Here is a 288,358-nt window from a genome sequence, read left to right as displayed (position 1 = left end):
CCATTCATGCAGATGCAAGGGGCGAGGCTACCCGGGGTTTCGAAGTGGGTGCTAGACATTATAAAAAGAGGCTATTCGCTACAGTTTCGCCGGCGCCCTCGTCGCTATGCGACGTGCGTCAAGACCACGGTAAAAGAAGTAGCACACCTACTTCGAGCCGAAATTTTGAAACTATTGAGCAAAGGGGCCATAGAGCCGTTATCTCTAGCTCAGAGCGAAGGAGGGCTATACAGCAGATACTTCCTGGTACCGAAAAAAGACGGGGGTCTCAGACCCATACTAGATCTAAGGCAACTGAACAGAGTGCTTGCAAAGCGACAGTTCAGAATGCTCACGACCAGAAAAATCCTCGCGCAGATTCGCCGAGGAGATTGGTTTGTGTCAATAGATCTGAAAGACGCGTATTTTCAAATACAGATAGCGTCACGTCACAGGCGATATTTGAGATTCGCCTTCGAGGGCCAGGCATATCAGTACACAGTCCTACCGTTCGGCTTGTCCCTAGCACCCCGTACATTTACGATGTGCATGGACGCAGCGCTCGCACCCCTCAGGCTACAGGGCATGCGAGTATTGAACTACTTGGACGATTGGCTGATTCTAGCTCAATCTCACTCGATGCTCATAGAGCACAGGACCATTTTACTCGATCACCTCGAGAATCTGGGTCTCAGAGTCAATTGGGCGAAGAGTTCTCTGTCCCCCAGACAGATAATATCTTTTCTGGGCACAGAACTGAACTCGCTGTCTATGATAGCGCGACTGTCACCACAGCGCGTGCTAGACATTCAGCGCACAGCGAGCTCTTTCCGCTGCGGCGCATTTGTCCCGCTCAAGAAATTTCAGAGGATGCTAGGTCTCATGGCCTCAGCATCATCAGTTCTTCAGCTGGGCTTGCTTCGCATGCGCCCGCTACAGTTCTGGCTGAAAGCGCGAGTGCCGCGCCGAGCGTGGGCTTCCGGTCTGCTTCGTCTCAAGGTCAATCAGAAATGCATCGCAGCTCTGAAACCTTGGAAAGCAAACGACTGGTACCAATCAGGTGTAAGCCTGGGGACTTCCTCGAGTGTGAAGGTGGTGTCTACGGACGTATCCACCTCGGGATGGGGAGCGCTGCTCGAGGGCACACCGTTCTTCGGCCAATGGTCGGAACGGGAGAAGCTTCTGCACATAAACTGCCTCGAAATGCTGGCAGTAGACAACGTGCTGACGCGTTTTTGTCCCCAAATACGAGGACACCACGTCCTGGTCCGTTCGGACAACATGTCAGTGGTGTCCTACATAAATCGCCAGGGCGGCCTCAGGTCCCGAAACCTGCACAGGCTGACAGAACGCCTCCTGGTGTGGGCTCAGCGCAACCTGCTCTCGCTGAGAGCAGCGCATGTGCCAGGGCTCCTAAACGTAGGACCGGACAGACTGTCCAGGAACAATGTTCCGACAGGCGAGTGGTCTCTACACCCACAGACAGTCCAGCTGCTGTGGAAGAAATTCGGCAGAGCGGAAGTAGACCTGTTCGCATCTCAAGAAAACTCACTGTCTGGAATTTTTCTCCAAGAGCAGGGACGCGCTGGCTCATGTATGGCCCCGCCGCCCGCTCTATGCCTTTCCTCCCGTCTCTCTCCTGCCTCAGGTGATAGAGCGGATCAGGGAAGAAGGATGCTCAGTGCTAGTTCCCAGTTCTGATGCAGCTAGCGAGCACTGCCCCATGGCCAGTGCCAGTGAGGAGGGACCTCCTCTCTCCGCTCGATTTGGCATCCGCGCCCAGAGCTGTGGTCCCTTCATGTTTGGGCCATCAACGGGTACCCGCTGACCTCCCAAGTGGAGTGTTAAACACGATCACGCAGGCTAGAGCTCCGTCTACGCGACGTCTCTATTCCTCAAAATGGTCAGTGTTCTCCAGCTGGTGCACAGCTCGTGGCGTGTCGCCCCCAGACTGTGGGGTGACGGAGGATCTCTCCTTCCTACAAGAGCTGTTGGACATGGGCAGGTCCCCTTCCACGCTCAAAGTTTATGTGGCGGCCATAGCAGCGTTCTCAGAAACAACGCTTGGTCAGTCAATAGGAAGGAACGATTTAGTCATCCGCTTCCTTAGAGGAGCTAAGAGACTGAATCCTCCCAGACCTCCCTCAGTCCCCGTATGGGACCTTTCTGTGGTACTGGAAGCCATGAAAGGTCACCCATTCGAGCCTTTACAGACGATTGATCTTAAACACCTGTCTTTCAAGACAGTGTTTCTTCTGGCTCTCGCTTCGGTGAAGTGCATAGGGGACTTACACGCGCTCTCAGTAAGCGCGACGTGCATGGAGTTTGGGCCTAATGACTCAAGAGTTATACTCAAACCTAAGCACGGTTATGTTCCAAAATCCCTCAACACACCGTTTAGGGCGCAGGTCATTTCCCTGTCATTTCTCTGACGGGGAAGGAGACGCGAGCTTCCTTTGTCCAGTCAGGGCATTAAGAGGTTATGTTCCAAAATCCCTCAACACACCGTTTAGGGCGCAGGTCATTTCCCTGTCATTTCTCTGACGGGGAAGGAGACGCGAGCTTCCTTTGTCCAGTCAGGGCATTAAGAGCTTATGTGTCTCGCTCATCTGTCTTCAGACAGACGGAGCAGCTCTTCGTTTCATTCAGCGGACGTTCCAAGGGACTAGCCGCGTCGAAACAGAGCCTATCCAGATGGATAGTTGAGGCCATTGCGCTGGCGTACACTTCCAAGGGTATGCAGTGCCCGTTGGGTGTCAGAGCGCACTCCACGAGAAGCATGGCTTCGTCGTGGGCCTGGTCAAGTGGGATTGCCTTGCAAGATATATGTATGGCGGCAGACTGGGCCTCCCCGTCTACATTTATAAGGTTTTATAACCTAGAGGTTCCCGCCTTACAGGCCAGGCTGTTGTCGGTCTAAATATACCAGTACTGTCTGTTCTGATGCTATCGGTTCAGAATACTGTGTCTGCTGAGCACTGCTTGATGAGCACTGCTCGCTGATCGACCGCAAAATGCTTATGGGCAAATAAATAAGACCCACAATTTTCCATCAGCTCAGGCCGTACTCCGCCCTGTCTGTATGATGTAATTTGTGTCTAAGGGACGCTGCTATATGTGGAAGAGCGCGGCTCCATTTTACCGTTTTACATTGGGTCCCCTAGCGTAAGATACTTACGCAGTACGAGAGACCTCTCGTAAGAGAACGTACTCGGTTACTAACGTAACCTCGGTTCTCTCTAGAAGAGGGAACGAGTACTGCGTATCTTGCCGTGCATGCACACGCTCTGGTTAGCTTCGGCGATGAAAAACCAGATATCAGCTGCCTGCGAGCTGTATTTATAGGCCTAAGCCACGCCCGTTTCGGAAGCACCCTCATTGGGTCTGACGTCACGCTAGGCCTCGCTCGATAGGCTGCTGCAGTTGCCGCAGAACAGCCAATAGGCACACGAGCCGTCTTGCCTATGTCTGTATGCTGCCGCAACGCGTTTTACATTAATAAAAAATTAAGGATAATTTTTTGGCTTCAATATCTCGCGGAAAAGGGATTTTCCCCTAGCGTAAGATACTTACGCAGTACTCGTTCCCTCTTCTAGAGAGAACCGAGGTTACGTTAGTAACCGAGTACGTTTAAAATCGCGTGAATGCTTAAACTGGTAAGACTTAAAAAGACGTGCAAATGGTAAACTTTAGTTACTCATGATGCAATGCTGGCCCGATTATGCAAGTGACAATTCCGTCTATCCCGACTCCCGAAACGCGAGAGTGTTATCGCGGCCTGCAGCGTGCTTAACGATTGCCTTGTGCAACCCATTTTGAGAGACGAGAGATAGAAGGCGCAGCACCGCTGAATCAGTCATGCTGTTTGAGAAATTGTGTCTCGCAGACAGTTTTAAAATTTGATTTTATAATCTATGTGGATTAATTTACTAATACAACCTACATGCTAAAGTGAATCAATGTTTGCGGGAATTTCCCGCATTATAAATGGGAGACCTGCGGGAATGATTAAAAAGATGCGCAATACCCGCGCCGAAATTCAAGCCCTGAGGGATGCCCTCCACAATAGGTCAATTCACATTCAACCCAAGGGCCAGCTCTTCTGCCGGGTGCAGGACCACCACCTGTTTTTTTTTTTTTTTTTTTTTTTTCTCAGCTTTTTTCTTGGTTGCTTTTATAAACAGACAAACATGTATTTAACTGTGCCTTTTTAAAAGAGACTAGTATAAGTAGTAAAAATTACCATTATGTAGAATATTCTTGTACTTCACTTTTACTTGTTCCCATGTTCTAGTAGTGGGTGGTGACTCTGACATTACACTGAACAAAGTAATTATGAAATTATTAAAATACAAAAATATATACTGTAATAAGTGATAAAAACATCTAACATGATCACCACTAACGAATTGAATTTGTCTGCTACTTTTTGCCAGCCCTCTCTTCTGGCTTTTGCAGACTTTGAGGTGTTCCCTGGCGTTTTGATTAAACATTAATTTATATATAAATAAACTGCTTCCTCATTTCAGAAAAACACTGCTCGTAATTAATCTCCTTTTAAGGAAATGAGATTGAAATAAGAATGTTTGATTTCATCATTTTAGACACTTGTTATCAATAACAGCTCTGGTAAGAGGAATTATTTATTATTATTATTATTTTATTTATTTACCAGGACAATGCATATTAACAACAGTATGCCTGTAACATGCCAGAGTTAGCCAGTGGCTAATTTTCATCTGTAGTCCTGGTTGCCAGATGTACAGTGGCACCCTAGGGAGAATACAAATTTTTTAAGAGTTTGCATGTAAATACAAATATGTCTGCTACAGCGTAGCTGCAGTAGAAGATAATTATAAAAATATAGAATCTCACTAAAATTTGTTCTGAAAAGCATCCTAATAATATACACAAGCAGTAGCAGCAAGTAGCATGCATTGTCGGTGTAACAGATTAAACCATTTGTTAGATGCATATGAAGATGATCAGTTTTAACATCATTGCAAGTTTATACAAAAATAAAAAATCTAAATCACAAAACAAAAACACACATTCACAACTGTAACACAAACGGGCAAAAACAAGACTTTAGTGTTGACAGGTCTGATTACTAATAAGCCAACGTTTCAGATGTAATCGAAAAAGGCTATATGTATTAATGTCTCTGATTGATGACGGAATGGTATTCCACTCCTGAGAAGCCCTAACAGAGAAGGCGGACTGACTAAAAGCACTTTTTCTAAGTGGAATAATACAGTCACCTCTTGTTCAATGTTCTCGAATGTTCAAGTCTCATTTTGCCCGACCACAGAGATCCCCCAAGGCTACAATACAACTTCTGAATTGTGTTAGTTGTACATGACAAACAATTTTAAGGAGGTGCCATAGAGTATAAATTCCCCATGCTGACTCAGTCAACTACATTGCTTAGAGGTTCATTCATCTTACAGGTAACTTTTACTGACCTCTCTCATTTATTGTTGATTCTTGTCTCGTGATAGTGTTGTTGTTTTTTCAGTGTTTTCCAGGTACTTCCTTTACAGACAAAAAATGCCAGACAGCCAAGGTGGGTAAAAATCCGGGAATTCTTTTTCACTGATAAAATGTAAACATCACATATTTTTTATTTTGTTAATAATTGACACAAGTCTGAACAAAACCATCAAGTTGTAACTATCACATTTGTAATTCTACAGAAATTGTGGTCGCATTTAGCCCTGAGTTTATTAAGGAGCTTCTTCCATCTGCTCAGCGGACAGCTCTGCTCTACCATCTCTCCTATCTCTGTTTGGCTAAGTTCCCCAAGTTGGAGAGGGTTCTCCGAGAGCGTGCTGTTGAAACTCAGCTTCTCTTTGGGTCTTCTGAGGCGCTTCTGCTGAAGGTAAAGCCAATGTTCTTTAACAATTTCTATGTAATATATATATATATAAAAGTATATAGAATATATAAATGTATAATTTGCATATAATATGTATACATATGTATACGTGTGTGTGTATATATATAAAACACTAGAACCTTTTGTGAAAAGAAAGAGGACATAGATGCTAATAAATAATCTTAAAGAGTGTCAGTCTAAGAGATGAGTAAGGATGCATTGTAATACATATTGCACAAGATCTTTTTTAATAATTTTAAAGATTAAGATAAAGATTTAAGATAATTTTAAATACCAGCAAGAAATCTGCGGTGTTTAGATGAATATTTAAATACTGTATCTGTTACACTCAATCTCTACATTACACAACAACACCACAGTAAAAATGATAATAAGAAAAGAGCGGTTAAGAAAGCTTCTGCTCACAGAATTTTGTGGATATGTTTTCACCAGATCTGCAATTCAGCACTCGACTCAAGTTTATTTGTATACAATAAACAAATCACTTCATTCTGACTGAGTGAAGGAATAAATGAATGGGAGAGCGGAGCTCTAGAGCAAACTACTATTAGACTAATGACAGGTAGAATGAGTTTACCAGCCGGCACAAACTTTTCACAAACTACCGAAATTAACCTTCTGAGAACTGTCCATCTTGACTGCACTTATTTCACTCTTGATTGGCACTTGAACTGGTGAGACAAGACAATAGGCAATGGTGTCAAAACTGTCATAGAGCTTTTATATTTCATAGATTGATTGATTGATTGATTGATTTTGACAAGTTGTTTTCTTATGTGAAGTATGAAACTCCATTGTGGATCAACTGTGTGAGTATGTCTGCTGTCTTTCAGTGTGCGGCCACAAGTAAAAACCTATATTCTACGCTGCTGCCGGCGCTGAAGGTTGCTGTTGAAAAGGATAAAACCATTTTGGCTATTAAGTCCCTGGAAAAAGCCAGAGTATGGATCACTGAAATTATTGACAAAGTGGGACAGATGGTAGACAGGTAAAATGTTTCAAAATGTTGCTAAAATTTAAATTTTAGAATTAGAAAGTGTAGTAAGATTTGTTGAATTGACCATATATGGAACACGTCTCAGTGTATATCAAGAAAATTCACTGTGCTTTAGCTCACGATTAATCCGAAATCTATTATCTCCAGATATGATAAACACAACCGCAGTGTGGCTTCCTGCACCAGTGATGTAATTCTTGAAAAGACTGAGACAGAGAAAAAAAAAGAACAAGGTTCTGTGGAGATGGTTGCCCATGAAAAGGCGGTGAAAGAACTGGAAGAGAAACTGACGGAAAACCTCAAGAAATTTGGAGAAATTGAGGAAATGATTAAACAGAAAAAAAAAGAGATGTATGATCATGTCAAAGCAACGTCTAAAAAACCCAAAAAAGTGGGTTTCTTTGATGCCTTAGCATCAATTTTCACTGGAGTCACTAACACATACGGAGATGATGACCCTCAAGCAGCTGCAAAAACCCAGGTTCTGTCCAGCGAATTGACTCAACTCTCCATTGACAAGTCAAGTCTGATGAGCAAGGAGTGGAGCATCCATGTCAGGCTGACGGATATGCAGCTAAAGTTGGCAAGCATGAAAATAGAAAATGGTAAGATTCTTTCAATTAAGGAGTTCCCATTGTGCTCGAAACAGTCCCTGATTTACATCATCATAATTAATGTCTGCTTCATATTATTTCTAAAGGTTCAATACCCGACCCTGTCCATCTGAAGGACGTCCAAAAATGCCTTTCCCGAATTCAAAACATTCTGATTCAGCTTCAGAAGTTCTGGGAATCAGTGGGTGTACTGCTGGAGAGTATTAAAGACAATACTTTTGCTAATGAGGACTTCATCGAGGAGATTGAATTGAAGCAGACCTTTCTGGACACTATTACTACAGCACAAGGGGTAACTTAGACATTGAGAAAATGTGCAGGATTACAGAAAATAAATTATTTTCACCCTGAATGTATTCTTTTTTCTGTGATTGATTTTGTACCTCAAATCTTTCAGCAATGGAAGGCCTTCGGTGAATCCTGTCTGAATGCAAAGAGCATCTTTAGCATGCAGACTAAAGATGCGTATAAGTTCCTGGAGACCAGCCCATCTGCACTGACACCAGAGGAATGGAGAACAGAGTATGAAACTGTCATAGAGGATCTGAACAAAATAAGTCCTGATCCCTATAATCCCAAAGCACCAGCTCCCATTGCTCCCATAGCACCAGCTCCCATCGCTCCATAATGTTCAAACTTAAGAAGTCTTTACAGTATAAACAGAGTACATGCCTATAATGATTCAGGCTTACTGCTTTGAATAACACATTTGTTATTTATGATTATGATTATGATTATGATGCTGTTTTAATAAAACATTTTTAAGTGAGCTAATTTGTAATGGCTTTTCATTTCTCTCATGCCATTTCTCTGTTCCCTCTGTGATGAAATTGATTTTGACTTCAAAAATATAAACCGTATTTTCTTTTCAACTGGATACTGTCATGCAGGGGTTGTTCAGCCAAATGCACATTAGAATATAATAAGAAATCTATAAACTAAAGCATGATAAACTAAGACAGCATAACACTGACAACACCAGAGCATGAAAGAGAACATGAGTGTATAAATACATGTGAAATTTATATCATGTCTTATTGCTTGGCAGATAATTTATGATACTGCCCAATGACATGGTTATAAAGTTATCCAAATTTGCCCTCCATCTTAAAATGCACTTTTGTTGATCAGGGAAAGCTTCTTTTTTTTTTTTTTTGACACAGCAAGCTCAGTTTTTTTTTTACCTCAGATCTCTTAAAACCTTACGAACGCCCATGGACACACCTAGGCAAAGTAATGATAGGAAACAAGAACAAGGGAAACCAGAAACAAATAACCAGTGTCCCCATTGTATATCCACATTATTTTGCAACGCTAAAGTAAGCTATTTTCTGTGAATGTGAGAGAGTTACAAATCATTAGCCACAATATATAAATAAATAGAAGAACAGCAAAGTAAATTCATTTGCGCTACAAACTAGTGTATTTTATTATTATGACCATACATTAAAATAATGTTGTTAGAAATACCAGTTTGGAGTTTCAAGCAGTGTAAAAAGCTAAAAATAACTGGTTTATATTAAAAATAATAATTTAATATTAATATACAATATGTTGATATCCACCATAATACAGGTGGTAAATGTAGAAAGCCACATGATGGATTCAAGGTCATCACAAGTGTTTTTAATTAGAGACAAATACTAATAAATACTGTCATACACACACAGTAAAGTACTAGTAAAAAACTAGTAAAGTAGTGCATTACTTTTGAATTTACAACAAATTATCTAAGTTAAAGGTGCTCTAAGCGATGCCGGGAGTCGTAACTTCTTGTTGACATTCGAATTGTTGTCAAACAAAACGGAGGCTAGCTAGACCCTCCCTCCTCCTCATCCTGTCTCCTCCCTCCTCCCCTTCGGCATAAAGGAAAGTCAAAGTAGTCACTACAAACAAAGTTAAGTTTTACTGATAATTCATTCAATGTGTAATGTCACCAAGTTAGATAAAGGGTTTTATATATTGCAGAAAAAGAGAAACATTATCTTAAAGGAGAACTTGGTAACTTTTTTAACTTAATAAAACTGTCTAGAAATCATTTGGATGGTTAAACAACCTGTTCTGGTGATATTGATGACTTTCCCAGCTCCCCCCAGCGTTCCCAGGCGGAAAACCAACCTTGCAACTTGGGGACTACCGTCCCGGCAAGATAGAAATTGGAAGTCTCGTGAGAAGCGAGAACTAGAACGAGAACGAGCGCGAAACACGAATTGCTTTACGGCAATTCGACATAAACACACACGCATGTATGATGTATCACCAGATTACCCACCTCGGTAGACATAGCTCCACGCGATACAGTTGGCTTGCTCCGATCAAAACAAACGCACATGAGAAGCGGTAGAGAGGGGGAGGAGGCCGCCGCAAGTGAGTTTTTACGACCTTGTTGTGAAATATACGCCCCCCCCACAGCTGTAGGGGGAGCTCGTGCGGAAAACATGCGACAACAAAAGGGAAAATCAGCGAAGAAGTGACTAGAGTTCGCTAGAGTTGCCGAGTTCTGCTTTAAAATCATTTCGCCACCTGAGGTTATCTCCCATACAAGGATGCAATAATAGCAAGATAACGTTAGCCTCGCGTTTCCCAGTGAGCATAAACAACGGCGGCGTCGTAAACAAAATTAGTCAAAGTTGTCAACCGCCTATAAATGAACATTTAAATTCATAACAAACAGTGGATGAAAACAATCATTCACACAAATTGTGGCCCTACTCAGTGGTGTAGTCTACGTGATACACAGGTATACGCCGTATACCCACTAGAAAAGGCCAAGGATTTCCGTATACCCACTTAAAAAAAGTGTGAGGATACGTAACAACTTCGTTTTGTGTCAGAACTTTCACACTTTCATTCATAAATTCACCCCGTCTGTGTTTGCGAAGCGACACGGCTAGAATCGCGGAATCCAGTCGCGGAATTTGGCTATTTTTGAATGAATAAATCAAAAGTAGGGCTGTACAATGAATCAAATCTCGATATGGACTAGTGTCTGTGAATATTAAAGCAGCACTTAGCAGCACTCTTTTGGCCGTAAAGCAATTGTTTACATCGCGAGACCTGATATCACGCGAGACTTCCTGACGCAGCGGCCGGCGGCCCGCCGGCTCAAAGTTGCAAGTGCGTATTTTCCGCTCACGGGCAACAGGGGGGTGCGAAACGACCACCATTCAACCCGAAAAAGTAATATAACCATTCCAATGACTCCGAAGCTGTTCAGTTAAGGTAAAACAAGTTACTTAGTTCACCTTTAAAGTTAAAAGAGACTGCAATTGCTCTACGCGTCTCTGGGAATGAGCGCTCAATGAGTGCTCCACACACACACACACACACACACACACATACTGAAGCACGCGTGACTCACGCTCGTGGTGTTTTCAGCGTTTCACTGTATTGAGACATGATGTAGGCTACATGTGCACTTCATCGCAGAGCTGCTATGAAAGTCACTTCACGAGAATTTCACCATTTCATTTAATAAAACTATCGTTATTCATTCGTTTCATATACACACAGAAACTGTAATGTCTTTGCGACAACCTGTCAAAATAAAAGTTCGGTATAACTTGAAGAAATTATAACAGAAATATAATAATAATAATAATAATAATTTTAATAATAGTTTATTAAAACACACAGAAACTCAAATGTGTACAACCCACCAAAATAAAAGTTCGGTCCAACTCAAAGAAATTAGAAAGAAATTGCACAGTAAAATGTATTTTAAAATAATAATAATAATAATAATAATAATAATAATACAATCTATTAAAACGTTATTTTAAGGGAATATCACACAAAGTTTTTCAACAGTAAACTTGCCAAAACAATAACACCATTTATTTATTTTTTTACACCATTTCTAAAAGCAAATTTGTATTTGTATAATGTTTTAATTATTTTATTTTAATTTTTTATTACAGTATATACTCACTACAAAAAACTAGACTACACCACTGGCCCTACTGTGAATTTGCTTGACCATTTACAATAGAGATTGATCGCTATAGCTGCTAGAAACATATGTTGTATTCACCAAAGTTAACGCTGACTGCATAGTTCTAGCTAATTACATTCTTGTGATGGTTTGGCGAAAATGAACGTCAGTTTAGAAAGAAAAATGGATTTACCTGTTCTGCAAAAATAGAGCAACTGAATGTCGGATTGGAAGCCCTTCTGCCGGCGGATTTCTCGCCACCTTTCAAAGGTTTTTCCGATGTAAATTCGGTATTTCGCGCGTTCCTTATCCTTGTCCCTCTTCTTTGCAATTTGTTCATCGGAACGTCGTCTCTTTGGTCGTGTGTTGGCCATAATTCAAACTTCCCTCTTCATGCTTCTCTCTCCTCCACACGCTCCACACCCACTTCATGTGCACGCGCACTAACCCCCCAAACCCCACCCTCAAATACTTGTCGGTTATTGGCTGGAGCACTGTTTGTTGCGGGTGAGCCCAGTGTCACGGTTTGCAGGTTTGCTTGCTCATTCTGTGTATACTGCGCTGATCTGATTGCCTATCAGCGCCAGCTGCGCTGACGCGCGATCAGATCAGTCGCAGGTGTGTCTCGTTTATTAGTCCTATATGTAGAGCAGTGTTACTCATGTTCAGTGTCAGATCGTTTTGGGTTGCTGGTCCTTGTGCTGATCTCTGTTCTGTCCAGTTCTGGTCCTGTTCCCAGTTTGCACGGATCTCCTGTTGTCGTTCTGCCTGAGCTGTGGTCTGCCTGTGTTGAAGTTATTCACGGCGCGTCATCTCTCCTCTACCTTGCTTGGATTCTACTCTGCAGTTCTCGTGTTTCCTAGGACCTGCTGGGCAGGGGCGTTTCTAGGTTTTAAAAACATCAGGGGCTGAGCCCTAAACATCAGGGGCTGGGGTGGGTAACAAGATAACATGATTCGATACAGAGAATAATGTATATTGTAGGCCTATATGCAGGGGGGGGCAGACTGGTTAAAAAATTCAGTCCTGGCACTGTGGCCACACCAGGCCATACTACCACACAGACACACACATTCAAATGTGAGGTAGTTAGGGGGGTTGGGGGGCATGCTCCCCCGAGAAAATTTTTATTTCTCAGACTTACATATGTACATTTTAAGGTGTTTGACGGCCAACATTTTTTGATAACAATAGCTTTAAAAGCATGTCAGTCGGCAGTAGCATAAATTATTTGTCAAGCAGATAACAGATTCTTAAACATGAGAATGAGGATAAATGTTGAAATGAATGATCCACACTAGAAAATGGAAATGCAGAATGTTTCTGCTTATTGTTGACAATACACAATCACATATTCCAAACAGGAATGGCCTTAAATGAGAAATCTTTCAAGGATTATTTTGCATAGATGTAAACTTTTTAGCATTAAAGATTGGTTTCAGCAACTTGTTTCTTTCTTGAGTTAATCAATGTTTTTGTCACTATTAAATCAGTTCAATTAAATTTCAATTGTTCACTCATAAAGACAGTCACTTGTCACCATTACTGGCCTAATGATGCAAGTTGTGCAAACACAGACAAGCGGAGTGATAGAAACTGTGAAAAGGCTGATGCTGGTGAAATTTTCGAACACATTCGAGGACCTTATATATAGGCTACATATCAGAGTTAGGAATACATTGTAATAATGTTAATCAAGCAGACTAAATCACACGACTGCGCAGCAATATTTAAGCACATTATACAAAGGAAATAATACAGATCTAGACAAATTGGGTGGCTTATAGTTAAAAGAATGTCATGAACGATCATTTAGGCTAGATGTAGGCCTATTTTTCACATTTTTGGTCACAAAATATTTAGTTAGTTTTGATGACTTTGCAATATTGATAAAATGTTAGAATATTAATAATGAAAATTGAGTAGGGCTACGCCAAAATGTGTAACATTTATGTAGCCTACAAAGGAATACAAAAGCCCCGACATAGAGTTTTGACGCAGCTTTAATCTCCCTTTTGGTTATTTCAATACTTAATTGACGACAGAACACGACGTTACATGCTAGTTTATTTTGCGTGATACAGGGCGCGCCGCATTTGCGCGTGATTGAGCCGCGAGCAAACGGCTGGCACGACGTAAGTAAGTTCGTTTTTCTGAGTTTTACTGACATATAGCCTGACAACATCTGGTGTGACTGAAGACTGTGCGGCGGTGCTGACTGCGTTATGCCTGGCTCACACTACAGGAGTTTTAGGCCGATTTATGCCCGATTTACCCCTCCCGAGAATCTGAGAAAAATCTTGTCGAGGACCTCGATCTGTTCCGATGTTCGGCGCAGATTATCTGGTAATGTGAGGCGTTCACAGATCGAATCTTGCCCCTCCCGATCTGCTCTCACACAAATCGGGCTCGCCCCGATCATATCAAACATGTTTGATATTTATCGGGATGAGCAAGATTGTGATTACGTCAGTACTGTCACAATAGCCAATAGGAAACAAGTCTACGACTAGACGGAAGTGACGGACATTTCGAAATGTAGACGGCGAAACCTGCAACACAGATCTGTTGGACTTCGGAGATGGAGGAGCGACTTGTTGAAATGTGGCAACAACATGACTGCCTATACAACGTTTAGATAGTGTGAAAGAGAGAGGAGTGTGTGTGTGAGAGAGGGGGGATTGTTTGTGCGTGTGTGTGAGAGAGAGGGGACTGTTTGTGTGTGTGTGTGTGTGAGAGAGAGAGAGAGAGAGAGAGAGAGAGAGAGAGAGAGCGCGCGCGCGCAGACAAACCATTGTTTAACGTAACGTTACCAGTAGACACATTTCTTCCAAATAGCACCAATTGTATTTTCATTTTACAGCCCAGATCTACACTGTAACAGGTGCCAATATCGCTTTTGACCTAGGCAGCCAATATTATAACAGTAAAAATTCTAGCACACTACGATAGTAATAAGGTCAATTAAATTCTTACCTGCATTTCTCGCTGAAGAACTGACAATCCATGTTGAGCCCGTCTCCCCAACCATTTTCTCATCCACACTCGTTTATTCTTCCGCTTTTGGTTTTTCTCACAACAAACGATCATTATTGATACAGCAAGTTTTCGTGTTACAGTAGCAGCTAACGTTATACCATTTTGTCTACATCCGCTTTCCCGCTTCCGATCTGCTGCGTATATCACGTGAGGCGCTTCCTCTGGCGCGATAATCTTAGTAACATTTTGTAGTGTGTGATGCGCAGTAGTATGAGCATGTTTAAGATTTTAGGTAAGAAAATCTGCAAAGATTCTCCTTAAGTGTGTGCTGCAACCAGATTTCAAAATTGGTTAGGATTTTAAAACTCCTGTAGTGTGAGCCAGGCATTAGTTTTTTTTTTTAAACCGGTGCGGCGCGCGCGCGCCCCCAAAGTTCATCCGTGAGAAACTTGAAACCGGTGCTTGAACTTGAATTCAGGTGACTCATTAACACTCACGCTACTGTCCACGCCCTGCTCTCACGGCTCGTGGACTCGTGCTGCTTGCCACTTTGCCTAATAATAATGATCAATAAATAAAAAAAATTGAGATCCGGGGCTATAAAAAAAACATCCGGGGCTGAAGCCCCGGAGGCCCATGTCTAACGACGCGCCTGCTGCTGGGTGCCCGTTATTTGCCAGCTATTCAGTTTGTTCTACTGACTGTTTACAATAAACTTTATTTCGACTCGCTACTGTATCCGTTGTATGCTTCCTGACACCCAGTTTGTTTTTGTTGCCATTTGTGGAGCCTGTGGTGTCTACAGAGACCGCGTTTTTTTTACAGTGTGTTCAGGGGACAGGCAGCTAGCGGATAGTGAGGAGATGTTTGCTGTATGTGACAAAAAATGTTTTGGCCTAAAAAACGCGTGGCATCGCTTAGAGCACCTTTAATTTTTCAAACAAGTAACACAAGTTACTTTGATTTCCCATTTATTGACTGACAGCTCTCCTGTCCCCACAATGAGAGAAATCGGGAGTAATGCTGCCTTCACGTGCTATTAGAAATTTGATCATTTCCACTTATGAAGTCTTGATTACGGGTGTGTTGTGTTCAAGTGCTTTGTTGTCGGAAAGAACAGGAATCATGGAGGACACCAGGTTTATTCTTGCCTATTTGTTGGGAACATCTTATTAAAGACGAAATTATATTTAGTGTCCCATTAATTCTCATATAAACCTTTACCATGATATCTCGATAGTCAGCTTGCTGACGATTCTGGAATCTCAGTCAAATACATGCTATTTTCACTGTATATAAAATATACAATATGCTTCAAATAATTATTCATATAGGTAAATAAGCACTTATTAAATGACAAGACAAGGTGATGTAGCTGTTGTGGAAAAAAACGTATCGGTTACCTAACGTAACCTCTGTTCTCTCTAGAAGAGGGAACGAGTATTGCGTAAGTAGCTTACGCTGCGGGAAAAGTCATCTTTCTCGAGATATGAAGCCAAAAAATTATCCTTAATTTTTATAATCTTGTCAACACAGTGCAGCAGCACGCAGACCTAGAGCAGGCTATCTAGCGTGCTCATTGGTTGCCCTGCCGCATCTGCAGCAGCCTACCAGTAGGGATGGGTATCGTTAAGGTTTTAACGGTATTACTACTCTTACCGATACTCCTTATCGATCCGGTACTTTAACGGTATTCTTATCGGTTCTTTTTGTTATATTAAAAAAAGGGGGAAAAATAATTTAGAACATTATTAATATTGCTTTATATTTTGAAATGTAAAATAAATATCTATAGCAAAAGAAAAAGCAATGCTTTAACAAAACAAATAAAACATGTATGTTATGCAGAAGGGTGCTGGCTTTTGTGTTTTATATAGACAGACAGGACGCCAAAAACAAAGTACAAACACATGGTCAAACAAAAAAAAAAGTATACAATAAAACAAATATACAAATTATATACCCAGTGCTTTAATTTCAGTAATGTCTACTGACATTACTGTTCAGGAGTAATATGGGTTAAAAAGACATCTAATAAAGTCAGATGTAAAATAACACTGCATAGTTTATCATAGATAGATTAAAGCTTATATCATTCAAGAGCTGTGACTGATTTTCTCTTTGCCTTTTGCTGTTTGATTCACATTAATGGAGCAATCGTCAGCAGGTTTATTAGACTGCTGCCTCTTTAAGACCAAATGCAGATCTAATATTATTAAGCCTCATATTTTCTCCCAACTATTTACGCCGATTTAAGACATAAACTGTATTTAAGTGAATAAACTGTTTAAGTGAATCTCCAAGACGGCCATTTTGACATATTTGTGTATTTGATCGTTTAGATGTGCACACGAAGCCCAAAATATACGTTGCTTGTCTCGTTGCGGTGTGTTTCGGAGCGTGCGCCGCATTTTGGAACAGCGTCTATTGCGTCAATTTTGGTACTTTTAATAGCCTTTTATTATCAAACGCGTCCCGCAGTTTAGCAACAGTATAGACTACATTTTACAACAATCACCGATCGTGCAGATTCTGACGTTACTTTTGGGTTTTAGGGAGAAATGACAGCGCATCGCTCTGTGAAGGGAAGGAAGTTGCGCTGAAGAGAATGTGGCTTAGTTATTAGTTTTTAATGGTTACACCTCAAATATCTTCTTTTTTATAATCATTGGAAGCCTAAATCTAAAATAAAATTAGTTTAATATCAAAGATCTAAAGTGTAACCTTTTGAATTTTCTGTCCTCATCGTCACTCATTAAGCAGGGCTGTTGTGTTGCGCGCGCCGTGGCTTTGCGTGAAAGATCTCTCGCTCTCTCTCGCACACACACACACACACACACACACACACTCTCTCTCTCTCTCTCTCTCTCTCTCTCTTTAGCAAAAATGCATCACAGACAAATGGTTCAATATATATTCGCAAGATAATAATTTCTTAATAGCAATAATAAATAGCACGTGTAGGCTACTTTCATCATTTCTCCAGTACCGACAGCAGAACCGATAACGTCCGAGCTTAACGATCCAGCGGTCTTTCAAAATTCAGCACCGGGGCCCGTTTAATACCGGGTTTCGGTACCCATCCCTACCTACCAGTGAGCCTGGCGTGACGTCACGCCCAATGGGGGCGCCATGCGTCACGGCCCGTTAGAAGGGGCGTGGCTTAGCTTATAAAAGGAGGCTCGGGGGCTGCTTTCTCTGGTTTTTGTCGCTCGTGGCGTGAGCACGACAGGTTACGCAATACTCGTTCCCTCTTCTAGAGAGAACAGAGGTTACGTTAGGTAACCGATACGTTCTCTTACGAGAGGTTCTCTCGTATTGCGTAAGTAGCTTACGCTGCGGGATCTCCCTTGTCAACGCCGTGCGCGCCCAGCATCCACTGAATGAGTCCCAGGGAAGTCTGGGGAACACAAAGAGTGTGAGCCAGGCGGCCAATATGATGGCTAGCGCAAGTACATAAGCACACAATAGGGCGTACAGAGCGGCGCGGCCGGTCTGACTGACAAACCCTTGTATGGTACAGCTCAACCAGGAGAGCTAAATCAACAGCAGTAGCCCGCGCACAGAAGTGGGCCGGCCTACGCGAGATTTAGACTGATAAAAGTTTAGCCTGCAGGGCGGGAACTTCCAGATTGTAAAATAACGCGTAATAAGCGCGTAATGTAATTTCTCAGTGCTCTGACAGGGCAAAGGAGGTTACTGTCAACCTCGCTGCCGGTTGCCGGCAAAGCTGAGAGAGAAATTACCTGTGCTCTGAAGGGTGTGTCCAAAACTTTGGGGACGTAACCATGCCTTGGTCTGAGAATGACTTTAGAGTCATTAGGTCCGAACTCCAGGCATGAGGCGTTAACTGATAACGCATGAAGGTCACCCACACGTTTGACTGAAGACAGAGCTATCAGAAAAACGGTTTTGAGCGTGAGGTATTTCATATCCACAGTTTCCATGGGTTCAAAGGGATGCGCTTTCATGGCCTCTAAGACCAGGGAAAGATCCCAAATAGGAACCGAAGGGGGTCGCGGGGGGTTCATCCTCCTAGCTCCTCTCAGGAAGCGGATGATGCATTCGTTTCTCCCTAATGTGCGGCCCAGCGCCGAGTCGGCGAAAGCTGAGATGGCCGCAACATACACTTTGAGCGTGGATGGGGACCTGCCCAAGTCCAGCAGCTCTTGGAGGAAACAAAGCACACGCGACACCCCACATGCTTGTGGATCCAGCCCTTTGGGCGGTGCACCATTTATTAAACACAGACCATTTAGACGCGTAGAGCCGTCTCGTAGAGGGAGCTCTAGACTGTGTGATCGTGTTCACAACCCCTGTTGTCAAGTCAACGGGTATCCGTTGAGAGTCCATGCATGCAGAGACCAGCGCTCTGGATGAGGATGCAAGATCGAGCCGCGGGCTTGAGAGAGAAGGTCTCTTCTCACCGGTATCGGCCAGGGAGCTGTGTCTGCCAGCCGTATTAATTCCGGGAACCATGTCTGATTCTCCCAATACGGGGCTATGAGGAGCACCGTGTGGCGCGTTTCCCTGATTCTCCTGATGACTTGTGGCAAGAGAGAGACCGGGGGAAAAGCGTATAGCGGGCCGCTGGGCCAGGCTTGGGCCAGCGCGTCCTCGCTCTTTGAAAAGAACCTTGGGCAGTGCGCGTTGTCTTTTGACACAAAGAGGTCGACTTTCGCTCTGCCGAAACGGCGCCACAGTGACTGGACTGATTGGAGATGCAAAGACCACTCCCCCGGGGGGAACGTTGTCCCTGGACAGTCTGTCTGGACCCTCGTTCAGGCGACCCGGCACGTGCGCGGCTCTCAGCGAGCGCAGTGAGTGCTTAGCCCACACAAGGAGGCGTTCCGCCAGGGTGCAGAGCCTTTTGGATCTGACACCGCCTTGACGGTTCACATAGGCCACCACTGACGTGTTGTCCGTACGGACTAGTACATGGTGACCCTTTAGGTATGGGAGGAAGTGCTTGAGCGCGTTCTCGACCGCCAGCATCTCTAGACAGTTTATATGAAGGCGACTCTCCTGGTCTGACCAAAGGCCAAAGACCGGTCTGCCCTCGAAGAGCGCTCCCCAACCTCGGTTGGACGCGTCTGTCGAGACAACTTTCCGGTGCGAGACAACACCCATCGTCACTCCTGTGCGATACCATTCGGCTGCCAGCCAGGGCTGGAGGGCTGAAACACAGCCCTGATTCACCCTGACTCGTAAGCTGCCGGCAGTCCAGGCTCGGTGAGGCACTCGCGCTTTCAGCCAGCGTTGAAGCGGGCGCATGCGCAGTAAGCCCAGCTGGAGCACCGCTGCAGCTGAAGCCATATGCCCCAGGATTCGCTGGAATGTCCTAAGCGGAGCCTGACTGCCCGTCTGGAAAGACGCGGCGAGATGTCGAATGCGGCGCGCGCTGCTCTGACAATCTGGCCATCATAGCCACCGAGTCCAGTTCTATCCCGAGAAAGGAAATTGACTGACGGGGCAGTAATAAGCTCTTGGTCCAGTTGACCGAGAGACCCAAGCTTTCCAGATGGCTGAGAAGCGCTGTTCTGTGAGACAAAAGCTCTGTCTCTGACTGCGCCAGAATTAGCCAATCATCCAGATAGTTCAGTATCCGCATCCCCTGTCTTCTCAGGGGAGAGAGAGCCGCGTCCATGCACTTCGTAAATGTACGGGGTGCCAAAGATAGACCGAACGGCAGGACGGTGTACTGATAAACCCGACCGTCGAAGGCGAATCTCAAGAATGGCCTGTGACGGGGTGTTATCTGGATCTGAAAATATGCGTCCTTCAGATCGAGAGAGATAAACCAGTCTCCCGGGCGAATTTGTGCGAGAATTTGCCTGGTTGTAATCATTTTGAACGGCCGTCTCATGAGAGCTTTGTTCAAATGTCTCCGTCCTTCTTGGGTACGAGGAAATAACGGCTGTAAAAGCCCGACTCGCTCAGAGAAGGATGCACCTGTTCTATAGCCCCCTTGTGCAGCAGCTTTGCTATTTCTGCCTGAAGCAGATGCGCCACTTCTTTGTTCACTCTCGTCTCGGTCCGTGCAAAAAAGCGCGGTGGACGGCGAGCGAAGTGAAGCGAATAGCCGTGCATTATAGTATTCAGCACCCATTCTGACATGCCCTGGATAGCTTGCCATGCTTTCGCACGCATTGCTAGGGGTCGAATGGTCTCTGGGTTCAGATCGCCGTGCTGCGCGGGATGGGGAACCTGTATCAGAGAAGATGGGGCGGCGCTCGAATATGGAGGCTCGCAGACAGTGGTGACCGGCTGTACAGCACGCAACGGCTCAGTCGCTGTGGACGGAGCACATTTTGTTGCTAGAAACCCGTGGCGCGAGAGCGGCATGGGGGTTAACGTGTTTGTCAGTAAGCGCGCGCGCTTGTGAGCGGGCACAGAGCTTACATTCGCAACACGGCCAGTGTTTGGGAGCTTTAGAGGATCTGCGTCCCGGGATAACTGTGTGACAGAGCGGGCAGTGGGTAGGTGTGGGCACATTCTCTACACTTAGCACTCGAGCGGCGCGTGCCCGCTTTATGAGAGTGCGCTCTGTGAGCGTTACCGGGGAGCCATCTTTTCCTCCTTGCGGCTGCTAGGAGGACTTCGCGGGCTCAGGTTTCAGCGCTATCTTGGGCCGGGGTCCCCGGGGGGGAGGCAGTCTGTGGCGGCCGCCCTGGCGTCGCTGCGAAGACGGAGGCTGAGTAGAGCGCTGTGACGAGCTGCGTGCAGGAGGCTGCTGAGAGTGGCCTGCAGAGGAGCTCGAGCGGCGGGGCAGGAAGAGGTTCATAGCCTGCAACGCCTTCTGTACCTCCGAGAAACGCTCCACGATCCCGCTGACCGCTGGGCCAAAAAGACCGGAGGGAGAGAGCGGGGCGTTGAGGAAAACGGAGCGCTCGGATTCGCTCATATCCGCCAGCGTCAACCAAAGGTGCCTTTCGGTGACGGTGAGCGAGGCCATAGATCTTCCGATGGCTTGTGCAGCGGACTTAGTGGCGCGAAGCGAGAGGTCCGTCGCGCTGCGCAGGTCCGTCAATGCATCTGGATCCGGGCCTTCGGTGGGGACCAGTCGAGTCCCAATTGGTCGACCGCTTTGGTGAGGAGGCGGAGAAGTTCCGCGTCGACACTGGAGCGGGACCGGCTAGACTCCTGTGTGCTGCGTGCTGCACCACTGCGTGCTGCTGCACTGCGTTGACAAGATTATAAAATTATAAAAGATTATAAAAATTAAGGATAATTTTTTGGCTTCATATCTCGAGAAAGATGACTTTTCCAGCAGCGTAAGCAAAGTAATAAATACCCAATATTATGCAAACCTGCACTAATTAAATAGGATCTTAACACAAATTAATTGAATCTCACTTTAACAACCAGGGCCATTTAACAGTCTTTTTTAACCCTCTGGTATTGTTCACTTAGGAGTCACACACCTGAAATGAAACTTTATTTTTTTTCAGTCAAATCAATGTAATATATATTTTGCCCAATAGTATTTGTTTCTTTTTTTTCTTTTATATTTTGAGAGAATGTTATGTTACTAATTAATATTTATGCAACAATTATGATAAATTTTTCCCATTGAAAATAATAAAAACTTATTTTTCAATTGAAGCTGTACTTCATGGCCCTTTAAATGCAGATTAGTCATCTGGTGGGAGTAAAAAAAAGAAAAACATCTGTAATGCCATGGTGTAACCACTAGATTCCTATATAACTCACTTGTAAATTCTAGTTATTTTAGACATAAAAACTTACTTTTAATTAGCATGAGGATTTGAATATGCAGTATACTGTATTTAGACATTCTCAATTTAGACTTTTTATCAAGGTTTAGATATTTTCTGTTTGAAATGTTGATTTGAAGTGTCAGTTTTTCAATTAAAGTCACAATATGTACGTTTTTGCCGCCAGAAGTTGCATTTTCAAAACAATAACAAAGGCGAAGCTTAATGACTCTATGAAGGAGAGTGTAATGATGGGAGATGTTGTTTCATGAATAATTTTCACGGATGAGGTAATGACTGAATTAATTTTTGTATTACCTGTACGTTTGATCACACTATTTTATGTCATCTTAATGAATTAGCTGCAAGGAATGTGAAATGTAATGCTATATTAACATTACTGCATACTGATATGTGACTATTTTTCAAATGATTTGGTGGGTTAATGCTGCACAGTTTTACGTGTTTAAAACAATCATACTAAAAGTAAATTTGAACGAACCCACAGTATTTGCAAGTTATGGCTAAATATTTTTGTGCAACACACATTGTATTTAATTTTCCTGCCATAGACTTGGTCACCAGACTTGATAAAAAAGTGTTACTGAAGTACAAATAAAGTGCAACATAACTGTATGTGTACAACAATAAATAATATATTTGCTTACCTGTCTATTAAAGATGCAGTGTATAATATTTAGGAGGATCTGTTGACAGAAATGCAATATAATATACATAACTATGTTTTCATTGGTGTATAAAGATCCTACATAATGAGCCGTTATGTTTTTATTACCTTAGAAGGAGTCATTGAGGAGCCAGCTATCTACATACATCGTATCAAGTTTTGATATTTGGTGTCTGATTTTCAATATAAATGACAAAGGAACAGAAACGTATTAATGTTATTAGGCGGGTTTTTTTTTTTTATTACTCAAAAATTAGAGGATTGTGTCCAGTTGAGTGTGCTTAGTACAGTAGAGGTGGTTTAATACATGTTTTTAGTATTTAAAATGAATGAGGCCCCTTTCAACAATGTCATAAGCTGACAGGGGTCGAAAGGTCCCTGAAAGGAGTGGTGGGAACCTTGGGCACGTATCCAGGCCAGGGCCTCAAGATCACGTGAGAGTTAGCCAGGCCCGAATTCCAGGCATGCCTCGTTGACCGAAAATGCCTGCAGGCCCCCTACCCTCTTGATGGAGGCCAAAGAAACCAGGAGCGCCACCTTCATAGAGAGGTATATAAGCTTGAGTGAGTGCAATGGCTCGAAGGGAGCTTTCTGCAGTGCAGATAGTACCACTGCGAGCAGTGGCGGATTTAGCAAATCGGGGGCCCAAGGCGAAGGTAGGTAGGCTATGGGCCCCTCCCCATCCAATCTTTAAAAGAGAACGAAAAAAATATGTACCGACTGAATGGTGGATAGGCAGGAAAAGCTAATCTACGGGGAAGTAAAGGTTAGAGAGGAGAAAAAAAACGTCCCCTTTAACCCTGCATACACTTCTTTACTCCTAAACAGAAACATGTTACAATGTTTACATGGTACAATATCTGGTAAGCTATGTTTTTTTTGTTTTGTTTTTTTTTTGCTTGACAAATTTCACCATTTCGATTCAATTCTTGTGATTTGATTCAATATTGACTCATTTGGAAAAATATTAGGTAGCGTTTCACAAGATAGGCGTTACTTTTTCTCAAGAAAAAAAAGCCCTATCAGCTGGTATAATTTAAGGTTAAAATAAGTAATATAGTACACATATTTAGCCAAATACTCTCTATAGCTCTTTTTTTTTCTAGCCAATTAAATGCCTTTCCTGAGGTAAATGTTATGTGACGATTGTTCTCCAGCTGTTTTACCTCTTTCCGCGGTTGAAAAACACTTATTGATCGATATTATGAATGAGGAATATACATTTCGGTAAGTTATACTGTATCTTTCAACATTGTTAATTCGTGTTTATTTACTATTAGCTAGAGATGATCAGTTCACGTGCCGCTATAGGAATCTGTCACGTCACATTAAAATGGCAAAACGGTATTTATTGTTTGAATTTCGTAATAGAATTGACAGAATCTGAGAGCTGATATTTTTTTTAAATATCATGATTCATAAGTAAACTGCTCAGTTTTGTATGTCGATCTGCGTGTCCTCTTTGCTTCACGATTTTTCTGTGCATTGGACGTTGTTGTTCCTGATCTGTATCCCCAACAGTAGCCGTAAAAAAGTTTGTCATCTTTGGCAGCGTTCCCAAATACTTATCAGCGTCTTTTCACTTTTTTCTTTTATTTTAGCCGCTTGGGTAACTTCGAAACGTACTCGGTTACTAACGTAACCTCGGTTCTCTCTAGAAGAGGGAACGAGTACTGCGTAAGATATCTTACGCTAGGGGAAAATCCTTTTCCGCGAGATATTGAAGCCAAAAATTATCCTTAATTTTGTAATAATGCAAAACGCGTTGCAGCAGCAATGCAGACATAGGCGAGACAGCTCGCGCGCCTATTGGCTGCTCTGCGGCAACTGCAGCAGCCTATCGAGCGAGGCCTGGCGTGACGTCAGACCCAATCAGGGCACTTCGCGCCCGCTGCGTCACGTCCCGCCGAAATGGGCGTGGTCTAGGCCTATAAATATCGCTCGCAGGCAGCTATTATCTGGTTTTTCATCATCGAAGCAACCAGAGCGTGTGCATGCACGGCAAGATACGCAGTACTCGTTCCCTCTTCTAGAGAGAACCGAGGTTACGTTAGTAACCGAGTACGTTCTCTTACGAGAGGTCTCTCGTACTGCGTAAGATATCTTACGCTAGGGGACCCAGTGTAAAACGCCGTGCACGCTGAGATCTGACACCAAAGACCCAAGGGCGAAAGCCCGGGGTACATATAGTGCACAATCACTCAGTGAACTCACAGAGAGTCCGGGAAGAAGGAGGGGTGCAGCCTCACTTTTCCACATAAAGTAGCGTCGAAGGGACGCAAATTTCATCATACAGACAGGGCGGGGTACGGCCTGAACTGATGGGAAAAAATGTGGGTCTTACACAGTTTGCCCAGCTTTAAACTGTCGAAAATTGAGCTGTGCTCAGTAAACGCAGCATTCTGAGCTGAACGCATCAGGTCAGATAATACTGGTAGTTTAGACCGACAGCAGCCTGGCCTGCAGGGCGGGAACCTCTAGGTTATAAAACCTTATAAATGTAGACGGGGAGGCCCAGCCTGCCGCCATACAAATATCTTGCAAGGCAATCCCACTTGACCAAGCCCACGAAGAGGCCATGCCTCTTGTGGAATGCGCTCTGACACCCAAAGGGCACTGCATGCCCTTGGAGGCGTATGCCAGCGCTATAGCATCAACTATCCATCTGGATAGGCTCGGTTTCGACGCGGCTAGTCCCTTAGAACGTCCGCTAAACGAAACAAAGAGCTGTTCCGTCTGTCTGAAAACAGACGAGCGAGACACATAAGCTCGTAATGCCCTGACTGGGCAAAGGAGGCTCGCGTCTCTTTCCTCATCAGGGACCGATAGGGCTGACAGAGAGATAATCTGCGCCCTAAACGGTGTGTTGAGGGATTTTGGAACATAACCGTGCTTAGGTTTGAGTATAACTTTTGAGTCATTGGGCCCAAACTCCATGCACGCCGCGCTCACAGAGAGCGCGTGCAGATCCCCTATGCGCTTCACCGAAGCGAGAGCCAGCAAAAACACCGTTTTGAAAGACAGGTGTTTCAAATCGATTGACTGTAAAGGCTCAAATGGCGCACCTTTCATGGCTTCCAGAACCGTAGAAAGGTCCCATACGGGGACTGAGGGAGGTCTGGGAGGATTCAGTCTCTTAGCTCCTTTAAGGAAGCGGATGACTAAATCGTTCCTTCCTATTGACTGACCAAGCGTTGTTTCTGAGAACGCTGCTATAGCCGCCACATAAACTTTGAGCGTGGAGGGGGCCCTGCCCCCATCCAACAGCTCTTGTAGGAAGGAAAGCACCTCCGTCACATCACAATTTGTGGGTGACACACCACGGGCTGTGCACCAGCCCGAAAACACTGACCATTTCGAAGAATAGAGTCGTCTTGTAGACGGAGCTCTAGCCTGCGTGATCGTGTTTAATACTCCTTTAGGGAGTCCAACATGTACCCGTTGATGGCCCAGACATGAAGGGACCATAGATCCGGGTGAGGATGCCAGATCGAGCCGCGGGCCTGTGAGAGGAGATCTCTCCTCACTGGTACTGGCCACGGGGCAGTACTTGCTAACTGCATCACGGCTGGGAACCAAGGTTGGTTTTTCCAGAACGGTGCTACCAGCAGTACTGAGCATCCTTCTTCCCTGATCCGTTCTATCACCTGAGGCAGGAGAGAGACGGGGGGAAAAGCATAGAGCGGGCGGCGGGGCCACACATGGGCCAGCGCGCTCCTGCTCTTGGAGAAAAATTCTTGACAGTGAGCGTTTTCTTGAGACGCAAACAGGTCCACTTCCGCTCTGCCGAATTTCTTCCACAGCAGTTGGACTGTCTGTGGGTGTAGAGACCATTCGCCTGCCGGAACATTGTTCCTGGACAGTCTGTCCGGTCCTAAATTCAAGATCCCTGGCACGTGCGCTGCTCTGAGCGAGCGCAGGTTGCACTGAGCCCATACCAGGAGGCGTTCTGCCAGCCTGTACAGTTTCTCGGATCTGATGCCGCCCTGGCGATTTATGTAGGACACCACAGACATGTTGTCCGAACGGACCAAGACGTGGTGACCTTTTATTTGGGGACAAAAACGCGTCAGCGCGTTGTCTACTGCCAGCATTTCGAGGCAGTTTATGTGCAGGAGCTTCTCCCGTTCTGACCACTGGCCGAAGAACGGTCTGCCCTCGAGCAGCGCTCCCCATCCCGAGGTGGACGCGTCCGTGGACACCACTTTCACCCTCGAGGAAGTCCCCAGGCTTACACCTGATTGGTACCAGTCGTTCGCTTTCCAGGGTTTCAGAGCTGTAACGCATTTCTGATTGACCCTGAGGCGAAGCAAACCGGGTGCCCACGCTTCGCGTGGGACTCGCGCTTTCAGCCAAAACTGCAGCGGGCGCATGCGGAGCAGACCCAGCTGGAGCACTGACGATGCTGAGGCCATGAGACCTAGCATCTTCTGAAATTTCTTGAGCGGGACAGACGCGCCGCAGCGAAAAGAGTTCGCTGTGCGTCGAATGTCTACCGCGCGCTGTTGTGATAGTCACGCTATCATGGATAGTGAGTTCAGTTCTGTGCCCAGGAAAGATATTTTCTGACTGGGTGACAGGGAGCTCTTTGCCCAATTGACACTCAGACCCAAAACCTCGAGGTGATCGAGTAAAATGGTCGTGTGTTCTATGAGCACTGCGCGAGATTGCGCTAGAATCAGCCAATCGTCCAAATAGTTCAGCACTCGCATGCCTCTCATTCTGAGGGGTGCGAGCGCCGCATCCATGCACTTCGTAAATGTACGGGGTGCTAGGGACAAACCGAACGGCAGGACTGTGTACTGATATGCCTGGCCCTCGAAGGCGAATCTCAAATATCGCCTGTGACGTGACGCTATCTGTATTTGAAAATACGCGTCTTTCAGATCTATTGACACAAACCAATCTCCTTGGCGAATCTGCACAAGGATTTGCCTGGTCGTGAGCATCCTGAACTGTCGCTTCACAAGCACTTTGTTCAGTTGCCTTAGATCTAGTATGGGTCTGAGACCCCCGTCTTTTTTCGGTACCAGGAAGTATCTGCTGTATAGCCCTCCCTCGCTCTGATCTTGAGAGAGAGGTTCTATGGCCCCTTTGCTCAATAGTTTCGTCACTTCGGCTCGAAGTAGATGTGCTACTTCTGTTTTTACCGTGGTCTCGACGCGCGCCACATAGCGGCGAGGGCGTCGGCGAAACTGCAGCGAATAGCCTCTTTCTATAATGTTCAGCACCCACTTCGAAAACCCCGGGTAGCTTTGCCCATGCGTCTGCATGGATAGCTAGGGGTCGAATACGAAGCGCGCTCCGCTCGCTCAGCGATGGAGAAGCTTCGGTGTGCTGTAACACAAGCGTGTCGCTCGTGACATTTGAGGCATGGGGCGCGCTGATGACAGCGGGCAGATTGCCCGCGCTCGACTCCTCTGCGGTGGTTAACCGCGAGGGGGAGGGCTGGGCGGTTCCCGTGGGAACTGTCATGTCTATGTGTGGATGTGGGCGCGGGACAGCGGGCACATTTATCACACCGAAAGCATCGTTCGCTTGCGTGAAGCGAGTGCACGTTGGTTTCGTTTTTACAGAAACCGTGAGACATGCATAACGTGGTGTTAGTGGGCACATTCACCATGTTTGAAGCGCAATCGGTCTGAGCCGATTCATGTGCGCGAGCCCTGTGTGACGGGCTGTGCTTGTGTGTAGAGATGGGCACTGGGCAGTGGGCATTCTTCTTTCACATAAAGCACCATCGGCCGTGGCCGGGACACCAGAAAAATTCACACTTATGGGATTTATCTGGGTAGCCGTAAAAACGGCGTTTGTGTGCAGGCAAGCGGGTGACAGAACCGACTTGTTTACTGCAGGATACACTGGAACAGTCACATTTACTGGAACTGAACGAGCGAGAAGTTGCCATAGAAACAGAGAGCGTCAACATGCTGGCGTTTATTGCAGGCCTGCGTGCATTACAACAGGCTTGTTCACTGCAATATTGACATTTCCAGTCGCCTGAATTCCAGAGGGGTATGGGAAATGTATAGGAAAAAGGAGGTTGGTCCGTCCGCAGCGGGACCAGAAAAACTCCCTTTTTTCCTTACGCCAGTGACGCACGGAACACCATAGAAACGGTGTTTGGGTGCAGGCGAGCGGGTTGTACAACGCGCTCGTTGGCTGCAAAATACACATCTGCAGTCGCCTTTTCAGGGAACTGACAGAGCGAGCATTGACGGCATAATTTTATCTGCCGGTAGACCAGGGGATCGAACGCGGGTCTCTCGCGTGCAAAAACCTGAGAGTCTGCCACTGGGCCACAGGGGGAGACACATTGTAACTCAGTTAGCGCGAGTATTATAAGAGAGCGTCAACGTGCTGGCGTTTGTTTGCAGGCATGCGTGTATTACAACAGGCTTGCTCACTGCAATACTGACATTTCCAGTCGCCCGAACTTCAGAGGGGAATGAGAAATGTACGAGAAAGAGGAGGTCGGTCCGTCCGCGGGGGGACCAGAAAACGCTCTTTTCTCCTTTCGCCAGTGACGCACGGAAAACCATAGAAACGGTGTTTGGGTGCAGGCGAGCGGGTTGTGCAACGCGCTCGTTGGCTGCAAAATGCACGTCTGCAGTCGCTTTTCAGGGAACTGACAGAGCGAAGCATTGGCGGCATAATTTTAACTGCCGCTAGACCGGGATTCGAACTCCGGTCTCTCGTGAGAAAAACCAATGATTCCGCCACTGAGCCACAGGGGGGAACGCAAAGGTTCTCGGATGCACGAGCATATAAGAGCGTCACATGCTTTCTTCGGCGTATGCTTGCAGGCGCGCTTGTATTAAAACAGGCTCGCCTGCTGCAATATTGATATTTCCAGTCGCATGATCAGGGAACTGGGAATATGTATGAGAAATTGAAGGTCAGTCCATCCTCGGAGGGACTAAAAAACACATCTTTCTCCTTTCGCCGGTGAGTGACGCATGAATGGGGCGCAGAAGGCAGGGTAGCTTTCTTATAACGTAAAGAAAAACTAACCCCGACCGTCCGCTTCCAGCCTCCCTTGTGAGCGGCGCAGTTTGCGCAGCTTGAACAGAGGGAGAGAGAAAGCTAGCCCCGTGACCGCCCGCTCCTGACATCCTCTGTGAGCGGCGCGGTGTGCGCGGCTCGAACAGAGGGAGAACAGGTATCGTCCCCCAAGCAGGCAAGGCAAGCGGGCGAACCGGCAAGCTTTGCGGGTTGGGGGGGGGGGGGGGGGGGCGGAGGAGCAGTCTCGGAGAAGGATGCCAGGTGAGTCCTCAGAGTCACCATAGGCAGTACCTAACTCGCAGTGAGGGCAGTCACCGTCAGCGAGTGCGAGAGCTGCGTGATCAGGAAAAGGGGCGTCTTGAAAAAGACGCCCAGCTCTTTTAGTGCAATGGGAGTGTGTGTCGCGGCGGCGAGCACACACACATACATAAACACAGTAGCAGAGAAAGGATATAATGCCGGAAAGCGCAGCAGGAAGGCAAGGAAGGCGGCGCGGCCAGCGACTTCAGTGACTCGTCCCGCTGAAGGTGCTCTCTTTCAGACGGCGCGGCTTCTAATCCAGCTCCAGCGATGCGTGTGCTTCGCTTGAAGGATGAAAAATCAGATAATAGCTGCCTGCGAGCGATATTTATAGGCCTAGACCACGCCCATTTCGGCGGGACGTGACGCAGCGGGCGCGAAGTGCCCTGATTGGGTCTGACGTCACGCCAGGCCTCGCTCGATAGGCTGCTGCAGTTGCCGCAGAGCAGCCAATAGGCGCGCGAGCTGTCTCGCCTATGTCTGCATTGCTGCTGCAACGCGTTTTGCATTATTACAAAATTAAGGATAATTTTTGGCTTCAATATCTCGCGGAAAAGGATTTTCCCCTAGCGTAAGATATCTTACGCAGTACGAGAGACCTCTCGTAAGAGAACTTAAAATTTTCGCGTTTAGACTCGTCTTGCTCTGTTTGTGTATTTCCCAGTCCTCCTGTTACTGCATGTTGTTTAACTTTCGCGCCGCGCACCTTTACAGACTTTTTGCTTTCCTCCCGCTTCCTCCTTTTTTCGGCACCGCTTGGGTAGCTAGCTTCGCTTCATTTTTACTCTGTCTACTACTCTGTACACTCTGTCTGTCAATCACTTCTTTTTCTCCGTCAGTTTTTTGCCACAGCCTTGTCACTTTCGCAGATGCGCAGTAAGTGAGATAATGGAATAGTCCAATGTAGTGAGGTGGGGGGCCCCCTCCTGTCTGCGACACGACAATAATGATTTGATGCCATTTTTCGCAAACGGAGTTTTAGAAATATATAATAAAAAAAAAATATTGAAAAAAATAATAATTAAGCATAAGTTAATAGGGCATTTTGGGGGCCCCTAGGTAGCTCGGGGCCCAAGGCAATTGCCGACCTTTGCCTAATGGTAAAGTCCGCCCCTGACTGCGAGGTCCCAAGAGGGCATGTGTAGAGGGCGAGGAGGTTAAAGGACCTCTAAGGACCTGACGACCATGTCATGCTGTCCTATCGTCTTAGACTCCACAAGATCTTGGTGCGCACAGATCGCAGCCACATAAACCTTCAGGGTGGAAGGAGACAGCATTCGTTCCAACCATTCTTGGAGGAAGGAGAGCACAAGTCAAGTCAAGTTTATTTGTATAGCGCTTTTCACAATACAGATTGTATCAAAGCAGCTTCACAGTATTAAATTAAAATAATACAACAAAGTTTTTTCCAAGAGGAATTTATTGATTGATAAAATTAAATTAAATATCCCCAAAATATCACAGAGCACAGACCCGATCAGGCATTTTCTGGGATCTTCTCGGCGAGAAGAACACTAGGTGACAAAGAGGTTCCACTTCATGGCATCAAGACTCTAGCTGAAGTGATGGTAGCCACCACCTGAGGTGGTAGGGTGCTCAAAGGCCAAAGGGTGCCCCATCCCTGATAAAGGAGGTTCTTCCTCAAAAGGATTGGCCAGGGAGGGGCTGTCCGAGAAGCACCAGTTCGGAGAACCAAGTCTGGGTTGGCCAATGAGGTGCAACCAAAAGGACCTGCTCCTCGTCCTCCCTGATCTTGTACAGGACCTATGCAAGAAGGCTCACTGGGGGAGTCAGGGAGTAAAACCTTGGTCAGGGAGTAAAACCAGTGGCAGTGGGAAGTGTCTGGGAGGCAAACAGATCTACCTGTGCGTCGCCGAACTGTTCCCAAATCAGCTGAACCATCTGGGGATGGAGTCTCGATTCCCCGGGACATGAGCATTGTCATGAGAGCTCATCGGCTGCACGATTGAGCTCGCCCGAAAAGTGAATGGCACAAAGTGACCTCAGATGCTTGTGACTCCATAACAAGAGATGGCGGGCGAGTTGCGACATTCAGCGGGAACGTAGACCATACCGTGAAAAGTGATCCTCTGCACGGGGGAGAGTTTGCTCTTTTCCCAGTTGACCTGAAGGCCCAGACGGGTGAGGTGCCGGAGCACCAGGTCCCTGTGTTCGCAAACCTGCTCTCGAGAGTGCGCTAGGATCAGCCAGTCGTTGAGATAGTTCAGGATGCGAACCCCTTGTTGTCTGAGTGCCACAAGGGCTGCCTCGACGGCCTTCGTGAAGACGCAAGGAGACAGGGCTAACCCGAATGGGAGTACCCTTGAAAGCAAACCATAGAAATGGTCTGTGTCGAGGAAGAATGGAGACATGAAAGTATGCGTCCTTCAGGTCTATTGGTGCAAACCAATCCGACAGACGAACGCATTAGAAAATGCATTTGGCTGTAAACATCTTGAATGGAAGCCTGTGAAGGGACGAGAGCAGCGAGGTGGGTCGCTGGTGGGGCACTGACATCCGTGGCCTCTGGGGGCTCAGAGATAGGGGTGTCAATTCTTCCTTTAACAACAATAGGGTACTGCAGGCCGCAGAGATGTATAAAGAACTAGAGACCCAGACTTGAGTAAAAGTACAAGTGTTCTAGCAAAAAAGTGACTTGAGTAGAAGTTGAAGTATTCTTTAAGCACAACACTTAAGTAGAAGTACTAAAGTATTCAACATTTTTTGTACTTAAGTATTGCAAGTAGTTTATTTTAAAATTTACTACTCAAGTACTGAAAGTAAAAGTACAAGTATTGTGTTATGAAGTTATTAAAGAAAACAGTCAAATGTTTGAACATCATATTGTTTATATTATTTCAAATGTTTAGGACACTCACAATTAATTTGGCTGAAGCAGCAGTACAAGGACAGGAATGTACAAGAACACCTTAAAACACTGAGCTTAACTCTTTGTAAACAAAAACAGATCAAATATGTCCCTTCTCCCTTTAAAGCATCCCTCTCTTCTCTTCCCTGCTTTTGCCTTTTTTCTTCACAGCTTATTGGGTATTTATCAGCATGTAACAGCGATCTCTGGAAGCTTTGTTTATGTCAGGGAGTTCCTGGAATGGCTCTTCTTCATGTGTTCCATATATGGACTAAATGTGCATAGGGCGCCCTCAGCTTTACTACTACTTGTTAATAGACTGAATGCAGAATGTTCATAGAGAACAGCACACTGAGGTAATTTATCCTTGGCTTTGGAAGGTTGTGAGTTGCACCTGTTTGGCACGCAGAGGCTTGTTCAGTAGTGGTGGCATTTAGTTTAGGGACCCCTAGTGTCGGTTTTTACACAACACTCTAAATGACCAACAGAAAGGGAACGTTACTAGTGTAACCCTCGTTCCCTGATGGAGGGAAGGGAGACGTTGTGTCTCTGAACAGCGGCTGGAGTGGTCGAGGCACTGTTTTGTAACAAAGTAGAATTGTAAAAAGGCGACAAGGCTGTAGCAACGTTGTTGCGTGACATTCAGCAACTGAGAGACAACGTTCTGACAACAATGCTAGATAGGCCTATAGATATACCCCATTTAGCATTTAATGTTTTAAAGGGATACTTCACCTCTGGAAAAATTAATGTGGATTTAAAATGGGTCATTTATGTAGAAGAAATGTGAAATTATTTTTGAATTTGGAGCTTTCTTGACTGAGAAAAGCCAAAAAATTTATTTTTGGCTTATGTGGGTGAAAGACAACAACTCCCAGAATGCACTTGCTTCGCTGCCCTAGGAGGCCACTCCCAAGCCACGCCTACCGGTAAGAGAGCACAGTAGTTAAACAACAAGTCTAGGCTACTAGTGAGTCTCCATGACGAGTCTGCCCGGGATTTCGAGATTGACCAAAATGTCCGGGATTCGGCTTTTGCGTTCTACAGTTGCCATTCATTATGTTTACTTTGGCGAGCAGGACAAGACTGAGGGCCGTGGGAGAACGGCGCGAGGCCGGTGGCGTGATTACTGTGAGACGCACCGGTCTCGTATCTCTCACAGAGGAGCGGGAATTTTCTTAACAATGTTAAAACGCACATCAACTGATCACTTGTTTAGCGTTCATGTAAACACTACATTCAGATTCACCAATCGGAGTGAATTCAGTTAGATTGAAACAAAAGGTGAGCATGTAAACAATGAATGGCGACAGCAGAAAGCAAAAGCTGAATCCCGGACATTTTGGACGATCTCGACGGCCGGACATGTCCGGAAAAAAGAGGATGGTAACCCCTACTACTCAGCTTTCTCCTACTACTCAGCTTTCTCCACAGAACAAGAGCCTGCTAGCTTAGCTTCCAAAGAAAGACGGCTGACACTATGGCTGCGTCCGAAACCGCATACTTCCCTACTATTTATTTAGTATGGGAAAAAGAGTAGGCGAGCGAAAAAGTATGTACGAATCCAAAAGAGTAGGCGAGAATTACCTGGATGACGTACTAATTATCGCGAGATTCTGACTTAAGTGCGTTCGAATATGCCTACTTTCCTACTATATAGTAGGCGAAAACAGTACGTGAAGGAAGTAGTACGTTCGAAACATCAGTATTCATAAAAGAGTAGGCGAGAAGTTCCCAGTAAGATGGCTTACTGCTTTCGGCCAGATTTTCGAGTGCTCGACCGATGGATACTCTTCTATCCCAGGAGGCCACGCGAGAGGATACGTCATTATCAAACATCGCAGAGATCGGCGACGCGGGTAAATGTGAGTAAACACGGTTCCTTGTGTTAAAATTGCATGTGTTGAACTACTGTAGAGTAAACTGTTGAATTGTTGAAGGTGTAAAGACGTTACACAGTATAGTATAGTTGTGATTTTGCTGTAAAAACACGTTTTATTATGTATAACGTTAGCTAACAGGGGAGCTCCAGTAAGGACACATAAGTTACGTCTCTAAAGTGGATTTACATAAACCATAATACATCTTAAAGATGCTTATTTTAAATGTCTATTTACATCTGACAGGAAAATCTTCAATAAGTATTGCAGAAGAGCACATCACAACATGAAATAGACATCTGAGCGATGAATGTGTGCTATTATGTAGAACAAATCTATAATAAACATAAGTTATCTATTTTATTTGTCCATTACTGTTGATAAATTGAGGAACATTTATGTTGGATAAAAAGTTAAAACTACCTCAACATGTAAATGTAGTGTTGAGCTCATAAATCACAGAGGTTTTGTGAATCTTGTCTGGATGTTACAGGGACAGATGAACAGATGTGTGTTTATCCGGTGGAGAGTGGCTCCTGAAGCTGAATGCTGCCATCAAAGGCTTTGAGTGAGTATACTACAGAAATTAATAACAACAACTATTTAAATCTTAAGTTGTAGTTTATTTAATTATTGTAATTTCAAACAGAGCTATTACAGCACTTTTCTGATTCTTGATTTCTGTACATTTGCTGCACAGCTTTTGTGGTGGAGCAGGACCTGCAAGGGAAGGGCAAGGGCATTTGTGAAAAAAAAACGTTTTTGTCTTCTAAATAATACTGAAATCAAATGACATTGTACGGTTAAAATGACTGCTTTTGTGTTATGTTTGTGCATTTTTGTAGGATCTGAAATGTCAGCAGGCTGGTGTGAGCACTGAGGATGAGGAGCCCAGAGCTGAATCCTGGAGATGGTGCTATGGATGAGACCCTCCATCACTCCACCTGTCCTTACGACACCCTCCATCACTCCACCTGCCCTTATGAGACCCTCCACCTGTCCTTACAAGAACCTCCATCACTCCACCTGCCCTTATGAGACCCTCCACCTGTCCTTACGAGACCCTCCATCACTCCACCTGCCCTTATGAGACCCTCCATCACTCCACCTGCCCTTACGAGACCCTCCATCACTCCACCTGCCCTTATTGCCTCAGCACAACACATCACGCAACCAGGGATGTAGTGGAGGCTATAAACGCCGTTTACGCACCTCCCAAAATTCGGAAATAGCGTTTGCCCACCTCCAAAATGCGTTTATCCACCTCTAAATTTCACGTTATTTGAGCGGACTTTGCTTTTCCAGTGCGTGATCGCCGATCGGTACATGATTCGAGCATTTGGGCCGTTAAGGACAGAGCAGAACGCGCAGCGCAAACACGGAGCAGAACATTGAGCAGAGAGCGCAGCGCGCCGACACACACACACACACACACACACACACACACACACACACACACACACACACACACACGTAACAAGAGAACGGCGCACACACGTAGCAGAAAACACGCTCGTGAAGTTACTAGACAAGCTGCGCGAGAATGAAACTTGATCGCAGCCGCAACAGGAAATTATTAAAACGATGCAAAAAAAAGTTTTATTTTTTTATTTTTATTCATTACAGGCAGCTGATTTAATGTAGGGAGCATGTCAACACCCAACTGTACAAGAGATTCCGAGGGAATCAAGCCTGCACCAGGTTAAAGACTTTTCCCATTTACAGGGAAACACTGATCCACATTTTTCTGATAGACCAAACAACTAATCAATTAATTGAGGAAATATTCAACAGATTAATCGACTATGAAAATAATCCCAAATCCCTAATCATTATGTAGGCTACAAGTGCGTTGCATTGGAAGCCCTGGATATAAGCCTCCCTCTCTATCTCTCTTAAATATTTTTGTTCTCTCTGTTTTGTCATTTAGTAGCCTAAACTTTATAGATTTCAACCATATTATTCCTTTTTGAGTCTCTTTAACAAGAACTTAGATTAATGTATGAATTGAATAGTGATTGTGTGACCTATGATGAGGGAACAACCAGTGATACCCTTGGTAGTACCATCAAATGATAGCCTATAGCGATGTCATCAGGATACACATACACCGGTAGGCAGTGGCCCACCTTACTGGGTGACCATAGTTGAAAGCCGGGCGTTAAAGGTCAGGAAACATCCACAAATCCAGAGGAGCAAAGAAACGAATGACACTAAATAGCAGACAAATCAAACAGTGCGAGCGAGGCTTCATTAGTCACATTAGAAAATGAAGTTGTAGTTTGTGTTTGAATAATTACGTATCTTATTTAGCTGAGGTAAATTAAATGCAATACTCACGCGTATATGGAAAAGGTTTGCTAAAAACACCTGTGATTCTTTATGTTCCAACAGAATATTGTAAGGGACATAAATGCTGCAAAAACCACATATATAAATAGCATAATATTCATGTATTTTTAATGTCATATATGTCCTACATACAACTAAAGCCATATCGATTTTCATGATGTAAAAACATAGGAAAATAATGCTAATTTAATATGAATGTCCAGCATATCTCTTAAGACGTGTATAAAACACAGTGAAGTTTACCAATCAGTATAAGGCTGTACTTCACTTATGTTCTTGCGCTTATCTTGTGTCCTAAAAAAATGTGGCTGCAATTAGTTATAACAACTTAAAATTTGTTGAGATAACTTAAATATCCAACTTAACTAAAGTTAACTAAACTTAATATTTTAAGTCAAGCATGAACACATACTTTTTAAAGTTGAAACAATGTTGGATTTTAAGTTGTGATAAATAATCACAGCAATTTTTTTTACAGTGTATGCCTAGTCAATCATGGTTATATACTGTATAATCAACCTCAGATGAAACACAACATTTAAACTACAGACACAAGCACACATTTTAATTACACAATTATTTATTAGAGTGTATTCTACAAGATACAGTTGCATATTTTACATATCAATAGTTTTCATTTTAAATCCTGCATCACCATATTTTATTTTCATTTGTGACAATTTCTCTAAACTTTATCACAGTACTAAGTTTAGTATACAACAGTTCTATTCTTAAACTACAAACATAAAACTTTCCTAAATGTCAAAGTGATTCTTAACTCTAAAAAACACTCTAAAAAATAATTCAGTGGCTTTGTAAATATCACAGTAATAATTTACTTTATTGACTTAATTAAAATCTCTGAATATCATTTACTTGATAGTTTGAGTTGAACATACCAAAATAATTGACAAAAAATCCAACAATTAATTTTGTCTGAAATTTATAGTTATATTTAAGTTTTAAGTTTTTCACTAAAATAATTTAGTATTTGACTAACCAATTATTTATAAAAAATACACTTAGCTAATATATTTGTGAAATTTCCATCCAAATATTTGAGAATTGATAATTAAACTGATCTGTTTCAAGAACCACAAATATTACTTAATTAAAATCAATATTATTAATATTTAACACACATGAAATTGAGTAAGTTTACTCAATTAAAACAATGCACCCCTCCCCCATCCTCTGACGTGACGACAACTCAATGGTTGAGTGAGCCGGCTGTTTGAATTCTCTTCAGTCTTCGCTCTCCAGTCTCCAGAACAGTTCTCTTACGAGAGGTACTCTCGTACTGCGTAAATCTTACGCTAGGGGAAAACCTCTTTTCCGCGAGATACTGAAGCCAAAAATTATCCTTAATTTTGAAATAATGTAAAACGCGTTGCGGCAGCATGCAGACACAGGCGAGACGGCTTGTGCGCCTATTGGCTGCCCTGGTCTGGGCGTGGTCTAGGGCTATAAACATAGCTTCGAGAGGCTAGCTCACTGATTTTTCATCTCTTCAGCGAAGCTCTCGCATCGCTGGATCCGGAGAGAAGCCGCGCCGTTTGAAGAAGCCTTTCAGCGGGACGAGTCGACACTCTGAAGCCGCTGGCCGCGCCGCCTTCAGTCGCCTTCCTGCTGCGCTATCCGGCGTTATATCCTTTCTCTGCTACTGTGTTTTGTGTATGTGTGTGTGCTCGCCGCCGCGACACACACTCTCATTGCACTAAAAGAGCCGGGAGTCTTTTTCAAGACGCCCCTTTCCTGAGGATCACGCAGCTCTCGCGCTCGCGCTCGCTGACGGCGACCGCCCTCACTGCGAGCCAGTCACTGCCTATGGTGACTCTGAGGACTCACCTGGCATCCTTCTCCGAGACTGCTCCTCCGCCCCCCCCAACCCGCAAAGCTCGCCGGTGCGCCCGCTTGCCTTGCCTGCTTGGGGGACGATACCTGCTCTCCCTCTCTTCGAGCCGCGCAAACCGCGCCGTTCACAGGGGATGTCAGGAGCGGACGGTCACGGGGCTAGCTTTCTCTTTCCCTCTGTTCGAGCCGCGCAAACTGCGCCGTTCACAAGGGAGGCTGGAAGCGGACGATCGGGGTTAGTTTTTCTTTACGTTACAAGAAAGCTACCTTGCGCCCCATTCACGCGTCACTCACCGGCGAAAAGAGAACTCAGTTCCCTGATTAGGCGACTGGAAATATCAATATTGCAGCAAACGAGCCTGTTGTAACACGCACGCTTGCAAGCAAACGCCGAAGAAAACATGTTGACGCTCTCTTATATGCTCATGCATCTACACACCTTTGTGTTCCCCCCTGTGGCTCAGTGGTGGAAGCTTAGGTTTTTCGCACGAGAGACCGGGGTTCGAATCCCGGTCTAACGGCAGATATATTATGCCGCCAATGCTTCGCTCTGTCAGTTCCCTGAAAGGCGACTGCAGATGTGCATTTTGCAGCCAACGAGCGCGCTGTACAACCCGCTCGCCTGCACCCAAACACAGTTTCTATGGTTCCCGTGCGTCACTGGCGAAAGGAGAAAAGGGTGTTTTTAGCCCCGCTGCGGCCGGGCCGACCTCCACTCCTGACACATTTCTCATTCCCCTCTTAAGTTCAGGTGACTGGAAATGTCAATATTGCAGTGAGCGAGCCTGTTGTTTTGCACGCACGCCTGCAAACAAACGCCAGCATGTTGACGCTCTTTAATAATACTCGCGCTACTGAATGTCTATGTGTCTTCCTCTGTGGTCCAGTGGTAGATCATCAGATTTGCGCGCGAGAGACCCGCGATCGAATCCCGGGTCTACCGGCAAAACACATTTTTGCCGTCAATTCTCGCTCTGGCAGTTCCCTGAAAAGGCGACTGCAGATGTGTATTTTGCAGCCAACGAGCGCGTGGTACAACCCGCTCGCCTGCACCCAAACTCTGTTTCTATGGTTTCCGCCTCTGAAGTTCAGACGACTGGAAATGTCAATATTGCAGTGAACAAGCCTGCTGTAGTACACGCACGCCTGCAAACAAACGCCAGCATGTTGACGCTCTCTGTTTCTATGGCAACTTCTCGCTCGTTCAGTTCCAGTAAATGCGACTGTTCCAGTGTATTCTGCAGTAAACAAGTCGGCGAAGCAGCCCGCTTGCCTGCACACAAACGCCGCTTTTACGGCTACCCAGATAAATCCCATAAGAGTGTATTTTCTGGTGTCCCGGCCACGGCCGATGGTGTTACGAATGTAGACGAAATGCCCACTGCCCAGTGCTCATTCCTACACACAAACACAGCCCGTCACACAGGGCTCGCGCACATGAAATCGACCCAGGTCGATTGCGCATTAAACGTGGTAAATGTGCCCACTGCCCAGTGCCCACAAACACTACGTTCCGCATATCTCAAGGTTTCTGTAAAAACAAAACCAACGTGCATTCGCTCTGCTCAGGCGGACAATGCTCTCAGTGTTGTAAATGTGCCCGCTATCCCGCGCCCACATTCACACATAGACATGACAGGTCCTACGGGACTCGCCCAGCCCTCCCCTCTCGGTTGACCACCGCATAGGAGTCGAGCGCGGGCAATCTGCCCGCTGTTATCAGCGCGCCCCCTGCCTCGAAGCGCGACGCTTATGTTACAGCACACCGAAGCCCCTCTGTCGCTGAGCGACCAGAGCGCGCTCCGCATTCAGCCCCTAGCCATTCGTGCAGATGCATGGGCAAGGCTACCCGGGGGTTTTGAAGTGAGTGCTAGACATTATAGAAAGAGGCTATTCGCTACAGTTTCGCCGACGCCCTCGCCGCTATGTGACGCGCGTCGAAGCTACGGTAAAAACAGAAGTAGCACCACCTACTTCGAGCCGAAATTTTGAAACTGTTGAGCAAAGGGGCCATAGAGCCTTTATCTCAAGCTCAGAGTGAAGGAGGGCTATACAGCAGATACTTCCTGGTACTGAAAAAAGACGGGGGTCTCAGACCCATACTAGATCTAAGGCAACTGAACAGAGTGCTTGCGAAGCAACAGTTCAGAATGCTCACGACCAGAAAAACCCTCACGCAGATTCGCAGAGGAGATTGGTTTGTGTCAATAGATCTGAAAGACGCATATTTTCAAATACAAATAGCGTCACGTCACAGGCGACGTTTGAGATTCGCCTTCGAGGGCCAGGCATATCAGTGCTCAGCCCTACCGTTCGGCTTGTCTCTAGCCGCTCGCACCCCTCAGACTACAGGGCATGCAAGTATTGAACTACTTGGACGATTGGCTGATTCTAGCTCAATCTCACTCGGTGCTCATAGAGCACAGGACCATTTTGCTCGATCACCTCGAGAATCTGGGTCAATTGGGCGAAGAGTTCTCTGTCTCCCAGACAGATAATATCTTTTCTGGGCACAGAACTGGACTCGCTGTCTATGATAGCGCGACTGTCACCAGAGCGCGTACTAGACATTCAGCGCGCAGCGAGCTCTTTCCGCTGCGGCGCATCTGTCCCGCTCAAGAAATTTCAGAGGATGCTAGGTCTCATGGCCTCAGCATCATCAGTACTTCAGCTGGGCTTGCTTCGCATGCGCCCGCTACAGTTCTGGCTGAAAGCGCGAGTACCGCGCCGAGCGTGGGCTTCCGGTCTGCTTCGTCTCAAGGTCAATCAGAAATGCATCGCAGCTCTGAAACCTTGGAAAGCAAATGACTTGTACCAATCAGGTGTTAGCCTGGGGACTTCCTCGAGTGTGAAGGTAGTGTCTACGGACGCCTCCACCTTGGGATGGGGAGCACTGCTCAAGGGCAGACCGTTCTTCGGCCAATAGTCAGAACGGGAGAAGCTTCTACACATAAACTGCCTCAAAATGTTGGCAGTAGACAACGCACTGACGCGTTTTTGTCCCTAAATACGAGGACACCACGTCCTGGTCCGCTCGGACAACATGTCAGTGGTGTCCTACATAAATCGCCAGGGCGGCCTCAGGTCCCGAAACCTGCACAGGCTGACAGAACGCCTCCTGGTGTGGGCTCAGCGCAACCTGCTCTCGCCGAGAGCAGCGCATGTGCCAGGGCTCCTGAACGTAGGACCGAACAGACTGTCCAGGAACAATGTTCCGACAGGCGAATGGCCTCTACACCCACAGACAGTCCAGCTGCTGTGGAAGAAATTCGGCAGAGCGGAAGTAGACCTGTTCGCGTCTCAAGAAAACGCTCACTGTCTGGAATTTTTCTCCAAGAGCAGGGACGCGCTGGCTCACGTATGGCCCCGCCGCCCGCTCTATGCCTTTCCTCCCGTCTCTCTCCTGCCTCAGGTGATAGAACGGATCAGAGAAGGATGCTCAGTGCTACTCGTAGCGCCGTTCTGGAAAAACCAACCCTGGTTCCCAGTTCTGATGCAGCTAGCAAGCACTGCCCCATGGCCAGTGCCAGTGAGGAGGGACCTCCTCTCTCAGGCCAAGGGCTCGTTTTGGCATCCGCGCCCAGAGCTGTGGTCCCTTCATGTTTGGGCCATCAACGGGTACCCGCTGACCTCCCCAAGCGGAGAGTTAAACACGATCACGCAGGCTAGAGCTCCGTCTATGCGACGTCTCTATTCCTCGAAATGGTCAGTGTTCTCCAGCTGGTGCACAGCTCGTGGCGTGTCGCCCCTAGACTGTGGGGTGACGGAGGTTCTCTCCTTCCTACAAGAGCTGTTGGACAAGGGCAGGACCCCTTCCACGCTCAAAGTGTATGTGGCGGCCATAGCAGCGTTCTCAAAAACAACGCTGGGTCAGTCAGTAGGAAGGAACGATTTAGTCATCGTCTTCCTTAGAGGAGCTAAGAGACTGAATCCTCCCAGACCTCCCTCAGTCCCTGTATGGAACCTTTCTACAGTGCTGGAAGCCATGAAAGGTGACCCATTCGAGCCTTTACAGACGATTGATCTTAAACACCTGTCTTTCAAGACAGTGTTTCTTCTGGCTCTCGCTTCAGTGAAGCGCACAGGGGACTTACACGCGCTCTCAGTAAGCGCGACGTGTATGGAGTTTGGGCCTAATGACTCAAGAGTTATACTCAAACCTAAGCACGGTTATGTTCCAAAATCCCTCAACACACCGTTTAGGGCGCAGGTCATTCCCTGTCAGCCCTACCGGTCTCTGACGAGGAAGGAGACGCAAGCTTCCTTTGCCCAGTCAGAGCATTAAGAGCTTATGTGTCTCGCACGTCTGTTTTCAGACAGACAGAGCAGCTCTTTGTTTTCACTCTACGGACGTTCTAAGGGACTTGCCGTGTCGAAACAGAGCCTATCCAGTTGGATAGTTGATGCTATAGCGCTGGCTTATACCTCTAAGGGCTTACAGTGCCCATTTGGAGTCAGAGCACACTCCACGAGAGGCGTGGCCTCGTCGTGGGCTTGGTCTAGTGGGATTGCCTTGCAAGATATCTGTATGGCGGCAGGCTGGGCCTCCCCGTCTACATTTATAAGGTTTTATAACCTAGAGGTTCCCGCCTTGCAGGCTAAGCTGCTTTCGGTCTAAAATCGGTACTGTCTGCCCTGATGTGTTCGGGCCAGAATACTGAAACTGCTTGAGCAAATGCTCGCTGTTGGATCGCGCAGCTCTATGGGCAGTGTGTAAGACCCACTATATTCGTCAGTCCAGGCCGGGGGTCGCCCTGACTGTACGACACATCATCAGTATAACTGCTCCTTATAAGATGTTATATTATTACAGGAATGATGCTATTCTAGCCACTCTTTCCTGGGCTCTCTGTGAGTCCCTTATGATCATGTACTATATGAGCCCGGGCACTTGCCCTTGGGACTTTGGTGCTGGATCTTAGCATGCACGGCGTTTTACACTGTTTCCCCTAGCGTAAGATTTACGCAGTACGAGAGTACCTCTCGTAAGAGAACGTACTCGGTTACTAACGTAACCTCGGTTCTCTCTAGAGAGGAAACGAGTACTGCGTATCTTGCCGTGCCTGCACACGCTCTGGTTCGCTTCGGCGATGAAAAACCAGTGAGCTAGCCTCTCGAAGCTATGTTTATAGCCCTAGACCACGCCCATTCTGGCGGGACGTGACGTATTGGGCGCGAAGCGCCCCCATTGGAGCTGACGTCACGAGTGGGCCTTATCGATAGGCTGCTGCAGTTGCCGCAGGGCAGCCAATAGGCGCACAAGCCGTCTCGCCTGTGTCTGCATGCTGCCGCAACGCGTTTTACATTATTTCAAAATTAAGGATAATTTTTGGCTTCAGTATCTCGCGGAAAAGAGGTTTTCCCCTAGCGTAAGATTTACGCAGTACTCGTTTCCTCTCTAGAGAGAACCGAGGTTACGTTAGTAACCGAGTACGTTCTCTCTTCTCAGCGTCGCAGAATTGGTGCATTTCCTCTGTGAAATTCAGGTTTGTGTATGTTTTATTGTATCTTTATAATCATTACTGTGCTTTAAATAATTTTATTTAATGTGAAAAAACATACAGAGACGCAATGTGATTCACCTAAGTTAAACGAGAGTCGCGCCTGTCTTTTCGCGTGATTGTAACGCCTTGCATAAAAAACACAACTATATTCCTAAATATAATGAATATAACTTATTTGGATGATAAAATGTTCTCAGAACTGTGCACTGTTTGTTTATTGGCAGGTTATGGAGTCAGTCGCGTCGCAGCACATTTTGGCTATGAGTGAAACGCAGGACAGCGGTCTAAAGTTAGAGGTTCACCCGCAGAGCACGAGTCCGTCTCTGGCACGAGAACCAGTGCTGATCCGGTAGAAATTGGATAACAGACCGGTTGATTACACTTGAATTACTTGAATGTTTAGGCCTAAATGTTTAATTTTTACTTCTAAAATGTTTGTTACATGAGTTTAAATGTAGGCAATATTGTATATGTTTTAAAATAGTATAAAATATGCTTTATTGCTGTACTCATCGACAATAAAGGCCAATGTCATGTAGTTATACCGCTGGTTGTATGGAATATTTTTACAAAGGTTTAGTGGAAATAAAAAGGTTAATATTAGTCATATATAAAAACAGTTAATATTTCTCATAAATATTGTTTTTTAAATGTTTTGCCCCAATTATTTCTACTCAATTTTATTTGTTAATGTACCAAATGCAGTTACTCAGATCTACTTATTTTTTTTTACTTACATTTACTCAGTTCATACAGTGTATGTAATTGATTTCACTGCTTTAAAATGTAATCAATATTTTAAGTGTAAAAATGTTTCACCAAAAAAACTAAGTAAATCATATTAAAAGTTTATGTCACATATACAAAAATATATTCCAGCCAATTTTTTTACATTTGAATCACTGTTCTAGAATCATATTTGACTTCATTTGCAATAATATGTTATGATTTGTTCACAAACAACAGACCGTACACAATTAATGTAAATACACGGTTATTGTGTCTTTTAGAAGAGTATAACGGCATATGCAGGCAAATATGACACACACACAAACTTAGCGTGACTGCTCTGTTTACTCTCTCATACATCACTGACATAACACCGGAACAAATCCGGAAACACATGTACAAAGTGCATCATGGAAAATGTAGTCACATAAGCAGCGTTAACACAATATACAACATCTCCTTCCCCCTAACTCTTTGAGGTAACACAAAGATTACAAATTAAACTAATATCAGTAGTCATGAATTTATGAAATTCAACTTCTCTTTTGAACTTTTTTTTATTTTTTTACTCAGAACATTCAGTCTTCTTGTTGATTTCCTTATGTATATGAACACAATTAATTCCCTGGGAGTGAGGGTAAACTACCTCAAACCCTAGCTGACACTTTTGGGGACTATTCTGCCCCGAAACAATAAGGGTAGCTCCTAACTAAGTATAATCCAAGAAATGCTGAGGTGGGTGCCGCTCCCTAACTGGGTATCGGCAGCCTATTTGGTTTCCATTTTCTGTTGGTACAACAGGTGATGCCTGTTCCTTTACAGATGGACAATTTGAGGTCTTGGTAGGCTCAGTGGTGAGTACTTCAGGAGCTGGCGTACTGTCACTAATTTGGTCAGTGACATCCGCGACTTCGGGAAGATCCGTACAGTAAATGCGTTGGCTCCCTTAAGCAACTGATCAGTGTGTCTCCTCCAAGAAAAATTCCCAGCAGTTTTTGACTTTATACAAGACTGGACCCGTCTGAGCCTCCACAGTAGCCAGAACCCATTTTGGACCACCACCATAGTTCCGGGCCAGCACTGGTGAACCTATCGAAAAGGTTCTGTCCTTGGCTCGCAGGTTCCGTCGCTGTACCTGATTCTTTCTCCCAGTTTGAGGTAGATTTCATGATAGCCACCTCAGGCCACTTTCTGTGTGCATCCACGACAACCAGCAGCATTTTGTCCTTGACTGGGCCTGCAAAATCAACATGAATGCGATGCCATGGTTTCTCTGGATATTCCCATGGGTGCAGCGGTGCCAGTTGTGGAACATTACGTATGCGCTGGCATGACGTACATGTTTTTGGCTTTTCCTCAATTTGGACATCCACTCCTGGCCACCAGAAGTAACTCCTGGCAATTTCTTTCATTCGGGCCATTCCACAGTGTCCCACATGCAGCTGTTTTAGCACTTGCTTGCGCAGAGCCGGGGGAATAATCACTCTCCTTCCCCACAGCAAGCAGCCTGACCGCACTGAAAGTTCATGACGTCTAGAGATGTATGGTTTTAGCTCCAGGTCATCGCTCTCCCCTTTTCCTGTCATGACTAAATCCTTGACCTTGGACAGGACAGGCGTGTCATTGCGTGTGCTCTTACGTACTTGCACAGCTGTTACTGGGGCCCTTTCCACCTGGCTGAAGTAGAAAATTTCCGCAACGTGTGCCTCTTTTATCCTGTCAGCGAGAGGCAATCTGGACAGACCGTCCGCATTTCTGTGCAATTCCGACTTCTGATATTTGATGTCATAGGTGTGAGCGGATAACAACAAAGCCCATCTTTGCATCCTACTGGCAGCAAGAGAGGGAATGCCAAGGTGTGGGCCAAAAATTGCAGTGAGTGGGTGATGATCGGTCAGCAACGTGAACTTTCTTTCAAAGATGTACTGATAAAACTTGCGAACTCCAAACACAATGCTCAACGCTTCTCGCTCGATCTGAGCATAGTTTGCTTCTGCTTTACTCAGACTCCTGGAAGCAAATGCGATCGGCCTCTCTTGACCATTTGGCATGATGTGGGATAAGACAGCTCCCACACCATATGGAAAAGCGTCGCAGGCCAGCTGGATGGGAAGAGCAGGGTTAAAATAAGTGAGGGCATTTGACCTTAAAAGTGTCTCCTTTGCTCTTTTGAATGCCTCCTAGCATTCAGAGGTCCACCTCCAAATTTTCTCATGACACAACAATTTGTGCAGAGGTTTCAGCAGCGTAGCGATGTTTGGAATGAAATGCCCATAATAATTTAGTAAACCGAGGAAAGACCGCAGCTGGCTTACATTTTCGGGCACTGGAGCATCCACAATGGCCTTAACCTTGGATGGAGATGTATGCAAACCAGAGGCATCAATGACATGGCCTAAGTACTCGATTGAAAACTGGAAAAATTCACATTTATCCTTAGGCACTCTCAATCCGTATTCTTTCAGTCTCTCAAGGGTAGCATCAAGATGTTGTAAGTGCGACTCTTCATCAGTGCCAGTCACTAGAATGTCGTCTAAGTAACACACAGTTGCCTGGAAGGCCCGCCAGAATCTGATCCATCGCTCGCTGAAAAACTAATGGAACCGAAGTAATTCCGAATGGTAACCGTTTATACCGAAATAGGCCTTTGTGGGTGTTGATGGTGAGAAGTTCTCTGGACTGTTCCTCAACATGCATCTGCAGGTACGCTTGGTTGAGGTCGATTTTGAGGAATTTTTTCCCTCCTGTTAGCCCAGCAAAAAGATCATTAATGTGAGGCAAGGGGTATTGTTCTGCTGACAACACTGGATTTACAGTGACTTTAAAATCCCCACAGATTCTTATGCCTCCGTCTTTCTTTGAAACTGGAACAATTGGTGTTGCCCACTTACTCACACTGACCGGCTAGTCCACCTTGAGTTGCTCCAGCCAAGAATGTCCCATCAATGAGGGGTAACCATCCAAGACCACATACTGTACAATGGCAGTTTTTTTGTTTGTCCGTTCAGTTCAACTGTTACCTGAGTGAGTCCTTTCATGGTCACCGCTTCCCCAGTGTAAGTCTTAAAAACCACATCAGGTGGTGTGAGTGGCAGGTGGCTCAGTATTTCGCTGTATAGCGCATCCGACACAAGCGACACAGCTCCAGTGTCAATCTCCATTTTCACAGGCTGTCCTTCCAGCAGCACGGTGACCTTATAAACCTTGGTTCCACCTGCGACAGTGCAGTGAGCACATGTAAAGGAAATTCCTCAACAGATGTGTCAGTAACCTCCTTGTTTTCCTGCCCAACTACAAACATGCGTTGCTTTTGCTTCTTTATGTATACTGGTTTCTGCTGCGTTTTTTTCTTCTTTTCTGTTTTATTTTTACATGCACGATCAATGTGTCCTTTTTTCTTGCAGCTGCAGCACTCCACATCTTTAAACCAGCACGTAACAGGTGAGTGTCCCGTCTTACCACAGCGAAAACATGGGCCTTTATTTTCAGTTTGTTTTTCGGTCTCCATCTTATACACTTTACTGTTTGAGCTCAGTTGCTGTGCTTCCTTCGCAGCCAATTCCATAGACACACTCAGCTCAATTGCTCTTTGTAGTGTCAGGTTGCTCTCCTTTAACAGTCTTTTTTGTATGCCCTCACAGCGGAGTCCGCAAACTAATCTGTCCCGAAGTGTGTCATTTAGCACTTCACAAAATTCGCAGTGTTCAGCAAATTTTTTTAGCACCGCTACAAACATTGTCACGGTTTCTCCTTCCAGCTGATTTTGTTGGTGAAATCGAAATCGCTCTGCAAATTACTATGGGCTTTGGAGAGAAATGCGCTTTGAGAGTGCCCACTATTTGAGGTTATGCAGTAGTGTATATGTCTTTGGACCCATCACACTTAAAAAAGTGGGTACAACTTTCTCTTCAGTAATAGCATTCGCTGCTACAAAGTACTCACATCTTTCTGTGTAAGAGCTCCACTGCTCACAACTTTCATCAAAGGGACCAATGTTGCCAAAAACTGCTGCCATTTTGTGCCGTTCTCTGTCGTTTCAATCAATTCAGTCACTTATCTGAATTGTTGTCTTTCTTCCCCGTCTTCAGTCAAGACGTGGATTAGCAGCAGGCTCATATTATTTCTCATTTCCAGCGATCTCGCCGTCAAGCCGCTTCATTTCCGCATTTACACCACACACGCGGATTAACAAGATCCTTGTCGCCAATTTATTGTGTCTTTTAGAAGAGTCTAACGGTGTGGTGTAGGTTGAAGAAGACAAAGAGGCCAATGGCTCCAATACATACATTTTACTAATTCACTCAGAAAGGCACATACAGGCAGAAAGTTTACACACACCAAACACGACGTTACATAGACGAGAACGGACAAAGACTGACTGCACAGAAGGGAACTAAATACAAACACAGATGAACACTAATTAACAAACACTGGTGATGCAGATGATAATGATAACGATGAACTAAATCCAGGTGATACAACTGAACTAATGATGACAGTGAAGAAGACAAGTCCAATGAAAAAACAAACTAAACAGAACACAACAGTGACAAACGGTGTATGCAGGCAAATATGACACACAAACTTAGCATGACTGCTCTGTTTACTCTCTCATACATCACTGACATAACACCGGAACAAATCCGGAAACACAGGTACAAAGTGCATCATGGGAAATGTAGTCACATAAGCAGCGTTAACACAATATACAACAACGGTCTCACAATGTCAAGTCAAGTCAAGTTTATTTGTATAGCGCTTTTCACAATACAGATTGTATCAAAGCAGCTTCACAGTATTAAATTAAAATAATACAACAAAGTTTGTTTCAAGAGGAATTTATTGAATGATCAAATTAAATTAAATATCCCCAAAATATCCCCAACTGAGCAAGCCAAAGGCAACAGTGGCAAGGAACCGAAAAACTCCATCAAGTGACCTAATGGTGTCCTAAAACTCCATCAAAATATCAGTTATTTTCTACTAATACCATACACCTTTGTATACTTTTGTCATGTAAAACTCATATAAGACTTTATACAGTATTCATATATAACGCAAAAATCCCCTACAAGCTGTATGTGTGCTATTTAGTATGAAAAAGGCCATAATCGGTCTGATTTTGTAAAGGACATGTATTGGCCTTACATGAAACACAGAAGGCAATTCTGGCCGATTTAATTAAGGAAGATATATGGTTGCTGTATATGAACGTTGCAGGTTCCCTTTCAAGGGAACTCGCGTTGCGTCGAAACTGACGCTATGGGGAACGCTTTGCGTGATGACGTCTTGAAGCACATGTAAAATCAGTCCAATGGTGTGGCGGAACGTCAGAGGCGGGTGACGTCACGTACCAGGAAGCTATAAAAGCCGGCCCGAAACAGAAAACGAAAGCTTTCTGAGTCTTCAGTTGCGCTCTGTGTGAAATCTGTCTCTGTATATTTGGTGTTGTCTGTCTATATCACATATATATATTCAGTATGGCGAGCAAGCAGCAGTTTAGGTTGTGTGTGCACCCCTGCCCGCGTTATTTAACGGGTGGGGACACTCACGTCCTTTGTGTTGTTTGTTTGGGAGAGGAGCATGCCCAGTCAGCACTCGAGGGTGCTGGCTGTGAGCATTGTGACGCGCTGCCTTTGCGTACGCTCCGATCCCGCCTGGCGTTCTTCCAGAGCGTTCAGGATCGCGTTCCCCAGGGCTCTGGATCACAGACCTGGGGTTCGCAAATGGATCTATCAGTGGATGTTGAGACGGGCTCTGCCTTATCTCAGCCTCCTTCTGATAGATCCAGTGCCTCTCATCAGGGTGTGGAAGCACGCGTTGCGGTTTCTTCCCCCCCCCCGATGGAGGCACCAATACTGCAATTGTCCAGCTCTGAGGAGTTGGACGTTGTTAGTATTGACGCTGAGTCTGAGGATTCGCCACCTCAGTCTCATGCGTTTGAGGAATTGCTTGACGTTATCACTAGAGCGGTCGAGCGATTATCTATTGAGTGGCCAGAAGATAGGCAGGGCGCTCGTTCGAAAAGCAAGCTCGACGAGCGTTTCCTGCCATCTCGTGCACAGCCTCAGCGCAGAAGCCTTCCGTTTTTCCACGATCTCCACACCGAGGTGTCGAGATCGTGGGGGAAACTAGTGTCATATAGAGTGTATACTGCACAAACATCACACTATTCATCAATTCACAATTATAAAGAGCATGGTTATGGGGAGATGCCGAAGGTGGAAGAGACGCTCGCGAGCTATCTCTCTCCAGCAACGGCATCTTCTCTGAAGGCTCCTGCACTTCCATCCAAGCCAGTAAAATTTACATCTTCCCTGGTTCATAAAGCTTATGCCGCCGCCGGCCAAGCTGCAGCGTGTTTACATACAATGTCTCTAATGCAAGCTTACCAGGCTGAGTTATTGGGTGATTCTGAGGAGGGCGGGGGTATTAGTGCTGATACGGTGTCTGAACTACGTAGAGCCACAGATTTGTCTCTCAGGGCCACCATGGAGACGGCTAAATCCATCGGCCGCTCTATGGCAGCCCTGGTGGCCACTGAGAGGCATCTGTGGCTCAACTTAAGTGACATAAAGGACAAAGAAAAACATGTTCTTTTAGATGCACCAGTATCCACTCAAGGGTTATTTGGAGATGCAGTTAACAGTGCTGTAGCTAAATCACAAGAAGCTTCAAAACTGGCAGCTGCACTTCAGAAACTTCTCCCCCGCCGTTCTTTCATTGAGGCTGCTGAGCGGGAGCAGCCTCACTCATCTAAAAAGAGCGCTGAGCACCGTGCCACTCAGAAACAGAGCGTTTCCTCCCGTGCTCCCCCACAAAAATCTCGGGGACACGGAGGGCGCTCTCAAACCCAGCAGTCTTCGAGGGGTAAAACGGATCTGCGGACCGTTATTACCGCCAAGAAGGCTGCTGGGAAAAAGTCCTGATGTCTGAGGGCTCAGGACAAATGAGGGTAGTCCCCCCCGAAGCAGAGCGGTCAACACCTCTTTTTACGGTGCCCGTCTCTCTTCGGTGCCCTCAGGGGACCGGTCTGCCAACCCTGCCGCCTCCGGTGTTTCAGGGCGCAGCGGTCTCCGGCGAGCACATATCTCAAGGACCACCCGGAAACATAGTGGCCTCGGGATGCCCGCCCCCTCTGAGGAGGGTGTTAGAGCAGTCTGTTCAGTCGTTCCCTGCCGGTGCGCCGTTACAGGGCGACGAACCGACTACTCAACAGCAACACAATCCAGAAACCAGTCTCGAGAGGCTGGTACCTCTAGTAGAATCTTTGACAGCGTGGAAGCTACTGTCAAATGTTTCTCGTTGGGTCCTGCAGACCGTGGAAAAAGGGTATCAGATACAATTCTAGAAACGCCCACCTCGGTTTATGGGGGTCCTGCCCACAGTGGTGGGCCCCGAGCAGGTTCTGGTTATGGAACAGGAAGTGAACACTCTGTTAGAGAAAGGTGCCATAGAATATGTACCTCCCTCCAACAGGGAAACCGGGTTTTACAGCCGGTACTTCATAGTTCCAAAGAAGGACGGGGGATTGCGTCCCATTTTAGATCTTCGAGTTCTGAGTGAGTCAGTCATGCAGCTCAAGTTCAAAATGTTAACATTGAGACAATCGTGCCACAGATCAGGTCCGAGGACTGGTTTGTCACGATAGACCTCAAGGACGCATATTTCCATCCGTCCGTGTCATTGGAAGTTCCTGAGGTTTGCTTTCGGGGGCAAAGCATACCAATATCGAGTTCTTCCATTCGGCCTGGCTTTATCACCCCGCACTTTCACCAAATGCGTGGATGCAGCTCTGGCGCCTCTGCGCCTCCAGGGTATTCGCATCATGAACTACATCGACGATTGGTTGATTTTAGCTCAGTCGCATCAGATGGCGGTTCAACATCGAGATGTTGTTCTCGCCCATATGAAAGAGTTGGGGTTACGGTTGAACGCCAAGAAGAGTGTGTTTTCTCCATTTCAGAGGACCACTTTTTTAGGCGTGGTTTGGGATTCAGTGTCGATGCAGGCGCGCCTGTCACCGCCACGCATAGATTCCATCCTTGCAGCTGTGAAAAGTGTAAAGCTAGGCCAGCTACTCACTGCCAAACAGTTCTAGAGACTGTTGGGTCTCATGGCAGCAGCTTCCAACGTGATACCTTTTGGACTGCTGCACATGAGGCCCCTGCAGTGGTGGCTCAGGACCAGGGGGTTTTTCCCCGAGGGGCAACCCATTTCGCACAATCAAGGTCACGCGGCGATGCCTACGTGCCTTGGTTATGTGGAAGAAACCTTGGTTCCTGTCCCAGGGCCCAGTGCTGGAAGCTCCTTGTCGTCGCAAACTGCTAACGACGGATGCTTCCCTCACGGGTTGGGGAGCGATCCTAGAGGGTCGCTCATCTCAAGGTCTGTGGGAAGACCATCATCGTTCCTGGCATATCAATCGCCTAGAGATGTTAGCTGTCTTCCGGGCTCTGAGGAGCTTTATCACAGATCTCAGGGGACACCATGTGTTAGTGCATACGGACAACACGTCGGTAGTCGCCTATATCAACCACCAAGGGGGTTTGCGCTCGCACCCATTATCCAATCTGGCACGCCATATCCTCTTGTGGTCCCAGGGGAAGTTGCTGTCACTCAGGGCAGCCTACATCCCCGGGGTCCAGAATATAGGAGCAGACACTCTGTCGAGACAGGGGCCGAGGCCCGGGGAATGGAGGCTCCACCCCGAGGTGGTGGAGCTGATATGGAGGGAGTTTGGCCAAGCACAAGTGGATCTGTTTGCGTCTCGAGAGACGTCTCACTGTCCACTTTGGTTCTCCCTCACGCATCCAGTTCCTCTGGGACTGGATGCTATGGTACAGACGTGGCCGAGGCTACGTCTGTACGCTTTTCCCCCAGTGGCTCTGCTCCCGGGAGTTCTGGAGAGAGTTCGCAGGGACCGGGTTTGCCTGCTTCTTATAGCCCCGCGCTGGCCGGGCAGAGTATGGTTTCCCGATCTTGTGTCGCTCCTCGACGGGCCTCCTCTGGAGCTACCCGTCAGGAGGGACCTTCTGTCCCAAGCAGGGGGCTCGATTTTTCACCCCCGACCGGAACTGTGGAACCTGTGGGCTTGGCCTCTGAGGGGGCCCAGCTCATAGAGTCAGGTCTCTCAACTGAGGTTGTTGAGACCATTCTACAGTCCAGAGCTCCCTCCACGAGGAAACTTTATGCCCTGAAGTGGAGAGTATTCACTTCTTTGTGTAGTGACCGTCGGTTGGATCCAGTCAACTGCCCAATTGGTACAGTTCTGGAGTTCCTGCAGGACCGGTTCACTGCAGGTCTGACCCCGTCCACTTTAAAGGTTTATGTGGCGGTCATAGGTGCTTACCACATTCCTTTGGGTGGAATGTCTGTGGGGAAAGACCCTTTGGTATCTCGTTTCCCTCGTGGCACTTGGAGGCCTTCTGTCCTCCTCCCTTTCGAAAAGCGGACCAGGAGGCCATTAATTTGCTTTGCCCTGTTCGGGCGTTAGACGCGTATGTCCACAGAGTTGCCCTGTGGCGTAAAAGTGATCATTTGTTTGTTTGCTTTGGGTCCCCTAACAAGGGAGGTCCAGTGTCTAAGCAAAGGATGAGCAAGTGGGTGGTTGAGGCTATCTCACTTGCTTATGAGGCGGCTGGGCAGCCTTCTCCTTGGGCTGTCCGGTCGCACCCTACTAGGAGTATGGCGGCCTCTAAGGCCCTTATATCAGGAGTATCTTTGCAGGACGTTTGTGATGCGGCAGGCTGGTCCTCACCGCACACCTTCGTCAGGTGCTACTCTTTAGACCTAGACTCTACTCCAGGGTCTCAGGTTTTGTCTTCCTAGTGCTGCGCACTTGATTTCACACAGGACAGACATTTGTAGCAATGGTGGCATTGGTATAGACGTTCCCCATAGCGTCAGTTTCGACGCAACGCGAGTTCCCTTGAAAGGGAACGCCTCGGTTTACGACTGTAACCTCGGTCCCCTGAAGAGGGAACGAGCGTTGCGTCGCCTTGCCATATCTCCTTCATGCCTGTCAGCACGACTTCAGACTCTACGAAGCTTTCGTTTTCTGTTTCGGGCCGGCTTTTATAGCTTCCTGGTACGTGACGTCACCCGCCTCTGACGTTCCGCCACACCATTGGACTGATTTTACATGTGCTTCAAGACGTCATCACGCAAAGCGTTCCCCATAGCGTCAGTTTCGACGCAACGCTCGTTCCCTCTTCAGGGAACCGAGGTTACAGTCGTAACCGAGGCGTTTTTTTTCATATGGGCCGTATCCTTGCTCGTTGAAGAATGAAACAACACAATGAGCCCAACCAGCAGATGAAATTTAAAAGGCTGATTTTCGCGCTTAAGGGCAGTGACGAGTACACATGTAGTCCAGTGGTTGTCAAGACACCATAGCACCATAGGCACAACCTTAAGCAATGGCCCTGAACAATGGTTTAATGTCAACGCTGAAATATCCTTCACCACACAACGTAGTTATAGCAACCTTTTGGCAATGTTGTCAAAACATTGTTAGAAGGTTGGGTATGTTGTGCCAACATTCTGTGTTTGCTGGGTTTTAAACCCGTATCTACGGGGCATGGCCAGACATGCAAATTCCACACTGTATCTGTTCCCTCCATCAGGGAACAAGGGTTACACAAGTAAATGAAACATTTTGCTAAACTATATGATGTTTTATTAACAAAGTTCGGGAGGAGCACGTTCAGATAATTAAACCTAATTAAACACCAGTGGAGCTCCTGATTTTTTAAATATTTTAAAATGTGTTTATTAGCCACGAAGATAAGTATGTCCGAATTCTTAGCATTCATGAAACATTACTGAGAAATACCCGGATGGCTTACTATTTCTGCCGAGAACCTTGAGTGTGTCTTCATCTCAAAAGGTCACAGGAGTGAATGGTTTGCAATTCTCATCATACTTCAGCAGCGTGGACAAATTTATTTGGTTTGCACCTGGGGCTGCAGATGGGGTTGTGTTGGGTGAACATACTGTGGCTGTGAATGAAAAGAATCTGACAGATGGACAGACCTCCGTGGCTCATGCCTGGACCAGTAGAGGGCCTTATTACAGCCTTTAATTGCAACATCCATAGGTGTTGTTTATAGGTTGAACATGTCCTGGCCACTTTTACTAAGGCTGTTTATGCATTCTTGACTTTGCCTAAAGCAAGGCAGGTTTGTGCAATTGTGAAATTCTAAGGTTTGTTGAGATAGATCAACTGTCAACTGGCAGAGAACAATCAAATTATTACATATCTAAACAACACCCAATCAGTTTTCTCCAAGACAGATAGATAGATAGTGTTTTTGGGGTCCTTGAGATGTTTTGACATGCCCTGACATTTGCGCTTTTTTCAGTTGCTTATAAACACATTAATGGCAAAGGTGTCATTAAAATGTATTCAGCACAAACAGGGCTACCATAATATGTGAGCAACATGTATGTACATGTTTGTATTTTTGAGAGAATAATGTTAATGGTTATTGAAAAAAAATCATAAAAAACATAAAAATTAAAGTTCCCTTTCAAGGGAACTCCCGTTGCGTCGAAACTGACGCTATGGGAACGCTTTGCGTGATGACGTCTTGAAGCACATGTAAAATCAGTCCAATGGTGTGGCGGAACGTCAGAGGCGGGTGACGTCACGTACCAGGAAGCTATAAAAGCCGGCCCGAAACAGAAAACGAAAGCTTTCTGAGTCTTCAGTTGCGCTCTGTGTTGTATCTGTCCTTGTTATTTGGTGTTGTCTGTCTATATTATATATATATATATATATTCAGTATGGCGAGCAAGCAGCAGTTTAGAGTGTGTGTCCATCCCTGCCGGCGTTATTTAACGGGAGGTGATACTCACACTCTTTGTGTTGTTTGTTTGGGTGAGGAGCATGCCCAGTCAGCACTCGAGGGTGGTGACTGTGTGCATTGCGAGGCGCTTCCATTGCGTACGCTCCAATCCCGCTTGGCTCGGTTCAATCCCGATCACGTTCCCCAGGGCTTGGGTCCCGCCGCTGCCGAGGCATGGCGTCGATCTCAGACCTGGGGTTCACAAATGGATTTATCAGTGGATGTTGAGACGGGCTCTGCCTTATCTCAACATCCTTCTGATAGATCCAGTGCCTCTCATCAGGGTGTGGAAGCACGCGCTGCGGTTTCTTCCCCCCCGATGGAGGCACCAATACTGCAATTGTCCAGCTCTGAGGAGTTGGACGTTGTTAGTATTGAAGCTGAGTCTGAGGATTCGCCACCTCAGTCTCACGCTTTTGAGGAATTGCTCGATGTTGTCACGAGAGCAGTTCACAGATTATCTATTGAGTGGCCAGAGGATAGGCAGGACGTTCGTTCGAAAAGTAAGCTCGACGAACGCTTCCTGCCATCTCGTACACAGCCTCAGCGAAGAAGCCTTCCGTTTGTCCCCGATCTCCACACCGAGGTGTCGAAATCGTGGGGAAAACCGGTTTCATACAGAGTGTATGCACCACAAACATCCCACTATTCTTCCATTCACAAATATAAAGAATATGGTTATGGGGAGATGCCGAAGGTGGAAGAAACGCTCGCGAGCTATCTCTCTCCAGCAACGGCATCTTCCCTGAAAGCTCCTTCACTTCCCTCTAAGCCAGTAAAATTCACATCATCTCTGGTTCATAAATCGTATGCAGCCGCTGGTCAAGCTGCAGCGTGTCTGCATACGATGTCTATTATGCAAGCCTATCAGGCAGAATTATTGGGGGATTTAGAGGAGGGCGGGGGAATTGGTCCTGACACAGTGGCTGAACTACGCAGAGCCACAGATCTGTCTCTCAGGGCCACCAAGGAGACCGCTAAATCAATCGGGCGGTCTATGGCAGCCCTGGTGGCCACTGAGAGGCATCTTTGGCTCAATTTGAGCGATATAAAAGAGAAAGAAAAGCACGTTCTCTTAGATGCTCCGGTTTCCACTGTTGGTTTATTTGGTGATGCAGTAAACAGTGCGGTAGCTAAATCTCAGGAAGCTGCTAAACAGGCAGCTGCATTACAAAAACTTCTCCCCCGCCGTTCTTTCATTGAGGCTGCTGAGCGGGAGCAGCCTCACTCCTCTAAAAAGAGCGCTGAACATCGTGCCACTCAAAAACAGAGTGTGTCCTCTCGTGCTACCCCACAAAAATCTCGGGGACACGGAGGGCGCTCTCAAACCCAGCAGTCTTCGAGGGGTAAAACGGATCTGCGGACCGTTATTACCGCCAAGAAGGCTGCTGGGAAAAAGTCCTGATGTCTGAGGGCTCAGGACAAATGAGGGTAGTCCCCCCGAAGCAGAGCGGTTAACACCTCTTTTCACGGTGCCCGTCTCTCTTCGGTGCCCTCAGGGGACCGTTCTGCCAACCCTGCCACCTCTGGTGTTACAGGGCGCAGCGGTCTCCGGCGAGCACATATCTCAAGGTCCACCCGGAAACGTAGTGGCCTCGGGATGCCCGCCCCCTCTGAGGAGGGTGCTAGAGCAGTCTGTTTGGTCGTTCCCTGCCGGTGTGCCGTTACAGGGCGACGAACCGACTACTCAACAGCAGGAGAAAAATACGGTGCCGTCTCTCTTCGGTGCCCTCAGGGGACTGTTCTGCCAACCCTGCCGCCTCCGGTGTTACAGGGCGCAGCGGTCTCCGGCGAGCACATATCTCAAGGCCACCTGGAAACGTAGTGGCCTCGGGATGCCCGCCCCCTCTGAGGAGGGTGCTGGAGCAGTCTGTTTGGTTGTTACAGGGCGACGAACCGACTACTCAACAGCAACAAAATCCAGAAACCAGTCTCGAGAGACTGGTACCTCTAGTAGAATCTTTGACAGCGTGGAAGCTACTGTCAAAAGTTTCTCGTTGGGTCCTGCAGACCGTGGAAAAAGGGTATCAGATACAATTCAAGAAACGCCCACCTCGGTTTATGGGGGTCCTGCCCACAGTGGTGGGCCCCGAGCAGGTTCTGGTTATGGAACAGGAAGTAAACACTCTGTTAGAGAAAGGGGCCATAGAATATGTACCCCCCTCCAACAGGGAAACCGGGTTTTACAGCCGGTACTTCATAGTTCCAAAAAAGGACGGGGGATTGCGTCCCATTTTAGATCTTCGAGTTCTGTACGAGCCATGCAGCTCAAGTTCAAAATGTTAACCTTGAGACAAATCGTGCCACAGATCAGGTCCGAGGACTGGTTTGTCACGATAGACCTCAAGGACGCATATTTCCATCCGTCCGTGTCATTGGAAGTTCCTGAGGTTTGCTTTCGGGGGCAAAGCATACCAATATCGAGTTCTTCCATTCGGCCTGGCTTTATCACCCCGCACTTTCACCAAATGCGTGGATGCAGCTCTGGCGCCTCTGCGCCTCCGGGGTATTCGCATCACGAACTACATCGACGATTGGTTGATTTTAGCTCAGTCGCATTAGATGGCGGTTCAACATCGAGATGTTGTTCTCGCCCATATGAAAGAGTTGGGGTTACGGCTGAACGCCAAGAAGAGTGTGCTTTCTCCATTTTAGAGGACCACTTTTTTAGGCGTGGTTTGGGATTCAGTGTCGATGCAGGCGCGCCTGTCATCGCCACGCTTCGATTCCATCCTGGCAGCTGTGAGAAGTGTAAAGCTAGGCCAGCTACTCACTGTCAAACAGTTCCAGAGACTGTTGGGTCTCATGGCAGCAGCTTCCAACGGGATACCTTTTGGACTGCTGCACAGTGGTGGCTCAGGACCAGAGGGTTTTTCCCCGAGGGGCAACCCATTTCGCACAATCAAGGTCACGCGGTGATGCCTACGTGCCTTGGTTATGTGGAAGAAACCTTGGTTCCTGTCCCAGGGCCCAGTGCTGGGAGCTCCTTGTCGTCGCAAACTGCTAACGACGGATGCTTCCCTCACGGGTTGGGGAGCGATCCTGAGGGTCGCTCATCTCAAGGTCTGTGGGAAGACCATCATCATTCCTGGCATTCTATAGCCTAGAGATGTTAGCTGTCTTCCGGGCTCTGAGGAGCTTTATCACAGGTCTCAGAGGACACCATGTGTAGTACATACGGACAACACGTCGGTAGTCGCCTATATCAAGGGGGTTTGCGCTGGCATGCCATATCCTCTTGTGGTCCCAGGGGAAGTTGCTGTCACTCAAGGCAGCCTACATCCCCGGGGTCCAGAATATAGGAGCAGACACTCTGTCGAGACAGGGGCCGAGGCCCGGGGAATGGTGGCTCCACCCCCGAGGTGGTGGAGCTGATATGGAAATTATAAGTGGATCTGTTTGCGTCTCGAGAGACGTCTCACTGTCCACTTTGGTTCTCCTTCACGCATCCAGCTCCTCTGGGACTGGATGCTATGGTACAGACGTGGCCGAGGCTACGTCTGTACGCCTTTCCCCCAGTTGCTCTGCTCCCGGGAGTTCTGGAAAGAGTTCGCAGGGACCGGGTTTGCCTGCTTTTTATAGCCCCGCGCTGGCCGGGCAGAGTATGGTTTCCCGATCTTGTGTCCCTCCTCGACGGGCATCCTCTGGAGCTACCCGTCAGGAGGGACCTTCTGTCCCAAGCAGGGGGCTCAATATTTCACCCCCGCCCAGAACTGTGGAACCTGTGGGCTTGGCCTCAGAGGGGGCCCAGCTCATAGAGTCAGGTCTCTCAACTGAGGTTGTTGAGACCATTCTACAGTCCAAGCTCCCTCCACGAGGAAAATGTATGCCCTGAACTGAAGAGTATTCACCTCTTTGTGTAGTGACCGTCGGTTGGATCCAGTCAACTGCCCAATTGGTACAGTTCTGGAGTTCCTGCAGGACCGGTTCACTGCAGGTCTGACCCCGTCCACTTTAAAGGTTTATGTGGCGGCCGTAGGTGCTTACCACAGTCCTTTGGGTGGAATGTCTGTGGGGAAAGACCCTTTGGTATCTCGTTTCCCTCGTGGCACTTGGAGTTCCTCCTCCCTTTCGAAATCGGACCAGGAGGCGAATAATTTGCTTTGCCCTGTTCGGGCGTTAGACGCGTATGTCCACAGAGCTGCCCTGTGGCGTAAAAGTGACTTTTGCTCCCCTAACAAGGGAGGTCCAGTGTCTAAGCAAAGGATGAGCAAGTGGGTGGTTGAGACTATCTCACTGGCTTATGAGGCGGCTGGACAGCCTTCTCCTTTGGCTGTCCGGTCGCTCTCTACTAGGAGTATGGCGGCCTCTAAGGCCCTTATATCAGGAGTATCGTTACAGGACGTCTGTGATGCGGCAGGCTGGTCCTCACCGCACACCTTCGTCAGGTTCTACTCTCTGGATTTAGACTCTACTCCAGGGTCTCATGTTTTGTCTTCTTAGTGCTGCTCACATGATTACACACAGGACAGACATTTGTAGCTATGGAGGCGTTGGTATAGACGTTCCCATAGCGTCAGTTTCGACGCAACGGGAGTTCCCTTGAAAGGGAACGCCTCGGTTACGACTGTAACCTCGGTTCCCTGAAGAGGGAACGAGCGTTGCGTCGCCTTGCCATATCTCCTTCATGCCTGTCAGCGCGACTTCAGACTTTACGAAGCTTTCGTTTTCTGTTTCGGGCCGGCTTTTATAGCTTCCTGGTACGTGACGTCACCCGCCTCTGACGTTCCGCCACACCATTGGACTGATTTTACATGTGCTTCAAGACGTCATCACGCAAAGCGTTCCCATAGCGTCAGTTTCGACGCAACGCTCGTTCCCTCTTCAGGGAACCGAGGTTACAGTCGTAACCGAGGCGTTTCTGAAATAAGGCCACAAAACACAAATGTGTCCACAAGACTTTTGACTAATGGATGTTGTTGCCTAGAGTTTTTGCTTCAAAGTAATTTGAACATCATCCTGTCTACTCATTCACATAAAACAATTTGATTTAAGTTTTGTAAGACACTTTTTGTTTAGAAAGGCAATATGAGTGGGGGCGTGATTGATCATGAATAATGCTCTGATTCACAGCTGAAAAGACAATGACCCACGTAATGAGCTGCATAATGAGCCTTTCAGTCAGGTATGTCACTAAGGGCGCTTTCATACTAGCACTTTTGGTGCACACCCGGGTTCGAATGACGCCAGAGTTCGGTTCGTTTGGATGATGTGAACGCTGTCTTCCGAACTCGGCTGCGCACCCGCGAACCGTACTCGAGTCCGCTTAACTGCTGATATGAACGCAATCGTACCAAATCGCGGAAGTGAACCGCTATTGATGACGTATAATGTGGTGCGTGCGTGTGTGTTTATGTGTGTATACACTTACCTTGAAGAAAAGCGGGATTGACACACTGCAAGCAGGGAGATGATTTCTGCTACTCTGCCTACTTTTGTGGCAGACAGACGCAAGTGTGTTTCTGTATATTTTCTTTGAAAACAAAACCAAAGGTTCAAAAAAAGAAGAACAAATGTGAAGCGAGCAATTTAATCCATTTTGACGCCTTTTCATTCATAGCGGTTACCAAGCAACACAGTTACGCGCCAGCTGCAGCTTGATGACGCAAGCGTACTGTGGTTTGGATACAAATAATATAATGTGAACACAGTCCAGCGGGGGCAGGGGGAGGGGGGAGCAATTGAACTCGGGTTCGGACAAGGCAATCGAACCAAAGTGTGAAAGCGCCCTAAGTGGAACTACTAGAAAGAATGTGAGGACAAAAGATTATTTTTATTTTTTAATTGTGCAGTTAATTCACATACTGTATTTTCAGAAAGTTTTGGAATATTTATCCTCTCCCTGATTTTGTCACTAATAAAACACAATAATAAATAATTGAATGAGAAGGCTTATATTGACCTATTACGATTTTGTTTACATCTACCTTGTAAATATTTTTTTTGCCACTTTATAAAATAGTTTTCACTTGTAAATCGACAACAATTAGAATTTTAACAATATTTCAAGTGTAATCTTTCTTTGTAAAAAGCATACATTTTATCATACGTATTTCAAAGTTAAGGATTCATCAGTTTGAATTGGAACACACTCAAACATCTTAGTTGATAATTGTAACGACGTAGCAGCCGCAGCGTGAGGTCCTTGGTAGAAAGCCAGACCCACTGTCCCGGTTGGTAGGGAGGATGTGGGCGACGTCATCTGTTGGCCTGGAGTTCTTGAACTCTTACAGCTCTCTGAAGACGGACTTGTGCACTGTCCCACACCCTCTCACTACGCCGGATCCAATCGTCCACTGCAGGGCCTGATGAGGGTTCGCCAGACCATGGCAACAAAGGAGGTTGATACCCAAGGACGCACTGGAAGGGGGTCAGGCCAGCTGAGGAGTGAGTTAATGAATTGTATGCGTATTCTGCCCATGGGAGGAATTCCGACCAGCGGTGTTGTTCTCGGCTGCAGTATGATCGAAGATATCTGCCTATTTCTTGGTTTAATCGTTCAACTTGTCCATTAGACTGAGGGTGGTATCCTGACGTGAGACTGATGTTAATGTCCAGATGCTTACAGAAAGCTCTCCAAACTTGGGACGTAAATTGAGTTCCTCTATCGCTGACAATATCATCAGGTATACCATAAATTCGAAAGACATGATGAAATAGTGCTTGAGCAGTTTCCATGGCTGTGGGGAGACCCTTTAGAGCAGTGTTTCTCAACCTTTTATGGGTCAGCGCCCCCTATCCAATATCCAAATCCCTGAACGCCCCCCACCCCTAAACTAATAAGCGACCAGGAACGAGTGAGAGTTAACAGATGAAAAAAGTGCAAAATTATCTTTTATTAATACAATTGAACAATACTCCACAGTGATTCATTAAAAAAAAACAAGCTATAAACTGCATTGGCATAGCAATACCAGTGTTTCTCACAGGATTTTTGGAAAATCTGTGGTGAGTGGACCTCGGGCCTTCTAGGGGGGTTTCGGGGGTTTCGGGGGCATGCTGAATGTAAAAATACATTGGTATCAGCTTGTTTTCATCAATGGTATAATTAATACAATTACAATTAATTTGGTTTGTCGTGATTAATTTGTGTTCATAATCAGTAAAAAAAAATCTTCTAACAAGATTAAACACATATGAACAATTAAATTATTATTGTATTATTAATTATTTTTATATCTTGAAACTACCCAAGCAGTGTTTCCGCTCAGATGTGATGGCGGAATGAATACATTACCAAAATGTGATTGCAGAATATATTTAAATTATCCATCAAATTGTCATTTTCTTCTTACTGTCTTGCGAGTTAACAATAATGCCTGACCAGTAAATTACTTGGTGAACAAAGAAAACATTTTGGCATTAGGGATTGGAATTTGTTAATGCCTAAAAATGTAAAAGATTTACCTTATAAATAGAATTTAGTTAAATTAATTGTAAAATTTGTCGCCAGAGTGAATGGGAACATGATTTATTGAAAATATTTGAAAAGATATAAGTGTCTCTTAAGTCAATATTTAATGGCTTGTCAACTCTCCATTCCTCCGCTGCGTGATTCTAGTCAGTGCTGGATTCTAGTCAGTGCTTGAGCACTGGTCTATGACTAGAAAAATAATAGAGTCGTTGCAAAAGTAACGATAGGCTACATGTCGCTTTAAACTGGAAGATTTTAAAATGTTAGACATTCTAAACTTTTGAATAAGAAATAATATCAAGTCGTCAAAATACAACTCGTCAGAACTCCGCAAATCACAACAAGCGTGCGCGGTGAGAACACTCACAGCATATACACATACCCGAACTTGACTGCACATCATATTTTTGACATTATTGATACTGCTTTCAATCGAAATGCAATAGAAATGAACACAAAAAACAGGGCTCCAGACTAACTTTTTTCACCTCCGTCCTGGAACCGTCCTGAAAAACTATTTGAACCGTCCTAAAGTGAATGTCAACCGTCCCAAAATAAACATGTTGTTTCTGTACTTTGTTATTATCATCTATAGTTGTTAGTTACATAATAAAAACACCATTCAAATGTTTATGATATATATTATTATATTTATTTAGCTCCATTCAAAGTAGTTATCTGTAAACAGGTAAAAAACAGATTTAATAAAAAATAACAGGAGTTAAATGCTTTATGTATTCATGCAGAACAATTTTTTTTTCTTCTTTTTTACATATACGAAAAATAACAAATACATACAGCTCAAAACGTTTTTGAGTTGGTTGGATTAAAAAATAACAAATAAATACAGGTGACTACATATCTCAAAAATATCATCATTCTTTATTCTTTCAAGCAGCAGACATATTTATTTGTATGAATTAAATATAATGAATCATTATTAAAGCTATTAACGAGCAGTGAATGCTTTTCTCTTTTTCTTTTGTTGCTTGATAAATATTAAGGACACAGACCGCATTAGGTTTATTACCCACTGTCACTTTAAGACATCATGTCCAATAACATGCGGATCCAATGCACTGATGCACATTCGATACACTCAAACTGTTTAAGACATAACCAACATAGTTTACGTGAATACTCTCCAAAACGGACATTTAGACATATTTGTGTGCATTTGTCCACTCAGACACGAAAGAGAGCTCAGTTCAGTACTCGCGCGCTGTATAGGTGTCTCTGTGCATGGCTGCATGCTTCGGGTCGGGTGTGTGCGCACAGAAAACCGTACCGAATAGAGCTCTTTTTTTGCGTCGTCACTCTTATTCAGATCTATATGTCTGCTCTACTCATTCTCCCAGACGTTTAAGTTTTTTAACGTTTTATGAGACATGCAGGATTCAGCGCATGTCAACCCGTGTGCCGCTGGGTAGATCAGCACGTCACAGTACGAATGTGCGCATCTACCACAAACGCAGGACATCAGTTCTGACTGGATCGCTTCCCAAATCGTCACTATCTAACATTTTTGTCTAGTTTTTATTCGTTGACGAAAATGTCAATAGATTTTTGTCATGGTTTGTGTCATTCAAAACTAGTTTTATTTAGTTATCGTCTCGTTTTTGTCTGTGAAAATAAGCCATGTGATAGATGTACCGCGAAACAAGTCTCCGGGTGAGTAGCTGGCCAGTGATAGTAACTATAGTAACAGCATGAGAAGACGCGCTCAGTTGTAGTCAGCGCTTGGTCGGTTAATTTTTCCATTTTCTAAGTAAGTTACCCTAATAGGCTAGTAATAAATGAACACACATACAAAAATGTCTTTCGTCCTGTAGGCGTCCTGGAGAATATTTCTGTTCGTCCTAAACACATTTTCTATCGTCCCCAGGACGATAGGACGCCGTTAGTCTCGAGCCCTGACAAAAAACCTGCCTAGTGCCTACCTACAACACTGACGGTGGACTTGCGGTCAGGATAGAGTGGCTGCGGACGAATGTTTTTTTGTTTGTTTTTCGCGCGCCCTGCTGACATATCCTTTCACGCGCACCATAGACGCGCGTACACACACAATATGATATGATATCACACTCTGCGCATATGTTTTACAACATAATTTAACAAAAACATAGTCCTAACACTTTTTAAATAGCCCACTTAAAGTGTTTATTACAACTAAATTACTAAATGCTTAAAATGAATAAAAGTAAATGAACAAAAATTTGCGTTACATATTTAAACTCGTGAACCCCCATTTACACCTGAACGCCCCCCTTTCAAAAATCTTGCTTCCAACGCCCCCTGTTGTTCTCTGAACGCCCCCTGGGGGGCGGTACCGCCCTTGTTGAGAACCACTACTTTAGAGGGACCAACCGACAGGACTTGGAGAAGAGGTCAATTATGACAAGGATAGCAGTGAAGCCATTGGAGAGTGGTAGATCGGTCACAAAGTCTACGGAAAGATGGGATCAAGGACGTTGTGGGATAGGTAGTGGTTGGAGAAGACCAGAAGGTAACTCTTTGGGGTTTTTAGATTGGGCACAGACTTGGCAGGCTTTGACGTAAGTAGTGACATCCTTGGTCATTGAGGGCCACCAGAATGAGTTTTTCAGTAAATGAAGAGTGCGAGATATACCTGGATGACCAGAGCAGAAGTGTGGACCCATTGTGTTACTCTGTGACGTAGATTTTGTGGAACATACTGTTTGTCAGGAGGGCAGTTGTCAGGTGCGGGCTCTTGTAGTTGTTCCCTTTGTATTTCCTCCATTATATCCCAGGTGACTGGAGCGATGACAATAGAACGTGGGAGAATACATTCTGGTGTGAGGCTTTCAGTGGGAAGATCGTACCGCCTAGATAGGGCATCTGCCTTGCCATTCTTACTGCCTGGTCAATATGTCACTGTAAACTGGAACCGTGTGAAAAACAGAGACCAGCGAGATTGGCGTGGGTTGAGTCGTTTGGCACTCTTGATGTATTCTAGATTCTTGTGGTCAGTTATTACTTGAAAGGGATGGATTGCTCCTTCGAGCCAGTGTCTCCACTCCTCGATGGCCGCTTTCATGGACAAAAGTTCTTTGTTCCCCACATCATAATTCCTTTCTGCTGCGGTTAACTTTCTTGAGAAGAATGTGCATGGATATAGTTTACCGGGTTGGCCGTGACGTTGGGAGAGTACAGCTCCAACTCTACAGTCTGAAGCGTCTACCTTCACCACAAATGGGAGATCGGGATCAGGATGTTTTAAGATGGGGGCTGTTGTAAACCTTTCCTTCAAAGTATTGTATGCTTGGCTGGCCTCTTCAGTCCATTTCAGCTTTGAAGGTCTCCCTTTCAAGAGGGATGTCAGGGGTGAAGCAATCATACTGTAATTTCTGATGAAGCGTCTATAAAAGTTGGCAAACCCCAGAAACCTTTGAAGCTCTTTCAGGGTGGATGGTTGTGGCCAATATGTGACTGCTTTGACTTTGGATTCATCCATTTTTACTCATTGGTGACCGATGTGGTAACCCAGGAATGAAGTCTGTCTGACGTGAAATTCACACTTCTCAGCCTTGACGTATAGACGGTTTGCGAGTAGACGAGAAAGGACTGTCTTGACATGGCTGATATGTTCATCCTCAGATTTTGAGTAAATTAAAATATCTTCAATGTAAGCTATTACATACTGGTTCAGAAGATCTCGGAAGATCTCATTAATGAACGACTGGAAAACAGCTGGAGAGTTGGTAAGTCCATATGGCATAGCCTGGTAGTCATAGTGCCCTCTAGTGGTGAAGAAAGCAGTTTTCCATTCTTCACCCTCTTTGATTCTGATCAAGTTATAGGCACTCTGTAAGTCAAGTTTAGTGTAGATGGTGGCTTCCCGGAGCTGTTCCAGGACTGAGGGAACAAATGGAAGGGGGTAGCGGAATTTTACTGTGATGTTGTTCAGTCCTCTATAATCGATACAAGGCCTTAAACCTCCATATTTTTTTCCAACGAAGAAGAACCCTGCTGCAGCTGGAGATGTGGAGGGTCGGATGAACCCTGAGCTTAGTGCTTCTTCGATATATTCTACCATGGTTTGGGTCACCTTCCTGGAGAGGGGGTAGACTTTACTTTTAGGGGGCATGGCATTGGGGAGTAAATCAATTACACAGTCCCAGGGGCGATGAGGTGGTAATTGCATTGCTTTGATTTTACTAAAAACTTCTGCCAGATCGTTATAATCATTGGGAATATTAACAGTCTTGTTAGTCTCTGGGTTTTCGATGCTAGTTGGGAAACATGGTTGGGGAACTTGGGAAAAACAATGGTTTTCACAGAAATTCGACCAATTGGTCAGCTCACCATGATGCCAGGAAATAATGGGGTCATGAATGGATAGCCATGGAAATCCGAGGATCACTTCATGTTAAGGGGAGTCAACGACGTACAGGGAGATCAATTCTTGATGAAACAAACCCACTTAGAGTGTTAATGGTTTGGTCTGATGGGTAATCCCCTCTCCAATTGTGTTATAATCAATGGCTTTGATCTTGAGAGAAGGACTACATGGTTGCGTGGGAATGTCATACTTCTTGATAAGTTCCTTATGTATGAGGTTCAAAGCTGCTCCAGAATCGATCATCTCTGTTAATGAAATAGATGCATCTTCAGTCTTTAGTTTAATAGTGAGCTTGAATGATTTGTTACTTAGAAGTGGGAAATGTTCAATATTTACCCGGGAAGTTGTTTGGATTTTATGTGGGCCCCCATTCCTTCGGATGAGACGTAAAACTGAGGTCCTGACTCTCTGTGGTCATTAAAAATCCCATGGCATTTCTCGTAAAGAGTAGGGGTGTAACCCCGGTGTCCTGGCCACATTCCACCCATTGGCCCTTACCAATCATGGCCTCCTAATAATCCCCTTACATTGAATTGGCTCTATCACTCTCTCTCCTCTCTCCACCTATAGCTGGTGTGTGGTGAGCGCACTGGCGCCGTTGTACTGTGGCTGCCGTCGCATCATCCAAGTGGATGCTGCACACTGGTGGTGGTTGAGGAGAGATCCCCTGATTTGATTGTAAAGCGCTTTGGGTGTACAGTAGTACATATGAAAGCGCTATATAAATGCCTCATTCTATTCTATTCTATTCTTGGCTGCGATGGCCAGCTTCACCGCAGTAAAAACATAGACGGAGTTGTCGTCTTCTCATTCTTTCTTCCTCAGATAATCTAGATAGACCGAGTTGCATTGGTTCGTCACTAGGCTTGGTAGTTGAAGACGTTATCGGTTGCGAGACGGTAGGCAGAAAGTGTTGAGATTCCCTCAAACTTCTTCGTTTGGGTGCTTGTCTCAGATTATCAGATTATCAATCCTTATAGTGAGGGTCACAAAGTCAAAAAAATTATAATTTCTCTCCTTTACAAGCCAGCTCTGTTTGCAGATCAGGGTTGAGGTTCCGTTGAAACACAGCTTTCAGTGAAATATCATTTCATCCACTTTGAGCAGCGAGTGTTCTGAACATGATGGCGTAATCAGCAGCAGTACGTTTACCCTGTCACATTTGTAGAATTTATGCTGATATATCCTTGCCCCCAGCGGGATATTCAAACACTTCCTGCAGTTGTTGGATGAAATAATCAAAAGATGCTCTAAAACGTACATCCGTTTCCCAAACTGCCGCAGCCCAGTCTAGAGCTCTGCCAGATAATAATGTCATCATGAAAGTGCATTTCTTTTCATCTGATACAAACTTGTCTTCTTGGTTATCAAAGTAAATCCTTACTTGACGAACAAAGCCTTTACACTGCTCTGCACATCCATCAAATTTATCTGGTAACGCAAAGCTTACCGTCTTCGGCGTGGCCGATGGAAGAGACTGGATGTAATGAGTCAGGTGTTCGTTGACAGACTGGAGCTTAGTGAGTTGATCTTGGTAGCCCTTTAACAATACACTTTGATAGGCGAAAGCTGCTTGCAAGTTGGAAACTTCCACTGGATTCAGTGGTGGTGAAGTATTCTGTAACGACGAGCCTGAGGCGGAATTAGAATCCATTTGCGGATGTTTATTAGCAGCAGGTTTTAGAGACAGAAACGTTAAGCCAGGCAATAGGTCAAAATCACAATAGCAGTCCAATCTAGCGACATAAACAAGGGTAATCCAAAAGGCAGAGATGAGTAAACAGGCAAGAGGTCCAAACACAGTCATCAGTCCAAAACAAGCTACCAGAACAGAGGGGTAATCCAACAGGTGTAAATCAGAAAATCATACACAAGATAATCACGCAGAAAACAATGGAAACACTCGGTAAGGCAGATGAACTGGCAATACTTCGCAAAGTGCAAACACACAATCTCTTCTTAAATACTGTTCAAACAGGAATTGAAAGTAGAAGCAGAGGGAGCGGTACACAGTCAATACTCAGGCGAGGGCTCCCTCTGCTGGCGTGGCGTTACAATAATTCAATATACCTACTTTATTTTTGACAAAACATCCCATACTATATATTTAACATAAGAGCAGAAATTAGAGAACAAAAGCTTATTTGATGTGGCTGTAGTCTATTTTACTGTAAAAACGTTATAATCTATCCAAAACTAGTCAACAAAATCTTCTAAATGTTAATTTGCAGTTTAATACGTTGCTTATACAAAGACATTTTATTTCAACATATTTCAGTACATTTTTACTCATCTCAGTAAAGCAATATAGTTTGGGAAAACTAGCTAAACTAGTAGATGTGTTCATGTTCATGTAAAAATAGCATGTTGTAAGTGCCTGTAGTAAAGAACAGCACGCATGTGTGCCGTCAAGCATTTAAGAATAAAGAACTTACTATTCACAATCCTCAGCTGGATCCGTTGCTCCTCGAAATGAAACCGAAACCAGCACTTCTGAAGTAAATTTTTCCAGGATTATATTACTATTACGCAATTATTATTCCTTACAGCGTCGCAAGATGACGTAAAGTACATGAATCTGATTAAACTTGATGTTTTATCAAGTTGATGTGGGCATTCACAGGTTTGCATGGATTGCCTCAGATAATTTGCATTTCAATAGCGCGCTCTCTCCGTAGACGTGTTCACATTAGCAGATAATGAGTTGCCATGAGGACGACTGACATCTCTCTCTTTTAATACAGATTACATAAACAGAGAATATTTGTTTTCATTTTGAATTAGATCATTTAGAAGTAGACACTTAAATGATTAAAAAGATATATTGCTCTTGTCTGTGTGCCTAGTATTCGCTGAGTTTTGTTTAGAGTGTGTTTAGACTCTATGTTTAGAGACGGGCTCCAGAAAAAAAGTTCACGGAGACGGAGAGGCAGAAAGCACACCCTGTTTATTTTCTTTATTTTACAAAAGCACAATGTTTTGTTTCGATTGTAAGTGGACACATAAACAAGTAGACATTTAACAGTTTATTTTCTTCATATTTCTTAAGTCTGTATGACCATAAATGCCGGAGTATTTTAAGTCTATTTTGCAGCTATGTGAAAAAAAATCCAGCAAAACGTGCGGGCACATTTGTTGACCCCAGAGGGTTAAGGATGCCTGCTAATCCCCCAAAGGCTACTCCTACTGTTCCTTTCACTGGTTCCAGGGATCAGAGCATGACGCACAGCCGTCCTCTGTCCCAGTTCAGTTCTTCCTGTGAAAGTGCACGAGGAGCTTTTGAAATCTTGGGAGGCACCTTTTATTTACCCACCTTTTATTTACCCAATCTGCTCTCATTACCCTCGACGGTGGGGCGGCGGCGCAGTTGTGCCCGCAAAACGGCGGCATCTGGAGTAATTGTCTGAAGCTCCCTTCCAGGACATGCAAGTTGACTTCGTCCCTCACAGCGAGGGCTTACAGTGTCACTGGCCAGGCTGCCTCCACCCTGCACGCAATGGTCATCTTGCAAGTCTATCAGGCCAAAGCATTAAAAGATCTGCACGATGGTAGTCCTGACCCAAAGGTAATGCAGGAACTACATCCGGCAACCGACTATGCCCTTCAAGCTATGAAGGTTATGACGCAGACCTTTGGTCAGGCGATGTCTGACCTGTTGCTAAACCTTGCGTAGATGCAGGATGCAGAGAAAATGCGCTTTCTCAATGTGACGTCACCCATAGGCTTTCTGAAGAACGGTTTTGAGGCCATTTATGGGGGGTATGGGCGGCGCCATATTTCAATACAAATGTTCAGAAAGGATACAGAGGTGGTATGATGTGTTGTGTCAGATCATGGCCGAGACGTCAAATTTCAGGAATTCCACTCGGTGCAGCCTATGCTCGTTATCAGCTGTCAATCAAGCTGTCAATCGCGCCCTTATTTGTCATACATTTTATATCTAAATACGATCTAATCTAATGAGTTAGAAAAAAAAATCACCCCCCTCACAGTTGTCAGGCACTCGGAACCTATCGAAAAATACAATAAAAGTCCATGGGACCAACCTGTAAAAACATGAATTTATGCTGTGAAAACGGACATTTTAACATGGAGGTCTATGGACATTTGCTCCCTTTTGGGACCTGCCCCTAGCGGATTTTAGATGTATTGCAGTTTTTCGCACTTCCGGGTAGGCTTCATTTTTCAGATTAGAATGTTGCCGCTTGGTTGCACCAGGCCTGCACACAGGTAAGAGTGACGAGTTGCAAAGCAGCACAGCTCCTTTCACCTTCACTGACTTCTGCCACTGTGTGCCTCCAGACCAAGGAAGGTTCTTTCGTACACTGTTCTTCACAGCTTTTAAGCCCTGTCGATCCGGGGGTAACAGAATCAGCATTTCTTGCCTGAAAATGAATGCGGCTGTCCAGCCGACCCCCTGGGAGGTATGGGAAGGGACTATTCTGCTGGTGGTGGGGAGGATGGAGGTGAGTGTTGTCGTCAGCATCTGCGAACACAGGCGTGTGTAAGTACCAATCTTTTATACTACGAGTATTAGAACACGATTGGTTAGATGAGAAGGTAATAAGTGACGTAACAACTGAGTCTTTCTGGCAGAACTTACACTAAAGCTTTCATTTATTTGTAAGGTAACCCAAAAAAATTGTTTGCAATTTTTTTCCTCCCATCTAAATTTTTTTCCACCACCACGTCCCTTTAGAGGCTCTGTACTTTTCACCCAGATGTATGTAATAATGCAGAGAGGAATATCTGTCACTACTTCTATGTTATTACGACTTTAAACACCTTTGTTTGTCCAATCACTGATTTTGACACCAAATAAGAATGTAAACCCAGGGTTTATGAATGTAAGCTTGTTTGTTTGTTTGTTTGTTTTTTTGTCTGTCTGTCTTATCTCACATGGGGTTGTTTTGGGTGAAGATATAGTGGCTGTGAATGCAGTGGCTGAACTAGAGTTTTATACATGGGGTGGCCAGGGGGTGGTCACTGCTACTTTCGGGGGTACACACACACACACACACACACACACACACACACACACAGTAATCAGAGGTATCTGTGTCCTCTCTTGATACATAGATTTATAACACAAGAACCATTAGTTATAAGCACAATCAAAATGCAACAGCCATCAACAAAAGAAGCCTTCTGCGGAACACAAAAGAAGATATTTTAATGCATGTTGGTAACCACACAGTTTTGGTTGGTGGTCCTGAAGTCTGACCACACTGACTCTGACTAGCCTCTGGTAGGGAGCTGCTCTGGGGTCCAGTGGTGATGCAAAAGCTGGGGTCTGTTTGCACCTGCTGAGAATTTTTTTTATCAAAGACTACATCCATATCAGATTCAGAATGATGATCAAAACACTGATGAGTAGATTGAGTCCATCAACACCCCCAAAACTTTACATTCCTATAGTGACCGCATTATGATATCGCTGGTTTCTGCTTCTTTGCCTGCGTTTTGATCTGGAGGTACTTGTTCAGGAGATGTGTAATAGTGCCCCATACCTTATAACAGTGAAAACACAGAAAGCCATAAACTCGACAATGACGGGGAGAGAGTAATTTAAATTACATTCATAACTGTAGATTAAATAAATTACCAATTTTATTATTTTGCTAGCCCTATTCTGAACTGCAATAGCCTAACTGAGCTACCTAATCGATTTCAAACTGCCAAATGTTAACTTTCTGAACACATTTTTATACTGTAACGTACACACGGCATGGCATATGCGTGTATTACTAGCACAGGTGTAATTATACGGATTGTTATGCTAAATTGTGAACCGATCTCTCTAGTCTGATTGACTGGTAGCCTATTGCAGCCTTATTAACTCACACAGTGTCTCATAAAATGTATTCAGAACAACCTTGATGTTAAACCTTAAAAACGTACTTCAAATATGATGTTTTCTTATTCTTCGTATCTTGCAACCATAATATATATTCATAATATATACATAATATTATTCTCTCGTCCTCTGCTCGTCCGTTTGAAAACTGTGGTGTGTGGGTTGAACCACAGGGGGTTGGGTTGAACCACTATCCTGGCCACTTTAACAAAGGCTGTTTATGTACTCTTGACTTAGCCTAAAGCAAGGCATGTTTGTGCAATTGTGAAATGTTGAGGTTAAATCAAGTGTCATCAACAGGTTTGTACAGGAACCACTGGCAGAGAGCAATCAAATTATTACATTTCTAAACAACACCCACTCAGTTTTCTCACAGACAGACAGTTAGATCCAACAGATAAAAATTTAATAAAAATTAATTGTGCCAACTATCCCTTTAAGGATGCCTGCTAATCCCCCAAAGGATACTCCCTCTGTTATTTGGTAGTTTTATGTATCTTCATTCCAAACATATTTAGGAGGCGCCATAGAGTATAAATTCCCTATGCTGATATCATTAACTGCATTGCTTAGAAGTTCATTCCTCTTACAGGTAACTTTTACTGACATGCTCCATCCATCGTTGTTGTAGTGATTCTTGCCATTTTGTTACTTTTTTATTGTTTTTCAGACAAATTTGAAATTTGTAATTTCTTTACAGGCTAAGGACAATGAACATGGCTTGCAGAAGACCAGTCCCCGAAGGTGAGAAAAAGTATAGGAATTGTTTTTGACCAATAAAATGTAATCAAAATCTCTCTCAGTCTTCACAAATTGACATGCTTAATGTTGTGGTAATTGACACAAGCCTGTGCAAAACCATTATGTAGTAAGTATTACATTTGTAATTCTACAGAAGTGATGGAAGGAAATCAACTCAGCTTCTTTCAGGAGCTTCTTCCATCGGCTGAGCGTACGGCTTTGCTCTACCATCTCTCCTATCTCTGTTTGGCTAAGTTCCCTAAGTTGGAGAGGGTTCTCAGAGAGTGTGCTCTTGAAACTCAGAATCTCTTTGCCTCCTCTGAGGCTCTTCTGCAGAAGGTAAAGTCAATGTTCTTCTGACTTTCTCTTATTGAAGTCAAACTAAAGAGGGAATCGAGGCTATATTTGTAATACATTTGAATTCAGGTACAAAACAAGAATTTTAAGGAGTAGAATTGAATTGCATTGAAATTAATAGAAATGCCAGTGTAGCTTTTAATAATGCTTTTAATAAATGTATATATTTCACTGTAACAACTTAAATTTCAGTTCATGCACGATTGAAGAAGAACATTTCATTTCAAGGTCATACAGGCTTTCATGGTTTTTAGAGATTTTTGTACTTTTAGGATAAGTAAAAAATATATAATTTGGAAATAGTACATAATTTCTCTCATTTTCAGTAGGTTCAGTAGTTGCTAGGAGCAGCAGAAAAACAACAATGTCTATTGAATTTATTACGTGTCTGATTTGCTAAATACATTTATTTTTATTAAACTGTTAGACTTTCTGTCTTCTGGTGGAGACAAGGAAAATGTTTGATGATAAATGTTTGACATGACGGGACACATTGTTGTAGTATTTGATGCAGTTGACAATTATATACAGTGCAATACATTTCTCATTAAATGCTAAAACTCTTTGGTTGTGTTGATAAATTAATTTTAATTAATATAAATATTTATTAAAAAATTTGGATGGATTCCCCCAACCACTTGCATATTTTGGCTTCAAATGGCGAAATCACCAAAAGGTGACGACTTTGGGGCACTATTAATTTTGTACCTACAAAAAACATGGAACTTAATTATTTAATATAAAATGATTTATTTAAGTTGTCTAAAAAATCTAAGGGGGCACGTGCAAGGACATAACATGTAAAAAATCTTGCTGTTTTTTAGTGTGTGGACACAAGTAACCAAATGGTTTCCTCAATGTTCCCTCAACTAAAACTCGCTGTTGAAAATAATGAAAACATTCAGAGTACGATGTCTTTGGAAAAAGCAAGAGAATGGATCGCAGAAATTGTTAACGGAGTGGAACAGATGGTAGACAGGTAACATTTTAGGAAATGTCTCCTATTCGGACGGGATTAGTTTTAAAAGGGTAGATGGAGTAATGTAATTTTACCACAGGACATCTGTAATATTAATGGCCAATTCACACGGGATAAGAAGTCTCAGTAAAACCTAGCAGAAGTGGGAGGGGTAACTCAATTTACGCACAGTTGTTACCTTCCTGTTGTTGTGTGTAATATTACATTGCTTCCTGATTTCAAGTGTGTAAACACATATTAGTTATATATATAACCTATATATAACAGTTAGGTCCAGTCCAATGATTTATTAATAAAATAAAATAAATTCTGATTGGATTCTGTTGGTAATAGGCTCTTACCTAAAGCAAAACTTTGTGCCTCTGACAAGTGCTTTCAACCTTTTTTTATCTGAATGGTAAGCAGAAAACACTTGAGTTTTGCCATAGACTTGTCCCACCACCTAGAACGCAACTGAACGCTTCCATACTTGAAAAACTGCGGAAAACTACTTTTAAACAGGAAATCACAGAATATTTAGGTACATATTTACAGCTGGTCTATTCGCACAGGATTAGTATTACCCAATGTAATTTTTTCTGACATTTTTACATTAGGTAAAAGTCGACGTAATTTTAACTGACATTGTACGTAATGCTTGCTGAGAATGGTACATTCGGACGGGACTAAAATCACTGTGAAGCTCTGGTAATAATCACTTTACCCCACATCCTCATCTTAAACTAATCCCGACTAATAGAGCTTAAGTGTTACATGTCAAAAGCATTATAAAATATGAAGTTTACAAAGTTTACTGTGATTGAACTGATGGTTTATCTGAAATCTGTCATTATCAGATATGAGAAACACAACCGCAGTGTGGCTTCCTGCACCAGTGATGTGATTCTTGAAAAGGCTGAGGCTGAAAAAAAATTTGCACAAACTACCAAGGAGATAGAGGCTCTAGAGAAGGTGGTGAGAGATCTTCAGATGGAACTGAGGAAAACCTTAGAGGATATCGGACAAATTGAGTCAAAGATAAACCGGTGTCAGGCCAGATTTGCTTGTAGAAGAATGTTTGGTTTAAGTTTCCTGGCTGTCATTGTGCCATTTGTTGGACACATTCTTAAATCCATTTTTCAAGCTAAACCTGCACAAAACCAGGCTCTCGCCAATGAAAAAGCTCAACTCGTTGCTCAGAAGTCAAACCTGAAAAGCCAGGAGCACAATATCCAAGTCAGGCTGACTGATGTTCAGCTGAAGTTGGCAAACAAGAAGACGGAAAAGGGTGAGATTCTTTCAAGATCTCTGTGTGCCAATGTCAAAATCCTCAGAGTGATCTCTCATAATCAATGTCTGCTTCATGTTGTTTTTCAAGGTTCAATACCCGAAACTGTCCGTCTGAGCGATGTCCAAAAGTACCTTTATCAAATCCAACAAACTCTGCTTAAGCATAATATGTTCTGGAAATCAGTGCTAGTATTTCTGGAATCTCTCAAAAGTGAGACCTTTTCTAATGAACACTTCATTGAGGAGAATGAACTGAAGGAGATTGTTCTGATGCATATTGATTTAGCGCAAGAGGTAACTTACACTGAGTAAACATTCAGTTGCAGTTTATGACAGTTAATTTCATTGCATTTTCTATGTTGTGATTCATTTTGTATCTCAAATCTTTCAGAATTGGAAGGTCTTTGGTGAATCCTGTCTGACGGCAAAGAGGGCCTTTAGCTTGCAGAATAAGGATGCGTATAAGTTCCTGGAATTCAACCCATCTTCATTTTCACCAGAGGAATGGAAAAGGCGATATGACATTGTCATAGCAGATCTTACCAAAATACACTGTAAAAATAAAAGGTGCCTGGAGGAACCTTTTGGGGTTCTTCACTTTGCCACACCGGCGGAACCGTCTGTAGATCCTCTAGGCACCCTTTAAAAAGGGGCGGTTCTCTGAGGAACCACACAGGTTTCCTGAGGAACTCTTATATAAGGCACTGTGTGGAACCACTGTGGGTGCCTCCAGGAACCAAATTTCAATTTTATTTTATTTGTATTAAATTAATTTCATGTTGTTACTATGGTTACCACCATTAACTTCTATTATAATAAACAAACTGAACCAAATACAAAATAAGAATTGTTTATTACATATTTTAGATCCATTTTAATACATACATGCACTTGAAAAAAAAAGCTAGTAATAGATTAATATCAATGAATACACACACACAAAAAAAATAGTATAATACATAAGTAACATGAATAATCAACCATGTGTATACAATAGGCTACACAAGAAAAGACATCTCATCAAAATGCATGGAAAACACATGTTCCCTGTAATAAATCAATGTAAAAAATTACAATTTTGACTAATTAAAAATGTCCATCTTCACTTAATTTTAAAACATGTGTTTCAGTCCGCTTGTTAAGTCTGACGTCACTGTTTCCAAGTCCAAAAGCTCTATCAGATGCCAAAAACAAACAACAAACAGTGCTAATATACACTCATTGTGCTGTAATATTGCTGAAAATTAGGATCCTAACCTTTATCTCTATTCCGAAATCTCAGATGGTTAGTTATTCAGCTATTTTGAATCATAAAATGTTGAAGTCTGGGATGCCGTGAGACTGGAGACTGAAATGTACACTATGCCTTTTGAAAAGCTTAAATGTGTGACTTGAATCAACAGTTCCCATAAATGGTTGTTGAGTATTCTCAATATCTAGAAACAAGATAGAGAAAGTAGAAGTAGAGGCTTCGACCCGGAAACAGTATTCCTTATGTCACAACAAGCAGAAAACATTTTCCATTTTAACAGAGTTAAGGTGCAGTAAAATGATCTGTTGTTCTGTGAATGTTCACTGGTGAATTCAGTCATTTCAATAAGAATCCACACGATCAGCAATTTTGTCTTTTTGCTGTGTAATTTCACGAAATTCACAAATGTGATGCACCTTTACTCGCTGCAACATAAAATGCAATCAATTATAAAATCTTCACAAGGGACATGTGAGGTACTTAACGAGTTAGAAAAGTGAAAAGGTGCATCAGCTTCATTTTCTGTTTGATTTTCCTCTTTTCTGGTGGATGGTCCAGGCACTTCAGTGATTTTCAGGTCTACAGGAGGATTTTTATTCTTGATCAAACTTGTATTTCAGCTTACCGAGATCCCTGCAAAGTACAAAATTTACTGTTAGTAAGGTTATTAAAGTTATTAAATAATTTCCTCAGCCTTGTGACGTTCCAAACCTGTTTGACTTTCTGTCTGTGGAACCCGAAAGCAGATCTCAGGCATAATGCAACCCGTCACCATTCAATTTCACTGCATGAAACACAAGCATAATTTTTTTTTGTAATTCATTCAAACTATTCTTATGTACACTTGTCTAGTTCAATTCAATGCAACAATTTATGTAAAAATGGTTAAGCTCCAAAAATGTCCCAGAAAAGATCCTAAAAATAGTCAATGAGTTCACAACTCATGTGTTATGGGTTGTGTTGTAAGTCTTCTGAAGTCATATAATAGCTTTTTCCTTTTTTTTTTGTCGAAAAAGACTAAACTTTAAGTTATAATTCAGGGTTCAAATGTCTTATATTCAAATGCATATGATTAAGGTATAGCCTATAAAAAATGCATAGCATTATTAGCTCCAAACCTGTGATATTATTTTTCTGAGTAACATGAATGAGATTTGAGAGCATGAGGGAAGATTTTCAGAGAATAACTTATTAAAAAAGTACACAGTCAAACAATACAATTTCACACAGAGAAAGTTCATAGTAATAAAGTACTTGCATGTGGTGTATAGGTAACTTACTGTAATTCAATGTTGCCTCTGAAATGTTCAGATTATTTTAGAAATGTACTGGTTGTTCTGGGGAAACAAAAGAACAAAGCTGATTATTCACAACATACTATTTATTGACCAGTAAATGGCTTTAAAATGGTATTTGAGAGAATGAGGGCACATGTAGTAAGTAAAGTTAGGCTAAACAAAAACAGACCAAACTATATTAACCTGCTTTTGTTATTCATAACAAACGCCAATGACGACAGCAGGAATCAGCTAAATTAGTTAGGCTATATCAGCAATTTGAAGACACAGTTTTACAGAATATGTTGAATTGAATGACTAAATCAATCTAAGACAATAAGTCAATAATTTCCATTTGTTCATTAACTTACGTTAGATCAACGTAGTTAGCATCGCGGCTAAAACCTTCATACCAGATACTGTGCAATAAACTAGTGGTAAACACTGTAAAAAAGTAGTAATGTATAATCAATTTAGTTTATATATGTGTGTGTTTGAATATATAGTGAGTAGACTCTGTATTTATATTTATTTGGCGAGTTTACAAACCTTGTAACGGAGAGCCGATCAAACGGCGTAAGCTTTGATGAGAGGATGGAGCCGTTACCCGATGACGTCGATCAGCTGAGCTTTGTTGCGCGCGAGCAGCGCGAGGATCACTGAAGTGACGACAGCAGAGGAATAGCAGCAGTTTCGTGACAGAATAAAACTTTTCTCCTCCTAGTTCTTCTTCTTCAAATAATAATTTATGAAGAAGTAGGTAAAAATTATTATTTTATTACTATTATTTGCTCTATTATTATTTTTACTCTATTAATGAATTCTTCTTATTAATATTATTATAATTTAGTGTTGTTGTTTAAGGTTTAAATTAATCAACAAAATAGGCCTATAGATACTAAATAAATGTAAGCTACCCAGGTGAAAAAGACGTAGGCTACTGTTAAATGTATTAAAAATGCATTAAAGTATATTTGTATTGTAGGCCTACTAAAAACACACTCAAGTACATTTTTAATAGTACGTCTTTTTTCACCTGGGTATGTAGGCTATACTGAATCAAACTTAAGTAGCCTATAATAATAATAATAGGATAATAATATTCTCATTCTGGCCTCCCAGCAAACATTGGTCCGACGGCAACGTCGTGTCCCTGGCCAAAAATAGTCGCGGTATGACGGCATAAATCGGTAAAAATATGTAACACAGAACATTTCCTAAAAATGCATTCAGATACATGTGTGCATGTCTACAGTTATCTGAGGTTGCATGTATAATTGTTATTTTGACTTTTAGCTACGTGTAGTTCAATATATACCATGTTGTGTTTCGGGTGAGAGAGGACGTCACCATGGCGACGTCTTTTACACGTGCATTTATAGTCCATCATGACCCTCTATGAAATCAATTGTGATAAAGCTGTGCTTAATCCTTGTGTGGTTAATACTGCAATAATTAATTAAATTTTTTATTAAATTAAAGTTTTAATAAGTTGTGTGAATACGTCCACTGACGTCCTTTACACGTCTATAGTATCGGGTGAGAGGACGTCACCTGGCGACGTCTTTTACACGTGCATTTATAGTCCATCATGACCCTCCATCATGGAATCCTTGTGAAATATGCAAAAGCTGTGCTTAATCCTTGCATGGTTAATACTGCAAAAATTCATTTAATTGCCCAAGTAGTTTTTAAGAGGTTGTGAAGACGTCCACTGACGTCCTTTACACGTCAAGGCTGTGAATACACGTCCACTGACGTCCTTTACACATCTAGTCAAGCAAGACAGAAAAACCCCCCCCAGGAATTATCTTTATGAAATACACGAATTGTATACAAAGTAAATATATTTACTTTATCTTGTTTAAATAAATTATAATCACACAGTTCCCAGTGTGGTTAAGTTAATGCAAAGCCTCTGCATTTTAGTCATTATTTCAACCTTAGCCTACCTTACCTTTTCGGTAATGTTGTGTTTTTTATTTTTTATTTTTTTATGGAATGTATGCATGTAAAACAGAAATATATCTGGTCACCATTTATGTCTGAGTTGGATGTAATTGCCAAAACTGTGCTGCCAAGATGTAACAAAAGATCTCCCGACATTACCAAATCCCGCGATAGGTTAGATTATCTCACGAGATGTTAACGCGTTTTCCCCATAGACTCACTCCGGAACACTGAAGTTTGAACAACCACGAAGAGAGGAGGAATTGAGGCCCATATTATTAAAAATCTACTGTTGGGTACGTACATTTTGTATTATTAGATTCACGTGCTAGAGTTTTACTTGTTTGACATGAATGAACCGAAAGAAATGATGCCCACATTGTCAACTGAAATTGGCTAACTGAGTTTGGCTAAAATTAGCTAGTAGGCTAAAAGTTGCTTTGAACTTATACAACGGTATACCATAGTATAAAGTATGTTTAATGATACAGTCAAAGTTATTACTGTAAATTATTAATGTAGCCTTTTGAGAGTTTCTTTCAGAATGTAAATTATCTGAAGTAGAATGAAATGTTTAGCTGGATTTGAACATGTATGTTTTCAGTAACTGCTTTAAAAATTTTGTAATTTTAGAATTGCTAAACATGTCTATTCAGGGGACATCACAGCCCACCTGTCTTTATCAGAAATGTCCTGTTCACTTTCTCACTGTTACACACCTAGTTAAGGGTCTTTCTCAAGGGCACCACAGTGGTATTGAAGAGGCAGGGGACAAATGCTGTTTTGAATTTAGCTGAAGACCATACAAATATTTTGAAAATAAGTGCATGTCATTTACCTCAAATTTTTAATTTTCATTTATTTTAAAAAGAAATATATTCTCTTCCCTTAGATGCTGTGAAGAGGTGGAGCCCACATGCTACAGACACTGAAATTGATGCAGCAATGGCAGAACACCTGAAACACACTCCAGGAAGAGCTGGGGGTGGTGGATACAAAAAATGAGCCAAACAATGTGTTTAAGGGATAGTTCACCCAAAAATGAAAATTGTCATCATTTACTCAACCTCATGTTTCAAACCTGTATACCTTTCTATGCTAAACACAAAGATGTTTAGAAGAATGTTTGTAACCAAGCAGATGTCGCTTCCCATTAATAATCATTTTTTCTCCAATAATGGTAGTCAGTGGATGCTCTATTTGCTTGGTTACAAACATTCTTCAAAATATCTTCTTTTGTGTTCAGCAGAAGAAAGAAACTCATACAGGTTTGGAATTTGGTGAGTAAATTACATAATTTTCATTTTTGGGTGAACTATCTTTATATAATAATTCAGTATTTTGCAATTGGTATTTTAGTTTGGTTAACAAATCGAGAGCTTAGAATTATAAGGTTCTATCTCCGTTTATTGTAGTTTATAAAGCATCAAAGTTTTTAAACTCGGTTTATGTTTTGTGAGATGGAACCTTTTATTTTATTAATAACTACTAACAATTTTTTTTTTTTTTTACAAAAATAACACCACACAGGCATTAATAAACACCTAATGGATCAGATTGTCAAAAACTCAATTTCAACCAAAAGTGGAGATAGAACCTTAAAATTCTAAGCTCACGAAATGTTAAACATTGAAAAAAATAAAGAGAAATTTTGGCTGTTCAATATCAATAAAATGTTGTGCTTAATCAGAACATGCTTCTTTTTTGCTTATGTCCACAAATAATGTGTTATTGTTTTTGATGTACACGTGATTAAAACGTTTTATTGACGTTCAGGTCTGACTGGACCAATTTTGGACCTTTTTAGAACCTTTGTCAAGATGTGTAGGCTAAACCTCAAGACTTGATTGTCTTTCACGATGTTACACAATAGGTGTGTGATTATTTTATATGCAGGCTTATATATACACTTAAATTATGCAGCAACACATTTAAACACATATGACGACGCATTTAGATGTCCAGGGACGCGCAGAAGAGACGTGGAATTCACGGCCAGAAAAGACGTGGAATTCACGGCCAGAAAAGACGTGGAATTCACGGCCAGAAATGACGTCGGTTCAACTTCCATTTTGGAACTATTTTTCAACCATGACGGGACGTCTCGGACGGACGTCTTTTCAACGGTCATTAAACGTCCAAATGTTTGCTGGGCTCACAGAACCATTGGGTTCCTCCAGATGCTGGCTTTAACATAAGAGATCTTCCAGGAACCACTTAAATGTTAAAAGATCTTCCAATAACCCTTTTATCGCATTCAAGTTCCTCTATTTTCCCCCAAAGCACTTCGAGGTCTCATGGTAATGAAAAGGTGACTCCAGAACCTCTGAACTAAATACAAAGTGCTTAAAGGATCCCATAAGTTCCAGCAAGAACCTCAAAGAATGTCAATGCTCCTCCAGTAACCCTACTATAGGAGAAAGAGCTTTGAGGCACTTAAATTACATTTTGAAGTTCCTTGAGTATCCGACAGGATATTTGAGGCTCCTTTAGTTTTTACAGTGTAGGTACTGCCATTGGTGCACATTAGCCAATGATGGCTGCCATTACTTTACAGTACATAGAAGTACATTCAACATACACATTTATAGTGTTTTATAAAGCTGAATTCAAATTGTCGCTGGCTAGCGCTATGGTTGCTAGTAGGCGTTCCCACTAGTTTCCTTGTAAAGTTTATGAATGACATTCACATATGTCATTCCATGTTGTAAACATCTTTTTTTATTTTTTATTTTTTTATTTCCACTAAACATTTTGAAAGTGGAAAGATTAAATGGAATCAGCAAATGTATAAAATAAAAAACAAGCAATCTGAAAAGAAAAACTAATTGTGTAAAAAAGATGAGAATACATTTATTTTTAAATTAGCATCTTGTCTGTAGTGTGATTTATAGAATTGCTCTGGTACTAAATTATGAATTTATGTAAAAATTGTAAAGCCAAAATCATGATGAATATAGTATAATTGTAAATGTTATGTAGTTTGTGTTTGTATTGTATGTAACATGCTTTTTCAAATAAATGGATTCAAAAAAACATCTTGGATATTTGTGTGAGGGACTCGACACAGAAGCGAACAAGTGCAACAAGCCCAGCGGAAGTACTGATGATGAGGAGGCCATTAGGCCTAGCATCCTCTGAAAGGTTCTGAAAGGGGAAAAGGCCTGAGAGAAAGAGAATGGTGGACAACGAGGGGAGCAGCCGTTTCTAGAGAAAGCGGTTAATGAACGCAGTGAGGCGAGACTCGTGCCCGTCAAGTGGCGTGCTCAAAGGTGCGGCATTTTGAAACAAACGCTGGTGAAAATATGCTAACATTTTAGAGATATAACTCTGTTATACTCACCTGATAGTCGCAGGGGAGGAGCGTCATTCTCAGCTGCAGAGTCAGCGGAGAGCACAGAAAATAATAGTAATTTATTTTACTTTTACTTGTTCCACTGCTGGGCTTCTTCTGAATTGAATAAAAGGCTTCAGTAAATCGGAGAAAAAGGAATTTTCCCCATAGCGTCCAGTGACGCAGTACGAGTAAACGTTTCGAAAGGGAACTTGTAGGGTTTTTTAATGGTACAAAGACCTTATTTATGTCAAAAGATCTAAGAAAATGTCATGAAGCCCTTTAAGCTCCATGTGACTGCTGCTCCAGTTTTTCTTTAATGTTCATGCCTTCGAAAGCATTGTCAGTAAGTAATTACTGTATGGTAAAATGTGTAAATTGAGAATATTGTCTTTATTTCCTATGCTATATTGGTAATAATTAAGTGTTGTTTTATTCATCAATTGCTCAACTGGTAACTCTGCTCTGTTAGCCTTTATATTGTGTATATATTTTGTATTCTGTTTACTAAAAGCACTTTATTTGTGTATTGTTTTTGATACAGTAGTTTCACTCTCCTTATTGGAGTAAACATCAGGAGTTTTGAAAACTACACCCTGGCTCCATTCTTTATTTGAAGGGAGTTTGGCTTGCTGATGATATTGTTCACACATATGGAAACACACAAGGAGACCAGTATAATTTACTTTCCCTCTAGCCATGGTTGAAGAGGAAGAGGAAGAAAAAAAAAAAGGTGCCATTTCGTGTTTCTTAACAACCTCAACAAATAACTTGAACAATTTGAACAATAGCTCCGTTTACCTTTCTCTGATTGAGAGGTACAGTATACAAAAAAGAACAGCGCAAGTTTAGAAAACACTTCTTACCTATCTTATCAACAAAAAGGTTAGCAAACAGTCTGACTTTGGCCAACCACTTAGCTCCTTTCTAAAAACATAATAATAAAAAAAAAGCTCTATAGACCTATTTACTCTCTTGTGTTTTTTTTTGTTTGTTTTTCACTTTAACATAGACAGTGATTAAGTTACAGTTCTTTTCCCGAAAAACGTGACTAATTAGTCACTATAAGAGTCCAGAAATTAGTTTAAATTATATGAATCTTTGTGTACGTGTTGAAAATGATAACCGCATTTCAGGTTACAGTTCGGCCCTCAGGTTTGAATTTTCTTCTCAATATGTTTCTCAGCTTCTCGGGGGTGTTCAAACGTGTACCTGATTGCCATTTTGGCTGGATAGAACAGACTAGTTGATCTCGCAGCTTGGCCTTCACTGGATTAAATGGCAACCTCTGGACTCACATCGGGGAAGATGTGCACAGGGGATCCTTTTGTAGTAGAAACGGCTTTTACAGCTTCAGGATTTTTTCCTTCTCCACATAGTAATGAAAACTAGCAATTCATACAAAAATCCATAAATTTTTCATGCATTTTCTTGTGTTCTTTGGCCATGAGATCTTAAGACTGTTCTAGTGCTGCCACCCTGTCCATTGTGTCACTCAGCGCTTTCCCCATCTCCGTGCACTCATTCGTCGATTCGGCCTGCACTTTGTGTAAGATGGCCAGTTCGAGAAAGATTTCTTCTCACAGCTTCTTTCATCTCTTCTCGATTTTTTCGCGTCTCCAAATGCAGGTTTTCAATTTGCGACCTAATGTCTTGTCTCTGTGTGTGTGTGCAACGTGTGTGTGTGTGTGTTGTTCCGTTCTGAGTGCACTCAGTGAAATAGGCGAATCGTCATCTTGCATATGTTCGTCCATTTTTCGTTCACCGCTTTCTGTCTTCGTATTATGCTGGATCGTCGATGTGACTTTTTTGCACAAGCTTGGTTTCATTTCAAAAGGTCCATAGCTACAATATTTTTGACACAAATGATAAAGTTTTACTCGAATGACTGGTCTATTGAGCAATAATCGCTTATTTATTCGAGGAGTTCCCTTCTCTGCTGCTCACTCCAGGCGGGCGGAAGCGGAAGTCCTTATTTTGTACTTTTAATAAACTTTTATCGATTGCATTTGTTTCTGGATCCCATTGTTATTCCGTGACAAAACTTCACAATGATTTGCTGACGACCACGTTTTTCGCTTGATATTTGCATGAAGTCGAAACTACCCAACCTTTTGATGCTCTCAGCCTCTCTCAACACTTTCTCTGGCCACTGTCAATCCCACAATGCACTACGAGAGTGTGAAGCTCTGCTTCCTGGAGGAATTCATTAAAAAAAATCTCTCTCTGCTCCGCTCACTCTGTGCCAGTGGACACGAACCATTATAATCCATCCATTCTGCACCGGAAGCATTTTTTGGAGTGACACGCTGGATACATCAAATGAAACTTTATAAACTGGAACATTTGTTTATTCTGAACGAGTGTAGGAGCCATTTTCATGCAATTATATATTTGTCCATTGGGTGGCTCTCTGACATTGTATATTAAGGGCATCTGGATAATGAGACAAGAGGTGTGTATTGGTAATTGGGAAGCACACAGTTTTTGACCATGCAGGAACGTACAGGATCGTGCTAATGCATTATTCATCATGCTGACCGTGCTTATTGGATTATTATGTGTTGGACTGAGCTTAATAATGTTTGAACATGATTCATTGGTAAAGAGTGACGTTCAAGGAACAATATGGACAATGGACAATGTGTGTGCTGTATCTTCAAGGTATGGACTTCACTTTTTCGTATGCTGTGAACTTGAAAGAATGAGACACCACCACAGGAAGATAATTGGAAGCAATGTTTATCCAATGGACCACAAAAAGACACTGTTTGCATCTTACATCTGTGTTCATGGAGTTTGTACGTGTCAAATACTTGCTCACTCCTTTTACCAATCCCAGCAGCTTAGTGGAAAGCTGTAACAGAGTGCATGATGATGTTGTATTAAAGCGTTCATTGCAATGCATTGCCCCTTTGTCTTTGATGTGTTCATGACCTATTTGATCTTTATCTTATATTCTTCACCTTTCATATTACATCCACTTCCAGTTATTTGTACAAAACATTGTTTTACACTCATTATACTGCTTTTTTTTTTTACCATATTAGTTTAATTTATTCTTGTAATTGTAAACAGACTAGTTTGTAGCGCAAATAGTTTTACCATATACTGCACTTTGTTATTCTTCTAGTTATTTACACATTGTGGTGAAACAAACAAAAAGGAAGACTCGCACATTCACAGAAAATAGCTTCACTTGTTCTTGTTTCCTGTCATTACTTTGCCTATGTGTGTCCACGGCCGTACACAAGGTTTTAGAAATTCTGGTCCAAAAACTGAGCTTGCTATAGTGTGTCTGAAAAAATAGCTTTCGCTGATCATCTACATACTGTAAGTGCATTTTAAGATGGAGGGCAAAATTTGGAAAGAACCATGTCTTTGGGCAGTATCATAAATTCTCTGTCAAGCAATAAGACATTATATAAATTTCCACAAGTATTTATACACTCATGTTCTCTTGTTCATGCTTTGGTGTTGTCCGTGTTATGCTATTAGTGGTGAGTCTTGGTTTCTCATGCTTTCATTTATTGATTTATTATTATACTCTAATTATATGCATTTGGATGAACAACCTCTGTTTTACAACCCCAATGAAAATAAATTTCATTTTTAGAAATGAAAATTATTTTAAATGAAAAGGTTTTATTAAAACAGCACCAGAAATCATTTTTTTTATTCAAAGCAGTAAGCCTGAAACATTATAGGTATGTACAGTACTCTGTTTATACTGTAAAGACTTCTTAAGTTTGTACATTACGGAGCAATGGGAGCTGGTGCTATGGGAGCAATGGGAGCTGGTGCTTTGGGATTAAAGGGATCAGGACTTATTTTGTTCAGATCCTCAATGACAGTTTCATACTCTTTTTTCCATTGCTCTGGTGTCAGTGCAGATGGGCTGGTCTCCAGGAACTTATACGCATCTTTAGTCTGCAAGCTAAAGATGCTCTTTGCATTCAGACAGCATTCACCGAAGGTTTTCCAATGCTGGAAGATTTGAGGTACAAAATCAGTCACAGAAAAAAGAATACTATCAAGGTAAAAACAATTTCTGTAATCCTGCAACTGAACATTTTCTCAATGTCTAAGTTACCCCTTGTGCTGAAGTAATAGAGTCCAGAAACGTCTGCTTCAATTCAATCTCCTCGATGAAGTGTTCACTTGCAAAAGTCTCGTCTTTAAGAGCCTCCAGCATTACACCCACTGATTCCCAGAACTTCTGAAGCTGAATCAGAATGTTTTGGATTCGGGAAAGGCATTTTTGGACGTCATTCAGGTGAACAGGGTCGGGTATTGAACCTTTAGAAATAATATGAAGCAGACATTAATTATGAGAGATCACTCTCAGGCTTCTGGTGTAAATCTGTGTTCAGCATGATTGATCTTTTAAGTGAAAGAATCTGGTCCATCTTTAGAGGAATCCTGTTGAAGAATCTTCACTAGAAGAAAAGTGCAGAATGCCACTCCAAATGAAAATTATTGGACGGGACCAGTTTCTTGGAGCAGAAATCAAAGGAAGAAAGGAGCAAATAGTGGAAATCTCCATAGAAGTCACAAAATTATGGAAGAATAAATAGAATTTTCCATTTCAATTAATTCTTCCATATGTTTGTGACTTCTAAAGTCTAATGAAACTGGTACTGTCCAATAATTTGCATTTGGAGTGGCATTATGCCCTTGTCATGTAGTGAAGATACTTCTAAAGGCACACTTCCTCTTCTTCTGATTGCTGAAATCTCACTAGATTATTGTTCCAGATAGCCTTGTTCTTCTGGGAGGTAGTTTCACTTATCTTGATTAACATTATATATTGCTACTGAAACAAATATCATGTATCAAGTTGAGTTGTTTGCTCATAAAGCGCTCTTTCTCTCTCTCTGATAAATTCCAGAAAGCTCTTAAAAGTCCTATAAGTTTTAGGAAGTGCTACTTACTTATAAACAGTAACGTTTGTTACATTGTTTGAAAGCTAAATTTAATCGATTTATAATTCAGGAAATCTTCATTTGAAAAATAGTCCAAAAAACTAGAACCCTAGCCTGCATACACTCCACAACAAACGAAGACCAAATGTGTGACCTTTACAGACATGAGTTATTGAATAATAGGTTAACATGAATAGTGTGTAAAGTGCTTAAAATTACTATAAAAAAATAAAATAAAAATCACAACATTTGTAAAGGTAACTCATGAATTTAAGTTTTATGACATTTGATAATTAATAATCTGATAATTTAATGATTAACAGATCATTTAAATATTGACAAGCATATTATCACTACTTTTTCATAGCTATTTGAATATATATAAGCATTATATAATGTTTTTAATGATTTATCAATGAAGCTTTTAATCATTGTAAACCAGTCATTTGTAGATTTCTTTAAAAGTGCTTGATCATGCTGATTGAAAGTTTAATAAAATATTAGCATTTCGATTTACATTAAAAAATGATCTGTTAATCATTATGTAATGTTGAATAAGTTAATTAAACATTAACAGGCACATTATCTCATATGTCTAGCTATGTGCATATACAGTATATTAACTAATGATCTGTAAAGCATTATGCAATGATTTTAATGATTAATTAATGAAAGTTATTATAAGGTATCACCAAGAATCTTACCATTTTCTATTTTCATGCTTGCCAACTTCAGCTGCATATCAGTCATCCTGACTTGGATGCTCCACTCTTTGCCTATTAGACTTGACTTCTCAATGGAGAGTTGAGTCAATTGGCTGGACAGAACCTGGGTTTTCGCAGCTGCTTCAGGGCCAGTTTTAGCATCACTAATTGATTTAACAATTGGTCCAACAAATGGTACAAGGGCAGACAAGATACCCAGACCATTACTTTTGCTAGAAGACTCTTTGACATGATTATACAGCTCTTGGTTTTTCTCTGAAATCTTTGCCTCAATTTGTCCAATTTTCTCATTGTTGTTCTTCAGTTGATCCTCGAGATCTCTCACCGCCTTCTCCTGGGCCTCTATCTCCCTAGTAGTTTGTGCTTTTTTTTTCTCTGTCTCAGACTTTTCAAGAATCACATCACTGGTGCAGGAAGCCACACTGTGGTTGTGTTTCTCATATCTGTCGATAACAGATTTCAGATTAATCGTGAGCTAAAGCACAGTAAAAAATCTGGATATACACTGATATACACTTGATATACATTATGACGTTCTGTTTCATCCAGAGGACTTTTGGCAGTGGCCATAGTGTAAGTGTCTCAGATATGGAAAATTTAACAAATCTTACTAAACTTTCTTATGCTAAAACATTTTACCTGTCTACCATCTGTCCCACTTTGTCAACAATTTCAGTGATCCATACTCTGGCTTTTTCCAGGGACTTAATAGCCAAAATGCTTTTATCCTTTTCTATGGCAACCTTCAGCGCCGGCAGAAGTGTGGAAACTAGGTTTTTACTTGTGGCCGCACACTGAAAGACAGCAGAAATACTTACATTGTTTATCCACGTTTCATACTTTACATAGGAAACATCTAGTCAAAATCAATCAATCTATGAAATATAGTGTCTCGTGAACAGTTCAAAGATTAGGCTGCAATCTTATTGAAATAAGTTCAGTTCATTTCAGTAGTTCGAAACAGCTCACCAAAGCCAACATTCCAGAAAAGTTTGTGGCGGCTAGTAAACTCCTTCGAACTGTCATTAGTCCATGATGATTACGTAATAGGTGGGTTTGCTCTATGGGTCTGCTTTCTCATTCATTCCTTCACTCAATCAGAGTGAAGTGATCTGTATAGTATAACATTTTCAAATAAACTTGAGTAGAGTGCTGAATTCCCAACGTTATCTCACAACCAATTCGTACAAATTCGTATGAGTGAGTACGAGGTGGCTAATTCGTACGAATTCGTGCAACCTCATTCGTACAAATTTGTGCAATTTGTCTAAACCCCAGTGATGGGTAGGTTTAGGGGCGAGGTCATGGGTAAGTAATTTGTACAAATTCATACGAATTGGGCAACTCGTAAAATATGTACGATTATTAAACATTTTAAGAATTTGTACGATTTAGTAAAAATTGTACGAATTTGTACGAGTTAAGTAAATTATTTAATGACTGCCATCTCTCTCGTTGAAGAGAATGGTGGACTCATTAGAAATGTTAACCATGACGTTAAACAGATCTTGTGCAATATTTTAAAAAATGCACTCATCTCTTGGACTGACGGTAGTAGTACACTCTTAAAGATAACGGTTCTTTATTGGCTTCTATTGTTCCCTGAAGAACACTTAAAATCCATAAAACTTTTTCTTTGCACAAAAGGTTCTACTGGTAACAGGTTCTTTGGATTTGTATAATATTCTTCACATGGCTCTTTTAAGAACTCTTCACTGAAAGTTTCTTTGGTTAACCAAAAATGGTTCTTATTTGGCATTTCTGTGAAAACATACTTTTGGAGTCTTTAAGAGTGTTATTGGATGCGGTGTGCAATAAAATAAATGGATAAAGAACACTGGCTTTACCTTCAGCAGAAGAGCCTCAGAAGACCCAAAGAGAAGCTGAGTTTCAACAGCACGCTCTCGGAGAACCCTCTCCAACTTGGGGAACTTAGCCAAACAGAGATAAGAGAGATGGTAGAGCAGAGCTGTCCGCTGAGCAGATGGGAGAAGCTCCTTAACAAACTCAGGGCTACTTGCGACCTCAATTTCTGTAGAATTACAAATGTGAAAGTCACAACTTGATGGTTTTGCGCAGACGTGTTTCAATTATTAACGATTATTAAAAACATACAAAATGTGAGATGTTTACATTTTATCGGTGAAAAACAATTCAGCAGTTATTACCCACCTTGGCTCTCTGACATTTTTTGTCTGTAAAGGAAGTACCTGGAAAACACTGAAAAACAACAACACTATCATGAGATAAGAATCAACAATAAATGAGAGAGGTCAGTAAAACTTACCTGTAAGATGAATGAACCTCTAAGCAATGTAGTTGACTGTGTCAGCATGGGGAATTTATACTCTATGGCACCTCCTTAAAATTGCTTGTCCACTTGGGGGTTTGCCTTGTGGGATCCCTGGGGTCGGGCAGGATGAGACTTATTTTCAACATCCCTTTTATCGGCAACTGTTATCATTCATATCAACTTTCTAAAATGTTGAAATCAAACATTCTTATTTCAAGCAGTGCATTTGCCTTTCCTTAAAGGGAGATTCATTGCACTCTACCTTTACTTTTCTACATTACATGTAACTCAGTCTGTGTAGGGTACCATCTCTGATGGCTCAAATAAATCAAACCGCTTTATTCCATTTTAAAGGATGCATTATTTGGTTTTCACATATGAGAACAGTATGTTTATGATCACATTCATATAACTTACAGTTTTAACAGCAGTTGCTCTTCACAAGCTGCCATTGTCGGACTTTGCCCCAAGAAAGGTTTGTGCATTTGTGAAATTCTTAGGTTTGCAGGCCCTGACTGGCCACCGGGAATGATCCAAGTGGCCAGTCTGGACCTGCTGGTGAGTTGGCCAGTTTCTGTAAGCACACAGTGTTTTGGGAACAAGCATTGTTTTTGCTTGCATATTTCTATATTTAACGCATATGATCATTTTTCATTTTAAATTTTAAATTCTAAAATTAAAACAAATGATTTATTGTAATATATAGGCTAATTATAACTTCCTAATTTCTTTTGCACCCTCTGTTGAAAATAGAACATTTTAAATGTTTTAGCTATGGTTGTGTTATTGATCAATGTCATCTGAAGTTTTGAATAACAAAGAAAAAACTTAGACGGATAAAACATTTCAAAGGATCAAAGTATTTGTCTCCTGTTTCAAAGGATCTGAATACAAATCAGTTAAAATCAGTTAAAAAGAGCTTTTTTACATGGCGAAACAAAAACATTTAGAAATAGGAAGAAAAAAAAAACATTAAAAAAGCCAAATAAGAGCATATGTTTGTGTTTCTGCAACAGTTTTAACAGCATTTGCTCTTCACAAGCTGCCATTGTACTCTTGATTTTGTCCAAAGTTTGTGCATTTGGAAAATTCTTAGGATTCTTTTGCAAGCCCTTACTGGCCATCAGGAGCCTTGGGATAATTCCCAGTGGCCTGGCGAATTGGCCAGTTGTCTGTAAGCAAGCAGTGCTTTTGGAGACAAGAATTGTTTTTGCTTGCATATTTCTATATTTAACATATATGTTTTGTTTTTGGTAGAAAAAAAGACTGGTAAAATGTCAATTTTTTATTCAAAAATGTTTTATTCTAAACATTTTATTTAATTCTAAAATGTATAATTAGAACTTCCTAATTTCTTTTGCACCCTCTGTTAAAAGTAGAAAGTTGTTATTGTTTTAGATAAGATTATGTTATGAAATGTTCATTGGAAGAAAAAAAAAACATACAAGATAAACGTGTCACTTGAATGCCTTATGCTATGTAGTTTCATGTCAAATGAACTGAGGTATAATTTATAAGCTCAGAGGTGTTTATTCCTCTTCATGCAGAGTTGAGCACCAATACACCTGCCTGGATGTTTTCATTGATCCTAATACCCTTGGTTAGCTGGTTCAGATGTGTTCTATTAGCATTAAAGGGGAACCAATTATGCAAAATTCACTTTTACATTGTGTTTGAACATAAAGGTGTGTCAGCAGTGTGTGTGCACAACCACCCTATAATGGTAAAAATCCACCCAATCCTCTTTTTTAATCCTCATAAATCATAAGCAGTGTTTCAGAACAAGCCGTTTACAGATTCTAGCTTTTTGTGACGGACTATAAACCCTTTCCTGGGTGAGCTGTACACAGTCCACCATGTTTGTCTCATCACCAGAGCATTTAACAGCAGCACTCAAGTAAGATATGTATTCTTATTTAGCTACTTAAGTTATTCAGTCAAGAGCAGTGACAGATTTTCTATTTTTCTTTTGTTGTTTGATTCATATTAACAGCATATATTCATGGGTTTCATCAGGTCCCTTTCCACAGGTGTATAAAATCAAGCACCTAGATTATGAATGCAGACTGCATTGTGCTTGATTAATACACCTGTGGAAAGGGACCTGATGAAACCCATGAATAGCAGTAGGTGATGTATATTATGCTGCTTTCACTTTAATACACAGATCTTATATATACACATGCAATTTCTTTACTTGTTGTTTACATTCACAGACATAACCGACTGTGTTTGTCAACTTTTGTGTGTTTTTGACATAACCTTGTGTGTATTTAAGTTTAAGCACAATAAGACATGAAGCAGAACTTAGTTTAATACTCACAGGACGCATCGTCTGACAGCTGACGTGCTTTGGATGTGTGCACTCAGAAAATCATATATCAGAAGTTTAGACTGATATGGCTTTAAAACGCATGCAGATAATAAACTTTGATGATGATGAAGAATTGCAATGTCACGTGAGTGTGACTACGATAGAGATGATAATCAAAACCAAACAGATGTTTAGTTAGTTTTTGCCATAGTATCTGAGACGAACTATAAAGGCTCCGCCATCTTCTGGAAAGCAGGGTGGGGAGCAGCAGCTCATTTGTATGTAAAGATACATGCATGAAAACAGCATGTTTCCTTCCACTTTATAAACGAACATTTACAACATGGTGTAATAAATAATCTGTGTGGTATTTTGAGCTAAAACTTCACAGACACATTCTGGGGACAACTAAGACTTACACTATATTGCCAAAGGTATTGGGGCACCCCTCCAAATAATTGAATTCAGGTGTTCCAATCAGAGTCCTGCACGGGTCCGATTTTGTAAATCCACACCCGCCCGTACCCGCAGTGCTTAAAACCGCATCCGACCCGTTATCCGTCAACAGCACTAATTAAAATCCGTACCCGACCCGACCCGCTTAAAATAGAACCGACACCCGACCCGCACCCGAAATAAAATCAGTTTAGCCAATCACATTAGACACACTTACAAAAATGTTAGTCGCCAGGTCATACAGAAGTTATTACACGACAATTAACACAAGGACAACTTCAGCCGAAGCTGTCAAAAGGCCGGTACATGAAGAACATGCATGGCTAACGTTACCTCAAAACTGAGTAGCCTTACCACATTTTACCAATCGAACAGACGCGGCTACAACACTAACGTTATATGCCACGCAATTTCGTCTAGCCTACATCAGACAATTTTGGGTTCAAACACGCCCTGCACACCACACATACTTAGTGTTAAATCTGAAAAATACTGTTCGATAGAACTAGCTGCTTGGTTACCACAGTTATCTGCGTGCTTCCTCGGCGATGAAGTTCCACATCTGCGCCTAACACAAAAATGCAGCAAGCCTTTCACAATATTTTCTTCAGATAACTCCAAATTTCTTCCACACACTGGACTTGATTTTTGATGACGTATTGTCGACAACTTTACAATCTCCACTAGCTATTCTTTTCTTCAGCTCCTCAGCATCCATCTCGACGACTGCAAGCAGATCGCGCGCGCGTGGTTATAATGAATTTTTAAAAGTGAAAGTAGCCTAGGTAACGTTATAGATACTGGGAGGGCGTGGGCACAAATAAACTGATGTGGATTTTAAATTATTTTATTAACTTGAAATAAAGGCATATTTTTGTAGATGTGTTCCTAAAAATATGCATATATTATTTTTACGTTTGCATGTGATTGTTTTAAACCCGTGTTTAGACCCGTGTTTTCCCCGTGTCCGACCCGACCCGCACCCGTATCCGACACGGTTGGATATTTTTCACCCGTTTGAGCAAAATTTGCGGGTCACCCGTCGGGTACCCGCGGGTACCCGCACCCGTGCAGGACTCTAGTTCCAATCATTTCCATGGCCACAGTTGTATAAAATCAAGCACCTAGGCATGCAGACGCTTCTACAAACATTTGTGAAAGAATGGGTCGCTCTCAGGAGCTCAATGAATTCAATCGTGGTATCGTGATAGGTTGCCACCTGTGCAATAAGTCAATTCGTGAAAATTTCCTCACTACTAAATATTTCACGTTCAACTGTTAGTGGTATTATAACAAAGTGGAAGCAATTGGGAACAACAGCAAATTAGCCACGAAGTGGAAGGCCACGTAAAATCACAGAGAGGTGTCAGCGCATGCTGAGGCGCACAGTGCGCCAACTTTCTGCAGAGTCAATAGCTACAGACCTCCAAACTTTGTGTAGACAATATTGCCGTAAGGGCTCTAGTGAGCAAGGCACTCTGCATACTCACCCTCTAAAATGAGTGGAGTACTAGACTCAACATAGTTGTAGCTCAAGGAGGCTCACCGAAAGCCTGTCGACCTAATAACTTTAGACTGTGCGGAGCTCTAAAGAGCGAAGTACTCTGCATACTGACCATCTTAACAAGGGTAGTACTAGCCAACTCACTAGACTCATCATGGAGGCTTGCAAAGAGCCTTACTACTTGATACAAAAGGACACAGAATTCTGCAGAGTATTCAGTATAACGACCCTCTTGAGCAAGTGTTGTTGCCTGTTCTACCTAAAGAGAGCTCAGCTAGAAAGGGGCTCTAATGAGCAGAGGCCTCAGTAGGATGACTCTCTGGAACAAGAGAAGGCCTAACTCCACCTGACACTAGATAGCCCCACTAAGGAAGCTCCCAGAGAACCATGTCACTAGATATCGATATCCATGCAGAGCTCAAGGGAGCGTAAACCTCAGCAGAAAAACATGAGCCATGTCACTCAATATCATAGAACTCAGGAGAGCGGAGGCCTCAGTATAACGACTCAGTATAACGAAGCTAGCAACCCTCTACTCTAGAGAGAGCAGCCAACGAGGTTTAAAAAGAGTCTTAGCACCATTAGAGAGTGAAAGCCAGTTGCAGCTCATACAGAACGCTGCCGCCAGGATTCTGAGCAGAACCAGAAAATATGAACATATCACACCAGTCCTCAGGTCTTTACACTGGCTCCCAGTTAGATTTAGGATTGATTTTAAAGTATTATTACTGGTATATAAATCATTCAATGGCCTAGGACCTCAATACATTGCATATATGCTCACTGAATATAAACCCAACAGATCACTCAGATCATTAGGATCATATCAGCTAGAAATACCAAGGGTTCACTCTAAACATGGTGAGTCTGCTTTTAGCTATTATGCCAGCCACAGCTGGAACCAGCTTCCAGAAGAGATCAGATGTGCTCCTACAGTAGTCACATTCAAATCCAGACTCAATACACTTCTGTTTAGCTGTGCATTTACTGAATGAGCACTGTGCCGCTGTTCGTCCGACTGTTTGTACTGTACTGTATTTTACTCTATTTTTCTAAACTGTTTTAATTATTCTTATTTCTTTTAATTATTTTATTTTCTCCTATGTCAGCAGGGCATTTAGCCCGTAACTGTAAATGCCCACTCAGAAGGTGATAATGTGAAAGTGACGTGTATTAATGTGGGTTTGAAAGTAGAACAGTATTTAAATGACGATATTAAAGTTTTCGTCTGAGAAAGAATGTGAACGCAGTGCTAAAGAAAGTGAAAAGAACGTGTGAGTAAATGAGGGAGAAAAGAAAGTTAAAGGAAAGATGATAGATGGAAGTCGTAAGAAGATTGAAGGTTAAAAGAAGGTTGAAAGATTTAAGTCTTAAGGGAATCCTTTTAAGGAAAGATCTATAATAATATTCTTTTTTTATTTTTTAAAAGTACTGTATTTTATTTTATTTTTCTAAACTGTTTTAATTATTCTTATTTCTTTTCATTATTTTAATTTCTTCTATGTAAAGCACTTTGAATTGCCATTGTGTATGAAATGTGCTATATAAATAAACTTGCAAAAGCCTAAGTAGGATGACTCTCTAAAACGAGAGAAGGCCTGATTCCTATGCTTAGGACAGCTCTATCAATGGGGCTTCACAGAGAGCCATGATACTTGACACTATCCAAATAGCCAATCCAAGTAGCTGTCCAAGCGGAACTCAGGGAAGCGGAGACATCAGCAGAACTACCCTCAACAAACGAGAGAGAGCCTAACAACACTCTACCCTAAGGACCGCAGCCATATCAAGCCAAGTGCTACTGTCTGTAAGGAAAAAGCTCAAGATAATGGAGGCCTCAACGGGATAACTCTTTAGAATGAGAGGAGGCCTAACTACACCATTTTACAAAAAGACAGCCCCACCAAGTAGGCTCGCTGTGAGCTGTACCACTTGGCAACATCATCTAAGCGGAGTTCTAGGGAGTGAAAGCCTCTATAGAATGACTTTTTAAAATGAGAGGAAGTCTAATCACCCTTTATACTAAAGACATATTTATCGAGGAGGCTCACAGAGAGTCTTGTGACACGACATCGCTAAGCTGCGGAGCTCAAAGGAATGCAGGACGACTCTCAAGGATGAGAGAAGACCCAGTGCTACTTCTAGTGCAACTATGGAAGCTCACCAGGAGCCCTGCGAACTAGTGTCCCTAGCTAGAAGTAGGAGCTCTATCGAGAGCAGCAGGATGCCACTCTAAAACAAGAGGGGACCTAATTAACAAACCCTGGTATCTAACCATGCATAGCTCTGGAGAGCGGAAGCCTCAGAAGGTCTGCTCTCTAAACGAGAGGAGACCTAACAACACTCTTTGTCAAGGAAGCTCACCTGGAGCCATTCCTCTTCACACTAAAGTTAAACAGAGCTCTAAAGAGTGAAGTACTCAGCATGACGGCCCTCCAAAGCGAGGGGAGCACTGGCGACATTTCAACAATATTGTTTAGTCAAGGTGGCTAGTTGAGAGCCATACAACTCAACTAGTTTTAGGGAGAAGAGTACTTAGCTGATAACCCTCTAGAACATGAAGGGAGTACTAGAAAATGCTCAAATGAAACTTGTCAAGGAGGCTCACCGAAAAGCCTTCCAGCTTGACTCTAACAATGAAAGGATCGAAGGTAAGGTAAGGCTCACCAAAAAGTCTTCCAGCTTGACTCTAACAATGAAAGGAGCTAAGATAAGGTGTGAGTACTTAAACATACTTAAACCCTCCAAAACGAGGGGAGTACTACCAATCACAGATAGCCACTCACTTGATTCTACAATATACAGAACATTTAGGGAGTGAGTACTCACTTTAACAATCATTCAAAACGAGGGGAGTACTATCAATGCTCAACTGTAACTAAGCTTGTCAAATGCTAGATTCTTACCTGTAATGAGAAACTAGCAATGTTGCAATGAATGCATCATTATGTGTGCCTTCAACTCCTCAAGAGCTGAACGCGCTCATGCAAACGCTGAATATTAACCTTCAGGTGAGATCAAAGATCCACAAAGCTTCTTACCAGTCTTTTTCAGTAGTCTCTCAAATGCATAAAATGAGCATATTCAGCTTGCTCAAGGAGTCAAACACTCTGTGGTGTCTCTGTCTTGCTTGCACATACAAACAAACGGCCCCAGAAAACAAGGAAGAGGATGACGTGTTCCTCGTGTGCCCTTTTATACCTATGGTTGCACTGGTAGTGACGTCATAGGCTGTTGCTGACCAATGTAATTGTTGCATTTAGACACATGCTTCAGACACCGGTCATACTGAGGCATTACCCATAATCTTGTTCAGACACAGTGCGAGTTCCGATTCGACAGGGAACTACTTTATTTCACTAACTGCAACACTGCTTCAGTGTTACTTCAACTCTCTATACATGTAGATTGGGACCATATGGAAACTGAGCAGTGTTTGTTTAACACTGAGGATTTTGCTGCATACCAGTAAACATGTAACCTGCAACATGCTTTTTTTGTTCATCAAATCATTATTTAAATTATTGAGAAATTGTCTTGGTCGTTGTTTAACTATGAACACACACTAAGAGATGTGATATTTAACACATACGTCGTCTCAGTGTGCAAAACATACCTTATGCTGGTGACCAGTGATGCTGGCTTTTTCAGCAGGGATATCTGAATTCTTTGCATTCATGAAACATTACTGAGAAATACCTGGATGGTGAAAACATATCCATTCCTGTGATCAGAATCTTCTTTGACTGCTCTTTTCTTTTTGTCATATTGTTGTGTTATGGAGAGGATAGCACATATTTTATAGATTTTTTTTAAATGTTATAAAATGTGTTATTAGCCATGAAGAGTAGTATCTCAGAATTTTTAACATTCATGAAACATTACTGAAAAATACCGGAATGGCTTACTATTTCTGTCTAGATCCTTGAGTGCATCTGTATAAGGTTACTAGAGTGAAGGGTTTGCAATCCTCGTCATACTCCAGCACAGTAGGTGGCAGTATGGAAAAAAAATATTTGATTTTGCCTATTGTTTGGTCACTTTTACTGAGGCTGTTTGACTTTGCCAAGTAGTTCTTGAATATCGTGGTAAAAATGGCCATTGTATTCCCCGTTTTTATCACTTACTCAAGCCAAACCACTTGGAAATGCATGAATAGGTTTTCTTGCACAGCACAAAGCTTAATTTTTAATTAATGGAGCCGCAAGTCCGAGGGTCTCCGGTGGAGCCAAAGGTGAGAGGAGCAAAGACGGAGTTGACAGGCCGAAATGGAGCCAAGAGATCGAAGGCCAGAGTCGCACGCACGGTAGATGCACAGCCTGCCGCTCTATGTGACAGGGACTCCCAGGAGACAGTGCAGGGCTGTAGACATCCTGCAGCGGTGGGTCTGGTGGACTAGCTGAGCTTCATGGTGCAGCAACACATGGCAGAAAAATGGTAAGAATAGCACAGTCAATGTAGAGCAATGAGATGGGGAACTCACAGTTTATACAGTCCTTAGAGCCGTCCAAACACAGCGATGATGAAGGTACCGGGTGGGAGACAATATTTCTTTAGTTTATCAGCCAGTCCTCATTTTCCGTAGTTAAGACTCCCTCGTCCGCTGATGTCATGAGGGGGTAAGAGAAAAAGATACCTTTTGGAAATTTTAGATAATTTCTCTCATTTTCAGTAGGTCCAGTAGTAGCTACCAGCAGCAGAAAAACAATGTCCATTGAATTTAATACATGTCTGATATGCAAAATAAAGATATTTTTTATCGAACTCTGTTAGACTTTCTGTCTTCTGTTTATTGCAATGACTACATTTTACTCAGTAGGTATGTAGCTTATGTTTTTAATTGCATTTACTTCTGAGACTTTAATTCTACATGATGAACAGGTGTTGTGTCGAATTTCGACTGCCTGCCAGAATTCTACTAGCCTGACTACGTCAGACTTCGTACTTCTGCTCAATTTCAGTTCGCTTCTGTACTCAGTCTGAGATAGGGACCTATCTCCCAGTTTTCCTCCGGCCAATCAACGAACAGAGGGCAGGCTGAGAGCCGTGACGTAGACGCTGATTGTACCGTGGATGCATAGATTTACTTCACATAATCTGCAAAAGTCGTTCACAGCCATGTTCACTCCGGTATTTTCGCTCTATTTTCGCATCATACATGTGTTTACAGTGGAAGTTAGATGTGGCTGAGCCAGCGCATAACACACGTCATAACCAAACGTTATGTGATTGGCTTACGGGTAACCAATGATTTTAAACTTCAGACAAGCGACCCCCCCCCCCCCCCGCGCGAGAAAGATAACGCTTTTCAATTATGCCCTTCCAGACTCTGTCTACGAAGCAAAGCGAAGTGGCAGAGTTTGGTATTACCAGGCTAGAGTTCTACTGCCCTCCACTAAATGAATTTTAATGATTGTGATAATTTTCCCTTTCACTTTTCTTTATTTTAATCAACTTTTATGTAGTTATTGCATTTGGTGGTCACAAGTTAATTTGCAGATCTTTTATGTCGGATACGACTGACTAACATTGAGTAGCCTAAATATTGTATACGATTCCTAAAGGTTTTGCATCTACATCACACATTACAGACATTGATGCACAAACGTGGATATGATCTACATGTCTAAAGTATATTGAAAGAATAAATCTGTTTTAAAAACTCATTGATTTCACTTAACAACTTTAAATATAATGCACAATAAACTATAGAAAAATGTATTTACATCTCTCAACAGAAAGGTTTTCTTTATTCCCTTAAATCCCTTTTAATTATAATAAAAAGACCCCCCCTTGAAAATGGGGCTTGAAAATAGTTTTCTCTGCAAAAGGCTGGCCCGGTAGAAAACGTTTGGGAACCACTGACCTAGCCTAAAGCAAGGCAGGTTTGTGCAGGTTTGTGCAGGTTTGTGAGGTTTGTAAAGTGTAGATAAATCAAGTGTGTAATCAACAAGCCCATACAGGAACTAATGGCAGATGTCCAAAGTACACCCAATCAGTTTTCTGACAGACAGATAGGTAGATACAACATATAGAAAGATCCAATGTTCATTGTCAGTTATAAATCCACAATTTTCTTTTCTTTTTCTTTTTTTTGGTGAACTGTTCCTTTAAGGACACCTACTAATCCCCCAAAGGATACTCCCTCTGTCCTTTGACAATCAGTTTTATGTATCTTTGTTTCTAAAATTTTTAAGGAGGAACCAGAGAGTATAAATTCCCTATGCTGATACTAACAACTGCAGTGCTTAGAGATGCATTCCTCTTACAGGTAACTTTTACTGACATGCTCCATCCATCGTTGTTGTAGTGATTCTTGCCATTTTGTTACTTTTTTATTGTTTTTCAGACAAATTTGAAATTTGTGGTAATTTGTCATTTCTTCAGGACAATGAACATGGTTTGCAGAAGACCAGTCCCCGAAGGTGAGTAAAAGTATAGGAATTGTTTTTAACCAATAAAATGTAATCAAAATCTCTCTCAGTCTTCACAAATTGACATGCTTAATATTGTGGTAATTGTCACAAGCCTGTGCAAAACCATTATGTAGTAAGTATTACATTTGTAATTCTACAGAAGTTATGGAAGAAAATCAACTCAGCTTCTTTCAGGAGCTTCTTCCATCGGCTGAGCGTACGGCTTTGCTCTACCATCTCTCCTATCTCTGTTTGGCTAAGTTCCCCAAGTTGGAGAGGGTTCTCAGAGAGTGTGCTCTTGAAACCCAGAATCTCTTTGCCTCCTCTGAGGCTCTTCTGCAGAAGGTAAAGTCAATGTTCTTCTGACTTTCTCTTATTGAAGTCAAACTAAAGAGGCAGATTAAAATAAGACAGTACTATCAACAGTAGAAATCGAGGATAGATTTGTATTGAATTTGAATACAGGTACAAAACAAGAAGAATTTCAAGGGGTATCATTGAAATGCATTGAAATTAATATAAATGTTGTGAGTGTAGCTTGTAATAATGCATTAGATTTTTTCTGCATGAGTTACTCATTATTGTGTTTTCTTGCACACAGCAAATGAGGTTTTTTTTTGTTTTTGTTTAAAACATTAATGTCTGAAATGTATATATTTCACTGTAGTTAATAACTTAATTTTCATTTTATGCACCATTGGAGAAGAACATTACATTTCAAGGTCACACAGACTTTCATGAGTTTTATAGATTTTTGTACTTTTGGGGTAAGAGAAAAAGATACCTTTTGGAAATTTTAGATAATTTCTCTCATTTTCAGTAGGTCCAGTAGTAGCTACCAGCAGCAGAAAAACAATGTCCATTGAATTCAATACATGTCTGATATGCAAAATAAAGATATTTTTTATCTAACTCTGTTAGACTTTCTGTCTTCTGGTGGAGATAAGGGGAATGATAGTTATAAAATATTTATGATAAATGTTTGACATTATACATTAGTACAGATTCCCTCATCCACCTGCATATTTTGGTTTGAAATCAGCAAAATTCATCAAAAGGAGATAACCTTGGTGGACGATTAATTTTGAACATAGAATAACTTAATTATCTATAATGGAACTTAATTATCTAATATAAAATTATTTATGTAAGTTGGCTCAAAAATCTAAGTGGGCACATGCAAGGACATAACATGTAAACATCTTGCTGTCTTTTAGTGTGTGGACACAAGTAACCAAATGGTTTCCACACTGTTCCCTCAACTGAAACTCGCTGTTGAAAATAATGAAAACATTCAGACTACAAGTTCTTTGGAAAAAGCAAGAGAATGGATCGCAGAAATTGTTAACGGAGTGGAAGAGATGGTGGACAGGTAACATTTTAGGAAATGTTTCAAAGTGTTACACATCAAAAGCATTATGATATATGAACCTACAGAACAAAGTTTACTGTGATTGAACTGATGGTTTATCTGAAATCTGTCATTATCAGATATGAGAAACACAACCACAGTGTGGCTTCCTGCACCAGTGATGTGATTCTTGAAAAGGCTGAGGCTGAAAAAAAAATTGCACAAACTACCAAGGAGATAGAGGCTCTAGAGAAGGTGGTGAGAGATCTTCAGATGGAACTGAGGAAAACCTTAGAGGATATCGGACAAATTGAGTCAAAGATAAACCGGTGTCAGGCCAGATCTGCTTGTAGAAGAATGTTTGGTTTGAGTTTCCTGGCTGTCATTGTGCCATTTGTTGGACACATTCTTAAATCCATTTTTCAAGCTAAACCTGCACAAAACCAGGCTCTCGCCAATGAAAAAGCTCGACTCATTGCTCAGAAGTCAAACCTGAAAAGCCAGGAGCACAATATCCAAGTCAGGCTGACTGATGTTCAGCTGAAGTTGGCAAACAAGAAGACGGAAAAGGGTGAGATTCTTTCAAGATCTCTGTGTGCCAATGTAAAAACCTCAGAGCGATCTCTCATAATCAATGTCTGCTTCATGTTGTTTTTCAAGGTTCAATACCCGAAACTGTCCGTCTGAGCGATGTCCAAAAGTACCTTTATCAAATCCAACAAACTCTGCTTAAGCATAATATGTTCTGGAAATCAGTGCTAGTATTTCTGGAATCTCTCAAAAGCGAGACCTTTTCTAATGAACACTTCATTGAGGAGAATGAACTGAAGGAGATTGTTCTGATGCATATTGATTTAGCGCAAGAGGTAACTTACACACTGAGTAAAACGTTCAGTTGCAGATTATGACAGGTCATTTCATTGCATTTTCTATGTTGTGATTCATTTTGTACCTCTAATTTTTCAGAATTGGAAGGCCTTTGGTGAATCCTGTCTGACGGCAAAGAGGGCCTTTAGCTTGCAGAATAAGGATGCGTATAAGTTCCTGGAATTCAACCCATCTTCATTTTCACCAGAGGAATGGAAAAGGCGGTATGACATTGTCATAGCAGATCTTACCAAAATAGGTACTGCCATCGGAGCACATTAGCCAATGATGGCTGCCATTACTTTACAGTACATAGAAGTACATTCAACATACACATTTATATGTTTTAATACAAAGCTGCGTTCAAACTGGCGCTGGCTAGCGCTGTGGTCCTCATAAAGTTTATGAATGACATTCATAGATGTCATTCCATGTTGAGGACATTTTTTTTTTTTTTTTTTTTTTGGGGGAATCCATTTTCTTTCCACTAAACATTTTGGAGGGAAAAGATTATATAATCAGCATATGTATGATATAAAAGAGAAACAACATAAAAAAAAAATGTAAAGCATCTTTAGATTTATAGAATTGCTGTGGTACTATATGATACATTTATGTAAAAATGGTTCCACTTTATTTCTATAGTCCGCTTTAGACATTCTACTAACTATTGCCATGTTACTTATAGTCAGTAGAATGTCTTTTGGGGGACCATCAAAATAAAGTGTTAGCATATTTAAGCATACAGTCTATTAATAATCTAATGACAGTTAGTTGACATGTAGTTGCAAAGTTACTTATAGTTAGTAGAATGTCTAAAGTGGACTATCGAAATAAAGTGTTACCAAAAATAGTAAAGCCAAAATCTTGATTAATATGGTATAATTTGAAATGCCTGTTTGTGTGTGTATGTGTAAAAAAAAAAAAAAAAAATGGACAAAAGAAAGAAAAAAATAACATGTTGGATATATTTTCCTTGAGGTTCACTTATAATGAATATATATTCCACAACACAGTGTAAGTGTTGTATGTCACTCTGTTCCAGTTCAAATTACCAGTTGGATTTATTAAATATTACCTTATTGCATTCATCTTCTTCATCTTCAACTTCATTGGTATTTAAATATAGGCTTATGATGAACATTATTCTTGTACAAACAGACGCTGTATTAAGCAGAACATAACATATTGAATGAAAATGTCTCTGAAACATCTGTGTATTTGTCAAATATTGCATTGATTTCACTTCAGCTGTGATAAAGTATGCAAACATAGCACGAGCGTCTCTATATGAAGCAGAAAGCGTCAGACTTGACGGCTTTTTTGACGGCTACGTTTAACTCCACCTTTAGACAGTAGGTGAGCTCATCCCAAGATGTGCTGTTGTTCACAATGGAGCTGCTCTTGTAATGGCAGTCTTTTCTAGCCGGCTCACAGTTACCCTTACACACTCCCAATAGCACATTGTCTCCCCCTACTGTTCATCCAGGGCATTCCATGTCATCAGTCCAGCATTCATATAACAATTATACACAAAATCATAAACACAATAAAATAATTATATACATGGAAAAAAATATTCCTATGACTTTACACACAGGGTGTCACACAACTTTTGTTTCATGCCGACTTTAAGTCTTCTTTTAATGAGGCCGAGAGCAGTGGGAACGGAGCGAGGCCGGTGGCACAATTGCTAATAAGCAATAAGACTCCACCAGTCTTGAGTCTCATGGAAGGACTAGAGAGGACCAAGCCTGGACTTTACAATGTGTTTGGTTTATGTTTGTGCGGCAGTCGTTCGCGAAGGACTGCCACTTTACTTTCGTAAATCTTTTTTACTTCTCTTGTCTCTGTCCCTGTCCCAAATGGCACCCCTAAACACTTGCGGTCTTCCGAGTCCGTACTTTCTTGACGTAACGCAATTTGACTGTAGGGAAGAAGTCTGCTGTGGAGCTCACATCAACCGACTCTTAACTATTGTTTTGTGTTTGTTTATTTTATGATTCATTTTGATGAACGTATGCCGGTTCCAGCCTCCTCCTTACCTGAGCTACTAACTGTGTTACAATGATATGCACAGTTACAAAAGTACCTCTTGCAAAACTATATCATCCCTCTAACCCCCCCAACCTGACTTTTTATGTCATTAATATGATTTAGCATGTCATAATTTTGTCTTTTTTGTCAATTACAATTTGGTATGTCAATTACAATTTGGTATGTCAATTATGACTAAGTATGTTATAATTATAAACTTTTTATGTCAAAATTCTGGTTAGTGTCATGATTTTGACTTTTTACCTAATAATTTTGACTTCATGTCATAACTATGACTTAGTATTGGTGATGTCAATTTCAAAACATTGCTTCATTAAGCTTCGAAGCCTTTACAAATCTTTTTTTCTGAATCAATGTTTCAGAGCGTGTATCAAACTGCCAGAGTCACGCGATTTCAGCAAACAAGGCTTCATTACGTCATAACTGTTTCGAAACACTTCGAAATTTCATTGGTTCACCGCTGGGGGCGATGATCTCAGTCACCCCATGAATCATGAGAACCAATGAACAAGTGTCTGTGGGTTTTAACCATAGATATCATATAATAAAGGCTAGATGTTTCGTCCGCTCTGCTGGCCAACGGAGGTCGACGTCCGCACGCGGCGGCCATCTTGCCACAGGGAGCTCGCTCACTCGTAACATTGTGTTTTAATGGTGCATGTACTTTTAAATAACCATAACTTGCTCAATTTTCTACCGATTTTCAAACGGTTTGGTTTGTTATAAACGTCAGAGATGTAGTTATGACACTGCATACATATGAATAATTAAGAAAATCTGCAATTTCAACATGTTCCAGCGTTCAGAATTATAGCCACGTTAATAACGTTTATAAGAAACCAAACCGTTTGTAAATCCGTCAAGATTTCAGCGAGATAAGAGGATTTGTGTTCGTACTGATCACTCACCTTACTTCAGATACCACAGAGCTCGCCAGAAAGCTTCCCTGTGACAAGATGGCCACCGGTGATGCCGTTCGAGACTCCGCCTTAAGACATCTAGCCTTATATGGATATCTATGGTTTTAACTATGGCACGTTCAATCTCAAACCGGTGCGCAACATTTTGCTACGGTTTCCGGGTTGAACGACATGTTTCCTGGAAACGATGTGTAACAGGGTTTGAGATAGTTTTCTCTTGTTTGGCGGGTGTGTCAAAAATTTCAGCCCAATCAGAAGCAACATGTATATAAACCACGCGGTATTAAAAAGACAGCTCGCACAATGGGTCCAAGTAAAGTCGTTTACCAATGTGTCTGCTGCAGTTCGGTATACGCAACAATTGAAGACATTAGAAGACATGTTTGTCGTAAGAGTTTTATAGTAAAAATAAAGCATATCAACAGTGATCAGCAATAATGATAAGCCTAATACAATAAAAATAATAAGGTCATAGATCATAACACAGTCTCCCAGGTAAGAAAGTGGATTATCCTTCACCTGAAATGTCTTTTCATCCTGAAATGTGAGGCAAATGTTGGATCACAATAATTAGGAACCACAGTTTCCACAAATCCCTCGATTGGGGTGTTCTCTTTTATTCTGGACGGCAAGGGCAGTGACTGTAACATCGAGCGCATTTTGCAATATTAAACACATATTTATACCGATTTCATCAGGCTCTGAAAATTCTTCAAAAAGAGCACAAAGAATGGCCTTCTCAGCTGCCATAGTTGCAACTCTTGCATCATCAGAACAGGGCGTTCGACGCTCCACCGTTTCCGTTTAAAAAACGTTTTGCAACTTTTTGTTGGGGCTGATAGCAGCCCTAGTCTCTGATCAGTTTTATACATTTGTAGGCGTTTTAATTAGACATTGGTATAATTAAAATGAATAATGGTAGTTAATAGTATCTTATTAGCCGGTTTAGCTGAGCCATTCATAGAACAAACAAAGCAAACCCTGGCAATTAATAAAAGAACATAGACACTTGATACTCTTATTAGATGATTAGATAGTTGCATTTGAAAGATTTTACTTTGAATTAAAAATTTGCAATCGATTTGTAAAAGGTGTTTTTATGCATGTTTGGCCCAGGTTTTTGTTGCGTTTACACTGTTCTGACCACTATGGATCACCGTGGAGACGAGTGTCGGATTGTTTCGAAGCCTCGACACAATATGGCACATTTGTTTCAACTGTTTCAGTGATCCATGAAGCCTTGATTGCCCACTTATGTCATAATTTCGAAGATCCAAAAAAATAAATATAACAAAACTAGACTATGAACAGACCTGGCAATCACCGTGGAGACGAGTGTCGGATTGTTTCGAAGCCTCGACACAATATGGCACATTTGTTTCAACTGTTTCAGTGATCCATGAAGCCTTGATTGCCCACTTATGTCATAATTTCGAAGATCCAAAAAAATAAATATAACAAAACTAGACTATGAACAGACCTGGCACATGGAAACATTGAACCGCATTTATACTGCAATACATGAAAAAGGAACAATGGAAACATGAGGGCTATATACACAAAGACTACTGACTTACAAGGAACACCTGAGAACAATCAAACAATTAACCAATGAGAAAACAGAACTAATGATGCAAGAACCAATGAGAATATAACACATGAACCAAGGGAAGCGCATGACAAGATCACATGACGGGATAAAGGAATCACATGACAAACCAAGAAATAAAGAAGCCATAAGACATGAACATGCTATAAAACCAAAACTAGACATGACACTAAAGTATGTCATAATTATTTATTATTTATTTTTGTAGTGATAAAAAAATAAAATAAAAATAAAACATAATTAAGACTTACCAAAGCATGATTTCTTGGGAATAGGCTTTAGATATCACAACATATTCTTCTTCCAGGATTCATTAGGCTGTACGGTCGTTATGGTTGATGTTGTTCAAAGGGGCTCTTACATGTCATGACTCCTGCAGGATTATTGCAGCTTTGATATGTCCTATTGCTTCTGCATGTTTCTATAAATGTCTACAGCACTACTGTGCGTGGAATTATTAATTTCATTGGTTCTTTAGAGCTGACATGATGAATCCATTGGAACGTTGGCCTACAATTGCCTATTTGTGCTTTAAGGCGCTTGTTCCTGCACTGCCAATAATGGCCTGCTGGTTGCAGCAGATAGTAATTGTGCCCTTAAACAGTTTTTCCCTGTCTTTAAAAAAAAAAGTTTTATGATGATTGCAAACCGTACAGAGATGACATTAATGATATACAACGTTGTATACAATACACAAAATATATCAACAATATGTTCAATGTCATCTGAACAATGTTAAAAAATTAAAAATTAAAAATAACAAAGGAAAAATAGGAGAAGATAGGGGAAAAAAGACCATGAGGGTAAGATATTATTTTATACATCAGTTAGAGTGTACTTTTTTGCACATTCTGTAAACCTATACAGTGACGTATAGTGGGCTATTCTCATTAATGTTAATTAACGTTTTTACGTGTTTAATTAGGGTTGGAGCTAAACTCTGCAGGACAGTGGCCTTTCAGGACCGATGTTGCCCATCCCTTATATAGCATACTTGATGGTCTTTGCTGTTGATTTCCTTTTCCTTATTTAGTGTGCTACCTTTTTTCTTCACCCCTCATGTTTGTATGTAAGAGACTAATCCTCTTTAAATATCTATATTCTTTTTATATTTCTGTAGCTCTTATTGCAGAACGGTATTTTAAAACAGACCACAGGATCGACAGCCATTCCTTAATATTCATTTAGTAAAAAGCACATAATTTAGTATAAATGTAGACTAACGCTTATAAGAAAATGTAGTTATTCCCCTATGATTTATAAATCAAGAACAATGTTTTAGAAATACATAATAGGCCTACAGTATTTAAAACATGTTGTTGTTTGCAAAGCAACAAATATGCATTAACAAAACGCTCTTTTATGATTTCTGATATGTTCTATCATGCTTTGTTTTGAGCCTTAAAGAGGCGGAATGCTGTGCTGTGATGACGACATCCTCTGCTGACGTCCTGATTGGCTTGTTTTCATCTTCAGCACCTGTCGAATTTGCCATAGCTTATGCGTAGCGAATGATCAGTGGATCACTTTCTTAGGAAGGCAGTAATTTTAGGTCCTGTTTGTGTCAACCAAGAAACAAACATGTATTCATCACCAAGGTGATTACAATTATTAGAAATGATAGGCCTGTTATAATTGTATCCTCTTGGTTTATCGTGAAATGCCGCTGCACGCTGTAAAATCAGCTGCATGTCGGTTACAGTATTCCTCTATTGTGTGATTGATTGACCAGTCGCTTTGTTCTGTTGCATCATTGATTGTGATTGATTGCTCGCGTCGCGCGTGTGTACGTGACGAGTGACGACTGGATGAACTGGATTCATCGACCAACTTTCAAATCGATGTTTGGGAATGTGAAACTGTCAGATTCTGTCTCTTTTCAGCACCTTGGTTAGTTCCTCTGGGGAAAAACTCGGACCATATGGCAAAGAAACGGACACATTTCATATATTTTTTTATTCTTAACATATTCCCGTGTGAGTTAGGCGCTTCTATCTGACGGTGAGGTTTCTGGACTGGATTGAAAATCATCATATGAGGTCGCAGCTTTGGAAACAACTGGAATTTCAGGATGATGATCACGCGCTACAGACCGGTATGCAAATTTCTTTTTTGATTAATAGGAAAAGTGGGTTTAATTAAAAATGTTAATAATAGTAGAGTTTTACCTTCATGCTGTAAATTGCCTTTAAACACGGAGTGATGTATTGAATTGTGTAGCCTATATTGATACAGTTTGTCGACTATTTTCCAGTGAGGGATTTGTTAGGAAAACCATGAGCTTTTCACCATGGTAGTCACGCAGCTATATTAAGGAAATATGCTGTAACTTTTTATGAAACATTCTCCACATATGAACCTGGTTCGCTTTAGACAAAATTTTGACATCTTTACAATTTTAACACGTTTTTGCTTGTGACAAGATGCGATAGAATTCAGACCTGTTAGTACACGGAAATGTTGTGCGCATGCGCAGTTGTTTTGGAATTGATCCTCTGTTTCAATGGGATGATGATGAAGCCCAAAAGATAATCATAATTTTTTTTTTTTTTATCGATATACTACAACCAGCTCTCCACAGTAATAATTTCTCTTGGAGTGTTTGTGTCAGAGCTCTATAAAGAGATATCGGGTTTTTTTTTTTTTTTACTATTATTATTAATTAATTTATTTGCAAATGCACAAGGATGTCTCATCTGTAAAATCAGTTAATGTGTCATATTACATAATGATCTATGTAATAATTTTTAAAATCAAAATCAGTATAAATTACATGCAGGCATACTGTACTGTACAACAAATAGCCTATCTCTCTGACCTAATAATATAATAATTAGCTATTTAAATTATAAATGAGAATGAAATTAGGGAAATATGCCTAGTTTTCATGAAAGCGTCGTGAAAATAGGATTAATTTTCTGCAACATGTTTTATTAATATACTTATGACCCCAACTATTTAACTGTATGCCTTTTAAATATGGAGTTAACTATAACCTTTTATTTATCTTTTATATTATTTATATTTGGGGTGGAAAATAAGGGGAACATTTCTTGAACATGTCCAGTGTTATACAGTTACATAGACTCTCTATAACCTGATCATAACTAAGAGAGCTTTAATCTAGATGATTATTAAAGGACACTTTCACTACAGTCCAAATAGAAATGAATGCATATTGAAAGAAATAAACCTTTAGGCCAACCTTTGATTTGACCTGCCATGTATTGCAGATTATAGGCTCATGCTACTCATTTAATCTTCAGAAAATGCTGCTTTTAAGGGAATTGCATTATGATTCAGTTGTGGTGCATTTTAACTGTTGCTCTGCTGCATCTGCTGGTCCGGCAGGAGAGTGAATTAGCATTTTGCCTTACTGAAATAACTCATCTATAACACACCACACCTGTCTGTTCTTGACACCTTTGAGTAATAGGTCAACGTTATCTTCTCACCACTGTGTCATAAGGTTATCACACTATGGCAATAGGTGGTTGTTTTAGTTCTGGACCGTAATTAGGGTCACCGTTCATATACACTTTAGATCTAATATCAGCATGGGTCAGGTAGCTTGTCTATACACAGAAAGGGGTAATTCTTCAAACTGCACCATTGAATTGACACAAATTTTGACATAGCCTTTTTTATTCGCGAAAAGCCCTGTTAGAGACCTTTTGTGTTCCCAGTCAAAAATGACCGGCCTTTTGAAAATTACTTGTAAATCGTACTCGGTTACTAACGTAACCTCGGTTCTCTCTAGAAGAGGGAACGAGTACTGCGTAAGATATCTTACGCTAGGGGAAAATCCTTTTCCGCGAGATATTGAAGCCAAAAATTATCCTTAATTTTGTAATAATGCAAAACGCGTTGCAGCAGCAATGCAGACATAGGCGAGACAGCTCGCGCGCCTATTGGCTGCTCTGCGGCAACTGCAGCAGCCTATCGAGCGAGGCCTGGCGTGACGTCAGACCCAATCAGGGCACTTCGCGCCCGCTGCGTCACGTCCCGCCGAAATGGGCGTGGTCTAGGCCTATAAATATCGCTCGCAGGCAGCTATTATCTGGTTTTTCATCATCGAAGCAACCAGAGCGTGTGCATGCACGGCAAGATACGCAGTACTCGTTCCCTCTTCTAGAGAGAACCGAGGTTACGTTAGTAACCGAGTACGTTCTCTTACGAGAGGTCTCTCGTACTGCGTAAGATATCTTACGCTAGGGGACCCAATGTAAAACGCCGTGCATGCTGAGATCTGACACCAAAGACCCAAGGGCGAAAGCCCGGGGTACATATAGTGCACAATCACTCAGTGAACTCACAGAGAGTCCGGGAAGAAGGAGGGGTGCAGCCTCACTTTTCCACATAAAGTAGCGTCGAAGGGACGCAAATTTCATCATACAGACAGGGCGGGGTACGGCCTGAACTGATGGGAAAAAATGTGGGTCTTACACAGTTTGCCCAGCTTTAAACTGTCGAAAATTGAGCTGTGCTCAGTAAACGCAGCATTCTGAGCTGAACGCATCAGGTCAGATAATACTGGTAGTTTAGACCGACAGCAGCCTGGCCTGCAGGGCGGGAACCTCTAGGTTATAAAACCTTATAAATGTAGACGGGGAGGCCCAGCCTGCCGCCATACAAATATCTTGCAAGGCAATCCCACTTGACCAGGCCCACGAAGAGGCCATGCCTCTCGTGGAATGCGCTCTGACACCCAAAGGGCACTGCATGCCCTTGGAGGCGTATGCCAGCGCTATAGCATCAACTATCCATCTGGATAGGCTCTGTTTCGACGCGGCTAGTCCCTTAGAACGTCCGCTAAACGAAACAAAGAGCTGTTCCGTCTGTCTGAAAACAGACGAGCGAGACACATAAGCTCGTAATGCCCTGACTGGGCAAAGGAGGCTCGCGTCTCTTTCCTCATCAGGGACCGGTAGGGCTGACAGAGAGATAATCTGCGCCCTAAACGGTGTGTTGAGGGATTTTGGAACATAACCGTGCTTAGGTTTGAGTATAACTTTTGAGTCATTGGGCCCAAACTCCATGCACGCCGCGCTCACAGAGAGCGCGTGCAGATCCCCTATGCGCTTCACTGAAGCGAGAGCCAGCAAAAACACCGTTTTGAAAAACAGGTGTTACAAATCGATTGACTGTAAAGGCTCAAATGGCGCACCTTTCATGGCTTCCAGAACCGTAGAAAGGTCCCATACGGGGACTGAGGGAGGTCTGGGAGGATTCAGTCTCTTAGCTCCTCTAAGGAAGCGGATGACTAAATCGTTCCTTCCTATTGACTGACCAAGCGTTGTTTCTGAGAACGCTGCTATAGCCGCCACATAAACTTTGAGCGTGGAGGGGGCCCTGCCCCCATCCAACAGCTCTTGTAGGAAGGAAAGCACCTCCGTCACATCACAGTTTGTGGGTGACACACCACGGGCTGTGCACCAGCCCGAAAACACTGACCATTTCGAAGAATAGAGTCGTCTTGTAGACGGAGCTCTAGCCTGCGTGATCGTGTTTAATACTCCTTTAGGGAGTCCAACATGTACCCGTTGATGGCCCAGACATGAAGGGACCATAGTTCCGGGTGAGGATGCCAGATCGAGCCGCGGGCCTGTGAGAGGAGATCTCTCCTCACTGGTACTGGCCACGGGGCAGTACTTGCTAACTGCATCACGGCTGGGAACCAAGGTTGGTTTTTCCAGAACGGTGCTACCAGCAGTACTGAGCATCCTTCTTCCCTGATCCGTTCTATCACCTGAGGCAGGAGAGAGACGGGGGGAAAAGCATAGAGCGGGCGGCGGGGCCACACATGGGCCAGCGCGCTCCTGCTCTTGGAGAAAAATTCTTGACAGTGAGCGTTTTCTTGAGACGCAAACAGGTCCACTTCCGCTCTGCCGAATTTCTTCCACAGCAGTTGGACTGTCTGTGGGTGTAGAGACCATTCGCCTGCCGGAACATTGTTCCTGGACAGTCTGTCTGGTCCTATATTCATGATCCCTGGCACGTGCGCTGCTCTGAGCGAGCGCAGGTTGCACTGAGCCCATACCAGGAGGCGTTCTGCCAGCCTGTACAGTTTCTCGGATCTGATGCCGCCCTGGCGATTTATGTAGGACACCACAGACATGTTGTCCGAACGGACCAAGACGTGGTGACCTTTTATTTGGGGACAAAAACGCGTCAGCGCGTTGTCTACTGCCAGCATTTCGAGGCAGTTTATGTGCAGGAGCTTCTCCCGTTCTGACCACTGGCCGAGGACACCACTTTCACCCTCGAGGAAGTCCCCAGGCTTACACCTGATTGGTACCAGTCGTTCGCTTTCCAGGGTTTCAGAGCTGTAACGCATTTCTGATTGACCCTGAGGCGAAGCAAACCCGGGTGCCCACGCTTCGCGTGGGACTCGCGCTTTCAGCCAAAACTGCAGCGGGCGCATGCGGAGCAGACCCAGCTGGAGCACTGACGATGCTGAGGCCATGAGACCTAGCATCTTCTGAAATCTCTTGAGCGGGACAGACGCGCCGCAGCGAAAAGAGTTCGCTGTGCGTCGAATGTCTACCGCGCGCTGTTGTGATAGTCGCGCTATCATGGATAGTGAGTCCAGTTCTGTGCCCAGGAAAGATATTTTCTGACTGGGTGACAGGGAGCTCTTCGCCCAATTGACACTCAGACCCAAATCCTCGAGGTGATCGAGTAAAATGGTCGTGTGTTCTATGAGCACTGCGCGAGATTGCGCTAGAATCAGCCAATCGTCCAAATAGTTCAGCACTCGCATGCCTCTCATTCTGAGGGGTGCGAGCGCCGCATCCATGCACTTCGTAAATGTACGGGGTGCTAGGGACAAACCGAACGGCAGGACTGTGTACTGATATGCCTGGCCCTCGAAGGCGAATCTCAAATATCGCCTGTGACGTGACGCTGTCTGTATTTGAAAACACGCGTCTTTCAGATCTATTGACACAAACCAATCTCCTTGGCGAATCTGCACAAGGATTTGCCTGGTCGTGAGCATCCTGAACTGTCGCTTCACAAGCACTTTGTTCAGTTGCCTTAGATCTAGTATGGGTCTGAGACCCCCGTCTTTTTTCGGTACCAGGAATTATCTGCTGTATAGCCCTCCCTCGCTCTGATCTTGAGAGAGAGGTTCTATGGCCCCTTTGCTCAATAGTTTCGTCACCTCGGCTCGAAGTAGATGTGCTACTTCTGTTTTTACCGTGGTCTCGACGCGCGCCACATAGCGGCGAGGGCGTCGGCGAAACTGCAGCGAATAGCCTCTTTCTATAATGTTCAGCACCCACTTCGAAACCCCGGGTAGCTTTGCCCATGCGTCTGCATGGATAGCTAGGGGTCGAATACGAAGCGCGCTCCGCTCGCTCAGCGATGGAGAAGCTTCGGTGTGCTGTAACACAAGCGTGTCGCTCGTGACATTTGAGGCATGGGGCGCGCTGATGACAGCGGGCAGATTGCCCGCGCTCGACTCCTCTGCGGTGGTTAACCGCGAGGGGGAGGGCTGGGCGGTTCCCGTGGGAACTGTCATGTCTATGTGTGGATGTGGGCGCGGGACAGCGGGCACATTTATCACACTGAAAGCATCGTTCGCTTGCGTGAAGCGAGTGCACGTTGGTTTCGTTTTTACAGAAACCGTGAGACATGCATAACGTGGTGTTAGTGGGCACATTCACCATGTTTGAAGCGCAATCGGTCTGAGCCGATTCATGTGCGCGAGCCCTGTGTGACGGGCTGTGCTTGTGTGCAGAGATGGGCACTGGGCAGTGGGCATTCTTCTTACACATAAAGCACCATCGGCCGTGGCCGGGACACCAGAAAAAATTCACACTTATGGGATTTATCTGGGTAGCCGTAAAAACGGCGTTTGTGTGCAGGCAAGCGGGTGACAGAACCGACTTGTTTACTGCAGGATACACTGGAACAGTCACATTTACTGGAACTGAACGAGCGAGAAGTTGCCATAGAAACAGAGAGCGTCAACATGCTGGCGTTTATTGCAGGCCTGCGTGCATTACAACAGGCTTGTTCACTGCAATATTGACATTTCCAGTCGCCTGAATTCCAGAGGGGAATGGGAAATGTATAGGAAAAAGGAGGTTGGTCCGTCCGCAGCGGGACCAGAAAAACTCCCTTTTTTCCTTACGCCAGTGACGCACGGAACACCATAGAAACGGTGTTTGGGTGCAGGCGAGCGGGTTGTACAACGCGCTCGTTGGCTGCAAAATACACATCTGCAGTCGCCTTTTCAGGGAACTGACAGAGCGAGCATTGACGGCATAATTTTATCTGCCGGTAGACCCGGGGATCGAACGCGGGTCTCTCGCGTGCAAAAACCTGAGAGTCTGCCACTGGGCCACAGGGGGAGACACATTGTAACTCAGTTAGCGCGAGTATTATAAGAGAGCGTCAACGTGCTGGCGTTTGTTTGCAGGCATGCGTGTATTACAACAGGCTTGCTCACTGCAATACAGACATTTCCAGTCGCCCGAACTTCAGAGGGGAATGAGAAATGTACGAGAAAGAGGAGGTCGGTCCATCCGCGGGGGGACCAGAAAACGCTCTTTTCTCCTTTCGCCAGTGACGCACGGAAACCATAGAAACGGTGTTTGGGTGCAGGCGAGCGGGTTGTGCAACGCGCTCGTTGGCTGCAAAATGCACGTCTGCAGTCGCTTTTCAGGGAACTGACAGAGCGAAGCATTGGCGGCATAATTTTAAACTGCCGCTAGACCGGGATTCGAACTCCGGTCTCTCGTGAGAAAAAACAATGATTCCGCCACTGAGCCACAGGGGGGGAATGCAAAGGTTTTCGGATGCACGAGCATATAAGAGCGTCACATGCTTTCTTCGGCGTATGCTTGCAGGCGCGCTTGTATTAAAACAGGCTCGCCTGCTGCAATATTGATATTTCCAGTCGCATGATCAGGGAACTGGGAATATGTATGAGAAATTGAAGGTCAGTCCATCCTCGGAGGGACTAAAAAACACATCTTTCTCCTTTCGCCGGTGAGTGACGCATGAATGGGGCGCAGAAGGCAGGGTAGCTTTCTTATAACGTAAAGAAAAACTAACCCCGACCGTCCGCTTCCAGCCTCCCTTGTGAGCGGCGCAGTTTGCGCGGCTTGAACAGAGGGAGAGAGAAAGCTAGCCCCGTGACCGCCCGCTCCTGACATCCTCTGTGAGCGGCGCGGTGTGCGCGGCTCGAACAGAGGGAGAACAGGTATCGTCCCCCAAGCAGGCAAGGCAAGCGGGCGAACCGGCAAGCTTTGCGGGTTGGGGGGGGGGGGGGGGGGCGGAGGAGCCGTCAGCGAGTGCGAGAGCTGCGTGATCAGGAAAAGGGGCGTCTTGAAAAAGACGTCCAGCTCTTTTAGTGCAATGGGAGTGTGTGTCGCGGCGGCGAGCACACACACATACATAAACACAGTAGCAGAGAAAGGATATAATGCCGGAAAGCGCAGCAGGAAGGCAAGGAAGGCGGCGCGGCCCGCGACTTCAGTGACTCGTCCCGCTGAAGGTGCTCTCTCTCGACGGCGCGGCTTCTAATCCAGCTCCAGCGATGCGTGTGCTTCGCTTGAAGGATGAAAAATCAGATAATAGCTGCCTGCGAGCGATATTTATAGGCCTAGACCACGCCCATTTCGGCGGGACGTGACGCAGCGGGCGCGAAGTGCCCTGATTGGGTCTGACGTCACGCCAGGCCTCGCTCGATAGGCTGCTGCAGTTGCCGCACAGCAGCCAATAGGCGCGCGAGCTGTCTCGCCTATGTCTGCATTGCTGCTGCAACGCGTTTTGCATTATTACAAAATTAAGGATAATTTTTGGCTTCAATATCTCGCGGAAAAGGATTTTCCCCTAGCGTAAGATATCTTACGCAGTACGAGAGACCTCTCGTAAGAGAACTCTCATTATGCTATATTATAATCACCAAATATTGGATTCAATCTTTTTGCTTGTTTTCTTTCAATTAGGACAGGTTTTGTATTTATTTTTGGAACTGATTGATCGTAGGCCTCATTGATCTGAACTCATGCACCTCAGTTTGAGTGAAAAAAGCATTATTTATGGATCACTTTGTGAATATTCAACAAAATATGGATGACATTTGCACTGTTTATTATACTAGTGTGCTTTAATGTTTAACCAGGAAGTTTGTTTTGAAATGCTTTTGTTTTGTACAAAACGGAACAAAGTCACATTTGTGGTGTTCCTGGTCAAAAATGACCGACCTACAAAAAAATAGCTTATAAATCTCTCGTTTTTATCATTACATTACATTACATCACAACATTATCACCAAATATTGGATTCAGTCTTTTTGTCAACTTGTTTTCTTTCAGTTAGGACGGGTTTTGTATTTATTCTTGAAGCTGATTGATCGTAAGCCTCATTGATCTGAGCCTCATTGACCTGAGGTTAAAGTTTATCTCTGAAAAAGAAAGCATGCAATACTCAAAATTGTGTGTGTGTGCGTGTGCGTGTGAGTGTGTGTGTGTGTGTGTGTGTGTGTGTGCATGTGTTAGTGCGAGTGTGCATGTATCCACGCAAGCATATGTATCTTTGCAAGCACACATGTAAATATGTTTTTTATTTTTTTTTTTTTTGCTTTTCCTTTTTTGCTTTCATTTTGCTTTGTATTTATTTCGTTTTGTTAGGTTTTTTTCTGTTTTTGTTCTCCTTTGTATTTTTGTTCGTCATTTCTCTTTTTGTTTGTTTTTATTTGTGTTATGTTTTCATTTTGTTTTATGTTTTTCCGTTTTTGCTTTCATTTTGTTTTGTATTTATTTTGTTTTGTTTGTTTTTCTGTTTTTGTTCCGTTTTGTATTTGGTTTGTCTGTCTTTTCTGTGTTTTTGTTTGTTAGTTTTTTCCTGTTTTTTGTTTGTTTCCGTTTTGTTTAGTGATAAAACCTACATACAGATTTTAAATCATCCAAATATTCCTTTCCAACTATTGTAAATATTATGTAATATAAATCTAATTTACTGTCCTTAAATTGTTATATATTGACTTTTTATCAGCCACACTGCTTTCTAGATTTCAGCATCTGCCACAGAACAAACCATATCTGTAAACCTGAAATATCTCTGTTTGTCCTCGTTACAAGGCCTTTCGTCCTTCAACTGTCTCATAGGTTCGCTTTGGTTTTTGAATTTCCTGACAATCCGACCAAGCTGTGACTGTGAGTCAGTTCACCGCTCATATTGTTTGGCATCTCATAGCGTGAACCTCACTGTGACATGTGTGCCGGTTTTTCAATGCCGCCCGTTATGCAGTTCTCCCCCTCCCTCCCTTCCTCCCTCTCCCCTCCGTCATGCTGTGTCTCTCGCTCCTTCTCTCTCTCCTCGTCATACTCTCATGCACACACTCCGCCATCCAGCTTTCCTCCCACAAGGTCAACTGTGAGCTTTTGATCACAGGAAGATCCGAGCACACGCGTGAGTCTGCGCACGCACTGAGATGCTTTTTTGTTTTTTAATGCCATTAAGCCGCGGCGGTGTCTAAAAGCATGCATGTGGGTGGAATCCGATGCAGGCGCACCCCTGTCGATATGAAGCTGTTTGGATGTGCTCATCCCATGCCGGACCGGAGCCGTTTTTGCGCTCTACCTGTGCAGTGATTCACTTCAGGATTTCCTCCACCTACAGCAAGGATGTAACGGCTCCTCTGTGGACCGATTATGCTCTGAGAGGATCTCTTTCAGCTTTTAACCCTCTTCTTTGTCCTCTTTCTCCACTTGCCTCTGTCTTTCTTCTGCCGGATCACCTCAGAGACCCGATACCACCATGTCCTTGGCATTCTGCGGCAACGACAACAACTCAGCCGCTTACAATGTGGATGCTGGTGTCCTCAACAACGGCTGCTTCCTGGACGCCCTCACAGTGGTGCCGCACGTCTTCCTGCTCTTCATCACATTTCCTATCCTCTTCATCGGTGAGTGTCAGAGACAGGTGAGAACTAGTGCATGTTTGTGTCACAATACTGAAATGCTGGAGTGACTAAATATACTTTAACTACATACTCTAACTTTAATATGGATGGATGGATAGATGGATAGATGGATGGGATAGATAGATAGATAGATAGATAGATAGATAGATAGATAGATAGATAGATAGATAGATAGATAGATAGATAGATAGATAGATAGATAGATAGATAGACATGCAGGTTTATATACAGTCAAACCAAAATGTATTCAGACAGAACTCAGTTTTGACCATCCTTCTGTTAGACTGTCTCACAGATGAATTAGGTTGAATATTTGTCAGCTGTTAAATTTAAGTACACAATTAGATAATACCAATTTAGGTCAACCGATTACCATGCAATGCTTAATTTTGTTCAGTATGTGGTTTAAAAAGGTTGCATTAGCAATTAAAGAAAAAAACACTTAAGCAAAACATGGTATTCATTTTACTGGTTTTCCACTGTATGAAGAATTTTTGGGTATAATTTGTCACGGTTTACTTTATTTTGCAATCCTCACTTACATAAATGAACTATAGTGTCTTGCACCCACTAGTAAAAAAATATATCTGGTGTCTGAATAATTTTTGTTGTGACTGTTTACTTGTACTGCACCATTTAGGGTAGTGTTTTGTTTGTTGAAGGATCAGAGAAACCGACAGGAAATGATTAATGAACTCTTTGAAAATCATTTCTGAACATTGGCTCATTCATTATGAGATAAACACTGCATAATTGATTTGCAATTGATAGTCATTCGCCAGAAAATGTGATTTGGCGAACCACATAGGGAGACCGGGATAGAGTTTGTCATCCTGGTGTGGGAAATAATTTTAGACAATCAAATGTGACCTTAGGGGTGGAATGTAGAGCCGAAGAGAGTCAGAGAGTCGAGTTACATGAAGGTTGCTGTTCGTTTTGCCATACCAGAAGAGTCAGAGCAACATTCAACAATCCCACTAATGTTAAATGAGCTAACCTGACACCTAGTCTCATACTTTGTATTATTAATTTTCCGAATGATTCTGAATCATTTCTGATTTTTGATAAGCTTTATTTTACGTCCTGCCACCTTGCGCCAAGTTTCCGGTGTTCTCAGAAGCGGTAGTCTTCATAGATGGGTAAACTTCAATAGCGGTGAACGGGAGATGACAGCAAATATATTTGTTTGTGTTCCCATTTGCTCTAATAGCAAAAGAAAAAAAATCCATGATAACGTTCCCACAACTTTCCAAAAGAGGGAAATATGTCATAGTTTCTGTCACTCCCTCAGCCGTTGTATAGAAACAAGCAGCAGCATTAATTTGGTTTTGTCATTTACAGTCAAGGTAATATAGCACAATGTATAGTGTTATAAACGTGCAAGTAGCCCCGCCTCCCCCCATTCACTCCAAGAGCTGATTGGCTAACACTTTTGTGCTACAAAAATGAACCATAGTTTTACTGCAAAAAAACCCCATAGTTTAACCATGGTATGTGTGGTATTTGTATTATGATTAACATGATTAATACACTTTTACTATAATAAAACCATGGTTAGTTTTTTCACCTCTATTGATTGATTTTCATAACTTTAATCCCACTGATGGCTGCAATGTTGCAAAAGAAACAGTGACCAGTGTGTTTCCATTGTCCGATTCCAAAAGAAATCTCTAATGGTTTGTTTCTTTTTAGTGAATCAAAAACTCTTATGAATCAGTTGGAGCAGTCTGTTTAAAATACTTTTTGAAATAATTAAATGTATTTCTGATTTGTTATCTGTCCTGTTGGAATTTCAACAGAATAAATACAATATAAGTTACCAAAGCAATTGTTAATGGAATTGTTAGTGAATCAGAATCATTCAATTCCATAAAATTTTATGCATGATATTTCAAAAAAATTCAGCTTCCCCATATCCCTAATGTCCAGTTCTTTTGGATATATTATCTAGGGTAAAATCTGTCCCAGGTATATTGCAACAAATCAGACAGATTGTTTTTGAGTCATGGAACAAGCTTTTCCCGTTGCCACAAGGTATATTTGCCCCATATAAAAAGTTTGCACAAAAGCACCGGCCAAATACGAATGTGATGTTCTTTAGTTGAGATGATGATATATGGACAAACGATTTATTCCTCGAAGATAGTTTACATCACTTCCTGACATAGAGAAATATATTGTTGTAAGTCACAGATTTTTAATCATTGAATTGTAGGTTGGGGGAGTCAGAGCTCCAAGGTGCACATCCATCACAGCACTTGGCTGCACTTCCCCGGACACAACCTCCGCTGGATCCTCACCTTCATCCTGCTCTTCGTCGTCGTGTGTGAAATAGCAGAGGGCATCGTGTCCGACGGGTGAGATAAAAGCTCATTAAGCCTGTCAAGAACATGCCCTGGACATAGGCTCAAATGACAGATTTTTATGACAATTAAGTCTACGTCTACATTAATCCAGATACATTTGAAAACGGCATTTTCATTTCAAAACGCTCTCAGTCCACACTAGTGTTTTCAAGCGTTTTTCCAAAAATGTCTCATTTACACTGAAACGTCGGAAAATCTAAATAATTTTTACTGCGTATGCGTAGTAACCTCATGAAAGCTCACTGAGATGATACAGACGGAACAGACATCGGAAAGTTCTCATGCTATTGTTCTGGTAGGATCGTTTTATTTAGCAGAAGTATCTTCTCACTGATGCGTCCAGGTCACACTCACTCTCCATTATATGTTTGATCTAAAACACAACTGCTCTCATGTTTTGCCGCTGGACAACAATTGTGAGTCAATTTTCTGTCATCTTTGCAGGACTGTGATATAAAGAGTGTGCAAATTAACATATATTTAGCAGCAGTGTGAAAGTGAATAGAACATAACAAGCACAATAGTGGAATAAACATACATATCTATCGGTTCAATATGCATCACATGACTAAACATGCGTCATCGTTTTCTATTTTAATATATTTTAAACCTATTTTTTCCTGTGATGCAAAGCTGAATTTTCAGCATCATTACTCCAGTCTTTAGTGTCTCGTGATCCTTCAGAAATCATTCTAATGTGCTGATTTTCTGCTCATAAAATATGTACTATTATTATCAGTGTTATAAACCGTTGTACTGCTTAAAACCATTACACCTTTTTTCAGGACTCTTTGAATAGAAAGTTCAAAAGAACAGCACATATTTGAAATAGAATGTAAGATTATTAATGTCTTGCTGTCACTTTTGATCAATCTAATGTGTCCTTGCTGAATAAAAGTATTGATTTCTTTAAATAAATAAAAAAGGCATTGATTATGTATAAAGGAATATCTGGAGGATAAAGGATAAACCAAATCAGCTTGACTGTAATGAAAATGTCACACCAAAAGATGTGTAAAATATAATTGTTTAATGCAATATCTATAAATACAGTATGTATATAATAAATTTTTTCGTGTAATGTTACTTGGACATGACATTAACCTATTCGTACATCAGTTTGTATCATATAGCCTATTTTTTCATGGAATTGGAAATGTTGAGCTATATGTAATACATATACTCTCTTTCTCAGGTTTAATCAGTCGGTCCACCTGCACCTCTATATGCCATCATGTTTGGCCTTCATGGCCGCCATCACGTCAATCATCTACTACCACAACATCGAGACCTCCAACTTCCCCAAACTACTGATCAGTATGTGTCGACTTTATAGTGTGTTTTGCTTTTTAAGGATTGACTTTTCTTTTCTTTAGATGTGGCATGTACATTTAGGAAGTATGTGTACTTTAGAATATGTTTTGAATTGCAACAGCTCCTTTCACACAGATCCCATGTACAGTCTTGGTGGGTTCAATGCTATTTTCCAACTAAAATTTCATTTCCAGAATAAAATGGTTTGTCACAATGACTTCAAATTATCTGAACGTCAAGAGATTGAAGTTTCAGCCCTACAATCCCATTCCTCGACTGTAATATTTTTGAGAATGGCAGGACCTCTTAAAAGACTCTAACCTTATCTATCATCCCATCATTGAACATCTGGAGTGTGAAGCCGTGAAGCCCTATTATGCTTTTTTCGGATATTACCTTTCATGTAGTGTGTAATACAGCTTTTTGTAAAGGTCTGCAAAGATCAAAAGACAGATACATGGAATTTTTGTCGCCCAAAAGAAAGAACCAATTCGTACTTCCTTCACAAACCTACATTGGTTTGTAACAAATGTGCATAATGCCGGCCTATGGTCTTCATTGGCTGCCAGCAAACTACTCTACATTGACCCTCAAACACTGTAGTTGTAGCTGAGCCCTGAAGAGTTTGGTTCGTGTTGTCGACATGTCAAGGAGACGCTGTTTTCTGCGCTGCGAAAGCAAACATTCTTTGTTTCACTTCCAAAGGATGAGAGCTCAAATTAATATGGTAAACTGATCACAACAGACTGGACCATCTGACCAATCAGAGCAGAGGAAGCTCTCAAAAAGGCGGGGTTTAGAGAGACGGAATACTTTATCAAACAGTTTCAGACACTGTGAGAAAAGAGGTGATGCTGCACTGTATATTATGGATGCATGTAAACTTATTGTAGGAGATCTCCAAAACAAAATTAGGAACTGTTAAAATAGCATAAATTATAATAATACAATTATAATAATAATAATTAATAATACATTTTTGTTTTATTTTTCTTTCACAGCTTTGCTCATTTACTGGGTTCTGGCATTTGTCTCGAAAACGATCAAGTTTGCCAAGTACACGGAGCATGGGATCGGCCTGAGACAGCTGCGGTTCGGGATCACTGGGTTACTGAGCCTGCTGTACGGTCTTCTGTTGGCCGTGGAGATCAATGTCATCATGACCAGGGTAATGATTGTGTGTCTGTGATTTGTATTCTTCAATTGTATTCGTTGATTCTCCATTCTTATTCTTCAGTCTCCGGCTTTCGCAGTCTCGGATAATATAAAAGTCTGCTTTGTCAGCCTGACAGACTGCAGGGAATTTGGGTAGCTCTGAATGCAATCCGATCTTTAATCTGGGTTTTAAAGTTGTATCTGTCCGAATACAGACTATTTACTCTCCCTCAGGTCTTTCCAACTTTACTTATTTCTGTGGAACACAAAAGGTGATATTTGGTAGAATATTCAAGCTGTATAAATGTTGGCTTTATTATAAATTATAGGCTTAAATATTTCTTATTTATTTATGACAGATGAAAATGCATCTCATAATAACTGCAGTATGATAGTGCAGAGAGCTGTGTTATGATTTTATGAAATTACATAATATGGATAACATATTTCTCCATGAGGATGTTTTTGTGAAATATCTCGGATTTTTCACATTGTTTGCAAAGCAAATGTTGCTTTATGCTTCCATTGATTCTAACATTTGTCCTGTTGTTGGCAGACGCAAGCGTGTGGAGGATGTCAGAAAGTGAATGGGCATCTGCATACTGATTCCAGTGTAGACAGCGTCTGTGATTTATAATGGGTTCTGTTTGCTTTTGACGCAACACAAAGTTAGTGTCTGGTGGAGCTATGGTGCGATAATGTAAATGCTCTGGAGGCAGGCATATGTAAATGTACCCACAATATCCAAACGAGCCATTTTTGGAGTTTGATTAAATACTGCTTTGTTAAATAATGAGGATGTTTTAAGCTATGAAACTTGCAGGATGTATTAATGGTACAAAGGCATTTTATATGTAAAAAGATCAAGGCAAATTTGATTTGATTTCCCATGTCATGACCCCTTTAATTTCTGTTCTTTAATGTTGAGATTGGAAACATTGCTTTTGAACTGGCATTTTCTTTTGTGTACAATTTTGACAAGGTTTTCTCACGTTTTTTCTACAGCGTTATATGTGTTTCGCATACGCCCCTGAAGTGAAGCCCCCGGAGGATTTACAGGACCTGGGGGTTCGATTCCTGCAGCCGTTTGTAAACCTGCTGTCCAAAAGCACATACTGGTGGATGAACACCTTCATCACTTCAGCACACAGACGCCCCATCGACCTGAAGGTCATTGGCAGGCTTCCAATCGCTATGAGAGCTCTAACAAACTACCTGAGGCTCCGCGAGGCCTTTGAAACCCAGAAGGTACATTTTATGGATCTGTCATATGTTTATTTTATTTTATATTTTTACCATTACTATTTTCAGGCAAAATGTCTGTCTTTTTTGTCACAATACAAGGATAGGAGACTCTTGGACTAACAAAAGTTTATGGTTCTTACACATTTTGTTCATCATAAAATCGCCAGAAGTAAAAAATTAAAAAAGCTAAACGTAAAAAAAAAAGAAGAAAAGAAAACGAACTACGCCATGGTCACATGACTTCAGTGTCACAGTCATTAAGCTTCCGACAACTCTTTCATTCTGCTCAACTCAACTCTGCAATCTTTGAGGTGTACAAAGCCCTTAAATCTTTAGATGTTTCAAAATCGGCAGGTCCTGATAAATTGGAACTTTACTTATAGCAGCTGATTTTATTGCCCCACCTCTGACTCATATCTTTAACCTTTCTCTCGTCTTAAATGAAATTTCACTTATATGGAAATCAGCTTTTGTTCTTCCCCTGTTTAAAGGTGGAGATCCCACACACCCAAATAATTACCGGCCCATTTCCAAGCTGTCAGTCTTGGCCAAAGTCCTCAAAACATTTGTCAACAATCAATTAAAGGACTTTCTGTCTGTTAATAATACCCTGTCTGATTTTCAATCTGGTTTTAGAAAACAACATAGCAAAACTACGGCCTTAAAAGTACTAAATTATTTTATTGAATCTGTTGATAACATGAAACACTGTGCAGCCTTATTCATCGATCTATCAAAAGCATTTGATACTGTTGATCATACCTTAATGATACCATGACTTGTCAGTATTGGATTATCTAAACATACTATTGGTTGGTTTAATAACTATCTCTCAAACAGAACTCAATGTGTACTGGCAGAAGGTTTTATCTCTGGTTCACTCAATGTAACTAAAGGTGTGCCACAGGGGTCAGTCCTAGGACCACTCCTATTTACTCTATATATAAATAATATTGATCAAAATGTTCATAATGTAAATTTTCATTATTACACTGATGATACAGTTATATAGTTCAGCATCCACACCCAATCTGGCTCTCTCTCTGTTACAGCTTGCATTTAATATGGTTCAGCGTAACTTATTTGAATTAAAACAAAATTCATGTTGTTTTCTAAATCAAATCAATCCCTCATAATCTTCTGCCTATTACTACGCCCCAAGGTTCGGAGATTGAGTTTGTGTCTCAGTATAGGTATCTTGGGATTTTAATTGATGACACTCTCTCCTTTGTTCAGCAACTGGTGAAAAGATTGAAAGTGAAATTGGGTTTTTACTTTAGAATCAAATCTTGTCTTTCCTTTGAGGCAAAAAAGAGGCTTGTTGCAGCCACTTTTATGTCTGTACTGAACTATAATGATGTCTATATATGCATGCAAATCACAGTGTTAACATGCTTTAGACACTGTTTATCATGGAGCACTGAGGTTCATAACAAATCTTAAAATCCTCACTCATCATTGTGTGTTGTATACTCGGGTTGGATGGTCTGCTTTGTCCATCCGAAGACAAAAACACTGGCGTGTTTTTATTTATAAATCTATCCTGGGTCTACTTCCTTCATATCTGTATACATACATCTGTAAAAAGTATGTTTGTAGCTATAGCCTACGGTCCCAGGAATTATTCTTACTGTCTGTTCCAGTGGTACTTACTGAATTGGGAAAAATGGCATTTAAATTTGCTGCTCCCACTGCCTGGAATAATTTGCAAAGTACGTTGAAACTTAGGGAGCTGGTTTCATTGGACATTTTCAAAGTAGTTTTAAATGATTTGGAGAATGAAAAATCATAGTAACATTTAAAAACTGTTAGATGAACGCTCCATGAACTGTATTGATAATGTTTTTGTGCTAACATTTTGGGATTATTAAAGACCAGATAACTTTGAAAAAACTTGAACAAATATGAAGAATCACATGCTGTGCGTATCCATCCATACTGCAGAAATAATGCTGAAGTACTATAGTATTTCATAAATAGTCATACTTCCTCTAATCGAAGACTCATAAATGAATGATTAAATGATTTCTCACACACACACACACACACACACACACACACACACACACACACACACACACACACACACACACACACACACACACACACACACACATATATATTCGGTAGTCTATTCTCTGTGGATTTGGGGATTGCTGCTCTCTCTTTGATGATGATGAGTATGAAGTGAAAAGTCACGTACGTCACAAACCACAGCAAGACAGATGTGGAATACTACTTAAATGAGCGTACGTGTCTTCAAATCACTGAATGATGGAAGATGATCCTTTTGGGCTGTGAACATAGTGACATTTTGACCCTCAGTGGAGTGAAAGACCTCTGTATCTTTGTGCTCATGAGAATAAATAGCATGTGATGTGTGCAGTTACACGTTTGTGCGTTCAGCTCCAGGTAAACGGATATTGTGAGTTTGTAACGTGACAGTTCACACGTGCGGCACGAGTGCGTTGTGACATCTGTCAAGTGTCATGTGATGCGCTCCATTAGTAAAGGACATGATAAATGCTACATATGATTGATTCCATCCTCCAGTGCAATAGTTCACGGTTTGCATCAGATCTGGCTCAGTTCTGGTATGTAATGCCCACTTTTCACCATCCAATCAATTCCCAAAATGATAAAATCAATCCATGTCCTACATTTTTCAGAAATGCACTTGTATTGATGTAAAAAAAACTGGTTATAAACAGGGTTTCACATTGACTTAAGGAAATATCACACCTTGTATGCAGTAACTAAGCACAAAGATAACAAAACACAAGGAAGTTCCTAATTTCTCAGTGGTTAATTATAATCCATAAGCAGCTATTTAGTAAGAGGAAAATATTATGTCTTCCACCTGTGTTGTGCAGTGAATAATTTAGATGCATTCAAGAAAATCTTGATTCTATCCATATGTCTCCGGGTTATTATCATTAACTAAAAGTAAAACTGTTAAAAAAAAATGTGTTAATTGAGATAAGGCTGAATTAAAATAAAATATAAATATTTTATGAATTTTTTGTTTGTTTTGGCAACTTACTGAATTAAGATTGATTAACTGAAGCACTAAACTTATAGTCAACTTAACTATACCTTAACTATAAATTAAAAATAAATCAAACCTAAATGGCAAAAAAAAAAAAAAAAAAATAATGTACAAAAGGACATAACAAAAAAATGTAAAAAATTAAATTAAAAAGTAAACTCAACTGTAAATATAAAAACTAATATAAACATGAATAAAAATGTAATAATGCTAAAATAATGCTGATCTGTCTTTATTTTTCTGTTACCTATAGAGGCCCCACGGCTCTCAGCCACAGGGGTCCAAGTGGATCTGGACGGCTCTGCGACAGGCTTTCGGAAGACCTCTGCTCCTCAGCATCACCTACCGTTTCTTGGCGGATCTTCTTGGCTTTGCCGGCCCGCTCTGCATCTCAGGCATTGTGCACCATCTCAGTAAAGAAAACCACACCATTCAGCCACCGGTGAGAGCATTTCTATCTTTTAAACCCATCTAAGCCACATTAAAACAACCAAGAATTTGCACAGAATTTGTATCGGTCCGAAAGCAAAAGCATCACCGACACTGAAATTGATTGGGGGGGTTTCAGTATTTGTGTTGTTTACTTACTAGTCAAGAACATGCCGTTTTATTCTCTGAGGTATTTTGAAGGTAAAAATAGAAACCGTTGCAGTGAGGGACTGACTTTCAGATCATGGCTGCGTCTTTTCATGTAACATTTTCATCTTGTGTTACAAAGCGGTTTATCGCAATGCCTTCTGTTGTCAATTATTAAAATGTTGAACAGCCTTCTGTCTGGCTCTCGAATGTCGGCCTGTTTGGACGTCTTTGTATGATGTAATTTACTTCAGAGTTAGTGATGGCAAAACATTGATGTGAGATGAATGAACACAGAAAAACTGCGTAGAAATAGCCGAGGCCATCATGTCCCTGTATTTATTTATCTATTTATGTATTTATTTGTGAATGGATGAGAAAATTTGCCTATATATTTATATATACAGTATATATATACACTGTATGTAATGTATATGGTTACACCTTTAGATTAGGGACTAATTCTCACTATTAACTAGGACTTTTGCCTCAATAAACTCCTAATGTTTAGGTATTGGGTTAAGTTTAGGTATTGGTTTGGAATGTAGAATATGGTCATTCTGAATAAGACATTAATATGTGCTTTATAAGTATGAATAAACACCCACTATCCTAGTATTATGCATGCTAATAAGCAACTAGTTGACCCTAAACTAAAGTATTTATAATTACAGTTAATGTAGTAGATATTAAGATAAGAATCGTTTTCAACAAAGGTTTTAAGAACAAAATTTGAAATCCTATTTGAGGGGACACACTTCTGAAAGTAATAACTGAACGTCTTGATTCAATTATAAATATGTCATATTCATAGATGGCTTCTAATAGAGAAAACGAAATTGTTACGGTTGAAAAGTTGTCTGAAGACTTATTGTTCTGTCAGCAGTGTTTCTTTTCCATTGGTTTAATTGACTTATGTGTTGCTGCTCTAATCTTTAATTACATTATTAGTTATAATTAATTTTTCTGTACTTTCTCTTTAGAGGAAGATTGTTGGTGACAGGATAGTGCCGTAGTAGGAAAAGACAAGTACTAGTATCATTAAAGCTGCAATCCTTAATTTTTTTTCTGTTAAAAATTTACTAAATTTATATAATAAGCGAGTACATCATGAATCCATTTTCCAAGCCATGTTTCTGTCTTATCCTGAATCAATACGGTACAACTATAATAAGTGTTTATGTTGGCACTATTTTAGAAAGGTACGGGTCGTACCGCTGCGGAGTAAGCCAGGACCTGCGTGACTCGTCATAGACATAAACAGAGTAGCTCCGGCTACAATGTTCTTCCTCAAGACGCATGCAGTTCTGTTTATTAACCGCTAGAGCGCCAAAAGTTACGGACTGCAGCTTAAAAAACTGCTTTAGCATGTAAAATGTAGAAATGAAAACTAAATGTACAGGGGATTGTCAAGGCGTGTTAAGCTAATTGGTTTGGTGTGTTGCAGGTGAAGCATCTTGGAATGTATTTCATCTCCTCCCAGGAGTTCCTCGCCAATGCTTACGTCCTCGCCGTGCTCCTGTTCTTCGCCCTGCTCCTCCAGAGAACGTTCCTCCAGGCCTCCTACTTCGTTGCCATCGAGACTGGAATCAATTTGAGAGGAGCCATTCAGGTCAGCACAACGGTCTATCAATCTATCAGCAAAAGACAGGCAATGAATTCAGAACTTTAGACTGTTCAAGTCATAATAATGATTTTCATTTTTACTTCCAGACAAAGATTTTCAATAAAATAATGCGTCTCTGCACCTCAAACATGTCCATGGGGGGAATGACGGTGGGCCAGATTTGCAACCTCGTCGCAATAGACACTAACCAACTGATGTGGTTCTTCTTCCTGTGTCCCAACCTGTTCGCAATGCCAGTTCAGGTAAGCCTGAGGTTCTAGAATTTTAATTATTGAACTGTATATATTATCACATCCGTTCAGAATGCATGATGGGATTGCAACCATACCGTCACCCCACTGCACACCTCCTCGTGTAATTATGGGTTTGAAACCTTCTGCTGTCTTGGCCGAATGTGGTATTCCATCACATGATTTGTTATCTGCATTTGACCCACATAGGAAGAGATTTTCTTTGCAACATGTCCAATCCCAGCAAGAGTCAATTAATTCTGATGTATAATCTGATTTTTAACTAGACTATTTTAGAGATTTATTAATCTGTTTCCCTGTATCTAAGGATGATGTATAGGTAGTGCCCTTTTATTTTATTTAGATAAGAGATTCTGAATATCTAATGGCAAGCAAACACTGTAGCAACATTTATTTTGTTTTGCTTTTTGTTTTGCTTTGCAGGTTTTTTTGTTGTTGTTTTTTTTTTTTTTTGCTTTATTGTTTTGTATTTTGCTTTTTGTGTTTTGTTTTACTGTTTTGATTTGTTGTGCTATGCTTTTTTTGTGTGTTTTTTGTTTGCTTTATTTTATAATTGCCCTGTCATTTATACAAATACATTTATATTACGCCTGATTTCGGTCCGTCAATTAATACATTTAATTGTGATTACCATTTAAATTTTTTGTAGATTACACATTCGGTTTTTCACTTCATTCAAGTTTAGAGGAGGATTTTTTTTTCCTCTCCTTTATTTAATTATTGGATTTGGCAATTTGTGTAGACTACATTATTACTCTTTCTTTCATTCACACACATAAAAAAACAACAAAAAAACAGGTTCTGTTTTCTCTATCTGTATCAGAATGCACAGGGAATGCAAACAGAACTCAATGCATATATGCAATAATTCAATAATAAAAAGAACTTCCTCGACACTTTATGGATGTAATCTTACATATCGTCACCTTCCTAAAATAATTATTATGTAAAAAACATTTCCAGTAATTTTCAATCGTTTTCACGTTTGTTCCCCCATAAACAAGTTCACTCTTACCTACCTTTGAATGGCATGACATGAGCTGGATACACATAGCTTCTGAGCTGAAGAAAACAAAATATAAAAATGTTACAAACCCACTCCACTCAGTATTCCTCTCACTGCTTCTGCTATCGACTGTTTCTCCTGAGGTTAGACAGTGTGAAATATCAGGATCTATTTTTAGTCTGTGTATGACAGTATTTTTGTCCTCAAAATCCTCATCTTGTGAAATGTATAGTGCCACTTGTTGAAACGTATTTGTTTTTTTGTTGTTGGTTTTTTTTGGCTCTTGAATGAAGATATTAGTGTCCTACTTTAAATAAAAATACACTCATTTGTGGCAGAGCAAAAAATCAACAACACCAACAATTAAGTCATCAGATTACTCATGAAATAATGAGAGTCCTAGAGAACGTTTGTTGTAAAACAGATTATTGTAAAACTGTCTGGCTCTATCGCTATCTCTATTTTGTCATTAAAAACATTTTTCTCTTCAATTATTATTATTGGTCACCCTTTACGTCTTTCTGTGGGTTTTGCAAATATTTAACCAATGAAAAGTATTAAAAAGAGCTTTTGATTAAACCTTGCAACTCCATTGGCTCCTCAAACTGTCAGTCAAACCTCATAACTCCACACACTTCTATCGTGAATGATAATTCAAACTATAATAAACTTTATAACCTGTAAGTTGATGAAAACGTAATGCGATGCATTTACTGCCTTAGATGCAGCCTATCTAATGACAGACAAAACACGTATGTCCAGAGTTCTCAGTGTGTAATTGTTTAAAAATAGTGGGGTTTTTTTTCCATTTCCAGAAAAATTTTGAGTTTTTTTTTGTGTGTGTGTGTGTGTGTGTGTGTGTGTGTGTGTGTGTGTGTGTGTGTGTGTGTGTGTGTGTGTGTGTGTGTGTGTGTGTGTGTGTGTGTGTGTGTGTGTGTGTGTGTGTGTGTGTGTGTGTGTGTGTGTGTGTGTGTGTATATATATATATATATATATAATAAAAAAAAACAAATATATATAACACATTTGACAAGTCTCACAAGCAGGAAGTATCAAGTAAAACTAGGAAGTCAGCCCTTACGTTGAGCATGGCACGCACACCGCTCTTGGGGTTACTCCTGGCTGCCTTTGTGCAAACCTTGATTAGTCCCCTAAGGCTCTTTCTTTATTTTTAGTGAACTTTTTTTTTTTTTGATTGCGGCATATATGTAGTTCAAACCACGTGCTCAGCTTCTCAATATTGAGACTATTAATTATATAATATTCAGCATATCTTTTCTCATTTTTCTTATTTTTCACAACACAAAAGTATGTTTTCCAACAGGGGTCCACAAGGGCGTCTGGGAAAAATTTGAGTCCAATGTTTTTTTTTTTCTTCAAATGTTCAAAGTTAAAATGTTACTTTAATTAAATGTTTATAATTATATAATAAAAAAATGTTAAATGTGTTTATTATGTTTAACTCAATAATTAAGCACATTTACAGAATTTGATAATGTTAAGTTTTAAATTATATGATTAATTGCCATTATTTTGTTTTGTTGACAGCCCTAGTTTTAACAGAAATAAAGTATAAAACTGCATTTTATTTAATGAAAGAAACCTCTGTAAAACTGCCTTGATACTTATTAATGATATTTCAGTGTCAACATAATACAAAGTAAACATTTTCCAGGTAGTTAAATGTGTCTTTATGCATGAAAATATATAGCTTATTTTATATTTTAGAAAGGGGGATCATCATACTTGTGGGTTCTTGGCATCAACAACTTTGAAAACCAATGACTCTCGTGATGATAAAAATACCTGGCACATCTTTATCACTTGCTGTGACAAAAGTGCTACTGAATGTAAAATTGATATCAGAAGTACATTTTCCTCTTGGTTTTAGATCATAGTGGGAGTCATCCTCCTTTACTACCTCCTGGGAATAAGTGCCTTGATTGGGGCCACGGTCATAACCCTCCTGGCTCCGGTCCAGTACTTTGTGGCCACCAAGTTATCAGATGCACAGAAAAGCACATTGGTGAGCTACTTTGTTTATTTTCTTGATAACATGCAGTCAGGTGACTGTGCAAATACAGATTTTGTTCAAATACAAATGGTATTTGTGCAGTAAAGCCAGAGCTTGTCCAAATGATAAGCCTGTCAAATATAGAGATTCTAATGTATTGTATCTAATGTATAATTTATGTGACGACCTCAGGAGTATTCCAGCGAGCGGCTGAAGAAGACCAATGAATTGCTGCGGGGTATCAAACTCTTGAAGCTGTATGCCTGGGAACACATCTTCTGCTCAAGTGTGGAGGAGACCCGCGGGAAGGAGCTCACTAGCCTGCAGACCTTTGCCCTGTACACCTCCATATCCAGTAAGACACCTTAGCTTTCACAGTTACCTCACAGAAGAATAGGACGGAGAGCAAACATGTTTGTTACGTGGGGTTAGAGATGTCATTCAGGGTTCTTATTATTAAAGCAACAATAACACCTATTTTGACCTAAATAATGGTAAGACTGTGTATAATAGCAGCTTGCACTCTTTATCAGCAACAATTTTTGTCAGAGACATAAAACTTGATTCTCTCAGCTTGCCAGATTCACACAACATGGTCACTGCCTACTGGCATCATTGCAAATGGTGTTGGACAAAATGTAGTAATCTCATTTTAGACAATTACCATGTTTAGTGTAAATCGTAAACATCATAAACTATATATCTCTTAAACAAATATATTAGGGCTGTCAAAAGATTAATCGCGATTAATCGCATCCAAAATAAAAGTTTGTGTTTACATAATATATGTGTGTGTACTGTGTATAATTATTTTGTATATATAAATACACACACATGCATGTATATATTTAAGAAATATTTGCATACATATACTGTATATATTTATATATAATTTATATTATATATAATTTATATTATATATAAATATAACTTTTTATATATAAATTACACAAGCATGTGTGTGTATTTATATATACAAATTTAATTATACACAGTACACACACATATATTATTTAAACACAAACTTTTATTTTGGATGCGATTAATCGCGATTAATCTTTTGACAGCCCTAAAATATATATATATATATATATATATTTATATTTATATTTATATATATATATATAAGGATAGGATCTAGGTGCAGCAGTAAACAGTCCTTTTTAAACAATAGTAAACAATAGTCCAAATGAGGAGGAAGGAAGGAGACCCATGTGGGGGACGCAGAGCAGGGAACATGGGTCAAGCAGGGGCAGGGCGGAGAAGAAGGTGGGAGGAACCAGGGTTGAGGCTGAGGCACAAGGACCCAGGGTGGAACCCCCAGCAGCAGTCGCAGGACGATGGCCAAAGGCGGAGTCGAGGACAGGAGGAGCCATGTAGAAGGCTTGGTCAACTTTTTCAGGGAGACGAGTGACGAGACTGAGCCCATGGTGGTGGAGACCCAGGCAGAACTGAAGAGCTGATGGGACCGGGCAACATCGAAGGTTCTGGAGGGCAGGGCGGAGCTGCAGAGACTAGCAACTGAGGTGGAGCCGGGGCGGTAGAGGACTGAGGTGAAGGCGGTGCGACCGAGGACCAAGGTGGAGCCAGAGGGAAGGAGAAGCCAGACAGAGCCGAAGGGGTGGAGGGACGAAGCGTATCTGAAGGCCCAGAAGTCTGTGGAGCAGGCAAACCAATGACTGATCAAGGTGGAACCGGCGGGAGCCTGGCCAAGCTGTAGGGACGACGGTCCCAGTTGGAGCCTAAGGGGTGAGGTGCCAAGGCGGAGCCGACTGTGAAGGGCAAATAAGATCTGGAAGATCGATGCGGTCAACACTGGGGCTGAACTGGTGAACTCGAAGCACCAGGCGTAGAGGCGGAGCAAGCATGGGAAGAGCTGAAGGGCTGAGAGGAGACAGGCAGGGCAGGATTGGGCAGTGACGACAGGAACTTTAAAATTAATTCTTTAGGATGACACAGGACATATACATTACTCAGGGATATCACTCTTGACAGACACAGAACAGGCACATTTTCACTGAACGACCGTCTTGGCCGACATTGGACTGGCAGATACTTCACATTATTCAGAAACAGGCAGACTGAGTCTGGGAGTCTGAGATTTATACTGTATAAATATACATTTTAATAAATATTAAAATAATATAAATATTATAATTCTACATATTTTAATAATACTATATATTTTTTATAATTTTGTGTATATAAAATATGTGACGTTATGATATTCAAGTATATAATGTATATTTATTTATATATTTTTTAAATAAATATTAAATAATTGTTTATATTTTTCATTGTTTGACAGATTGATTATTTATTCATTATTTATTTTATTACTATTTTAATGCTAAAAAGCCCTTTCGATAAATCATAGATAGATAAATATTCCAAATGATTTTCAACAAGTTGTGAGGGCTCCTCTGAGATCAACATTTTCATATTTCCGCCTCATAGCTGTCAAAGTCACCTCAGTTTGGACTTTGTTTTCGTTCTCACCGTTTCCCCTGCCTTGTTGTCATAGTTACAGATTCGATTTTTTCACTCAGTTCTGGTGTGTGTCTAATCATCCTTGTTTGCCTGTGTATTTAAGTTCCCTTGTTTCTGTTAATCACTTTCTGGTCTCGTCTATTGTATGGTTGTGTTGGTTTGCTGATCTCCTTGTATGGATTTACCTGTGGATTTATTAAGATGATTATTTTAGATGTTTTCGTTAGTTTTTTGGCTTTTTGAATTTTTTCTTCTTTTTTTTTTTTTCACCAAGGACAATCTCTCCTTTTTGATAATATGCCTTGAACAAGGGACCTTTCCCTCATGGAACACCTGGAGGATTTCCTCTTTTTATCACATCTATCAAACTTCCCGGATGACTGCCTCTGCACATTTCTACATGCCGGCCTGAACACCACACCAAAAGAGCATTTGTCCGGGGAGGGCCCTTGGGGGGGCTTTATCGATTAAGTGGAGTGGGTGCTGGTATCCTGTGGATCATCGCTGACTATCGGACCAGCTTATGATGATGCCAGCCCCACTCAAAACCCAGTGCCCTGCCAGAGACCATCCCACTACGAGGAGCGAACACATGAGCCCAACGCAGACCAAGAGCCCGCCTCCGCCGCGATGTTTAAGCCCGTACCAAGAAGAACTATTGAGCTGGATTACCCTGGAGCCTGAGCTAGCCGCATCTGACCAGGTGTGCGAGCTGGCTGCACCATCCATCTCCGTGGAGTACGAGGGTATGGAAGTGAGCCCCGTCCATCCTTCCGCCACTGAGAGTGAGAGTCTATTAGCTTAAATGTACTGTTGTTTTGTGTTTGGAGAGTTGGATCCCCTGTCTCCTCTAATCCTGCCCAAATTCTAATCGTCATCATGAGACCCGCTAGTCCTGCCTAACCTCCCTCTCCCACCTCCTCTCCAAACTAAAACCTTGGAATTAATGTCTATAGTCAATCCCAGTGCTTCTCTTCAGTCTCCTCTCCAGTCATCAGCCACTCCTGCCATCCAGACATCACTGTCTCCCATCAGTCCCTCAGTACCACCCCAGGATCTCAATGGTGTGGCAATATCTTGTGCTTGCTGTGAGCCACCTCCTCCTGGGCATGGGGAGTCCGTCGCTCTACCTTCAGCCTCAGAATGCTCCAGTTCACCTTGACCCATCGCCTTGGCTCCTTGGCCACTCCTTCGTCCCTTGACTCCAGCAAGGACCATTGGGCATTTGACCTCGCTGGGCTCCCTGGGACCACCAGCTCCACCTGGGTTGGACATCGCACCACCTTCGACATGGACCTGCAGGCCATCTACTGTTCTCTGGCCCTCCACCCCCTACAGCTTCGGCTAGCTCCGCCCTCCCTCAGGCTTCGCCTCTACCCTTGGTTGCTCCAGCTTCACCTCTGCCCTCTGGATCCCTGCTTCCATCTTGGGGGGTCGTCGTTGCGGCTCCGTTGCAGCCTCCCAGGTCTTCGGTGTCTCTACGCTACATCGGCTCTTCGGCTGCATGGTGGGCTCCACCTCCTATGTCGCCATCGCCTCTGGTCACACCCAAGGTGCTGTCTGGGTGCCTTCCTCCATGGCTCCTCCCCCCGGCCATGGATCTCAGTTCTGACTGACGCCTGGGTCATCACCTGGCTGTCCCCGTTCAAGACTATTCATTAGATCACACCACTAGTACCACCCTCAACTTTCCCTTTGATCCCTCTCCTGGACTTTCGTTGTCCACCTGTCCTCCTCCATTTATCTGCCGTTGCAAGACCACACCTTTCCAGGAGGAGGCATAAGGCTTGTTCGACTTGAACCGGCGCTGCACAGACCGATCGGTGAATGACATCAAAGTACCACGAGGCGAATAGAAAGTAGACGGCTCCTTATGCTTTTGAATTGCTCTCGCAGTACTTTGATGTCATAAACCGATCGGTCTGCGCAGCGCCGGTTCAAGTCGAACAAGCCTATAACGTCACAGTCACATCAGTTTGGACTTTGTTTTTGTTCTTACCATTTCCCCTGCCTTGTTTGTTGTCATAGTTACAGATTTGATTTCGACACTCAAGCGTGTCTAATTACCCTTGTTTGCCGGTGTATTTAATTTCCCTTGTTTCTGTTCTTCCCTGTCGAGTCTCGTCTGTTGTATGATTGTGTTGGTTTGCTGTTCTCCTTGTATGGATTTACCTGTGGATTAATTAAAAGACTGCCTACTACCTTCATTTTTGTGTTCGTGTGCGTTAACATAACTCAACCCATGACAATAGCTTGCTGGGAAGTCAAAACGCATTATGCATAAAAATAATTTTATTATACGATTCTTATCAAAAACTGTTTAAGAGAAGGGAAAAAAGAAAATACATCAATGTCTATGCATGTTTTGTTTTTTTTGTTTTTTTTTAAGCTTGAAATTGCAAGCAAAACATCAACTAACTTTTGAAAGAAAAGAATGCTAAGTTCTTAAGTGGAATATGACTCTAACAGTGCTGCTCTCTAAAGTTGTTTTGATTTATGTCAAGGTTGCGCAGTCTTTCAACCATAAGACCTGTTTGTTCTCTGATCTTTTTTTTGCTTCTTTTTTTGCAACACTGGCAATAGGAGAAGGACTGTGTTGCTCAGCAGGAGAACATTCTGCATGCAGTGGTGCCAAGAGACACCAGGTTTATGTAACATTCAATTTGAATCAATATTCTTCCCTACTGGTATTTTTGCAGAGGATCACTCAATTGCTATTGCTCTTTTAAAAGATCTACAGATTTCAATTCAACATATATTCTTCAATTAACAACAGCTAAGTTAAAGAATCACAAATGAACTCAACAAGAATATAGCAGAACATACTAACCTGGAAGCCAATAGAGGACACCAAAAACCCAATTTTCCCATTTTCAGCAGAAAATGGACAAACCCTGGCAGACAGCAAACAGTTGGGGAAGGAAGTCCCATCAGTGTGATTAAACTGTAGACCCACAGAAGTAGATAGCAGTAAAATAAAATAGCTGATAGCTTGATGCAGCAGAACTCAAAGGAAACATCCCACGGACCCTGTAGGTACTGTGATCAAAGTTATTTCTTTTTTTCTGAAAATTCTGTAGTGGATTGAACTTGGCAATCCATTGTAGACACAAATTAAATTTAGTTCTAATGGCATTTCTGGGTGTCATCAGTCCTTCCCAGCACATAAAGGTCATACAGGTGGCTCATCCCTCACAGCAGAGAAATGGACCATGTCAGCAGGGATGACTCCAGGCCATTCCTTCTATACACACTGCTATACTAGTTTGGTTCGGAGGCAATGAGCAAACTTGCTCAGAGGCAAGAGATGATGATAGCTACTACAGTCTCTGGTTAAATGTCAGAGACAGTTCAGTCTCTATAGAGCAAAATTCCCATCAATTTTTTTTCATTGAAATATTGATTTTGAACAATTCCATAGAAACCACTAGCTCCAGGGTTATTAATAGCCTGAAGTGACCATGTACTCCTATGAAGCATTCACTGAATTCAATGACTCTTCCTAGACTCTAAAGCAGTGTTTCTCAATTGGTGGGCCACAAGATCATTTTGAGTGGGTCGCAGAGTGTGTAGTCAAAGAAATAACAATGACAACAAAAAATGTAATTCTACATGTTCTTCTGATGCAAGACTTTTATTTTGAAAGACATGCATGAACACTGTTGGGTCTTCTATCAGACGCAGTTTAAGTAAAATGTATTTGAGAAAACCGCTTTGTCCTGATTCAGTATCAGGTGTGGTTCAGGCTTGACATGTCAGTGTCATTATTCTAACGTTATTTTCATAACTTGTAAAAAGTCTCTCACCTTTGCTTTTTTTTATTTATTTTTAATTGTGGTATATCACTTCACTATATATAAAAGCATGCAACGTCATAGTTACATTGTCAATTAGTAAGTCATGCAATTATCAAAATGTATCCCTCGGTTCCACAGACAAGGCTTAAGCCTAGTTCCTGATTAAAATGCATGCTTGAGCTGTTTAAACTAAAAGCAACTTGCACTGACCTATCTTAATATAGTGCCATTGTTTTGTCTAAAGATGCACATCAGTAATTTATTTTTATTTATTTTTTTGTTCTAAGGCATGTTTATACTGTAAAAGCTACTCAAATGTTCTAATTGAACTAAGGCCTAATTCTGGCTTAATCTAATCCTTGTCTGTGAAACCAGTCCTATACCAATATAGTGGTTGGTGGTACATCGTGTATTAACTGGAAAGGATTTGCATGTTTATTTTAATCAAGATCAGTGTCCATATATTTTATTTAAAGTTAATGTTAGACTTGTGTATTTACCATAGTAAATGTAGCTTTTGTAACCTTGACCCAAAATACCACTTCTATTTTCACTTTGTGTTATTTTTGATATTTTTGATGATTGTGGTGTACATACACCACAATCATCAAAAATATAAAAAATAACACAAAGTGAAAATAGAAGTGGTATTTTGGGTATATATATATATATATATATATATATATATATATATATATATATATATATATATATATATATATATATATATATACATATATATATACATATATATACATATACATATTCCCTCGCTCAGTCGTTTCAATTGTTCTGGATGAATATTGTTGGAGTTACAGTAAAAAAATATATTTAAAAAATATATTCAAATAGAAAACAGTTATTTTAAATTGTAATAATATTTCGCAATATTACTGTTTTTAAATAAATGCAGCCTTGGTGAACATAAGAGACTTCTTTCGAAAACCACAAACTTTTGAGTGGTATGTATTGAAACATGTACAGTATAAGAAGTGAAAAAGAGCTTACAGTAGCTGTCAGAGTCCTAGAGCCGAACTATTTCAGTAACATCTGGACGAAACTGGGTCAAAAACACGTGTAGCTGAATCTGAAGCATCTCAAAGAATAGTACGTGGTGCTGAATCAATGTGGGCCAGTGCAGGAATGTGTCAACACGTCATTGCGCAGTATGATATGAAATACCTTTGAGATTTATAGTTGTCAGCTATGAGGGATTGTAGGGATTTAAGCTAGTCCATAGGGTACTAATTAAGACCTGAACAGACATTCATGAGTTATGAATGCAGTCAAGTCTAATTTAATGGAAAGTGAAGGTGTAAATTTGTGAGAACAATAGCGGGAAACATGCTTAAACCTCTCAGTCATATCGGTTCCTCAAAGTAAAGGGTTTGCAGCAAGTAGCACTTACTTATCAGCAATTACTTAATTGCAATTACCTAATCAGATTCTGGTATTTGTTCATTTACTTTCGATCAATTTTATTAATTCATTATCAAGATTGATTCAATTATGTCAGCAGCCAGCTGGCAAACACTTTCTGCAGATACAGCATCCCTCAGTAATCAGCAGCTTGAATGTGCACTTTTTGTTTGAAGCCAAATGTAGGATTCACTCAACTGTGACACTTCCATGTCAAGCTGTTTAGAAGAGCAAGAGCATTAATGGAAGTGCACTTTTCACCATGTAGGTTGGAAGCTGGAAGTCGGGCATGATTCTGTGTTCAGGACTCACTCAGAAAAAAGTTTCCCCCCCTCTTGCTGGCATAGATAGATAGATAGATAGATAGATAGATAGATAGATAGATAGATAGATAGATAGATAGATAGATAGATAGATAGATAGATAGATAGATAGATAGATAGATAGATAGATAGATAGATAGATAGATAGATAGATAGATAGATATTTACAAGACAAATATTTTTCATTACGTCAGTAAATATTTTTCTTTACTTATTTATTCACTTTTTAAATTCCATTTATTATTAATAGATAAATAATTAAATTTCTTTATCTATTTTGTTTTTTTACTTTTAATGTGCTTTTATTTATTTTCACAATACAATATATGTATTTATTGTATATCATATTTAGCAATGTATTTTTTAATTGCTGGAAAAATAAAATAATTGCATTAAAATAATGGGAAAAAAAGTCAATTTTTATTCAAAAAGTTTTGTTTTTAACAAAGAGAATTTTACAGAAATACATTTGTGACAAAACAGAAATGATACATGTACATAATGCACATTTCAATCTGACAGCATGAGATCACCAAAGTTGATCTCCAACATTTATGTAGCATAGCGAGATACTATATACATTTTATTGTGCAGTTTATTTATCAATGACATGTAGGGCCAGATTTACTAAACAGGGCAAATTAGTGTGTGAGCGCAGTTCCAAAATATGGGAGTAGAAGGTTGTGCGCATGATCTACTGACGCAGCCGGATCATTTCCATAATGACCAACGCAATCTACCAGGAGCAGCTCAAATTAGCGTCCGGTTTAAGACAGGGGCGGAAAATAATGGTGCTAATACCAGTAAAAGACGAGCGCAAACCTTAGTAAATCACCTTGCGTGATTCAGTGAAATACTCTCCTCCCATAAATTTTGCGTCTGAAAGGGAAACTCCTACAAATGCATATGCAATAAACTCAGCCGCAAAAATAACCCTGTCTAGCCATCAGAGCTGTAAGAGCAGATGCATGAGCTGTACAAGTATTTGAAAGCATGTAGAAAATCCTCTGAGCTTTGGGTCCAAGATAATGGAGAAATAAATCATGCTTACGGGTGTCTGGCGAGCCATGTATCTCAGCTACAACACTGATAGATCATTGTCAATGTTCTTATGTTCTTTATTGAAATCGCATGCTCACCTGGGCGCTGTACTATACATCTCAATATGTCTTTACTACATAGATGTATCTGACTCAATCTATATTCTACTGGGAAATTACTAGGTACTATTAAATCAAGTTACAGCACATGAACACATGGATAGAAAAAGGTGATGATAGACAGCTCAGCGTGTTCACTGACATTTGTATACCCTTTCTGCATCTTTTTTTTGCAAATGAATGAGCAACAGTGTTTTTTGTTTGTCTTCACAGTATTTATGAACACTGCTATTCCCATTGCAGCGGTTCTCGTTGTAAGTATACAGCATTCAGTCTGATATCTGTTCATACTGAAAGTGTAAACACGGCAGATGAAAAGATCACGTTTGTTTCAGACGTTCGTGGCTCATGTGCATCTGTCGGATGATGCGGACCTGTCCCCCGCCGTGGCCTTCGCCTCCCTCTCGCTCTTCCATATCCTGGTCACTCCTCTCTTCCTGCTGTCCAGTGTCGTGCGCTCCACCGTCAAAGCCCTGGTCAGGTCAGTTGCATGCTATTGATACAGGGTGAGATAAATAAAATGAAAAATTACATGAAAATTAAAAGCCGCCACAGTAGGTTTTGAAAAAAGATCCTTTAATCCTGTAAACTCTGCAGATTTTTTTTTAATAATAGTTACTTAAAAAAAAAAAAAGTTTATTGAACCTTTAGACAACATAAAAAAAAAGGTTTGAATATGTGTTTTTTTTTCTCCAGTTGTTGAGTATCATATTTGATACGTCAGGCTTTTATGATTTATAAAGTATGGTATAGTGAGAATACATAGCCAGCTCACTCTCGAGGAGAAAAAAACACCTACATTTTATTTTTTTTAAATATGCAATTTGGTGCTGTCTCTGATATCTATGTGGCTGAAATTCTTATAGCTTGTCATGTAAATCAATGAGATCTTTAAAACTGTATACAGATTACTTACATAAAATGCATATAAATATCAGTTGTCACTCTATATCTCCCAATAACAATACTATATGTCTTAGTAGGATGATATTTAAATGCTTAGTTTTATGATCAAATCTCTTTAGTTTCAAAACATTTACAATAATGCAATGATGAGATGAACATATAAACATTCCTCAAAAATCATATGTATCATATTTGATACTCATATTTCACCATTATTATTATTATTTTAAAATTGTGTATGGATAATCAAGTAAACCTAAGTTGCTTCATCTTGAAATATTACTAACAATTTTACATTTATTCTTATGTTTACATTATAAAAATCAGTAAAGATTTCACAGCAAAAAAACACGTGAACCACAAGCATAATTCTACGTTTGTAGAATTATGCTAAAAGGCCTTTTACTTGCTAAAAATTATAAACTATCAATCAGATAACAGAAGGTATGCATTAGATTGTGTACAACAGGTTTTTGAGCAGTTTTGATCATTTAGAAGCCTTAGAAACGTGTGTATCAAGTAGGCTTTATAGGGTTTAACATACAAATAATTATTGATATTCTCCTTTTTTTATAACAGACTCTTTCTGCTGAACCAATTATAGTACAATTTACTGCTTCATTTCTGTGCGGTGTTGTGCGATAGCAAATCTGATATACAGCCCACGACATGGGTTCAGGTTTTACAGGTTTTAATTAACCACCCAGGAATATAATGAATTGTTTCTGTGTGATTCTGGTGTCAATGTGTGTAAATCACTTCAGATCGGCCGTGCGCTGTGTGCGCTTTCCTTTCTCGTCGCCGATAGACTCTCCTTTGAAGATGGAAATGTGTGTCTGTCTGTGTGCCTCAGATTTAATTTCATCAACCCAATGATGTGGAACACATTTTAGAAAGTGCAGGCTGTATATTTAGTGTACAAATCATAAATCAGTGCTGTCTGGATAAATGGGCCATATGTGCCACCGGTCTCAATATATGACTTGGCACCAGAGGGAAAATGACTTGCCCGCTAGTGATCAACATTTTTTTTTACGATAGCGCATCAGCTGTTTCCAGTTTCTTTTCTACTTTATCTACTTGCAACAATACTTTCTAGTCTAGAAAATAAAATGCACCTGTCTGAGGTCTCCAAGTCTTGTTTCTCTCAGGATTTATTTCCAGCATGTTGGATCGTGGTGATAATATTTGTGGAATAGTGGAATTGACTGGCACACAATAGGCAGTGCAGATTTTCTCTCAAAAAAATTATTCTCTTTTAGTAAATAGAACTGTTCGTTAAACAGAAGTAAACGCTTTGGAAGGGTTATTTTCTAGGAAGGGTGATAGTCATCTCAGAACGTCACTTATTTCTTAATATGTGAACAAATAATTGCCAAACTTGACAGTTGATGTGACTGAATACTGCATTGTTTTCTTTTGGCCAGTGTTCAGAAGCTCAGCGAGTTTTTCTCCTGTGATGAGATTGGAAGTGAACAGGAGCCCAGAGCAACTATCCTACTCAATTCAACCAATCACAACAAGTATCAAGCACTGGTAAGTCAAGGCAGTTCACCATAAAAGCACCATGACACAAAAGCTTGTGTAATAAATAGATAAATATTAGTTGGTTGGTTGGTTAATGAAAATGTGACTAAAATGTGTTGCATTCTTGATGTGAATAATATAAATGATTATTAAATAAATAATAAATTAAATTATTTGTAATTAAATAAAATATTTACCAATAAATAAATGTGTGTTTTTATTTAATAAATAAATTAAAATGAATAGGTAGGTTGGTAGGTAGATAGATGATAGATAGATAGATAGATAGATAGATAGATAGATAGATAGATAGATAGATAGATAGATAGATAGATAGATAGATAGATAGATAGATAGATAGATAGATAGATAGATAGATAGATAGATAGATAGATAGATAGATGGATAGATCCATAGATCCATAGATCCATAGAAATCCATTATTTTGATTGAAAGTAAAATATTTTCTTGTTGTGAATAGGCCTTGAAGCTTATGCTGCCACACTTTCAGTAATCCAGCCATATGACTATGACTATACATTATTTATGTTTGTAATATCACAATCCTGGTAGGCCTGGAGAGGTTATCAGTGTTGAAGAAGATGTTCATGCTGAGCCTTATTAGATATGTTGTTTTTCTCACCTCTGTAAAGCCTCTGAAGGTGGTGAACCGTAAGCACCCAGTCAGAGAGGGCTGGAACAGCTATGCCCTTCAGAGCGAGCAAGAGGACGAGCCGCTGGCTGTGGAGGATGAAGATACCTGCATCAAGGTGAGAGATGGGTTATTTCTGCACTCAGGCAGTAAACAAGAATTTCAACTATGTGAAGAGCCCTTTGAGAATAGGAATAACTGTCAGTCTCCGTTACGTCCATTCTAGATAACAAGTGGATATTTCAGCTGGACTGATGGAACCGCAACGTTGTCCAATGTGGATATTAAGATTCCTTTTGGTAAGTCCTATCAAAAATAAATCTACATGTGCTGGCAATGTTGAGCCATGGCACTCATGTGGCTTTGAATCTGGCTTGTGCTATCACCTGATCTACTAAATGAAAATTCGACATTCTAAACTCATATGGAACATTATAGAAGACATTTTGAATAATGTGCAGGCTGCTCTTTTACAAGAAAAAAATTGATGATTGCTTAAGCTCCAAAAGGACATGAAGTATCATAAAAGTAGTCCACAATATACAATATATTCCAAGGTTTCTAAAGCCAAGTGATACTTTTTTGTGTGGAAAAGAATGAAATTTAAACTTTTTTTTTTGTGTAAAACTATCCCCTTCACCACATAATCTTCAGTTTCAGTTTGACACACAGATGTGTTTTGTTGCTCCATGAAATCCACGTTTCTTGATTCTTGATTCGTTCTCTCTGCAGGCCAGTTAACTATGATAGTGGGCCAGGTGGGTTGTGGGAAATCATCCCTGCTGCTGGCTGCGCTCGGCGAGATGCAGAAGATCTCTGGCACAGTTATATGGAACAGGTGAGAACTTCTGGAGCGCTCGACAGTGTTGGAGACTAAAGGCCCATTCACACCAAGGACGTTACCTATAACGATAACTATAAAGTTGTAATAATCATTCTAATTCTATGATAATAGAGAAGTCCACACCGCAATGACACAGAGAAACGTATGCATATGCTTAATGCATACTAAAAAATTCTTTAAAAAAAAGGTTCTTAGGAGATCTCTTATGAACTTTTTTATCATTATTATTATTTAATTAGTTTTTATTTGTTCATTTTTTTTTTTTTTTTTTTTTTTTATTAATTTTATTTTAAGTTTTATGTATTTCTATTTAGCTTTATTTTTATTTTAGTTTTTCATTTTAGAACTATTTTAAGTTTTTTCATCTAGTATTTAGATTTTAGTTTAGTTTAGCTTTATTTAAATTAACAACACAATTTTAATGCATTTGCTATTTAAACAACGTGGCGCAGGACGTGAAAATGATAACTACGTCGGGCTGAAACTAGCAATAAACACTTGCGTCGCGTCGCGCCTGGCGCTGCATTGTGCCGAGTGTGTGATAGGGCCCCAAGTGTCACAATATAATTATCACTAAGGTTTATTTCCTTCCCCCATGTCTTTCCTGGTTTAACACTGGGTTGGGATTTGGCAGATTGAATAAAAGATGGGAATTGAAAAGCTCTAATCGATGACCGAACTGGTCACCCTAATTTCCTTCCCCTGGTTGAATCCCATTTGCGATGAGAGCTCTTTGAATCAGTGCGCACACGGAGAGCACTGTGTGCTGAGAATAAAATGTAATGAGTAATGCCTTTCATTTACAGCTTGAAATTGCTTTAATGGTGTTGTGGATGTTTTGGGGATTGGTAATTCCTGGAGTCGCTATTATATAAAGAAATTTTTTGATAAGGGTCTGTTTAGTGCAGTTCTGTTTTGTATGCTTATATAACTCTATTATCCTCAATCTCTAGGTAATATAAAAGTTTTTTTGTCGTGCTACCAGCTCTTGTTAACTTTTCAAAGAAGTTCTGAACTCATGTGGCTGTTCAGTTCCAGGCTTGTGTAAGACGCAGCAAGAGCCTATAAAGGAAAAATTGGACTGCTGCTGGTATTGATTCCCAATTTTGAGAGCCAAAATTTTTATTGGGATCACTGGACCCACAAAGAATCAATTGTGGGTGTGATGATTTATGCGAGTCATCATGAGGAATCACATTTACTTGATATTTTGACAATGTTTAATGTACTATGAAAACAAGCTCTTTCAGAATTCAAAACTTCCTAGCCAGGCAAGAAAAAAGGAGCATTTTTTGGAAATAAGATTCAAATAGGGGCCTAATTCAATAATAATAATAATAATAATAATAAACAATCTTAAGGAAACAATTCTTAAAAAAAAAAGGTTCTTAGGAGATCTCTTATGAACCTTTTTATCATTATTATTATTTGTTAATTAGTTTTTATTTTTATTACATTTTTATTTTTTATTAATTTTATTTTAAGTTTGATGTATTTCTATTTATCTTTATTTTTATTTAGTCATTTTAGAACTATTTTTAGTTTTTCATCTAGTATTTAGATTTTATTTTATTTTAGCTTTATTTAAATTAACAATTAATTGATATAGTTTTATTTAATACACGAACACATACACACACACATATATATAAAACTGGTATGTATGTATGTATATATATATATACATATGTTGTAATCCTTAATTTTATTAAACATTTTACCTTTTGGGATTTAAGTGTGAGGCTAGCCTTGCGTCGAGAGATTATTTAAATACTTCTTACATTTTAATACCATTCTTAGGAACTTTTTGGGGGAATGCAAAGTATAAAAGTCAGTTAAATTATAAAGAGTAGTTTTAAAGAATTACATTCTTAAGATTGTTTCTGTTACATTTTAAGCAGTTCAAGACCTTGGTGAATCCGACCTCTGAACTTTAAGTTTATACTGATGCATCACATGACCCTAAGTATCAAACATTGATGCAACTGGCCAATCACACACAAGCTGGACTTTTCACCAATGTGATCCCAGTGAAACAATCCCTGATCACCTCAAAAAGGTCTTGAATCAAAGGTCACTTTAAAAAAAAAAAGGCAAAAATATGTTACTGCATCCTACAATGCCTCAAATGTCAGTAGATCAAGGGTAACAAGGCCATTTCAGAAATACATCAACATTACAGCGCCAGAAATATGTCACACACCTGACCTTGGGTCAAACAGAGGCTGCGATGTACCCATCCACCGCCATATCAAGCCCTCTCCACAAATGAGTCACCTGTTCTTCAGCCTGTGCTGTCCTACAGGCTATTCATGATTACAATGTTGATTTGGGGCTTGTGTTTCGATGTTCGCACACCCTTTTATGAGACACATCCTGGGTCAAGCACAACACAGATGAGCGTTTGTTCAAGTGCCAGTCCTCCCTGGCAACAGCCAAGCAATTGAGCCCAAATCAAAGGGCCTACTTAAGATAACAATGGGATTAGACAGACAATGTGGAACCACTTAAAGTAGTTTAGATTAAAATATGAAATATAAATAACCCTGTAGAATAGATGCATCAATAGGATAGAAGCAGTCAATGAAATGAAATGGGTCCGTCAGTGAAAGGTTGCCCATTTGAGCTGCCTGAATCAAATTATCCCCTCTTTAAATGAGTTAAACCTAAATAATGACATCTATTGTAATGGCAAAGACATTTGAAAGGAACTCTAGCGCCCCTTGAGTACCGAGGCTTGTTAATGAGTACGCAATGCATTGGCCAAGCATTTTTCTACATGCACAATGACAAATAAGATTAATTATCCACGTGCGATATTTGAGAACACTATGAGAATCATCTCCGTTATTCAGATGGTTTACATTGTATGTGTGCCCAGTATGGCTAGGCTAGCTGAGGGTGAAGCTTATGTTTTCTAAAGATAGACTACAAAGCCTTATGGCACAAAATATCTCCTTGAACAGTCGTCAACTCTTCGAGTCTTGAAAAGCCAATGTTTATACAAACAGTAAAATGACTGCGTTGACTGGGTGTTGTCTAATTGTTGTCTAAAGGAAATGGTTTTTACGTGTTAATGTTCATGCTGGGTTCGACATCTTTTGGCTGATGATCAGAGAGTATCAGGCGCTGTGACAAGAAAAGCTCTCTTTTATCTGAACCGTTTATCACACAAATGTCCACATAAATGACTCTCAAAGCTTCTGATCTCAACATGTCATGTCCTAAACATCAGAAATACGACTTTGCGGAAAGTATAGATAAGCTAAATAGTCTTTGATCCCTGACAGTTGTTGTCTGTAAACATTTATTGTTTTTGTTTTTATTTTTAGTAAACTATTTTGCTTTGTATTAAAGAGATCACAGACAGATTACTCTACACGCTAATAATTATGTTTTTAACAGCTAAAGAACACACGATTGCAGAATTTTCTGTATTGTTTAAGTTTGTTTCTCACAAACAAGGCCACAAGAGTATCAACATCTCTTTTTATCTCGATCATTTATCAAACAACTGTTATCTGCACAAATAATGACTTTAAAACCGCCATAAATGTCAACATGTCCTATACACAAGTCTGTGACACACATTGTGATCATTATTTTAGAAGTAAATCAACAAGCAAATTTCTATTTAATTACATTTTTTCCAGACTTTTTTTTCCGTAAACACGATTATATAATGTTTAATATTTAATGCAATATTTAAATATAAAAAAAGAAGAAGATTTTTTCATAAATAATTCAAGGTTCTATAATTTTCTGTATTATTAAAGTTTGTTAAATTACGATATTGACAGTTGACAGTGAAACTGCTCTTAAAAAAAAAGAAGAAGAAAAAAAATAAATGAAAAACAGATGAAGAGGTTGGGGGTCATTTGGGGTTTTTTATGAATGCACTTGCAGGGGCCCCTTGAAAGTTTTGCTTAGGGCCCCCAGAAGTCTAGGACTGGCACTGTTTGGCACCTCTACAAATGCTATGTCATGATTTAAAAAAATTCAGTAATTATATATTGCCACACAGTGGCTAATTACATCTCAGTATGGTGTGTAAAAAAATCACTTTCCTGGACCCACGTACGTCATCTGCTTTCTTCAGTTGTCCATCATGTGGATTGACAGTTTACAATACATTACCATTAAAACAATGACTAAGAAGATATAAAGAAGGTGAAAATATTCAAAACACGTTGCATAAGACTTCAGCCTCTTAAATTGACATGTTGAGTCCTAGATTAACTACAAAGCCCACATGGGAAAACATTAAAGAGTACTCTATATTATGGCTTTAAATGTGCCTTAGTATTTTCTTTCTTTTTCTTTTTTCCAGTTTTGAAAGGACAGAGCATAAGAGCTACAAATGCAGCTGATGCCTTCAGGAAGCAGAAAAGCTCTTATTTATATTCCTGTTGACTTTTCAAGGACATTTTGTTTGTTTGTTTGGCCGCAGAGCTATAGCAGTGGCACTTTACAGATTTTATTTTGCCCGCCATTGTATCTTGCCTTTCAGAATCCTTGCAATATTAATACGCCATGTTTATCATTCACTGGAATCTCTTAGAAATGTACAATAGCAATTAAATAATTGCTCTGATTTCATGTTCACAGTCCTTGACTGTTTTTTTATTAATTTTTTTAGTGATTATTTTTCAGAACAGTTTATCACAATCTATTCACATCACCATCTTTGTCATGTTCATTTCTCCTCCTTGAGTTATTAATTTTCTGTGTATTATTTTGCAGACTGCCCACTCTGGATGGAGATGGAAGTGAAAGGTAGGTTCTGTTTTATTACAAAGCTGCAAAACACAAGCACAACCATTTATCCCATCCCACAGAGAGCCTGTTAATTATTGTGTACACACGATGAGGGTGTGTGGATGTGTCCCGTCCTGCTGTGCAGCGCTGATCCTTTTCTCTGTGGTTTGTTGGCTTGGCAAAATCCCTCGGCTTTGCTCTTCTGTTCTCTGTACTTCCTCAGTTACCCTCAGCTACAATTATGAGGTCTTTGTAATTTTACGATTCATAATATATAATAATAAATCTGCCATTATTGTAGCTGTACATTTATTACTGTCGTTTTTGATGCAAAGCTTGTTTGAAATGGTATGCCGCAAATTATGTGGCATTATTTTGGCTAAAATCTTAGACTTATTCTTCATGGCAATACCAGAATGCACTACATTGAAAAAGTGTAGAAAGCATTGCATAGAAAGCATAGAAAGATGAACATAGTCCTTATTAAAATAGATATACAGTATTTGTGTGTTATGTATGTAGTTTGTGCATATATTCTTGAATATTTAGAATTATTCACTTATGAGGTTCCAAATAAGTTAGGAATACTGCCTTGCTGCGTATATAAAAATGATTGAAAATGATTGTCTGCATGTGCAGCTGAAATTTACGGAGCTCCTAAAGGGACATGGTGTTGGGAAAAAAATTATATGGAAGGAAAAAAATTTATTTCAATGCTTTTGCTCGCAAAACTTTTGTGCTGCTAGAGAAACATTGCACTCTTTCTTTAAAAGTTTTGCGATGCCTGTTGTTGTTGTTGTTTTTGTGAGTGAATGCAAAACTGATGATGAAAAAAATATAGGGTGGGAGGAAGAACTATATTTCAGTGCATTTGCGAGCGAAATCAATGTTTTTTGGGGGGATGCAGCACCCCCAAATGAATGCAACAGAGCAAAAGTTTTGCAAATGAATGCAAAGTTTCTCGGGGAATGCAAATATTTTGCAAGAGAACACATTTTTCTTTCAGTCGGTCACGTTCGATTTACGTCTCCGTTCCATACATTACATACATAACCAAGTAATGAGTATGTATGTAATTACATACATAACCGAGAGGTTGCTTGGGGAATTCACAACTTTTGAGAGAGAACACAAATTTTTGCAAGCAAATGCACAACTATTGGGGAGCGCAAAACTTTTGTGAGATAACATCTTTGCAAGCAAAAGCAAAGTTTCTTGGGGGAACGCAGCATGTTTACAAAACAAAGCAAAAGATTTTTTATTTTTATTTATTTTTTTATTAAGGACCATGTACAATTTCCAACATAAATGTTACCATTTGATGCATTGTACCAGAGTTAGCCATAGGCTAATTTACATCTGCAGTCCATTCAAAAACAAAAAACATACAAATTACACTCAACCCACCCCCCGCCCCCCATTAGCTAATATGCTAACATTAGAATGAACTGAGCATTAATAGAAGGGGACACAATTATGGGAAAAATACAAGATGGAGGTACAAATTTCAATGCTTTTGCATTTTGCAAATGAATGCAAAATTATTGGGGGGTGCAAAACTTTTGCGAGAACACATTTTTGCCAGCGAAAGTTTCTTGGGGAATGTGAAAAAAATGCAAAAGCATTGAAATTTGTACCTCCATCTTGTATTTTTCCCATAATTGTGTCCCCTTCTATTAATGCTCAGTTCATTCTAATGTTAGCATATTAGCTAATCTAACAAGTCGATAGCTGTGTATCAAAACCTCAAGCTATTAATATATTTCAGTCTAGTCAGGGTGCTCACTAGGTTTTGAGACGGTTGTTGTTTTGGCCACTTTTTATATGGTAAGCGGAGCAAGGACCGAAAATGATGAGAAAACCAGATTGGGAAATGACGCCAACTGGATATGTGTGGCTTGTATGTGCGCTACATGTTAGCATTTACACTTACCGCTAAGCCATGACTCCAACAGAGACAGCTGTAGTTTTAATGGTTCTCTTATCTACCGTAATGGGCGGACTCATTTGGTTTGTCTGTTAAATACACAAACTCTGTAGGGAATAGCTATTAAAAAGCATTTTCCTTTAAAGTTGACAGTTGGTTCTGGTGATAAAATGTACTAGCGTCCCCCTGTTCATCAATAAAACAACACGCGCTGTCACAGTGTGTGAATGTGGGTGTGTGAGAGTGTGTAGGTGTCTGTCCTTTTCTTGGCAATTGAGCTGGAATGGCAAGCCAAGAATAGACGTCTCTCATTACTGTTGTTGGCAGCACTCAGTATGTCATACATTACAAAGCCAAGGTGTATTATTACCGGACATGAGACATCTGTTATTTCATTTAATTCACTGAAATGAAAAAGAAATTTGGATACTTCAAAAAACGCCACATGGTTTATTTAAAAAAAAGTGTTGTTTCCTAACTACAAGCCTTCTTTATGGCCAGTTTTTTCCAATAAAGCTTGACAACCAATTACAATCCATTCTTGTCACAGCTCAAATAGAAAATGAATATGTTTGGAATGGAATACTAGCATTATGCATACTGTGCAGAATACACTCTGTATGTGTTTACTATTTAAAAATGTATGTGAAACAGTATGCATTATGCAATAGGAAGCATTTTAAACTGTATATTCATTTTAAGCTCCGTATATTCATGATGTTGGTCCACCAGTAAATAAACATTGAAATGCTGCTGGGTTGGTTTTCATGTCAGAACAAAATTTTGTATTCAGTTTTGTGTAAAAAGTTATTTAAAAAAAAGTTGATTTTGCTGATCAATTAATTTTATTTGAAATAGAAGGTTAAGCAATAAGCACAGTGTATTTCACAGTATTACATGCAGTGCACTTTGTTATAACACAGTTATAGTGCACAGTGTGCAGTGTGCAGAATAGTGTGCGATTTCAAACATAGCCTAGAATCGTTTTCAGATATAATTATGCAACTCTCCATATAAATACTCCTATAAAACATGGTATTTTTCTGCTTTCTACATGTTCTCAAGGACAACATGACATTACAAAGCCCAAATGCTCAATAGACAAATCCATGAAGAGTCTTTCTCCCTGCACTCATCCCTGTATAAACGTTCATTGGGTCAGCTGCACTGCATTGCGATTCCCCCATACATGATTACACAGCACTTCTTCATCCTCCTATTACATGGCATCAGCAGCAGTGCTTCATGTCTAATGTGAAGCCCGGTGGTGCTGAGAGAGATGTACGGCAGAGGTCACTGTGATCTGCTCGGCAATGATTGTGTGCGTAAATGTCTTTTTATGATGCTTTAGGGGAGTCTCTTAAAGTGGTATTTATGTATTTGTGTTTTTTTAGCCCCACAGATGCAGCTGCAGAGGAGGATATCAGGTGTGTAAACAAGCACACACACACACACACACACACACACACACACACACACACACACACACACACACACACACACACACACACACACACGCACACACACACACACACACACTCGGTTTCACTGTGTTGGTGGGGACTATTCTATTCCCTAACCATAAATCTACAGAAAACGGTCTGTTTTTTACATAAAAAAGTAGTACAGTATATTAATTAATACATTTACCTTATGTAGGCTATTTCAGGTTTTACTATCTTTGTGGAGACATTTGGTCCCCACAATTTAATATAAACCTGTGTACACACACACACACACACACACACACACACGCACACACACACACACACACTATATGCCACTTGAGACTATATACTTTGTGTATAATTTTTATGCAAACATCAAAAAACAAAGCAATCAGAAAGGTTCATGTTTTACCTTAGGACATGGATACTGACATCTAACTGTTTGTTAGGGCACACAGTACATTTTAAAGGAACCGTTCACAAATGATCATTTTAACTCATGTCGTTCCAAACTTATATACTGACATGTAAGGAAAAAAATTATATCATGGCCACTAATTTTTGGTCACACAGTTTGACTTCCTAATATGTCAGCCCGTTTCACTAATTCTATCCCTCATTTTCAAGGTAGGGTAGGCAATTTCTGAGAGGCTAGCAATAGCAAGCTAGCATTGAAAGCATAAGATCCCACCCTCCATTCAGAGTGTCTACAAAGCCACGTCTCCTTCAAAACACATAAACGCGCACAATTAAAGCACGTTAACGTTATCGCTCACGTTAAATTACCTCATGTCTCAAAGCATGTAACATTACAATAATTATGAACATAAACAACTTAGAAAGCTCTTACTTGTACCACCTGACTTCTGCAGATTCATTTCGACGTTGATGTTGAGATAGAAACGCAAAATTAGTTCTCTTGTTTTACAATTTGTGGCCACATTGTAATAATTCATTCCCATGTTTTAGTTTAATCAAAACAAGGGAACAAACTTAATTTACTTGATTTACTTAATTTAACGGATTAATAAGTCGTGGAAAAGAATTCTTAATAAGTGGCCATAATTCAACTAAAACGAGAGAATTAATTAATTTGTGGCGATGTCCACATGCCGTGTGCAGGGCTCTGCATTTAATATGTAACAAGCCAAATTTTACAGTATTTTATTGTTAACAAAAACAAAAACTGAAATAAAAATAAATTAAAGCTAGAAATGTATATAAAAATCACAAAAGTACATGACAAAATTAATAAAACTTAAAATAAATCTAAAATTAAAACTATATAAGTAAAAGCTAATTCAAAATATTAATAAATACTGACACTAATATAACATACTTTAATATAAATAACACTAGAATAACCTAATAATCCTAATAATCACCACACCAAATAACAGTTCATAGTGACCAGCAATAATAAAAAAAATACATAAATCCCATAAAAGTTACTACTTTTGTGCCATATTTAAGCTTTGTGTAAGTAGAAGATGAAATTTAAGATGTTATTTACTAAAAAAAAATATGGTACCTATGGTGCAGGTTGAGCTTGACTTGAGATCTAGAGTTCATGCCATGGGTTTATAAACAGCATTCGGGTTTGGAACAATATGAGGTAAATTATGACAGAATAATATTTTTTTTGGTGACCTTTAAATTATAATTCTTAGTGTAGATTTAAAAAAAAAAAAAAAAGCTTGAACAAGCCTTTCTTTTATATTTAAGAGCAACATTGGTGTTGTGAAGGAGATCACTGATGTTATGGCAACCCCTCTGACAGGAAAAGAGGTGCTGTGGCATACGCTTCCCAGAAGCCCTGGCTCCTAAACACCACACTAGCGGAGAACATCACTTTTGAGATGCCTCTAATAAAGCAAAGGTAAATGAACTTCATGTACTTTCTGCCCACACAATAATATTACAAAAACGCCACCATATGCCGACTGGGTACAACATTTGTGCCAAATGTGCCTTCCACACCCATTAACCCGTGTCTAGCACCCTGTCGCCATGGTGATGCACAAAAGTCAAGTGTTTACCATCCTTTTTTTGTCTCGTTTATATTCCCCAGTGTCCATTTGTCAATAGAAATGCGTCCTCTTTCTCCATCTGACATGCAATCATTCTCGCCTCTTTAAATTTTAGTATAAATATTAACAGTCATGAGACAGACGTAGCCCTGAGTAAGTGTTTCTCTGTAAGTCGACGCTTCTCATGATCTCTGTTGTATATTCACCTTCCCTGGAGCCTCAACAGCTGGCTGAGGTGTCTGTACTCAAAGTACACGAGGACACAATCTGTGTTAACAGTCCGCTTATATTGTTGAGGTGCAGTCCCATTAGCAACATTTAAATGAAATTGTCTGGCGAAACAGTAAACTGTTGATAATGTAGTGGTGTATGACGCACCGTTCACACATAAGCAGCATTCTGTTGGTCAATGCACACATTTGCATGACAAATTAAACCCAATGTGAAAACTACGTGGGGAAAAGTTTACCCGATTATGCAGCTTCCTATTAAAAATACAGTATTTTGCCGGAAAAAATGTTGCGAGTAATGTTTAATGTAACCGCACCTTTGGTTAAGGTTTCTTGCACCGATTAAATTTTTCATGACCATTTTCCACTTTCCAATTAAATTGGCTGTTTCTGTCATACCTTTAATACTTTTATATGTAAATGATCTCTGTTATGATAGGCTAATCTCTGTGTATCAGAGTATTTTACACTGTTATCATTTTATTGTAAGTTTTGTCCTAACTAACTGCGATCGCGATGAGCTAAAGGTATTTTGCCGGTCTATTGGGTAGCTCCGCCCACAAAGAAATCTAATTAGTCGACAGTCCCATATAATACTGCTGTAAATTAGGGTACGTTTACACGACAACGACATGCTTAAAACTGAGACGTTTTTCCTCGTACAGATTGTCAAAACGATCCCCATTTAAACGGATCAGCAAAAACGACTAAAAACGCTGTATTCTGCTGCCAGGCCATTAGATGGCGATGAAACACTGTAGACTGAACACGTAATACGCATGTGCATGACGTCATCGTCTTCAGAGATTCACGTTTTTATTGTTTACACGCAGACCATTTTCAAAAACTTGCATTTTGAAACCCGTTTTCAAAAGTTTGTGTGTTCAGGCCCCCAAAACGCCGTTGTCGCGTAAACGAACGGCCAAAAATGTATAAAAAGTTTTACTTTTTTTTTTTGAAAATGGTGTTGTGTAAACAGCCCCTCAAACATCACAAATTAACTGATTGGTTGTCATTGTGTTGTGTACAGTTTCACATGATTGTGGACAGGCATTTTTGAAGTCTTGTAGAAATGGAGGTAGCGACTTTTCTTTCGTATTGTGACGTACAGATGAGAGAAACTGATTATCGCAAAAGGAAAATGTAGGGTGGAGACTTTTTCAATCCATCGGTTACTGATTGGATTTTGAGATGAGTGTTGCATTGAAATGGTAGCAGATCTTAATGTGACCTTGCAGTCTATTGTAAGAAACTTGCGGGTTAAAGAAGGATAAATGATTGGAGAAATCTGGCATACGTCACCAGAGAGAATTCTGATGTTTGACCGGAAGATCCAGTTATGACAATTTAATTAAAAAAAATTCGAATCTTTTACACAGAATCAATAACATGCATTTAGAAAAGTGGTCTTTTTTTTATTTCATGCTGTCTTTTATATGTAAAGGATCTCTGTTATGATTGGCTAATCTCTATGTACTATCAAATTTTACACTATTATCATCTTATTCTAAGTTTTCTCTTAGCTAACTGCGATCACAATGAGAGATCAGATATTTTGCTCACTTGTTTTCTGTTGGGTAGCTCCACCCACAAAGAAATCTCATTGGTCAACTGTCCCATTTAGTATTTCTATATACTAAACATTACAAATGTTCTGACTGACTGTGATTGTGTCATGTACATTTTCACATTGTGGGCAGGCAATTTATTTAAAACTTGCACATTGTTCGGACACCGAGATTTCAATAAATGACCCGAGGGAAATTTGGAGGGAAATTAGCATTTTTGGTCTATGGCCCAGTCCCAAATGGCATACTTAGGTGGCTTTTTTTAGCATTTGTCTGTAATTTTAATATCGGTTCAAATGCTTTAAGCACTATTATATCAATGACAGAGGCCATGCAGAGAATCAGTAATTTATTATTAATGACGAATTTTATTTCAACATCAATATTTAAAAAAAGTAATAAAGATAGATTACCACGTAGTGTTAAGTGTCTAGCCAGCTGTGCTTCTGTCTCATCTTTTGTTGTGTCCAGGTACAAGGCAGTAATTGAAGCATGTTCTCTCCAGCCGGACATTGACATCCTGCCTCAGGGGGACCAGACAGAGATCGGAGAGCGGGTCAGTGAGACGCCTATGTGACTCTCTTGTGACGCATTTCATTACCAGCCATCTGGAATGAACTGCATATGGTTGAGTTTCAGTTATGATGTGTCATATTGAATTCCACTAATAAGCGTACATATTTAGTTTGAGACATTCTCGTGATTTAGTAGCTAGGTAGCCGTTAAAAGACCGCTGCCTCGTTGTTTACTCTCGCTCATTCAGGTTTTTAGCTCAGGTCACATTTAAGGCAGCTTGATGTTGTAAATGGCTTTCAGGTTGTAACTAAAAGCCTCATTTAAAGAGTGTCGGCCAAGTCAACATGATCAATCCACATGCCATTTGTTTGTGTAATGGTTACCTTGACAACTTCTTCTACCTTCCTCCTACTTTTTCAGGATTTTAATCTGTACAGCCTTGCTGTTAACGTTCCTCTTCCTATTCGTTCTTCTTTCCAGGGCATTATTCTGTCTGGAGGCCAGAGGCAGCGAATCAGTGTGGCTCGAGCTCTTTATCAAACCACCAATGTGGTGTTTTTGGTAAGGTCAGAACCATCCACACACAAAAAGTAACAAAATAAGACTTCAATTCATTTATTTTATTTTTTTTTATCATAGGATGATCCTTTCTCAGCACTGGATATTCACCTGAGTGATCACCTGATGCAGGATGGTATTCTTAAACTACTGAGAGAGGAGAAGAGAACGGTGGTGCTCGTGACACACAAACTGCAGTATCTCCCTCACGCAGACTGGGTACTTCATATGCACTTATTCAAACTTCTTCCCCTATTAAACAGTTGGTCATACTTTTGATGGGTAGATCCGGTTTAAAAATGCTCTTAGGCAAAACAGCAGACCTGGACCTCTGACTCGTCTCTGTTCATTTGGAAAAAGAAGAGTGAAAATGCAAAGACATTATTGAATGGGTGAGCTCTGAGATGTCGAAGCCTAATTTAAAAGTCAAATCTCACAAAGCTTGAGTTATACTTATGAATTATTCACTTTCATTCATCATCTGTCGTCTGCCCGCTGAACCTATAGAAATTATTTCAGAGGAACCTCGTAACGTATTTATGTATAGTCCAATGCAAGAGTCTGTTGTAAAGGATTGATTAATTAATTTAGTTTCTGTCACATTTTTTTTTAACTGCAAATCCTACTGAAACAATTCATTATACAATTCATTATACATTGAATTGAGCAAAATAGACCATCTGGTGTGCAGAAAATCTAATTAAATCCCCATTTGGCCACTGTTTGTAGAATCAAACTGCAGACCAAACCAAAGCCATTCAATCAAAATAAGGTCCCTCCAGGTTTAGAATAAGTGTGGGGGGGGGGGGGGGGGGGGGGTACCTTATAAGATTCAACACAAGCACAAATGCACTACTCAGTCTATGAAATACTTCTTCCAATGCATCAAACACCTACACTGCTCAGTAGCAATGGGTGGAAACATTACTTAAAAAAAAAGTAACATTACATTTTAGCGTTAATTTGAATAAAAGTAACTAGATATTTTAAAAATGTACTACATCTTTTTATTGAAAGGAACATGATTCAATTAATCCATTCATTGGAGCATTTTTTTTTTTTTTTTTTTTAATGAAAGCACTGTGCTTGACTTTTGCAATTATTTATTTAACTGAAAACATATTTTTTTTAAAGGAAAATTGCAGGTTCGGTACAAGTTTAGCTAAATGGACATTTGTGGCATAATGTTGATTACCACAAAAAAATGAATTTTTGGAGGATTTAAAATAAAATCTTGTGATCATACTTTTGAAACAGTGGGTATTTTAATGATTACAAATGGGCCCTATTCATTTCCATTGTTTTGCTTTTGTTTCCAGCAAAACATCCTTAATACAAGATAAATTTACTTTAGAAGGTACATTTTGGATATTGAGACTTAAGAGAATACATACCTAACCAGAGAAAGCTTGCAGGCACTGTGCATTTTCATGAAACTCATGAAATTTTTACATTTCTCAAGCCAATTTGATGTCATCCTAAACCTTATTTTTATTAGAAATGAATGAGGCCCCTTGTCTCTCTGACCCTGGCTCTGGGTGATGAATTGCTTTGTTAAAATGTTCCTCCTCCTGGCACTCAATAAACCACCAGCAGTCAAGAGTTTTTAAACTCCCTGTTATTTAGACCTTGCTGACAGATAGAAAGGGACAGGCTTGCCTTTAAATATTGGCTTTACTTCTCATGGGACATAAAAAGTGTAAACCTTCTTTTTTATGTGGTGTCAGGGGCTTGTCAGGAGAATGAAGTAATAATTGAATGTTTGTTGTTTATTTGTAGATAATTGCAATGAAAGACGGCAGCATACAAGCAGAAGGAACGCTGAAGGACATCCAAAACTCTCAGCCTGAGCTCTTTGAGCAGTGGAAGAGTCTGATGCACAGACAAGACAAAGAATTTGAGAAGGTAGTCAGCAAAAAAATAATGAGATACTAGAGGAAGCGATTTAAAGGGCAAGTTCATTTGTTTAGCTTTGTGAAGCCAAATACTCACCTGACGTTTTTTTTTACATTTGTTTGAATTGTTTGAAAGATTGGAAAACCAATCTGTAGGTTTATACAAAATAAACGGCTTGGTAATCAAGAAGACAGGACACAGTGGATACACTAAGTGGGACTTTGACTTAGACAAAAAGTGACTGTTATAAACTCAAGTCTCTGAACAAGTGTTTATATGCCATCTAGTGGCCAACACAACTGTCAAATAACTGTATAAAATGTCTTTACGTGTCCAAAAATACATTTAATCTACACAACTGTGTGTTAAAGATCAAACAGCACTGAAGTACCTAAAGGAACCGTGTTGGGCCCCTTCCGGTTCTTCTTCCACATGATTTATCTTACAGTATTTGGTCCAAACTATCAGGAGATATTCTCAGATGACCCCTTCCATATAGACTTAGTTCTGTCAACATTTGCAGGAGGATGTTCTTGCAGCTCCATGTCACTATTATCCAGTGTCCTTTTTTTAGAGACCCAAATACTCAGGCAATCAATTGGAAAAGAATAAAATTAACTTTTGATTTAGTTAAATCTTAGTAACTAGCCAAATATGCTAAACAGAATACCCTGTTCTCCATATTTGTTTAGGCATTATGTTTCTGTTGTGTTCCAGGAGACAGTAGATGAGAATATGACGGTGCTGGAAAGAAAAAACTTGAGGCGAGCCATGTACTCCAGAGAGGCTATAAAAACTGAAGAGGAAGTAGAAGGTAAGATTAGATAAACATGTAGCAAAACACTAATACACTAATATATGTTTTAGCAGTGTTTATATCACATTCTCATCTGGTACAATATTGTTTTTGTTTTTTTCTTGCAACCTATCTGCAATAAAGGGCAACGTGTTGTGGCATTGTTAACCATGTAAGCCCCTGGTAGGAATCCTCATAATTCTTCATTAAAGATCTGGGTGACACAAGGGTGGTACCCACTTTTTCCTCTTTGTAGTTATTTGCTGACTGCAGCATTGAAAAAAAAAAAAAGTTATATTATCTGATTGTAGCACTCTCTGCTATTGAAGACTTGTGTGATTGTTTTCTCAAGTCCACCTGGAAAGGATCTCCTGGGGTGGCATCTTGAACTTACTCAGGCTCCTGAGATAGTGTAGTCATTGCTGTGCATTCCTGACCAAGCTGTTGATGTGAATGGTCTATGCCAAAGATGTTTGGATGCCCACCCTCACCATCTGTCAGGAAGTCTAGGATCCACTGACAGATGGCTGAGGTCCCTGGGGCCTCATTTATAACCGTTGCGTACTCACAAAACAGGCCCTGAAAGAGGCGTACGCCACTTCCGACACATAAGTTGTGATTTATAAAAACAAACTTGACGGAAAAATTTGCGCACCTGCACGCAAACTCTGACCCATGCATGCGTACGAATATTTTGGAGACGGAGCAGTTTGGTGACACCGATAGTGAGCTGGACTTGCGGGGCAGTCATGGCCTAGTGGTTAGGGAGTTGAACTGGTAACCCAAAGGTTGCTGGTTCGATTCCAGAACCGGTGGGAAATGACTGAGGTGCCCTTGAGCAAGGCACCTAACCCCTAATTGCTCCCCGGGCGCCACACAAAGGCTGCCCGCTGCTCTGGGTGTGTGTATCCACGTTTGCAGTGTGTGTGTGTTAACTACTCACTACTCTGCTCCTAATGTGTGTGCATTAACTTGGATGGGTTAAATGCAGAGGTCAAATTCCAAGTATGGGTTACCATACTTGGCCGTCACTGTCACTTTCACTTTTAAATGTCTTTTTGGTCACTTTTAGACAGAACATTTTAAGAAAATTATACATGGATAATACAAAATATAATTTCACTCACCAAGCCTATCACATGAAGCAAACATCCATCCATTCTTAAATGTCCGTGCCAGCGAGCGCGTTGGGCCATTTAGTGAAACTGCCGCATATTTATCTAACGGCAGATGAAGGAAAACCGTAAATCTTCATTATGAGTCCTAATCATAAATACAATGCATGTTCACAATAACAGTTTAAATAAATAAAAGAATGATTTAAACTATGTTTTACTTCTGATATAAACATTTAGATTAAATATGCCATTCTCATTAATGGAGTTAAACACTTAAATTACATGAAATCATAACTGAGAAGTTACAAAAAGAATATATATTCAATAAATCTAAATATTTGTAGTGGATCCGATGCTTTTGAACACTTTTCCTGTGGCATGCTGTGTTTTAATGATTTAACTACAGAGAGAATTGCAGATTGTGTGAGAAAATATTTTCGTGCAAATAATGCACAACCGATATTTTTATCTGTTTCCATAAAAAATATAAATCAATTAAAAATACTATTTGGCCAGTGGAAAAGATTGAGAAAAACGAATATGCATATGCAAATGATAAAACTAGGCGTTGTAAGCTCCATATATGGTTATTTCGAGGAGATGTATGTGTGCACAATATTTTGCTCACTGGGATTTATAAAGGGAATTTTGCGCAGGTTCTGGCGTACGTATGGTTTAATAAGTCTGAATATTTTTTTGCCATACAGCATTTTTGGCTTACGGGCGCACATACATTTTTAGTAAGGATCCTACGCACAGTTTTATTAATGAGACCCCTGCGGCCGGTTGCATAAACATAGCCATAATGTTAAGACAGTGTCTTAAGTTCTAGTATGACCTACTAGTAGTTAGTCAGGGGCAGTCAGTCTTAGTTTTCGGTATCAAAGTAGGCTTATCTACGTTTTTATGTAACTGATTTAAAAAAGCTATGAACCGTCTTAAAGAAAATAAATTGATGTCTAACTTGTAAGACTAGTCTTAGAGGTTTATGCAACCGGCCCCTCTTGGAACTGAGCGTTGTAATGAAGCTGTAATTAAGAAATAAGATCCTCACATAATTCTCCTTCCCAGTGGGACAGAGCAACATACCTTCCTGCAGACTCCAGTGACAACCCTGCTCCAATAAACCTGTAATTTTCAAATAATCCTAATTAGCTGTTTCTGTTATTTTGGATTAGGGTTGGAGCTTAACTCTGCAGGATGGTAGCCATCCTGGAGCAGGGTTGGTTACCCAGGTTCAGAGAATAGGGCCACAGCTGTTTAGGTATGATGTCCAGGATAATTTGTTGACATTTTAAAATGTGATCGTATCGTGTTTGGTAACTGGGGTATATCCTTTGCTCTGGTTGATTTCTAGATGTTCACCTTCTCGAAGTAACTCCTCCAAGAAACATGGGCAAATGAGTAACAAAGAGCAGGACATATTTTATATTAAAAAGTATGTGTATCAATATATTGGATCTGTGCATTAGCTCTCAAAGGGCCTAATAAACCTGCTGCTGTCTGTGTCATTAATGTTAATCTAACAACAAAAGACAAAGAGAAAAATCATTCACTGCTCTTGACTGAATAGCTTTTGTAGTTTTAATAAATATTAGTGTGTTTTTAATTCATACAATGCAGTGCTCTTTGACAGTACAGTGTCCCCATCACTATACTGGGGCGTTAGGACCCACAGGGTGAACACCCCCTACTGGCCTCACTAACACCTCTTCCAGCAGAAATCTAGTTTTCCCAGGAGGTCTCCCATCCAGGTACTAGATGCAATTCTTCATACGATGTAACAAGTACATCGGGTGTTATGGTAAGTGTTCCCGGTTCCAGTTGACCTAATTTATGCAGCCAAACAATCCTTTGTACATGCTAGATTAAAGCGATGTGTTTTTGGTCTAGATTTAAACAGAATGTGTTTGCTTCCTGAACAAGGCCAGGAAGACAGTTCAGATTTGGGTGCTAAATAGAAAAATTATCTACTGCCTTCAAAATATCAGAATATGATTTTTATATTCTAGGTATTATCAACTGGCCAGAATTTTGAGATCAGAATAGACATGAAGGACTATAATACGTTAAGAGCTCGCTCAAGAACTGAGGAGCTAAACCATTGAGTACTTGAGTAAATAATTAGCAAGATTTTAAAATGTATACAATGTTTAATGCAAAATGCAAATGCAATGTTGACAGAATGGGGCTAATATGGTCATACTTCCTGGTTCTGGTAAGAACTCTAGCTGCTGCGTTTTGTACCAGCTGGAGTTTGTTTATTGTTTGTTTGTTTATGTGTACAGGGCAACCACCCAGTAGAGCGTTACAATAATCTAGCCTTGAGGTCATGAACGCATGAAATAACTTTTCTGCATTTGTCATTGAGAGCATGTTGTAAGGCCCGCTATATTGGCCCAATCTGCCGGTTCGCCAATACACGGGGAAGGTTGTCACGCGTTCTGTCCTCACTCATGCAAAGTATTTGGTTGGTTAAATTTGCAATACATTAATCATATGTATTTACTCGTTAATTCATCTGACTCCATAAATGAAAGGTTTTTATAATATCTGTGCCTCACTAAAAGTGAGCGAATGTTTGACTATTCCTTTTAACCATTAAATAAACAATGTCAAACCCAGTTGGAATAATCACATTGTAGCAATTTAATATTTCAGATATCAGAGATCAATTCCACAATCTAGAACATGGTTATACATTGGTTACACCAAAGAATCTTACCCAGCTTGTACCTGAGATAGAGAGAGAGAAAGGGAAAGAGAGAGAGAGAGAGACAGAGAGAGGGAGAGAGACAGAGAGAAACCACCTATCCAATTCCACGTCCAGCCAAGAAGAAGAAACAGAGAGAGCCAGAACACCTTCCTTTATCCTCTGACCAGGTGAGAAGGGGGATGGGGTAAGACCACCCTCAAATGGCTTCTATCCCACAGAAGGGGGGTTGCCTTATCTGGCATTATCTCTAAACCAGTTTCCTATGAACTTCTATAAACCTTATTTCCTTTTATTTTATCTATCTGGATATGAGATATCTGTACCACTCACTTTGAGACATTTCAAATGACACCAAAAGCATAACAGTCAATGATAAACATTTGCATTAAACCATGCTCTTGTGTGGGTTCTTAGTTTCTGAGAGGAAGAAAGGCTGTATTGGGGGAGGTCAAATGTTAATCAGCCAGCAGGGCCCTTTTGTCCCATAAATCAGGCCTCAACCAGTATTTTCAGTCTTACAGTTTCCCTCCTTGATCCCGTGGGTCACATTCCGATGAACACTTACGGGGTCACAGTAAGACGTTTGTTATAATCCTTGAAGATGTAGCACAAAAATTGTCTTTGCAATGTTGGCATCAGTAGAAGCTCAGTGGGCTGTGTTCACCTGCAGAACACCTGTTCTCACCAGGTATATAGCTTGAGTCCAGCAGGTGGATGAATGCGTTCAGGTTCTCTTCCTGTAATCCTGTGACGTGAGCAAAGTTCATAGAGTCAATCTGGACCTTTTGTGACTTGTTCAGTTGACGTGTCATTCCTTCATGGAGAAACTTCCGCTTCCCTGGCACCTTCTCCACGATGATGATCTGACCCTTCTTGACCAACCCTGTCACCTCCAGCGGTACGGTTGTCTGGGCAGACCTCAGTGGATGAAGGGGTTCTCCTTTGGTCCACACGGCTTTGTGTGCGACACCTGAAAAGCATCTTAAATGTCCGCTTCACGATTGAGCACATATGCACTTACAGTCGTAAGGAAATGCATAGGAACGCATAATGCAATAAGGAAAAATCATGTCTTGTTCAATGTAAAATACCATGTTCATGTCAGCAATTGTGAGTGGTACGTTTGGTCTCATTAATTACCTGATTTTTAATTACCACGTCAATAGTACTCCTATAGAGGGTCAAGGAAGGACAAAGGAAGATCTTACAAGCTCTTACCCTGTTTCTAGAAACATTTAAATAAATGGCATTTTAACAAAACAACCAGTGCTATTTTGGTGTAACCAAACATAGAGATTCAATTGAATTGATGTCCAAATACATTGTTGCAAGTAAAATGGACAATATACAAATATGCAGATAAGTTTCAGAAATGTTTTTCTGAATTACTCAAAGGAAATCAAAATAAGTTTCAGAAATTAAAATCAAAATAAGTTTCAGAAATGTTTTTCTGAATTACTCAAAGGAAAAAATGCAGAAATCCAAATAAGTTTCAGAAAATTAAAATCAAAATAAGTTTCAGAAATGTTTTTCTGAATTACTCAAAGGAAAAAATGCAGAAATCAAAAATAGGTTTCAGAAATGCAGCAAGAGGTCGGTGTAAACCAATCAATGGTTTTGTGTGTTTGTGTGAGAATTTTTTAGAATGTCAGTGTGTGTGTGTGTGTGTGTGTGTGTGTGTGTGTGTGTGTGTGTGTGTGTGTGTGTGTGTGTGTGTGTGTGTGTGTGTGTGTGTGTGTGTGTGTGTGTGTGTGTGTCTGTGAGAGAGTGTGTTTGAGAGTGTGTGTATTGATCTGGCTAAGTCACAGTCGATGACAGAGTTGAATTGTACATTTTTGTACTTGATTGAATTGGTCTCACTTCAGATTTATCCATTTTAATTATGTTTCTGTTATTACTGGTAAGTTGAGAAATCAGGGGCCCTCTGATCTTCCAACTCCCACCAACAATCATAGAGTTTGAAATTTAATGGCAGGTCTGCCTTAGAATTTGTCTTGATTTGTGACTGTAGCCATTCAGTTGTTCATGTGTGTTACATTAGTTAGCAGTTTGTTGTGAATAGCGTATGCTATTCTCTGTGTCTCTGTTAGACCATGATCATGAGATCAGCTCCACCCTGTGTGTGTGAAGCTATCTGGATCTGTTAGTGTGAAGATGACACATCTTCGTCTGATGTGCAGTGTTCAGCCTGGATAGACCATCTACCCCAGGTGATGTTGCTGTGAGGGTATAGTGATGGACGGGTGTGTTCAGTGTTCATGTCTAGGAGATGGGTGGAATCTAATCGATAACAATTGTGTTGCAAATTTCGATCCAGTTCTAAACTGGGAGGCCATATTTATGCAGTAATGTGATAGTGTGACGTGTGAAAAGGCCTTTTATAATGTCTTTTCACCCATCTCCCGAGTCTCAGGTTATGTTCGAACAATTCCGCTGTCCTGGATTTGCTCCAGGTGGGCTCCACCATTTTGCAGAAGTAGCCTAAGCCTGAGACAGAAAACAGAGGAGAGCGAACCACAGATAATTCCAATATTTCAAAAGCATTAAATTCAGACGTGTAGAATTCTTTTACTTGTTAGTAATTTTAATTCCAGATGTCACATGAAACCGAGTTTCATTGACCACGTCTGAATTGTTGCTGTTGTCTCAGTGTGTTGTGACACCTGAAGCTGCTTTTTCAGTTCAGCCTTCAGTCCGCTGCATGTGCAATGCATTCACACATTTTAATTTGTGCAGATATTTTTTGACCTGCAAAAAACTGTGGTGCTTCTTTCTGCTGTTTAGCATTTCACACCCTCCTCGTAAATTTACTTATCTACTTATCTTATCAGATTCAATTCAGTTGGTGCACCCCAGTCAAGGATTATTTAGCGTGCTATTACCTGTGCCACACTCCTAGCCGTGTTTTCTAACGGTGAAAAATAAAAGCATACTCCGACCCTTTTTGGCACTGGGTAGCACACAAATGAAATTCTGTTTCAGAAATTCAATTTTAATGATGAAAGTCACACTTCTCCAATTATTGTCCTGCTCGGCGAGTGTAATATAATGTTTATTATAATTCATGTTATAATATAATTATATTCTTTAACAATACAAGTCAAATTATATTGTTTTCGGTCTCTGGACCAACTTAACGCATGGTCAAATCTCTACTTGTTCTCATGTCAATACATTTGAATATTAAAAGGCCTTTTGGCTCAGGGCTGATAAGATGTACATTCGCTGTTTTTCTTTTTCCCTTTGCTAGGTTTCAAATATCTTTTCTTCTCATTTAGTCTTTTTAAATGGCCATTATAACGTTTGATTCTTCTATTTACTCTTACTTTATATTTTTCCGTTTATAGATAAGGAAACTATATCGCTTTGCAGTCCTTCTCCTAAGGATGCACGACACAAGTGGTCAGTCCCGAAGATCAGAAGCTGAGGCAATGGCTAAATATCTAGGACGTTGCCGTAATCCCAACGCGCAACAATCAAAGATATATTCAGTAGCCCTCTTGGATGCCCTTCAGGAACTCAATTCAACCGTTTTCCAAAACTATTAAATTAGAACAGAAGTCATCGGAAGCGTCCAAGCTAGGTTAATCAACCAGCGTAAAGCTGATCCTAGTCGGACTAACCCATCCTCTCATCCAAGTCGCCCGCACACTTCCTGATATCAGCTATTAGCCGTCCCGTCGCCAATCTCTGACACAATCTTGTGGAAACATACGAATCCGTTAATCTATTTTGGAAAAAACAAATCTCAGAGTAATTCAGAATACATTCAAACATAACAATATTTCGTTCTCTGAAGCCTTAAATATGAAAAGGTTTTTTGTTTCAGGATTAATGAGATGCGTTCACTGTTTCTGATTTTCAAATTCATTGTGAATCACATTATAGCCATCAAATTCAGCACAGACACACGCGTTCACTTCAGTTAACACAGGACACATGGCCTAGAATACAACATCTACAACCCTTTTACCTAAGTGTTCCAAATACACCCACAGCAAAACAATAGAATACATCTATATCACCTTTGCCTAAGTGTTTCAACTACACTTACAGTAAAGTAATCCTGTGTTTAAAGAATAAACTTTAAATTAGCCTATGTGCATGTTGTAGCACAAACAACCAAATTGTGTTCTATGTGCACGATGTGTAGGGCACGATGTGTTAAGCACAATTTCAAATTTGAAAATGCAGACAGGTTCAATGAATTTAGATGTTAAACATTTAAGCTATTTGCTATTGGGCTGCTACCCGACTAGCAAATGACGCTAATAGCTGAAGGCCTTGAGCGTCCAAAGTTGTTAGGTCAGTAAGAGTTTTAGATGCATTTGAGCTTTGGTTACTTGCAGAGTGCTGGTTCTTGTCATTAGATTGTGATTGTCTGCGTTTTATGAAATAGGGTGGGGGTCTGCCTCTGCCCAGTGACCAACACTTTTCCTCTGTATGGCCTGTTTTGTGACAGGAATTACAGAATCTGTTCAGTTTGCCACAGTGTGGCTTTCTGAATTCTCCTGCAGATGGAGGATCTTCATGACATTCTAACACAGCTACCTCACCATGCATTTGTTTTCGTGACTCAATTCTTGTTGCCCAACTAACAATACCTTCGAATGTGTTTTTTGCTGGAGAAGCACCACACATGAGTGATTGCTGTACACGCGGCCCTGCATTTGTAAGCAGGAATTCAAGGACAATTACATTGTTGTGGTTAACACCCTCAATTCCAGAATACTCCTCAAAAAGTTCAAACATATTTTCTGCATATGTCTCAAACGATTCTTCAGTACTCTGTTTCCGATTGAAAATCAATTCCCATCCAACAGGACTACAACCACGCAGCTCGCGAAGGCATTGTTTTAGTCTATTCAAGATTTCGCTCTCAGGCTCATTTTGATGCATTGACTGCACAATGGTGCCTGTCATCAAAACCTGTGGTATCTTATAGTTCAGAACATCTGGAATTGAGCTGATAACAATTTGCCAAATATCTTTTGGTTCGAGCTGAAATGCATGTTTTAGACTAACAATGTGTCTCCACCATGGTTCGAATGGCCCTTTCAAAGGGAACGGTCCGATCTCTGCTTTAAACAAGCTACATTCAGTTACTGTTAAAGGACGCCGAATAGTTGACTCTGTACCGTTTGGGTGCCGTATCACCTTTAGGGCAGAAACAGGCACTCTTTTCATAACTTTATCACATGCTTCATCTGTCTGAAAAGATACAAGATTATTAGAGCAGGCTGCCTCATCTAAGAAGTGTACATTTTTTGCCCAATCGCTGTTAAGCTTGTTGGGAGACTTGCTTTTAGCATTTAGCTTAGCCTTAAGATCTGCAATGGTGTCCTTGTGATTTTTACACTTTTTAGTCAGGGCTAACAGCTCAGCTAGTAATTTATCTAGCTGTGTTTGAAGATCTTGAATCTTTTCCTCAGACTTTTGTGCCTCTGCATTTTTAGAATGCACTTCTTCACATTTAGCATCCATAAGCGAAGATAGAAATTTTGTTAACTCATTTAGCCGTTTATAACTTATGAAGTTTAAAGCCTCAATTATTTCACCATGTTTTGATTTCTTCTGTTTACTACCCACTGTTTTCCACCAAGTGAAAATTTCATTGTCAATAGCATCCATGTTAAGACCTTTTCTACTGAGTTTGTACAGTGTAGGCTGAACCTTTTCGGCCCATAATGTAAACAAGACATGATCAGTACACATGCTTTCACAATAATGGGCTTACAGTTAATTTTCCCAGATTTTTGACTAGATAGTCTTCTTTCTAAAAAAGATCTATTTCCATCCCAGCATATCAAATACTTTAGGGGTTTACTTCTCAGAGGAACTTAAATAAGCCAAATTAAATTGAATTACTTAATTTAATTCCATCTGTGTCAAAGTTTAAGATTTTAATGGAATATAGAGTTTGTCAAGATTAGTTTAGGTTTAGTATAGGATATTAATGTTTTCAATGTGGCTTTTGGGCCTACCCAGCCAGTGAGACGAAACATGGTTTAAGTGTTTGGACGCAGCATGGCTTTAGCCTTTAGCATTAGCCTTGGGCACAGCATGGCTTAGCATTGACAATAGCACTTAGCATTAGCCTTGATATTTGAGTTTTAGCTTGTAAATCATATCATCCTGTTTTCCCCAAATTTTCTTTTCATAAACAATGCCTCGATCTGCCTTTTTTATTTATAAAATCACGTTTTCCGATCTTTTACAAACTTAGATTTTTCTTTCTCTGTTTTCTGTTAGTTTGCTCATTCTCTTCGAGTGTAACTGGTTTCAACAATGGCCGGAAAACATGCGCCTGATTTTAAAACTTTTAGGCTTTACTTTTTTAGCTCTTCATCGATTATTCATTATTTGGAAGATGCTATACTTTAGGTTTCGTTTCTTGTTGCTTAGGCAAAACAAGGAGATCTTTAAAATCTAATGCACAAGGGTTTTCATTCTTCATCTGGCTGCCGCATCACGTTCTAAACAAAGGGCTTTAATTCCGACCCGTAAACAATGCAAACATTTCTTCAACACTTCTATAAAGGGCAGAAAAAGTTTACTTACCATCGCGGCGGAAGAATGAGAAGATGTTCAAACCTCTTGTTGATTTTAAAATCCCAAATACTTGCTGAAAAGGACATTTCTCGTGAATCTGTTTTGAGATCACGTCCGAGGTCACCATTTTGTAAGGCCCGCTATATTGGCCCAATCTGCCGGTTCGCCAATACACGGGGAAGGTTGTCACGCGTTCTGTCCTCACTCATGCAAAGTATTTGGTTGGTTAAATTTGCAATACATTAATCATATGTATTTACTCGTTAATTCATCTGACTCCATAAATGAAAGGTTTTTATAATATCTGTGCCTCACTAAAAGTGAGCGAATGTTTGACTATTCCTTTTAACCATTAAATAAACAATGTCAAACCCAGTTGGAATAATCACATTGTAGCAATTTAATATTTCAGATATCAGAGATCAATTCCACAATCTAGAACATGGTTATACATTGGTTACACCAAAGAATCTTACCCAGCTTGTACCTGAGATAGAGAGAGAGAAAGGGAAAGAGAGAGAGAGAGAGACAGAGAGAGGGAGAGAGACAGAGAGAAACCACCTATCCAATTCCACGTCCAGCCAAGAAGAAGAAACAGAGAGAGCCAGAACACCTTCCTTTATCCTCTGACCAGGTGAGAAGGGGGATGGGGTAAGACCACCCTCAAATGGCTTCTATCCCACAGAAGGGGGGTTGCCTTATCTGGCATTATCTCTAAACCAGTTTCCTATGAACTTCTATAAACCTTATTTCCTTTTATTTTATCTATCTGGATATGAGATATCTGTACCACTCACTTTGAGACATTTCAAATGACACCAAAAGCATAACAGTCAATGATAAACATTTGCATTAAACCATGCTCTTGTGTGGGTTCTTAGTTTCTGAGAGGAAGAAAGGCTGTATTGGGGGAGGTCAAATGTTAATCAGCCAGCAGGGCCCTTTTGTCCCATAAATCAGGCCTCAACCAGTATTTTCAGTCTTACAATGTCATAATTTGGATAGATTTTTAAGATGGAAAAATGCAGATTTACAGATGCTAGAAATGTGGCTTTCAAATGAAAGATTGGTATTACAGAGTATACCCAGGTTCCTAACTGATGACGAAGACTTGACAGAGCAGCCATCAAGTGTTAGACAGTATTCTGGGTTATTACATGCAGAGGATTTTGGTCTAATAATTATAACTTCTGTTTTTTCAGAATGAAGTGGTAGGAAATTACTAGTCATCCAATTGTCTGTATGACCCACTGAGACAGATTTGGCAGAAGTTTCCACGCTGCCAGATGGTCTACAAAGGGAACCGGCCCTGAAAAACTGGTCTCTGGTGTATTTAGAGTAGTCAGCTTGGCGCCCTGAATAAGATAACTGGCAGGGAACAGCCAAACTGGCTTCTCTAAAACCCTCCTTGGAGGGGGCGAGTCTCCGAGTGCCGCAATGTCTCTGGTCAGACACTGAGACCTGAACTCGCTGGAAACTGCTGCGCCCCAAAGCATCAAGGGTGGCAGGGTTGGCAGAACTTTCCCCTGAGGGCACAGAGGAGAAGCGGGCACTGTATGATGAGGTGTAAATCACTTCCTCCAGAGGGGCCTGCCTTCAAATGCCTAAAACCACTGGTGTCAGGACCACTTAGCCGAAGTGAAGGCCACTTGTACCCCTTTTCCACCAACAAGAACCGGGTGCTGGTTCAGAGCTAGAGCTATTGCCAGTTCGGAGTTGGTTCGACTGACGAGCTTACTTAGAACCGGTTTGCGTTTCCACCGGCCAGAGAGCCACAACAGAGCTATATCTTACGTCACTGCATACGTATCATGTTGCCCAGCAACGCTAGTGCGGCAGCGCCAAACACAAACACAACAGACTTGTTCGAGATGCATCGGCTTCTCGCAGAACGATCAGCACATGAAATCAAAGCACTGCGAAAGCGATCAAAAAGCACAAGGAGTCGTATGATCTCCAAACACTCCCGCAGCTCTGATCGGTCCACGCTGCTCCGATGCATCTCGAACAAGGCATCAACAATAATAGACGTTGCGTTACTATGGATGCTCATGGGTTTGCGAAAATAAATCGGCATCCAAACACGGCGAATCCAATGCGTTCGTGCATCTTGCCGTAACTTACATAGACGGATATTATAATCGAGCGGCTATTAGCTCGACTAGCTGCTATTTAAAAATGGCGGTCACAAGTTTCTCTTCAGTCTTGTTGGCCACGGTAACCCCGCCCCCAGCCTCTGACGCAAGCGGTTCTTTCTTGGCTCCGTTCTAGACCCTGCAATGATTTGGTGCTACTTAAGAACCACTTTTACTGGTTCGGAGCTGGTGCTTTGGCGGTGGAAAAACAAAGAACCGATTTGAAACTAGGCTCTGGCTCCGAACCAGCACCAGTTCTGCCTTGGTGGAAAAGGGGTATTGAAGGCTTTGGCTGAAAGTGCAACCCCGACCCCCTGCACCCTGTATAAGGATCTTGTACGCATCTGGGGCTGCTCCCATCCAAAAGCCCCTGAGACCTGAGTTCGGCAAGGGAGGTACCTCTTGCTTCTTCGCCTCCTGAAACCTCTCGATGACTGAGGTGACAGCGTCGACGAAGTGAAAGCGGGGCTTCCAGAAGAAATGCTTTTTCCTTCTCCTTAAAACCAGAAAGATTTAACCAGAAACGACTCTCCGTGACCACCAGGGCTGCCATAGAATGACAGATGGCACTGGTCGTCTCCTTGGTGGCCCGGAGAGACAAATCCGTGGCCTGGCGCAGTTTTTTAATAGCATCTGGGCCCACCCCCCTCGCCTTCATCAAGGTCTCTGAGCAGGTCGGCCTAGTATGCCTGCAAGATGGACATAGTATGCAGGCATGTAACGGCCTGACCTACTGCATTATAAGCTTTACCCACCAAGGCCAAAGTTGTTCTATATTTCTACACCCCCTCGCCTTCAGAATTGATTATTCTCTAGATGGCAGACAAGTGCCAGTAATGTGGCAGATGGCCAAATGTCAATATTCTCCAGGACTGAAGCTATATTGGAAGGTTAGCCTTCTCACTACAATGACTGACAAAATAATAGACCCCATGCTTTGCCTGAAAAAGTAAATGTCTTCCTCACATGTTGTATTCTCTGTGCATGGTCATTTTACTATTATAGACCTCATTGCTGGTATAGTAGACTTGATTTGTTTGCTAAGCATTGTTGATTTTAATTGTAGCGTGGTAGAGTGAGCAACAGTATTTAACATCTGCTGACGGACCAGACCATGCTGGAATGACTGAATAATGAATGTGGGAATGGTTCTGTCTCTTCAGCACTGAGATTGTGCTGAGTGCTAATGCGTGTAAATGCTCTTCTACTGACCTAAACATTATATATATATACACACACAGCATTACTGCTCTGCCACTCAAGGGTATTCTTGGCTTGGTGCAAGTGTTTGGCTGGGCTTTACAGTTGTTATTCTCATGTTTATTCCTTCTTTCAGTATCTCTCCCTTCTTTTTCTATCCAGCTACACTTGTGTTTTTAAAATGCCAGTGTGACACTTCCTTTTAAATATAGAGCAAGTGGGGTGTGCTCTCCACATTTAACTTTGCACATGTTCAAAAGGTTGAATTGTGTTCTTGGGACAAGGATATTTTATATAGATGGGACAAGTTGACATGTTTTGTATGTTACACAATCTGTCCGTCCGTCCATCCATCCATCCATCCATCCATCCATCCATCCATCCATCCATCCATCCATCCATCCAGTCTGTTTCTATATCTCTGTTCATGTCTATCTATCTATCTGTCTGTTTTCTTTTAATTTCTATAGAAGAGTCTGTGGAGAGCGATGATGAAGATAACCTGTCTCAAGTGATGAGGCAAAGAGCCACCATTCCCTGGAGATCCTGTGGGACGTACCTGAGCTCTGCAGGCCTCCTCCTGCTTCTCCTGCTCCTGCTATCCCAGCTCATCAAACACTCCCTTTTGGTGGCCATCGACTATTGGCTCGCTCACTGGACGTCCAAAGTCATCGCAGCCAAAATCGACGCAGCTGCACACAACTGCTCCCTAGTGCAGGTAAAGTTAGACGGTTATAGATACATGTGAACATAGCTATGCTATGCAGGTTGCAGAAGTGTTATGGATATTTGTTCGTTTTTTCTCTCTATGATATGGTCAAATTTGTTAAAAATGTGAAAAAAAAAGGTAACGCTTTACAATGCAGGTGCACTAATATGCATAAATTAATAAAGTGTTACAGATTTTTTTTTTTTTTTTATAATTTTTTTTTTTACGTCTGGCATATTCGATTTCTACTTTGAAAATGTACTCTGCATATGGATCCCCTCTTGAATGATTTAGCCTAATTTACATAATTTATGGTTTGCACCTGCTGAAGAGGCAGTTCATCGACCTCGGATAGCTTAGATGTATGATTTCATTGGCTGCTTGGGTTGATTTTTAAAATGATCCATGATAAATATTGATGATTGAATATTGATATGTTTAGTATTTACAGGAGGCACATCAATGTTGAATGGAACATAGGAAAAAAACAAGAGAAGGTGTTAAGAGCCAGATACAAACACTTCACTTTATTAATAGACCACCCTGCCTCTGAGGAAGTGCATGTTGTGGAGAGCTTAGCCTTAAACTAGTATGTGCTGTGACAGCTCAGATAACACAGTGAGATTAGAATCCAGTTTTTCAGAGTTAGAGGCAAGGTAGTTTGTTTAGTAAACCTCACCTTGAGTCAGTCAGATTGTTAAAATTTTGCTACTTTGAAGAAGCCAGTGGGACCCCAGGGGTCTCATTTATAAAACTGTGCGTAGGATCCTTACTAAAAGTGTAGTGCTCCCGAAAGCCAAAAATGGCGTACAGCAAAAAATATTCAGACCTATAAATCCTTGCGTATGCCAGAACCTATCCAAAATTCCCTTTATAAATCCCGGTCAGCGGAAGATTGTGCGCACATGCATTTCCACCTTATCTCTTCCCTGAAAAAATCAAATATTGAGCTTACAACGACTAGTTTTACTATGCATATCCTCATCTACATATCATTTGCATATACATATTCATCCATATTCATATGAGATACGGATGTGCCTTCTCATTACATTACTAAAAATCATTTAGTAGCCTACCTTTGCCTTGTTTTTGAATAAATACATCAAATAGTATAAAATACATTTCAGAGAAGTTTTTTCTCAATCTTTTCCACTGGCCCAAAGTATTTTTAATGTAAACAGATAGGCCTAATTGTGCATTATTGATCATTATATTCACGAAAATATTATGAGTTCTCCTATTATCATGCGCTAAGCAATCCTCGGTGTGGTTAAAACATTGAAACGCAACATTACACAGGAAAAGTGTTCAAAAGCATCGCATCCACTACAAATATTTTAATTTATTAGAATATACATTTTTTTTGTAACTTCTCGTAATGATTTAATGTAATTTAAGTGCTTAACTCCATTAATGAGAATGGCATATTTATTCTAAATGTGTACTGTGTATCAGATTTAAAACATAGTGTAAATCATTCTTTTATTCATTTAAACTGTTATTGTGAACATGCACTGCATTTATGATTAGGACTCCTCTTTATGTAACGGTTATAAATGAGGCCCCAGATCTCCATCTTTCTTATAGACACACAGGTCCAGCTCAAATGTTTTGTTTAAATATCCTCTCCGCACACAGCTGCTCTGTGTAATAAGTGCAAAAAAATCAAATTTGATCAACTCCACATGCTCCTCTTTAGCAGAGACACTACAAGACATCTTATCAACGTATTTTCCACATTTTCACAAACCAGTTTTTCCCGATCAATACTGCTCAATCACTGCTCAGATAATTGCTCAACGCATTTTAAGCAGCCGTCTTTGCCGTCACACAGAATGTAAAGTAGACTTTACCCATTTAGACTTCCACTAATTAGTTATGTTTTTGAGTTGGTTCACATTATTGATGTTCTCTGTTGGAGTTCTATGGTAATGAATAGCCTTTTAGCCACCTTGATTGCCAGATTGATTTTCTTTCACTTTGTTATTTTTTCAGGGTTTACGATTAGCATTTGGAGGGTTGCAGTACATATATTAGAATTAGTCAGAAAAACCTCAGTCTTCCTGTGTGATTGAAATGATTTGCCTGCTAGAAGTGTTATGGATTTTTTGCAGAGTCACTTAAATACACTTAAGGCTCGTTCACCCCACAGACGATAACTCTAACGATAACTATAAAGTTTTAATAATCATTATAATTCTATAATCGTTCTGCAACAATACTGTGACAGGCTGCAACAATAATATTGGCAAATAAATGCTTAAAATAGGCAGCTATTGCACTGTTATGAAAGTATAACCATGACAACAAGTGTTAGAGTGAGATCAGCATGATAGAATTGCTTACCAACCCTTCCTGTGCATAGAAATATTCAGTCTTTTAACTCATGAACTATGTACCAAGTGAGTTGGTGTTTTTTTAAGTGTCGACATTGTTCTCCCCACAGGTCGTTGGTTTCAGTCACTCGTCATACCTGCTGGTGTTCAGTTTGCTGTGCTCTCTGGGTATCGTGTTGTGTCTGGCCACATCAGTGGCCGTGGAGTGGACAGGCTTGCGGGTGGCCAAAGAACTGCACCACAGTCTACTCAGTAACATTATTCTTGCCCCAATGAGGTACATCTTAAACCTTCATATCATCAAGGGTTTATGTGGAATATTATGGTGTGTTGTGTATAATTTGTTATGCGTCATGGTGTGTGTGGGTATGTATTAAATACAAGGTGGGCGGCCAGTGTTTGCATAGGAGAGAGAGAGTTTATGTATGTGAACATGTCTTGTTTTATTGCTCTTTGCCTGTGTAAATATATTTTGTGTGGAATGCCAAAAGAGGTATTTAGCTAAATGTCCTAAGTTGCGCTTTAACATACAGTGGAAGTGGATGGGAACTGCAGCTCTCAAACTCCTATAGAACAAAAAAGTATAATTTCATTTTCATTTCACAGACGACAAAATACACTTTGGGTGAACTAAGCAAAAAAAAGAAACGTCCTTTTTTCAGGAAACTGTATTTGAAAGATAATTTTGTAGAATCCAAATAACCTTTACAGATCTTTATTGGAAAGTGTTTAATGTTTTTCATGCTTGTGTACCACGTGTAACCATATGTCCCAGATGTGTTCGAGAACTTGTTCTTGAACCGCCACGGCGGAAGAGTGGAGTAACATTTCACAGCATAAACTGGCAAATCTGGCTCAGTTCATAAAGATGAGATGCACTGTAGGACTGAAAGCAGCTTCTGGCCACAACAGATACTGACTGCTCTGTTCAGGGACTCATTGTTCCATTTGTGTTCATCAAATGCTTTTGAAATCTGTTCCATTTGTCTCAGTTGTTGAATCTTTTTATGAAATATTTACACATAATAAGACATTTGCTGGGGGGGGCATTTGAAAGTGGGAGGATGTTAATTTTTTTTGCAGAGTAGCCTTTATTTCTTTGAGTCAAGTGATTTAACCTTCGAAATAGATTGAAATTTTCCTCAAATTGTTCCCTCTTTTTTTTTTTCAGGCTCTTTGAAACGACTCCTTTAGGAAGCATATTAAACCGTTTCTCTTCCGATACCAATACGATAGATCAGGTAGGATGTTACGATACCCAAATCATAAAATGTTTGTGTGTTGCAGTATTACTCACTTGGTGATAATCAAACACAGCATTTAGTAATAGATTTTTATTTCTATCTATTTATGTTTCAGCACATTCCCGCTACCCTGGAGTGTTTGAGTCGCTCCACGCTGCTGTGTGTGTCAGCTCTGGGTGTGATCTCATACGTCACGCCGGTTTTCCTCATTGTCCTAGCACCACTGGCCATCACCTGCTACTTCATCCAGAAATACTTCAGAGTCGCTTCAAAGTAACCAATCCGATTAATATATCACTTATCTAAAGACATTTACTTCTCCATTGCAACTTTCTGTCCAGATTTGTTTTATGTTGTATAGTAAGAAATATGCCTTTATAGCTACAAATTTATTCTCAATTCTAAGAGATACTTCTCCCAAAAATGAAAATTCTCTAATCATTTACTCACCCTCCCAAAAATGAAAATTCTCTAATCATTTACTCCCCCTCTCACAACCCAGATGTACTTACTTTCTTCAGATGAACACAAACCAAGATTTTTAGAATAATAATCCATCTGTGTCTGTATGATGCAAGTCAATGGACTCCCAAAAGTTGACAGTCAAAACAGCACAAACAACCATCATGACGGTACTACCTACAACCCCAGTGGTTTCTGAAACGAAACAACTAAAATATGAATACTCTATACTTTTTTACAACAGTTAGCTAGAAGTAATGGTTTGTAGTATGTATATACAGAATAAATAGCAATAGCAAGTTAGCTTTGAAAGCATAAGATCCCACCCTCACTTCAGAGCGTCTTCAAAACACATGAACACACACAGCCAGAGCAGATACTGCATTACCTCATGTCTCAAAAAATGTAACATTACAATAATAATGAACATAAACAACTCAGAGAGCTCTGACACTGTGTCTACAGCAGACGTGACAATTGTCGAGGCTGTCAACACTGGATGCGACAAGGGACCGTTGCAAATCAATTTGTTCTTAGCTCAGGTGCTTGAAGCATAGAAATATATACATTATCAGACATTTCTATGGGCTACTATACAATCTATACATATTGGAATGGTCAAAGCAGGGTCCCTCAACACTTGAGAGCAAAATTGACTGTCCGTCTACAACCATTTTGTTTCTCTTCATATAGACTTAAAGTGGTGTTTTTTTCCCCCCTAAAAATCTTCATTTGTATTATCTGAAAAACGTGTCCTTTCCCAATGCCATCACCAGAAGACATGTCCTTTGGTGATGGCATAGATGAGAGAATTGTATTTTCTATTGAGATGTTTAGAGTAAGTGACCTGTGTGCTTGTATTTCCAGAGATCTCCAGCAGCTTGAAGACAGCACACAGCTTCCTCTGCTCTCACACTTCTCTGAGACAGTAGAGGGGCTCACAACCATCAGAGCCTTCAGGTGGGCAAAATGATGGGTTTGAGTGCTTTATTTGCTCATCTGTTGACCGTGGCAGTCACTCTGGATGGGAGCATCTGCTAAATGACATACAAATGTATTAAACATATTCTTCTTGTATTTTCCCTCTTAGGTATGAGCCTAGATTCAGACAGAGACTTCTAGAGTTCACAGATGCCAATAACATGGCCTCTCTCTTCCTCACAGCGGCAAACCGCTGGCTGGAGGTTCGAATGGTGAGTTTATAAGCCACTCAAGTCAGTTACTATAGGGACTTTCGCACTGGAGGAACCTTTTCATAGTTCCTAGAACTATTGGCGGAAGTTTTTTGGCGTATTCGCACCGCAGGAACTAGGAACGATTTTAGTTCTAGGAACTCCTTTTGGAGGAACTAATTTAGCTCCTACTTCAGAGTCGGGTCTAAACCAGCACTATAGGAACTACCAGTGATGTTAGTGTACGCTGATTGGCAGAACGCACGCAAAACACCAACACACGCCATTTGTATTATAGCTCAGCTAGCAACACTGGACACCTTTTCATATACTGTCTACTTTCTATGTATAACAGTTCTATCTAATAACATATTAGACAGGACTGTTAGACAGATCGTAAACTAATGAACACAGAGAATACGAGCACTGTGTGCTCAGGCTCTGGCTGGCGTTCTCAGCGCCGTCAAAATAAGTCACATCAACAAGCGCAGTCACTTCAGAGTTCCTACTGGCGGTGCGAAAGCAACCAGGAAAATTTTCCTAAGGGAACCATTAGTTCTCGGGGAACCACCCTGTTGGCTAGTTCCTTGAACTACCCCGTGCGAAAGCCCCTTATATGTGACATCTGTAGAGTTGGTACTGTTTGTTTCAGTTAAACAATTTTTTATTTGATCAAATACTAGCAAAAATAGATTTTACCTCCTGAATGACTCAATAGTAATGGTGATACTATTGTATCTCTTGTGCAGGAGTACATTGGGGCCTTTATTGTCCTAACAGCAGCTGTGGCCTCCATCACAAACTCCCAATACAATCATCTGTCCACTGGGCTGGTGGGGCTGGGACTCACATACGCCCTCATGGCAAGACCACACACACATACATCTAACTTTCTACATGCTGATCTTCAGCAATATTGGACAACTTCTGTTACTGTATTTTATCTCTCAGGTGTCCAACTACCTGAACTGGATGGTGCGTAATCTGGCAGACATGGAGGTGCAGCTGGGAGCTGTGAAGAGAATAAAAGCTCTGCTGAGGACAGAACCTGAAAACTACGAGGGTCTGCTGTGTGAGTATCAGTAAACTAACTTTAGCTGGATAATAACTTTATTCTAGAGCTGCTGTAAAGCCAAAACAATCTGTTACTTTAATTTCCTGTTATCACTGTAAAGCTGCTTTGAAACAATCTATATTGTTAAAAGCGCTATATAAATTAAGGTGACTTGATTTAAACACTAGATATAGTAGATCTCTCTACTTCTTTTCCTGTGTTCTCACATTCTGTCCATCTTTCTCAGTATATCGTACGCCTCTTATCTCTTTGGTTAAATGTTTCTCTCTCAGCCGCGTCTCAGCTTCCAGAAGGTTGGCCTCAGCGGGGTGAGATTCAGATCCAGAATCTGAGCGTGAGGTACGACAGCACCCTGAAGCCTGTCCTCAAACAGGTCAATGCTCACATCAGCCCAGGACAAAAGGTACAATTATACATATATTTAAGAAAGTACATTTTCTTAAGAAAGTCAAATAATGATATTCAACTTATTTAAATATAAAGAGGGTATGCACAGTAGGCGGAGTCACTGCGGTTACACCCACTGAGTGGCAAAATGACTGAGTGGCAGTGATGGCGTTAAGCGTGAATGCCGCAAAAGAGCTGTGCGATTGACTATACAAATAGATTCAACAAGAAATGAGCTATCTTTTTACAGGTTGCTGAAAGCTACAGAATCCCTAGAACCCCAGATCACTGCCATTCGCAGAAACAACTGGAATCCAATCATACCCTAGGGCCTAGGCCAAATATTGACAACTCATCAATTAAATATTTACCATCTTATATTTTGTATAACTGTAAAGTATTTATCAGTGTTCACTGAAAAAATGAGTCTTGTGTTCTACAAGGGGTTTGGTTGGATGGTGAACTTGATTTTACATGTTCCTGGATCAATATCTTTGTTAATCCTGGAACAACATTCCAAACAACCAATCAGATTTGAGGGACAAGTTTACAGTTTATGTCAAGTTTAGGCTTAGAACAAGAGTTCTAGTTCAAGAGCTTCTACACCATTCTTATTCATCTATCACAGGGTTAAGTTATGGGTAGGGTTATGTTTAGGGGTAGGGATAGAGTTAGGACTATGTTTTCTAACAGGAATGTTGTTCCAGGATCAACAAAAGATGTTGATCCAGAAACTTGTCTTACTTGGCAACATAACGGCAACCATGGTTGGATAATGTAGGACAAACCCAGTTTACCTTACAAAGCAAGTTTAGATAGATAGATAGAAGCACAAAGGAGTTCTTAAATATATTCAGTTTACTGCATGGAACTCCGTATAAGGGGCTTTAGCACCGGGTTGTTCTAGGAACTTAGTTCTAGAAACTAGCCACCAGGTTGGTTCCCCCGAGAACTAATGGTTCCCATAGGAACATTTTCCTGGTTGCTTTCGCACCGCCAGTAGGAACTCTGAAGTGACGTAAGCAGCGCTGTTGTTTTGACTTATTTTGACGGCGCTGAGAATCCCAGAGCCAGAGCCTGTTCACACAGTACTCGCCTTCTCCGTGTTCATTAGTTTATGATCTGTCTAACAGTCCTGTCTAATGTTTTTAGATAGAACTGTTACATAGAAAGTAGACAGTATATGAAAAGGTATTAGCGTATGCTGTGTGGTTGATGTCCAGTGTTGCTAGCTGAGCAGAAATACATAATCATGTTTTGCTTGGTCCCCTCAAAGTTGCATTGGATTTTCTCCTTAGTGATAGATGGATCTCTTAACCTTTACGCTGATTTCCATGTTCGTAGAGTTAGTGTCTGGAGTAAATTATATAGGCTGTAATCTGTGTGTTTACACAGCTTTTTTTTTAATGGCGTGTGTTGGTGTTTCGCGTGCGTTCTGCCAATCAGCGTTCACTAACGTCACTGGTAGTTCCTATAGTGCTGGTTTAGACCCGACTCTGAAGTAGGAGCTAAATTAGTTCCTCCAAAAGGAGTTCCTAGAACTAAAATCGTTCCTAGTTCCTGCGGTGCGAATACGCCAAAATCCAGGTACTTCCGCCAATAGTTCTAGGAACTATGAAAGGTTCCTCGAGTGCGAAAGCCTCTATGGTCTGCCTGACGGCGACAGCTGAGTTTCTACAAAATATATTGGAACAACCAGAATTTTTATTTATGTCATCAAGTTAAGTCAAGTCACCTTCATTTATATAGCACGTTTAACAATATTGATCGTTTCAAAGCAGCTTTACAGTGATAACTGGAAATTAAAGTAACAGATTGTTTTGGCTTTACAGCAGCTCTAGAATAAAGTTATTATCCAGCAAAAGTTAGTTTTGATTGATTCACTTCGGTTGCAAAGATTATTAGTTATTTACCCTTAATGCACTCTGGCCTGCTCATTTGCACAATAACAGTGCCTGGTGGCTCGAGAACGCAAACCTTGAAATAGGTTCCAAGGTGCAAGCGTTGACTTTCACGCGTCAGTTTCAAGCATCATCTCTTTAATTTCACCAACAAATCTTGTCTTGAAGTACGACCAAGCGTCAAGTCAGATGTATTTGTATAGCGCTTTAGATTACACATCATTACCAAGCAGCTTTACAGAAAGTCACAATTTTATGTTTAATGCCTTAGTGCTTTAACAAGTTTTAAGACTGGGCGATATGACAGATATAGATCTACCTATATTGTATTTGTAATGTTGTCTAGCAGGTAAAGCATTCACAGGCTTTGCTTGTATTTCCCGGGGGTCAAAATCAGGTACAGACAAATGACAGAAAAACTGATTCCTGGCCATGAACCACCTCTTTGGTGAGGTGTGAGGATCACTGTCGAGTCCAACTCCCTCGAGTCGAGTCGAGTCAAACTACAGTTTCCCCTATAAAGCCAGTTATGTTGCAAGATGTTTTGCCACTCAGTCTGACTGAGGGGGCGTGTCCTGGAGGGAAAGTGACGTCAATGCATACCCTCTATATACACACACACAGGCAATTATTTTGATTACATATTGTTAAAGGTTACCCATAAACCCTTTACTTTGTGTTGATCTGTTACAGCTTGGAATCTGTGGTAGAACAGGAAGTGGCAAGTCATCGTTCTCATTGGCCTTTTTCCGGATGGTGGACACGTTTGAGGGTGACTCTTTTTTTTTTTATCAAGGCCAAGCTAATTTCATTCAATTTACAGAGTATAATATGTGGCCTGGATATTAAGTCTCTATACTCCAACAGGGCGAATAATCATTGATGACATCGATATAGCAAAGATGCCTCTTCAGATGCTGAGGTCGCGCTTCTCTATTATTCTACAAGATCCCTTCTTATTCAGCGGAACCATCCGGTGCGTCTCTTGAAACCGAATACTACATGAGTGAATAAAACTGTCCCAATATCCTAGACATTTTATTCATTTACAATAAAAAAACGAATATACTTTTGTTCAATATTATCAGTTTGAATTTGACACTTGAGTTGTGATTTCACAGGCCAAACTCCCCCAGATTTAAATTATGAATGGATGACATACAAGCATGAATGAGCATTCATATATTATTAATCATTGCTGTTTTCTCTCTGAATCTACTATAGCTTTTGTTCCGTTTCAGTGTTTTTAAAAGTATGGCTGTAGAGATGAAGGATTTCTGGGGCAAACTGAATGAGAAGTTCTATAGGATCTCATTTTCTTGTGTTCAGTTTTAATCTAGATCCCGAGATGAAGGCCACAGACAGCATGTTGTGGGAGGCGTTAGAAATAGCACAACTCAAACCAGTAGTTAAAACCCTGCCTGGAGGACTAGGTAAGACACCTAAACATGATAAAACATGATTAGAGACTGAAAGAAATCACATTAAAGGGATAGTTCGGCCTAAAAGGAAAAATCTGTCATAATCGAATCACTTTCATATCATTCCAAACCTACAGTATAATGTTTTTACTTCTGTGGAACATAGAAGATGATATTTGAAATATATGAAAAATGTCACTATATTGTCACTATAAGGAAAGTCTATATGGGGATCAGTGTTCGTACAGGTTTGGAATGATATAATGGCGAGTAAATGATGACAACTTTAACCCTGTCATATTTTTTTAATGGAACAGTTGATTGAATGTTTAGAAAGTCTAGACAAACACATATTATAGCCACTTTAAATGCTCAAACTCTTTAAAGTCTTTTAGATTCTGATTGGCTCTCAATGTTTTTATTGTTCATTAACTGGACAGAAAATCGTCCAGTGGAAGTGATTCTAACAATAATTTTCCTCTGTGTTGTTATCGTTATGGTTGCGGTGTGGACTTCCCTATTCTCATAGAATTAGAACGATTATTAAAACTTTATATTTATATAGTTATAGCTACCATCCTTGGTGTGAACAGGCCTCTTTAAGGTTAAGATTTAATTTAAAATCTTAAAGTCTAAATATATGATTGATGATACTCTTTCCTTGCTTTCAGATGCTATAATAACCGAAGGTGGGGAGAACTTCAGCCAGGGGCAACGTCAGCTGTTCTGTCTGGCGCGCGCATTTGTGCGGAAGAGCAGTATTCTGATTATGGACGAGGCCACTGCTTCCATAGACATGGCTACGGTGTGTGTGTGTGTGTGTGTGCGTGCTTAGAAGTACAATAGAGAGTAAGAGAGTCTTAAGAGGTAGAAGGAAACCCCCCAGGGGTCACGACCTCGATTCACTTCTCACTATTCTCAAACACCCTTCTCCTCCGACTGCTCCTCCGCCTTCATCTCTCCGGAGTAAATGAACCGTGGCTGTGCTAAATGCACTGGCTGGGTTTCATAGAGGAATGGACACACAGTGAGGGACAATTTGATAGATTCAAAATGAAAGGAAAGCATCCGTGTGAAAAGTACTGGTGTTTCTGATATAAAGAATTCAAAATAAAAATGCCATGCCAGCTTGGAAGATACGCTATGGAAGATATTCAGTCCAGAGCAGTGAATGATTTTCTTTTTCTTTTGTTGTTTGATTAACATTAATGACTGGCTTATATGAGGCTGCTGTCACTTTAAGAGCTTATGCATGGGTCCAATAAAATGAAAATTGCGCTCAACTGTTTAATTTCACTTTAGATATAACCAGACATTTTGACACATAAGCGCAATGTATGTGTTCAGCACTTGTACCGAATTAAGTTCTCTGTCGCAGTTTATTGTAACTTATCAAAAAATGTGTCCCGCTCTTTCTTCTCATTCGTCCATGTTCCTTTGCTGCTCTATCGTGTTTAAGCAGTCCTGCGCAGCATGGAAATATTTACATACAGATAAACTATATAGAAAAATCTCTATTGTCATGTCGCCCAGCTCTACAGCCCCACACTTTGAAAACCCCTGATGTAAGCTATCATTAAACAATAATATATACAGTAATATACTAAAATTCATGTTCATTTTTTTATTAAATCCTCCACTTAAGTTTGTTATAACAATAATATAATTTGTTAATAAAAACTACTAAATTAAAGAAATGCATTTAAAAAGATTATATTATTAGGTTAAAAAGTTAGAAATGATATATACATTATGTAATTATTATATATAATAATAATAATATAACATACATTTGATATAATTTCTAACTTTATAATATATGTAAATTATATTTAATGTAGCCATTTTTCTGCAATTTTTCTAATAATAAATGATATATAAAATACAAATTTGAATTATTAAAATAATATAATATGATATAATGCCCTTTTTAATAGATTAGGTTAAAAAGTCTGTAATTATAAATGTCCATTTTTATTATAGAAATTATATAAAAATGATAAACGTTTGAATTATTAAAAATATATAATATATAATACATATAAATATATATACACATATATATATATAGCCTATATATATAATAAATAGAAAAAAATGCTCTTTTTAAATAGGTTAGGTTTATAGTTTATTATATTAAATATTATATTAATAATGCTCTTTTTTTTAATAGGAGAGCATTCTACAGAAAGTTGTGATGACTGCCTTCGCCGACAGAACTGTGGTCACCATCGCCGTAAGTTGCCCATTATGTTGCTTTCGGACTTTAATATTTGAAGCTGTAGTTAAAGCCCAACAGCATGACGACGATTCAATGCTTTTAATGATTAAGAGGCATTTCAGTCATTTAACATCATTCTGTGTGTGTGTGTGTGTGTGTGTGTGTGTGTGTGTGTGTGTGTGTGTGTGTGTGTGTGTGTGTGTGTGTGTGTGTGTGTGTGTGTGTGTGTGTGTGTGTGTGTGTGTGTGTGTGTGTGTGTGTGTGTGTGTGTGTTTCCACAGCATCGTGTGCACACCATCCTGAATGCAGACCTGGTGATTGTGATGAAGAGAGGAGTCATTCTGGAGTTTGATAAACCTGAGGTTCTCCTGAATCAAGAGGACAGCGTGTTCGCGTCGTTCGTGCGAGCCGACAAATGAACCCGGAGACCCTCTACTGAAAGTGCACTTGTACTGTGAATTATAAATTATTTATAACTGTATTTATCATAATCACATTTGTAAATAAAATCTTAAACATTTATTAATAAAAATATTTAAACAACCTGTATGCCCTTTTTTATCTTTCCGTTTTTATTTTTTTAATTATATAAAAAAATAACAGATTTTTATATAGATTATATATAAATGATATATTATATATTATAATTTTTAAAAATATGTATAGTTCATCAACTTGTATAGTTAACAACCTTACATTACTGAAGTATATATCTTAGTCAGGGTTGTGGCTTATTTAATTTATGACAGGAATGATAACAAGGCAACATATTGATTGTTCATTTCCGAAAAAGCTTTAAGTAGACAAATACTCTGTTTTAAAAGTTGTGCGTTGTGAAAATTACGTGATCTAGGACCTAGTATGTACTTCATATCCCCAATAAAACATGAATACATGTTTTGTGAATTCTATGACTTACTTCACTATTATTGTAACGTATTTTAGTACAGTATTGTTACTGTAGTTAGAACTGATGCTAAATATTTATTGGTAATGAAGAGCATCGTATAGTAGTACACTTAGTACACTTAGTAGTTCTGTTGTTCAGCTACAGTGTAGTTCAGTTATAGTATATAGGTTATTATATAACATCGGTTAGTGTAGTTTGTCTCGTGCAAACTTGCACTCACACACTGATTTGTATTGTTAATGCAGTGTAACAATATATTAGCAAGATAGTCCAGTACAGCTTTGTTGTCTGTAATATGGTATGCTAATCTTTTAAATATCAAAATATAAAATGCAATTAAAAAATGTGGGTTACACTATTTTAATGTGTCCCTGTTACAGTGTAATTATACATTTACTTAGTAATATTAATTAATTACATGTACAGTAATTACTATAGGGTTCGGCAGGAATAGAGTTTGGTTTAGAGTTAGTTGCATGCAGTTATGCCTAATTATAGTTATTACTATAGTAAATACAGTAACGTGTAACAATGACACATTAAAATAGTGTTACCGAAGTTATATTTATATAAAAAGTTATAGGCTATAGTGTAGTAGTACAGCATTGCTGACTAGTTTGTCTCTTTAGAACTGGAGCCCTAACTATGACATAGGCTACTATAGTACTACACTTCTATACCTATGTCTTTTAATTGTTAACGCAGAGTGGGTTCTCTTCTCACTGTGGTAAAGTTCGCGTTTAGCACGCATGCCCTGTGCTGAACGAGTCTTTCTGAAGTCACATCTGAGGATGTGCGAGAAAATATCCGGTTGCAGTTGACTGGCAGCGGCAGCCGGATCACTAAAAGTGTCGTCTTCCCACGGGACCTCCTATACCCTCATGTGAGCGCGTGAACGGACACCGAGCGCGGCGCGCACTGAAGATGAGCGCACTTGCCATGTTACAACTTAATAGCGCAGCCGCGAAACTGTAGTATGGACCAGCTATGTTGTCCAGAAAAGGACTCATTCCCGATGACTATTTCTTGACTCGGTTGGCGGAGAATGTGTTACAGCCCAAATATAAGAGTAAACCGAGGAAGGCGCGATTCGTCGCCAAGAACGGAACGTGCAACGTCGCGCACACGAACATACGCGAACAAGGACGGTTTCTACAAGACGTTTTCACCACTCTAGTGGATCTAAAATGGCTTCACACTCTGGTGATCTTCACCATGTCCTTTCTGTGCAGTTGGCTATTGTTCGGGATGGTCTGGTGGCTCATCGCCTTCGCGCACGGAGACCTGGACCCGAAAGGTGACGACTTTGTCCCGTGTGTAACCGACATCCACTCGTTCTCCTCAGCCTTTCTGTTCTCCATTGAAGTCCAGGTGACCATCGGTTTTGGCGGACGGATGGTCACTGAGGAGTGCCTATCGGCCATCGTGATACTGATCATTCAGAACATAGTCGGTTTGCTGATCAATGCCATCATGTTGGGATGCATCTTCATGAAAACCGCGCAAGCAAACCGGCGAGCGGAGACGCTTATCTTCAGCAAACACGCGGTTATAACCGTCAGAAACAACAAGCTGTGCTTCATGTTTCGCCTCGGGGACTTGAGGAAGAGCATGATCATCAGTGCCGCCATCCACATGCAGGTGGTGCGCAAAACCGTCACCAATGAAGGCGAGATGGTGCCTTTGGATCAGATAGACATCCAGATGGACAACCCGGTGGGCACCAACAGCATCTTTCTGGTGTCACCCCTCATCATCAGTCACGTGATTGACAAAAACAGCCCGCTGTATGATCTATCGGCGGCTGATCTGCTGCACGAGGACATTGAGGTGGTCGTCGTACTGGAGGGGGTTGTGGAGACCACCGGCATCACCACACAAGCGCGGACCTCTTACCTGTCCGAGGAGATATTATGGGGTCAGAGGTTTGTGCCTACGGTGTCTCAAGAAGATGGGATGTATGCTGTGGACTATTCTAAGTTTGGGAACACCGTTAAAGTACCCACGCCGAGCTGCAGCGCGCGAGCTCTGGATGAGGCGGGAGGATTGGAGAGGTTTAAACTGCAGGAGCCCAACAGAGCAGGCGCATCAGTGAGGAGAAGAATCAAGATCAGCACACCAAAAGAAACATGAATCTGTTCTGTCGTTAACCTCATGAGACGCTTTATTATTATTTATTTCAAACAACTGTACTGGAATAAAAAGAACTGACATCCAAATATAGCTATTTATAACAACAAAACGGTGTACGTATGTCCACTGCAGTGGACAAAAATAAAATAAAAATAAATAAAAATGTTGTAAGTCTCAGGAGGTTAATGGTGAAATATTACGTTTGTATGTATCGTAAAAAAAAAGAAAAAAAGAAAAAAAAGAGATATAATATATTATTATATCGTTTGGATCCAAAAAATAGCCTACGGATGCACTGTTGCAACTTTTCTTTATATGAATTACCTCTTATTGAGAAATATGCACGTTTGAATTAAGGTCTCAGGAAGTGAATGACTATGCACATGCTTTGAAGAAGCGCATGACGTTTAATACAATCCCTGTTTTATGCCTTGTTATAAATAAACCAGCTTGTTTGTATTGAATTGCTTTGTAATGCACAGAACATACAGTATAGCTACAGTATGGCTAAATACCCTTTGAATATTAATAGATAGGCCCACATGTCGGTGCTGTGAATCCTACTCTGATTTACCAGAATATAATTAGCGCATGACGATGTTGCGTGGCAACCGTCCTGAAGTGACCCGGGAGTCACTTATCATAATCAATATTCATGAGCTAAATTAGTGTCATGTATGCGTAACAGCGCATTACTTGAGAAATGCTTCCACCTTGTGGCCTAGTACTAGATCTGAAGTTGACCCACATATCTTCTGGGCCCAGTTGTTAAAAAGTAATCTGACCGGATTTCGGCTATCGGATTGGATAACATTTTTAATATGGGTTGGAAAAAATAATAATTCTGAAATTGGATTATATCACAAAATCCAATCTTGTTTTTGATCCCAGCAGAAGGGTGGATTTCAGGAACAAAAATGTACTAAAACTTTAAAATTGGTTAAAAATAAATGAAATAATAATAATAATAATAATAATAATTTGTATCATGTACATTTGTATCATGTGCAAAATAAAAATATAAATGTGTATAAATACAACATGTGTATCATGTGCAAAATATAAATATAAATGTGTATATTTTACAATATATGCACATTTATATCTTTATTTTGCTATTGATTAATTTAAACCGTTTACGTAACAAAGCACATATTAGGCTACCTATTATGCTTTTCCGAACAGTAAAGAAAAAAAAAGATACCATAAAGGCACCATAAAATAATTCCCCAATCAGCTGTCAATATCAAACAAAAATAATATATTTAATTTAAAGTATTTTTTTAATAACTGCAAATTACATTGGCACAATCCTCAGAGATGAAAAAGTCAAAAGTATGGTTTCTAGCATTGTTATTGATCGTGTATTTGTTTGTCTTTGTTGTGACTCACATGAGTACAGTGGTTGAGAGAGCTCAACACGCTGAAACTGAAGAAAACATCTTCATCAGTTTGACAACACGTGCTGCAAATACTCACAACACAACCAAATGCAGAAACACACTGCAAATACTCACAACACAACCAATACAGAAACACACTGCACATACTCACAACACAACCAATACAGAAACACACTGCAAATACTCACAAGACAACCAATACAGAAACACACTGCAAATACTCACAACACAACCAATACAGAAATGAGCTGCAAATATTCACAACACAACCAATACAGAAACACACTGCAAATACTCACAACACAACCAATACAGAAACACACTGCAAATACTCACAACACAACCAAATGCAGAAACACACTGCAAATACTCACAACACAACCAATACAGAAACACACTGCACATACTCACAACACAACCAATACAGAAACACACTGCAAATACTCACAAGACAACCAATACAGAAACACACTGCAAATACTCACAACACAACCAATACAGAAATGAGCTGCAAATATTCACAACACAACCAATACAGAAACACACTGCAAATACTCACAACACAACCAATACAGAAACACACTGCAAATACTCACAATGCAACCAAATACAAAAAAACACTGCAAATACAATGCAATAAAATACAGAAACACACTGCAAATACTCACAACACAACCAATATAGAAACACACTGCAAATATTCACAACACAACCAAATACAGAAACACACTGAAAATTCTCACAATGCAACCAAATACAGAAACACACTGCAAATACTCACAACACAACCAAATACAGAAACACACTGCAAATAATCACAACACAACCAATACAGAAACACACTGCAAATACTCACAACGCAACCAAATACTGAAACACACTGCAAATAATCACAACGCAACCAATGCAGAAACACACTGCAAATAATCACAACGCAACCAATACAGAAACACACTGCAAATACTCACAACGCAACCAAATACTGAAACACACTGCAAATAATCACAACGCAACCAATACTGAAACACACTGCAAATAATCACAACGCAACCAATACAGAAACACACTGCAAATAATCACAACGCAACCAATACAGAAACACACTGCAAATACTCACAACGCAACCAAATACTGAAACACACTGCAAATACTCACAACACAACCAAATACAGAAACACACTGCAAATAATCACAACGCAACCAAATACTGAAACACACTGCAAATACTCACAACACAACCAAATACTGAAACACACTGCAAATAATCACAACGCAACCAAATACTGAAACACACTGCAAATAATCACAACGCAACCAATACAGAAACACACTGCAAATTCTCACAATGCAACCAAATACAGAAACACACTGCAAATACTCACAACGCAACCAAATACTGAAACACACTGCAAATACTCACAACACAACCAAATACAGAAACACACTGCAAATACTCACAACACAATAAAATACAGAAACACACTGCAAATATTCACAACACAACCAAATACAGAAACACGCTGCAAATACTCACAATACAACCAAATACAGAAACACACTGCAAATACTCACAACACAATAAAATACAGAAACACACTGCAAATACTCACAACACAACCAAATACAGAAACACACTGAAAATTCTCACAAAGCAACCAAATACAGAAACACACTGCAAATACTCACAACACAACCAATACAGAAACACACTGCAAATACTCACAACGCAACCAATACAGAAACACACTGCAAATACTCACAACGCAACCAACACAGAAACACGCTGCAAATATTCACAACACAACCAAATACAGAAACACACTGCAAATACTGACAATGCAACCAAATACAGAAACACACTGCAAATACTAACAACACAATACAGAAACGTGCTGCAAATACTCACAACACAACCAAATACAGAAACACACTGCACTCATAACACAACCAAATACAGCCAGAAAAATGGAGCGCAACTGGAAGAAAACAAAACTAGAGGTATTTCGCATTTCATGGAATGAGAGCACGATTGCGTACAGAGAGGCCTTAAAAGCTGCTAGATCTGCTTATTTTTCAACCCTAATAGAAGAAAATAAACAAAACCCTAGGTATTTATTTGAAACAGTGGCTAAACTAACAAAAAATAAAGCTTCAAGCCCGGACGTTTCCAAGCAGCACAGCAGTAATGACTTTATGAACTAATTCACTTACAAGATTGATATTATCAGGGAAAATATTATAACTACGTAACCTTCTACTAAAGTATCGCATCAGGCAGTGCATTGTAGTCTCCTTGAGGAAAAATTCGATTCATTCATTGCTATAGGAGAGGAAGAATTTACTAAACTCGTTAAATCATCAAAATCGACAACATGTAGGCTATGTTAGACCCTATATACCGACTAAGCTATTGAAAGAGATGCTTCCAGAGGTCATAGATCCTCTTCTTAATATCATTAATTCATCTTTGTCATTAGGATATGTACCAAAAACTTTTAAGCTGGCTATGATTAAACCGCTTCTTAAAAAACGCAACTTGATCCTACAGAATTAGTCAATTACAGGCCGATCTCGAATCTACCTTTCCGTCAAAGATACTGGAAAAGGCAATATCCTCACAACTATGTTCCTTTTTAGAAAGAAATTATATCTACGAAGATTTTCAATCAGGATTAAGACCGTACCATAGTACTGAGACAGCTCGCATTAGAGTCACAAATGATTTGCTCCTATCATCCGATCGTGGTTGTATCTCTCTATTAGCGTTACTCGATCTTAGTGCTGCATTTGATACTATCGACCACAACATTCTTTTAAATAGACTCGAAAATGATGTTGGCATTAGTGGAATTGCAATAGCATGGTTTAAATCATACATATCTGACCGTTATCAGTTTGTAGCAGTAAATGAAGAGATGTCTTATCAATCAAAAGTTCAGTATGGCGTACCACAAGGCTCAGTACTAGGACCGTTGCTGTTCACTCTGTACATGCTACCCTTGGGAGATATCATTAGGAAGCATGGCATTAGTTTTCACTGTTATGCTAATGATTCTCAGCTCTATATTTCTTCACGCCCTGACGAAACTTACCAATTCACAAAATTAACGGAAAGCATAGCTGATATAAAAAACTGGATGACTAGTAATTTCCTACTTCTTAATTCTGAAAAAACAGAAATTCTAATTATTGGACAAAAAAACGTCCTCACGTAATAACCTAGAATACTGTCTAACACTTGATGGCTGCTCTGTCAAATATGCGTTGTTGGTTAGGAACCTGGGTGTGCTCTTTGATACCAATCTTTCATTTGAAAGTCACGTGTCTAGTATCTGCAAAACCACATTTTTCCATCTTAAAAATATATCTAAATTACGTCATATGCTCTCAATGACAAATGCGGAAAAATTAGTTCATGCGTTCATGACATCAAGGCTAGATTATTGTAATGCTCTTATGGGTGGTTGCCCTGTACGCTTAATAAACAAACTCCAGCTGGTCCAAAATGCAGCAGCTCGAGTTCTTACCAGAACCAGGAAGTATGACCATATTAGCCCAGTTCTGTCAACACTGCATTGGCTCCCTATTAAACATTGTATACATTTAAACATTTTGCTGATTACTTACAAAGCACTAAATGGTTTAGCTCCGCAGTACTTGAGCGAGCTCTTAACACATTATAGTCCTTCACGTCTATTACGATCTCAAAATTCCGGCCAGTTGATAATACCTAGAATATTAAAATCGACTGCTGGCGGTAGATCCTTTTCCTATTTAGCACCAAAACTTTGCAACAGTCTTCCTAACATTGTCCAGGAAGCAGTCACACTCTGTCAGTTCAAATCTAGACTAAAAACACATATCTTTGGCCTAGTATACACAACTTCTATAATTTAATGTTAGGCTGCATAGTTTAGGTCAGTCGGAACCGGGAACACTTCCCATAAATCCTGATGTACTTGTTACATCATAAGAAGGATGGCGTCTACGCTAAAATGAGTATCTCTGCTTATCCCGATGTTTACCGCAGTCCGCCGGATCCAGGCTGTATCCAGATCTGATGAAGGACCTGCGCCTGGACATGACGACAAATTTTGCAGTTTTCTGTTAGAATGGTTTCATGTTAGCGCCCCTAAGTTAATAACTAATGATCTTCGCAACGTAAGTCAATCAATCAAAACTAACTTTAGCTGGACAATAACTTTATTCTAGAGCTGCTGTAAAGCCAAAACAATCTTTGTTACTGTAATTTTCTATTATCACTGTAAAGCTGCTTTGAAACAATTCATATTGTTAAAAGCGCTATATAAATGACGGTGACTTGACTTGACTTGACAGAAACACGCTGCAAATACTTACAACACAACGAAATACAGAAAAACGCTGCAAATACTCATAATGCAAACAAATACAGAAATGCTCTGCAAATACTCACAACACAACCAAATACAGAAACACACTGAAAATACTCACAACGCAACCAAATACAGAAACACACTGAAAATACTCACAACGCAACCAAATACAGAAACACACTGCAAATACTCACAACGCAACCAAATACAGAAACACACTGCGGATATTCACAATGCAACCAAATACAGAAATGCACTGCAAATACAGAAACGTGCTGCAAATACTCACAATGCAATCAAATACAGAAACACCCTGCATCTTCATCAGTTTGACAACACGTGCTGCAAATACTCAAAATGCAACCAAATACAGAAACTTGCTGCAAATACTCACTCACAATGCAACCAAATAAAGAAACGCCCTGCAAAAACTCAACGCAACCAAATACAGAAACATGCTGGAATACTTTTAAGTATCTTTTAAGATTGAACATTGGTCTGGGGAGTGTGCTCGGTATTTTCTACTGCACAAGAGGCGTGATCAACGGGCATAGTTCAAATGTCTCTGTAGTCCTTCAACCAATCAGACCAACGATCCAGGTGACGTACTTTGCAGAGCGACGCGAAAACTCCAGGCAGGAAATGTGTCAACAAACATGTTGATCAGCGATTTGCAGAAGAAGCAGAAATGGAATCGAGCGATTTTTGCAGGTATGGAGAAAAAAAAACATGAAAGTTAATGGTATTTACACCCACTCGAGCGATTTGTTTGCTAAAAAGAAGCCATTGAGCATCGTCAAGAGGTTAAAAGGAATTGGACAGAGCCGTTGGATTGGATTAAACCCGCCAATAGCACACCAGGTGCATAAGCCAGGAAGCAGCAGAGATAAATGTACAGGTTTCCAGCCTGAGCTGCAGGGCGAAATCAAATCGCCGGCAGATCAGGCTGGGTTTACCCAATCTAGCAAATACTCACAACGCAACCAAATACAGAAACGTGCTGCAAATACTTACAACGCACTTAAAACTCACCTTTCAGGTCATTGACAACACCACAGATGAGTAGACATTGAACAATAAGCATGTCCCAGCTAGGTTCGTCACTTTTTGGGGTTCCCTTTATAACATTTCTGTTGTGGTCTGTGCTATTTGCAGTGCGTTTCTGTATTTGGTTGCATAGTGAGTATTTGCAGTGTTAATCTGTATTTGGTTGTGTTGTGAGTATTTGCAGCACATGTGTTATCAAACTGATGAAGATGTTTTCTTAATTTGCATGTGTTTTCTTCAGTTCACGTGAGCTCTTGGACATTTTTTTTTTAAGGAAATTGAACATTTAAGGGGTTGTTTGTTTATGTTTTTTTTTTTTTTTATAAAACATTTAAAGTGACCCACATTCTTCTACCTGCTGTTGTTTAGCTAGCCAGCAGCCTACATTGTGAAATGTAAGGCCATTTGGAGTGCCTCTTAATCCAGTTTTGATCATCTGAAAAGTGTGTATCTGGATCAGGATGATCCAAACCTATTTTGCTTTGAAAAACCAGCACAAAAGTAAAAATGGATTACCTGTTCCAGGAGGGTAAAAATGGGATTACCAAATCTAGAAAATTCTGATCCGGATTAAACGTTCTGAACAACTGGGCGCTGGGTATGGAGATATCTGCAGGTCGGAGTAATGGTCGTGCCAAAAGGTATTTACAATTGCCAGTGAAAGCTGCCTGATAGGGGTTGTGGGTTAGGGCTAGGGGTTAGATTATGTGTACCTTTCAACCTGAACCTCAAATAACAGGAGTCAGAGTCTGTAAAAAGTTGATTAGAGAACATAGAAGTTGAAAGAAAATATTCAGTGGTTGAAAATCGCTCAAACAACTTTTACTATGCAAATGCATGCAAATCTGAAAAAATTATAAAGAATAATACCAAATACCAAGTTTATTTCATGATACTAAGTATACTACATCCATTAACATATTTGCTGACATATCGCTTGAGACTTACTGATATAAATATTATAATTAAACTTTATTTGTAGTACTTCTTTATTGCACAATACACATTTCTTAATATTAAAGGGGTGGTTGATTATGATTTCACTTTTTAAACTTTAGTTAGTGTGTAATGTTGATGTTTGAGCATAAACAACATCTACCAAGTCACGATGCTCAAAGTTCAAAGCAAAGGGAGATATTTTCTTTTAAAGAAATTGTTATTTGCACTACAACAAACGGCTGGAATGGACTATACCACATTCCTCCCGGGTTAGTGACATCACTAACCCTAAAATGTACATAAACCCCGCCCCCGGAACACGATTTATAGATTATCAAGACAGAATATGCTAATCAATGATTAGAAGATAGTTAACTCCACATCAGCTACATAAATTTAAACATAAACTACATTTAGTTTGAAATTTTCAGGACACAAGCTGTTGTAGCTCCGCCCCCCGTGCTGGGAGCGGCTGCTCATTTGCATTTAAAGGGACAGACACAAAAACAAACAATTTTTGACAAATTTTAACATGCTATATAAAAATATCTGTGGGGTATTTTGAGCTAAGACTTCACATACACACTTATTTTACATCTTCTGAAAAGAGCATTATACCACCCCTTTAAGCCTAAAATGGGTTTTAATGTCACTATTAGTAAGGATAGTATGATATCCGTATAATATCAGTCGTTAAATGCAAGATTTTTAAAGTGTACCTAAATAATATATGGAATAGTTCCATTTTAACACAATCAAATATACTTAAGAATATCTTTAGTTGAACCTCAGCACTATTTCTGGATAACTAAAGTGCATTAAGCACATAATTCGTTGTTCCAATTTAACAGACTTTAAGTATACCAATTTAGTATAACGAAAGTACAATTGTAGGGTATTTATATTAAAGCTGCAGTCCGTTGCTTTTTGGGTTAAAAATTATCCCAAATAAATTTTTGAGCAAGTACATAACCACCCAGTGTTCAACACTATCTGCTTGCCCTAACTCGATTCAAAATGGTAAGCTTGTAATAATGTTTTTAATTCCAGTAGTACTGGTGGATTTCCGCTGGAAATTCTAGCATGTCTTTGCGTCATTACGTCACATCTGTACACATAAAGAAGGAGTCTCGGCTAGAAGGCTATGAGTGTGAGGATGTTGGTGGTGGAGATTTATAGCCTTTTCTCACAGCACTTGATATAATTAAACTTATCAATTCGATGGCGGATCCAGAAAAGTTCAAACGACAATCACCAGGAGATTCACCCGCTGTAAAACGCGAAAGACTTCGGAGGAAAAAAAGAGACTGCCACCGGCCCATGCGAAAACAAGGATAAATATCGGAAGGGCATTAAATGTAGTCACGCAATGCTGGTTGTTAACATTAACAATTTGAGAACAAAGTATAATTTGCACGGTTTGACGTGATATGATAAGCGATCGTAGATTTAATCGGCGCGATTTACTGCAATGCTTTTTTCCCCCTTAAGCCCCGTTCACACTACACGCGACAAAGCGACACGATACCATTCATTTCAATGGGGAGCGGGCGACTTCCGGCGACCGTTGGCGACTGGATGGGGCGTGTCTGGCGACACGACAAAGTTGAGAAATGTTTAACTTTATGCAAATGAAGAGCGACTTTCGCGAGCGACAACCAATAGGAGTGGAGCCTGGAGCGCGCGTCATCATCCTTCTCTGCTCAGCCCCTCGCCCCATTGACAGAAAGATGGAGGAGTATTTTTTAAAATCTAAAATACTACTGTTATTGTGTCATGAAATGTAGTTATAAGAGTTTTTCAGTCGAGAATGTAGTTGTTTAAAGCTCAAATATGTGGTTTGTTTATACAGATAGCGCCTATTTTCAATTTTGATCTGATATGTTCGGAGTTGTGAGACCCAGGTACTCGTTCATTTAACTTACATGCTTTACGAGTCTAAATATTTAATATTTTCCCTCCAGAATGTTTGTTTTTAGCGGCAAGAAAACTGAATCTCTGTCTTTGGATATTATTCATAAACATTACAAGGCAACCAGTAGTGGGAACGCCCACTAGCGACCTCATCACCAGCCACCGGCGACATGCAGCGACAAAGTCGCTTGTAGTGTGAACGCAGCTTTAGTTGGACAGAACAAAATTGGACGATACTTACTTGTTCAGACGACATTTTCCGTTGAAAATTCTTATGTTGGTCATACTTCCAAAAAGTAGAATTTGTGATTGCGAATGACAGGATCCATACTGGCGCAGTGACTGACCGCCGTACATTCTCCTCAAAACATTGGATTCATCCGCGCTGTGCCGTGCCGAGGCACAACTCACGTAAAGTTGATAATTCCGCGAATAACTGGAATTGCAGATTTCGAACAGAGATGGCGACAAAGAGGAAAAACTGTGGACTGCAGCTTTAAGTACATAAATAAGTAATGTATTTGTAGTATACTTAACATAAAATAAATGTGGACTTTGAGGAGTTTTTCATTCAGGGAGTCTTCAGCAATACCCGCAATAAACCCCGGTGGTTGAGGAGATTCCCCCCTTCTATGTAAAGCGCTTTGAGGTCTCAGAAAAAGCGCTATATAAATGTAACGAATTATTATTAATTATAACACCAAAGCTTCTTAAGAAAATATCTGAGACAAATATTTGAGTCACACATTGACACACATTTTTTTTTTAGATCTACATGTTCTTTGAACAAAGGAAGTTTGTTCTAGTAGATTAACTTAGAATAATACAGACACATGCACAAACTCCTGAGTCAAACAGAAAGTGGATTGAGCTGTGATCAATCACAGAAAGAGGCATTGTTTCGTTTTGTCCTTTTTGATTGTTTTAAATAAACCTGTTTTTGCTTCTTTTGTCTAATTGTTACAACCTACACCGGTAGTGGGGCAGATTGCAACAACAGCACACCATGTATTTGACATCAACTTATAAGGGCTGTGATATTGTTGCAGAGGTTTGAATTGGTGCCTTTCGTAGTAAACAAATGTGGGTACTTTGTATAAAAGTTTGAGCACTCTAATTCAGTGAGTTACAGATGCTAAAGCAAAAAGTGTTACAAACAAACCCGGTATCCTCTTTTGCAGTTTGAAGAGATGATGAACGTGCTCCTCCTGAACTTTAATAAAACATCCTTTCTATTATAAAAACGTTTTTTTATAATGTTTTGATGATACAAGAGTAAAAAAAAATTAATTGATATGTAATCGTATACCGGTATGTCATTTAAAAAACAATTTTTTATAGCTATTTATAAAGTTTATGGTCATTGGCTTTTCTGAGGTAAAATGTAGCGTGACCTATTGTTCTCAAGCTGTTTTATTGATGTCTATCTGCGGTTGAAACACTGATTGGGCGAATATGCCATGCAATTCTTGCATGATCTTTTAAGATACCTTTTTGTGTTCATTCATCTTTGTTTCGTACTATAACTACTAGTAAAGAGGAAGAGATGATCAGTTCACATGCCACTGGAACTGAGGAGCTAAAGCAATCTGTTACGACATTAAAGAGCCACAAAATATATTGTAGCCAATTTATTGTTTGAATTTCTTTTAAAAAAAAGACAAAATTTGAAAGCTGAGACTTTGTTTCATAACTGATGTTACCTGCTGTCTGGTCGGTCTTTTTTGCTCCTCTGTGTATTTTTCACTGCGTGAGAACGCTAATGTGTGGCTTGATCACTTGAGAACAGTGTCAGTGTCAATTGCGTCTACGGAGAGCCTGGCCACTCCCTATTAAGTCCTATTGTACCGAATTTTGGTTGTAGTTCCACCAGAGTTCCACTGGGGGCGATCGCCCATGAGTGCAAAATGAATGGGAGTCTATGGAGCGAGACGGCTAAATTTGTCTCTTTCACCCGATTGCCGTTGAGAAATCTCAGATTTGATTGTAGGTTTTGCAAGTTCAACATGGGTTATAGGTCGAAAGTTGAATGAACGAGTACAGTTGAGTTGTTGTTGCCCATAACACGCTAGCATTCTGCTAATGAACGCTGATTGGTCAGTGAAGGACTGATTACGACCAGAGATACCGCTTGATGACATCGTGGCATCCGAAGCGGGACCAGAAACAAATAAAACAAAAACTCTTCTAGCACGCGTGTTTACCTGTGTCAGCTGTGTTGTCGATGCCTCGAGAGAAAAGAAAGTGCAGAGCGCGAAAGCACCAAAGCGACTGAAGGATTGCCGTAAAGCAGTATCTCTGGTCGTACGATGTGTATGACGTCATTGACATTTTAAAAGACTTTTTAAAGCAAATAAGTGACTCTAAAAAATCTAACACCCAGCAATGTGTAATTTCTTTGCATCTCCTTTCGAATACAACATTCAAATTACTATTATATCCTGAGAAAAGTGGATTTTGAGGGGTATAGCTCCATAGACCTCCATTCATTCTGCACTCGTCCTGTGAGCGCCCTCATATGGAACAAGAGTGGAACTGCAAGCAGACCAGAAGCCAGAAGTTTACTGAGAGTGGAAGTTCTCCCCTTATTAGACATTCTCTGATCAAAGTCTCTGCACTGCCATCTATCGACGTGGATCAACATGATCGTGTCTCTGAGTTTTCACTTAAAAGGATAGTTCACCCAAAAATGAAAATTAGCCCATGATTTACTCACCCTGAAGTCATCCTAGCTGTATATATGTATGGCATTCTTCTGTCAGACGAATACAATCGGAGTTATATTAAAACATTGCCTGGCTCTTCCAAGCTTTATAATGGCAGTGAATGGCTGTTTCTGTTTTGAAGTCCATAAAAGTGCATCTATCCATCATAAAGGAACTCCATACGACTCAGCAGGGGGTTAATAAAGGCCTTCTGAAGCGAAGTGATGCGTTTGTTTAAGAATAATATTAATATTTAACACGTTACGAAGTAAAATTCTGGCTTCCTGCCAAACGGCCATATGCAGTCTACTTATGCCTAAACAACTTCCGACGTCACAACTTATGAAACTTGTGACGTCGGAAGTAGCGTAGTGTGTCATGGTGTATCGTAAATATCAGCAGTACGTAGCATTACTCGCATAAGTTGCGCTTTAGACTTAAGTGTAATCTGTATGTTCGTTTGGCCGGAAGCTAGTTATTTTACTTTATAAAGTTTTAAATATGGATATTTTTCTTGCACAAACGCATCACTTCACTTCAGAAGGCCTTTGTTAACCCCCCGGAGCAGTGTGGAGCACTTTTATCACGGATAGATGCACTTTTATGATGGATAGATGCACTTTTATGATGGATAGATGCACTTTTATCATGGATAGATGCACTTTTATGATGGATAGATGCACTTTTATCATGGATAAATGCACTTTTATTGACTTCAAAACGGAAACGGCCATTCACTGCCATTATAAAGCTTGGAAGAGCCAGGACATTTTTTAATACAACTCCGATTGTATTTGCCTGAAAGAAGAATGTCATATACACCTAGGATGACTTGAGGGTGAGTAAATCATGGGCTAATTTTAATTTTTGGGTGAACTATCCCTTTAACTTCGTAATTTCGTTGTATTCTGAATGACAATAAAGGCATCTTATCTTATAGCTTATTTACCTATTTCTTATCACCTGTCGATTCACTTTCTGAACTCACTTTCCTGTCCAACAAAAAAGAAGCAACTGCTCAGGATTTTCTCCATAATCAAATCTTTCTACATGCCGTAATGATGCTTACACACGGTTTTAGTCTGTCTTTCTGTCTTCTTCTGCTGGCAGTCTGAACATAATCTTAAATGACTCTTCACAAAACAATTTCTTCATGTGTGCACGTTTCAAATCTGAACTAACCTCACCAAGTTCCCAAGGATGTCGATTCATCGAGGACTCTTTCCATTCACCTGAACCGTCTCATTAATGAAGGGAACGCAACACAGAGGTAAAGTGGCATTTCTTGTTTTTATTTGATTATGTTTTGCAGAGCCTAAAATATTAAGTGGCTTTTAACTTAGATAATTAAAATACATAAAAAGAAAGCAAGAACAGAAGAACTCTGCAAATAGATAAAAAAGTAAAAAATAAATTAATTAAGGAGGAGAGATGCTCTCTCGCTAAAGGCAATTATTGTGATTTTTTTTTTTATATATATATATATATATATATAGTTACAATCTATTTCTTGGGGGGTGGGACTTAATGTGCATTGTCTGCCACAATATTCATGACCTCTGATCATTTAAAAAAAGAAAGATAAAAAGTGAAATAAAAAAATAATGGAGAATGTGCTCTCTCATCAATACAACTCAGCAAGTCAACTGCCATGCAACAAATATTTGTCCCTGTCTGCATCAGCTCTCCGAGCGAGCAGACATTGCGGATATCCCAGACAGCAACATAGTGTCGGCCCAGATCCGGCCCACATCTGGGCCGTGTGGAATCCACGTGTCCCAGATGTGGGCATGTTGCAGTCGGGATGGTATCCTTGTCAGAAACCTACACACAAGTCCAGACTTTCTCAAAAGCATCATTCAAACCATCATACCCTTTTTACATAATCTTGAAAGGCTAAAGAATACATTTTTGAACCGCTGGAAATTATTTCGATAACGTATAGGAAAATGGACAATGAATGATGGCTGGAATATGAAAGAGAAAGGTGAAATAAGGCTGCAGAGATCATAAACAGTCAGTCGGTGCATGACGTCACTCCCTCCACAAGGGGGAGCCAGAGGTCAAGGATCATATTCGAAAAAGTGTTGCATATAAACAAACAATACCTTAGCTATATATCTAAGGCACTGATGAGAGCCGAGCTGAAATACCATTCCCTAAAAGAAAAGAAAACCTCCAAGGGCTTATGCGCAAAAATAATAATAATAAAAAGCAAATAAAAATATAAAATGTTCCTATATAAATGATAATGTTGACAGATTGTTTGTCCTGTTAAACATTCACACCAATCTGTGCTGGTACAGGACCTGCAGACCAGCGGTCCCCCGTCCCATCCTTTTGATCAGTTCACATTAACACGGTGAGGGAAAAGTGATGGAGGGGCCCGTCCAAGGAGGCCTCCCGCTTTTCTTTTCTGTCATCTTCCTCCGAGGAGTTGTGTCAGGTCTGCTATTGGCTCATCTCTCGGTCACGTGATTGTGTGGGAGGGGGGGCAGGGGGGCGCACAGCACCTCCGACAGGTCGTCCATGATGCAGGTCTCCTTGGGGTCGATCAGGTTGAATTCCCTGACGAAGACGATGAAATGTGCGTATAGTGTGTTCAAGTGTCCCTGCAGCTCCAGAGCCACGGTCTCTTTAAAGTGCGACCAGTAAATGTGCGCCAACACGTGGAACAGGAACCGGCACACCTTCTTCACCAGGGACTCGAACGAGTTGGGAAAGGCTTTGCCTGAAAGGGAATTGAGATAGTTAGCATTTGTTTTGTTTTTTATTGATTTTATTTCATGTTTAATTATTAATTAATCAAATTAAATCAAATTAAATAATGTTTTAATCACAAATTATTCACGAATGACTAATGTAATTTATTGTTTATAATTAGCTAGGAAATTAATTAGTTAGGAAAATAAAGTAAGTAAAGCATAAAACATTTATATATAGAAAATATATATAGAAATTTTATTGATTTAAATATCAATCTGCTAGGATAAAAAAAATGTCATTACATTATTTATAATGATTTTTTATTCCTTATAAAAGGTTTATTTTTACTTTGAAATTAGTTGTCTATAAACTATATTAAAATAAATAATTCCGTTTTATTAATTTACAAATGATTTGCTTGTATTCATTTATTGTTTGAAATTAAATAAAATGTCACTAAATTAAAAATAAATAAACCATTAAATATTTACATAAAATGAATAGGTTGTTTAAATAATATATAATATACTATACTATACTAGGACTACAAAAAAAATTGGTAACACTTTATTTTACAGTGTCTTTGTTACACATGTATTTACTGTAGTAATAACTATAAATTATGCATAATTACATGCAATTTACCCTAAACCAACCCCTAATCCTAATCCTATAGTAAATACATGTAGCTAATTATTATTACACAGTACTTAAATGCATAACTACACTGTAAAACACCTTAAACAGAAATTATAATTAAGTTATTATTAAAATTACTTACAATACTTTTTATAAATCATAATTCTAATATATATATATATTTTTTTTTTATTCCTCATAAAGGGATCGTTTTTACTATGACCCTATTCTATTATACATGGCTATTTCTTGCAAGAGAAAAAAGTAAATCGAGGAGAAAGCCCAGATCAGTTATTTTCACAAAGCTCATTCTACTATATGAACACTAGAGGGCGCCGCTGATCTAAGGGCTTTTACTTCAGACGTTGAAATCTCAAATCGTGTAGTTCTCTATTATGACTGCAAGAGGGCAGTAATTATACACACCATATTTTGTGGGAAAGATTTCTTCGTCCGTCACTAATTTCTGCACGAAAGTCATTACGAGGTCAATATACTGAGGCGCAGTGCACTTCGTCTTCTTCCCCCTTTCATCATACCAGTAGTATATTCTGTGAAAAAGACGACAAACTAAAATTAAAATTCACTTCTTGTGAGTCACATTTCCAGCACATTAGGACAAAGTGAACAACAGTTGACGGTTTAAAGCAACTGGAATGTGGCTGCTATCACCTTTTTTAAGGAGGATTGCTCAGTTTGGGAGGGTAGCGTGGGTTCGGGGGGGCTGTAGACATTACAAATCTCTTGGAATGCAAACTGTCCGCTAAACTGACCGTACAGCATTCATGGACCCAGTGACCTGATGCATTCAACGCATGAGCAAACATGAACCAAACGGATGAAATAAAGATCACTTGTTTAAAGGGATATCACCCAAAAATGAAAGTTTTGTCATTAATACACACCCTCATGTCATTCCAAACCTGTAACACTTTTGTTCATCTTCAGAACACAAATAAAGCACTCGCATCACTTCATAAAATGGAGGTTAAACCACAAGAGTCACATGGACTAATTTTATGATGTCTTTACTACATTTCTGGGGCGTTAAAGTGGTAGTTGCTTTGCAGTCAATGGAGGGACAGATATCACTCAGATTTCATTCAAAATATCTTCATTTAAAATCTCTTCATTTGTGATCCGAAGATGAACAAAAGTCTTACGGGTTTGGAACGACATGAGGGCGAGTGAATGATGACAGAATTTTTTTTTTTTTTAATGAAACTATCCCTTTAAGTGAAATAACGGTCAGTGTAAGCTAAAGTGGAGTAACAGATCAATTCCAAGTGGAAATGAATTAATTTCATAACTGCAAGTACTAAACCTACCTGTACAAAACTCTACTTTTTTATCACAATTTATCGCATAGTACATGTAGAAAATATTTTAGGGTGTTTCTTCAACTATGGGCGTTTCAAAAAAAAAAAAAAAAAATCTATTTGTCTACAAATGTCCAACAGTCCACATGCATTACAGGAGAATTGTCATTTTTTGAAACGTTACAAACATTTTCACCAGTGTTTTTAAAATCAGTTGTTTGTTTAATAAAATTAAGAGGTGGAAACTACATTATAAACATTTTTGGAATAAAATGGCCAAATTTATTGTCTTTTTAAGGCTAATTTTATAGTTTCCTAAATAAAAATAAAAAAATAAAAAAATACCAATAAAACAATTTGTTTGTTTTTTTTATCAATTTTCACATTAAAAAATATGCTTTTCACAAATTATGTTTACCTTAAGCTCCTTACTTGTCTCATATTTTATTACATCAAGCTAAAATGGTCTTACTGGTAAAAAATATATATATAAATTAACATTTGATAAAATATTTGATTATTAGGAGCAAAGCTATAACTGCAAAGCTATAATTCTGTAAAAACTGATATAAATATCTGCAAAAGAAACTGTTCAGATTATCATAGTAAAAAAAAAAAAAAAAAAAAAAAGTTTAAGATTGAAGTCTGAGACATTTATGCATAAAAATTAAAAAGAGGGTGAAAAAAAACCTAAAAAACCTGTGTCCATGACTGAAGAAACACCCTATAATCATACTAATAAAATACCTCTGCATATAACCACATAACTCGGCACTAAATCACAAATGAAGGGACAGAACCAAATCAGAATGAAGTTGAACATCAAGTCTATTTGTCCATTCTTTCCTCCCAGTCTTTTCATCAGTAATTGATTGATCAATAGTAAAGCCGGCGGTGACTGAAATAAAGCTTGTGTTTTGAGCGCACCCATCCTTGCCCTCCGTGGTATGCCTGGGGTTAGTGCGCAATTGTTAGTGTTCTGTGTGTTGGTAATTCTTGTCCATGAATAGTCAAGCATGTGGTTCTGCGGGTCAGTGTGTAAATGAGGAGTTTAGCGACTCACACCCAGGACTCGCTCCGGCCAAACAGGGCAAACGAGTTGAGCAAAGATTTTAAAAGTCAACATGGTGGTTACTTGTGGGACTTTCTGTTCGAGAGATTCTACAATTCGGGCATTTTTTGAATGCTTCGTTTTCAAAATTAAACGTTTTCAAACTGTTTTACGATCAGTGTTAAATGGGTCTTATTATGCTTTTTTACATTTTTAACTTTCTTTAGTGTGTAATGTTGCTGTTTGAGCATGAAAAACGTCTGCAAAGTTACGAATCACAGTGAACCCAGCAGGAGTTATTCTCTATATCACACTGTTTCTGAACTCTCTGAAACTCCTCCATTGTAGTCTTGAGTTTTTTTAACGGGAACAAACACGTCACAATATTCCTCATTTAAATAATTAATTCCCGCCAAAGGCATACGCATAATAAATCATATGAGGCCTGGTTGAGGTGCGTTAGTTGTGTTGAAACTGGTGGTTATGGTATGGTAACATTTCCCAAACACGCTCAAAAAGCTTGACCAATCACAACACACTCTGCTCCAGTTGACCAATCAGAGCGCATTGTGCTTTACTCATAGAGAAAGGAACTAAACAGAGCGTTACTGACAGACGGGGAAGAGTGGAGCTGCAACACTGTTAAATATGTGATAAATAATGTGTTTTTTTAATACATTTTTGAATGTGAAAACCTATTCTAGTAGACCCCAAAAACAACATCAAGACTTTGAAAAAAGACATCGGTCTCCTTGAAAACCTTTAAATGGATTTTGGTCTAATGTATGAGGGTGGATTATTGATATTGTGTGTGACGGTTATGATATTCCACTTATTCTGAGAAAACGTTCAATAAGTCAATTAACTGTGTGAAGAAATACTCATTTACAGAGCATTTTTGTAATTTCAGTAAAAATACTTAAAATGGATGACATTTCTCACTATCTGGCAGGAATGTACTTCTCTGTAGCATCTCATTTCCTTCACAGTCGAGCTTAAACTATTTTATAGAATTTCAGTTGTTCTCTAAAATGCCCGGTGAGATGGAAAAGACAGCAGTGTTGGGGACACCAAATATTTCTTATAGTAACATTACAAATTCTTCAAATAAACACACATTTAAATATCATTATAGGATAATAGTTGCTATTAAAAATAAATATAACTATAACTAAATATATATAATAATATTATTATTGTTATTATTTGTGTTGTTATTTAAGTTATTAAGTAAAATACATCATGTTCTCTGGATTTTCAGAATTTTCTTGATACTTGTGATATAGTATAGAGAAGTTGTAAAAGATTCAAAAATTGAAATCACACAATATTTTACTCTTTACTCCTAAAAATGAGTTTAAAAAAAAGTAAGAATTACTTTCACAGAGTTGGTCAAGAGACTAAAGCTGAAAGGTAAATGTTGTCACAAGTAATTCTTTAACACCCATTCAGCCTGTGAGAACATTTAACTATAGGCTTTTAAGGTCATTTAATTGGTTCCGCCTCAAACAAAGTTACAAAACCTCTAATTCTGAGAATAGTTCCCTTGTATTCTCTCGTTCAAAACACATCTGAAAGCCAAACAAGCACTGGCTTCAGTGAAATGTGTGTCAGCTTTCATTCCAGTCATGCATTAACCCGAATCAGACCTACAAACCCAGATTCTTACAAAGCCAGTGTGCTGATCTGGCTTTCAAATGCAGTTCTCGTAAAAAGAAGGTTTCTGATTCTCGCCCCAGGACACTAGAGCTAGAAAGACAGACGAAACCGAGAAAGAGAAATGAAAATGAAAGGACTTACGTATTACAGGCCGTCATGGCTTGACATGTGTCCCCTGTGCAGAACTCTGAGATTGTGCTATACTGCAGATTTATGAGATTGAAGAAGGTTGTTGCTGCAAAAGGACAAAAGAAAAGACATTCAGAGAAGTTGTGACAAGACATTCACTGATATTTTACAATCACTAAAGCTTAAGAACTTCCTATGTAGGCAGCGTGTTATGGCATCACAGTCATAGAATGAAGTCTGTTAAAAAACTTAGCAAGTTAATCATGGTGCCTCATAAGATGCCTCATTTTAGCAGGAACTCCCAAAATACATTGTGATAAGCTAAGTGAAAAAAAATAATAAGTTGGTGGCTGAGGCAAGAGAAATGTTGATTATAAATAATTGTTTTATCCAATACTCTAAATCAGGGATGTCCAATCCTGCTCCTGAAGGGCCACTATCCTCCAGAGTTTAGCTCCAACCCCAATTAAACACACCTGAACCAGATAATCAAGGTCTTAGGCATTCTACAAACTTCCAGGTAGGGGTGTTGAGGCAGGCTAGAGCTAAACTCTGCAGGACAGTGGCCCTCCAGGACTGAGTTTGGACACCCCTGCTCTAAATCAACAATAAATAAAGTTTTGTAATTAAAAATGTATAATTTTAAACATAATTTGTGTTTCCTGTCATTAGCTTAGCAAAATGCTAAGATCAAACTTGAACGTTTTATTGTTCGCCAGGTGAAAACAATAAGTCCAGTCAGTTAGAAGTCATTCTGGTTAGGGGTTTATACATAAGGTTAGGGGTTTGTTCAAATCACTAACGCTGAGGAACAGAATTATGGTACGTTTACTCTACAACGATATGCTTAAAACTGAGAAGTTTTTCCTTTGAGTTTTCCGCGTACAGACGACACCATTGTGAAAACGATCCCCATTCACACAGATCCGCGAAAACAACTGAAAACGCTGTGTTCTGCTGCCAGGCCAGTAGATGGCGATGAAACACTATAGACTGAACACGTAATACGCATGTGCATGACATCATCGTCTTCAAAGATTCGCGTTTTTGTCGTTTACACGGAGACCGTTTAAAAAAATTTGCACTTTGAAACACGTTTTCAAAAGTTTGCTTTTTCAGGCCCCAAAACGCCGTTGTGGTGTAAACAAACAGCCAAAACGCATAAAAGTTTTTACGTTTTGGTTGACATTTACGTTGACATGTAAACAGCCCCTTAGTTAACGCAGTATTTTGTAACTCTTTTTTTTTTTTTTTTTTACATTTCCTTTTTAACTGGAAGTCGAATTTGGTTCATAATGAAGTTTTTTTTTCTACTGTTATTTTTTTTTTATTCAACTATCCTGTTATTAGCTTAGCAAAATGCTAACATCAAGCAAATACTGCAATATTTTTCTCCAGAAGTTATGACCGATGAAAATGTCTTTGTATTCTTTTAGTAAAGTTGCGGCTCTCATAACCCCCTCAAAGAAGCGCTTGTCTGTTGTTGTTGCAGTCTCTGGTATTTTGTTGTTGTTGCTGTTGTTCCATCTCATTAGTTTCAGAAATAATTTGGCTCATAATTAAAGGAATAGTTCAATTAAAAATGAAAATTCTGTCATCATTTACTCTCCCTCAAGTTGTTTCAAACATGTGTGAATTTATTTGTTCTGCTGAACACAAAGGAAGATATTTTGAAGAATGTCGTTAACAAAACAGTTGATGGACCCCATTGACTTCCATAGTAGGAATAAAAATACTATGGAAGTCAATGGGGTCCATCAATTGTTTGGTAAATGATGACAGAATTTTCATTTTGAAGTGAACTATTCCTTAAAATTCTCTCTTTTCACAGCAATAACAATTTAAGAAGGTGGTGCTCAGTACTGGCTTTGTGTACTTTGCACACACACACTAAAATGCGACTGATTTACAAACTCCCTCCTGACTGACAGAAGGTTATTTTTGAAGACGGACAAAGACTCTCAGCCTCAAAATACAGGGCAAACACTCATAACAGCCATAATGTTTGGTTAGGAACTCACTGTTGCTGGCGAGCCATTCGTTGAGGTCTATCTCTCTGGTGGGAAGCGCCACCAAATCTTTCAGGTCGAAGTCCATGACCCGCACTTTTGTGTACTCTGGCTCCAAGTAGTGCTTCTTCTCTTCAGCGGGTGCTTTCTTTCCATTGGGCTTCGTTTTGGATTTCCTGCAAGACGGGAGAAGAGAGACACGTTAAGATTGAGACGCACAGAGTGGAACAAAGTTGAAGTGCGTTTTTCTCGTTGTCAGTAGCGGTATCAAATGCACAGGTTTTCAAACATTTAAAAATGACAAAAAAAGACAACTAATAAAATGTTCTAACATTTTTCTTACACCTTACATATATATATTACATATATTATATATTTATTTATTTATTACATTTTAAAATGCATTACTTAATGTAAAAACTTTTTTACAAACATCATGAAATGCTTATTCATAAATATGAGTTTTTGGGGATTCACACATGACATTTTGAACTGAAGTAAGTAAAATTATCTGATATTTTAAGAGGCTTTTTGACTTTGACACAGTCATGAGTGTCTGCAGAGATCCTCTCTATAATGTCATTTCCTTAATTGTTTTGTTGGTGATGTTTGTTGGCTGCAACACCTGACTTGGTAGACAAAGATTTTTCGAATATTAATAAGCAGTGAAATGATTAAAAAAGAAACAAATTTAAGAATGTCATTTTGGATTTTTTTTCCGATTTTTTTTTTCTTCTTATGTCTTGTTTTCAGAACTTTAGGCCCCCTAAAAAATGTTGAAATGAAAAACATGCTCAACATACACAAACAAATTGCCTTTTTAAAGTTTTTTCATATTATGAATTAAGACATTTAAATTGGGTAAAAAAAAAAAAAAACTTAAAGTATTTTCTATAAATCTTACCATTTAGTTTATGTGATACGTATTCCCAAATTTAAACATTTTCATTTAATTTGTATTTTATTTATTAATACGAATCACAAACTAAATGGTCCATTCTCTTGTCCCATTAAAATGTATTCAAAATGTTTTTTCAAGCTCTAGTTGTTGTTTTTTTTTACTCATTTAAAATTCTTAATTTATAAAATTAATAATACGTAAGGATTATTCAACTCAATTTGATGGAATTTTTACCATACGATTTAAATTGTAAATCATAAAAAAAGGCTTAACATTATTTTATTTTTTGTTTAAAAGAGGCCATTCAAGTCACTGGATATGTAAACCTCATAGATACAATAAATCGACCCAGACAAGAAAGTGTAAGAACTTCCAAACACTTTTGAAAAAACTTCCCAAAGAGGTCCTACATCTCCGCTTCTTTGGAGTAAACCACATTTCTTGTCTGTTTCAAACTCCTGTGTTAAAACAGACTTCCAGTGCTAGTTTTAACATGTAAATACCAGAATCGCATTGCTGTGGCAGATCCCGCAGCTGGTTGGGACAAAGGTTATAGGGGTCATTAAACAGCTAATAACAAGAGTACAGGCAAGGACGGGTTATAAAGAATTTACATCCTTTCCTTGCGCTCGCTTCGGACCCCTATTTGGTTTATTATGTTTATGTGAACAAATTAGGTAGAGTTTCTCTTTACTGCTCGCTCATTTTACCTCTTTTCTTCCTTGCAGCCTTAAATCAGGGTTTTGCTTCGAACAAAGGAATCGAATTTATTGCTCACCCACCAACTTGATATCCTGTTCAAGTCTCTCAGCACTGTAAACATTCCCTCATTCCCAAACCTCAAGTTTCTGACCACCTTCACCTTTTCCTCTTTCCCACACACAACACTCCATCATCGGAGCAGGAAGAGGACTCATTGCAGAGACCAAAGTCCATAAACAGTGTTTTTAAACTGAAGCCAAGACAAAAGGAATGGTTTGTGAGATTAGCGGGATTCTGGATTGCTTCCGAGCGGGAAAGATCTTATCATCCATATCAAGATCTCGAATTGACTCGTGTCAAAGGTCTAAAAGGGTTAATCGTGGAGCACGGTCTGATCAAACATCATTGGAGCGTGGGAAGTCTGGTAAACTTCAACTTTAGTTGCATGTCATTCCATGTAACTACACATGATTAGTGTTCTGGGTAAAACAGGAAATAGAATGAGGATAAATCACAAAGGGAATTCACACTATGAGCTCATTTACTGCTTGTGGTCAAAGATACTGAAAAATTCGAAAAATGAAGGAAATATAGACAGAACAAAAAAAAACAGGAGGTTATTTCTTGTTCCTTTTTCAACAGACAAACCGCCCTTATAACAACAAGCCGCCTCATTATTACCTTGAGCCAGTAAACTTTGCAAAACTCATTCTGCACATGTGCCATGGACATTGATACCTGAATGATCAGGATGGCTTATATGACGAATGACATCAAACAATCTTACACTGAAGAATGGACCCAAACCATATAGAAACCAGAATAACAGAGACCTAGCAGAGGGACAACGTATTAGAAACCACCCAGAAACTAGCACCATAGTGGATAGTGTTAGCAAAACTCTCACGGAAATTCGTAAACATTTTACATATTGGTGAATGGGTTGCTAATGTATGATTTTGTATGAATCTCAGTACGTTTTCGTATGATGTTGCTCATACATCCCACTGACGGATAGGGTGTAGGAACTTCATTTTTTCTAAAAAATGTATGTGTCTGTATAATCCACATCATACGAATAAATACAAAATTGGCACATAGTAAAATAGTTGTTTTCTCTTGAGATCGGTTGAGCAGAAAATGAAACATCCAGTTTAGTTCATGAAATTATTCTAAACTAGGATGAGCTTCACTTTCCATATTTCAAATAAAATTGGTAACACTTTATTTTGACGGTCACCTGTTCTGTTGACTATAAGTAACGTTACACCTACATGTCAACTAACTATCATTAGAATATTAGTAGATAGCTAATATCTGCTAACTCTTTATTTTGATGCTCCCCAACTGACAATAAGTAACTTTGCAAGTTAACTCATTCTACAAACCTTTACCCTGCCAGTCTACTAATACTCTACTAACACTCTGTCTAAAGAGAGTTAGTTGGCATGTAGGTGCAACATTACCTCTAGTCAACAGAATATTTAAACCATCAAAATAAAGTAAAACCAATAAAGTAACCGGGCTTGAGGAGTGGTTACGAACAGAGGCAGAGCTCCATATGGCTACAGCTAACATCAGAATTAAAGACTTTTAAAACCATTTTAGCTCAAAACTCACTTTCATGTTTGAATACCTTCTGTTCGTGATCCGATGTGGATTCTGATCACCATATAAGGCAAAAAATATGTATACAATGCAAAGGACTGCGCGCTAACCATTACCATAGTAAACATGGTAAATATGTCTGCTTGAAGAAATTAATTAGACAAATCATAAAGGCTATCACAATCATGTTTTTATTGAATCTCTTACCGGACTGTCTGATATCCATATTTAGCTCCTGTAACAAATAAACAGAAACAGACGCGACTGGATAAGTAAGTGTGTCCTCTTTCTTTTGTGAAATAATGGTAAACCACTTTATTTCTGTGTGACTAATGTGCAATTTTGACACGAATTAATTTATTATTATCAATGTATCACTTTTTACTGTAAACCTGTGGTAAGACATCAATGCTTGGGTTTTAGATATTCAAGTAAACAACAAAAATGCCAGCAAACGGTCGCTTTTATCATGTTCGTTTTGCGATCTCGCTGTTTCCAGTGATTTAGTTAGTGTCTGATTAGTTTTCTGATAAAACTTCCGTTTGTTGGTGAAATGATGGGGTAGTGTGACGTTATTCCAGAGAGGCGTGTAACGGGTGTGTTTTAGTGAAGCGCTGTGGAGCCTCTGGCCCGACAGTGGAAACGCAGCATGGTTTTGGGCTCGGTGCTACAGCCCAGCACGGCCCGTTTAAAGCCCTGGCTCGCACTGGCCCGACAGTGGAAACGCGGCTAATGGTTACCTATTAAGTTCCGAATCGAGGCCCTAAATTGTTCAGCTCCTGTGTATTTAAGGAATATTCTATCGCCCTACAATCCATCTCGCTCTTTAAGGTCACAAAACTCTGGGCTTCTGGTACTACCTAAGATAACTAAGTACACTAAACGAGGGAGAAAGTTTTCGCATTTGGCTCCTAAACTCTGGAATAGCCTTCCTGATAATGTTCGAGGCTCAGACACACTCTCCCAGTTTAAATCTAGACTACAGATCAGTTTCAGTTCATTCCTATGACTTCCCGTGCGAATTTGCGCTAATTCAACGTTGCATTGAGCAGACACATTTAGTTTTTAATTGTTGTGTCTGTTTTCTAACTAAACAAAATTATTTTTATTCCTATAAAAAATCGAAATGACGGTGAGGGCGGTGCTGTGGTGGGCAAGTGATGTAGCCGGCTGAACACAACACTGACTATCGCAGCAAGCCTAATCTAGAATAAAAACACATCTCTTTAGCCAAGCATTCACATAATACATCTCATAACCTTGTGCTCCAATTATATTAGATCAAAGGCGCATGACTATCTATTGCTGTTATGAACAGCAGCTACACTAATTATTCTTCATTTGCTTTTCTGTTTCTAATGATTAGGCCTATGTCAGCTCCAGTTTGGATCCAGCCTTTTTTGGGAGTGACAACTACATGTAAATGTTGGACTGACTTCCCCAAAATGCATTCAGTCAGTCCTGAACACACAACATTAACACAGTAAACATTATAGCCATGGGCATAGAATATTTTTAATAAAATGTAAATTTTTGCAAATGTGTTCACATAGGTTTTCATGGGCCAATGTGAATAAATCTAGATTTATATTCAAAGAGACAAAATAGTCTAAGCCTGAATGATTTATTCTTATCTAAAATGAGGTGATGTGAACATTATGGGTCACTAAACACTCATGCAATGTATGTTTCATTCTTGAAGCCGGGGGGCGCTCTCTGGCAGAAACTGAGGGTGCGTCTCAATCATCTCCCTAGTTCAGTAGTCAGGCCACTGATCAGGGGGTCGGACATTTTAAGAGCTGTCAATTGCAAAGTCCTTCCAGTGCACTGAAATGTTCGCTCCCTAAAAAGTCCCACCATGGATGCTCACAATGTTCCCAAGCAAAGTATTCTTATTTGCTAGTAAGTCAAAACACACGCCTCTGTCTGTACGCAACCAAACTCACAAGTGGAGTGACACCATATTTAACTGTAGTGTGAACACTACCAAAGTGGAGCCAAGAATGGTTGTCTGTAAAACTGTTGTGACACGTGAGTTTAGTGTTCGGTACACAAACACAGATGGTTTTCTGCTGCTGAGTGGATGATACAGGTCTTTGGTTGAAACCTTGGCTTGGTTTGAGAGTTTGAAAACTACAATGCCTTTTATGGCAAAGATATCTGCGGGAAACTGCTCTGAGTGGGCATGAAGTGTGTGTGTGTAAAAGGAGGGCCGCTGGCAGCTAGAAAGTTTTTCTTTCTCCTAAAATAAACTAGCTAATGGCTTGAGAATTTGCCCTGCGCCACATAATTCACGAAAACAGTGCTTCCTGGAAAATGACGAAACCTTGGGAAGGCTCAAATAAAACAATGTGCGTTCAGATTTTTGGATGCACAAACTGTTTCTTCATGTAAAAAACAACAAAGTGACATAACAGTGATCTGGGTCCTCAAATGCATTCCTTTCCATAGATTTTTTTTTGGTTTTATCAAAATCAGTCAGGAGACTCCATTGACCTTGTGATTAATTTTAAAATATTAAACAATAATTGAGATGTTTGTCTAAAACACAATGTGTTGGAAGTGTCTTAAACCATGTGAAACATTCTCTTGTTATCCTCAAAGGTTCACAAGTTCTTTAGGGAACTGAAGCAATTAAACACTTAACTACATTGCCAAGTAAACATCTAAAAGCAATTATTAAATGCAGTGTGCTGTTCAGAATCTCAAAGATGAACTATGCATGAGGCTTGACATTATGCAACACACACTGTGCGAATTCTCATCCAGCATCTGCTCAGCCAAAACATCTAAACATCCCTAAATCATTCTGACTCGAGCAAAACTCAGAGAACAGGGCTGGAAACTTCTAAGTTTCCATTCATACCAAAACTACAATCTGGAAATCAGTAAACAGCAGTAAAACAATCCAGCAACTACCTGTATCTGCATTATATCTTTTGCTCTTTATATACATATATTAGTGCTGGCCAATGATTAAACGCATCCAAAATAAAAGTTTGTGTTTACATAATATATGTGTGTGTACTGTGTATAATAATTTTTTGTATATATATAAAAATACACACATATGCATGTATATATATATAAGAAATATTTGCATGTATTTAGTTACTGTATATAATTTATATTATATATAAATATTTTATATATAAATAACACATTTTTCTTAAATATATACATGCATGTGTGTGTATTTATATACACAAAATAATTATACACAGTACACACACGTGTTTATTATGTAAACACAAACTTTTATTTTGGATGCGATTCATCGTTGCCCAGCACTAAATAATGTAAGCACCAACATGTATTGGCATAGTTCTTGTAGTCTTGATTAATGTAACATCACACTTTAAAAAAACAAAAATATATAATATTTTTTTAATTAATTAAATATAAATGAATTTATATTTGCTTCAAACTATTTTATATAGCACTTATAATTGTTTCAAACAAACCTGGTGACCTTTAGCATTAATGCAAAAGTAAATTTACTGGTCTTTGGATGAGTGTGTCTAGCTAAGTGTGTACTACCTGGTTCTTCTAGGCATGAAGAGTGTGTGACAGTATTGTGTTAAACACAGCACCAGCATCACAACAGAGAGGTGGGGGAAGAGGGGGGTCTTTGTAAGCCACCCCTCACTCACACACTTAAAATACTGTTTTACCCCCTTCTATCATATTAAAAGCATGCTAATGTTTAAATGCAGTTATATACAAAAATAATGAAAGTGCTTTTTTAATTTGTTGGCTCCCAAAGAGGTTAAAAAAGCCACATACACACACACACGGTACAAAATACTCAAAACTCACATAGGCATACAGCATAACTTCTTCAAATCACTATCTATCTATCTATCTATCTATCTATCTATCTATCTATCTATCTATCTATCTATCTATCTATCTATCTATCTATCTATCTATCTATCTATCATGTTTTCCCCACTAGGCACTCATTATCTAAATTTCACGAGAATAATTACCTGGTGCACGAAGATTTCAAACAATTTTAATGAACGGTTCATGTTTGCTCATGAATAAGTATGAGACACGTAATATTTCTCAACCAATCTGATATCTGAGATCGTAATGCGCGCGTGCGTTTCATGGTGCGCTAATAATAAATTCCCATAACAAATGTCCTATAGCGTAAAATGCTATAATCACTGTCAGTAACATCATTTTAAATCTTAAGATTCGTAAAGCCCCCCCCATTCATGTATCTAATATGTAGGGAAGTCTAAGAATACATTTCAGTCAACTCATTTGCCAGTGTACTTGTGACTATCTAATAGATTGATAAATAAAACAACAACAAAAAAACAGCAAAGCCACGTCACCTTAAAACTTTACCAACAGCCTGAAGAACCATCTTGCAACTTAATCCGTTTCTGGGAGTTTTCTGCGAGTGCATATCCGAAGTGCTATCAACAAATTTGGACTGAGAGTCCAAAGTGTTTTGAACTGACCGGTCTTTCCCTTTCCCCTCCGTGGATGTTTTCACAGAATAGGCAGGTACTCAGTGCTCCTAAAGTTCTTACTCCAAAGTTCTCGTTCTACCAAAGGCCAATCAGAACATGCAATGGGCGGGGCATGATATGTTAACACCAAAACGACAGCCAATCATTCGCACGTGGGCGGGGCGTGTTTTGGTTAACATGCAGTTTAGTTTAGTCTACTGTCTGTTGATCCTCTCAGTGCGTTTTATATTCTGGCCAATGTGGTCTAACCATCTTCCGAATGACGTTCTTTCTTCATAACTACATTTAAGAGGAAACATTTAGCCTTATTTCAAGACATTCTGAGGTAACATGACAATGCACAACTTGTTTAGTCTTTGTTCTGGTTTGTTCAGAAAAAAAAAAGAAAAAAAACTTCATAAGAGCTACAATATCTTACTTCCACATTTAAAAAGGTCTAGTTAATATTTATTTAATATTTCGGAATATTCTCAAAGCCAAACATATAAAGGGTCCAGGTAATGTTTTAAAGGTTAAACAACATAAGAAAATATCAATAAAAAAGTGCCTGACACTGAGCCGTGTCAGAAGCCAAACTACACAAAAATTCCTGTCAGAAGAGCAGAGGGAACGTGTTATAAACGTTACTTTGACTGCTGATGGTGAAACAAAATTATTATTTAGCTATAGAAATTGAGTATTTAGGGGTGACTATATACTTTACAAAAGAAAAATATCTGAAAAAATGGATGCGCAAACCGTATAGTCTCTTTTACTGTCTCTGAATACAGAAAAGATAATACACAGAAAGATCTTGTCTTGTTGACTATGAAGTGAAATGAGTCTTTATTTATACCTCACTGGAAAGATATTTATATAATACCGTTGTTACAAAAGCAATTTCGTAATTGGAATCTTGTGTCTTCAATGAAAGCCAAAAGGAAAATATTTAATCTAGAAGCTATGAATCATAAAACCACAAAAGAAGCAGTGTTAGTCTGACATACTCTGACGACAGACAATGAGTAATATTACCACATTTAGAAAGTTCCTTAAAGTTTAAAAAAAGAATAATAATAGCATATTATCTCAGAAATCTTCACATATTGCGCAAGAGAATCTTTGGAAAAAATACATGAGTGGCTGGTCTTGCATAGTTAAATGTTATCTGTCAACTGAGGCCCAACAAAAACCTCTGTCTGATCCCACACACTTCACAAGATGTTTACTGACTACCTAGTTCACGACAACTGAAACAACGTCGCAGCATCTGCCGTGTCTGATAACACAATTAAGTCACTGATTTACAGGATGCGCTTCAGACTTTACTTTAAATCTTAGGCATTTAGTCATTGTTCACATGGAACGGAACAGATGTACTGTATGATGAGATATCATGTTTGAGACAAGGCCAGAGTGATTAAACAAATGTTACACATCATTCATCTCATTCAATGAGAGCAGGCCAGGTTAAAAAATAAAATGTAATTGAGTAAAAAGAGAGCAAACATTTGAAATCAGCCAGTACTTTTTCCTCAAGCTTGATCATACGATTGGTCACACGGCTGGCTCGACTCGTTCGGTGAGAAAGTCAACGAACATTCCTCTTAGACAAAGCAAACAGAAAAAAAAATCCTCTCAGACACAGCACATTAGGCCCGGAGCTAAAGCATCCAGCAGATGAGTAATCCAGCCCTGCTGAAAGACCCAGGGCAACGTGAGATGAACAAGATAGATAAGAACCTACCCACAATCCTGTTGCAATCGGAGAAAAGACGTTAAACGCTGCAAGAATCTCTCAACACTTGATTGCAAGTTTCAATTCAAAGTTGCTCAAGGATCATGTGTGGAGGAGTTCATCCTTCTTCAATCATTGTTGATGATATGGACTGGAGTGTTTCAACAGTTTCATTCCAAGCATTATACAAATCATGAGATGCAATACTTCCAAAACAAGATCTATTTTCGTTCTGGTCAGCAATAGTTCAATAGTTCAAAAGTAACTATTGAACTTGGTAACTACAAGTAGTTCAATAAAGTAACTATTGAACTACTTGGTATGAATTGTCCATTTTTTATTAGCAGAGTACATAAAATAATGTGTTGCAACACCATGAGTTGTCCTACTCATCTCCCCTGCTGTCCTGAAGAGATTTTGGAAGATGGCCATCATTAACATGGTCCTGCATCCTATCGCACATTCCTGCAGAGGAGCGACTGCATGCACCAACACACTCTGCTTTCGGCTAACAAAACACACGGCAGGGAGCAGTGAAAGCAAGAGGGAGATGGATGAAGAAGAAAACCTCAGTTTTTACAGCACCCGTTTTTCAATCTTGCTAGTGAGATTTCATTTCATTTTTGGCTGAAATATACGCAGAATTCGTACAAAATCCGGGAAGGTTTACAATTGGATTCTGTGCAAGCGTGACATCACTATGCCCATTTTCAACCGAAAGAAAACAGGTTATATGACGCTTCCGAGGGACTATAAAAGAGAAAATGCACATGTAATGTTAAAAGGCCAAAAAGAAAGTGAGCAAAACAGAAAATGAAGGAAACAGCGAGACGTGTTGTAGCATGTTCAAAAGGCTTCACCGCACACGCAGCATTCCAGCGGTTGAAGGATTCGGCTTCAGTTGGAGAATCTAGATACAGGGCAAACAAAAGTACAAACGTATCCTGAAGTCTCGACAGATTAAATCAAAGTCTCAAAATAGTTGGTAGATGCAGTTCTAACTTGTTTGTATCCAAAGCAATTGTGCAAAAACTGTCCAACAAAACCCCATCTACAGAGTAGCGATACAGTTTCACTTGATAACTTTATTACCAATTAACCAATGAACAGTAATCAACTGCTTGGTGTCCATTCCAAAATCAACAACTTTGTCAAATACACATTTCTGATTTAAACATTTTAAGAGATTTTTGTGTAAATAGTGTGTAAAATAAGAGTTAATATAAATCCATCAGTGTTCATAAAAATCAGCCTTTGGTCTTTTCCACCATCAAATGTTTAGTTAACTAGTTAATTATTTAATATATTTTTAAGAAAATCTCAAAATGAATATCCATTTTTCATCTGGAATGCTGTGATGCCAAAATTCACTTAGCATCTAGCATTCAAAATGACTGGTTTTAGTTTATATTGTATTTATTAAGCCAAATTAATAAATAATGGTAAATTTAAATTAGGTAAAGATACATTTGGTCATTTATCTTTTGGTCAGCTTGTCACATCAGCCACAATCCCTATCAATATTGGTAATTAAAAACTACCATTTGTCACCTTCAGTTACCATCAATTACAGTGATTTAAATAAATAGTCATTATGATTTCAAGTGGAGTATGGGGGTTATAGACTTAAAGATGGGATGCAGCTGTTAATCCATAGCAACATCAATAAAAAAAACTAGAAAATAAAGCAGTGGAAAGAACTGGCTTCATTCAGCTTGTGAAAGAGCTTCTGAATGTTGGTAATTATGGAGGCAGAGCCTTTGATCCTTGGATTCGGGGGTAGGAAAAGCTAATCAAGGTCTTTGTTCGGAGAATAAAGAGATGAAAGATGATGAGACAAGCTTCATCAGTGTGGACAGACATTATGTAAAGTAATGAGGTATACATGAATAGTAACGCGCACAGACACACATCCGAAATGGATGACAAGTTCCAGCAAAGATTTAAAAAGATCATGAGCAAAAATAGCTATGGGCTAAAAAACAAAAACAGTAAAGAAATGAAAAGGCAAGAGGACCATGTGATGCAAAATTGCACTGGTTAAACCACAAGTTCCATCTGAAAGCACAAAGAGTTTCAAAAAGTGGATGGCAGTCTTGTTTTTACAACAAGAACTTCACTGCCTCCTACTGGAGAAATACATCCGTACATCAACCAAGTGGCCAAGTGATTGGTTATCAGTCCAGTTAGCCCCTACTGGTAAATGCTGTAACTACACCATCTGTAAAAAAGTATTTTTTCCCCATTGACAGCCATTCCAGGGACTATAGTCATTGCCATCAGGAAGGATTCCTTTACTTACTTACAGCACTATGCCTCAAACCTCTAGAGGTTAAAATCCAGTTAACAAAATCATTCTTGCATCATTAAGCAAAACCTGAACTTTTACTTGGGCTTAAACAAAGGAATTTCTTCAATACTCTACAGCGAAGAGAATGACAAAGACACATTTTTAATGACCTTCTGGGTATGTCAATATTTTTGTAAACAGAAGCACGGAAGGGCCAGGACAGAGGGTCGTCATGACTTTGGGATGTATGTAAGAATCCAATACAGAAAGACCTTTGTGCACGAAGGCAGAATAAAGCTGACTGCTTGGCTGCGGGATGTCATGTTTGTACATGAAACATGCTTAAGACAACGATACAATTGTGTTACTGAATACAATGCCTTTTTTTACCAGGTTGGTGAGGGGTGTAAGAAAAGGAAACACTCTCTCAGACAGCGACTAATGTGTATTGACCCTAATGGGGTCAAATGCCAAACAGTAAGGACTTTCTGATAACAGCAGTGCTCAAGTGATTGTTCAACAAATCTGCAAGTCGAGCTTGAGGACATGTACTCCAGCTGTTTTCCGTGCTATTTTAGGCGAATCACTCTGTGGTTATGTGTCCCAATTCCTTTTTTGGCAAGTAAATTTCTATAACCACCCAGGAACCGTAATTTGGCCCTTAAGTGCCCTCAGATGCTCATTTCCTGAACCCTCTCCTGATTGTACTTAAGCAGGTCTTCCACTATCATAGACATTTTTCCGGTGTTTACATAAACATCTCCACCCAGCCTCACAGAGATGAACTGGAGATTCATTCAAAGCTTACCAATTTGTACACATTAATCATACTCTTCATTTTTATTAATTTTTTTTAATAACAAGTCTCTTGTCGCCACAGTGCACAGTTGACATACTCAATGAAACAACCTCAGAATAACTGGGATTGAGAGTCTACTCAAAACAAAGCATTGTCATGTGAAAGGCTCTGCCTCATGTTTTTATTGGCTTTGGAAATGTAAACAGCTTCCCAGCTCAGGTGTGAGGCTCATGGAAACTGTTATCCTCTAAGTAGCTTAGGTGCCTCTGGGAGGGAGGTAGTTTCGAAGAAACTCATCCAGACAGACATCAGAGCCCATTGGTATCATCCCTGAGGATCCTGAATCCACAACAACAGAATGTTGTGGTTCAGAGCTTCACATCCGTGCAGCCGATACCAGGTGAACATTAAAATAGCTTTCCTAGTCATGACAAACCCGATGCTGGTCTGGCCAACCATTTTCAGAAGTTCCAGTTGTTAAAACTCAAGACTGACATGCTTTCCATTAGATGTGTAAAACATAGAACGGAAGTGCAGAGGACACGGCTACATGCTTCGGGAGGAAGCAAACCTTTTATGCTTACCTGTCCTGATTACTTATACCTCTCATTCTCAGATCTGAACAGCAAAAACAGAAATAATGACCATCAGACTTTTGCCAGATCACCTTAAAAAGCGGTCTAACACTCTTAGTATGGACACAAACAAATCTATCCAACTGGTCTCTTTAATGAGTTATAATCTCCATGATGATAAAGTGGATTCAGTGACTAACCAGAGTTCAACGAATACCTGAAATCTGACACAACTTTGAGAACAAAGGGAAATCTACAGGTGTGCTCAAGGATATTGCTTTTTTTGCCCAGAGGTCTCTCAAACAAAACTCTTAAACATCTTTTAAAGATTTGATGACCTTTAGAAATTTTTGTGATTCGATCTGGGAACTCAGTTTCCTGACAGAATGATAGAAACCTGCGCACTTTGACTCTGAAACTGTGTAGACACCATCCAATCTGTGAAACTGTAGACGCCATTTAATCTGTGAAACTGTGTAGACACCATACAATCACACTGGAACTGGTGATTTCAGCCAGTTCTTACCATTTATGTAGGCATTCAATGGTTAGTGAGTCATCCATAGGCACACCATCTGAGGCCAAAACTAGCCTATATTCTACAAGAGAAGAGGTAGGATTGTCCATATCTGTTATAAGCACAGGGTCCAATGTATTGCTGAAGGACTCTGTGCAAAACTGCCACATTAAACAAACAAAGATCACTCCATTTGAAAAAGAAATGGTTCAAAAGAGGTCATTTATAAAACTGGACCAAACAACCCTGAATGACGGCACCATCTATCCTCTATATACACCATCGTAACATCTCTTCAAAGAATTTCACTCATCCAGTTTACACCTCCAAATAGGTAACTCCCATGATGATAAAAATCCCTTGATGTCAAGACGTGTAAATAGGGTTAAATGTCGAGAACTAACCTTTAAAACATATGCATGATGTAACCTTGACGCACATATGTAACTAAATGGGTCCATCAGAATGCAAGTATACCTGAACAAGCGAGGCCCCAAGGCATTTCCAACCGGATGACGTCACAGCTGCGACCTCTGAATGTTACGTAATAGGAACCTGCTGTGATGAGCAATACTGCGTTCCTCCTTGTAATTCTCCTCCAACAAGAAGCTCTTGTCTGCTAAATATAGAAAGGCTTAGCACTGCAAAAAAAAATATCACTCCCGTTATGAGATGTGAACATTATCGAGCTAAGGGAGTGGTGAGGACTTCTGTGGACTTGTGGAAACCTAACCTCCCTCAATTTCACCACAACTTATCACAGATAATTAAAAAAGTAATGAAAGGGTCATATCTGTCAAGAATGAACACCCCATCTATAAGGTAATTAAACGAGTACTGGGAGGGGTGGACATGTAGCTTGCAGAGTACCGCCAAAACAGATTATGCCCTACACCACTTAAGCATTAATTTATTCTTCGCTGATGTGATTAGGTGTCAAACGGCTGGATGTGTGCAGAGTCTCCAGCGGAGGTGGGAATGAATGGAGTGACCTTGGGTGCTGATGCTGATTAAGCATTATCAGGTGCTCACGCTGCAGCTCGGGATGCTGAGGAAGAGCAAGAGTGGCATCGCTGCAACCGGATCTATCGCAGTGGGAGGAGGCGCTTACATAATTTTCACACAAGAGACGGAAGAGGGCATGACAGTGGGGAATTGGGAGGTCTGAAGGGGCTACAGACAATATGACAACATTATTCAATGATGACAACATACAACAAAATGGTGGATAAATATATCTGATCATAAATGCACTGCCAATTTATTGCTAAAACTTGTTAAAGATAATTAAATTGTACAATAATATTTAAATACAATCTAGTATATCCTACCTTTTGAGTAATTATTTTATAGCTGATATGATGGCTAAAGGTACAAATCTTTAAAGTCCCCCTGTAGTCAATAATTGTATCCCTTAAAACTCATCTTTGATCACCAAGATTACTTGAAAAAAATTCTTAATGCCTTAAAATAGCTTGAATGTACTGTAACTACACCCTTGCCTCATTTAATATACTGTACGCAGTTCTACGTACGCAGTTCAAATGAGCCCCGCCTCCACTCACTCACACCAGCTCAGAGATCCACTCGTTGACGTCAGAAATTTAACACCAGCGATTTCAAACCAAGTTTTTGAGACTGTCTTTGGTTCAATGCAGATTTAAGGAGAAAATATTCAGCAATTTATTAATTTTTTTTACTTATGCATTTGTACATGGTTTGTCTTAAAGCATATTAAAAACACCACATAGATATAAACAACATTGGTTTTCACCACAGGGGGACTTTAAGGTTTTACCCATTTTAATAGGATTTAGACTAAAGATATAATCTAGAATTTTGTGTTTTTAGGTGATATCACAAATAAAAAAATGGGTTTAGTACAGTCCAGTTTAGTTCTTCTGAAACCTGGCTTAGAAAAAGAATTGAGTGTGAAATTAGGAACAGTTGACTGGAATTTATCAGCATACAAAATCAGACTGAAGATAAAAAAATAAAAATAAAAACTACTACTAGACAAAAGCAACATGGCTACCAATATATTGTACATTCTTTTTCATTTAAATACAATCCACATTTCCACCTTCCTAATTAACAGTTACTTTTATAGAAGTTAAGTAAATTAAGTATTCCTCACAATGCTAAGATCTAAGATCTAAGATCATGAAAATAGACCTTAGCTTCCCAAGACATGATCGTCATAAGAGATTGGCCCGAAGCTAGAGAAGAATGCAGACAGTAAGGAACCGCCGACTGACACAGTCCAATCAAAGCACATCAGATTAAATAGACGACCCAGTCAGATGGCATAGCAGATAACAACATGCTCCAAAACCAGACAGCGCTGGAATATTTTTAAACGTCTTACACTTCCATAACAAATCACTTCCATGAAAAATCTTACACCACATTCTGACCACCTTTGAGGAAGCACCAAATCACTCAACAAATCTGTTTACACAATCACAAACAGGATGCGATTACAGATTTTGAGAGTTGGACTTCGCCTATAAACAAGTTTAGCAACACTATAATTGATACAGCGTGAACTTTGCAAGGATGCATTTTCCATTCATCCAAGTCTTGGCTTGGTCACATAAAACAGTTTCCATCTACACACAGCTTATTAGTGCAGTTATTGCAACTTGAGAATAACTTTGATATAAGCTGTTATCTAAACATCAGACACTATACAGAGGCTGAACAGTTTTTGCGGAAAGCAGGTGTGTCTAAAAACAACATCCCAGAGAACAGTTGCGATTGGCGTAAACCTGAAAGACTAAACAACACCACCTGACGGCGGTGTTATAAAACAAAACAGTGTTTGGATACTGCACTAAAAAGACGTGAACTCCGGACAGCCAAAAACATTTCAGCCACAGAAGACAAAATAAACTGCCAGATCAAGCAGATCATGATGGTTTTCTAGCTTTCCAAGCATAAACATTAACTGTGAATCAACACAAAAGTCTAAAAGGAGACGGAAACATGAAGGAAAGATAAAGAGGGTAGAAGAAAGAATAGATGGATCAGCAAAAAAAAAAAACTCAACCTTTTAATCAGATACATCTGGGACTTTTCACTTTGGACGGCATCCTTGAAAAACCATGGAACTTCAGAGATTTGTTATATATAGCAGTACCGCAGTAAAATAAAACTACAACCACATGTAAAGGGAAAAAAGGAAACAGCATCTCTCAAGCCTTGCATGTGAAGAGCATGCTTTGGTCTGTTAACATTCACTAACTTTCGAACAGCCGCCTTGCTTAACTTTCCAAATTGAGGTAGAGGTCGAAACTAACATTGGAAAGGGCAAAGTCTGCCCTTAGCTGTAGGGAAAAAGCAAGTTGGGAACACAGTGTCCAAACCAACATCGGTCTGCAGCCCCCACACACTACAAACTGCATTGATTTTGAACTATCTGCTCTTTCTCTAGCAGAAGGTTCTCATCGTACAACATCATGCTTGATCTCTGCATAACCTGGCACAGCTTCAAGAACATCCACAACTCCAAGGCAGTGGGAAAAAATAAAAATAAAACACGCGGAAGAGGATGATAAAACATCCCAAAACTGGTACCTGTAAAAGAAGCAGTCACAACACACTAGAACCCCCATGCAGCTTGTGAAGTCGGCAATCAGATTGTCCTGTCCTCTGTTGTGCTGGCTTTAAGATGTACTACAGGTGAGTGGCATCCGTTAGAGCGGGAACTCTTGGCATAGCATCCTCACAGATCTGCAGTGGAGCCCCAAACTGTTTCTCCCTCACACTTTCAGACTCCCTCTCCTGTTTCCCGATCTGTTTTCAGTTGCTGGACTGCACACAGTTGGGGCTTTGTTAGGTGGTGATTTCCCTTGCCGCGGTGCAGACAGAACAACACTTCAGTCAGCAAACAAATACAAGCGTCCGCAGCAGGCGAGCACAGCGCATACAGTCGCTCAGCACTTGTGTGTTCCTCTCTGCTGATACCCTCAGTTTCCCCCCTCCCATCTTCTCTCTCTCTCTCTCTCTCTCTCTCATTCTGTCGCTGTCTCTCTCCCTTTCCTCCCCGTCTCACTCTCCCGTTGGCTCTGACTTTGAGGCGGGAGCGACGGGTTGGCAAATAGACTTGCTGCAAACCGATGACGGCCCACTGCAGGAATATTCTGAGCCAGGAAATTTTTAAGGGCCGAAACAGCCCCTGCAAATGGTGCTGTTTCTTTCCAGGAAAACTTTCTCCACTCTCAAAAATAAAAAAAACGATAAAAAATACTCTCTGCATGGGTAAGTACCTCAAGATAAGAGACCAATGTTTAATAAATAAATAAATGTTGAAATGTTGCAATGTAGGGGAATGACTCTGGAAGCAAAGCTATTAACAAATATAAACACTTTTAGGGCATAAAGAGTTAGAGGGAAAAAGAAAAAGAATTACTTTCTCTTACTTAAAAAATTAAATCAAAGAAAGTGATTTCTGCTCCTCTAGCAAAAAAAATTTATCCATTCGAAGCTGAATCCCAAACATTACCCGTCTCTCATTGTTCATACAAACAATTAGTGAACAATTAGTGAAACAACTATTTCCGAACTCACGCCATTGGTTAAGGGTTGACAGAGCCGCATTCTGATTGGCTAATATGTGCTGTCTGATTATAGTTTACAGAGCTTAGAGTTATCACAAAGACAGTGCTATTTCTCAGCAGTAAGGGAGGGCGATATCCCGGTAGACACGATTAACTGGTAGAAATTTGTCAACCGGTAGAGATTTTGGACTATCGTCTCTATCGCAGTTACGCTCACGTGATGTTGCCACTCTGTGCCTTCTCGAAAGCTTATCGTTTGCATGCGTTTTTCAGCCTTCCAGTTGATTTTAAACAATTGAATCACTTTTGTTGTTTACACGGAGACCGTTTTGGAAAAACTTGCACTTTGAAAACCATTTTCAAAAGTTTCTGTTTTCAGGCAACCAAAACGCTGTTGTAGTGTCAATGAACGGCCAAAACGCATAAAAAGTTTTAAATTTTTAGTTGAAAGCAGTGTCGTGTAAACAGCCCGAGAGATGCGGCACACCTGAAACGCGCGCACATGAAGCCTCTGCTCATACAGTGTAGTGTGTGAGTACTGAACTTAGTGCCTGGACTGGAGTTCTTTTTAGTGCCTTACTGGGCTTGAACAGTCAAATACACACATGTAATAATATGACAATATGTCAAAATGCCCGTCTTTTCAAGTAACCTCATAAACAGTCGTTTATGTCTAAAATGAATGTAAATAATTGAGAAATCAGTGCATTAGCTCTTAAAGTGACAGCAGTCTAATAAACCTGCTTTGTTCTATTGTAGTTTTTTGTCATATCTTTTGTTCCTATTTTATCACTATTTATTGTCTGTAGTGAGCTTACGTTTTAAAAAAAATTTTTTTTACTTAGGCTAGTATTAGTTTTTTATGTGATTTTGAAATTGGTGATGAGATTTTTTAATTTCCAATAAAAAAATGTATATCACAAAAACTTTATTTAAAGCAAAAATAACTATATTGTGATATATCGTTATCGTGAAAAAATGTGTCATATCGTGATACAACATTTTGGTCATATCGCCCATCAAGAGAACGATTTTTCACCCCAAAAAATTATGTTGACAATACATACAATAACCTACACATTTTCTCCATGTAAAAGAAAAGGAGAAATTCTGAATAATCTTTATGTAGCTCTTTATCATACAACATAGTTAACAGCAAACATGTATGTATGTCAAGCTCCAAATAGGACAAATATCACAATAGAAGTACCAATAAAGAGGTCCATGTGACTCATTCACTTTATTCCAAGTCCTCCGGCAAACAGACCGATATGTACATTGCTATTCATTGATAGTCTTCCCTTCCATCAATGACCAGTGTGTCAATGTGTCCACACCAGCTTTGAAGTCAGTAAATGCGGTCAACGGCCGCTCAACCGTACTTGCTTGACAGACAAGAACAAATCTCATTCTTGGACTTTACGGAGTAAGGTCTTGACAGAATTTTGTCAAGACAAGATCTTGACCAAAAATGAATGCAGCTCTTGATGGAAATAAATGTTTTGATGTTATTTCCATCAAGAGGTGCATCATTTTTTGGTTCAGATCTTGTATTGTCAATGCAAGAGTCCAGCACTCTGTAAAGTCTCCTCCAGCACATCCCAAAGACGTTCAATGAATTAAAGGTCTGGACTCATATTGACTGATGAAAATTATTCTTCATGCGGACTCCCAACCATTCTTTCTCAATCTGAGCTTGATGAATTTTGACAATGTCATCCTGGAATATGGCCATGATGTGTCTTCATACATGGTTGTTTAAGAAATGAAAAGCTACACACTCCATCAGTTAGGGTTAGAAGAACTGTTGCCAAACATATAACAAGCTAGAAACAGAATAATCACTGCAATAATGATCCAATCATAGACTCTTAAGCATTTGCCAATTTAAATCCAAACAAATACTTTTTTTGTCAGTAAACTGTCATTGCTTGGGGAAAACAAAATGAAACCCTCTTTTTGTGTTCCACTGAAAAAGTAACAGCATACAGGTTTGAAAAAACAAGAGGGTGACTCGAAAAATGACAATTATCTTTGGGATAATCTATCCCATTTATGATATATGTCAGTTTAATAATAAACAAACATACACATCACCTACATAATAGGCTATGTGGCTTTCTTAAAAATACTTATAAGAGAAAATAAGAGGAAATCACCATCACCTTAATGTTATACAGAAAATGATATTTGTGTAGCAAATAGCACATTATATTCAACACAAATAAAAAAAATAAAAACTCATTGCAAGCGGTCTCTTTATTGTTTCTGTATACATGTAAATATGCAGATGATCAATTACCTAACCACAGAAAAAGATTACGTCACCCATTGTGTCAAATCTAAAACCACCGAGAGGAGCTATACTTCAAGCCTCAGTTTTAAATCTTAGCTCTCTGTGCACAAAGCTGGGAACACAGTGATCTTCTCCCGGACTCGATGACGTTATTCCTAGCAGCACAAAGTGATTACGGAGCAGAAGCTCTGGAAACTACAGCGCCCGAGCTGTGAAGAACCTTCCCTTTGTAAGGGCAAAGCTGCAGAGAATACAACTGTTTTTCTTCCAGACCTGGCTAGGAGAATTAACATTTTTGGGGAACACCAGGGAGAAATTGTAATGAGCAGAGAAAGTGCATGTGTCTTGTGTCCTAATGATCTGACTATGAATGGACTGGTGACTGGTCACTGGTCACTCAGAGCCTTAAATGCTGGACTCACTGAATCCAATGAATAACAGTTCAGTGGAGACAATAGGAACGAATGATGCCATGCATTAGTTTCGGTTCTCTCAATGGAAATGGGGGAAAAAGAAACACCCCTCCCTTCTAAAAGCAAGATGTACAGGTTTACGGGTTTATTTCACAGAAATTAAACCCCTGTTGCTCGTTAGAAGAAAACGTAAACGTTTAACAACTTCGTAAACTAAAACAACGCTGCAAAATGAGTTCGCATGTTGCTGCTAGCGTGCGTTACTCATTAAACGTGATAAAACAAAGGTGTTCGTTATGACAATCAATTTGAACGTTTTTAAAAGAGTCTCGTTCAGTGGGAACGCGGACTATTCAAACGCCCTGCGTGACCTTACGGAAGCGCTCACATGTGGCTTTAGCGGAATCGAACGTGAAATTCGAACGCGAAACGGTTGTCATGAATTTAAAAACACAAATGAAGCGAATTCAAAATTCCGCGAGAAAAACATAGGAATCAATGAAAGAATGATTATGCCAGGTCGATATTTAAATTGCTTACCTATTTAAGGTGTACGAACCGTTCCGTTTAAACCTCATTTTGGATGATAAAAGTTTGATGATTAAATCCAGAACTGTAAAATAATCAGACTGCTAACGGAGTATGTTACAGTTAAGCTGCTGAAACACAAAGAGAGGGGAGTCCTGAGTACGAGACCGCCTCTAATGTCCGTTTGTCTCAGTAGGACTGGTTTAAAATCAGACAGGGGGATGAGAAGGGGATTAACAACACTTTCATTGTGTGCTTGTGAAGTTATTTATGGCAATAACACGTTATGTTTTGTCTGAGTTACGTTCTTTTGGCGAAACCGCGGCATGGATGGAGGGTGTTTGATTGCATTAGGGAAACTGGCAAACAAAGGCGAGCGTTTCCAGGCAGACGAATTACAATTAAGTTGAATATGCTGCCAAATGTGTGTGTGTGTGTGTGTGTGTGTGTGTGTGTGTGTGTGTGTGAGAGAGAGAGAGAGAGAGAGAGAGAGAGAGAGTAGAGCGAGAGAGAAAGAAACATGTTGGAGTCATACCACCAACTTCCATTAATTTATCTGGGTCCAAACAGTGAAAGCTCAAAGGATCCTCGTATAACGTTTTTGCTGTTTCCCAATGACTTGGGCTATATCATGACGGCAAGAGCTAAAAATAACCATAATGATATACTTTAGGATCTCAACCATGAGACCCCACCCAATACAGCAACACTGGTTCCACTTAGTGCCAGACTAAAAATAGAACCAGACCAAAAGTGAGAGCAGCACAGCTCTGAAAGCAACAAAAAGAAGAGTGCATTTTTCATGTAGCAGGGGAAAAGATTAAGTGAGCTAAATCTAGCCCTATAATACAATAAAACTAATTCATCTAGAAATTGTCCTCTAATGGACAGATTTGGTTTGGTCTCTCTTTCAATGTATGTTTTTAAATTGTTTAAAAAAATTTTTTTTTTTTTAAAAGAACATAACTTCATAACACATTAAGTTTGTAGAAAAAACGTTGCTGCCCATTTTAAGTGCAACCAACTTGGATGTTTAAGTTATTTCAACTTAAATTACATTAAACTGACTTAAAATATGAGTTGAATCTTGTATAACAACTTATTTTGATGAGTTAAAGCAATGTAAAAACACAAGTTGTCATTATGTATTGATCATATATTTTTTTACAGTGAGGGCAATGTTGTCACCTTTCTTATTAGCTTGTTGTTTTCTGGATCTTTGTCACTTTTTTAAATCTCTGGTTTCAGGACTAAAAAGGTCACATAATTTAAACTGGAATAAAAATAAGACATTTTCTAATACATTTAATCTTTCAGTATGAATTACCAAAATAGACATGTTTTCATACATAAGGGTCTTACACTTAGAAATATATATATATACACCCCAAAATAATTTCATTTAAAATCATTTACTCACCCTCAAGGTTTTCCAAACCTGTACGAATGTCCTTTTTCTGAACATATATTTTGAAAAATGTGGGTAACCAAATATTGTCCCCATTGACTTTTTCTATGTCTGGTTACCGACATTCTTCAAAATATCTTCTTTTGTGTTCAGCAGAAGAGAGAAACTCATACAGGTTTGGAACAACTTGAGGGTGAGAAAATGATGACAGCATTTTCATTTTTGGGTGAACTATCCCTTTAAATATAGTCACACAAATCGGCTTACAAATGGAATAACATCCTGCATTAAATAAAACATTGAAGCAGTGATGTTTTCTTTCCTATTTGTTGTGCTGGACTCGTGAAATTCATCCCATGTGTGGTTATGTTTAATTTCTTTGAATTGTCCTTCAGTGAATCCCTCTTCCTGTCCTTTTAATTCAAATTCCCACTCATCATCCCGTGGGGTGTGGTGAAATCGTGTGTGAAGTGCACACTCATGAATTGAAAAGGAGCCAGTTCTTTCTTACATTCTCAGTCTTACCCGGCCCTGCAGTATGATACATAATATGATGAATGTGTTTCTCTCTGTGTAGGTAAGTCTCTTGCAGAGAGCTTGGCTGGCAGGACCATCATTATAATTACAGCAAGCTGGCAGAGTCCTGAGGGATCGATCCCTGCGGCTGCAGAAAGAGTTATGCAATCCTCAGCGAGAACCATCAGTACATCAGGACAAGCCAGCCGTACAGTCCTGGGACAGACTGCTGTTTACTGTGCAACATGGACACACAACACCACCTTCCAGTTTCAGAAGTGGCTGAAACTTACACTGTAAAAAAAATTGTGCTTTTTAACGGTAAAATACTGTAAAAATGCTACGGCGAAAAACTGTTAACAGAAAGTTTCCGTACAATATACGGTGAATAACTGTGATAGATCTAACCGTACAGTTTTTGGAAGTGAAAAAGAACAAGTCTTTGTAAAATTTACAGTGAAAAAAAAAACGGAAATTGACATTCCCACAATTCCCTGCGTGACACTTCACATTTAATGTATTTTTGTTGAAATAACTATGTTTCTTTATAGTTTTTCTTCGTTTAAAAAAAAAAATCAGTTATGATTATAGCAAACAGCTTTGGAGGTTGTTCTCTTTTTCTCTAATATAAGAAGTTATGATACATACTGTAAAAGCTAGTTTAGTTTGAGATTATTAATCTGGACTAAAATATATAATTTAATATCTATTTACTCTGTCTCTGGGTAACGGCTGTTTTGGCAGAACTTATGCTCAATATCATTTTAGAGATGGATTAGGGAAACTTTGCCTGCCAGACTGTTACAAAACTCAAGTGCAAGTCTCCCTCATGCACCATCCATCATTAGGGTATGAGGAAAATGTCAGATTCTAGAACAAGATGGAAGACCAAGAAAAATCTCAGAGGAGAATACAGTAAAAACTTCCATCATAAAATAAAAACAGCAAACAGCACTCAAAAATGTTTGGTTAAACACGAAAAAATAACTACAAAGGGCTTACAGATCAAGACTTAAATACTGAAATAATTATTTATTGTAGCTTTTCTGAAACTGGGTAAACTTTTAAAGATGCTGTTTTAATACTTTCATTATTTCATATATTTGTGTTAATAAATGACCATTAAGAATAATTAAGATAATAAATTATAATATATTTTTACATAATAAATAAAACAACAATATTCATTTTTCAGTTTCTTCAATTTTAATATATATATTTTTAATAATCTGAATAGACAACTTAACAACAACAACAACAACAACAACAACAAAAAAAAAACATGTAACTGGTTCTGACAAAATGTTAATTGTTGCAGTCTATTACAATTTTTTTAAATAATTTTTTTATCGTTTTGAATGAATGATCAACAGAGCTGAATAACAGTTCAATAGTTAATATTGTGTTATATTTTAGACGCAATATTGTCTGCTTTTACAAAAAAAATTCCAATGAAAATATTACTTATAAAGCCAGAGCAGAACTGTAGTGCATTTCCGAACAACACACAGCGGTGTTTCGTTTCTGAAGGAATCTGTGTTTTAAGCGAATCAGTCGGTGAACCAAATATCCAATGGCCCATTCATAAAGAGAGCTATTTACTTCTTCATTCCTCAATGAATCAGCCGTTTTGACGAATGAAAATGAATGACTCAACAACTTTAACTTTTTTCAATTAGACAGTTACAAAAGCTTTCCATTTCATATAAATGCTGTTCTTTTGAACTTTCTATTCATCAAAGAATCTTGAATATTTTTTACACAACTGTTTTCAACATTGATAATAATAAGAAATGTTTCTTGAGCATCAAATCATCATATTAGAATGATTTCTGAAAGATCATGCGACACTGAAGACTGGAGTAATGATGCTGAAAATACAGCTTTGCCATCACATGTGTGGTTGCAGGAAGGCAGACAGAGACGAAGATATATTTCCACAAACAAAGGTTTAAAGGTACAATATGCAAGAATTTTTGCCGCTAGAGGGCGCTACATTCCAAACAACAACAACGGCGTAGCTTGATGACGATGTGAAGGAGCGTGGAATGATGGGAACTGTCGTTTTAAACTCCACCGTGGATGTAAATCAGTCAGACGGGAATCGAAAAATCATGTTCATGGATGAGGCTAAGTTCTATTTTTATAAATGTTGCGTTTAATGACATGCTTTTTGTGGCGAGGGGGGCGTGGTTCAGCGCGGTCTGTGATGGGAGAGAAAAGAGACGAGCAAGTAGGTCAAGTGCAAATGCACCTGTGTCTTATTGCAGTATTATTGGCGTGGAGGGACCGCTTATAAGCCGCGCTGGAACGAGAGAGAGACTGGAGAGAAAATTGGACGCAGAGGAAGAAAACCGGTGGATCCAAGCTCTCATTTTTGAACTGTTTTGTGCCGTCGCGGTTGCCACAGTGAATGGGCGTTGTGCGCGGCTTTTGTTTGTTTTGCTTTATTTTAATAAAGTACGAGTCCCAGTCACGACGACGCGTCTTCTTCCTTCCTGACTCTTAAACCTCATCACACTTTTATTTCATTAAAATGAATTAACCGCAAGAAAAGTAAGGTTTAATACTTCATAGATGTTACTGTATTTGTTGAATTCATTGTTGTGATAACGCTGTGCAGTTTTACATGTTCTAAACAATTGTTGTAAAAGTACATTCGAACATGCCCACATCATTTGCCAAAATACTGATTAATCTTTATGTATAACACATGCTATGTTTATTTACATGGCCATAAACACCAGACGTGATAAACAATGTCAATAAACTAAACACAAATCTAAAGCAATAATACTTTCCTTACATAAACATAACTATTACCGAATGCTACATTTGGAAAATATAAAATTAAGCATGCTTTGTCGACAGAACCAGCTGCAATCGGTAAAGAATAATTGTGTACCATAACGACTGCAAGAAACAAGCTAAAGTTTGTAGCTTGATAGACGCTACAACTACAACTTCCGCATTTGTCCAGGACTCCACGCAGTACGAGCGGAAACCGAGGGTAACGCGGATATGACGCAATTGACTGGCGACTCCCAGCTCCCCCCTGCTCTAACGCCCCGTTTCCTTGGTTAAAATCGCAATTTTCTCACGATTTAAAAATAGTTGGAAACATTTGGGATATTGTAAGTAATCAACTTAACAAAATATATAACACTGGCCTTGAGATTTTGGGATATTTTAATGCAAAATTCTTACATATTGTACCTTTAATGTAATAAATCACAAGGCCGCAGAAAAGGTAGCAACACACTAAAATGTCGGTCGAAGATCAGACGAAGACTGACAGAACAGACGGAACTTAAATACAAACACAGATGACACTGATTAACAGAACACAGGTGATACAACTGAACTGATAATGACAGTAACCATGGAAACGAAAGAGTGGCGAACAAATCAAAACAACCTGAAAGTCCAAACATATACTGACAAGTGACAACATGAATAAATCATACTTTAAAATATATTCAAACAGAAAATAGTTATTTCAAATTGTAGTAATATTTCACAATATTCCCCCCCCTTATTTTTAAGTAAATAAATGCATCCTTGGTGAGCAGAAGAGACTTCTTACCGATCCCAAACTTTCGAACGGCAGTGTATATATTACATATATCATATGTGTGCTTGTGTGTGTGTGTGTTAGCTAAGCTATTGAAAGAGATGCTTCCAGAGGTCATAGATCCTCTTCTTAATATCATTAATTCATCTTTGTCATTAGGATACGTACCAAAAACTTTTAAAACTGACTATGATTAAACCACTTGTTAAAAAAACGCAACTTGATCCTACAGAATTAGTCAATTACAGGCCGATCTCGAATCTACCTTTTCTTTCAAAAAAACTAGAAAAGGCAATATCCTCACAACTATGTCCTTTTTAGAAAGAAATGATATCTGCAAGGATTTCCAGTCAGGATTTAGACCTTACCATAGTACTGAGACAGCTCTCATTAGAGTCACAAATGATTTGCTCTTATCATCTGATCATGGTTGTATCTCTCTATTAGTGTTACTTGATCTTAGTGCTGCATTTGATACTATTGACCACAACATTCTTTTAAATAGACTCGAAAATTATGTTGGCATTAGTGGTATTGCATTAGCATGGTTTAAATCATACATATCTGACCGTTATCAATTTGTAGCAGTAAATGAAGAGATGTCTTATCGATCACAAGTTCAGTATGGCGTACCACAAGGCTCAGTACTAGGACCGTTGCTGTTCACTCTGTATATGCTACCCTTGGGAGATATCATTAGGAAGCATGGCATTAGTTTTCACTGTTATGCTGATGATTCTCAGCTCTATATTTCTTCACGCCCTGACGAAACTTACCAATTCACAAAATGAACGGAAAGCATAGCTGATATAAAAAACTGGATGACTAGTAATTTCCTACTAATTAATTCTGAAAAACAGAGATTCTAATTATTGGACAAAAAAACGTCCTCACGTAATAACCTAGAATACTGTCTAACACTCGATGGCTGCTCTGTCAAGTCTTCGTTGTCTGTTAGGAACCTGGGTGTGCTCTTTGATACCAATCTTTCATTTGAAAGTCACGTGTCTAGTGTCTGTAAAACCGCTTTTTTCTATCTTAAAAATATATCGAAATGACGTCATATGCTCTCAATGACAAATGCAGAACAGTTAGTTCATGCGTTCATGACATCAAGGCTAGATTATTGTAAAGCTATAATGGGTGGTTGCCCTGCACGCTTAATAAACAAACTACAGCTGGTCCAAAACGCAGCAGCTCGAGTTCTTACCAGAACCAGGAAGTATGACCATATTAGCCCGGTTCTGTCAACACTGCATTGGCTCCCTATTAAACATCGTATACATTTTAAAATATTGCTGATTACTTACAAATCAGGAAATAAATGGTTTAGCTCCGCAGTACTTGAGCGAGCTCTTAACGCATTATAGTCCTTCACGTCTATTGCGATCTCAAAATTACGGCCAGTTGATAATACCTAGAATATCAAAATCGACTGCTGGCGGTAGATCCTTTTCCTATTTAGCACCTAAACTCTGGAACAGTCTTCCTAACATAGATCTGGAAGCAGACACACTCTGTCAGTTCAAATCTAGACTAAAAACACATATCTTTGGCCTAGTATACACATAACACATTATAGACTTCTATAATTCAATGTTAGGCTGCATAGTTTAGGTCAGCTGGAACCGGGAACACGTCCCATAAATCCTGATGTACTTGTTACATCATAAGAAGGATGGCGTCTAAGCTAAAATTAGTATCTCTGTTTATCCCGAGGTTTACCGCAGTCTGCCGGATCCAGGCCGTATCCAGATCTGATGAAGGACCTGCACCTGGACACGACGACAACGCAGTCCTAAAGTGTCAACTAGTCTCTCCCCTGTGAAGGCCTCCTTCCCTTCCCTTTACCTTACATATAAAGCGTTGTCAGGATAGTTCCGGTTCACGTGGCTACACGGAAGCGATAAATAATCATTTATTATACATTTTTAAGGCCAGACAAGTAGTTTGTTGAGGGTTGGTTTGTAAAGAAGGATTACACGCCTGCGCACATATATATTCAAACGCGCATAGACTAAACACGTGATGCGCATGTGCACGCCGTCTGCGTTTTCGCGGGTTTGCGTTTTTGAGGTTTGGGCAGAAAGGCTTTTCAAGGCTTACACCTTGGAATCTATTTTAGGGTTTGCGTTCTCGAGCCACCAGGCACTGTTTTGTGCGGATGGCCGGCCGGAGCGCGTTGAGTGTTTTCTGTTAGAACGGTTTCGTGTAAGCGGCTCCTAAGTTAATAACTAATGATCTTTGCAACGGAAGTGAAGCAATCAATCAAAACTAACTTTAGCTGGATAACAACTTTATTCTAAAGCTGCTGTAAAGCCAATCTCGGTTACTGTAATTTCCTGTTATCACTGTAAAGCTGCTTTGATACAATCTATACTGTTAAAAGCGCTATATTAATGAAGGCGACTTGACTTGGCTTGTGTAAACTACATGCATCACAAAAGGGACAAGTAGGCTTTTGTGTCATTTTACAATCTCCAGTTGCAAACAGTGTGAGGCTGCATTGCTCAGACCTATAACGTGCACCATGTGACCAGAGTGACGTAAGCGTTTGCTGAAATGTGTCAGTCCTCCTGGCGGGACGTTCTGCCTGTAGGCACATGCACAGTCAAATCAATCAGCACCAGATGAACCACAGAGTCTCTGTTATGTATGCGTCTCATAACAGTAGGAAAGCTCCAGAATAACAGCCTTCACTGAATATTATATGTTGGCTCACTAACCTAATTAATGTAACAAGATTTGAGGCACAGTTAACACTGTGATGAATTGATCCAAACCTTGTTTAAGTTAATGAAACCTCAGACGCCGTAAACTATTTGGCGCCAAGAGAAAGTTTAGGAACTTATGTAACTCGATTTATGTTTGGATAAATGGCTGAAGAATGCGATATTCGTTTTCACACATCAGGTTTAAGATGATAACATCTGTGGGAGGCTGAGTAAAGACGATAACAGCCGCTGTGTTGCTCTCACTCCTCTAGAACATTCCACTCATGTCTGCATACTTCCCAATATAGTCCAGCATCTCCTTTCAAGACACAGAAAAGACTTAATGCGTTTCATTTCGCTTCAAAAGGGCTGGTAAACTGTGAATTTGAATTATCAAACAGAAGAAACAGGGTGTAAAGAGTTATAAATAGGCAAAAAAATAGGCATGAGGGTTAGTGTATGGAACTTCTTTTACAGTCCTATAAAGATACATAGTTAGAGAGAATTATTGAAGATGAAGTGCTGCCATCTAGTGTATTAATGCGGACGTAACAATTTTAGGTGAAACAAACATATGGCTTCAGAAGACTAGGAAAAATAGCCAGGCCAAAAAAAAAAGTTGCTGTTTGGATCATAGGCAAATGCTTTAGAGTTTATGATTGGATCATTATTGCAGTGATTATTATGTTTCTAGAATGTTACAGAGTGCTGGACTCTTGCATTGTCAATACAAGATCTTGACCAAACATTGACGCAGCTCTTGATGGAAATAAATGTTGTGATGTTATTTCCATAAAGAGGTGCATCATTTTTTGGGTTAAGATCTTGTATTGAGAATGCAAGAGTCCAGCACTCTGTAAAGAAACAGCAATTTTCTTTCTTTTTTGGGGGCCTGGCAGTGTATGAGGAATAAGTCATATAAAAATGCATTTTTTTTTACTTTTTCTGGAGCTTGAAAGGATACTTTCTCCTTTCATTATATAGAAAAAGAGCAGCTTAGACATTCTGCTAAATTCTTTTTGTGCTTGATGTAAGTCATACGTGCAATGACGTGAGTAAATAATGAAAGAATTTTCATTTTCGGTTGAACTGTCACTTTACTAACTATCGCACCATCTGCATGAATGAATATGAAACTTCATATCAGGTGGCTTTCTTCATATTTCGGACTCGAGAGATTGAACTGTGGGGTTTTTGAGGGTATATTCCATGTAACCGTTTTGTTTCGTTGCAATATCCTGTAATCTAGAGCATTACACTTGAAGTCATCGCACCTTATAGTTTCATTTCTCGTCATAAGCTGAAGAACATCTGACACTCTGAGTTTCACATCGTTCTGCAAACACATTTCAGACATGAGAAAATGTACTGGGAGAAAAAATGACTAAATGTGGACAGACTATTTAGGATAAATAAAGTCTTTTTTCTTTTTCTTTTTGAAAGTCATAAACATTTCCACAGTAGTGTTATATTAATCACAATTCAAATTGTGTACACTAATTTTCAATAGTTTAGGATTTTTCACTTTTCTTATGCTCACCAAGGCTGCATTTATTTTACGTAAAAAATAATAATAATAATATTGTGAAAAAACAGTAATATTGTGAAATATTATTACAATTTTAAATACCTGTTTTCTATTTGAATATATTTTAAAATATAATTTATTCCTGTGATCAAAACTGCATTTTCAGCATCATTACTCCAGTCTTCAGTGTCACATGATTCTTCAGAAATCATTCTAATATGATGATTTGATGCTCAAGAAACATTTATTTTATTATTAATATTATTTACTATTTTTACATGTACATTTACTATTATTTACTATGATTATATGTTGTATTATGTGTGTTAAAAATAGTTGTGCTACTTAATATTTTTGTGGAAAGCATGATACATGTTTTCAGAATTCTTTGATGAATAGAAAGTTTAAAAGAACAGCATTTATTTGAAATACAAGTAGAAATAACATTATAAATGTCACTTTTGATTAATTTAACATCCTGGCAAATAAAGAAATCAAGAAATCTTACTAACCCCATACTTTTGAACAGTATTGTAAATTGTTTCATATTGTAGCATGATAGTAATGGAAATGTTGTTTTGTTGTTGTTTTTTTAAGAATAAAATATATACATTTTATATATCGATATATTGTTACACCCCTGGTAGATTATTTTCTGTGTGAAAAGAGCAAGATCTGTTCTCGATACCCAGTGAGAGCTTAGAGATCACATCCACTGTGAGACATGAAAGACTTCTATCGCTCTTTTGAATATCTGAGAATTTCTTTCAGATGTGTCACAATACTTTCAGAATGAGAGGGAACAGATATGAAAGCAAAACCATTAAAACTCACTCAAATTCAAATTCAGTGCATTCAAATGAATTAGTCCTTTATTTATCTATAAATAACAATATATATATATATATATATATATATATATATATATGAGGTTATGATGACTAATGCCCATCCAGATGCTTCTGAATTGTGCTGATATTTCTGCTTCTTGTGTCCAGTCTATCAGCACTATGGTGGAGCGTCTGCAGCTGTGCATGTGGAGGGGTTCGGGTTTGAATCGATGCCAATGGCGCTGGAATGTGAACTGATTTGACCTCGACTTGCTGTCCAGTGGTTGGACATATTGCAATCCTCCTTTTAATAATTACACAGCACACAAGTCAAAGAAGTTAAAGGTGATATTGTGCAATAAACAAACTGCTTTTGTTCCGTTATGAATTAATGTTACTAGGGAATATACCAAATATAGGAATTCAGGCCAATACAGATGGCAAAATCATTTTTCCATGTAATGGTTAATAACTGATATAAAAGTTGATACTATAAAAAATAAGTTTATCTTGGTATAGGAGTGTATAAAGTATATACTCCAAATACGAAAATCTAATAATAAAAATATTATTATTAAAATATTATTTTGACATTTTATACAAAATATAAGTCTTATAAACAAAAATGTAGTTTTTTTCATTAAAAATCTAGGGATGACAATAAAAATCACACTTAACCTTATAACTTTTGATCAGTATTAGAAAACAGAATAATATATATATATATATATATATATATATATATATATATATATATATATATATATATATATGTGTTTGTGTGTGTGTGTGTGTGTGTGTGTGTGTGTGTGTGTGTGTGTGTGTGTGTGTGTGTGTGTGTGTGTGTGTGTGTGTGTGTGTGTGTGTGTGTGTAGTTGACATTAAGCTGTTGTGCCCTGAAACAATTTTAGACTATTTTAACAGCATTTTTTCTAATCCTTTTTAATAACTATTAAACATACAACTTTTATAATCTCATATTAATTGAGACTACACTACCGTTCAAAGTTTTTTTGTTTTTTTTAAGAATGAATGCTTTTACTCATCAAGAATGCATTCAATTGATAAAAATGGACAGTAAATACATTTATAATGTTAGGGGAGAGCAGGGGCGAAAGTACCATTTTTCAGAAAAACATAATTTGAAAAGATGATGTTTTAGACAGAGATATATTTTTGCTGTGGTCAGTCACTCACAAGTGTGGTCTATCAATACCAGGTGGTATTTTGTAAAAATGTAGAAGGACTTCAGTATAATTTCACTTTGAACTTAAGACTGCTCATGTTACTTTCGACCCCGTCAGTTGGGACGAAAGTAACACACAGGTGGGTCAAAAGTAACACAACAATATACAAGCTAGATTGTTTGTGTTACTCTTGTTTTTTTTGTTTTTTTTTATTAGCCTAAATATACCTGAGTATATGACCTTGTTAACATGTAACTGCAAACATATTTTGGCCTTTATATTTGCAAAAAAAAAATTAATTTACATTTTCATTTTAAATTTCAGTTTCATCAATGTTTCAAATAACCCAACAGTACAAACTTGAATTCTTTAGAATATTTTTTTTTATTGGCAATGTCAATCTATTTTATAAAATGTGTTTTCAACATGAACAATATGAAAATTAAATTAAATTACCATAATATAAATTCTCAACATAATGTAACAATAGTCATGTTTCCATCAATTTTTTATGCATAAATTTAAAATCTGCATTAAAACATCAGGATGGAAACCCTGCAAATACATAGGTGGAGGTGGAAAAGCTATAAGGTATGGCTAAAACCTAAATGTGACTAAGGTAAATGGAATGGTGACAGAAATCAGCTGATTTAAATGTGAATGCAATCTCTTAAACATCTGGCTGAATCAGACCTCTATCTGTCTTACTGACCCTCACTCTTGCCATGTTCTGTTGGTATAACATGACATAAACATGTTTTAATAAATGCTGCAACACAGAGAAAGTCACCACATTAGCAGCGCGACAAAAGAAACACTTGTTTTCACTATAGCGGGACAAAAGTAACAAGTGTTACTTTCGTCCCGACAGGAACTCCTGACGTTTAAACCCGATTTACTTTTATAATGAAAAACTCTAACAAGGCAAACTTCAGGATGTGTTACAGCACTCGATAACATGTAGATTGATCATTACTGTTTGACATGAAACGAAAAACACATCTTGTAATTAGAAAAAAAGTACCGCTTCAGTAATTTACTTATCGAACTCGAAAACTGCTTACTGGACCTAACTGCGGGAAACGATGACGAAATCACGTGATATTTGGCAGCTCCGTCAAGGGTTGCGTACTGAACGTGCTGTCATAGCTTGAAATGCTAATATAGTCAGGGCTCTGAGAAAATCGCTTTGTTACTTTCGTCCCGCGTTACTTTCGCCCCGGTTCTCCCCTACAAAAGATTGATATTTCTTTTGACTTTCTATTTATCAAAGAATCCTGGAAAAAAAAAGTCCACTGTCAAAATATGAAGTAGCGCAACAGTTATCAACATTGATAATAATCAGAAATGTTTCTTGAGCATCAAATCCGCATATTAGAATGATTTCTGAAGGATCATGTGACACTGAAGACTGGAGTGATGATGCTGAAAATTCAGCTTTGATCACAGTAATAAATTACACTTATTTAAATAGAAAACAGTTCTTTTAAATTACAAAAATATTTTTTTTCGGGATTTTTCATCACATAAATCACAAAAAACATTAACAAATCCTTTACCGACCCCAAACATTTGAACGGTAGTGTACATGGAAAATTTTAACTAACAAAATTTCAACAAAAGTCATTCAAATTAAGTTGAAGTCATAACATGTCAAAAATTTATGTTGATAAAAAAGGTCCATGAACACATTTTACATACAATCCTTATGCATAGCTTCCTGTCCGCATAAAACATAACATGCCATGTCATCCGCACACATAAAGGAGACATATGGAGCCCAATATGTCGTTTAATAATGCGCATTTAATCTACCAGCTGTCCCGTGACCCCCAGAGGTCATTATTCAGGCAGTGATGTTTACAGACATGAAGCTCATGGATGAGGATGAAATAATAACAGTATACAGCCTGAAGAGGGCGCACATGCATTATTATAATACAGGACCAGCAGAGAGACCAAGAACACAAAGGCCTACCTACTTTAGTACAGTATAAGGAATGATTTAGTTCATTGACCTGTCAAACTTCCTTCCCAAACTCATAAAACCTTTGCTTTTATGTACATTAAAAGGCATTAAATCCCTTTTCAGGCAACTATATCAGAATAAAAACAATATTTAGCACGACAAGAACCACAACAGCATATATAGTTAAAATTAATAAATGGACAAGACCACATGACCTCTGCTCATTGGCTGACAGCAGACATTGCATCCGACAGCCAATCAAAAAGACTATGACTAAAGGTAAACCTACAGGCTATGAGGGATTGTTTTTGGTTTTAAAAGACTGATTGAGGCTCTAACCGTCTGTTTGACCAACATTACAAGCTATATATCTCAAGATACTTTTAGAAAGCCAGTCTTATTGACATTTTGTGTGGTGATGTTTGCTTTACAGTGCTAATAAAGACAATGTGAACCCTATGAGCTCATTGTTAGAAATTCACTTCAGATAAAAGAGGTATCACAGAAGGTTATTATCAGTTATCACAAGTGTCAGTCTTCCTAGCTGAAATATACATCAGCCCAAACACGTTTAATATTTTATACATCAAAAATATCTGCCACCAAGATACCACTGCCTTTCCCATTTGAATCAATGACATTGTGATGAAGAAAATCTTTTTAAAGAGCTAGTTTAAAACACATTAAATATGTATTTCATACGGTTTTGAAGAGTCTTTAAAGAAACGCTTTAATTTGTTTTAAAGTATATTATTTTTCAAATATCTTAAATTATTAATTCATAAATATTTTCTCAGTTGAACCACGACATCTTACAACCTGAACTAACCTTGCTTTGTCATAAGGACAAACTATATGATATTTTAAGATTTACTGACCATGACACACAGTTATGAGGGTCTGCGTGGGTCTTCTCTATCATGATCATTCTCTATCATGTTAGTCGTTGTTAACTAGTTTTCTGAATTAATGAGAGTTAGTTATAAAGTTACTTATAGTTGGTAGAATGTCTAATATGGACCGTCGAAATAAAGTGTATCCTACTTTTATTTGGTGGACAACAGTTTTTATTATTATTATTATATATTATTATTTAAGCAGTGCAGTTTTTTTTCCACTATTAAATAATAATTAAAGATTTTAAAATAAAAAAGAAGAAATGGTTTGCTTCAATGGTTTTCTTTTCTAGAATTTCATTCTTGTAATGAGGTTTTTTTCATTATGATATCAAGACATTTTGACGGGCGCTCTTGAATTTGAACTCAGAAATGAAAAACATGGTCATCAAAGACAAGACATTCTAGTCATATGTATGAAAAACATTTTCAATGTTTTTTAAACGAATTAACAGATCTGGAAAAACAAAGGAGCCATAAGAAAATACAAGATGCTATAAAAAAATGGTTACTGTGTTTTTATTCAATTGAAATAGCCATGTTTATCACATAAGAGCTATAGGAGTTCAGAGATGTTTAAAAAGACAAGATTTTTTAATTTTTTAAATAGAGTAGAGAGCTTAATATTACTCAAATTTGAACTTGTTTTGAAATGTACTGGCAATGTCAGTTCTGCACTAAGTATAGAAATTGAAAGCAAACAAGAAAGTAGCAGCTATGCCAAGGAAAACAAGTACAAACTCCAAGGACAGACCAGGACCTTTTAGAAGAAAAAAAAAACACACTGCCATATTTCACCAAGCATCAAAAACAGTTCTCAAGACCACAAATAATAATGCTTTCTTTTGTCAAACTCATCAATTTATTTACTTTCATTCCAGGTAAAACACTTACATTTTTAGAATATCGGTCTACAAATGGTCGAAAGGAAACAAGTATGTTAAAGAAACAGTGTCAAATATTTTAACACTGTAGCAAGCTAGAACCAACTAAACTAATAACTCAAGTTGACCAGTCATAAAATCTTGACCCGGCATAATAAACGTCATGCTATTGTAAAAGCTGACACAGTTCCCATAAAACACGGTTCTGAAAACAATGGCTCCCTCCACCCAGTGGAGACGCTTCCTTCCCTCCGGCCTTTCTGTAATCGCTATTATTTCTACATAGTGGAAATCTCCACTCAAATAAAAGCTCTATGCTCCATTCCAAGTGTGTCAAGTGCCCTCCTTGACATCAATAGCTTCAAATTCTTTAAAACTATAATGCAAAGCAGGGACACTAACAGTCCCCTGACAGAACCTGAACAACTTCTGACCAGATTAAAGACAATCAAAATCAAATCGACAGAGAATAATACAGTGATATTGAAATTCTGGCAGATACCAGAATTATAATCTTATAATTACTGACATGTTATGGCCGATAAACAATAAATTATAAAAATTCTATAGCTTACTTTTTTGTCTAAATAAATTCAGGTTACACTTTATTTTAAGGTGTCGTAGTTACATTGTACTTCCTCTAGATAAGTAATATTAATTAACTATATGTACTTACTATTGTCACGGAGTCACTCACACCATCCACTCAGCCATCAGCACCAGATCCGCCCACTCGTTCATCATCATTCTAGTCGCCTGCACCTGTTCAGCCTCATCAGCCTCACCATATTAAGCCTGCACTCCCTCCAGTTCACTGTCTGGTCTCATCACATGTTACACAGACTCTTCCTGCTCTCACCAGAGATTCCCAGCATTCCCGTACCTGATCTTAATCCTCCTCTTTTTCAGTAGTCTGCAGTCTTCGGATCCTCATAACCTCCCTGTGTCTTTGTTTCTCAATCTAAATAATCCTCAACCTCACTTCCTTCATCTTCATTTGTATTACAGTCAGCTAAGTCATCTACGTGTCATCTAGTAATACCATCCTTCACCTGTTGTGCTCTGTTTTGCTCCAGTTCTGTCAATAAACTGTTTATTTTACATCCATCGTCTGTTCCTTTCTGTGTTGTGACAGAAGACCAGACCTACCATGCAGAGCACTGAGAGCCCAAACACGAGCACGGATCCGTTTACCTAACTGGTTCAAGCAGTTTGGCAATCACTGTAACCATCTTCTGCTGCTGCCTCAGCCAGTCCCATGGCCCGTCCAGCGACATTCACCGGCGAGGCGGAGGATTGCAGCGGATTTCTCCTTCAATGCTACATACTACGTACTACGAACTACGAAATGCAGCCATATCTCTTCCCCACGGATCGCGTGGCCTTCATGATTTCTCTTCTCTCTGGTCGAGCGCTACAGTGGGCACATTCGTTGTGGCAGTCCAACGCTCAAGTAACCACCTCGTTATCAGCCTTCACCAACCCTATGAAGGAGGTCTTCGGACAATCCAAAGATGATGCCATGGAGATCGGGAATTTCATCCAAAAAAACATCTGGGTGTCACAACGACTGTCAGCCTGCTCACCGCACCAATCCCCGCTGCAACATCTGTTGCCCTTCCAGCACCTGAGCTAATGCAGCTCGACTCCAACCATCTCACTCTTGTGGAGTGTCAGCGGGGGATTAACAAACATCTCTGTCTATACTGTGGGGGAGAAAGACACGTTCTACAGAACTGTCCCATCCGACCACCACGCCCAGCGGTGAGTGCAGTCCATCTTCCACCTAAAATTACTCCTCTAACTCATACTACCGTATATGTTCTGACCCGTCAAACCTCCGTTTCAGCACAAGCCCTCATTGGCTCAGCGGGGAACTTCATATCTCTTAACCTCCTCCAAAGGCTCAACGTTAAGAGGAAACGTAGTCCCCAAAATCTAGAGATTCATTCCATCCTGGGAAAACCGCTGGGCCGTGGTCGCATCTGTCATTTCTCCCCCACTCTGTTGTCCTCATAGGATGTCTGCACACAGAGGAAATCTCGTTAATGGTGCTGGAAGGATCTACCGCTGACATCATCCTGGGACGCCCGTGGATGCAACAACATGAGCCACGTGTGGACTAGAATTCAGGGGAGATCCTCCAGTGGGGAGAATCTTGCTTCCAACATTGCCTGTCAGCAGTCGTCAGACCTGTTCTGTCCCTCTTCAACCTAGGTATTTAGAGACTTCCTCAACCAGTTCGTCATCGTCTACATAGACGATATTCTTATTTACTCCAAAACCCTGTCGGAACATCATCAACGTGTAAAACGAGTTCTCCAGCGTCTTCAGGATCACCAACTCTACCTCAAATTAGAGAAATGTGAGTTCCACACTTCCTCCGCCCACTTCCTGGGGTACATCATCGACCAACATGGCATCCAAATGGACCAGAGGAAGGTGGAATCCATCCAGAACTGGCCACAACCCACCACCATTAAAGAGTTGCAGAGATTCCTGGGCTTCGCTAATTTTTACCGTTGTCATCAAGAATTACAGTTTAATCAGTTCACCTCTCCACTGAAAAACTGGCCCAAGTCTCTGTCCTGGACACCTCTTGCCCTCCTCTCCTTCGAAGACCTTAAGACAGCATTTGTCTCCGCCATCTGAACCCTGAGCTACCGTTTGTCATCGAGGTCGATGCATCTACCACTGGAGTCGGAGCAGTGCTGTCGCAGCGGCAGGGTGATTCCTACGCCTCCATCCATGTCCATGTACCTTCTACTCTAAGAAGCTGTCCCCGGCGGAGCAGAATTACTTTGACCAAACCTGCTACGCCGGGAGGTCCTGAGGGACGTATCTTTATACCATCGACCTATCGTCTGTCCCTCATGGACTCCGCTCACACCTCTCCGGGCTCTGGACACCCAGATAGTCAGCGAACCCTCTCGCTCCTCAGCCAACGCTACTGGTGGCCCTCTATGGCCCAGGATATCTCCTGATACGTCAGAGGTAGGTCTGTGCCATCAGCAACACTCCCCATCAACTCCCAGAAGGTAAACTCACACCATTACCCATACCCAACCGTCCCTGGTCCCATCTGGGCATCGGTTTTATGACCAACCTTAGTAGCCGAGAACTCCGTTCGTCAGGCTACAACCGGCCTTACTCCGTTCCAGTGCGTGTTGGGTTACCAACCACCTCTCTTCCCCTGGTCCAGCGACCCATCAGAGGTTCCAGCAGTCAACTACTGGTTCCAGCAGAGCGAGAGGGTGTGGGACTCAGCCCATGTCCATCTCCATCAGCCAGTGCAGAGACACAAGAAACAGGCAGACATCAAACGAGGGAACACACCCCAATATCACCCTGAACAGTTGGTGTGGCTGTCCAGCCGGGAAATCCATCTCCGCCAGGCTACAACCGGCCTTACTCCGTTCCAGTGCGTGTTGGGTTACCAACCACCTCTCTTCCCCTGGTCCAGCGACCCATCAGAGGTTCCAGCAGTCAACTACTGGTTCCAGCAGAGCGAGAGGGTGTGGGACTCAGCCCATGTCCATCTCCATCAGCCAGTGCAGAGACACAAGAAACAGGCAGACATCAAACGAGGGAACACACCCCAATATCACCCTGGACAGTTGGTGTGGCTGTCCAGCCGGGAAATCCATCTCCGCCAGGCTACAACCGGCCTTACTCCGTTCCAGTGCGTGTTGGGTTACCAACCACCTCTCTTCCCCTGGTCCAGCGACCCATCAGAGGTTCCAGCTGTCAACTACTGGTTCCAGCAGAGTGAGAGGGTGTGGGACTCAGCCCATGTCCATCTCCAGCAGGCAGTGCAGAGACACAAGGAACAGGCAGACATCAAACGAGGGAACACACCCCAATATCACCCTGGACAGTTGGTGTGGCTGTCCACCTGGGAAATCCATCTCCGCCTGCCCTGCCGTAAGCTGAGTCTCCACTATATGGGTCCCTTCAAGGTGCAGAGGCAGCTCAACAATGTCACATATTGCCTGAAACTCCCCTCACATTACAGAATCTCACCTTCATTTCAGGTTTCTATTCTCAAACCTTACACTGACCCTCTGTCTCCCTCCACAGGATCTGGTGATGGTGATGATGGCATACCTCCTACGCCTGACATCCACTCAGCCATCAACACCAGATCCACCCACTCGTTCATCATCACCGGAATTATAATCACCTGCACCTGTTCACCCTCATCAGCCTCTCAAGCCTGCACTCCATCCAGTTCACTGTCCGGTCTCGTCACACATTACACAGACTCTTGCTGCTCTCACCAGAGATTCCCAGCATTCCCATACCTGATCCTTGTCTTCATCCTCATCTTCGTCTTCAGTAGTCTGCAGTCTTCGGATCCTCATAACCTCCCTGTGTCTTCGTTCCTCGATCGACATAATCCTCAACCTCACTTCCTTCATCTTCATTTGCGTTACAGTCAGCTAAGCGCTACATGTCATCTAGTAATACCATCCTTCACCTGCTGTGCTCTGTTTTGCTCCCGATCTGTCAATAAACTGTTTATTTTACATCCACCGTCTGTTCCCTTCTGTGTCGTGACAACTACATAGTTACGGTTAGGGTTTGGTTTAGGGTTAGTTACTTGTAATCATGGATAATTTATTGTTATTACTGTAGTAAGTACATGTAGCGTGTAACTACGTCACCTTAAATTAAAATGTTACCTAAATTCATTTGTTTAAAAGCCATATGTGAACTTAAACATCACACCATCATAATGTACAATAAGAAGAATAAATATTCATTTTGCGATTAGCTAAAGGTTAATTTAACAGTGTTATTAAATTATTAGTGTTTGAAAGTAGGGATGCATTGACGTATTGGCTGATAAAAGCAATTATTTTAAAAACAGCCAATGATCAGGGTCGATTAAATCCTGTTAATCAAAAGGGTGCAGAAAAACTTGTCAGACTGCAACTCATACTGTGTAAGAAGAAAATGTCTCATTTTGAATTGCTGTCGAAGTTAATGCAATAATAACACATTAAGAGTTTAAAAAATGGTGAGGTTAAATCAGGCTCGATTTGACCCTATGACTCACCCGTAGCCAGGGTTGCAGGTCAGCGTTTTTTTCCCAACACCACACATTATTTGTAGCACCTCCCATCCAATAATCATAAAGAGCTTTGTTTTGTTACTTCTAATAAGAAACAAAGTCTCAGCTTTAAAATTATGTTGATTGTATAGTGAAATTCAAACAATAAATGGCGTTTTGACACTCTTAAATAGCTTATAGTTGTAGCATGAAAAAGCATCCATTAACATCAAAAGGTATGTTTAAAGATACAGTAAAACTTCCCAAAATGTAACATGTCTCATGTAATCGCTCAATCAGTGTTTAAACCGCGGAAAGAAAAAGTGTGAACAATGCGTTACTTAACGTTGCATATTTACCTCAGGATTTACTTGCAAATTACTTGTATAAGTCAAGAACAGTTTTTATTTGAGTATAATTATCAAAAAAAAATTGCAGTTGAATATAATAGTTTGGGCTCTGTTGTTAATTATAATCTACTAAATGAGAGGGTTTCCGGTATAGTTTACAGCATAATTGAAAAAAACCCAACATTTTCCTCTCTTTTTTCCCTCATAAATATCGGTAGATGTAACTCTGAATAATCGGTTATCGGTATCGGCAGAGAAGTATCATGCATATTTGAAAGATTAATTTTAAATGAGCGTTAGATGACGGTAAACATAATGCAGGTGTAAAAATAAGGCAAATAAGCCATTAAACATCCAATATTAACGACAGAGATGTTCTTAAAATTACACGTTTCTTCTTGCATGTGTTTATTCATGACTTCATAGCCTAAAAACTATGTACAATATATAGCATTTACTTTTGCACATGGGAAGTCTGCACAGTAATAAAAGTCTCTGTTGTAATAGAATGAATTTTTATTGAGAGTTGCTTATTTGATCAAATATGATTTCAATATTATGCAAATGAGAGTTATGCATAATGCAGCGACAACCAATCAGAGTGCAGATGGGAGTTCACATGATTCAAAACTCTTAGATCCTGACTTCGCTCAGAAGACGGTTAAAAAAACATTATATATTATAAAATAAAATAAATGCTATAGAATTTTTAAAAAGTTCAGCATGAATTTTGTCCGTTACATATTGGTGATTTTTCTAAAAATGGAAAAAAGTGCAAATATAAATTTAAAAAAAAACACAGTGAAATAAAATCTTAAGGATAAAAAAAATTGAAATAGTTTAATTTTGCAGCAAAATTTATAATAAAAATACAAATTTACATTTACATTTATTCATTTAGCTGACGCTTTTATACAAAGCGACTTACAATTGCTATATATGTCAGAGGTCGCACGCCTCTGGAGCAACTAGGGGTTAAGTGTCTTGCTCAGGGACACATTGGTGTCTCACAGTGGATTCGAACCCGGGTCTCTCACACCAAAGGCATGTGTCTTATCCACTGCGCCACTACCACCCCAAATATATCTACAAATAATTATCCCTTCATGGGTTTAACTACAAGACCAGGAACCCAGCATCAACCTGCTCATGTAAGCATGCTAATTGCTTTGCAAATAGGCAATGGCAATAAGTGCCATTATAAATAGAAAATCAGACAAAATATGAATAGTGAGGCCCAGAGCAGATCTGAACCTGCAGTTGATATGAAACAACCAAATATAAGCTTGAACCATTGTCAGTCAACAGTTTAAAACTAACAGCACCCTGTGTCTCAACTGTTATGCAAATCATGTCACACAATGAAAGTCAATGGGGTCCAAAACAGCATTGGAACCCATTGGCGTTATTATGGACAAAAACTCGAGAGACATTTTTCAAAATCTTCTTTTATGTTCCACAAAAGAAAGAAAGTAATACAGGTTTGAAACAACATGAGGCGAGTAAATGATTACAGGATTTGAATTTTTGGGTGAACTATCCTTATAAGATAAACCAACCATACACACTTTATACTGTCAAACCACAAGGTAAATATGTTAAGTGACCAATGAAAATTTTACATGGCAGCTCATGCAGTCAAGTTAATGTAAAACTAATCTACTTTTAGATATCTATCCAACTATTTGCATTTTGCAAATACCTGAGAAAATATCTCGGCAAGAAACTGAATCAAATCCAAGCATTTATCAAAAAGTAAAGGTTTCAATGGATCTGTAATACATCAGTGACACATATTTAAGTCTTCTGTTAGCTTCTTAACCTAAAATAACCCAACAGGTCAGGGTGTAGCTTCTCATGTGGCAGGATGTCATGAAGGAAACCACATACGTAGAACAAAATGCAATGTTCAGTTTAAAGTTACAGACAATTTTAATGTCAGACAATGTTCTGAATCTGGACCCCTAGCTGTATGAAACTCTAGACGAATGACAGAGCCACTTGAGTTAAATAAACTCAGTTTATATTCCACTAAACTTCAAAGTTTAGCAATTCACAAAAACAAACTTAAATTTGTGATCTGGCATAAAACTTTTCAAATGTGAAGACAGATACATTTATGCCACAACATGATAATTTATAAGTGACCATATTGAACTCACCCCATCAACCAGTCCATTCTGCTGGCAGCTGATCCACTCCAGCTTTGATTTGACTTTCACCGGCTGTCTCAAATTATATCCAGGACTAGATTTTTGGTCTCTATACCTAAATAACAGTGCTGGACATAGAGCTGCTCCTCACTGACTTTGAATGATGTTTCTCCAGGTTTGAACTCAGCTCTGGTGTTCTCAGGGCTGCTGGGGTTCAGTTGTCAGTGTTGAGGATGCCGGTGGTCCGTGTCTTCTTGATGTCTGTAAGTACACTGAGATTCTAAAGCTTCAGTCCCGCTGCGGCTTGATTTAAGGAATCCGGAAGTAAACACGGCTGTGTCTGAAAATCCAGCGAGCGAGATGATTATTTGCACTGAAGCACGCAACGCGCTAAAATGTCTAAAAACCTTGTCTAGTAGGGCAGCTTACTGGTTTTGAGCTACAGCCACTGATTCCCCCCCACAGTCGCTTCCGTGCCAGACATCGACTTCAGCAGGCAGAAATAAACCTGCAGGAGACTCATTTCACAAATGTGAATATCTCTTCAAATTATATTATTATCTCTTTATTATTATTATTATTAGTAGTAGTAGTAGTAGTAGGCTAATAATTGTGGTATAGTAGTAGCCTATTATTGAATAGGTTCAGCGTTCTTGCACACCTTTTATTACCTTTTCTATCGTCTTTTGAATTAGTTATTTTTTCCTAATTTCTAGGAAAGAAAATTAATTCTTGCTCTAAAGTCTGTTCACTTATTTAACCGAGACGTCCTATTCTATAACGATGTTTGATGTGTCTTTAAATCTTTTGATGAATAAGAGCCTTATAATAGTACACATTTTATTTTGAATTTCACTCAAAATTGTTGAAACTCATATCAATGAACAAAGAACAATCTCTCAACCTACCAACAGAAAGTGCTGCAGGCTATGTGCTTTTTTTAATGGTAAACTGTAATGGCATCTTTCTAACCCTGTCTGAGGTACCCCCTGAAATTCTTAACAATATTATACAATTATTATTATTTTTTTAATCATATAATAGAGTAATATGTTATATATTATTTTTGTGAATTATTAATACAAATTAATTAATGCATTCATTTAGTAGTTTAAAGGCCCCCTGAAATATTTTTTTTTAGCTTTTAGTATATGTTAGCCTTAATGTTATGAATAAGCTGGTGTGTTCCAAAACAATGACAAAATTCGCATTTAGGAGATACAAGCATTCATAACTTACAGTCTCTCACTTCCGCTAATGGATCATGGATTTTTATGACATCACCGCAGACTTCAGGTTCTCATCACATCTTTCTGTCCAATCAAATTCTCTCGAATCTAAAGCTCCGCCCCCAATGCTATAAATACCACCTGGCCAAAGCGACCGTTGACACGTCACAGAGCAATATGGGTTGGAAATGTGTGTTCAGTTGCTCAAACGCTCGAGTTTTTTTCTGGTTTCCAACTGTACGTTGGTTAAGAATAAAATGGCTAGAATTTATTCACACCTCTACTATTGAATCCGACGTATCATCATCGCTCGGATTCGCTTCCATGGTTCTGTCAAGTACGACTTGCAGTCTATGAGGTAAACTAAACGCTATTGGCTATTTGAAAAGGGGGAGGAGCCATTCAATATGTCCGGCCTTAGCTTCCTGTTTCAGTGGAAATTACGTCAACGCATCATACAAAGCTGTGCGTTCCAAGGCACGTCAGTGGGCCTTTAATGACAAGCTCACGAACACATGCAATTCTACCATGATCCGATAGGGCTCGAGAACACCTGATTGAGGAACCTTATCTGGAGCTCATTTGTGTAATTGGCCATTTGTATTTTCACTTGATTATGACTTTTTCACTCAGCGAAGAAGTAGCCTAACTGTGATGTAATGATACAGGAGGGACACTGGGACTATTTATTTTAAAGAAAAGTCTTTAAAAGGTCCAGGAAGAGTCAGCTAGAATCACAAATTACAATTGAAGGAGTGCTAACTGCAATTTCTAAAAATGGATCCTTCTCTTCAAAGTGAGTTTCTGTGGAGTCGTTCAAGTGAAAAGGAAAGCAAAATGAATAAAAAATCTCGAACTGTGCTTTATATTGCGTTCTTGTGCACTAAGTACTAATACTTTCACCTAAAAAATGTTATTCTGTCATCAGTTCCTTACATCATTTACAGAGCATAACAAACCTAAACTGATGAGCCAAAACATTATGACTACCAGTCTTATATGCTGTTGGTTCTCCGTGTGCAGAGGGATGGACTCTACGAGACCCCTGAAAGTGTCCTGTGGTTTCTGGCACCAAGGCGTTAGCAGCAGATCCTTCAAGTCCTGTAGGTTGCGTGGATTGAACTTGTTGGTCCAGCACATCTCACAGATGCTCATTAGATTGATATCTGGGGAATTTGGAGGCCAGGGCAACACCTTGAACTGTTCATCATGTTCCTCAAACCATTCCTGAACAATGTGTGCAGTGCAGTGTGTAAGAAACCACTTCCACCAGAGAACACTATTGTCATGAAGGGGTGGACCTGATCTGCAACAATGTTTAGGTCGGTGGCACGAGTCAAATTGACGTCCACATGAATGGCCAGACCCATGGTTTCCCAGCAGAATATTGCCAAACTCCCTCCACTGGCTTGTCGTCCCACAGTGAATCCTGGTACCATCACTTCCCCAGATAAACAGCGCACATGTACTCGTCTGCCCATGTGATGTAAGAGAAAGCAGGACTCATCGGACCAGGCGACCTTGCTGGGGTCATCAGGAGCACTCCAATCACTCTGTGGCTACACAGCCCCATACGCAATAGTGACACATTTATCTCATAACCATCATTCAAATTTTGTCTGCCTTGTGCCACAGTTCTGTTGGCTTTGACCAGACTGGATAGCCTTCATTTCCTCGTGCATCGATGAGCCTTGGGCATCCAACACCCTGTCACCGGTTTTTGGTTTTTCCCTCCTCGGACCACAGTTGGTAAATTCTCACCACTGCTGACCGGGATCAATCCACAAGCCTCACCGTTTCAGAGATATTCTAAACCAGTCGCCTTGCCATAATAATTTGGCCCTTGTCGACGTCGCTCTGATTTGTATTCCTGCCCATCTTTCCTGCATCCAACACATTGATTACGAGAACTGATTGTTTGCTTACCATCTTCTCCACCCAGACCTTAATATGTGGCCTTGTTAGGAGAGGATATATCCGATATTCGCTTCACTTGTGACTGGTCATAATGTTTTGGCTCATCAGTTTATACTCAGGAGCTGGTTACACCAGACAGCTTTCAACTAAAAACGTAAAACTTTTTATGCGTTTTGGCCGTTTGTTTAAACGACAAAGGCGTTTTGGGTGCCTGAAAATGCGAACTTTTGAAAATGGGTTTCAAAGTGCACGTTTTTTAAAACGGTCTCCGTGTAAACAACAAAAATGCGGAACTCTGAAGACGATGAAGTCATGCACATGCGTATAACAGTCTAGTGTTTCATCGCCATCTAATGGCCTGGCAGCAGAATACAGCGTTTTCAGTCGTTTTCGTGGATCCGTGTGAATGGGGATCGTTTTGACAACGGTGTCGTCTGTACGAGGAAAACTCAAAGGAAAAACTTCTCAGTTTTGAGCATATCGTTGTCGTGTAAACGTACATGCCACCTAAAGTTTTGTTGAATTCAATGACTCAAGCAAAAAAGTTCTCCTGACTAGATTTTCAACAAATTCTGAAGAAAATTGTACTCCGTTCCTCACACAAAGACTATATATATAGCATAGGAAGCCTATTTGTAGTGCTTATTTTTGTTAGCCCCAGTACTCATTCACTTTCATTTTATGGAAAAAGGCAGCTTTTTGAACATCTCTTTGGGTTTGTAATGCCATGAGGATGAGCAAAAGATGACAGAGCAATCTCTTTAAGGTTATGACCAGGTCTTACATGAAATCTTAGCACACAAGGTTGATTCACTTTAGACATTTACCTTGTGCGAATACTGTACAAATCAATACACATATCTCTGATTCCAGACACGTCGTCTCCTGTCTTTCCCTGAGCGATGTGCTCGGCGCCTGAGGACTCAGCCCTACCTGTGTTTCAAGTGCACAGCTGTCCCACCTGACAATTATAGATGGTGTCTCCTTACACTGGCATCATTGAAATCTCAGGAGAGCAGAGATGATGTATGTGGAAGGAGGTGTACTGAATAATACATGACCCCTGTTTGGCCTTCTTGATGACAACAACATCACCAACCACCAATAGATGGCAGCACCATACAGAGGTTTAAAAAATGTGGTGAAAAGTTGATGTAAGGAGTAAGTATATGGCTTGGATGGCACAAAAAAAAAAAAAAAAAATACACTGTAAAAAAAAATTTGCCTTCAATTTTTAAGTACAATAAACTTGGATGTTTAAGTCATTTCAACTTACATTACAATAAACTGACTTAATTTTTTTTTGTTGAATCTGTTGGGGAAAAAAAAGTAACAAATTGCTTAACTTATTTTGATGAGTTAAATCAATATAAAATATATGTTGTCATAACTTATTGATCATATCATTTTTTACCAGCTTCATTAGGTCAAATAAAATTATATTATGAGCTATTTTATATTCTATTAATTTTCTATTCGAAACTACTTACAATCATGTGACCTATTCGCAAAATATCTAAATATAATTTAAATACTAATCTGATTTTGGTGATTTGCAAAATGTTGGTTTTTAATTGTTAATAAACTTATATTTAACTGAAAAGGGAAAAAAAAATACTATTTTCTTTTTCTTATTATATCTTTGGTTACAGAGTTAGAGTAAATATTGAGAAAATGTACAAAAGGTGAATATAATGTTACTTTGATATCTTAATTTTTTGAATTGTTTATTTTTATTGTAAATTAGAGGGAAAATCATGTTAAAATGAAAAAAAATATTTTACAACAATTATGATATTAGAATTAATTACACTTAATAATTGATTGTAATTTTTTTTGTTCTCAGAACAAAAATATGAGATTTTTGCCTTTAATTCGTAAAAAAAGAAAACAAAAACAAAAAAAACAAAACAATAAAGGACACCAAAGTGTGTACAGTGTTTGTTGAATGTGCAAAAAATACTTTAATACAGTTTGAAGGTCTCATAACGCAGGGTATCTTGTAGCGTTAGCACTTAATTAGCACTCAATGTTTGCCTGCAGTCAAATCAAATAATTACACTTTTCCATTGAGTTATAGTGGTTATTTTCAGGGCAGTGGGAAATATATATTATGGCACTTTATTTATTTTTTTAATTGACACTATATTGGAACATTGCGGCCACACTAACTAACTGCAGCAATGTCATAAAGTGCATGAATACATAATTTTGTGGCACCAGAAGTTTATAAAATGTATTATGGTAAGTCTCTGCGGCTTTTCTTTTACAGTGAAGAAGCATTTTCACATGCTTTTTGATTTACGGTCATTTGAGGACACAGGCAATGGGGCAAGAAATCCCACGGAAAGTTACCTACCGACTCCAGCAAACGGAATTGAAGAGAATTGTTGCTATGATGTAACAGTTTTATAAGTTGCCGTATATAAACTCTGGGATCCGAGAGCTCTCTGGCACACAACATGGCTGCATCTGGGAACAATCAGCTTCATTGGAACTTGTCACTCTCGTATCCAATAGCTTACAATAACACAATTTTCTTGCACTCAGACAAAATCCTCCAAAATGTTAAGTAGGCAGAATTAAATATAGTTTATTATATTATAACATAATTCACTGTTATTCTATAACGTATTTTACTGTAATATTTTGAAGAGCCTTTTAAAACCTGATCATTGACCCGTTTATTAACCATGTGATACAGAATCTGCTCGTTGCACATACACTAAAACAAACAAAGGGGACATTGGAAATAGACAACTTTCAAATAGCCTGAATATGTAGTGTAAGGAGTGATGAGTGAAATTATTAATAATCGCTCTAATGAGAACAAGAAAAATGTAATATTTGGTGCAAAATAATATATAAAATGTATATGAATATATCTGGTGACACTTTATAATAACTATTAAGAAATTATATAAATTATAATTGTAATGTCATTTCTAATAACATTAAGAAAATGATCATGTTTTTCTAATCCTTAATTAATGTTAGCTGACAAAAGCACTTTATACTAAATTTACACAAAATTAGTCCTGTCAAATATATTTAGAATGCAATAATAATGTTATATATAATATTTCTGCATTCTATAATATTTAATAAGCTATTTAATATATAATGTATCATTAACTTTTGCTATTTTTCTCTTTGTACCCATTTGGAAGCAACAAGGATGACCTGTGGCCACAGCATGCATGTTAAAAGTGAATGTTTGAGCTTTGACTGTGATGTGAGGGAGGAAGACAGGAGAGTCTTTTGTGTGGACTGCATGTCATCATGCGGTCATCGTCAGCTGGGCTTCCGTAATCATTATCTCTTCAGAACACGCAGTCCAAACACACTGCCTCACTTGACTTACTCAACAAACATCTGAATACGTCACACGGGTGCATGTATGAATCACCCACATCACATCCCTTATTTTGTTTGCACAAAGTAAAATTTGTTCTATTAACAAATTACTTTGACCAAAGGCTGCAGATATACCCACAAAGTTACTCATTCACTGTGCTCATGTTCAAAAACATGACAACGAAAAACCCCCAAGCTGAGCGACAACAGAATGGTATTCTCGAGTGGGAAGCTGGGAATTTTTCATCCTTTTCCCACAGGATTTAGTGTTCCTGGTTATACGGAGGGCCTTTTAACACTGCGTTTCACCTTGACCCCGCAGCTTGCAAGTGGGCAGCTGGGTATGAATTGTAACCACTGTTAAGGTTCATTCACACCAAGAACAATAACTATACAGATAATGATAACTATATTAGCATCCACACAAGCGGACGATATTGTTCTGTTTATTTGCGCTGTGAATAAATGCTTGAGCCCTTTGAAGCAGGATGGATTCTGATTGGCTGTCAATGTTTTTATCATTCATCAACTGGAAAAAATCCGTTAGACTCTGCTATTCTTTTATATTTAGAATGATTTTTACAACTATATCTTTATTATTATAGTTATCGTCATTGGTGTGAATGGGCCTTTAGTGTGATGGCAGTTTTTATGCCACCTCTACCACCTTCTCCTCTTTCACAGAAGCTGCCAAAAATTATTACAAACAACCATTTTATTTCATGTACAATTAATTGGTTGCATTTAGCATGTATTTTCCCTGCGTCCCCAACCTTATTTGAACATATTTGCTACACTCAAAAAAATGCAGGGTTGTTTTAACCCAAATTTGAGTCAAATATGGACAAACCCAACCGTTGGGTTAAACATTTTAATAAAAAAAAATTTAACCCAACGACTGAGTTTGTCCATATTTGACACAAATTTGGGTTGAAACAACCCAGCATTTTTTAAAGTGTACTCAATTTTGGAAAACGCTGTTCCCTTTCGAGGAAACTCAACGCTGTGTCATAACATTGGTGCTATGGGAATGCCTGCCCAGGTGAGGTGTCTGAAGCATGTGTGGAAACATGCCAAGTGATTGACAGATGGCAGCCATATAATGCAGAGATGGGAAGTAACGAAGTACAAATACTTCGTTACTGTACTCAAGTAGATTTTTCAGATATTTTTACTTTACTTTACTATTTATTTTTGTGCCGACTTTTTACTTTTACTCCTTACATTTTAACATGAATATCGGTACTTTCTACTCCTTACATTTTAAAAAATTGGCTCGTTACTTTCGTTTCAAATAATTTCAGTGAAGTCATTATTTTTGCATCATCAACCCTTTGCAGGGAGTTTGACTGACAGGCGATCTTACCAGTCATAATCCACCATTTTGTCCGACAAAGCAGTCAGGAGAGTTAGTAGATTAACATTGGAAGATTTAAACTTGAAAAACGAAGTGTACCGACGTCTTATGTTCATTCATGTTTATTTGATGCTATAAATGAACTAGAAGGAAGAGATGATCGGTTCACGAGCAGCTTCAACTGAGGCTCTACAGTGATCTGTCACGACACATTAAAGAGCCACAAAACAGTATTTATTGTTAAAATTTCTTTAAAAAATGACTACATTTGAAAGGTAAGATTTTGTTTCATATAAAAAATAGCCTGGTCTGTCCTGTCTGTCAACACCTTGTCAGTGTCCTCTCTGCTCCACGATGTGTTGTTCACTGCTTGAGAACATGGTTCTTAGGTTTCTCAGCTTGCACTCTAGTAACATTTGTGTGGTCCATGTAGCTTTGCATAAAAAAATGGTTGTCATTCGCAAGGCTACTTTTACTTTAATACTTTAAGTAAATTTCCAAGCCTGTACTTTGTTACTTTTACTTGAGTAAAGAAGTTAAATCAGTACTTCTACTTTTACCAGAGTATTTTTTAACACAAGTATCTGTACTGTACTTTATACGCCCCGGAGTATAAAAGGGTGCCTCCCTTAGATGGTCTTGAGGATCCATTTATTTAAAGGTGCTCTAAGCGATCCCGGGAGTCGTAACTTCTTGTTCACATTCGAATTGTTGTCAAACAAAACGGAGGCTAGCTAGACCCTCCCTCCTCCTCATCCCGTCTACTCCCTCCTCCCCTCCCTTCCGGCATTAAGGAAAGTCAAAATAGTCACTACAAACAAAGTTAAGTTTTACTGATATTTCATTCAATGTGTAATGTCGCCAAGTTAGATAAATGCTTTTATATATTGCAGAACAGAATGCAGAAAAAGAGAAACATTATCTTAATCGTTTCGCCACCTGAGGTTATAACTATAGCTCCCGTAAAAGGACGCAATAATAGCAAGATAACTTTAGCTTCGCGTTTCCCAGTGAGCATAAACAACGGCGGCGGCGTAAACAAATTTAGTCAAAGTTGTCAATAGCCTATAAATGAACATTCAAATCCATAACAAACCGTGGGTGAAAACAGTCATTCACACAAATTGTCACCCTACTGTGAATTTGCTTGATCATTTACAATAGAGATTGATCGCTAGCTGAAACATATATGTTGTATTCACCAAAGTTAACGCTGACTGCATAGTTCTAGCCAATTACATCCTTGTGTTGGTTTGGCGATCATGAACGTCAGTTTAGAAAGAAAGATGGATTTACCTGTTCTGCAAAAACAGAGAAACTGAATGTCGGATTGGAAGCCCTTCTGCCGGCGGAGTTCTCGCCACCTTTCGAAGGTTTTTCCGATGTAAATTCGGGACTTCACGCGTTCCTTATCCTTGTCCCTTATCCTTGTCCCTCTTCTTTGCAATTTGTTCATCGAAACGTCGTCTCTTTGGTCGTGTGTCGGCCATAATTCAAACTTCCCTCTTCATGCTTCTCTCTCCTCCACACACCCCCTTCATGTGCACGCGCACTAACCCCCAAACCCCACCCTCCAATGCTTCTTGTCAGTCATTGGCTGGAGCACTGTTTGTTATGTTTCGTGGTGCGGGTGAGCCCAGTTTGTTTTTGTTGCAGTTTGTGGAGCCTGTGGTGTCTAGAGAGACCGCGTTTTTTTACAGTGTGTTCAGGGGACAGGCAGCTAGCGGATAGTGAGGAGATGTTTGCTGTATGTGACAAAAAATGTTTGGGCCTAAAAAACGCGTCGCATCACTTAGAGCACCTTTAAGTGTGTGTGTGTGTGTGTGTGTGAAGATATCACCTGTAAATGTAAGCTTGAGAGCGGAGTGAATGCTGTCAGCTCTTGAGGGAGCTGTACATGCACACACTGTGATGAGTCGTTGTGGGGAAGCTCTGCTCTCGTTTCTGAAGTAGTATGTAGCAGAGGAAACTCGCTTTAGGCTCCTCCCTCTCCAGCCTATGCTGATGTTGGCTTTCATGGACCCGCAGGGTTTTTCCTATGGAGAAGTTTAGGAGCAGATAGAGCTTTTCTCAGCGCTATTGCCCTTTTTACTCTCTCATACTTGGAGATTTGTGCAAATACAGGTTTTTGTTTGTTCGCTTCTCTAGGAGAACCTTGGACGTATATCCTACTTGTGCAGGGGCTGTGTAAGGTCTGCTTTTTGCATTACTTACTACGGAGATAGGAGTATATGCGCCTTTCATATTTGCATATGAATGGTTGTTAGACATAGCTGAAAGAAGATGGGCTATTTTGCTTCTCACACCCGAATTCATCAGTTGTTGTCTTCCCAGTGGGCGAATTCAGAAGTAGTAGCTATATGGGGTGGTGGTGGCGCAATGGATAAGACACATGCCTTTGGTGTGAGAGACCCGGGTTCGAATCCACTGTGAGACACCAATGTGTCCCTGAGCAAGACACTTAACCCCTAGTTGCTCCAGAGGCGTGCGACCTCTGACATATATAGCAATTGTAAGTCGCTCTGGATAAAAGCGTCAGCTAAATGAATAAATGTAAAAATGTAAATGTATATACTCTTCCCGTGTTTATAGTTATGCACTGGCTCTGGTGAGGAAACATGGGCAAATCCGCTTCCCACTTTATCGCATGTCGCTTCTCCTTGAGAAATACGCAGTTAGAAGTGTATGCTCCTTTCAAATTGCATATGAAGTGTTGCCAGACATAGCTGAAAGAAGATGGCCTATTCTGCTTCTCGTGTCCCATTTCATCAGTTGTTGTTTCCCAAGTGTAGCTTTGGGGTAGAGCATAGATAGACCTCTCCTCCCTCTAAAGGGTCGTCATGCTGAGGCCTCTGCTCCCCGGAGCTCAGTTTAAACAGTGACATCAAGTGTGAAGGGCTCCCTGTGAGCGTCCATTGTAAGCTGTCTTTAGGGTAGAGTGAAGACAAGCCTCCGCTCCCCAGAGCTCCTTCTAGACATTGATATTAAGTGTTAAGGGCTCCATGTAAGTTTCCTTGGTAAGATGTCTTTAGGGTAGAACATAGACAGGGCTCCTCTCGCTCTAGGGTTATCATGCGAGGCCTCCGCTCCCCAGAGCTCCTTCTAGACAGCAATATCGAGTTGTATGGCTCTCTCTGAGCCTCTTTGGTAAGCTGTCTTTAGGGCTGGTACAGGTTAGGTTGACTGGGCAATACCACCACTGGCGTCCCACTGCCTCATCTGTCACCCCTCCAGTTTGGACCTGGAGGTGATAATGAGGGAAGCATATACCTTAGACTTGTACAGATTAGGAGTTACCTTGCATAATCCCTTCTTTACGACCATTCCTAGTGCTTAAGAGGTAGTAAAGGGTTGAGGATGTGTAGAGTTGCGATAGTATTTCAGTATATCATGCATTGTTAGGCTGTTGGGGGATTTCCCTGGTAAGTTCTGCTCCTAGGAGTAGGTAAGAGCATTGAGCTTCGGGAATTTCACTGGCTGGGTTGTTAGCTCTTCAAGGAAATAAGGTCATTGTTTCATGTCACGGTGATGTGGCTGAACGGACTTTGGCATTTAATTCCAGTGTAAGTCCCTTGAGTTATCGGTGCTAGTTCACTAGGATTGTGCATATCTTTACACTTGTTCAGCATGGTGAAGTGGGTATTAACGTTCCGATAGCTTCAGCGTTATGGCGCAGCAATGAGTTACCTTGAAAGGGAACATCTATGTTATGAATATAACCCTGGTTCCCTGAGAGAGAAAGAGACGCTGCATCTAGTTGCCATGCTTCAGGCATGCCTGCACACCTCCTTCAGACAATAAGCTGATGACGTCTAAGGAAGGCACCCTTTTATATTAACGGGTACTACATGTGACGTTATAGGGCTACCATATTTCAATCAATTGGTGTGTTTCCACATATTTCAGACACTGGTCATGCCTGGGGCCGTTCCCATAGCGTCAACGTTACGACGCATCGTCTCGTTACTGTCACAGTTATGTTCAGTTTGTTGTAGTTTTCATGGACTCAGTTTGTTTTCATCAGTCACATGTGTTTCTTTGTCTTTGTTTCCCACCACTCTTTAGTTTCATTGGATTCATCTTCTCAGCTGTTCATTATTTTTGTCATCATCACTGGCTATTTAAGTTGATTGTTCAAAAAACACATTATTTTTCACATATTTTACATTACAGCTCCTCTCTACCTAGTCTGGTTGAATGCATTTTTCGATGAAGCCACTGATGTTTCAGAGTGGTCTGTTTTTTTTGTGGTAATTTTCTTATAGATACGATGTTATCCACCATTTAATCATATTTGTCGGAAAAATATGGTAATACAAACAGTAATCGATCACAAAATCATGAATAATTTCCTAAGGGGCAGGGAACGAAAGCAAGAGCTTACAAAAGCTAAAGTAAACACTACATCAATACTGTAATTTTAGTTAGCAGGCTAGCGGAGGCAAAGCTTTGCCCTTCATTTGCATCAGAGCTATCATAGCAACGGAAAAAACAGCGACAACACTCTTCATCTTCTATAGCACAGCTCAAGCAGGCCACGCCAACTTTCTTTGCGTATTCCTTGGCCGGGGTTTATTTAAATGAGGAACGTTATAACTTCTTAAGATCCGTAAAAATCGTGTTGTAGTCTAAACGAAGACATTCGTTGTAGTTCTTGAAAAGTGGATTCTGTTAAATAAAATACTTCCTTTTGGAGTGGACTTTGAGCTTTGTAACCTTGCAGATCTTTTTAATGCTCAAACAGCAACATTACTGACTAAATAAAGTTGAAAAAGTGAAAAAGCATGATAGGACCTATATATAACTATTTATATAAAACCTACCTTCTGAAACCTGAAATGTTTACATAAAAGATATTTCACAGCTTTATTTCCATACTGAGAATCAATGGACATGCAGATGCCCATTATTTTTGCTCCAATTAAAGAAATCTTTACCTTTTTACTGTCTGCATGGACATTATCAAAAAAGCTTTGGTAACAATGCCTACAAACTTCTTCATGTAAACCTGTTAATAGAATGTTAGAAAACCATTTGCAATATGCATAAATAAATTATAATGTTGATCATTCATAACTTTTGGAAATCTCTTATCTTGCACATGCAAGATCATGTTAATACAAAAATAAAAGGAAAAGAAATCACGAAACTTTTTCATATTTTGTAATGTTTGTATTTTGTTTCATCATCATCACAAAATGGGTACATGGGGAGGAACAAGCCTTTTCCAAAGAACCTGAGGTATTTTGCGTCAAGCAGCCTAAGGTATCAAGATTTTTTCTTTAAAAAATTCCCTATCTCAATTAGTTTTGTTGATACGATGCTATTCACACAACATATAATAATAATAATAATAATAGTAATAATAATAATAATAATTAGTTGCCAACTATTTAACAATTTCAGCAAAAAAGGACAGCCTGCATCTTTTTATTACATGTTTTAAATAATGATAACAATGTCTTTAAAAATATAGTACAGGGAAGGAAAAGGAAATACAGGTAATGTCTCACACAAAGAAAACAATTACAGCAGCACAAAATACAAGATTTGCCATTCAGAAAAGCTAACTGAAAAAATACAGACATAAATAAATTGCTGAACTATCTCCCATGGAGAGGGCATTCCCATTCACATTTGCACACACACACCCTTTCTGTGTTATATTTAAACTTTGGAGCGTTGTAGAGATTCTGAGAGAAATGGAGAGGATAAAGGGGAAAAGGGAGAGAAAGAGTAGGAAAGAAATTGATGCAAAAGAGAGAGAATGAATGAAAAGGACAGGAAAGAGAAAGCTCTGAGCCCAGATTTGTAATTGAGTCATCAAAAGCTCCCCTGAGAAAAAAGCAAGCCGAATGTATTGTCACCATAGAGCAGATTATGTTCTTATCAGTTATTGGTTTTACATAAAAAGTTTATGATCCAATAGAAACTAGATGATCAACAGACATAACTCTGTCAGATCATCAGTCAGGTTTAAAAATGCATCTAGTTGTGTATACTTATTTAATATGGGTGCGCAGTCGTGGATTTAAAGGTTAGGGGCTTATCTCCTCTCCAAGACGCCAGTCTATATGAGCATCTGCAAAGGGTCATTCACAACATCCATCATACATCCTCCCACAATCAGACCCAAACAAACAATAAATAATATCATAAATATGCAGAACAAATGGGGAACACAGACAAACCCCTTTAGAGTCCCTGTCATTTTTTCCCTTCATTTTGTCTTGTGTGCTTGTTAATACAAAAATCAAATTCTTGAAAATCAAAATGAGTTTCTGGGGTATCATACATATTCTTCTAGATTACTCTAGATTATTCATGCTGGATTAAAGTCTTTAATAATTCAAGCCAGCAGGCTGGAGAGACAAATGAAAGCCATACCAAATGCTTTAGTTTGTGACGCACACCGCAGGACATAAATGGTTACACATGATTTTTTGTAAAGCGTTGTGGTACCCTTTTAATGAGAACATCCAAAAACATCCCACTTAAAGCAAAAGAAAGTGCATTTTAACATCAGATAATTCCTGGTAATAACCGCACTCTCTTATGAACAAAAAGGAGAACAATAAGTGAAAACATATTGCTTGTAGTTCCATATCGGTCTTGCAAGTGTATTTTCGTAAATATCACTGAAAAAGAAAGATCAACACTGAAAAAAGAGGAAAAATAAAAACTCCACAATCTTTATATTATTTCTCATTACCAGAATGAACCAGTAGAATAAATTAAAAATGTAACTAAGAAAAATGACAAAAAAAAACAAAACAAAAAAAAAACATCCATTGAAATCACTGTGTATAGTTCATATACTATTTGTTTGTAAAGAAAACAGCAGCCTTGAAGCATGCTCGGTGAGAGGAACGTGGGTTGCACAACAGTTCGAGCATCACCACTTGGGCACAGGAAGGGAAGAACAAGACCCTGAAATCTGGGTAACAAAAGAGTGACAGAACATTATGGGAAAATGCCCACAATGCGTTTCCTTCATGACATGCCTGGTTCCTCCTCCAGGATTCCATGAATGCTAGGATACAGGACCAGGGTGGACAAGAGAACTGCACAAAGAGGCCTTCATTCAGCCAGTAAAAGCATGTACCACCAAGGCTTAGTCTATGCTGACTCCTTGTGCTGTGGCGGTGTAACTTCATAATATGGCATAATAAAAGAAACAAGTGTAAGCATAACAGCCATGCTTGATTCTCAATACACCAAAAGGCTGGAAAAGCTTTTATGAGGAAACCTGGGGGTCTGTTTCTAGAGTGAGGAAACAAGGGATTCTGCAACTGGAGTCTCAGCTCGTTGTCATCTGGGGATGGCTATGGCTTAAAAACAGTAGAAAGTCAAAAGCAAAGTCAATCTGCGTCAGGTTCCACTGGCTTAAAAAGACAAAAAAAAAAAAAAAAAAAAGTGTCACTTTTCTGAGAACCAGTCATTATCGACAAGCCTATGAACTAATATGAATGTTCCACACAACAGCCTCTCCAGGCCCACTCTCACTCATCCTTGCTCATAAGTGGCGCCTGTCCGCTGCCTATGTGTAAAAGTCCTCAGGGGCTGAGCAGGTGATGTCAGGATACTTCAATGATTTCCATGCTCCCAGAGAAGCTGGATTGCTTGCTGATCTTTCCCAGTTCTTCCCTTGAACGTGTCTCTGATATCCCCTCTTCAAACTCCATCTGACAGCTGCGCCGCTTAAACTGCTTATCGGCAGCACAGGAAGTGGGAGCATCCTCGTGCCAGCTGCCCCTCGAGTCCCGTGGTTCCCCCACCTTCTCCCGCAGACGCACAGCCTCACACGGCCCAGGGAGACTGCTACAGCCTAGCGTAGGAAAGTGTACTGCTCCTCCTCCACCTCCATTACTGTTCATTGACTCCGAACTGTAGAACCAAGGGGCTTCGCCTGTTGGCGTAACAGGGGTTGTGGCCTGAACGGTGTCTCTATGCTTGGTCCACATGGGCCCGGTGCCCACAGTGGGAAGGCTGAGCAGCAGCGAGGGCTTCAGATTGTCATCAAGACTGGGACTTTTGTGTGCAGGGAGTGACCGTCCGAAGTTTAGGCTGTGCGAGTGCACAGGAGAACTTCCAGCACTGCTACCATTGTGCTTGCTTTTCCTCCGTGAACGAGGTCTGGAGCTGCTCTCAGGAAAGAGGCCTGGAGATTCAGCTAAACCGGGGCTGACTGAAACAGGTGAGTACTGGCATACACCATTGGCTTCTCCAGCCTCTGGGCTATCCAGCTTGCAGAGTTTGGGGACATCTTCGGTATGCACAGGTGCGAGACGAGGACAGTGGTTGGGCTCGTAGACAGATTTGATGTCAAGTGAGAAAGAGCGTTTGAGACGGTTGGTGTCCAGGATACGCTCTGCCGAAAGATTCAAGCCATTAAAGCCCTGCTGGAGGGAGGTTGGAGAAGGTAGCTTAACGTCAAATTCTGTGCGGTCTTTCTCCGCCTCCAGACGGCCCTTTTCAGGATCACTTGAAGATTCTCCTCTAGGTTCTGATAATTCCTTTAACTGCTCCAACTTCTCCTGACCTGAGGACAGAGCTTTTAGCAACCTCAGACCCTTCTCAAACTCCAGCAGCTGTCCCAGGAAGTTGAAGTTGGGTGATATTGAAGGTCTGCGGTCCTTCACAAACCTGGAAACACAAGAAGAGTAAGAATGATTACCCTAGGGACAAATCCGCATGTAAGGATAGGAAGACATCTTCAACACAAAGACTCATCATGTGAGCTTGTAAAGGCCTTAAACAAAAATATGTGTTTAAGAAGGCTTCAACAGGTATTGTTTACTTGTTTCTATGTGATCCATTTGACATGTTGCAGTAAATGGATATAAAATTACAGGTAGCAGAAAAAGTTTTTTCTGAGGCCGTGCAATTTAAGCTGCAGGGTGTCTGAGTGAGTTTACCTGTATGCGTCATCTGATGACAAGCCCATTGTCTTCATGATATAAGCAATGGCGATGGTGGCGGACCTGGAGATGCCAGCTAAACAATGGACAATGACTCGACAGTTGGAAACCTTGGCTTTGTCTGAAAGGGAGAGGGGAAACGTGAGAAAACACAAAACATGCAAGACAACCAAATACCTCCTCAGTGACAAGCCAGAAAAAAAAAAAAACATATCATTTCTGCAAATATGCGTTGAGGATCAAATTTGTTCTTCCTGATATCATAACAGGGCATGCTGCTCATTTTTCATGCTAACGTGAAGTTCACATAAAAAAACTCAATCAGCAAAGGAAAACATATAATCAAGTGTTAAAACAACCTTCTATTGTTACAAGCAGGTTCTTACCAATAAACTCGTTGGTTTTGTCTAGCCATGGCAGGAGTTTTTCACAGTAGTTGTCATTGACGGGTATACGCATGAAATGGCTTTCGGAGATGAACTCTGGCTTTGGGCAAGTGTTGCTTGCATTTAATACATATGTGATGCCATTTTGAGCCATTAGATCCTGAGAGTGCAAAGAACCAGGGTAAGAATTATGTAGCGTCATTACTTCTGTTTTGGATAAAATATGTGAACAATTATTTGGAAAAATTATCTAACATTCCAAGATATTAGTTACAGTCAGTCGTACCTTGTTGAGCACATCTTTTTGTGAGCCTAGGTAGAGATGGGGCAGGATTCGGGTGGGACCAACGTTCGCCACAGGCAAACATGGCTGAGACAAGCTCATAGGCAGAGTGGCCACTGGCTTGCCTTCACACAAGCCTGGAAAACAGGACGAGAATGCTGCAAAACCACCTGAAGAAACAGAGAAAAAAGAGAGAACACATTAAGAACAAAATTACCCCTACCTATGTAATAAAAGAAAGACAAGACCAACAAGAATGCTGGATTTTGCAGTCATTATGCATGGGATGCAACTCAAAATCTCTCAAGCAGGACAAAGAACTGAACAAAGAAGCTGCAACCTATAATAATAAAGGGCATAATTCAAGTCAAAACCTTTCATACTAACAAAGGACATGTTGATGTCAAACATCATTTGTCAAAAACCCATAAAGAGAGGATTCAGATGTTATGAACAAGATTATGCCAATCTAGGTCAGTGCATGTATGAACATAGCAGTCAAGTGAGCAAAGGCCAGTTGGCCTAATGAAGGATCCTGTCTCTTTAAGAGGCGGGTGGCTCCAGTTTTGGCATTTGTCTGCTGGAGCTCCTTTTCCTGAATGACCTAATATCCTCAACTGAACAACTGCGTCAGGCTTAGAGAATGAGGGTGGTCACAGGTGCAGACCAAGCCCTTGATTCATAGCTCTAGGGTGTTGGGTGCATGGGCAACAACATACACACATTCAAATGCAATGTATAAATTCGCAACTGCATTTACAACTATAAGCATTCACATTGTGCATGAAGCTGAACTAGAATGTATTAGTTTAACAGGGAAAGATGGAAACGTGGAATGGATTTACAGAGGAAGAAAGTTAAGTCTTCATCGAGCTGTGCAATGCTGCCAGAAAGTGTGAGCCCCAGCAGATGGGTTAAGACCTTAATCTCAGATGAGCTTCATGAGAATTTGGGACATGGTAACCCTGGGAGCGTGCAGACACAGCAGTCAACCAGGGAGCCATGAAATCATTTCGTCCCAGCCAGGAAACAGTGAAATAGTCCAAACAAAAGTGACTGTGTTAAACAGATCTGGGTGGGATGGAGGAGTTAAAATGAACAAGTCAATAAAATGAGTCATGGCAAATATAGAGTGAGGTGATAAGAAGGTTTACAAAAAAGAAATGTAAGCCATGCTCAGAACATCATCTAGAGTCTATACAAGGGTGACATCATATTTCAACAAACTGTGAATTTTAAAAAGCCACCTGCTTTGCACTAACGGACAACATGGAACACCTGTCCCTCTTACCCATGCATAAATCACCATCTAAACAATTACTGTATGTTTGGAGGTGCTTGTTTTTTTAAGAGCTTGAGCGACAACCTGTCTGTTTCCTGCTATTAATGGCAACGGTCGGTACAATGACATCATCTCTCAGCACAGAAGACTGAGAGGTGATTTGCATGTCACTCAAGCAGAACCAACGGGCCCCTGGAGCCTCCTCCATACGCTCTCGAAACTAGCGGTAGATGAATGACTACCGACCAAATGTTCTACAACCCCCATACAGGTTCAAATGCACCCTTCCCCCCAAACCCCACACACGTACACACACACACAAATACATTCAAACACATTGATACAACCATCTAATCTTGGATATCTGTCCCCCTCCCCCAAATGTAACTCCCCTTACCGGTCCAGTGACATAATCACCTAAAAATGTTGCTCATTATGTCAACACTGTCAGCGATGCCTACGATTTCAAATTTTGCCTGGTTAAGGCTTGTTAAAACTAGCTTCCTATCCCACATCTCTCAAATGCATTACTTAGGCCAAAACAGAAAAGCAATGCTGACCTCCCATCCCTCTCCCTTGAACTCAAAAGGTCAAGGATTTCAATGAGCATCTGGAATCTCTGAAAGCAAGAACACAGCTCAAAACTCAAAAGGCAAGCAGACAGGATCTCCTTTTGCAAGTGATCTTTGATGCTCTTTTCATCTCAAGGATCTGGAATATTGTCCTGCTTCGAAGATCTAGAGGGGTGCTTTATATAGCTTCCTCGAAAAAAAGTGTTTCTGTACCACAGCAACACAAACAGGAACAAGTACAGCACCACATTGTTGAAAAGCCAAGAGAGGAAATGCTTGAGTGAGGTCATCGGCTATCGTTTCTAACTGGGCGGTGGTGGTGACAGTTAGGATTACAAGGAAACCATAAGCTTCCGTATCTGTCTTAACGTCTGGCTGAAGTTGAACCCACAAACACCTCATTTTACTTTTGCAGCAAAAATATTAACAAATAATTGCACCGTAATAAGTAAAGTTAAAGAAGTTGTGCGAGGGACTATAACTGATAATTTTTTTTTTATTAATGCACAGACACACACTAACAGTAACGATGGACTCAGGCAACATTAGTAACTTTTATAGTCTCCAGTTGTGTAACAGGCCAGTGGTGACGTTTCTCAGAACCACTGGGAATATGAGTGCATACGTGTTTTCAGTAAGAGAAGTGTGCCAGGGTCAAACTCGCTCTGGACGAGAAGGCAATGTGCCACTCGCACACTTCCTCTATGATTTTTTCTCTGTCTCCAAACCTTACATAACCCTCCATTTGCCATCCAGCTTTCTCTGAAAACAGAACAGTGGAATAACCTTTCTTGTATGGAGGAACCAAAACATTTATCTGGATTTGCAGAAGTTGTGAATAGGTTGTGTATGGGTATAATGCTTGGGTCACCATAGACTTGTGGGATACTTACCTAAAATTCTACTGCAGCTGCAATGTCATGTTCCCCTACTGTGCAACAAAGAAGATGAGGTAAAAAGGTTACACTTTTCGGATATGGCCATGAACTATCAAGACCACGAACTATCGAGATGCATTTGTGTTTAATAACACAGAGTTGCACAGTTCATTAACTCCAGCCTTTGATATCAGTTCATTGTCCTGCGGCACCTGACCTCCATCTTTAGGAGCCCCTCTGTTTTTCATCTTTTCAGCTGAGCTCTATAGGCACTCTCACACAGGCTTCTATTCAAGGCTCTACATCCAGCGGCATTGATGGGCCCCTGAATGAAACTAATGCACACCAACAGACACACACACACACACAAGTCTCCAGATGCAGAAGACATGACGCCATTGAGGAGCAGCCCCCATCTGTCCCCATCTCCGCGCACACACTCACTTATTAGCATCTCAATAAAGGCCCAATGACATCATTGCACACATGCATGCTGCACAATGAGGAACACAAAAAACAGCAGGGGGTTTGTGGCTACCTCATCACTCCCGGCGCTTTGTGTCATGCTTGACAGATTAGAAGTGTTAAACCCCGGGACCCTGTATCATTGAATCATTAACTGTTGCCGCTATTACAATTATTGCATTTCTGCCCTAAAGCCATTACGAAAACATAGACGTCACTGCAATAAAAGTAAATTGCTTGGCAAAGTCCAACTGTTTAACTTCTATTTGGTGACATCAGTAGAGCGCACACACATAGTAACTCAAATATACTCTTGCATGTGTGCATAACGTTTCACAGGCTGTGAACTATGAACACACACGAAGCAATAGCATTAATGTACTTAAATCATATAAAGCAACCCAATGCATGTCCATTTAAATTTGCTACTACTCTTGGAGATTATCAAAGGAGCACTATAGCAATGCTAGGTTAATGTTTTACTTTTTAACTTACATTTGTGGTAATAGAAAGACTGAAAAAGGAATTTTAACATCAGTCATTTTTAAATATTTAGATAATATATAAACATAGTGCATAATCTCGAACCATACACGTGTTTGTGTTGGCACAGATGGGAAAGCACCATCTGTCCAGGTGACAACAGATGCTACACACCTCTAAGCTTGCGTTCCTTCCTCATCTTACGGACTCTGATTTTGAGCCTCATGTCTGTTCCCTGGATCCCCGGCCAGAAGCAATTCTCCGGAGGGGATATGACCACGTCTAGGGGCATCCGCACCAACTCAAAATGCACCAACTAGTCCAAACCACAGTCCAAGAACTACACGTCTGCAAGATGCTGGGTAACAAAAAAATTTAAGATCCTACAAAAAACACCTAGGAGGGAAACTCCACAGGAAAGAAACAACTGCATCCCCCTCACAGAAATAAGGGCAGAATAAGTGTGTGGTCTTTCCTCAGGAGCGCCACGGATCCTTCCTCGATCTCATTCTGTGTGGCAACAACTGAAAGTGGAGCTCGCTATTGTTGTACAGCCTCCGTTCAAGTCTTTCCCCGCCTTCTCTCTCTCTCTCTTTCTCTCTCTCTCTGCGTGACCTTAGAGTGAATGAGCTCATTTGCCGTGAGCATAGTCTGCCCTGTCTCTCTCCTCTCTCGCTTACTTTCACTCTGTCTCCCCCCCCCTTTCTCTCTCTCTCTCGCTCTTACTGTGTGTGAGCTGAATCTGGCTCATGAGTAAGGCATGCAACCACATTCCTTACTCACCGAGCAAATATGCAGCCACCTTAGGGGCCCACTCTATGTTTTTCTGAAAATGAAAAAATATAACACCCTCTCAACTGTTTTAGACAGGAACCACCAGACTGCAAGTATACACTTTATATGTACACTGAGATGCACATTTTAGCTTGATCTTCTCTCTTCACACTCCCTTAATGCATCACATTTACTATAATACAAAATGCACTACATTGTGCAAATTTACATATAGGGGAAAAAAACTAAAATTATATGCATATTAAATGCATTTACAATTAGTTTCACTCTTACTGAGAGTGTGTTTTTTTATTTGTCTACCAAAAATCAGAATTTTACATCTAAAATGCCCCTGTAGAGGAACTGGTGTAGCAAAACTAAGGTCACGGGTTCTATTCCCAATAAATGCACATACTGAATGCACAAAGTCTATTAGATAAATGTGTGTTTGAAACATCAGTAAAGCACTTAAGAACAGCCATTGTATTTAATTCATGCAATGTTATCACTGCTACCAGCATGAAAATCAAAACCACCGTAAAATCATGGCAATGACATTTCTTTTTTTTTTTTATGGAATTTTGTAGTGGTTATTATAAATGATTTATCCATGCACATCATTATTTTATTTTTTATTTAATAAAAATTTAACGCCCTCATAATCTCACAACCTCTCTACTGAAAATAGCAGCTTGGAGCGTAATGAACGTCCAGGTCCAGGCTGGTTTTTGCTAGTTAGTTCATTCACAACTGTCTGAAAGTTATTTGTAGTTCTTTGAACAACATGCATGTCCATCTGTACGGGTGAGTATGATGCTCATAAAGGTGCAGTAGGGAGCAGATGTATCAGAATACAACATTACACTGCAGGATCATCTATCAGGTGAAGCAGAGAAGCTACGTCATTTCGTGCAGTTTGACTGCAACTCCACTTGCCCGTATGTGGGGCTTAAGGAGTGTTGCCACAATATATTGAATTTATTTATACAAAGCTTTCGGACCCCGAACAGAGGATGGTTTGTGTGTGCAAGAGACATTTTTGTGTGAATGCGTGAGTGGAGTAGGGAAACTGTTAGCGCTGATAGCTCTTGTTGTCAGAGCACCAGTGACATGTGATACGCGGATACATCAGTCCATGATGTAATGCTTACGGGGCCCCAGCTGTCATGCCTGAGGTGTGAGGTAGCCTCCAGTTGAGCACAACGCCAGCCTCAATCGCTCAGCACTCACATGTGTGCATCGGTCTAAGTGTGTCTAAATCCCCCTGTCTGTGATAAAACAGCGTGAAATTTAGCTGGAGTTTGACATACATATGACATAAATGGATCCCAATGGGGCATCTCTCATTTACGCTCACGATATGGGGCGAAGGAGCTCATATTATAACTGCATGATTACGCTTCTAGATATCTTGTGTATACAAGCCATAAGTGAAGTCATGATGAAGTCATGGAAAGAAAGAAACATGACACACTGACATTACATGCTAGCCATGCGTAGCTATATCATTTTACCGCCACCGAAACAGAGCAGATAGAAGCCATATTACAAAAAAAGCCTCTTTACTGCTGTGGTGTACTACTCTATATTTCATATCGTTTAATCACCATCATCCTTTGTTGGACCCAACTGCTGACATGCTTTAAATCGGGCACACGTGCCGCAACAAATGTGCAATTTTAATTGTAGGTGTCAACTCTGACATATCCCAGCCGTTAGACAGCAGCCCACGTAGGAGTTTCCACACATGACATTTGGGAACGGTATAGCTGAGCTGAGGTCAAGAAACAAAAAAAAGTTGTGTATTTGAACCCTACAAAGTGTGATCTAGCATTGGGTTCTTGAGAAAGACACTTCCCAGATTGCATGAGGGTGACTGTTTCTGTATTGTAAATCAAATTGAATTGAAAATTCCTCTTCAAACTTCTTCACTACACACTAAATTTGCCTAACACTATGTACTCTGCCATCAAGTATATGAATTTCAGAAGAATGCTGTTGTCTCAAATTGGAACACTACTTTTAGACAACCATTTGCTGTTTTTCCATTTGAACAAAATTACATTTTAAACGTACCTAATTTGTTGCTGCTAGTTTTAGCATCTTTATCTTTATGTAGAGAAAGCTGCGACCATTGATTGTGGTACAATATATGGAAAAAAGGTCGGTGCATGATCTAAAAGGGTTGTCCCTATTCTCTTAATGAGCAATGGGTGTGTTTTGGGTGTAACGTGCAAAATCAGAGTCTTATCTCCCATTCCATCTAAAAGCCAGTTGTGCTCGCGCCATGGCGGATTCGCTATTTACATGGCGGAATTTGCAAGCGGAAAGACTGAACGCCTCTCTAGCGAGAAAACGGATCTGCTCGTGCACGAGGTTAAAGCGCAAACAGACCATCTACGGGACAAAGTGTACGCGCGTTGTGGACCCGACTGTAGGCGCACATTACTAACGCGCTCTTTAAATAACCAAAAATATTGCGCAGTCTATTTCAGTTGCCTCAAAATAGCAATGCGTCAACAATGCGCCAGAACACACCTCGTTTTCAGACCAAGCGCACAAATGGGCGCAAACGCAGTTGCTATTAAACAACGTGGCACAGGGCGTGAAAATGATAACTGCGTCAGGCTGAAACTAGCAAAAAACACTTGTAGCTGCACCGGGCTGATGATAGAGCCCTTGGTGTTGTAATTACGACTTCCCAACTTGTAAATACGAACTTCAAAGGAGGACTTGAATGCATCATTACTACAAAATGTAAAAGTTTGTGAAATGGGACACAACACTAGTTTTATTGTAAGTAATGTTACACATCCTCTTACAAGAGGATCCAGCTTTTTTGCTGATACTGCTGTGACTCAATGTTTCTATCAATGCCTCCGAATCTCCTAAAACATTCCAAACAAATTGGTTTTTGGGGCAGTGAACCCAAGGTTACCCCCGTGAGTCAGTCCTGCTCCTCCAGTCTGATTTTAGGGAGACATCCAATAGATTTCTTAGGTGCTAAAATAACACCACAGACACAGTTAAAACTGGGAGTTGTGAAAAATATCATACACCGGTGTTTTGCCAGATGAGAAGTTTACCTATGCATCATCTTTTTACTCTTTTAATTAATTTTATAACTGTATCATATATCTCTTTTAGTTTATTTTATAACTGTTTTAATTTTCCTTGCTTTTACTTTGTGATTATTTTAATTCCTTTCTGTAAATCACTTTGAATTGCCATAGTGTATGAAATGTGCTATTTATATAAACTTTCCTTGCCTTGCGTAAAAAAAAGCTGATCTATGAGGTGATAAAAAAAGCATTGCCTGACTCTTATATCAGTTTTCATTTAACACTGTTAAGCACTATTAATGTTAAAAAGACTATGAACCAGATCTCACTCAGTTAAGAACAGACTCGAGGCTTCCAAGTGTAAGGGCTCAACAGGATGCCGTCACTCAGTACTGGGCTGAAACCCAGTGTACAGGTCAAAGGTCAAGTTCATTAATCAAGGTCTGCCATGTTTCAGCTATGTTACCGGCAGCCGAAGGAGGACCCGGTTTAAACCGGTTTTAACACTCTTTTGGAGGCCAGTTACACCAGATTTAAATTTTCAGATGTTTTGCAAGGATGTGTTAACAGCCAAAAGCTTAAAACC

General features: G+C 40.1%; 8 protein-coding genes and 3 long non-coding RNA genes across 20 annotated transcripts in view; 6 read left to right on the top strand and 5 right to left on the bottom strand.

Annotated features, from left to right (window-relative positions):
- Positions 1-5,331: 5,331 nt before the first annotated feature.
- On the top strand, positions 5,332-8,258 carry LOC309490211 (uncharacterized protein). Of its 2 annotated transcripts, none has more exons than XM_082159238.1 (7): positions 5,332-5,429; positions 5,498-5,545; positions 5,676-5,860; positions 6,712-6,866; positions 7,023-7,480; positions 7,576-7,781; positions 7,887-8,258. In XM_082159238.1, exons 2-7 carry the CDS (start codon positions 5,530-5,532, stop codon positions 8,115-8,117), a joined length of 1,251 nt encoding a protein of 416 aa, XP_082015364.1. In that variant the 5' UTR covers positions 5,332-5,429; positions 5,498-5,529; the 3' UTR covers positions 8,118-8,258. The 2 variants fall into 2 exon arrangements, with proteins under 2 accessions (XP_082015364.1, XP_082015363.1); XM_082159237.1 differs by having other exon boundaries at positions 5,394-5,441; positions 5,494-5,545.
- Positions 8,259-75,295: 67,037 nt separating this feature from the next.
- LOC309491067 (uncharacterized protein) lies at positions 75,296-78,923 on the top strand. The gene is made up of 7 exons (XM_082160491.1): positions 75,296-75,379; positions 75,488-75,531; positions 75,683-75,867; positions 76,710-76,864; positions 77,701-78,131; positions 78,222-78,427; positions 78,525-78,923. The coding sequence occupies exons 2-7, from the start codon at positions 75,498-75,500 to the stop codon at positions 78,777-78,779; spliced, it is 1,266 nt and encodes a 421-aa protein (XP_082016617.1). The 5' UTR covers positions 75,296-75,379; positions 75,488-75,497; the 3' UTR covers positions 78,780-78,923.
- Positions 78,924-79,915: 992 nt separating this feature from the next.
- LOC309491144 lies at positions 79,916-81,428 on the bottom strand. Its single transcript, XR_014202936.1, has 3 exons — positions 81,212-81,428; positions 80,666-80,722; positions 79,916-80,018 (listed from the first exon to the last, which is right to left on the bottom strand). It is a non-coding gene; the product is annotated as an uncharacterized lncRNA (long non-coding RNA).
- Positions 81,429-81,794: 366 nt separating this feature from the next.
- LOC309490210 lies at positions 81,795-84,304 on the top strand. Of its 2 annotated transcripts, XR_014202641.1 has the most exons (3): positions 81,795-81,852; positions 82,828-82,908; positions 83,505-84,304. It is a non-coding gene; the product is annotated as an uncharacterized lncRNA (long non-coding RNA). The 2 variants fall into 2 exon arrangements; XR_014202642.1 differs by lacking the exon at positions 81,795-81,852 and having other exon boundaries at positions 81,859-82,908.
- A 5,170-nt stretch (positions 84,305-89,474) lies between these two features.
- LOC309491061 (uncharacterized protein) lies at positions 89,475-93,946 on the bottom strand. Its single transcript, XM_082160482.1, has 7 exons — positions 93,884-93,946; positions 93,769-93,832; positions 93,444-93,628; positions 92,236-92,390; positions 91,576-92,039; positions 90,040-90,245; positions 89,475-89,933 (listed from the first exon to the last, which is right to left on the bottom strand). The coding sequence occupies exons 1-7, from the start codon at positions 93,929-93,931 to the stop codon at positions 89,703-89,705; spliced, it is 1,353 nt and encodes a 450-aa protein (XP_082016608.1). The 5' UTR covers positions 93,932-93,946; the 3' UTR covers positions 89,475-89,702.
- Positions 93,947-104,402: 10,456 nt separating this feature from the next.
- Positions 104,403-107,754, top strand: LOC309491071 (uncharacterized protein). The gene is made up of 7 exons (XM_082160498.1): positions 104,403-104,434; positions 104,551-104,588; positions 104,740-104,924; positions 105,797-105,951; positions 106,071-106,501; positions 106,591-106,796; positions 106,897-107,754. Exons 1-7 carry the CDS (start codon positions 104,418-104,420, stop codon positions 107,077-107,079), a joined length of 1,215 nt encoding a protein of 404 aa, XP_082016624.1. The 5' UTR covers positions 104,403-104,417; the 3' UTR covers positions 107,080-107,754.
- Positions 107,755-112,880: 5,126 nt separating this feature from the next.
- Positions 112,881-194,385, top strand: abcc8 (ATP-binding cassette, sub-family C (CFTR/MRP), member 8). 2 transcript variants are annotated; one of them, XM_082160405.1, is made up of 40 exons: positions 112,881-113,479; positions 123,145-123,307; positions 125,541-125,682; positions 126,887-127,008; positions 128,007-128,173; positions 129,166-129,408; positions 132,708-132,896; positions 134,478-134,642; positions 134,744-134,899; positions 137,806-137,940; positions 138,121-138,283; positions 147,331-147,371; positions 147,453-147,598; positions 149,451-149,559; positions 150,204-150,320; positions 150,429-150,501; positions 150,935-151,040; positions 155,790-155,822; positions 159,126-159,158; positions 160,960-161,058; positions 163,479-163,563; positions 164,004-164,084; positions 164,163-164,300; positions 165,861-165,986; positions 166,695-166,791; positions 180,965-181,212; positions 183,653-183,819; positions 184,714-184,783; positions 184,902-185,059; positions 186,116-186,208; positions 186,339-186,441; positions 187,170-187,283; positions 187,372-187,492; positions 187,768-187,898; positions 190,477-190,555; positions 190,651-190,759; positions 191,113-191,216; positions 191,876-192,009; positions 193,378-193,440; positions 193,707-194,385. In XM_082160405.1, exons 1-40 carry the CDS (start codon positions 113,456-113,458, stop codon positions 193,842-193,844), a joined length of 4,785 nt encoding a protein of 1,594 aa, XP_082016531.1. In that variant the 5' UTR covers positions 112,881-113,455; the 3' UTR covers positions 193,845-194,385. The 2 variants fall into 2 exon arrangements, with proteins under 2 accessions (XP_082016531.1, XP_082016532.1); XM_082160406.1 differs by lacking the exon at positions 112,881-113,479 and having other exon boundaries at positions 122,705-123,324.
- Positions 147,479-159,047, bottom strand: LOC309491140. Its single transcript, XR_014202932.1, has 3 exons — positions 157,738-159,047; positions 150,194-150,310; positions 147,479-147,610 (listed from the first exon to the last, which is right to left on the bottom strand). It is a non-coding gene; the product is annotated as an uncharacterized lncRNA (long non-coding RNA).
- A 671-nt stretch (positions 194,386-195,056) lies between the features above and the next one.
- Positions 195,057-197,398, top strand: kcnj11 (potassium inwardly rectifying channel subfamily J member 11). The gene has a single exon (XM_082160502.1). The coding sequence runs from the start codon at positions 195,323-195,325 to the stop codon at positions 196,466-196,468; it is 1,146 nt and encodes a 381-aa protein (XP_082016628.1). The 5' UTR covers positions 195,057-195,322; the 3' UTR covers positions 196,469-197,398.
- Positions 197,399-210,102: 12,704 nt separating this feature from the next.
- Positions 210,103-263,171, bottom strand: mob2a (MOB kinase activator 2a). 5 transcript variants are annotated; one of them, XM_082160533.1, is made up of 5 exons: positions 262,816-263,171; positions 218,356-218,519; positions 216,347-216,440; positions 212,603-212,727; positions 210,103-211,562 (listed from the first exon to the last, which is right to left on the bottom strand). In XM_082160533.1, exons 1-5 carry the CDS (start codon positions 262,830-262,832, stop codon positions 211,291-211,293), a joined length of 672 nt encoding a protein of 223 aa, XP_082016659.1. In that variant the 5' UTR covers positions 262,833-263,171; the 3' UTR covers positions 210,103-211,290. The 5 variants fall into 5 exon arrangements, with proteins under 5 accessions (XP_082016659.1, XP_082016658.1, XP_082016657.1 ...); XM_082160532.1 differs by lacking the exon at positions 262,816-263,171 and adding an exon at positions 239,754-239,907; XM_082160531.1 differs by lacking the exon at positions 262,816-263,171 and adding an exon at positions 235,522-235,816.
- A 12,909-nt stretch (positions 263,172-276,080) lies between these two features.
- The window catches only part of dusp8a (dual specificity phosphatase 8a), a 51,779-nt gene continuing 39,501 nt past the window's right edge, over positions 276,081-288,358 (bottom strand). For 2 of the 3 annotated variants that reach the window (XM_082160451.1, XM_082160452.1), the window contains exons 4-7: positions 280,260-280,426; positions 279,974-280,133; positions 279,585-279,708; positions 276,081-279,312 (exon numbers count right to left, since the gene is read on the bottom strand). In XM_082160451.1, coding sequence (XP_082016577.1) covers positions 278,244-279,312; positions 279,585-279,708; positions 279,974-280,133; positions 280,260-280,426 — 1,520 coding nt within the window. In that variant the 3' untranslated portion in view covers positions 276,081-278,243. Of the gene's footprint in view, positions 279,313-279,584; positions 279,709-279,973; positions 280,134-280,259; positions 280,427-284,110; positions 285,025-288,358 lie in introns of those variants that run through there. The other variant, XM_082160453.1, reaches the window with a different exon arrangement.

Source organism: Leuciscus leuciscus, assembly GCF_965113295.1.
Source record: "Leuciscus leuciscus genome assembly, chromosome: 25".
NCBI classification, from domain to species: domain Eukaryota; kingdom Metazoa; phylum Chordata; class Actinopteri; order Cypriniformes; family Leuciscidae; genus Leuciscus; species Leuciscus leuciscus.
This window is presented reverse-complemented; position numbering and strand designations above follow the sequence as displayed.

Bases quoted from the DNA above. Each gene is read 5' to 3' on its own strand.
- LOC309490211 (XM_082159238.1), top strand. The intron at 5,861-6,711 runs GTAAAGCCAATG...GCTGTCTTTCAG, and splicing joins CTGAGGCGCTTCTGCTGAAG to TGTGCGGCCACAAGTAAAAA. The intron at 6,867-7,022 runs GTAAAATGTTTC...TATTATCTCCAG, and splicing joins GTGGGACAGATGGTAGACAG to ATATGATAAACACAACCGCA.
- LOC309491067 (XM_082160491.1), top strand. From the start codon at position 75,498: ATGAACATGGCTTGCAGAAGACCAGTCCCCGAAG. The intron at 75,868-76,709 runs GTAAAGTCAATG...GCTGTTTTTTAG, and splicing joins CTGAGGCTCTTCTGCAGAAG to TGTGTGGACACAAGTAACCA. The intron at 78,428-78,524 runs GTAACTTACACT...CAAATCTTTCAG, and splicing joins ATATTGATTTAGCGCAAGAG to AATTGGAAGGTCTTTGGTGA.
- LOC309491061 (XM_082160482.1), bottom strand. From the start codon at position 93,931: ATGCTGACACAGTCAACTACATTGCTTAGAGGTTCATTCATCTTACAG. The intron at 93,629-93,768 runs GTGGGTAATAAC...GTAATTCTACAG, and splicing joins AAAAATGTCAGAGAGCCAAG to AAATTGAGGTCGCAAGTAGC. The intron at 89,934-90,039 runs GTAACTTAGACA...CAAATCTTCCAG, and splicing joins CTATTACTTCAGCACAAGGG to CATTGGAAAACCTTCGGTGA.
- LOC309491071 (XM_082160498.1), top strand. The intron at 105,952-106,070 runs GTAACATTTTAG...TGTCATTATCAG, and splicing joins GTGGAAGAGATGGTGGACAG to ATATGAGAAACACAACCACA. The intron at 106,797-106,896 runs GTAACTTACACA...CTAATTTTTCAG, and splicing joins ATATTGATTTAGCGCAAGAG to AATTGGAAGGCCTTTGGTGA.
- abcc8 (XM_082160405.1), top strand. From the start codon at position 113,456: ATGATGATCACGCGCTACAGACCG. The intron at 134,900-137,805 runs GTAAGCCTGAGG...TCTTGGTTTTAG, and splicing joins TGTTCGCAATGCCAGTTCAG to ATCATAGTGGGAGTCATCCT. The intron at 187,899-190,476 runs GTACAATTATAC...GATCTGTTACAG, and splicing joins ACATCAGCCCAGGACAAAAG to CTTGGAATCTGTGGTAGAAC.
- kcnj11 (XM_082160502.1), top strand. From the start codon at position 195,323: ATGTTGTCCAGAAAAGGACTCATTCCCGATGACTATTTCTTGACTCGG.
- mob2a (XM_082160530.1), bottom strand. From the start codon at position 225,977: ATGCACTCGCAGAAAACTCCCAGAAACGGATTAAGTTGCAAGATGGTT. The intron at 218,520-225,903 runs GTGACGTGGCTT...CCCGTCTTGCAG, and splicing joins GCTGTTGGTAAAGTTTTAAG to GAAATCCAAAACGAAGCCCA. The intron at 212,728-216,346 runs GTAAGTCCTTTC...TCTTTTTCACAG, and splicing joins GCCATGACGGCCTGTAATAC to AATATACTACTGGTATGATG.